Source organism: Scleropages formosus, chromosome 4, assembly GCF_900964775.1.
Source record: "Scleropages formosus chromosome 4, fSclFor1.1, whole genome shotgun sequence".
NCBI classification, from domain to species: domain Eukaryota; kingdom Metazoa; phylum Chordata; class Actinopteri; order Osteoglossiformes; family Osteoglossidae; genus Scleropages; species Scleropages formosus.
In genome coordinates, this window is record NC_041809.1 from 20,398,183 (window position 1) to 20,639,711 (window position 241,529).

The 241,529-nt window shown below is 46.0% G+C and overlaps 12 protein-coding genes across 16 annotated transcripts; 5 read left to right on the forward strand and 7 right to left on the reverse strand.

Annotated features, from left to right (window-relative positions):
* Nucleotides 1-1,103: 1,103 nt before the first annotated feature.
* Nucleotides 1,104-99,320, forward strand: zbtb16a (zinc finger and BTB domain containing 16a). Of its 2 annotated transcripts, none has more exons than XM_018755234.2 (7): nucleotides 1,104-1,304; nucleotides 5,074-6,410; nucleotides 45,189-45,286; nucleotides 61,095-61,181; nucleotides 88,523-88,693; nucleotides 92,975-93,142; nucleotides 94,610-99,320. In XM_018755234.2, the coding sequence occupies exons 2-7, from the start codon at nucleotides 5,158-5,160 to the stop codon at nucleotides 94,837-94,839; spliced, it is 2,007 nt and encodes a 668-aa protein (XP_018610750.1). In that variant the 5' UTR covers nucleotides 1,104-1,304; nucleotides 5,074-5,157; the 3' UTR covers nucleotides 94,840-99,320. The 2 variants fall into 2 exon arrangements, with proteins under 2 accessions (XP_018610750.1, XP_018610751.1); XM_018755235.2 differs by lacking the exon at nucleotides 1,104-1,304 and adding an exon at nucleotides 1,311-1,845.
* A 6,607-nt stretch (nucleotides 99,321-105,927) lies between these two features.
* htr3a (5-hydroxytryptamine (serotonin) receptor 3A) lies at nucleotides 105,928-109,173 on the reverse strand. The gene is made up of 9 exons (XM_029251383.1): nucleotides 109,146-109,173; nucleotides 108,571-108,764; nucleotides 108,400-108,444; nucleotides 107,729-107,838; nucleotides 107,422-107,591; nucleotides 107,112-107,272; nucleotides 106,802-107,012; nucleotides 106,365-106,598; nucleotides 105,928-106,211 (listed from the first exon to the last, which is right to left on the reverse strand). Exons 1-9 carry the CDS (start codon nucleotides 109,171-109,173, stop codon nucleotides 105,928-105,930), a joined length of 1,437 nt encoding a protein of 478 aa, XP_029107216.1.
* A 5,521-nt stretch (nucleotides 109,174-114,694) lies between these two features.
* On the reverse strand, nucleotides 114,695-123,255 carry htr3b (5-hydroxytryptamine (serotonin) receptor 3B). The gene is made up of 9 exons (XM_029250798.1): nucleotides 122,770-123,255; nucleotides 120,515-120,678; nucleotides 120,310-120,354; nucleotides 119,649-119,758; nucleotides 118,504-118,673; nucleotides 117,816-117,973; nucleotides 115,919-116,129; nucleotides 115,298-115,507; nucleotides 114,695-115,016 (listed from the first exon to the last, which is right to left on the reverse strand). Exons 1-9 carry the CDS (start codon nucleotides 122,807-122,809, stop codon nucleotides 114,751-114,753), a joined length of 1,374 nt encoding a protein of 457 aa, XP_029106631.1. The 5' UTR covers nucleotides 122,810-123,255; the 3' UTR covers nucleotides 114,695-114,750.
* A 155-nt stretch (nucleotides 123,256-123,410) lies between these two features.
* Nucleotides 123,411-143,815, forward strand: usp28 (ubiquitin specific peptidase 28). Its single transcript, XM_018755014.2, has 26 exons — nucleotides 123,411-123,668; nucleotides 126,256-126,330; nucleotides 127,376-127,484; nucleotides 127,628-127,736; nucleotides 127,907-128,069; nucleotides 129,499-129,585; nucleotides 129,968-130,105; nucleotides 130,237-130,307; nucleotides 130,387-130,463; nucleotides 130,547-130,695; nucleotides 130,793-130,920; nucleotides 131,174-131,269; nucleotides 131,388-131,567; nucleotides 132,364-132,578; nucleotides 133,156-133,226; nucleotides 133,541-133,769; nucleotides 134,091-134,549; nucleotides 135,270-135,397; nucleotides 137,138-137,428; nucleotides 137,719-137,814; nucleotides 138,110-138,288; nucleotides 138,924-139,002; nucleotides 140,988-141,067; nucleotides 141,150-141,273; nucleotides 142,341-142,536; nucleotides 143,231-143,815. The coding sequence occupies exons 1-26, from the start codon at nucleotides 123,459-123,461 to the stop codon at nucleotides 143,404-143,406; spliced, it is 3,915 nt and encodes a 1,304-aa protein (XP_018610530.2). The 5' UTR covers nucleotides 123,411-123,458; the 3' UTR covers nucleotides 143,407-143,815.
* A 2,041-nt stretch (nucleotides 143,816-145,856) lies between these two features.
* Nucleotides 145,857-155,319, forward strand: zw10 (zw10 kinetochore protein). The gene is made up of 16 exons (XM_018755479.2): nucleotides 145,857-146,037; nucleotides 146,820-146,954; nucleotides 149,330-149,431; nucleotides 149,522-149,599; nucleotides 149,750-149,909; nucleotides 150,061-150,213; nucleotides 150,401-150,595; nucleotides 150,821-150,957; nucleotides 151,090-151,272; nucleotides 151,620-151,861; nucleotides 152,103-152,174; nucleotides 152,591-152,760; nucleotides 153,160-153,290; nucleotides 153,499-153,630; nucleotides 153,949-154,151; nucleotides 154,285-155,319. The coding sequence occupies exons 1-16, from the start codon at nucleotides 145,933-145,935 to the stop codon at nucleotides 154,403-154,405; spliced, it is 2,319 nt and encodes a 772-aa protein (XP_018610995.2). The 5' UTR covers nucleotides 145,857-145,932; the 3' UTR covers nucleotides 154,406-155,319.
* Nucleotides 155,315-164,170, reverse strand: dlat (dihydrolipoamide S-acetyltransferase (E2 component of pyruvate dehydrogenase complex)). Its single transcript, XM_018755480.2, has 14 exons — nucleotides 163,714-164,170; nucleotides 161,610-161,711; nucleotides 161,397-161,521; nucleotides 161,094-161,250; nucleotides 160,883-161,009; nucleotides 160,453-160,649; nucleotides 159,966-160,116; nucleotides 159,411-159,478; nucleotides 159,010-159,123; nucleotides 158,603-158,710; nucleotides 158,348-158,466; nucleotides 157,817-157,979; nucleotides 157,543-157,679; nucleotides 155,315-157,129 (listed from the first exon to the last, which is right to left on the reverse strand). The coding sequence occupies exons 1-14, from the start codon at nucleotides 163,975-163,977 to the stop codon at nucleotides 157,000-157,002; spliced, it is 1,962 nt and encodes a 653-aa protein (XP_018610996.2). The 5' UTR covers nucleotides 163,978-164,170; the 3' UTR covers nucleotides 155,315-156,999.
* A 2,089-nt stretch (nucleotides 164,171-166,259) lies between these two features.
* Nucleotides 166,260-197,135, reverse strand: dixdc1b (DIX domain containing 1b). Its single transcript, XM_018755514.2, has 21 exons — nucleotides 196,931-197,135; nucleotides 193,574-193,703; nucleotides 193,064-193,189; nucleotides 192,073-192,328; nucleotides 190,663-190,785; nucleotides 177,477-177,589; nucleotides 177,008-177,162; nucleotides 173,287-173,376; nucleotides 172,755-172,808; nucleotides 172,567-172,617; nucleotides 172,195-172,299; nucleotides 171,955-172,008; nucleotides 170,383-170,475; nucleotides 170,163-170,234; nucleotides 169,803-169,865; nucleotides 169,374-169,535; nucleotides 169,041-169,107; nucleotides 168,755-168,863; nucleotides 168,548-168,656; nucleotides 168,255-168,334; nucleotides 166,260-168,158 (listed from the first exon to the last, which is right to left on the reverse strand). The coding sequence occupies exons 1-21, from the start codon at nucleotides 196,988-196,990 to the stop codon at nucleotides 168,152-168,154; spliced, it is 2,079 nt and encodes a 692-aa protein (XP_018611030.1). The 5' UTR covers nucleotides 196,991-197,135; the 3' UTR covers nucleotides 166,260-168,151.
* Nucleotides 197,136-200,919: 3,784 nt separating this feature from the next.
* On the reverse strand, nucleotides 200,920-206,952 carry LOC108936104 (uncharacterized). Of its 2 annotated transcripts, XM_018755184.2 has the most exons (5): nucleotides 206,864-206,952; nucleotides 206,522-206,780; nucleotides 203,657-203,706; nucleotides 203,181-203,206; nucleotides 200,920-202,819 (listed from the first exon to the last, which is right to left on the reverse strand). In XM_018755184.2, exons 2-5 carry the CDS (start codon nucleotides 206,551-206,553, stop codon nucleotides 202,439-202,441), a joined length of 489 nt encoding a protein of 162 aa, XP_018610700.1. In that variant the 5' UTR covers nucleotides 206,554-206,780; nucleotides 206,864-206,952; the 3' UTR covers nucleotides 200,920-202,438. The 2 variants fall into 2 exon arrangements, with proteins under 2 accessions (XP_018610700.1, XP_018610699.2); XM_018755183.2 differs by lacking the exon at nucleotides 206,864-206,952 and having other exon boundaries at nucleotides 206,522-206,854.
* Nucleotides 206,953-211,452: 4,500 nt separating this feature from the next.
* Nucleotides 211,453-215,960, forward strand: LOC108936023 (alpha-crystallin B chain). Its single transcript, XM_018755058.2, has 3 exons — nucleotides 211,453-211,723; nucleotides 213,416-213,538; nucleotides 213,636-215,960. Exons 1-3 carry the CDS (start codon nucleotides 211,532-211,534, stop codon nucleotides 213,837-213,839), a joined length of 519 nt encoding a protein of 172 aa, XP_018610574.1. The 5' UTR covers nucleotides 211,453-211,531; the 3' UTR covers nucleotides 213,840-215,960.
* A 2,911-nt stretch (nucleotides 215,961-218,871) lies between these two features.
* Nucleotides 218,872-220,795, reverse strand: mia (MIA SH3 domain containing). The gene is made up of 4 exons (XM_018755231.2): nucleotides 220,599-220,795; nucleotides 220,160-220,293; nucleotides 219,742-219,852; nucleotides 218,872-218,963 (listed from the first exon to the last, which is right to left on the reverse strand). Exons 1-4 carry the CDS (start codon nucleotides 220,726-220,728, stop codon nucleotides 218,940-218,942), a joined length of 399 nt encoding a protein of 132 aa, XP_018610747.1. The 5' UTR covers nucleotides 220,729-220,795; the 3' UTR covers nucleotides 218,872-218,939.
* A 1,375-nt stretch (nucleotides 220,796-222,170) lies between these two features.
* bicdl2 (BICD family like cargo adaptor 2) lies at nucleotides 222,171-230,153 on the forward strand. Of its 3 annotated transcripts, none has more exons than XM_018755171.2 (10): nucleotides 222,171-222,337; nucleotides 223,289-223,909; nucleotides 224,922-225,137; nucleotides 225,870-225,986; nucleotides 227,538-227,684; nucleotides 228,016-228,162; nucleotides 228,408-228,482; nucleotides 229,229-229,311; nucleotides 229,499-229,613; nucleotides 229,799-230,153. In XM_018755171.2, exons 2-10 carry the CDS (start codon nucleotides 223,610-223,612, stop codon nucleotides 229,961-229,963), a joined length of 1,365 nt encoding a protein of 454 aa, XP_018610687.1. In that variant the 5' UTR covers nucleotides 222,171-222,337; nucleotides 223,289-223,609; the 3' UTR covers nucleotides 229,964-230,153. The 3 variants fall into 3 exon arrangements, with proteins under 3 accessions (XP_018610687.1, XP_018610689.1, XP_018610688.1); XM_018755173.2 differs by having other exon boundaries at nucleotides 222,171-222,280; XM_018755172.2 differs by lacking the exon at nucleotides 222,171-222,337 and adding an exon at nucleotides 222,386-222,405.
* Nucleotides 230,154-231,493: 1,340 nt separating this feature from the next.
* crfb12 (cytokine receptor family member B12) lies at nucleotides 231,494-238,993 on the reverse strand. Its single transcript, XM_018755102.2, has 10 exons — nucleotides 238,937-238,993; nucleotides 238,654-238,816; nucleotides 237,826-237,940; nucleotides 237,519-237,731; nucleotides 236,776-236,905; nucleotides 235,315-235,487; nucleotides 235,027-235,169; nucleotides 234,665-234,824; nucleotides 234,236-234,363; nucleotides 231,494-233,812 (listed from the first exon to the last, which is right to left on the reverse strand). Exons 4-10 carry the CDS (start codon nucleotides 237,577-237,579, stop codon nucleotides 233,267-233,269), a joined length of 1,341 nt encoding a protein of 446 aa, XP_018610618.1. The 5' UTR covers nucleotides 237,580-237,731; nucleotides 237,826-237,940; nucleotides 238,654-238,816; nucleotides 238,937-238,993; the 3' UTR covers nucleotides 231,494-233,266.
* Between the last annotated feature and the right edge of the window lie 2,536 nt (nucleotides 238,994-241,529).

Consider the following 241,529-nt stretch of genomic DNA (forward strand, 5'->3'; position numbering starts at 1 on the left):
AACAGTGCAGATGATGGATTCCGCCGTTCCGTTCTGGCATCAGGAGCTCGCGCTCCGACACTAACTCCACACCTGGCTAATTAGACGGCAGCGGTTACATTGTTAATAACTCCGGCGTCCCTAATTAGATATAATTAGGCAGAAGACCGCAGTAAAGAAAGCGCTGCGAGGGAGGGCTACTGGAAAAGCTGGGAGCACAAGGACCACCCCCAGAAGCAGCAGCACCACAAGCACAGACACGGTGTCACCTCATTTCTAACATGTTAGTTCTGTTTCGTTTCACTGGTGGTCCGTGACCTTCAGCGCAGTGCGGGCCGAAAAAGTGCGTCATGGATGAGAGAGAAAACGTGTAGAGGGACGTGTTATAGCGGGGAGCTTCTCTGTACGGGTGGCACGGAGGAACAGGCTTGTAAAGCCTCGTGTGACTCGGGTGGATGTGGATGTGCTGCACAACGGGCCGTATTAATTAACTGAAACAAATTGAATCGTCATACCCCGCGACTTGCAGCTTTCTATTTTGGGCAGAAGTGTAATAACTTGAGATATATGAGGGGGAGGGGGTTAAAATATTAGCAATAGTACCGGGAATAATACACAGGCCGTGCTTGTTTTCTTGATTAAAGTTTGAATAATGTACTCCAATTGTAAAAGTCACTACTGTCACTAGGCGGGAAAGAAGTTGCAGGTGTAGTCCTACAGCCTCTGTCATACTCAAGAGTCAAAGCTTTTTTTGCACTTCAAGTGGAATACTGGAAATTGTTTTTGAACTTTGAAAAATTCGAGCTGTCATTATTTGTTCATATTCTGCATGTGCAGTAATCATTTATGGTAGTGTAATGAGTACGGGGTTGCGAATATTTGCGCGTTTTCTTTTTTTTTTGGCCAGACAGTGTTGCGGAAGTTTTAAATTTACAAGGAATGTGTCATGTGTGCTTCCTGTCATTTGGAAAGGTGCCAATAAATTAATGCCGGGAAGTGCTCATTAATAACATTAAACGCGCAGTGTAAATGTACGGCGGGTCACTAACGAGTTAATGTCTCCTAATTAATTCGCACACGTTCCGAAGGGCGGACGTTAAAGACGGCAGCCCCCTAGGTGTCTCACTCTCGCAGTGTTAGCCTCGCGCGCACGGCTCGAGAGGAGTGTGGGGAGTGAGTCAGTGCGCTGACGTCACCGCCGCGTTGATTCGCTCAGCCGAACGCGGACGGTGAGTTCAGTGCGCGTGAGAGCGGGTCCCGCGAACTGCGCTGCGATGCAGCTGCCGTAATAACCACACACTGGGAAAACGAAACGTGCAGCCGAGGTGAGTGAGTGAGTGAGTGAGTGAGTGCGTGCGTGAGTGAGTGCGTGGGGCTCGCGGACCGCCACGGCACTTAAACTCATCGCTCTGCACGCTGTCGTGGGTTTATTTTCCAAAGCAGAAGTGTTCGTCGGCGCTGATGCCAAACTGTTTCTTTAAGCGTCACTTCAAGCAGCCACAAGTTCCATTAAAGAGCTCAGCCTAACAGTGCAGCTAGTAGTAGCTGAGTTCTGACTGAGCGCACAAATGTTACAGTAGAGGTGTGTTTAAAAAAAAAAAAAAAAAAAAAGTGTAGCATCCATTTGTGCCTTAGTACTAGTTTTCCTAAAGCACGCCACAAGGTTGAAGTCCTGCGTGCTGTAATTGCATGTTGAAGTTGACAGTTACATTCATCGCTTTCTTGCGCGGACGTACCGCGTTGACGTAAGCCGCGTGTTTTAGTATTCCGTGGATCACTACAGGAGGAACGTGCGGTCTGCTCCTACAGTTCACCGCGCGCCAGACACTGTGACGCGCACTGTGACTCCACGCACCCGTCTGCGAGGTATTTACACGCCTGGCTCATGCATAACCTTGTCATTGTTCTCGTGTTTTATTTGTATTGACAGGGCGTGGGAATTGCGTTTTCCGTAAGTTTATCCGGCGCACGGGTGTCGTTTTGTTGAGGCTCCGCGCACTTGCTGCGTCTCCCCAGCCGTTTTGGTCACACGGCCACGAGTGGAGGGTCCGCAGCGTGACAATTTCATCGTCTGACGGACCAAAGACATGTACATCACACGGGAGGGATGATGTATTATTATTGCTGTTCGATTTATTTTCATAATGGGAACACCGCTCCAAACGCACACCTCTTATTATTGCGTGTGTGCGGGAGAGTAGCGATCATATGGAAAACGTTTGTATCTCCTTGGACCGAGGGCTCCTGGAGCGGTTCTTTCCGCCCATCACAGAATATAAAAAATGTTCACCGGTGTGTTTGTACGTGCGCGGGCCGACGGCATGATTTAATACCCCTGCTTCACGTGGGTTAATTGGCATCTCGTGTAAAAGTCACTGATCGAAATGGCTCTTCAGTCAGCTGGAGCTGGATCGTTCTCTCTCCACATTGACTTTTCCTTCACTGCTCTGAGGAAAGCTGCAATGAAATGACTCTGTTTCGAGTTTACTGTTATTTGTGTCCACGGTGTACTGTATCGTATCGCTGCTGTGCGCTACAGCTAACAGTAAGGGAGCGTACGGTACGGAGCCGTATGGGCGCACCGTTCAGTTCTTTTCTCGGGCGAACGCGTCTCGACAGCAGCTCCGTTCACTTCGCTTGTGCTCGTGTGTTGACAGCACGTCCGAACGTTAAGAGTAACATCTACAGTTGCACACACACGTTACGGATCGATTACTTTGAAATGTTTGTGATGGTTGCGCGCTTCTTAATCCTTGACGTACATGATTATTTCAGCGAATCGCTTTCTTCCATCATAACACATCTTTGTTTTTAGGACATAAAGTGTTTTTTTTTTTTTTTTTTGTCAAAGCTTTTAATCCTGGTATTATTTGACAGGCAGCAGTGCACACGTGTCCTATTATTTTTATTATTTTTTATATCAGTAGGCTACGAAGTGGTGAATACGGGCTCCTCCATTGACATTCCGGTCGCTCCTCCATCAACAAGTCACTGTGCCCGTTGGGGGGAGGGGGGGTTGTCTCTTCATTTACACCCGAATCTCACTCCCTTTCGCTCGCACCGCACATCTCCGTCTCCATTCAGACACCGATCCGTCTGACAGCCCCCCATTTTTGCGCTTTTATCGATAACGTTCGCGCTCGGCGTTTAACATACTGGATGCCACTTTGCGAGTTGAATTAATGTGACTGAAAGTGTAACTGTACTGAGATCAGCTGTTGCGCCAATAGATGCCCTGCTGTATAAATGGGTAAATCATTGCAAAGTTGATTAGCTGCCATTGTAAGTCACCTTGGGCGAAGGTGTCGGCGAAATAAAGACGGATAGTGTTGCTGTTTCACGTGCGCGTAGGACCGACGATCAACCGGTTCACTTAATATTTGAATCGAGTCTGTTTGCGTATCTACTGCGATGGAGCCTCGCGTTGCTAAAAGCTCTACATCTCTATATTCTGTGTAAATGGAACGGATTGTTCTGCTTTATTTTTTTTAATAGTGCGTAAAGGACGTTTTTCTGGATTTTTATGTTCATTAATGTCGTACTCACAGGCTAATGGTTACCCACGCTATCTATGTCTGTGTTTGTTTCAGTCCAAAGTCTCCGTTTTGGGACCGGTCACTCGTGCTGGGAGTACATTTAATTTTAATATCATCTTCCAGCGATGGATAATTATTATAGAAAAGGTGTCGGGGACCCCCGGTGGTGACACGTCCGAGCCCGAGTCAGAAAAACATGGTGATCAGTGGCACTCGTTGACAGAACGGGCTCTTTTGGCTGGCTTTTTTTAAAACTATGGTATGGTGTAATGGACATGAGGCATCGTGCCCACTGTCCGGGGGGTCTGGTGTTCAGGGCGATAGTATGATAGCGGCTCCTCCATGTGATCGTGGTCCCGCCGTTACTGGCGCTGTTCGCTCTCCGCCCTCCGTGTGACGGGAATACCGAGTAAGATGCCATTTACACGAAATAAATAAAAATAAGATGTAAAAAGCGTGTATTGTCTAAATTTAATGTGGGTTTTTTTTTGTGTGTGTGTGGAACGGGCAGCTCACTCAGCCGTGCAAGGAGGAGGCGTGACGTGCTTCTTGTCCCACTGTCCAGGTCGTTTTCACGCCGCCGCTGTCGAAACGTGTTATTTCAATGGGGGAATATGAAGGAGCGCGCAGGTGAGGCGTGTGGAGTCACAGGGACGCGGCGGAGGTGCGTGAGCGCGGAGCGACGAGCGAGCGCCGGTTCGCGTGGACGGTCCGCTTGGCAGCGCGTGTCGCGTTCTGAGAGCCGCGCGCGCAGAGCTCGTCTCGTTCACTTCGCGGGAAACGTGTTTGGAATACGTTCGTGTCCGAGAATTTCAAGCGATGGCATCATGTCGAGGAGGGATTCTTTTTAATGATCTTTACTTTCATTCCCTTTTAACGCAGAACAACCAGAGCACTTTTCACTTGTTTATTTAGGACTCTTCTGTTAACATGTCCGGAATGCGATGTGATGGTCATGGTTTTTTTAATTATTTTCATTCATTTATTTATTTATAGCTAAATACAGGCGTTAATCATAGGTTAGTTCTATGCAGTTTGATCCTAGTTTGTTTTTGCTGTTTATTTTCATGCAATAATAATACTCGTTATAGAATGAATGCTAGATTTTTAATTTGCTTTCTTTGTTAAATTGTGGAATAACCTCAAACACGGCAATTTGGAAAGCTTACCTTGATCAATTTCATGTTTATTTCTCAAATTTTAAACACCACCCAGCCATCAGGCTTTCATATATAATGCAGTTCAAGTTTTCATCGCTGTACTGACTATCAGTTTTGTGCATGCTGCTGCATGTTTGAGTGTTAATGCATAGAACAACACATGATGCTTGTCTCCTACCATATTAAAATTGAAAGCATGGGCCCTTTTGCAGATGGTTGTCCGGCTGTCATCCCAATCAAACGTAGAATGAATCGGAAAAATGAATACTGGAATCCATCTTGCATTTTTATAGTGTAATCTGAACCACAGCTTAACGAAAACAAATTAATTCTTTGGTGTGCGCATGTTACAACCCTGTTTAACAGGAGTTTTTTTTGCTTTCTCTTTCCCTCTACAGATTATCTTGTTTACAAAGATAACTGAACAAATACTGGGGGGAAAGACAGCCTCATGAGTCTGCTCAGTGGATTTCGGAGACGTTATGGATTTGACTAAAATGGGAACGATCCACCTGCAGAACCCCTCCCACCCTACTGCTCTCCTGCAGAAGGCCAACCAGATGCGCCTGGCAGGCACGCTGTGTGATGTTGTCATCATGGTGGACAGCCAGGAGTTCCATGCACACCGGGCCGTGCTAGCCTGTACCAGCAAGATGTTTGAGATCCTGTTCCACCGCAACAGCCAGCATTACACCTTGGACTTTCTCTCGCCAAAGACCTTCCAGCAGATCCTGGAGTACGCCTACACTGCCACGCTGCAGGCAAAGGTGGAGGACCTGGACGACCTGCTTTATGCGGCCGAGATCCTAGAGATCGAATACCTGGAGGAGCAATGCCTGAAGATCTTGGAGACAATCCAGTCTTCAGATGAAAATGACACAGAGATCAATGCCAATGATGGTGGTGGTGAAGAGGAAGATGAATGTAAAGCAAGGCATGGGAAGAGCATGTTGATCTCAAAGAAGCATTCCATAGAAGAGGGTAGTTATGTCACATCTGCCCAGCATGGCTTGGCCCTGTCTAACATGGTTGATCAGAGTCCATCAGTTTCAACATCCTTTGGCATATCCACGATGAGCCCCACCAAGGCTGCTGTGGACAGCTTGATGAGCATTGGCCAGTCCCTGCTGCAGGGAAACATACAGTCTAGTGTGGGTGGTGATCCATTGACCAAGGGCAACTTCAATCCTCTGATGACTGAGATAAAGACAGAAATGATGCAGGTAGATGAGGGTCATGAGAGCCCTCAGACAATGGAGTCAAGCTCTTTGAGCAATGGAGAGAAGAGTGGGGAGTCAGACCGGAATCGGGAGGGCCCGGGAACTCCAACCCGAAGTAGCGTGATCACCAGCGCACGTGAGCTGTACTATGTCCGAGAGGAGGGTGCAGGTGACCAGCCAGGTGATGCCAACCAAATGGGCCTGGGAGGTATGGCTGGGTTGACAGAGAAGCACCTGAGCTCCTTGTATTCCGCACCACCCAACCACAAGAGTGAGACAATGCTCTCAATGCCTGCCTCAGTTGCATCCTCCATCCACATGCCCCCAGCCTTGGCCATGTCTATGGACTTCAGTGCCTACGGGGGGCTGCTGCCACAGAGCTTCATCCAGAGAGAATTCTTCAGCAAGCTTGGAGAGCTCTCGGCCGGCATCAAGACCGAGGGTCAGACCCAGGGTGAACGGTGTAACGTGTGTGGGGCTGAGCTTCCAGACAACAATGCAGTGGAAGAGCACAGGTAAATTTCTTGCCTCCGTCATTGTCATTTGCCCAACAAACAGGTGCTTAAATCTCGTTGCTTTGGTGTATGGAGGTGCTTTAAATCTTAGATTTAATGTGACATCCTGCTTTAATATTTACCAAGTCCCCAAAGAAAACAGAACAGAAAACACCAGTTGTTTCACTCTGTCTCTTTTTGCTTGCTAGGCAGGTAATTATTTGCCATGATTAGGTGAACATGATGTTCTCTTGGTTTGGACAGGGTATATAGTTCATGTCCAGCTTTTGGAATTTACTTGCAGTTATATGTACTTTCCACATGGAGGTCTGGAAGGAAAACTTCCTGCAACAGGGTCACTTTATGGATGATTTGTGGTGTTTCTTTTCTTACCAGGCTCTCTTTATTGAACTAACTGTAATTATGTGGCTGATTGGCTGTCATTCTCATTCTGCTCTTGCTCTAACCTCAGTGCTATGCTTGCGGGACATCTAGCAACCTACCAATTTTAGCAAAAATAACACAGAAGAAAACACATATGCAAGCTAAAGCCGCAAGTCTACCGGAGAGTTACCTTGGCTTTTGTTACAATACTTTGCTGTTACAATGGTTTCCCCAACACTCCAGTGCAGTGAATTGATTTTTTTAAAATAAATTTGGTAGTTTTTACTTTTTACTGCTTGCTAATAACTATATTACGAGAACTATAGTGTAGTGTTTCGAATTAATTATGTAATGGGATCATTTTTAAATTAACCTCTTTTAAATGGAAGTTGGAAAGATCTGGAGATGAAAGGATGAACAGAGCTTAGTGGATGTGCACCAGAATAATGTTTGCTGAAGGTTTCTATACCGAAAGTTTCTTTAAGCTCAGTTTTGCAGATCCTGTTTGGATGATACCTGGAATAAGTGCCTTTCGAATTGCACTTAGTTGTGTACTTGTGCTGAGGGGTGCAGCTCTTTCTTTGGAGAGAAGTTCAATCCAAAATGTTGACTTCAGGAGCATTGTAGTGAAAAAGGAGAGCAAATTCATGTGACACTTATAAATTGTGTGTGCGCAGAGTGGGTTTTTGCTGTATTTGAGAGGATGCACTCTGAATAACTGCAGTCTATTAGTCATTTTGGGGTTGGAGCACCACAAGCTGTTTGTCATGTTCGGAACGTGTCGCCCTGTGTTACTTTGAGCACTCCATTCATAAATGTGGAATGAAAACTTCGGCTTCACTGCTGACCACAATCCACATTGAAGTAAACGGTGGCCAGAAACAAATAGGTTGTGCCTCTTGTGCAATGCTGTGATTTCTCAACTCTTCAAAAAGAAAAATATCCTAAGATGGGTAGCTCCTGAATATTTTCATAGACTCCATCAGTTGTTCTTAGGAGTGATGGACACAATAGGCAAAACAAATATTCCAGTTGAGTTTTTAATTAATTGTTCAGAATTTGCAATCATATTGCAATGAGATCCAAAATTTTGGGTTTAATTACAGGTTTTTTTGTAACCGAATGCGGATAAGTTGGATTTTTTTTTCTTCACCATTTTGGGGCCGATTACCAACTGGCTTTCAAGGACCGGTGTTCTTTGTACCCCCTGGTGGGGCGGATCCGATCCTCCGTAGCACCAAGGCAAGCTGATCGCTTCCAGACCTGTCCTCGTGATTTGCGGCGAGCCCAGCCCTGGTCAAGCCCATTAGTGGCACCTGGTGGGGGGGTGGCTAATGGGAAGCAGCTTGCCACCTCCCACACCCCAGAACCCCCAGTCGTGGTGCGGTCATTGACAGACAGGCCAGCCCAGGGCCCCTGGTTGCCCAGGACAAGGAGGCCCTTATTAGCTTTATGAACATGGGGTATGTGTGCGGTGCGGGAGGGTGGGGGGATGTCGTCCCCAGGAAATGAGGCGCTGCCGCCCGGGACCTCGGCCTCGACCTCCACAGAGTAACCTTTGGGCTGGCAGGCTGTCCTCTGGTTCTTGTCAGTAGAGTTGGCTGGGGAGCTGTGGCCTGGGGCTGCTTGTCCTTTAAGGCCCTCCGTTCACTGTGGTGAGGAGAAAACGGTCCACTACAGTGGTTTGCCTCTGTTTATTTCATTAAGTTTTTTTTTTTCCAACAAACACTGACTTTTTTTTTTTTTTTTTTCTTTTTTAAGTTAAAAGTAAGGGTACAAACTTTGGGTGTTTAGACATGGAATGTGCTTTTCTAGTTGTATTTATCTGAGCATAAACCTGAACCACTAACCAATCCACCGACCTGAGGTGCATCTTGCCGCTTTCCTGGAAAAGCTGCCAGTCAGACTGACGTCTTTATTGTATTTCGTAAAAAGGCAGCAAGCAAAAAAAGGTGGGCGAGCGCCAGGGTGAACCGAAGCAGGTGTTCGCAAACACGGAGGCGTTAAACTTTTAGGGTCCCACGGTTTCGCTGCTTCTCAGGAATGGTGAGTGACTATTTTTAATCATCCTAAAGAGGGGTGAATGATTGGAGCGCTCCCTCTTACTGCGGTAAGTGGGTGTCGTCGATCTGGGCTGCCACTCCATACCTCCAGTGTTTATCCGGTGCTCTTGTCATACACCTGGAGAGAAGGGTGCCATTCCCAACTCTGCTGTCAGCTGAAGGAACAGTTTGGTTTTTTTTTTTTTCTTCCCCCACCCAACTGTGAAGCACACTTGTAGTAAAAAGTACAGTAGAACATGTTACACTTCTACATATTATGGATCTGTGATGGCTTTTGAACTATTGGCTTACATTTTGCTTTTCCCTTATGGTTGGGCGCTGCACAGTTATGTTCCTCAGTTGTGGGCGGCTTCGATTTGTAGATTGGGTTTATTGACCAAGGGTTCAGGGCCTTTGGCGTTTTGACACTTGGTGATCCATTTGTCCTAATCTGTAGGAATGCACAACGGTTAAAGTTCAGATGAAGATTTCATTTCGCTGTTCTTTCCCCAAAAATCCCATTCTCTCCTTAAATTTTCCCATTTTAAAATTTGTTAAATGATTTTGAGCATAGCAGAGAATATGCATTATGTGCTTTTTTTACTTATTTTTTTAAGTGTCTCCGCTCTTAATGAAGTGCACTGTTGGAGTGAATTTTGCCTGTGTGTCTGCGCGCTCACGGACAGCGGGACTGATACTGGAGCACTACTGATGAAGTGGTTTTCTCAGAAAACTGGTGTCTTTTATTTTAATGACATGTCTTTTATGGCTGCTGACTTCCTTTGAGTGGTGTTACTATCCTGTAATGTAGAATTTTGTAAGTATTCTTCAGAGGAAGTTCAGGCTTCTGAACTGGTGCGCTTGCAATAGTGGAAATGTGCCTTTCGTCTGTGGTGCAAAGTTTATGTTTTAAGATTGTCAAAAAAGAAATGATTTTTTTTTTTTTTGGTATGACAGAAGCTGGGAAAAAATGGTTTTAGTAGGGTTAAAATCAGTAGGCGTCAATATTAATTACTACCCCAAATTGTATATTTAGTTATGTGACTGCTTTAAGTGAAATTTGAAGGTTAAAATAAAGCCCCCCCCCCCAACTGAAATGTCCCCATTATTGCTTGAACCTTCTAACATGCTGAAAGATTACCATATGGTTTACTAAAGATGATTAGCGTAATTAAACTGCAATTAAATTAGTCTAGTCAAGGGATATCTCAAAATCAGTTATTGAGAGATCTGAAACCTGCTTGCTGAGGCTTACAGTTCAAAACAGAGTAATTATTAATGTGAGCACAGGAGATCAAGCATGCTGCTGCTCCTAACTTGTAGCTGAGGATGCAGACAGGCCGGTGTTTGCATTTGTGTGTAATGCGACAGGCATCGCGGCTGCCCATCTCGCTTTTTGTGTTGCTTTTCCGACGACCTTTTAAGCGCCCGCGCTCTGACGGCTCTCGGCACACAAGGGCTCATTTCTTGCGGCTAATTAACACAAATTTACCATCGGCCTGGTGTGGGGGCCCCAACTGTCTCCAGTTACAAACATGAAAAAATATTTCTGTTTGGGGGTTCGTTTTGGGCACAAACGGGTCAGGTTAACTGGCAGTAATTGTTTCCAGGTATCGCACAGGTCCCGTGTGTGTGAGAGAGAGAGTGAAAGTCTGTCTGTCTGACAAACACAGTGAAGGCATCCAGTAAAGACCTGCTTCCCGTGTAAATTTTGCCAGTTCCATTCATTCTGCTGCACCCTGGCATATGTCATAAAGCTCAGTGAAATGTGGATTGGTTCCAAAGGTTGTGGCCATGTACCGTTGAGGGGGGTCTTGAAGTATGGGAGAGTGGGTGTTCCTGTTGAAGTAGCCCTCAAGAGTAATACATTGATATATTGTGAGATTTACGATTGAGAGATTTAGAAACGAAGGGGGTCTGTTTGTTTTTCAATCGCCCGAGGTTTCCTGCAGGGGCTAAATCAAAATTCTATCTTCCCAGAACAGCGACTCTTTAGCTGGAGAAGGGGCTGACAGGATTGGATTTATTTCTTTTCCAAAGTTTGTGCTTGTGACTTCAGGGAACTGGGATTACTGCAACATTTGCGTAACCCCCTTGATAGGAAAATAATCAGTTTGCAAAGCACGGTAATTACTAATAAATAAATGCATGGTGTTCCGGCAAGGGCCTTTGGTTAATATTCTAGACGGTGCCGCCAAGTCAAAGGACTTGCCTCAGGTTGATCTGTAATGCTGTTACATGCTGTTGTTATGCAGATGACTTACTGCTAATGTACACCCCATGGGCAGGATATAGCAGAAACTTACTGTGGATAGTTTTGTGTGGGGGAGGAAGGACTACTTGCCCAACAGTAAACTTAAGACTTTTTTTTTTTTTTTTGATCCTCTTCTTTTTCTTCCCACCCCTCTCTAAACCTCTTGGGCACTTCAGGGGAAAATGGAATTGACACCTGTCCTTGTTCTCAGTCCCACATGATCAGTTTTGCTTTGTGCTCTTTAGGCCGCCTCGGTGCCTGGGTCTGGGTGGCATTAGCGCTAAGTCCGTGTTATAATAGCAAAAGGCCACCATGTGCAGCGGAGGTATGACCATATCGCTGAAAATCAACAGGGGAGGGGGGGTAGCTGGAGGTGTGGGGACGCTGATAACCCTGTGGTCTCCCCTTTGGTTTGTGAAGAGCAGGTGGGGCCGATAGAAGGTACGCTGCGCTGTGGGTGAGAATATCCCGAAGCGGTACGACGCAAGCGCCCCCTCACCTGAGGTTGGGGGGAGATGGAGCGCACCTGACACTCGCCCAGGTGCAAACCTTGGCTCCAACGGCTAAGGCTAGATGATACATCCTGTTTGCCAGATCTACCGCAACCAATGCTGCGATTGACGGGTAGCATGGTGGTTAAAGAGCTGGGCAAGTAATTTCAAGGTGAGTGTTGGCGTGAAGAAGGTACCTGGACTGAAATGCTGCATTAGACTACATACCTGCAGAAATAGCTAAACTTTAAGCTGCTTGGACCAAAATTTCATCCAAGCGATTAGATGGGGGGGGTATAAATTTCAACAATAAATGACCAGACTTCACTCCTCCGGTTCAGGCACGTATGCCACTCTGTGGTTCGATCAGCATGCCGTTTACTTTGTACGACGAAGCATAGTTTCCGTGGTAGTTTTGTATTTATTTACACCTGTTCAGCAAACACTCCCAGGGCACATGGTTGTTTGCACTTAGTGCTCACAATGACCATTAGTAAATGGCCGTGCTTCACCTGAACGCCCCCTTTCTCAGTGGGTTGCCTTTTATGCATCTGTTAGTTCATCTGCCTGTGCGCATACCTCTGACAAAAGATTTACTTCAAATGCACTGTAAAGAAGTTTTGTAACTGGGGCTGATGGGTGACTGTTTGCATGTGTGATGATTGACTTTTTCCATTAAATTTCACCCCTTCTCAACCATTACATGAAAGTTTAACAAGCTGCGTGACCACTGCGTAAAGAGTGTCCGGGAAGTGACGAACACTCAAACTGTACGTTTTCCAAGATATTATGCAGTCTGTAAGGTTTTCGGGTTGATCTTGTGAAATTTTTTTTCCCTCCAGGATTTTTAGGCATAACACAAGTGCAAAAGTGATACTGTACTTATTAGTTGACTGAGTGGATATTGAAATGGTGTATTTAAATAAGACACCCCCTGTTGTGCTAATTCAGCTTGATGGTGATCAGCAAACTCTCATTCTGGCAACGCTGCGGCGTTTTCTTGTACCTTTTTCAGAACTTTAATGCCCTTAATGTAGCCCACGGTTGAAAAGGTTTAAGTGGTGTTAATGCGGCACCGAAGACGAATAACTGTCCTCAGGACATCCCGTTATGCGAGGAGGCTTCTGCTGAGAGAGCTGTTGAACATTGCTCTTGTAGGTCTCTGCTTTATTTGGGAGTGAAGTTGCTCTGCAGTAAATCTGCATCTTGTTCACTTGCCCTGTAGTAATGTTAAGCTCCGTAGAAGCACTCTGCTGTAAATATAGTAGAACTGAAGGGCACTTTCAAAAATACCAGCTCTAGGGCTGACTGGACAGTGTTGGTGCTTGGTGTCCTGCTTTGACACCTCTACCGCAGGTTCTGGCTGAACGCCAGGGGAGGATACTGTTGTTCCTGGAATGTTCTCCTTTTACCTCTTCATTAGGTCAGTTATTATAGTAAAACAACAAAGCTGACCATACAAAGAGGTAGAGCTGCTTTTGTTGTCAGACTGACTACGTTGTCCAGCTTTTTTTCTGCTCGCTGAACTATTTTCGTCAACCTCTGGCCGGTACTTCAAGTGTCTCTAGATGTTTAGGGCACTGACTGAGCAGCTCATCATTACACTTTTCAGGAAGATGAGAACTAATGCCCGGGAACCTGCATCTTCATCACGTTCCTCAAGGTTTGCGGCTCTTTCCTCGATAGTGAAGAAAAGACTTGCTCATCAAATATTGAAACATTCTCTTTATGCACCACAAATTGTCCAGGAGGTTCTTGCAAGCATGTTATATGCAGGCACCGTGACACCCACACACACACACAGAAGGCTCTTTCCATTATTAGGTGCACACTTTGGATGACACGCTGGCTCAGGCAGACCTACCATGAGCACGTCTGCAGCTTATTGAGCAGATAAGGATCAACCTTTTCGCGTGAAGCAAGGCCTCTGTTGCGCGAGCGTTTCAGGGTGCTGGTTTATGCCTGCCTCTCAGCACAACCCCCCCCCCGCCCCAGGCCCCTGAGAGGCCTGCGTGATGCCAGGTGGCTGGGCCCCTCCAACCTGCCGCACATCGGAAACGGCGCCGCTCAGAGGAACGAGGGCGCAGCCGAAATTCGGTGGCATTCAACTGAATCCGCAAGGGGGTGGGGTGGGTAGATTAGCCTGTGGAGAGCTGTTGTGAGGGAGGTTTTGCCCCCGCAGGTCACCCCACGCGTTCCCCAGCTGCTTCTTTCTATGCTCTGTGGCAGCTGCTAAACCTCAACCCAAAGTCTGGCCTCTCGCTGTCATGCAAGCTGTTATGAAACTTGCAGTCTGCACGTCATGCCCCTGCCCTCACGGTTCAACTGCGGTCAGAAAGGGTGGAGGCTGGAGGCCACTTTAGTCCCCCAAACCTGATGGTCGCTCATCCGCTCTGTTCCTGTAGTCAGCCCGCCTGCAAATTCTTACTTGTGTTATCTAACTGACTCCTATCTTGTATGGTGTTTTATGAGGCAATAGTGACAGGCTGTAAACCTGGTGCTCCCACGCTTGCTTTTTTTTTTTTTTTTTTTACGACAAATAAAAACGGTCGGATGCTATCGGTTGCAAAATGGATATTGTGAAATTATAAATGGAGAAGTAGGTAGCACCGTATTTGGGAGGTCAGAGTTCAGTGCTGTTTGTTCCAAAGGATCTTGAAGGGTGCACTTGTTATGTTAGCCCTAATTAACCATTAAAATATTCAGCTCTTATGTTTGGATTATGGTAAACGGGAGGGGGAAAAAAAACGGATAGTGATAGAAACGGTTTGCTGCTGTCCAAGGACCTTTTTTAAATGTGTATTTGCCAGGATGTTTTGAACCGATTCTTGGCACTTCGCACAAGGATTATAAATATGCACAACCTGTAGCTCCTGTTCTCAGTTTCCCTGTGTTCCTTACATATGGTGACCCTCGGCGCACATATGGTGCGTGGCATGGACTTTAAAATAGTAAACCCCTCAACCAATTTCGGGACATGTTTTGCAGTTCCACATTATCACTGCAAACTTCTTGTGGCACCTGTTACATCATTTATAGGGTTTCTTTTTTTTTTTTTTTTTCCTTTTTTTGGTATTTACACAGCACTTGTCATGTTTGTGTGTGTTTTTTGTTTCAGCCATTGCAGTGCATTAATCCTGTCAGCGTGCCATTAGCATCTCATTTCTGGCCTCGGGACATGAAAGAGGGTGCGATGCTCCCTCGTGGGCCGTTGCGACACCCCGCCAGCGCCCGTTCACAATGCCGGCCCCGGAGCAAAGGGCCAACCCAAGCGTGCATGAGGCTGCGTGAATGGCTGCGCCGCGCCTCCGGAATCCCTGACGGCGGCCAATCGGAATGCTCTGCAGGCTTCCGCCAAGAGGGTCTCTAATTAGCTCTTTTGTTGGATGGGTGAATAGGGTGTGAGAGAGCAGCAGGGGGCCACGGGGCAGGCCCTGACGTACGGTACGGACCAGCACAAGGGGCACGGATGGGGGATGGACGCAAGACCCATCACAATGACTTTCTGTGCCTGTGTTCAGGTATCGCTGCGCCTCCCCCTTGGGACCACCAGGGTTAAGTACTCATCGCCAAACAGTGTTTCGGTGTGTCTTACACCTGCGGCGTAAGTCAGTCTCTTCGCGACGATCCTGAAACTCTAGTTCAACAAAGTCTAAATGTACTTTTCGTTTTACATATTAAATGTGTGCGTGGCTCCTGTGCCTTTCCTTCCCTACTTCCTTCCTCTGTGTGGACCGAGCAGGTGCAGCGCTCTGCCACATTTGTTCAGAGAGCTTAACTTTATACGCAGTTGATTTGAATTAGGGTTTCTGTTTATTTTTAGTGAAATCATTAAAAAAGATCCATAGCTATGTACAAAATGGATCACCCACAAGAAGCTGTTACTGCAGAGGCATAGTAAACGAGGCTTAGTGGAGCGTGCGGTGTCCCTTACTCTTCCCACATACCGACCGTGTCCCGCAAAGAGCCGCTGTCCTGTGTTGCGGCCGGCTGGGCCTTCCTGCGCCTCCGTGGGCTTCGTCGCAGGAGGAAGGCACGTGGAGACTGGAGTCTATCTGTGATGGCAGACAAAAAGTCTGAACCTGACCCCCCACCCCGGCCATCGCGCTGCCACGAAATCCCTCAGAGAGATTAAGGCCGGTCTTCCAGCGGCGAGGCCGGTATCAGCGGAACACGGGAAGGCGGGTGTCGCTGCTGGACAGTTGTGCTGGACCTGCACTTTCTAAGCTAGGTTGTAATCCACTGAGGATCAGTTGGGTAAACCTCAGGAATAAAGCTTAAAACCATAATTGATTTATGTATTTGTTGACCAAAAAAACTTGGGGGGAGCCCAGAAGGGATTAGCAGTCGGCCAAGGATGAATGATATACGGTATCCCCCCCTTCTCTGCCCCCCACAGACATTCTGTACTTGGGTTACAAAATATATTGTGGAGGTAATTCCAGTTTGCAGCAGATTTGTTTTTTCCACTGGGGATGCTCAGGCCGAAGGAATTAAGAAATGCCGCTGTGACTCCAGCACCCGCAATAGATGATCCAACTTGGTATTTTATCCAAAAGAAGCCGTTCTCCCTGTTAATGGTTCAGATCCATTTTTACAACCTTACATTGTAAGCTGAGCAAAAGTCATTCTTATTTTTAATACTAAATTGGGCCAAAATTAAGCGGGGGTTTTTTTTTTTTTTATTTTTTTTAAGCATTACAATATGTTGTCTCTATTTGCACAGAGTGTAAGAGCATGGTTATTTTCATTGAGCTGATGCAATTGTTTTGTATCAAATTAGGTTAGTTAAATAAGACACCAAAAGCTTGTTAGGAAAAATTAGGAAATTGGATACCGTGCAATAAAGTGGTTGCGGCCCCTTCTCTGGCCCGCCACCCCACCTCTGGTGTGAGTTGACTGCGTAAGTGGTTTAGTAGGCTACAAGAGAGAATTTCCTCACTAGAAGTGGTGGCTCTGCTCTCAATGACTCAAATAGCATCATTTCTGTTTCGTTCCGTGGCGGGAAGGTACAGATGACGCCGTCACGATCGAGCATGGACCGTCAAGTATGAAATGGGATTGCGCGCCCCCCCCCGTCCTTCTGAAACTCCCTCAAACCTCTTCCCGCAGTCAATTTTACACTCGTTGCTCTTAGCGTGACCTTCCGCGGTAACAAGAACACGTCGGCTCTCGGCGTTGGGGCCTGTTGCCATCCTTCCAGAGTTTGGGGTTTATTTCAGCTGGCCTCCTCTTTCAGCCACGAGCAGTTCGCGGCCTCTTGTCCATCCCCTCGCAATCCCCCCCCCCCCCCCCCCAACAGGTGTTGGTGCTCTTATCGCTGCGTCACGGCTTATCTCCGAGTTTCAGCTTCCTGTCTCCATGCACATGCCTGAAAGTGGGGAAATATTTCACTTAGCCTCTGACCCAGGCAGGCGCGTCCAGCCCAGAGGAGCGGCCGTTTTGCCACATTCGAAGCACTCTGAGAGCGAAGGCCTGCCACGCTCCATAGTCCCTGTCGCACGCGTCGCGCCCGGCGGCACGTCTGATTGCCTTTTGCGTCAGCCTGAAAAAAGTGGGGGGGGAGGGGAAAAAAAAAAAGCATTTGCTACAACTCCGTTCGTCTGGACCATTTTTTTTGGTGATCAAAATAAAACGAAATGCTGGGTTGCGAACCCCACAGCGCCCACCCCCACAGCTTGTGCAAAGACAACAGTGGAGGGTGCAGGACAAAGGGGAGAGTGTCTCTTAGAGGGGAGAACCCCCCCCCCCCCAGGAGTTGGGGTTGAGAATCTGACGGTGCTTTTTCACTCTAATCTTGGCTATGTGGGCGTAGCACTGCGAGGCTTGGGGTCTGGGAGCCATGAGAGCCCCCTTTGTGGAAGGTCGGCTCTGTTACAGTAGAGTGGATGCAGGGGTCTCGTCACGGACAAAGGCGGGGTCAAACAGGCCCCCATTATTTACAGTAGTCCTTTTCATTGCCCGAGTGAAACAGGAGCCTCCAGGGCCCCCGTGGGAAGGGCACTGTTTTTGCTCAGTCAGGCCTTCTGTGAGGTCAAAGGGCATGGTGGGGTGGGGGGCAGCTGACTTTTCAAAGGCCGCATAGAAAGGCTCTTATTGATCAATAGTGAATTTTTTTGTGTAAAGTTTTTAAAATGGGAGAGCCGCACCAGATTGCTGTGACCTTGATGAATGGGAGATCTTCAAGGCTGCTGATGATCAGTGGGCTTTAAACCTCAATGTCAGTTACAGTGGGAATGTTTTGACCCACCAAGCACTTTGTTTTACACTGCTGACCAGTCTTTATCACCCTGCATTCTTAACACACGGAGAGCAAAACCACGTCTTTTTTTCGCCCCCCTTCAACACAATGAACAAAGTAAAGCCATTAATCATGTTCTCTTAACCATGCTTTTGCAGTGTTTGAAGATCAGCATCCACATTTATAAGACTGGATGACCTAATGTGGTTTAATAATACAATGACATATAAAGTAAATGTAGAGAGCAGTAATGCTCCACCTTCGCACATGCTGGAGGAACCAAATGTGACCAAATTATTAGTCTTTTTAACCATAATTCAGGCAGTTTTTTTTTCTTAAGCATTTGGTTTGTTGAAAGTGTGATTTCCAGGCAGCTCTGTTGTACACCAGTCTGTGTGTTTCAGCTACCAAAACCATTTAAAATGGGGGGGGGGTGGGGTGTGTGTTTGTTTTTCTTTCATTAGAAATTGGAGGGAAACAGAAACCACACCCAGCTCACTGAGCACGATGGGGAAAAATCCCCATCTGCCAGAATCCCTGCATAATCTTGCCGTAATCTTGATTCACATGTTTGGCACGTAAAATAGAGCCCTACATACATTAAGAACAGCCCAGTAGCTGCCGGCACAGGTTTTATCATATTTGGTGGGGACACAATGAGGGTGAGGTTAAAGTTCATGTGGCAGCGAGGGTAAACTTTGAAGTGGGGGGGGGGGGGGGTTGTCCCAGGGTCCTGGGGTCCAGTGTGTCCTCACCTTTCAGACCATTGTCCGCAACGGCACAAAGACCTCTCGCTGCCGGACCCGGCCAGCCGTAAGCTTCACTTGGCAGGGGCCTTTCATTTGGCCGAGAGGGCAGCGAGCGGTGGGGGTGGGGGTGGGGGTGGGCTCGGGCCCGACAGTGTCACAGCAACACTGATTCACATCATAGCTGTCATAACAGTACCCTCGCACTGCTCTGCATCCCTTGTACTTCATGTCACTCTTGCACATGACTTTTCTGTGGCGAGGAGAAGATGAGTATGGGCTTTTGCATGATTGAACTGTGTGGGGTTTTTTTTTTTTTTTTTTTTTTCCCCCCCCTCCCCCTTTCTCACACCGGTAACTTGTTTCAATTTGGGGGAGGAAAACTTAACATATGAATTTTGTCAGTTACCTGATGGCTAAACATAAATGTGATATGAATGCAGAGCTACAGTTCGCAAGTTACACTGCTGACATTGCGCCCCCCCAGCCCCCTGAACATTGTGCTGTTTCGGTGCCGTAAACACTTCTTATTCTTTGTTCACTTGAGCGACTCGGAGTCCCTCTGGTGTGAAATGGAGGGGTGGCGGCATGGGGGGTGGGTGGTCATTGCTGGCATCCCGTTTTTGTGAGCTCTTAAAGGTTTTAGTGGCTTCCGCAGGCTCTCAAGTCATCGGGAAGGGGAGAGCATCGCTGCCAGATGCGTTCGGCTTTGCCGGGGCGCGGCCCTGCTCACGGTCGGCACCGCGGTGGTGCCAGCCCCAGCGCGCTTTCACCTCGCAGCAGCGCAATTGAGTAATGAGGCCTCCATTCGGGAGCTGTCGTGCCTGCTCTGCACCATAATGTTGTGAATGGTTAAAGATAAACCTCTCCATACACTGCTGGGACCAAAAAAACCCCCCCCCCCCCCAGAGTCCCAATCATGTAGGAGAGTTGGTTTTTAAAGCTGCTGCTCCACCCTCTGTCCTCCACTGGAAAACTCGGGGCGTTCGCACCTGCAGCCAAACTCCAGTTGTGTGTATGCGTGCGCATCTGCTTAAATTGCAGGTTTATTGAATTAGGCCCCTAACACCTGGCAGATTTATTCGGGAAAGTATTGTATCCGAAAGATGAGTTGTCGTGTCAAGGTGCAGTCTTGACGTACTGGAGCCGTGTGTTAAGACAAAGAAATGCCGTGTGAAACTTTGGACATTTTAAGAAGGTTTATTCTCGCAGGATTTCTCTGGAGATGACGTGAACATTCTAGATTTCTTTTTTGCCCATAAGTATAGGTGGGGAAAATAGAATAAATTCAAGAATTTTTGGAATTAACACAAATTACACTGGAAAGAGTACATTTTTAGCATAAAGGACTAAAGGGTACTTTTTTCATAAATTGAAAGAACTGCTGTTACATTGTTTTGACCTTAATATGCAGTGGTATTTTCTTATGACTCCTGTTATATTTACAACATGCTAAATGGATACTGGATAGGCATGAAATGCTTATGAGATTACAACTTCGGTTAACCCAAATCAATTCCGTTAGACAGCTTCCCGAATCGATGTTGGCATTGTAATCGATGGGAGAAATTTATGGCGCACCTTTCAACGATCTTGTTGCAAAGTGTGTCAGTGCAACAGAAAATAGTCGTAAATCACATTTGCATTGGAATCAGTTTCTTTACAAATTTCACAGGTTATGTTTCAGCTGGGGTTTTTCCCCCTTCCTCCTGTGTAGTCTGCCATCCAGTCAATAGTCTGCGGTAGAAACGCAGCTGAGACGTGATGCCCGTTTTTTTTTACAGAAGCTTGAAAACTTCCGCACCCCTGATTCCTGTCCCTGCCTTGTGAACGCTGTCGACGTGTTGCCGGGGGCAGCCAAACGGCAGCGGGAAACGGGGATTTGGAACGTCGCCACATGATTGCAACCGCTTTTGGAGCCTAGGCGCCATGCTCCTTACTGGTTTTCAGGGTTTTCCCTACCAGCAAAGCCTAATAAATCTGGACAGAACCATTTGCCGCATCCAAAGACCAGTGCCGGCACAGTCCGCCAAACTATTCAGACCAGAGAGATATTGAGGCTTTCACATGGCCCCAAGGTCCCGACCGCCTTTGTCCGGCATGTTCGTTCTTCCTTATTGAGAAGAGGGTCCTTTAAGCACCCTCGACCCCCCTCTGTGCCTTTTCCTTCAAGACATTAATGGTGGCACTGGAACTAATTGCAAACCTTAGATGTTTTGAGATCCACATTGCGCCCCCCCCACATCCACCCACCCACCTCCAGCCCAAAACTCAAGTGAATGTGAAGCTGCGGGATTCATGGCTTTGCAAGAATTCATTCATATTTGAGTTGCATTTATAAAAGTTAAAAGTAAACACATGTATGTAAGCAGCATTGTATTTAATTAAACTTGCTTAGAAGTTAACAGCATGTTTCCTTTCAGTTTTTATGTAGGTTTTTGGTTGATGCTAGGAGGTTAACCAATCCATTTCCTGTTTTCTAAAATAAAATTGTAGCTTTTGATAAACGGGGACACAAACATTGCCTAGTCACTTTCTCTGGACCAGATGGTATATTTACTACCAGGAAAAACGGGCATATTTGTTGTGGTGTTTCTCGGTTTTTAATGGCAATCTAGGTTTTAAGTTTTATTTTCTGATTTCTTCTAAAATGCTGCCACTACAGTAACTTTTCCAGCGCACCGCTCCGTCGTGCGTCCCCTGGCCGTGACTGATGTGGGTTTTTCTGTGTCTCTCAGTCAGTGGAAAGGAGCTTTGAGACGGTGATGGAGACAGAGCTTTGGAACAGTAGCCCCAGGCAGCTGCTCATCACCCAACGCTTCCCATCCCTTTGATTCTTTCTTGGTACTCCTAAACATCTCGGTGCAAAGTGGAGTTTCGTGGGTGGGTGACAGTCAGTGGGTTATTGGGTTGTCTGCGGGAGGGGGTTCGGTCTTTATGATTTTATTGGAGCAACGACGTGCGCTTCACAAAGCCCAGGTCCTTGTCTTCCTCGTACGTTCGCACCTCAGACGTGGCACGTGTACTCCCGCCTGCCCGCCCGGGGCGGTGGCACCCGCTGCGACGACGTGTCGGAGCAGAGGCAGCCGTAAACCTGGCGGCGTGACCCCCGCATCATGCCGTCGCTGTGCCGAGAGTGGCCGAACCGCGTGACTCTCGGAAGACGATCCAGTTCGGTCGCCCTCCCCTCTCTTTCTCTCTCTCGCAGAGAGAGGCCTTAAATTATAGACTGAGCATCCAGCTGGTCGCAGTGAGAAATCCATGTTGTGCCCCCCCCCCAGTCTCAATGTAAAATCAACATTCTTCCTTCTGAAAAAAAACACACCACTCTGTTATAGCTGGCAGGGGCACGGGGTGCAAAGACTGCACGTTGTCAAGGGAGCACATCTTTCTCCCCCCCCCCCCCAAACAGTCGCCCACAGGGGCAAATTAGAGATTCACTGTCGGTAGACAAAATAGGACATGAGGGGAGGTCAATATTAGATTTATCACTTCTCGAAACATTTGGAGAATCTAACCGGAGGGCTCGCTGCTGTTGAGCGGGGCTAAAAATAGATGCCACACGCAGCTCGGCCCCTGTCTGAATTACACAAAGACAGGAAAAGAAAGATGGAAGGGAGACGACACCACGTAGGGCCTGAAATCCTGCAGCTTTTGTGGATATCGGGGATCAGGCAAAGCTTGGCGGCCTTACGCTGTCTTGTAGTGGTTTTCCCTCCGCTGCTGAAATTACAGCACAGCATGGTGGACCGCGAGTGCTAAATACACGAATGTTATTCCGGAGTACCGTGATCTTTATCCCGCCGTGCACATTAAAATGTTGTAAATGACGAGGCAGAGCTTGTTTTCGGAAGGTGCCTTGCACTTTAGAAAGTGTCCTAATGCAGAGGTTACGGGTCTCGTGCGTTGTTCCCTCCGAGCAGAGTAGCGCTGTACGCAGTTTGCTCGTTGCCTGACGGTAACGGTTCATTGACAAACGCAGCCTTTTCTTGTCGCTTGCCTTAGTGTTGCAAGTTACGGTGGCAATGAAGAGGAGTTAGTTGGCTGCTTTTGTCAGAGCTCAGTAAGTGTAATGTCGAAATGAATCGAATGCAGGAATTTTATAGCTGCGTTTGTTTCACGTTAGAATATTAAGGCTTAAACGGCAAACGTTTGAGGTTTTTAAAAAAGTGTTCCTGAAATGGTCTTGCTGAGCATTTGACTTGTGTTTGGGTTGGGTTAGGGTTAGGCTTCTGAAGTGTGTCAGCAGTGCGTCTGACTGTCCGTTCCTGACTCCGGCGGTGCTCCTCCTCGGTGCAGGCCAAGTGCCCAGCTTCTTCTCTTAGCATCAGAGTAGGTTTTATTTTTTTATTTATATTTTTGCAACTTTCCTCAAAAGCCCAGATGTGATTAAAGATAAATGAGAACAGAAGGGTCCCTGTGGGCTGTAGTCCAAGGCGCTTTTCTTTTCATTGATAAAATATTGAAGCTCCCCGTCCCATCCACTCGTAACCCCCCCCCCCCCCACTTCCCATATGGCTGCCTGACACCTTCCCCTTTGGCAGTAAGGATGCTCTGTCTGTGGCGCTGCAGCATGTTGTTTGGTCTGTATCATATGGCTTCCATACATAATTGTGCATTGGACTGCAGACCCCCCTGTGCCCCTCATGTCGTCCGTCCTTAAGAATGCAGCGGATGCAGCGAAGTCTGCCGGGAATTCTTTTGAGCCGCGAGGGTTGGAGAGCGCCGCTTCTCTGCGATTTGGCCGTCAGTGGTCAGGATGGTCTTTGCAGAACTTCCAGTTTTGAACGTGATGGCATGCTTGCATCTTCTCTCCCCCCCCTTTCCAGACTCCCTCTGGTAACCATATGCAAACATGGCCTTTCTTCCCTGTGTTGTGCCGTTTAATACAAAGCTTACAATTAGTTGGACAAACTTATTCTGAGAGCCGTGCGTGCGTGCATTTGTGGGTGGAAACCCTGCAATAAGCGAAACTCAGAATTCAAACATGAACGACACACTTAGCACAAAAATGTCAGTGGTGTTTAAAAGATTTTTATTTAACCCAAAAATACTTTTACTGTCTCGTAATTAATGTCGAAAGCAGTTTAATACGCCAGCTATTGTGGCGAGAAAAACGGCAATTCTGTTTCTCACTATTAATTTTAAAACGTAAAATGTAAGACAATGTAATTTGAGAGAAACTTAAATGTACTTTTAATGTAACTTTATACCTCTTTATTATCCTATTGTGTATCCCTAAGGCTCTGAAACCTTGGAGGCCGTTCAATCCAGCAGTCACGGCTTTAGTTAATTAGCTGGGCAAAGCCATGTGAAATTAGCTTTTTTTTGGTTACTTATAGAGCACGAATACGTCAGTCACTGACATGAACAAAAATAATAGTAAGGAAAGAACGTTAAAACCTGTTCGTTCGTTCATTCATTCATTCATTCATTCATTCAGTTATAAAATCAAGCATCTCTTGTTCATATGAGCTACCCCTGCATGTGAGCGAAATGTGGAAAGTGTTACATGCCGCTCCACTTTCCCACGTGGGTTCGAGTTTGGCACAGCATCCTTGCGGCATGGCAGCACGCACCAGGCTGATAAATGCTCAAAGTAATGAAGAGCACCTGGCAGCGAGCGCCACGTCACATCCACCAGGGCCGAAGGTCCTCTAATCCGTGGCCAATTTTGCCAGCCGACTGCGCGTTCTGATGTGGCGCATGACAATGTCCTCCTATGTCTGCCACTTCCTCTGCTGCTCTGCGGCGCACATGCATTTATTGTGTAGCGTAGTGCACTTCATATACCTAATAGTGTCTAAGTGCTTAAGGAACTTGTGACATTGTACGGGTTCCGGTCCTCGTTCAGAAACTGCGATAGTACCCTTTTGCAAGTCATTTGACAAAATTCTAGTGTCTATGCATGGAAGTGCAATAATGATACTTGTACTCCTTCACAGTACACAGGTTGTGTTTTTGCTCGACAAAATGGGACGGCATGGCTTATTTAACGTTTTATTTCTTTCCTTCATCGACTGTCGTCAGATGTTATCGTCAGCTTAAACATGTGATATCACACGGATAACAGCCCCCCACAGCTTCCTCCTTTCTAGGTGGCTGTAATTTCGGTGAGAAAAAGGTCCTCAGACATGACACGGGACAGGTGTGGCAAACCTGGGAGCAGTCTCGATATGTTACTCTTGGCGTTTCCGTTGACTGGAAAAGAGGTCACGATGGAAAAGTGTTGAGATTCCACCTGGCTGGACATTTGTCCACTTCCCCCAAGAATGTTAATGAACCAGAACTTGCATTGAAAACCAGACTGAAGTCACTGGGAGCAGTGATTTAACCCCCCCCCCCCCCCCCCCCCCCCCCCCCTTTGGTATCCTTGCATGCAGTGCTTTCTGATGGGCCATGTGTGTAGAAGGTTCCAAAAATCACTCATTTATTTTTTGAACTTGTAGCACATTTATAACCAAGTGTGTATGGGAGTGTTTATTTTGAGCTGTTTATTATAACCTCTTTGCAAAAGCGCTCAATTAAAACATTTGCCACGTGAAAGTAAGGACAGAGTGATGCAAATTAACCTCCATTATTTTGTGCTAATCATGTTGTTAACACTCGGTGACACTTTGGCCAGCTTGTTCCTGCATGACAGCGGTAGGCTTGTGCCTTAGACTGAATGCTTTGCTTTCATACATTTCTTTACCCTGTTTTTATGAGCTTATCAGCCTCTAATTGACTGCATAAATCCTCCTTGGAAATATGAACCGAGACTCCTAAAGATGCTGTCTCCTGTCCAGGTGTCTGGAGAGGATGTTTCGGAAAACAAGCTTAGGGACGCCCACCGGCTGTCTCTGTGCCAGGACATCCACATTTAGAGTCTCTGTTACTCAAGCTGTCTTTGGGGCCTTTTCCTCACAACCTGCTGCGTTTCGTGCCCTCTGCTCTGTCCAGGCACTTTGCCTCTGGACGTGGCTTTAAACCGCTAGTTTGCATTAACCCCCACGGCAGTATATTTAATCTGACCGTGTGAAATGTTCCCCATCGCATCATGCACATGCAGATGTGAACTTTTTTTTTTCTTCTTTGCCTCCAGTTGACATTACAGGGTGAGGTTCGTTCCTCTCATCCAGGTTAGATCAGAAGCCTGTAAGCGGATCGCCGTGATGTGGGATTAAAACTCGGTCCATTCTGTCACACGCTTCAGGAGCACCCCTATGGAAGGTCACATCTCTGTTGTTCTGACACTTGGCACCATGGCAGCTGACGGCACCCATGCCTGTGGTCGGAAGATGAACGCAGGTCCCAGATGTAGCAAGAGGAGAATAATCGTGATATGAGTTGATGGTTGCATTCTGAATGTTCAACAACATGCGCCAGCTACAGCAGGGTGTTTGTTGGTTCAATTTCTGGAATCTTTAAAGAGGGACCATTGAAAGGCCTGTGGGGTGGTTTGATGATTCCCTATTATGGGCCATTAAACCTTCACCTTTCACGCAACAATAGCTCCCATTTTAAAAACACGCTTGTTGAGTTGGGCTTTTTTTGTTTTAACGTTAAAGTACCAGCAACAATTAAGCCTTCAGGTGTTTTTGTTCCAGGCCTCGCTTAGGGCGACGCGATCTCAACACACACCAGCGGTCTCGAAGCGGTCCAATTTTTGCGGTGCAATTACTGCTACGTTTTGTGACTTGATCGCGGGAGTACTCGTGTGCAGAGGATGGAGGAACCCAAGAATGTCTTTCACCGTGCCTTTACATGGAGTAATTCCCGCACTGATGTGACTCCTCACATGATTTCTGTAACTAATATAAATCACAGTATATGACTACGTTTGGTCAGGCTGTGCTCTTGGAGACTCTGCACTGTTGTTGTATACTTCTTTGGCTTCTGGAAAGAGCTGCCGTGATGGAAATTTGTCATCCAGGTGTCCCTCACCAGCTTCCTAAGGGTGGCATAGGGGGTATAGCTTCCACTTTGTACTCAAAGGACCCAGATTCAAATCCTACCTCCTGTTGTTGTACCCTTGAGGAAGGTATGTTGGTACTTCCCCTGAACTGCTGCAGTAAAAATGATCCTGTTGTTGGGTAAATAACAGTATGTAACTTAACCTTGTAAGTCACTTCAGAGAAGTGTCAGATAAATGTAAATGTTTAGAAAGTGGGGTTTGCACTTGCAAATCCTTCGTTTTTATTGGTGAATTGAAAAAAAGGGAACCAGCTCTGAAAGGAGAAACTTCCGACAAGAAGGGAAGGTATTTTGTGGTGTGTGTGTGTGTGTGTGTGTGTGTGTGTCCATGTCCATGTGACTGAACACTTCCTGAAGTTAGCACATGGTACAAATGACTGCTGACAGCCATACATCAAGCTTTTTTAAAAAAAAAAAAAAAAGGAAGGGTAGCGAGTGAGACGAGGACATCAGGGGTGTTTGCAACACCGACGGTCACGTTTTTAGTTACAGTAGCTGATTTGCGCCTCTTTGTTAGCACAAACTTTTTTTAATGTGCTCCCCAATGGAAAGGCATCCACTCTATATTGCTTTTTGGAAAAGTGCTGCTTTAATGAGTCAATAAATGCTGGCTGCAGTAAAATGTTGTGGAAACTTAGTAGTTCTTCCCCCCCCCCCCATTTAAGTGTGTATGTTTGTGGGCGGAGAAAGCTGATGTCACTTAGAGAAGGTATTGAAGTGTACAGTGTATTGTGCTGAAATCGGTTTTGTGTTTGAGGGACAACTAGTCCTGTTCCCCTGTGGTACAGATAAAATTGTGTGTGTGTGTGTTGAGGCAGATGTCCACGGCTGCCACAAGCCCGTATCTGCAGCACGTTTGCCTTGTAGGCCGAAGTTCGGCAGTCTGTGTCAATACGCAAATGGGTCGCTTCAAACGCTGCACGAGGAGTGCCGAGTGACAGACTGACCCTGTAACCTTGTATTGAAGCCTGATTGACATTTCTGGGATGGATGAGTGTTGGAGGGGGGTTCTGCGGGGGGGTAGGAATGCAGCAGCGTTAAGGTATTGTTTTGCGGTGAAGGTCGCTTTTTGCCGTGAGGGGGCCGAGGCCGCGCTGTTAACAATGACGAGCAGGCAGCGCTCGCACCCGAGCGATGACCCCCGGAGCCCTTGTCCGGCGGATCTCTAACCCCCGCCTCCCCTTGTCACCGGTCACTCGTCGGGCTCCAGGATTGCAGTTGGTCCGGCTCTTTACAGTATGTGTTTGCTCAGGGGCTTGTCTCAGGCAAGCACACAGGATGCTTTCAGCTCTTATCACTGCTTTTAGGCGCAACGCTGAGTGGAAGGTCTGACCTTTGACCTCCCCACCCTCTCCTCTGCACTCGGATTTTTCTTGTCCGCTCCCGGAACGAAACCTCTTTTGTTTCCAAACTTCTGGGCAGCGCACAACCTTTTTCAATCTCTCCCTGTATCAATACACTTTCACAGTTTGTTTGTTTACTCGTAGTTTGAACTTTGTCAAGAGCACTGACTGGGGGCCCACAAACATTTATCTTGTGCTCTCAGTTTATTTTTAACCGTTGGTCTGTTTCAACTTCTGTTTACGTTTGCTTAAAAAAAAAAAAAAAAAATTATGCACACAAGTCACCTTGATAACATCTGGAAGATGACTGGACCATTGACGTTGATCCTTTGCATTCTGGTGAGCAGTCGCACTGTTAAAGGACGTACTGGGATACAGCACATCAGTCCTGATCAATACCATCTACCACTATGATCGCTTCTGACGTATTCCTTCTACTGAAATGCTAAGCCTTGCCTAGGATGTTTGGCTGGGCCTCTTTGCTGGAAAGGCTGCGCGTTTGTTTTTCTGGAGCAATTGGAACGAAAGAGGGTCTATTCCGAGCATTCGCCCGTGGCGGTTTCACAGCTCTGACTTAGCCCCTTTCCTCGGCGACCACCCCCACTCCCTGAGGGCTTTAACCCAGTCGCTCCCTATGGGAAGGGGAGGTGGGGTTTCAGCCTAGTGGTCATCGCCGCTTTCTATACAGTGAGCCTTTTCAGAGCTACTGCACGACCAGTCCCTGGGGCTGTCTGAGTTGCAGTACCTCCTAACACATCGTTCAGCTTGTACTCTTACATTTTTTCCCATTTAGACAGTTGAAATTTTCTCTTGGAACAGGTCAGGTTAAGAACCTTGTACGGTAGAATAGGGTACTTGACGTGAAGCCTCCTAGTCACAAGCGCTATCCCGTAACCGCTGCGCCCCCTGCCGCATATTGTTTGTCACATGGAAGAGCAGCTGTTTTTGAGGGCTGTGGCAACTTCGCCCAACGTGCGTCCCTGTCGCCTACACGAGCTCTACTCGGACTGGGTCCGTTTCATTTTCTGTTGGGAAACGAAGATATGGTCACATTTAGAGTGCCGATTGCATGGTAAGAGAATGGCATGGAGCTGTTGGAAGTTTCCAGCATGCTCTCAGCGCACGGTGCCCTGCATCGACTCGCCACCAGGTACGGATGGCAGCTGGCTTGCAAAGGCCACTGAACGTTTAACCGTTTCACATGGTAAAAATTTTTGTGTACATGTGGGGAATTTGAAAACTTCTGAATATATGGAGCAGCTTGAAGTCAGAGCAGGTGAAAATTTTGCATTTTTCGACATGGTTACCAGGTCCCATGAATAGGAACTTGTACGGTTAACGTCTCAAATCGGTAACGTTTCGGCGAGTGGTGGAAGCGGCGGCCGTGCAGGCCAGTTAACGGCTCGCTTGCACCGACCGCTGGGGATGGCTGCGACTGTGTGGAACTTTGTCGAGAGCCATGAGGTTATACGCTGTCGAAAATGGCGTGTGTGGGAAAGCAAAATGATGGCTCCCGATGTGGCCCGTTCCGGCCGCGGTTTTCCTCTCCTCGTCCGTTCCCGAATAAACGCGATGGTGACTATTCTTGGCCCCGCGTCCGCCACTGTGCACTTTCGCTGCTGCGGTGCTCTTTTCTGTCCTCTGCGGGGTGAATTTCAATAATGCCATATATATACCCTGCTTCTAATATTTGGTGTAGAGAATCCCCTTTGAGCGGAATGAAATTTGCCTTAAAAATAAACTCAAAAGCATAACATCTATGGTACTGTCTGACAGCGCGATATGTTCACTGAAGTCCTCTGGCACAGCGCAGTGTTTGGTGATAAACTTTTTGAGGTTTAAGTAATTTTAACGTTGGCAGGTTGAGTTTCCAATTTTTAGGGGAGCCTGTTGATTTTCACACTCTGCATATTTTACCTGCTGTAAAAATATCAGGATTGAAACTTGGAGGTGGGAGTGGGGTGGGCACACAGCCAGTAAATCTGTGATAGTTTATATTTTCAATGTTCTTTTTTTCTACCGAAGTTGTTATAGGATGCTACAATTTTAGTGAAGGAGCGACAAAGTTGGGAGGCCTTCGCTCATGAACGGTGTGGAGGGGTGGGGAGGAAAGATGGAAAATTACGTATCGGCCACTTGGGTTTGAAATTCTGAGCCCTGGAAAATCATTAATGGTAAGAACAGGTTTTTCACTCCGACAAGCTATCGGTTTTTATGTAGCAGCTTGATTTCTGCTCTGTTCATTCGCCTGCAAACGTAGGTGCAAAACAGGTGGAGAAGAGGCTGGCTGTGCTGAACAACCCCGGTATGTGTGTGGTAGTGCGCTAGGAGAAGAACGAGAGAGAAAAGTAGGAGAGAAGCAAAATGCACTTGACAATATTCTCTTTGAAATGCATATTGATTAACTAATTACAATTCCTTAATTAGCAGATCGAGTGTCAGTGCTGATTATCAAACTCCGCTTCTTTATCAGCATTGGCCTTGTACCATTGAAGCGTATCCAAGTAGACATACATTTACAGTGTGCACCAAAGCGTTGGACGTGCAACACTCAGGAGGGTCGCAGCAGGGGCTACAGGGCGGTATACTCGGCATAGTGGTTAAGGTCACGGGTTTCTAACCTGCAACTTCAAGTCCCAAGAGGCACCCTTTTGTTGTACCTTTGAAGACGGTTTTGATCCCAAACTTTTTTTTAAATTTTGTTTTCAGTCCAGCTGTGTGAATGGGCTCATTGTGAGGTTTATAGGCTGTTTTAGGTGGGCAGAAAAAAAATAAAGTGAATCCATGCCAACCCCCATCCCCTTTGGGCAACCCACCTTAATGGAATCGTCATGGAACTACGGCCGTTCCAGTCTGTCTCTGTGTCTGCGAGGTGTTCATCGAGTGCTGACCTGAACGCTGACCTGAGCATTTCTAAATGTAGAGAGAAAAGGCACAGTCTCTTCCCCTCACTCTCATCCTCACAAACACTCTCATTCTGGCTTTAACAGGGCTCTTGTCTGAACCCTTGTTGGTGTTAGCTGGGACTATGGGCCGGGGGAAGTCTTGGATCACTGGTTGAAATGGAAGCTTAATTGAATCGACAAACTTGATGTTAAATCCTGGAATCTCGCTCTTTCGGTGAGGCTAGAGTTGTGGGGAGCTTGTACCTAAAGTCTGTCTTCGATTGACATCTTCCCCTCCGGCTCTTCAGGTTGATTTTAATATCTTCAGTCATGTTCCTAAGTACACCAGTGGCAAGAATGACACTCTTTCTGTGCTCTTCATTAATACACATATCTTGGTGACAACTAGAAAACCAGGTGCTTTTAGGTTCCGTCTTGGCAGATGTTCTCTGCAGTGGCTCCCTGTGTACTATGGGTCAATACAAGGAACCAGTATCCGATACCCTGATTGACCTTATATTCTGCATATCTCCGTATTAGTATTTCGGGGGCCGGGCCTTCATCTTAGTTTCTTGCACACGGTGCCCTCCTTATTAATGTTCCTTCTGCAGCAGACCATTTGTAATTATGGGCTGTTGTCCTTTCTGTAGTACACATTAATCTAAAAGCAGCGGTGTTTCTTTTAAGCAATATTCTGGTTTCAGTGCAAAAGAGTTGGATGGATCTGCTTGCCAACATTAGAAATTCTCTGTGACCCCCTTTGGGAAGATGGCTATCAAGGTCAGAGGGCGTTCAATGAAAGCATTCAGTTGGGGGGGGTGGGCCAAGGGGTTTAGGGGTTGTACTGGCCGTGGGCTCCGTGTGTAGGTCCATTGTGGCCAGTGGCTTTGTCCAGATGGTTCACATACCTCCATCGATGCTTTGGGTGAGGAATGTGTTCCCCCGGGGGTTGGGGGGGCTTACAGCCTGGAAACGAGGCGAACATAAACATCCTTTCTTCCATGGTCCTCCCCACAATAATCCAATCATTGCCCCCGGACTCGAAGAATGAATCACACACTCACACATACACTCGCACTCAGAAAAAACATAAAACCATAGAAAACCAACAGCTGAACGATTTTTACGTGCAAAATTACTTATTTTTAAAAAAAAAAAAAAAAAAATATATGGTGGACTTGGCTTTCATTGCCCATCTTAAAACATTTTGTTATATTGCGTTTGAAGTTGTTATAAAGTAACCACTTGCAGGAAAACCAATAATTATGATAATGTGGCAGTAAAAAAAATCCCTGTGAAAGAATATGCTATAGCTAGCCAGTAATCATCCCATTAAAATGTTTTCCTCCTTAAAACATAACAATAAGATTGCCCAGTAAATCTGTGTAAGCAAAACTACAAAACAATGGCTGCCCGATGTGTACACTTTGCATATTTTGCAGCTGTCTTGTAAACTGCGGTCTGTGTCAATGATCTAATTCTGCTATTTTCTTTTTAATCAAGGAGGGAGCAAATGAGCTTTCCAAATTTTTTTTTTTTTTATTTTTTTTATTTTAAATTAAAGAAACTTTCCCTAAACTTTTGTTCTTTCTGTGTTTTTGAGTAAGTGCAGGGGATGGTGAGTGATCCATCAGATGGATGGGTTGTCAGCATTCAGAAGAATGTTTCTCACAGTGGTTATGGAGCTCACAGTATTTGGCAGCTTAACAACATAACCAAATGCTCCTCTGCTCTAATCTTAGCATCATTGGCCATGTAAGCCCACTAAAACTTTTATGAGCAATAGTGGTGTCTTCAACAGACGCCACTATTATTTAAGGGATTTTTTAAAGGTGTGCAGCGCTCGCTGACAGATACGTTAATGCAAAATGCATATGGGTGGAAAAATTTTTTTTTTTTTTTTTTTAAACCAGTTCAGTGAAAAGCAGGACGTGTGAGCTACAGATGGTCTAACATGTAGCAGAATACTTTTGAAAGACCTGTGATTTTATTTGGCATACGCTTTTCTCCAAAGCATCTTCCAATGAAGTCTAGTGTTATCAGAGCACACACCTTATTCACCAAGGTGACTTACACTGCTAGATACTCTACTTACAATGGGTCACTCATCCATACATCAGTGAAACATACTCCATCTGTTACTCACACACTCTGGGGGAACCTGAACAGTATGTCTTTGGACTGTGGGAGGAAATCAGAGCACCCGGAGGAAACCCACACAAACTGAGTGGAGATCGAACCCACATCCTCATACCACCCAGGCGCTGTGAGACCCCAGCGCTGTGCCACCGTGCCGCCTGTTTGAGTGGAAGCCATCATTTTGACCACTGACTCTTATTTGCCTTCAGATCCAGTTGAAGCTGGTAATAGATTTGTTTGTGTAATAAAGTGCATAATTGTTTCAGCATTTTAATTATGGCATTTTGTAAAAGCCCTGCCCTTCTGCAAGGAGTTTTATCACTCTTGTCAATGCGTGGAAGGCCTTGATTGAAAGCTTTGTGTTCCACGTGCCCTTTAAACACTGATAATACGCTTATTTCTGCGCCGTAACAGGGAGGTGTCCGGCACCTCTTCCGCGACACCCCTCCCCAACCCCCAATCTTGCGAATTGGGCGCTGCTTCCGTGTCTGTCTGCACCTATCCGCACCTCAATCGGTCTTTCAGTAGGAAGGTTCCCTAACAGCTCCGTATCGCTCTTTCATTAATCAAAGACACTTCCAGTGTCCCATTACAGAAACACAACCACTCGCCCTGTCTCCAGCAGACAGCTTACCAATTCATCTTCTGCGGGTGGAGGAGGGGGGACGGCGTTCCGGGTTGCCCACCTGCGCGATGGCACTCTTTAAGACCACAGGGGGGACCCTTTAAAATGGTTTTCTCTAGGTCAAGCAAACAATACGAAGAAAAGGTAAATTGCTTGTCTGGAGGAACACGGAGGATTCCACAGGGGAATAACATGGGAGGGACGCCGCTGTTAAATTGGCGATTTGAATGGCGAGGTGTGCCACCGCCGAAACGCTTGCTCTTTTTGCCCCGAAACCATTGGCAGGCCTAGCGATTCACCTTCAGCACACTAAACGGTCGTCGTCGTCGTCGTCGTCTTGACAGTACCTTGCTTTCAGTTGCCATTTCGCCAGTTTTCCTTTGCGGATCGGGGCTAGGAATCCAAAGTGTGAGGCAATAGGAGCGGGTGGAGCTGCTGTCGCAAGGATGTTTCCCAACAACGTTTTTGAGAAATGTTTCTGGAAAGCCTGAAACACAGGTGGGGCATTAGCAATGGTCACTGTTTGAAACTTGTCAAAAGGACAAAACTTCACTTTTCATCATTCTGTTGCTCATTCATTGGGGGGGGGCTATAAATAGATGTATACATTTAAATAGCCTTTTATTTTTACTTTTCCAATTGAGTGATGACATGGGCAGCCTGCAAAGAAGTCCAGGATACCTTTGGAGGGATTCCCAGATAGATGATGCTTTTAAAATAGATTTACTGAATCGGTCTGACATGAAGATGCAGCTGCAGGGTAATCGTGCTATTTTAGCATGACTCTTGTAGATACGTACCGTAAGAACTTGTGCGGAAAGAACGCGGTGTTGTCGTCTTTCTGTTGGCGGCTGTACGTGCGCGTATGAAAAATAACGCGTGCTCGCCACCGCTTAGAAATACCTTGATGTTCCATGTTTCTAGTTTCCTATAACAGAAAAATAATTGTGGTGATTTACCCTCGGTAGGTTTTTCTCCCTCAAATGATAAATGGTAAACAAGAAGGACTTGAGCAGTCTTAAAAGAGAAATACATATTTTTAGTGCATGCTAGCTGTCCTACAGACTACTGTGTGTGTGTGTGGGGGGGGGGTTTTTTGTTTATAACAAGGGCTAAGCGCAGCCTACCGGTCAAACCGATGGCTGTGACGCTGCTGCCACACTGAGTGATAAATGGTTTTGCAAAATGGTTTTGCTTGTGGCAGAGTAATTGCATGTAAAAACGGTTAAACAGACACCGCACTAGGAAAATAGCATGCTGAATGCTGACAGCGTAATTCAGCTATAAATTTGCATAGATTTCTGGCTATCGTAAACTCTCGGACTCCGAGTGGCGAAGGGAGGCGTCTTCCGACGGCGCTCCTGTCCGTCTTTTGGTGATGGATGCGGAGCTCAGAATGATGTAAGCTTACTGAACTGGGACCCGTGCAGCACCCCGCCGTCCAGCTCGCATCCCCGCGGTCTCTGCGCGAGGGTTTCCGTCATTTAGAGACGCCGTTTGTGCGTAATTGGAGAAGTGTTGCCTTATGACGGTCCGTTCCATTCCGTGGCTGTGCTTTCTGTAAGCACCAAAGGGTAAAACAGACGTACTACAGCATGGCATCTCCCCCCCCAGACAGACCTGCTCATAATTAATCTTTTGTGGCATGGCATCTGCTGCAGGACATGACACTTATGAGGCGAGGGAGATGCGGTCTGGTTTTGGCCCTGGCAGAAAGCCCCTTGGACCCCAGGTGCACCTTGGGTGCTCCTTTATTGGATTCATTGTACATATGATTGATTCAGCCATCGCGCAGATCCGTACAATGGCAATGTGTAAACTAAATCTTCCGGTTGGCAGGTTTTTTTTTTTTATTTTAAATTTCAGTGTGTCCCTTTTTTATTCTTTATTTGTTGTGTACGGAGCATGTTTCCTGGCAGCTGCAGAAAATGGGATGGAGCGGAATGCTTTGTGTTGGGGGGGAAGAACACTGGCAGTATATTTCCCACGTAAATCAAACAGAAGACAGGGGTTTGTATTAACTCATTGGGGGCCTTTATCAACATGTTATTTTGAGTTTACACTTTGCAGCTGATTTGTTTCCGTTCTTTTTCCTCTAGCTTTTTACTCCTACAAATGCCATTTAAAAGGGGCTGCAGATGTGCCGAATAAGTGAACATCTCACTTTTATGTGCAGACGCCTCGGTACACGGTTGCCCCGTTCGGGGAGTTGTAACGTCAAATCAAGTCTCAGAAACCAATTTTTCCTTTTCCTCGATCTGCATTTAGAAAATAGCCCTTTTAAAACTGTTATTATTCCCACATGCGATTAGCGGGACCGCAGAAGTGAGAGTTGCTCGTCTCGGCCAAGTTGCACCGGCCTGCGCTGTGGTTATGTTGATAGTTATTAGTTCTGTAGCCACGTCGGCTCTGATTTCCCCTCGTGGAGAGAGCCGGAATGTGTACGACTGGCAGGAGGGGTATCGATTCCATTCGTGTTCTTATTCGCTGTGTGTGTGTGTGTGTGTTCTGCTCAGACCATAGGCAGCTCATTATGAGCCTCGAGTAGGAGGCGTACTACTCTAGTCTCCCGGACCGTGGTTGGCACACACTGCCATTACACTGAATGTCCTTACATCTTTACTGCGGAGCAGAATACTTAGTTGCTGAGCACCACGTTGTCCATTCATGCGTAAGCTTAGGTGACGACTGCTGTCTGTTTCTACCAAAAAGCTAGCAAAGCTTCCGTTAAATATCTCTCAACCCCTACCCAGAAGCGCAGCAGTGCAGTCGGAAGGGTGCTGCGTGAACGGCAGAGTCCAGACATGCCCAGAGCACCCGTGTTTCGGTACTGTTGAAGGTCTCGGCCTCCAGGCTCAGATTGCCACCGTTTGGCATACAGTTCGTTAATGTAGTTTGAGAGCACAACTCCTACCATTGTGTGGTTCGGTCTTGTCGAGCGCACGGCTTGTGGCTTGAAGAATCTGCTCTCAAATTGCTCGACACGACGTAATTGTGTTTCGTTGCCTTCGTCATATGAAATCCTTGTCCGGCAGGTATCCCGCTGTGCAAATGCAATATTCGTGGTATTTCGTGCATGTCGCATTAGCTGCTTGTTTGTCGAAATGGAATTTCGTTCTCGTGCACGTGTAACTCGGATATGGGCAGAACGACGAAGTTGACTTGGAGCAAACGGCGCGATAACCGTGGAGCGCTATGGATCCGTACATCACTGATCCCCTCTGCAGTTGTCATCGTAGCAGTAGTTCGGCTTACCTCCACTTTTACAGGCTGTGCCTACATTTTTGGTCATTTGGTCAGGATCAATGGAGATTTCATGGAGCAACTTCGCAGTTAGCATTGCTGTCATTCCAGGCTGCTGTCAAGGGTTGCTTCCCTGTTTCCTTTGTTAAATACGTTTTTCCATAAATACCCTCTTGGATAATGTGGGACTGAGTGCCAAGGTGAGCTCCTGTGTCATAGGAGGATTTTGATGGAAATGTTAACCGGTAAATGGGGGTGCGGTGGCGCAGTGGGTTGGACCACAGTCCTGCTCTGCGGTGGGTCTGGGGTTCGAGTCCCGCTTGGGGTGCTCTGCGACGGACTGGCGTCCCGTCCTGGGTGTGTCCCCTCCCCTCCGGCCTTACGCCCTGTGTTACTGGGTTGGCTCCGGTTCCCCGTGACCCCGTATGGGACAAGCGGTTCTGAAAATGTGTGTGTGTGTGTGTGTGTTAACCGGTAGCACTGAGTGGCATGTACCTTAGGAGCCTTCAAGGACCGCATCTTTTGTTGCCCGTCTTCACGTGATGCTGCTGACAAAGCACGTTCCTGCGTAGTCGTGTCTCCCTTTCCCCTTCCCTCTTTTAATCATTCTAAAATGTAGGCTGTCATTAAACTGCATGTTTTATTCAGTAACAGGTGCCGCCTTGTTAGCGTGGAGAAGAGCGCACCTCCTCATTTCATGTTCGGATTTAAAACCGCCACGCACAGAGGGAACAAATATTTGATGTCATCTCGGAGTGGGGAATAAATTAGACGAGGCACGGGGGGAGGGTTTCATCCGTGCTCCTGTCTCCCTTTAAAAAACAGGCCTAAAGTTCGACATCCTAGAGGTTTCTGCCACCTGACGGAAGGTGATGCCCATGAATAATGGATTGGTGTTGGGAGCTCTTGTCTGGATCTTTTTATAGAGCGGCCCGCTTGCGCATGCAGTCACCTCACTGAGCCTAGGATCAACAAACGGGAGCAGCACCGACAAATGGGAAGACAGGAAACCAAACAAAACAAACAAAAAAAAAAAAAGACAGAAATGGTAAAAAAAAAAAAAAAAAAAACCCTGCTACTTGTGGAACTAGGAAAATCCTGGTATGTTGTATGAAGAATTAAGCAGGCAGGAAAAAAATCTGGCAGCTAGTACTAGCAGACAGCGTAATATTTTTAACCTTGCATTCTGATGGTCTCGTGGGCGTCAGTTAACCTCACTGTGGTGTTTTGTGTGTGTGTGTGGTTTTTTTTTTTTTATTTTTCAAAAAGTAAATATAGACATATTCACCCTCTACCATTTATAGTTAAGTGCCCAAACCCTTCATTTAGGTAACACTGCTATTACTTCATGTCAATAAATGTCAAATCGCCAGGGTAATCATACAATATGTATTGCAGGTTCATTGATTCAGTTGGATTAGTGGTTATGCTTGTTGGGTAACTTGATTTTTATTGTGACGAGACATTGCTTAGTTTACACAAGGTTTTTTTTTTTTTTTTTTTTTATAAACTGTTTGGGTTCGTAGCCAAGGGGTACGTCTCCTAAGCTTGCAGGTATACAGGTGAGCAATGGGTTTCCTTCCGCCCGCCAGGGTCTCCGTAATGGGGGGGGGTAATGGGCACCGCTTCTCCTCATTGACTCCTCAGAGAAGAGACTTCAGGGACATAATAAAAGGAGCGCTGTGTCATTGATGGGGATGACATAATTGAGCTTTGTTTCACACCGCAGTCGTTCCGTAAACCTACAGCGCGTGCGTTTTGGGACACTGTCTCACTGGAAAAAGGCACTGTAAAGTATACTGGGGTAATGAGTGTTCTGTCATACAATGATGATGCTGCTGTCTGTAACTTCCTTTTGCTTATTGGTGATATCAGTACTGGTACCAGTAGTGGTCCTTTTTTGGTACGAGCTTTCGTATGGATACTAAGAGTAAATAATTATCTGTGAACTGTTTCTTCACAGTAGAAGGCAGGTGAGGAGGTGCACGTTTGTCTCGGTCCGAAGGGTCCGATTTAATACGGTGTGGATTCTTAGGATCCTTTGGTTTGATATTGTCTTTTTTTAAGAAACCTCTGGTACATAGCATCTTGCCATATCCCCAGTTCCTGCGGGGCAATTGAGGCAGTAATCTTTCAATATAATGAATAATAGCCTCCGTCGCAGGATAAAGGTTAGGTCTGTTCTTGGTGCGCCGCTCATATATGCGTAGCACGCGCCTGCAGCATGCGTGAATGTGGCTGGAATTCTTATGAATCCCGTGCTGTGGGGGGTGGGGGGAGAGAAGGTAATTGATATGTGCCGGATGACTCCCTGATAAACAGCGTGCGCTGCCAGGAATTACAGGAGCATTTAATACATTTTGGTGAGCTGAAGGCATTGGCGGAAACAAAGGGAAAGAGCAGGGGGACGGGGGGGACACTCGGACGAGGGGGCCCAATTGAGTGTGTCGGGGAGCCAAACGTGGCTTTCGCTGCAGAGGGAGCAGCACACCTCGTGTGTGTGTGTGTGTGTGTGTGTGTGTGTATGTATTTAAAATTAAAAAAAATAAAGGTCCAGCTGCTTATGCTTCCATGTCCCAAATCCCCTTTTTCCTTTGCTCTCAAACAGAAGGGTTCTGGGTACGAGCGGAGCCCTTCGTATAATGGGTTTTCATGAAGGCTGATTGATGGGGCTGCGCTACAAGAGGTCTGAAGTGTGCTGGATTCCTTTTTTTTTTTTTTTTCCCTCTTTCCCCACCAGGGGTGTCTGTATTTGTTTACGTATTTAACTTATGTTTTCGCTCTCCCTCCCCACAGTTATTGTGAAACAGTTCCTTTTGTCGTTGATGGTCCAGGACACTTCACTAAAAAGAATGCGTGTCTCCTTGCTGGTAACCAGTGCATGAATAAAACCATGGCAGAAGCTAAAAGCTTTTTTTTTTCCCCACCTGCCTTTGAGGAACATGCTGTCGAATGCCTCTCTGTGCAAATGAAAACAGGAAAGGCAAACATGAAATTTGGAATGTACCCTACTCGTCTCTCGATGTTCCTTTTGTTGTCTCGAACATTTTCGGATCTCGGTTGCCATTGTGAAGTGTTCTGGGAGTCTCTTAGGTTGCACAGCGTGCTCGATACGGTTCGGCGCTGCTTTCCTTTTAAGAACGTCCCATATTTTATTGACAAAATGATACAGAAGCAAAATGTGAAAACAGCATGCATGTTTACCTTAAGGTAGGGGAGGAATATTCTGAAACGTTCACCCTTCTAATAAGGCGTTTGACCGGATGGTGCCAGCACCCATTTGCGTTCATTCACGTAGTTGACACTTATCCAGAGCGACTTGCAGAAGGTTGACAGTAATCTTCACAAGGCCTCCGACTAGATCGATGAATTCCCTCCTCTGCCATGACATCTGTCTCCGCTACATTGGTGGCCTCCTCCTGACAAATACCCTAATCCGACGTGGGCGCACGGGACCGCGCACTTTGTACGGTGCGAGGGGAACCTTCCCGGGGCAAGTCTAGCCGGCCGTGCACCACGAGTTACCGCTTCCCAGGCACTCGCCAACTTTCTCGCTTTAATTATCATTTCTTTTCATGGAGGGCGCAGCCTAATGCCCGCGGGCTGCCTTGTATTCTTTGTCGCTGATGCCCGAGTCGCCCGTCTTCCTCGGTGCTTGTTTTTGTCCGGTTCCATACAGCTTCGTTTTTAACAGTCGAGGGAACGAGGTGCAAAAGGCGCTTGGCGAAAGAACGCTCTTCGGCAGCGACGTAAATAGATTCCTTAGTCTTTCGTCAGTCCCTCTTGCGCCATCGCTGTTAATATCATAACAGTTACCAAAGTTTTGAGAGCTGCCTCTCCAGAAAATTTCCATTATACTGGTTCAAATGCACTAGAATGCTGTCTGCAGTGACTTTAAAGCTGGGACAGGCACACCGGGCATCAGCTGCTCTTTTTTTTTGTGTTAATATTATTGTCAGCAGAGGAATTGCTCTCTTTGAGAGTGTATTTATTAAGGTTTGAGAGCAAGAGATTCATGATCTGATTAAATTAAGCAAACAGCAATTCAAAAGTTGACAAGCTGTCGGGAACTTTTGTTAAATCTTTACGTCTAGCTAAAATTAAATTTCCTCTCCCCCGAAAGGTTAGCCCGTATTTCACATTTAATGTGGTCAGAGGAACCGCCGCTTTAGTTTTTAATGCTCACATCCTGCCGGAGCACCGCACGCGGGCCGCCGTGGCGGGGGACTTCTCGGGTGTGATGTATAGCCGAGGGTCCGGTCTCGAGTGGAAAAAGTTCAGATTTATATGGGCCGAGCTGTAACAGCTCAATAACACAGGCCTGTAATCTACTCCCATTTCAAACAGAGTCCTGATTTACGAGCCGCCGCGCCACTCCAGCTCCGAAATGAGGTGTTCAACATATGCTTTGTTGACATAAATTTGAAATTTATTGCTGTTGTCAAAACGGACTGTTGGACGAAGTCGCTTATTAACCGAGTGAATGGCTCAACAGGGTTTTATGTCCTCTTCCTTAATGACTACAGTCAGTGTGGTTAAAGCTACACCCCCCCCATGAAGAGCAAAGGGAGCCTGCAGGAGGGGCAGGAGTTTGTGGGGGGGGGGGTGTCAAAGAGGATAGGGGTTGAGATGGTGTGCTAAGGGGGGGGTCACAAGCAGTCACAGTTCACACAAATAAGTGGCTTATGTGCAGCTGCATCTGGGAAAGGTCACCGCTACTTGGTCAGAAGGTATAGCTGGTAATAATTGCTCAGTCGTATTGGTTTCCCTCCAACATCATCTGCTACTTTTCCGGCGAAATTAGCCTGCCATCAGTCAATGAGAGCGAAGCCATAAGCAAGGTCTCCAATGAAGCCTGGCAGTCGAGACCAGCGACCACGGCTGTATATAGTTAACAGTGACTGTAGGAGGGGGGAAAAAAGTTTCACAAGTATGAGTTATTTCCTTTGAAAGAGTTTTTATATTTAACTGTTTTCTAATGGGGATGTCATTTTGTTTTTTTCCCTTTTTTTTGCACTGTAGGATATACCTTTTTACAGGGCATGATCCCTCTCTCTCCGTGTGTGTGTGTGTGTGTGTGTGAGAGAGAGAGAGATGTGTACACATCAATGTAGCGGTGATACAGTTGCAGGCAGATATTGTCATGTTGCATTCACTGACACACAAGCTATTCTTGATCAGAGTGCCTCTGGTGGGGTTTTTTTTTTTTTTTTTTTTCTTTTCACATTTAGTTTAATGATGAGGTGTGGGATCCTTAGCGGCTTTGGATTTCCTCTTTGTGGAGAGCAATATTCCAGACCGCTTAAAACATTACTTCAGGGGAGATTTTTTTGAGATCGTTTGTTACGCTATCGGAATGTTTTAAATTATGAAAGGGGGGGGGGACGAGGGGTCTCTGTTCTCTAAATGTTTACGCATTGATTTTTCAAGCTCGGGCTATTGCGGAGAGACTCCCTGAATAAACACGAAGCTCAGGTGTTTTAAGGGTTCAGCCGTCCCAGGCTGTAGTGATGAGGACATCATGCAGGAAAGGTGCGTGGCGAGCGGCATCCAGCGCCCTCCCGCTACCCGCGTGTCCGTTTCTCTCGTGGCTTTTCCATCTTTCTCAAATTGGCTCGGGGTGCAGAATGCGTCTGAGAACCTGGGCTCCGTCCGTGCACCGTTTGCGTTTGTTGACCAGCATGAGGGGCCCTTCAGTGCATCTCTGCACCTCTGGAGGGGCCTTTCATGTTGCCAGGTGTTTACAGGCCTTTAAAATGACTTAGTCTGCCAGGGGGCTTTGGCGCCCTCTCCTCCTCCTCCTCCTCCTTTGTCTACCAAGTCTCTGCCAATTCCCACCTTTCTGTGAGATCGCCCTCGGTTTTGAAAGGTACCCACTGCTTTTTGTTTCACTATTTTGCTCCTCCTTTACCCAACTCCCGGTCTTAAAAAAAAGCCAAAATGCCGGTTCAGCTCTGGAAAATTAACCCCAGACATCCATACTTGCTAACTTGCATCTCACTTTCTTTTAATATGCTGCGTGATAGAAGTCACAAAGCTCAAGGACTAGAATGCACCTGAAATTAAGCTGTTTTTTTTTTTTTTTTTTTGTTATTTGGTATAAATAGCGATTGGGTGATGTTGGCATGCCTTGGAGGTTTCTTATCATGTATGAGCCCTAGGAATTTTGTTTCCTCTCCATACTTGCCTTCTGGCTTTTCCCCCCCACACTTGTTTTTAAGTGTCTGCTAATGTTGTTATTGTTAAATCTACTTGTTCCGTGTCTGTCTGTATATATCTCATGTTAAGCACTCTGAGGCAACCTGTAGAGGAGGGCGCTGTACGAAAATAGAACGGCGCAGAATAGAAAGTGTACCGGCTTTTGCTTTGGAGTGATGTTCGCATGCCAGGTTTTAGTGCCAGTGACTGGAGTAGTGGAATAACATGACCCTGCAGGGATCTCCAGCAACTGACTCCCACCTGGTAGTCTGCCTTACTGTAGTACACACTATAGATTGTGTATCGTATACCACTGTACACACTAGATGCATGCTGTACCGCACTACTGCATGCTGTTACCTGTACACACTGTATACATACTGTACTATGCACTGTTAACTATATTTACCATGCTGTACACTTTACCACATACTGTGCAGTGTTGCGATGTACTTACTGTACCACATATACCACTGTATACTGTACATATTGCACTGCACCCAACACTATGCATACTGTACTGCGCACTGTACCATACATAATAACACGCTGTAATAAAACTGTACTGTGCACTGTAAAAAAAAAAAAAAAAAAAAAAGAAAAAAGGTACCATATGTTATGTTCAGAATTCAAAGGCTGCACCAGTCACTGCCCCTTCGCCAGTACTAGTTTATTACATTACTTACATGCCATCTGTATCTTTCTGGTGTCCCCCACCCACCCACACAATGTGTCTTGTATATTTTGTTTGTTCCACATTGTTTCTGGTACATAAATAGCCACACTTGAGAACTGGCACATATGCCTCCGTCGTCTCCTCAGAGACATTTATGCATTTGGCATCGAGGTGCAAACAATGAGCTAATTACTTTTCTGGGAACAATTACTCAATGCTGTAAGCATTCTAATAAGAGAAGAATTTTGGCTTTCTACTTTTGCTTCGCAAACGGCCAATGTGCTCGCCCTCAGTGGCCCTTCGCAACACCGAGACCAGCCTTCGGCTGTAAAAAGGTCTATCTGGCCGGACTGAATGTTGGAGGTCTGTTGTGGCGGTCAGTGAGTATGAGATACCAAAGGCCTCCTTTCTCGTAACGTGGGCTTTTTCTGAAGTGCTCGGTCTTTGACCGTTGCTGATGTGCTCACCTCTGCCTTTTAAGGACGCTGTACGGAGTTTGCGTTAAGGCTAGCGTTCACGTTGGCATAGGCGAGCGTGCGCGCTTTTATTGGGAATGTGCGCTTCTTACCAATGTCCAAATTAAGCCTGCCTGTGTTTGTATTTTCACATTGGAGACATTCCCTTACGATGCATTCTTTTAAAAAAAAAAAAAAAAAAAAAAGAAAAATCAGTTTGCAGCACACAGGCTGTGCTAATTGTGGGGGCTCTTCAGTAGGATAACTCCAGTGTGGACTATTTCAGTGAGGTCTGTAATTTCCTCATTAGGGCTGAAACCCGATAGGGCACCGGGCGACCCGACTTAATTGTGAAAAGAGGTCACCTCCCTGCAGCGGAAAGCTGTCCTGCACAAGCGGACTCTGGAGCTGCAAAGGTCATACAGTTGACTGACCAAATGTTTCACTTTCCTTCTAATTACTGGTTGACCCTTTCTTTGCAAATATTCCTTTGGGCCAGATGTATGTTGGGCGTGCAAAGCAGGATCACCGAGGAACAGAGGGCACGTTTTTGGGCTTTATGCAGGCTGCTGGAAGCTCCTCTTGTACGAGTCGCAGCAGTTGTCTTGAGAGCTGGAAGTTTCCCCCTCATATTCATTAGACCCTTCTGTAGAATCACGGTTCCTGAGGGTGGGATTCGTATATAAACCCAGCGTGATGCATAGATAACGGGATAAGTGATGGAAATGTCTTGCGCTTAGTTTTGGGAATCCACTACAGGGCTCACGGTGTGTACTGTGTAAGAAGTTAACTATGCTTTCTGGTGCCACCAACTGTTCCGTCATACCTGCGTTCACCGAGACCAGGTCGTACTGTTTTTCTCCAGCGCATCAGGGTGCCACTTGGCACTTGGCCTGGAGATGGTCGGCCAAACAAAGGAAATTAAAGAAATGTTTAAATACGTTCTAGGTCCGTTTCAGATCCGTTCTAAAATATTTTGACAGCGGGGAGAGGAATAACAACTCTCCCAAATGGCAGCCTGGTAATGGGCCAGTGAGGCATGAATGGATATAATGAGACATTCCCATTGATAAAGACGTCTTGCCCTTTTTCTTTCCCACCCCCTCCCTCCATCTCCCCAGGAAACTGCACAGTGGATTGAAAACCTACGGATGTGAGCTGTGCGGGAAGCGCTTCCTGGACAGCCTCCGTCTGCGAATGCACTTGCTGTCTCACTCTGGTAAGCACATGATTCCATTCATTATCCACATTCAGCATGCGGTGTGTCTGCATGCTCCCGCGCATTCCTCCAAACACAACCACTCCATGCAGAGCGCACGCCGCTGTATGTTTATATAAGGTAAGCGCACGTGACTGGAGCTGATGTGTCGTGCGTGCTCTTTCCACTGCATACTCGGCGCACATTCGCAGCTTTGTAGCTCAGCTCGGCGCACAGGGACAGTCCAGCAGGCAGGTCCAGCACCTCCGTCGCACACATCTCGCCGTCTCCACTGCCTGTTTACACAGTTGGGTTTTTACAGGAGCTCTTTTACTGGAGGCTCCGTCTTCTCTCTTGGGCCTTTAAGTGCAGATGGTTTATAGGGGCCCAGTAAAAGCAGCGAGACTCGGGTCCCTGCAGACCGGCTCTGACATTGAGGCGATCTGTCCCCCCTCCATGCCCCTCCCCTGTCCGTCCATGTCCTCTGATCTCAGGTTCCTAAAACCCTTATGGTGTTTATTTACTCCCCCACCTCCAGTTGAGATGAGCCAGTTTTTTTTTGTGTGTGTGTGTGTGTGTGTGTGTGTGTGTGTGTGTGCGCGCGCGTGCACGCACAAGGTCCTACCATTAAAATACAGTTTAACTGAGGGGTATTTGTTCAGTTTTTTTTTTTATTTCTTCTCACTCTCCTGAATGGGTGATGTGATGAATCTGTTCTAGGTAAAGTCAGGTGACTTCTGCTTGATTGCAGATGCTCTACTGAAAAGCAGTCTCAGGTTAATTTGTAACTTGGGGGATATATACATATACAGTGTATATATATGTCCTTGTGTTTTGTGGTTCATTTTATGCTTTAAGCCTCTCAGGACATCACCAAGAAGTAAAATACCTTTGATGGTATTACAAAAAGAACACTAAAAGTTAAACATTTCCTTTTTTTTGTTAGGATGGGTTTATGAATCAGTTATTGCATTATTGAGTCAGCCTGAAGTCTTCAGATTGTGGACATGAGGGGTTAACTTACACTGCTGCGTTTGGGGTAAATTTCCAGTGTGCCAAAATTCTCAATGTTCTTGGGCGGTGCTTCCTTGGGCAAGGCCTGCTTCACCTTTCTTATACTTCCCTGAACTAATCCTTGAAAACATTTCATGCAAATATTTATGCGCAATGATCTTGTGCACTTTTTATGCTTTCTGAAAGAGCTGGTATTCTGAAGCTGACTTCTGATGACCCACACTGGAGAAAGAGAAGTTTACTGCAGTATATAAAACTGCACTAGACAAAATAGAACTGTTGACCCATCAGGAATGGAATTTCAGACTTCTCCTGGGGGTGCGTGCAGGTTACACAGATAAAGAAATGTGCAGTAAATGAGAATCTTCTCGGCTACAGCATACCAATCTGCTCCATAGAATCGCTAAAGGATTCTAGTGGCACCCAACAAAAAGGCTCATGCATATTTGCACATTCTGCTGTTGTCTCGGTCTTCCCAGAGACTGAGGAAATTGAGACTCAGTCCCTTACTTGATCTTTTGCCATGATGTGTCAAGGTTGTTGACCTTGTGAAGTGACCTCATTGTTCTAATATCGAGGCTGAAAGCAAGACCATGTATGCAGGCAGACACCAGCTCAGTAATGCATATGTTTTTGTGCTGTAAGGAAGTATCTTTTTAAAAAAAAAAAAAGTAAATAAATAAATAGAGATGGTTGTAAACTGAACTGTTTCCAAGCTGAGAGCAGCTCCTTTAGGCTTTGTACTCTTTGATAGCCTGTCTCCGGCACTGACTGTATTTCAGGGAAAGGCCTCAATGCGCTCCGCTTCGTTCCCCTTCCCTGTGGTAAGCAGCGATCTGGCAAGGTAAACAACTGAATTATCGAGTGGAGTTGTGGTGATTTGAAGGACGTTTTCCAAGAAACCGATAGCTGCCAGCGCGTTGCCGAAGAGGTTTTGAAAAACGCGCCGGTTGAGGGGTGGTGGCGGATTAAATATGGCAATTTGGCCTTTAATTGACAGTGTTCCACCCAATGCACAAACCCACACTCAGGAGAACCCTGCTGCCGTGGTCCCGTAGGTATTTGTATAGCGGTAACGAAAATCAAGTCGAAAGTCTTGGTCGAGCCCTATGAAATGCCTCCGGGGTGGCAGCCCCTTTATGCTTACCGTGGGGATGTGCAGGACTGCTGGACCATGTCTGCCTGCAAAGAGGTTTCCTCTGTCTGCTTCCTCCGTCACTGGCAGGTGGGTGCACAAACCTGACCTCATTTGTGGGCCACCTTGGCGGTTTAGGCTGCGCGCCTGGAGTTCAGCGTGAGCGCCCATTTGCGAAGGGGGACTTTTTACGACATTTACAGCTAAACAGATGAGGCGTGATCGACGGAGGCTCGAATGCTCGGTCTTCAGACACACATGGTATAGCCCTCCTTTTGTTGTGACCTTATCTGTGACTCGTCATCTATGCTTTTCAAAGAAGGTATGGCATAAAAGTCGCTGAGTCAGCTCCACATCTAGTGTGAGTATGAGAGGGAGAGAGAAAAGGAAAGAAATAAAGGGGTGAAAAGGAGGGGAGTATTTATTGTGGCGTGCCGTTTCAGCTCCCCACACACACACAAGCAAGCAAGCGTGTGCAGACACACACATCCCCTGCGCTAGTGAAGCTAGAGCACGCATTCGCTATGTTTATTTTATTGTGGATTTGGCAGAAATCCAGCCTGGGCTGCCTGCCACAGCTATGGGTACAGTATGTACAGTGACTCTTGTGCCAGTTTTTTTTTTTTTTTTTTTGGTTTTGTTTTGTTCCCTATTGTCTGACAGTAGTGATCTTGGTGGTGGTTTTGGGCCTGTGGAATCTCTGGGAGGTGGGCCCTGGCTCTGTTCCGTTGCTGTAAACAAAAGCATGGGACGGGGAGCACCGTGGTCTGCGGCCGATAAGCAGCTATGGTGTTCGATAGCATTCTTTATTTTTTTTTTTCGTCACCCCAGTTGAGGTCATCGGTGGTCTGGAAAGCGCCGCATGCGAGTCTGTTCTTAGAAAAAGTGACTCAGGCATTTGAGCGCAGCCAAGGGTCCTGGAAAAGTGCTCCGCTGCTGTGTTTTTTGGGGGGGTGATCCTGCGCCTCAAATGTGTGCCGGCAGACCTCCGACACGTGCGTCCGGGTTCAGCAAGGGGTCCACCGAGGCACCGATCCACCCACGTGTACAGAAAACGTGCCTACTGTTCGCTCGGGTTGTTGGGTCAGAAGAAGATAAATGGCAAGAGGAAAAGTTAAAATAACTCTTCTTAGCTTGTCTGGATAGCTGTCGGTGTAAAACAAGGTATCTTTTGCCCCTTGTGCAACAGTCAGAGGAAGGGAGTACAAGGTAGAATGTTCTTTGAGAGGCACCATTACCTTGGGACTCTTCCTATTTCATGAGAAAAGCTAGTAGGTCTACTAGTCGGTTGTCATTGTAACGGGACACTTGCATCAACCCCATTTTCTTTATTAACTTGGCTGTGTGAGTTAATGTAAGGAAGCAGTATTTTTTTTTTTAATATTTTCACGCAGGAAAATGATAGCAGGTCCTTTCCACCAGCCCTGCCCCATTCCTCATTTCAGTAACCCCAGCAGTTCCTATTAAGACGGGGTATTTGGGGATTTCGCTCCTGTTTTTAGCCCCCCGTAACAAAGGATGACCTAAAAAAAAAAAAGCCTAGCTGCCCTGGAAAAATTTTGCTAAGCCTCATAAAGTCATGCATCTCTGGGTCACACATGCCATTCTTAACGGCGTGCTGAAAAAAACATTTTTGTCAGAGCACACACTGTCCAGCATTTGTTTTCCAGGTGTCGTGATATCCAGCAAGCCCTTCTTCTCCGTAGCCAGAGCCCTGTGGTCAAAGTACGGCGTAAGCGGTAGACGTCATGGCGAGCGCTTTCTGTACACAAATTGCTCTCCTTATCAGGTAGCCATTCAGGTGCCGTGGATAGAGCTTTCAGGGCCGCGCCAGGCCCCGCTCTGCGTGACCGTGACGTGGTCCTCATTCAGCCGGCGCTCTGCTCGTCACCTGCGCTCGCTGCGTTTGTAAGTGGGAAACCGAAAGAATTTGAGGCATGTGGGAAATGGAAAGAGAGGTGTCGGCGGGGAGCGGCGGTAGGGGCGTGGGGGGGGGGGTGCCGGACGGCAAGAAAAGCCCGAGCAAAACGCTCCCTGTTGTCTGTCTCCCCGGCGGAGCGCTTTGCTCGCAGAGCTTGGCTGCTGTCCAGCCCTTCCCTCGGAGTGATGACATCATCAGCTGCCGGCAGGTCTGGGTGTTCTGCCAGCATTCCGGAGCGTTTATGATCGCTCGCAGATGTGTGTCCAGGAACATACTGTACCCAAACCAGAAATTAATGAAACTTGACCGCTTTCCAAGCCTCATACCCTGAGTAGAGGGAGGGAGAGAGGGAGGGAGGGAGGAAGAAAGAGAGACTGCGAGAGCCGAGAGGGTGCGTGAGGAAAGGGGAGCGGGGGGTTGGGGGGTGGGGTGGTACGTAAGCTCTAAATAAAACTAAAATAAAACACAAAAATGCAAACACCCTAAAATCTCATTTATGAATTTTACACCAGCTGATGAAAACGTGCCCCCCCCCTTCCCCCCCACCCGCCTTTTCTCCCTTAAGAGCATTAACTGGGGATGACGGACAGTGTGTATAAATCGTCTGAGCTCCTGTTTGGCTGCGTGCCTCATCTTCTCTCCTGGGGTTTAAACCCATAATACTTTCTCTGACCTGTTGATGTACATTAAACTCCTATTTAAAGCAGCCCCTGAATTATGTTGGACATAAATCTCTTTCTCTGTAAGGTTCAGGAGAGATGATTAGGCCAGTGGTAATGGGCCTGTAATTGTTCGTCATGTTTTCTCCTCCTCTAACAGCCCCCCCCCCTTCCTGCGTTCATTGCACGATGGATGTACTAATTTTAATCCAAACCTAATTACAGATTTGAAAGGTTTAACATCGCTCGGTGTCACCTTTGGAATATTTTAGTGCAATACTTGGTAAACGTAAATATATGTTTGAGGAGAGCCCTTGAACATTCGCTCTGGTTGTTCTCCTCTCACACTTCGCTGAATCTTAGCCACTGTTCGTTTAGACCTCAGGGACACGGGGAAAAGATCATGCTCGCATTCAGCTGTATTATTCAGTACGATGAGCCCCCCCCCCTTCATGAGCACTGTATATCCCACTCGGAATATGTCCTGGAAGCATGTTGAGGCTAGTGGAAGCACGGTATAGATGAATATGGTGTCGTCTTGGTTTCACTGCGCTTGCTGATGACATTTCAAAATTCCCAGAACCAGTCCTGACATGAAATCCCCTATAAAGAGCCGTGGTCCTCGTTGCAACCCAAATCGTAAGCTTGGCTGCATTGGTGAGAACATGGCTGGTGTCTCCCGCTCTCCCAGATAAGAGGGATGTGCCCTTACAAGGCCCCGGGCTTTGACAGTTTGACTAGTAAAAAATCACCTGTTAAATAAAGGCTGTTGAACGAACAAGCTTGTTTGCTTTTGTTTGTGTGCGAGAGAGAATTCCAGTTCTGCTGAGGGCTCTTAAAAATCTTTGTGATGTAATAAAGATTCAGTCGCAGGATATTAACACCCATAGCCACCTGTACAGAATCCTCCCATAACGCCAAGGTGCAAAAACATAATTTGATGATGTGCTTTGTTGAAACTCAATGGCTGAGAAGACACAAAAAATATGAACCAGCAATAACGTATTTCTTTTTAAGCCAATGAACTTCTTTTAATTTGTTACTCGGGTTTTGAGGTGAGTATTGTGCTAATGTCATTCTCGTACCATGAACGTGGTAATCTATGGACTCGTGTGGGCTGTGCTGTGGCATCTCTATGCAACGTTGGCAGTGCTGGGACTGCAGTACAAATGACAATCAAGATGATACCATGTTTAGTCCCAGCATGATTAATCAGCTGAAAAACTGCCGCTGCAGGATGCGTTGCTCTTCAGCAACGGCCCTCAAATGCACCTTGTAAATGCGCTTTTAAATATTCCCTTCTCAAGCCAGCTGATTTGCATTGTTTGAGTGCCTGTCTGGAGTAACATCTATAATTTAAAACTTATTTTGTATTTATTTGCTTTTCCTCATTTAAGATTTTTTTTTTTTTTCCTTTTCCCCCTGGATGCCTACATATGTTGAGTATTTTTCTCAGCTTGATATTTCAGGGATAAGTTAATGTAGATGGTTTATTATAAAATGTTATAACCCTTTTCTAATTGCATGACGGTATGTCCTAGGCTCAGATGTTCAAACCAAGACCACTTAAGTCAAGCCATTGATTTTTCAATGATTTATGACGGCTGCTTTTTTTCCCCCCCCTCTTCAGAAATAACACTTGAAGTCGTGTCTGGAAGATGGGTTATTTTGGGACGCGGATTCTAATTGTTTCAGTTTTGTATTTTTATTTTTTTTTTCTCCCAGTTTTTTTTTTTTAACCATCATCTTGTTAATGTTTACAGTTAAAAACCAAAAGCTAAAACGAGCCACATAAAACCCCTGTAAAAGATCTTGATCTTATTCCTTTGTCGTCGGGTATTGCAGCTTTAAATCCCTTTGGTTGCTAAGTAGCAAGTGCCCTGTGCTCTAATGGGCTGATTTGGTATTCAGCTCAATGCTGGGTCTTATTTTCGTATGCGAGACAAAGTGTTTTGATGGAGGGTGATTGCGGCAGCGTCTGCAGGCTGTTTTGGAGTTTTATGGGCTGTACAGTACACTGTGTGCTTTCTAAAACAGAACACAGGCGATTGAATTTTGGATTTACTTGTTTTTTTTTTTTTTTTTTTTTTTTTTTTTTCTTTTTTCCCCCCCCTCCCTCCTCCCCCAAGCTGCATCTGTCAAAAAAAGGAGCGTTGCTGGAAGGATGCGGATTGACTTGCTCTGTTGGAAATGAAAAGCGGTGTACCAAAACACAACTTCGATGCAAAACAGACAAATGGCACAAGCACATCTAAAGGAGAGACCGGTTGCTTTTGTTCAGGGACCGGGGATGGGTAACAGCGGGGGGTGGGGGGTGAGCAATTAAAATGCTGCTCCTGTGCTCTTGTAAACAGTGAAGGGGTTATATAAGGATCAGGTGAGTTGCATTGTGCAGTCACAAAGCGTTTTGTCAGACACCGTTTAGTGGCAGGCCCTTGACGTTTACTTGCAGCTGGAAAGGGAAGCTGTTGCGCCGTGCGGACGGCAAAATAATTTAATATGGGCTGCAACACAGTTACACAAGTCATCTTCTGTGAGGGCATCTTTTTCGGCAAAAAAAAAAAAACCTCCAAGCCTGGATTCACACTATTCAGTTGTTGTTGTTATTATGGGCTGGGCCACCTGTGGCTTCCTAGCTAATAAAAAGGAATAATTGGGCCTCCGCCCTGACATTCTGCTCACTCTGCTGAATGCCATAGATGTCACCCTGTATGAGACCTTCCGCATACTGTATTGGAGTGACAATCATAAATTATGGACATCCAGACCTATTTTGTACTGTCTGAGCCTTCACAAGTATGGGGCGCTAGCGGCTCACAACCATAGTTTCTGATAAAAAAAATCAATTTTTCAGTTTTTTTTTTTTCCCCTCTCTCTCTGTAGCTATATTCTGATGAATTTTATTTGGTCTTTTTATTTTTTGCTCTGCATTCCATTGCACCCCATTGTGTGTAGATGGCTCTTGCACGCATGTCTAGCTAACTATAAAAGCAACACCCAGCGGGGGGTACACCAGCACGTCGTCATTCAGCCCAATGCTTCGCTTCATTCATCGAGGCTGTTGCGTTCCAGCAAGGCGACGTGCGCTGTCTGGGAGTCTGTGTCGACGGTGCATTTGTCAGATTATCTCCAATTCGTGTAGGAAATTTAATAGCATCGTGGAGGGAAATCCCTCTGCTTTGTCATAATCGATATGTGATAGCAGTGCACTAATGTGTGTCGTCCTCAGCTTGGTACTAGCGAACCCCGTGATGCTGAGCACAAATCGATCTGAATGGACAAATATTTATTATTGACACGTCAATAATAAATATTTGTCCATTCAGATTGATTTGTGCTCAGCATCACGGGGTTTGTTGGTAAATGTTCAAGTTAAGTTTCCCAGAAATTATTTTTTTTCCTTTGTGAGAAATCTGTGCGATATATAAAATTGTAACGTTTTTCTTGGTTTTATTTTTTTCCCCAGTAATATAGTGGAAAAGTGCTTTTTTTTTTTTTTTTTTTTTTTTTTTTTTAAGTTTGTATTTGTTTGGTGAGCCCGTTTGTTTTTGTGGATGCATGAATTGATAGCAGCTGTAAGTCTGTCATTAAATGACTGTGGTATGGTTGCGGTGCAGGCTAAAGGGGGGGGGGTCATAAAAAAAAGTGTGTGAGGAGTAGGGTGGGTTTTGGGGGGGGGGGGGGAGTGGCGCGCGAGAGGCTAAATTTAAATTGTAATTGGCCGACTTCCACAAGCTTGCAGGCGTTTTAATGAGTCATAATAACTTCATTTAAAACCAGCTGAGCAGAAAATAGATTGGAGAGGAGCCTGTGGCCAGTATGGATTTGTTTTTTTGTCAGGCCCACTCCCTTTCATCGGCTGGGGGGCCACATCCACATGGATGTGCCACTTTGTCTGGCTTGGTGGGCCGCTGAATAGGGATTACTCGTCGGACTCCCCCTCTATCCTTCGTCTGCGTGCGTGTGTTTGTGCCGGTGTCAGTCTTCCTAGTAGACAGTTGCCTTTTAAAATAGATTGTGCTGTAGTAGATATAATATCTTCGGCATCCACACCTTTCCTCACCTTAAGAAAAAAGAAGACGTTATAAGTGAGACATGTCTGAAGTTTGACTTGGCCACACATGATTGTAGTTCATTTGGGTGCTATGGTCTCCTGTGAGACCGGTGCCCCTCTGTCATAGCCTTTGTGGGTGTTGCTGCTGCTGAATGATCACCATTGGTGCCCAGCTGCTGGAGACCACCAGCATTTTGGGCTTCTAGGCTGGCAGTCCTGCTCGCTCGCTCGCTCTCTGTTTTCCACATCCTTTCAAGTGGCTTTGTTTAGGTGTCAAATCCGGTGTCTGCATGAGACCCACCCACCCTATGATTCCTACCCTTCAATGTATGTACACTTATTGCCAGACTTTTGATGATTCTTCTGTTTTTCTCAGTTTTTCTTGTTTTACAAAGAGGTGTCATGTTCCCAGTTGGTGCTGGTGGCAACACTGGTGACAATGTTGGCATGAGAGCAGTGGTAAGAGGCCAAGTGCAGCCCCTACTTTCCAGCCAGAGAGGGGTTTGCCCCCCTGAGCTCTGCTAGGAATGGGCAGTTCCATTGGAGCCCACCAAATAGACAGATGGTCAATTTATTCATCCGCTACCTCTGTGACAGCAGCCAAGTCGTAGCCCGAGTGACAGCCTCACCAAAGACCCGCTATAGAGCGAATGAATGGCAAAGGAAGCAAGAGCATGACTGGTGTCTTGATGTTACTCACACAGTCATAAAATAATGTAGAATCACACCTGAGATGATGTGGTGTTACTGGTTTTGTGCGGTCAGTTTATGACATGACATACCTTAGTGATGCATCCTTTACCACGTCAAGGTGTGGATGTAATATTGTGTTTTACCTAATAAGGCTTTTTTTATTTGAAATTAGAGAATTATAGAACTTGATGCTCTCAATTACATTACCCTGTTCAACCTAAACCAAATATTCACTAGTGTGAAAGGTATGTTAGTCAGTGAGATTTTATACATACACATATACACACGCAAACAGAGGGAGAGAATCTCTTAGAGCTCCCTTGCGCAAAACTTTCTCTTGGAAGCTTCATGCATCGAAACCGTGCTCCACCTGATGATGGAGATGATGGTGGTGATATCCTGCAGACCAGAAGCCACAGATTTAAAGACATCAGACATTTTGGTTCCGCAGGTCATTTCTCACCGATAACGAAATCAGTTAAAGTATCACAACACTAACCAGCAGGAGCACCATGTCTCTCTCATGTAGCGGCAATGAAAGCAAATATCCTCTAAAGGCACGGGCCCTTTTATTGCATTATGTAAGTTGAACGATAGCTTTGGGAAACTTTTAGATCAATTTCTTAGCGCAGATTAAAAAGCTATGAGTCCCATTTATGAAAGCAGTCCCTCGTGAAATGCTCTTTGAAACTTTCATATTTGAGATGAGGGGGAGAATAAAGTGCTACGCAAAGATCTGCCGATGGCGCTTTCATGTAGAGGGAGGGAGGGGGGAAAGATAAAAGCAATCCCAAAGCCATCTGGAAGTAGCCAAGACACACAAGGGCTGTTTTTATGCTACCAACCCCACTGGGAGGAGCATCACAAAGGCGAGTGTGGATATTGTGTTATTACTGTTGCAGACGAGCTAATGGCTCAGAATACTAATCTTCCCAGTCCAAGAAACAACAAAAACCTCCCCCTTCTATTTATTAAACTATTTATTCCGAGTAAAGGTTCATTTCGGACAGCCGCAAAGGTCCGAAGGCCTGGCCCCAAGGGCAGCTAAAACGGTTCGGGGGGAAGTGCGAACCTTGTCTGCGGGGCCAGGCTAGTCCGAGGTGAACCGTTATCTTATAGCTAAGGGATGCTGGGGAGACCTGCAGGAAGGGTACCAGGAAGAGGGGCAGCCTTGGAATGTGTTTCAGGGCATTGTAAAAGGGGGGGAAAAATTAGTGTGAAAGTTAATGGACTGTCACACTGTCCACTTTTGTGAGGAAATGAAGTTTATGGAAGCAGCTTTTTTTTTTTTTTTTTCTTTGCCTTACTCACTATCTTCTGAACAACACATGACTCAATGGAAATAGCATGTAAACTCAGTTTGTGTCACTTGGCAGATAACCCTGGCAATTCGTAGCGCAGCTCAACAGGACTTTGGGTAGTAAGACTTAATATTTAAATGGTGGTATTTGTTTTACTTTTTTGAAGTTTTAGATGGTAACTTTTTTTATTGTGCTTGTTGGAGGAAAGGGCATGTTGGGCACAAACGAGCATAAAAGCAGTGCACCTGAGTGCAGTTAAATGTTGCGTGTTTTTTTTGGCATTTCCTGTTGTTCTCGTTTTTTGGATGTCCTATTATTGCCGGCCTCGCTACGTCTTCGTTCCTTCTTTGTTAGTTCGGCCCTTTGATCTCCTGGAAGAGGAGTCCAGGATGTGGGAATGATGTAGTAGTCATCCCCCAGCTAATCCCAATTAAGTCCCTTCTTGGTGAGAACTTCTTGCTTTAGAGGGTGTTATTAGAAAGGAATAAATTGCAAAGCAGAAGTCACTGCTGTAGCCCAAATTGTATTATGAGAATGCATTTAAACAGTTTTACTCAGATTGCCATTTCCTACGCATCTTCCTTTTTATGGAGGGGATTGAGGTTGGACCACTTCATTCTCACAGTTGCCATCCTGCAGGTCATTCTGCCCCCTGCCCTAGATTCCAGCCAGAGGGCCCCAAGAAAGTAAGGAGGTCCTTTGACAATGTGTGATTTTGAAGAAGGAAATAATGGGTGTTCTACACTAAATGGTCACAGGTTGACTGGCCACGGGGTGGGTGTGTGTGTTTGTGTGTGGTTGCTAGCTTTTTTTTTTTTTTTTTTGTACCTCTCAAGGCCAGAGGAGGGGCTCACACCTATCACACTGAGGTCTGTACACCTTTCTCCTGAACATGCGTGCTGCCAGGTGTATGTGGCTAAACTGCAGAAATGCTGCACTCTACATCCTCCTTGAGGCCCTACATGTCTTGGATCCAGATGCTGGCCAAAGGTCAAAGAGGTTGGGAATGTGAATTAACAAAGCCATTTTTTTTTTTCCTCCTCCTACCTCCCTTTTTCTGTGGCACTCCACTTACTCTAAAATAAAAAGAAAGCAACCCCCCTTTACTCTGTCTCATTAGCAGTAAAGCTGTTTATAGCACAGTAAAGACATGTCAATTGTGGTGTCTAATGGTTTGCTATAGAGGAGGAATGGAGAGGGTGTGGGGTGGGTATCTGCAAAGGTGCTTGGGTCAGTTATTGGCCGGGTCCTCCAGTTCCTCAGAGACGATGGTGTGGCCATTTTGGTCGCCGTGTGACTATTGATCTAAATTGAAAGGAGGTGTTTATGTTCAAGGACATTCCCTGCCCTCACAGCTTGGTCTGCGCTTATATAAGCAGGACTGCTCCTGCTGCAAATGTTTTATGGACTGAAATCCCATCAGGCGAGGGCTTTTTAGTACCTCTACGATGGCCTCCTGTGAGATGACTATGTACTTGGTTCACTCTGTCTGGATATCTTCTGGCCTTCTGGACTAGCAGCTTTGCTCAGTTTGAACACACTGCAGTAGTGTTACTTTAGTTGACCCTCAGCAGAATTACTGTGCCATCATATGATTTCCAGAGGTACAGCCTGCCGTGGCCTTTTCTCCTGTTTGTTGTAAATTTTGGTCCAAGAACACTTTTCTGAGAGAGATCTTCTTTTTGAATTTTTTTTTTTTTTTTAAAAGATAGTCTATGTATGCTAGATGTTAGGCTTTTTGCTGGTGGGACATTGGGTCTTGCTGCTTGTCCTGCTGTTAATACAGGGTGGCAAGGGGGGATTGAGTCCTCACTTCCTGCTGTTTCACACAAAATGAGCCCCGCCGTGTTCCTTGCTGCAGCTTTCAAACTTGGTCCGTGCATCGCGGACATAAGGAAACTCGTTACGGCCCAAGAAGTCCAAAGTAGCAAAAACAGAAGTAGGGGAGGCCCCGGAGCACATGTGACCTCTGACCTCTAGAGTAGAGGCGGTCATACCTCATCTCTCCTGGAAGCGGCTTTTCCTCCTCTTTTTTTCTTTTTTTTTTTTTTTAAATTTATTTATTTTTTGTCCTGGTTATTTTTAGCTGCCTGTATAGCTGGGATATGAGCCCTTAGAGTGCTGAGTCAGGGCCTTAAGGAGTTTAAGGAGGCTGAGACCTCCGTGCCTTAGCCTCAGTGCTGTTTGACTCTTTGTGTCGTGAGTGTGGCCCCACGTGTCCCTGTCACTCGTCCCTCACTACTTCTTCTTCTTCTTCTCTCTTTCTCCTCCTCCTTCGTTCCCTCCACTGTTGAGAGCAGCATTATGATGGTTTAGTTGTTGTCCATTTCTGGATGGGGGGGGGGGGGCAATGTTGCAGTCTCCCGTCCACTCTGCATTATTTGCTTTGCTTTATTGCCCGTCCGGGGATTTTGGTCTTGGCCAGGGGGACTCGCGCCTGGTTGCGGAACACATCTATTTGAGAGTAGGAACCCTGTGTTCTGCGCTGTCCTTTCACATTGGCAGTGTGCGCGCTGTTCTGTGACTGATAAGAGGGTACTGTAAATAAAACTGTACAGCACAGCTCGTCTCTGCTAAAGAGGAGAAGTGTGGTGTCTGTACTCATTGTTCTGACAGCACTCGGCTTTTTTCTTTTTTATGGATTTTTGCTTTTTTTTCGGTACGGCGTGTTCTTTCTTACATAACGCATTTGTGTAGGCTCACCGAACAGCAAGGGTATGTTTTTGTTTTCACCACACTGGTTTCCTGAAGGAGTTTTCTTAAGCAAAGCGCAGCGCCCGCCATGGTACCCGCTGCTGCAGCTGAACGGGACCGCAGCGAAAGTCTGGTCGACACGGTACCGCGTCACCCTCGTCCGGACTGGCGGCAGGTGAAAGGCAGCAAACCCCACACGCCACCGAAATCCTTGCGATTCTGCCCTCTGTCCCAGCTCGGTGGCTCACGGGCTCGAGTTTCTCATCGCAATGCTTTTCTGGTCGAAGGCCGCCCGACACCACCCCCACCTGCACCCACGCACCAGTAAACAAAGTGTTCTTTTTAAAAACCAAATCTGTGCCACGGGGTTGTGCAATGTTTCAGGAAGGAAGAAGAGCCTTTCTCAACAGCACGTGGCACCTCTGCTCTGCATGCGTGCAGCCGGGAAGGGAGGAGGGGGGGGGGGGGGTCACACGCGTCCGCGGCGTCCATCTGCCCACTTCGCAAGGCAGGGCTGCAGGAAGTGCGACTTGTTGCGGAACCGTGTTTTTTTTTTCTTTTTTTCTTTTTTTTTTGACCTGTCCTCTTTGGTCTGGAGGAGGAGGCAGTTATTTCCAGTGTGCTGTTTCTTCCTTGGTGAAACTGTGTGTGTGCGTGCGCGCGTGCCACCCGTCGGGTGTGAAGAGAGGGAAGGGGCGGGGGTGCCAAATCTTACAGAGGTGTTTGTTCTTTCCCTTTTGCTCCGACTAACAAGACAGCAGCTATTGATCAAAGCGAAGGGGTAAAATTTATCACTTTAATTTCATTACTTTTTTGCCGCCTAAAACATGTCCCTGCTGGGCGGCTGGATGTTGTCACCGGTGCAGGATAATGAACCAAGCGCAAGGCGGTGTTTATGTTTCATGTGGTTAAAAAGCCACCATCCCGCTGCCACTTAATCTGCTAATTTATTGGCCAGCGTCGCGCACCTTGGGCCGCGCTGCCACTCGGCAGACCGGGACAGCGGCGCTGGGGTCTGCGCCCACCCCCCTCCCACCGAAATACAGCTCCATCCAACCCGTAGTAAGAGTGCTATTTAGACGGATAGATAAACATTACGTTAAACAGAATGATGGCCGTCGGGAGCGAAAAAGGGATAATTTTAATTATTCCACTACGCTTTAGTCTCTCCGCTGATGTTTTGTTGACTTTTATGAGGCTTTGATTGGAACCTTGAAGTGTTCGGTGGTGTCCTTTACGGGTAATGGAAGGCAGGGCCTCGATCAAAGGCGAGCATTTGGAGTATGTTTCATTTATGCTGCGGTGAATTAAACCTAACTGACCATGTTAGTGATGATCAAATGGAGTCCCTCCAGATTAATGAGGCAGCCAGAGGAAGCACTGCTTTTAGCAGCTAGCTTTAGACTTGGGCTCTTATTCTATATTTTATAAAATATCGCTCTAATGTAATTTAGAGATTGGCGTAATGTAAATTGAATGTAGCTGTTTGTTTAGCACAACATCACTCCATGCGGGGGTATACAGTTATCCAAAGCAAAAAGATTTGTGTTTTTCTTTGAAAGTCTGGTATAAAAAAAAAAGTATGCTATAGTAAGCGTTCCATGCCTTGAATTTTTATATAATCCCATTCAGATGAAAAGTGTTTAGAAATTGAAAGTGATTAACAAGATATTCATAATTTGGGTAAGTTCTTTTTTTTTTTTTTTTTTTTTTATATAATCTGGAGAAGGATTTCCTGTTTTGCTTGCCAAAGGTGCGGTAACCTTTGGTGACGCTACTGAGAACACGATGGGTTCGGTTTTCGGAGAACTCCACATTAGTCGCCACACTTGTTTGATATTGCTGAGGAGTGCGTATAACTGTCGAGACATTCTTTTGCCTGCAGTAAAGCTGATGATTTGGAGATACGTTCTTGTAACTCTTTTGTGCTGTTAGACTACTGCACAGATGAAATCTCGAGTTGTAATTCGGTGCTTTTACTGCTATCAGATAGTGAAAGTGGAGTTGATTTCAAGACTGTTTTTGAAAGTCACTTACATTTTATCGTATCGCTCTTATTGTAACAGACTTGGGACTTGCGGGTGATAAATATAGTAAGACCTTCCAGTACAGTTTTGAGTATCTGAGGTTTTTTCCTCATTAAAAGGTTGATTTGTGAAATATTAAATCCAACAGAAGCTTTGTATCCTTCCCATGTGCAGTTTTTATTTTTTTTTTTTTTTAGGGGAAAAACACTTCAGTCCCATTTCTGCAAAGCAGAGCCCTTTTAGTGACCATGTTGGTTGTGTACCTGACTTACTGTCCTTAATGCCTTGCCCAGACAGCACATTCTGAGCCATGTTGTTGTGTGTGTTGCAGCTGGAGTGAAAGCCATTGTTTGTAATCAGTGTGGCGTCCAGTTTCCGAAAGAAGACGATCTCGAGGCCCACCGGCAGATACACACAGGTAAGGAGACCCATCTTTGTCTGCTCGAGGCAAGAAAATATGCAGAACTGCATGAACGAAGTAGATGGCACTAAATCGCCCCCATTTCCTTCAGAAAAAACATTGATGTTGCTGTATAGCATTTTTACGGTGTGTAGTTGCTATTTAAAATCAGACACAGAATCCATAATTCAATGGTACTGATTTTTTAAATTTTTTATTTATTTAAAAATATCTTATTTCACTGCTTGTTTCTGTTTTCTACTTGGACCACTGAAGTTCAGGAAGCTAACTGTTGCGTAATGGGGTTTTAGTCTAGAAGCTTCCGCGGAGCACAGGTGACACAGCACTAAGAGTTGCACGTCATGGCCCACATTTCAAGCCACTGGTTGAACGACAAGAATGTGCCAGTGGTATCCAGTACCTCACAGTGCTGTTTCTAGAAACCAGAGGGGGGTGGTGAACGCAGGGATTGGGTTTGGGTGGGTGTTCTTGGCCCGGGCTCCTTGTTTATCAACGTATCCAGGATGACAGAGGTGCATGCACAAAGCGTCCGCTCCTTATTTTAGAAACGAGAGCAGAGGGCCTCTCGGGTTACCTCTCACATCCCTTGTTGTTTTGCAGCAGTTCCCATCCCTGAGTGGTGCACGTTACCACAGTACTTCAAAGCACCAGGCATCTGCCATGCGCTCCATGCAGAGGGCGCTCCTGTGACCTCTATTGCAACGCCTGCTGGGTTAGCGGCGTGCTCAGGCTACTTGCTCCTTTAACATGGTCACTGCCAAGACAGGGTGTTTATAATATGCCATCAGTCATTGGTTTGCAGTGCCTTCCTTCCAAAACAGCCCAGGACTCCAAGTCTAAGTTTCCACTCAATTTTGCTCACCAGTTTGACAACCAATTTTTTTTTTTTGCCCACAGGAAATGATTTCATAACTCAAGCCAAGTTGCATGGCTTTGACAGTGCTTTCCTGCTGGTTGTAGGTTCCAGGGCTACTGTCTGGAGGCCTGACAAAGCAAGTAGGCTTAAGGATAGTTGTGGGAAGGTAATTTCTGGTGGTGAGCTAGGCCCAGTGTGAATGCCCTGGCCAGCATGCCAGTATCAACAAAAGCCTGGCCTTTTTTTTTTTTTTTCTCTCTCCCCCCCCTCTTTATTTTTTATAAAAAAAAAAAAAAAAAACCTGTATCCTCCACAGAAAACCTCCGCAGGGATCCAAATAGCCAGAGCAAACCATTGCAATGAAGATCTTTTGTTGTCTGAGATGCCTGTAACTCAAGCTGGAGAAATTGTTCAAAAGCATCATAGTGATAACCACCTACCTCTCCTTACCACGTTACAACAACCTGGGGCAAAAGCCTTACGTCTGTATGGATGTGTTCTTTTGGTGGTCGGCCTTTTATAGATTTTCCTTTTATTTAAATAAATATTTTCCTAGGTTTGGACAATCCATTTTTCTTCTAAAAATCATACACAGTAGCTTTCAAGTGTCTTCATCTCAACAAGTTCTGGGGGCCCTGGCCAGTGGGGGGCCTTGCTGCTGTGCGGGGTTAAATGGGGCTAATAGTCCCAGTGTAGGACCAGCGGAAAAGGCAGCTAAATTTAGCAGTGCAGTCCAGAGCGAAAGCGGGCAGCGAGATTTGTCTTGCTGCCAGGGATTTAAACGGCAGCAGGGCCAGCCTCCCTTGTGGCTATCCGACTCACATTTTAAAATGTACTGTAACGCATGGCTAGTCCGATATGCTCACACCCCACCGCAGACACGCACCCCAATATGCTCACCCATATGCTTAACTTTTTTTCAATGCAATGGATTATTCCCTAAATCTTAGCATAGCTGGGTGCAAATTGCCTATACCTTCCCTCCTTGCAACATTGCCAGTCATTTTGTATGCCTTTTGGACCCTTTGATAAGCCCAAGTGCAAATACTTTAGTAAGTCTGCTGTGATACAGTACCTTCCCCCGGACACGTCAATTTCCCACAATGCCATGGAAAGAGGAAGCTCCCTTGCTGGTGACATCTTCTTTAAAGCAGCTCAGCAGTTAGTCAGAGCACTGTGAAAGCACGTAGTCTTTGTCTGTGGAAGTAAGGTAATGTGGAATATAACTCGTGGGTTGCGCTTGAGGTTTCATCCATTTTTTTTTTTTTTTTTTTTTTTTTTTAAATATTCTCGCCAGCCTCTCTTTCATCTAGAAAATTGCTACGGTCTAATGGTCAATTGTTGGGGCTGTAATTACTTAAACGCTTTGCTATAAATAGACTGACAACCCAAAAATACTTTTAGATGCCATAGAGAATTATGTCACATAGACAGTAAGTTAGTTTGCATCTTGCGGTGCCTATTTATCCCAGACTTTTCAGGCTTCATTCCTGAGGGGAGTTGTTTCAGCTTGTTTACTCCAACGTCTCCTCCTAATTAGCTCCTTCATTATGATTTTGATAATGATAATGCATATCAGAAGATCTGAAGCAGCAGATTTATGTTTGTGTTCAGGAATGCAGTATTTCACTGGAGGAGGAGGTAGTACAGATAATGTGTCATTAATAGCAGCAATTAACACTAGAGCCTAATTTGCGGGAATGAGAACCTGGAAGAGCAGACTCCTCTAGAAATCGAGTCTCGCACCCGTGATACGCACCAGCGTTGGCTGTGCAGGCTGGAGGGTGGTGGCACCTCTGGTATGAGGAATCTTTACCTGTTCTCTCTGCTGTCCCTTTGAGTGCCAGTAGGCCTCACTCAACAGCCAAGGGCTTCCTTCACTATCCTGGCTGTCACCTTTTCTGTGGTGGAGGCAATACGGACATTTTATAACCAATGTCAAGCAACCTTGCCCGTTTTGTCAACTGCCTTATTTGTGGCAGGGGGTAGTCAAGAGTTCTGAGTTACACTTCTTCAGTGTCTGTCTGTCTGTTGAGCTTCAGAGAAATGGAAAGAGTACCACCTTTGTGCAGGACATCCTGTATGAATAGTTAATATCCGTGGATATCAAGGCGGTGTTTACCATGACCAGAATTTTCAGTGCTGGCTCCTGAAATTGTAAACACCGAGTTCTCAGTTTCAAATTGGCAGCGTGTCCAGAAAAAAAGGGTGCAGAAGGGCAGAAAGTGCTGGATGCTTCTGGTGATCGCGGCAATCAAACCCCGCTTTATGCTGCATAAATATTTTACTGTATCAAGTCTCCTTGAACTTCTTGACGACGACACGGGATGCGAAAGCCTTTACCTGTACTGCTGAACTGCCTTAATGGATGGTGGGCTGAACTCTCATAGAGAATGAGTGGAAATTAGTGAATTTATCTGATGTCACATTGTGGGGAGGAAGCGCTGCAGTTTCTGTCGCTGAAGTATTTCCTGGCCAGACACCTTGTTGAATTTATCAGCTGAAGGGGGAGTTTGAAAGCCTTTCTCTTTTTTTTTTTTGAGCGCGCTTGCAGAAGCGCAAAAAAAGAGCGTGAGAAGAAACGAACGGATTATCCAGTCAGGCTTGCATCTTACTCGTTGGCACAGGATGTTCTCAGATGACGGTCTTTCGTCCTGCAGTCAGGCTCATTTCTAGGTACCGCTGCCTCTTGAATAGTGGCTATTGTGGCCTCTCTTTGTGGTCTTGTTTTCCTTTGATCTCATGACGTCAGAGAAATCAGCTGCTGTTTTGGCTTCTGAATTTGTGCCGCTGGAATAGAGAGCAGTCAGAATTGCGGTTACCCGCTTCGTTTTTGCCCGTTTCGGGCCGCCTCTGCTGTCCGCAGGTGCGTCTGTCTGATGTTTTAGCTATTCTATTGCAGCAATTACTCCAGTGCTGCATAACCAAACCCAAACAGACATTAATACAGATTAAGCTACGAGTGTGGTCAACGCGAAAGAGCACAGCAGCGGCAGCAGGGGTTCTCCCGCCTCACTTCCAGGTGCTCGTCTCGCCGTGGTGCTGCCACGTGGCGACTCGCTCCTCCCGCGCAATGGCTGCCGTCGCATCGCTGCCCGGCTGGCTGCACGCTCGCAAAATCTGAACGAAACTGCATTTTGTCCAGGAGCGGCACGGAGGGGTAGCTGTTTGACAAACCCCCAGGAAGTCCGGGCCTTTAAAGCTGGAGAAGTAAAGTTCGTTGGGTGAGGGTGGCTGGCAGGAGCGTGCGTGCTCGGTTCCCTTTAGTGCCAGGACTCTGAGAAAAACATCATGTGCTTCTGTTTACACTCTGCCACAGAGCTGCCATACAGTCCACGTTGACCTACTTTGTAAGGGCAGCTGAAACGGAAGGGATATAAAGGTTACACTCCTTACGCTATGGTCCCTACGCTCCTTCACTTTTGCTCGCTCGTCCCTACCGGTAGCTTTGTGCCCGTAAGTAAATTTATACCACCCTGATGCACACTTCTTTGAGGGACGACATATCTTAAACACTGGAACAGTACTGACTGTCTCACTGAGACCTGTACACACACACACGGGAGCAGTATAGTGTACTTGTTTTGAAGGTATGGCCCGTACAGTAGTTTACCCCTCTGACTGAGTACCGAGATAATGATAATATCCACATACTGTCACCAAGCCCAGTTTGAAATGAACAGCTGCATTTCTGCTTTATAGACAGGTCAGAAAGAGAGGTGGCCAAGAGCAGGATGTTCTAGCACATCTTTGAAAGAGAGGCGTCCTGTCAGACCAGTATAGCAAGTGAGTGAAATCACTGTTGACAATGCTGTAATTGCACCAGGGACTCGACGCCGTCCGCCAAGCCCTTTTTTGCCTGCAGGAAAAGCCCTCGATCACAGCACTGGAGAGGTTGTAGGAGAGCCTTGAAATACCCAACGCTGGTCATTCTGAGTTCACAGGTTTCAGTTGTATCACAAATACCGGGCTGCAAATCATCTGTTTACAGGGTTGGGCGGACAGACGGATGGATGGATGGCAGGGGTCGGGGGACGCGGTAGGAGCGGTATGAAATCTCTGCTGCTTTGTGGTGCTGCATCAGAAACGAGGCTGCTGGCTTGTGCAAGTGATCTTCCCTGTTTGCAGACAGACCCTTTCATCCTATAGAGAAGGGTCCCAAAGCAAATCCCCAAATAATGGTGATGGGGGTCCCCATTTTGCTCTACTCCTCTCCTGTTTTGTAAGTCCTTTTTTTTTTTTTTTTTTTTTTTTTTTTTTTTTTAGGTTGGGGGTTAGACAAGAAGGGACGGGGTGGAGGAGGAGGAAAATATGCAAAACATTTGAAAGATGGAGCAGTGGCTTTGCTTGGTGGGAACACGGCATGACTCCAGCGAACTGGGCCACAGTGTAAACAGTTTTTCTTAAGCCACAAATAGTTTTGACAGAGCCGGAGAAGAGCGGAGAGCACTCCAGCGCCGTACGGCAAACGGCAGCTCGCAGGCTCCGCTCCCACGTCTGAAAATATCCCCCCATCGCTCGCTCGCTCTCCTTCTTGTACCTTCTCTCCCTCCCTCCCTTCAGGCTGCGCAGTGCCACCTGGCAAGCAAAGGTCAGGTCCGAAGTGTTTATCTCAGTCTTGCTCACATTGGAAATGAGGGCATATGTTTTGTGCTTACAGTAGTTAATCACATGCTTGTTGTCAGTGAGCTTTACCGCCGTTGTGCTCACTGAACGCTGGTGAGATCAGTTTTTCTTAAGGGCCGCAAAAATTAAATTACCTTTACATTTATTAATTTGGCAAACTCTTTTATCCAAACTTTTTTTTTATGCATCACCATTCTTCTACTCATCTCAGGACCTTGATAGTATTCTGTGATAGATGTTTTGACATGTTTTGGCAGATGCCAATAAACAGGTAGCGTTGTTCTTCGGGAAGGGTAATATGATCCTTGTTCACGGTGTAAATATTGTATGAAGATCAGGAATAAAGCACATTGCCTGTGACCTCCTCTGTGAAAACCAGGATACACCTAAAATATCCTTGTTCAACAAACTTTCATGGTATTGCTTTATTTTCAGTGTAACAGAGGGCGATTGGAAGAATGGTGGACCGTCTTAATCCAAACTGTGCCCGGGAAATTCATGTTGAGTGTTTAAGTGATGATTAGTGAGACTGAATGCGGTGATAGTCTCCCGTCACATGAGTTATAAAGGACGCTGGAGTTGAGTTCTACAAATAGCCTGTTTGCCTCCTGTTTGGTATGCGGGGGTCACCTGAGGTGATCTGTAGGTGTACCCCTCCCTCATTCCACAGGTATCCCGGAAAATGAAGGGATTCAGGATAAGATGGGTTCACTGTGCATATAAGGACCACTGGGAGGGAGAGATCCACACGGAGAGAATCTGGAGCACATCAAGCAGGGGTGAAGACATTGAGTAACCAGATGATTTGAGGGTCATCTTTCAGTGTAGCACAAGGGTAAATCTTTGAGCATGAAAGGTGATTGTCCTCAAGCCAGCACTCTTAACATCCGGTTTGAAAGCTTGCTCAGACACCATAGAGTAGACTAAACCTTAAATCTTTAGAGTGCAGGGACAGAAGTGTATGGGAAAACTAACCTTTTTACATGAAGGATTTAATACAGTTTAGAGCTCCCTAGTGCCTATCTTTTAACTAAGTCACTCATAAAAAAAAATGTCAATAAGCAATATTTTTTCATCATAAAAGCTTTTCAAACAATAGAAATTTTTTTGTGGAAAAATTAAAATGTGCTTGAAGTTTGGAAATGTTATGACATGGCATTAAACAGAGTAAATCTGGCTGCTTAGCAACAGAATGCTTATTGTAATCTCAGGATTAAATAACAAGAATTAAGCCTTGTGTATTGCAACTGTGGCAGTATTTTTAAGTACTGTAAACTGCACAGTTCCTCAATGTCATGCAGGTGTACTAATGCCATGTTTTCCTCTTTAGGCAAATTTGCGTTTCAGTCCTAGGTACCCTTGTAACATTTACATTATTCCTTATTTTTAATTTGACTTAAGTAATAAGGGAAAGAGTGCTCTGAATATGGTGATAGCTATATTGTGCATTCTAGCTGACAATGTATACACACACACACACACACACACACACACACAGCCCTTTTTTAGCATCTGCGGTATGAACACCCAGACCCTCTCAGGTGCAGAGCAGCTGTGGTCATACTGAAACAAGGGGAGCGTTAAATAGCCCCGCTGTCACTGAAGTGTTGATGACCCTTGTCCTTCCTCTTTTCACCCGCCTTAACATGGAGGACACAAGTAACTTTCCCTTCGTGAACAAAAAAAAAAACTAAAAACGGTAAGTGGTTAAAGCCCATATCAATGGCCAAATTAAATCAGGAGTAGGCCAGACCACAGTCCTTTTTTTTATTTTTTTCTTTTCCACTAATTTTTCCAGATACAGTCTAAATGAGTCCCCAGACACGCGAATGCTCAGCTGTCTGATAAACAGCACGTGCAGAAATGTGGCCAATGCCAGAATTAATCCACCCGCCAGAATGTTCCGGCCATCCGCTGGTGTAAATTCTCCAAAAGAGGTCTCCTTTATTGACTCCTCAGTGCATTTATTTGCGCAGAGACTGAGAGTCGTCTTTGATTTTCCCCTGGTGTGTGCAGTGGTTAGGGTGGGCTTGGTCAATAAGGAGACTAATTAGGTGTCCAGCCGCTCATGTGCTTCATGATTACGGCTGAGCGGAGCAGGCGCATGGGTGCCACGGTAGCTTGGGCCATCGGACATTGCAGAGCCACCTGAACAGAATCGACCAAGGGGGCACATTCAACGCTGAATGACGAAAAGCAGTATCCGTTTGGTGGACCCCTCTTTAGCCTCCTTGCGGAGACGGTTCCAGGGGCCCCATTGTGCAGGTGACAGTAACACACTTCCTGAGGGAGAGCAAAGTTTTTGTGGGAGGATTATGGACCCCTGTGGGGCCCCTGCGATTCATGCCCAGCGATGGAGCCAGCAGGATCCTTGGAGCTGAGCTGCGGAAGATTCTCCCCCACCCCGAAATGTCACAGCATCTCCGACAATGCGGCTCATCGAGTCCCGTCCTGTGTGGAACAAGCATTAACGGCTGGCGGCGCGCCGCCGGAGAGGAGGGGCATGGTCCTGGGGGACGAGGAGGAGGAGGAGGAGAAGGAACGCTGGATGTGTTTGAACATGGCCATCTCCCATGCTACCAAAATCCTTTAGCCTTTTGGTTTCCCACCTCCAAATGTTTTCAGAGCACGTTACCCTTGCACCACAGCGAGAGAGAGAGAGAGAGAGTCGGGAGGCTTGGCACGAGGTGGGAAAAGAACTCCTCACAATAGATGAGCCTCTTTTGTCCAAAAAAACAGGCCTGGAGGAGAAGCGTCCGCTGTAATTAGATTTGACTTGTTTGTCTACATCTTTTTGAAAAGGATCCTTAAAAACCTTTACAGTGCGAGCCCTCGTCACCATAACAGCCAGGGAATCTTTGTTTGTTTCTAGAAAAGAAAGGGGGGGCCCCTCTCCTGTTACTTAATTGTGAACTCGGGGATTAGTGTGAACACTTATAACCTTTCACCTCAAACAAAGGCATGATCACATCTGGTTGCCTAGTGACATGATTTTCACCCAGGCTGATTTAATGGAACAGCTAGCTGGCTCCGTCTTGGTGCGGCCTTTCAGTGGACATGCGGCATTATTTCCGATAATGGAGAGTATCTCTCCCAGCATTTAAAAAGAAGTAAAGAAATCAAAATTAGGCGTTTTCTTACATACCAAACAAGTTGACATGTTTGGAGCGTGTAAGATGCAAGAATTTGCCTGTGTGTTATTAGTTGCTGTCATCCCTCAGTTCTTTTGAGCCAATTTTCAAGGACAGGGCAATATTGAGCCTTCACTTCCTCTAACTTGGAAAGAATTGTGGTCAAGCTTCTGCTTGTTTATTTAGGAAATTGGAAAGACCAGCAGTAGGGGGTGATGCCGTTCCAACGGTCTGAAAATGGAAATGATCCACATGCTATGCTGGTGTCAGATAGACTTCCTATAACTTAAAAGTGATAGTTTTGTGCTCAAAGTACTCAAACCTCCGTCTCCCGGGCAACCGGCAGTCAGACTGATGGAGCCGTCGAGCCTGTCTTGATTTACAGTGAAAACAAAGCAAAATAAAGCGCTGTGAGGAAAAGGGTGAGGTGCAGAATAGTCGCCACGCCTCCACGTTGTCAAAGCCCGGTCCGAGCATGAATACCGAAATGTGGCTAAGGAACCTCGTGACCAAATGGGCATTAAACAAATTACTTCATTAGCAAATGAAACGTCAGTCCTGCATTTTCTGATTTAGCGGTGCCGATAAGGTATTGAAGGATACATAATTTATTAAAAGTGTTAATATATATAGAATGTGGAGTGAACCGAAAATAGACCTTCTAACCTGAAAGATCTTAAACCTCTTGTATCGAGGAAGCACCGTGCTTTTGTTACAATCCCTTCCTTTATCTCTGTGCTTTCAGGGCTCCTATAATTTTATTGTATGTGTCTGGGGACTCGCAGTTGAAACAAGCCAATATTGTGTTTGCTCAGGATGTTTGTAGTATGTCCACACATGCTCAAAATCTCCCTGAACTGGGCCCCTGTCCATCCTCACTAGTCGCACGGCTGTCCGTCGTAGTGTGAATCGGGAAGGAAAGCTTGGCGCACGCGCATATTTTCCCCCCTTCTCAGCGTTCTCCCCTGTGCTCAGCGCTGAGCCCTTTACACAGGGACTTGAAGATGGTATCGGGTCCTGCATATCACTCATGCTGCCAGGCGCAAGCGGGACTGCCAGTGTGGACTGAAATTGGATCGCGACAACTTTCCCCACTTGTTCCCCCCACCTCCCGCTGTCCCATCAGTTGACACTGGGCTGGTTCATCCTTCTAATTTATCATTTCGGTCCTTCCCGCGTTGTCCTGGTTGAACCTGTTTGGCTCACCTCGGCCCATTCCTGGAAAAGAGAGGGTTGCGTCCCTCTGAGAAAACATCCAGGTTCTCTCAGCGGCAGATAATGACCAGAGGTGCTGTGAACTCAGGTGGGACCCATTACGGCGAGGACTCCCGCTCTTATCAGTTAATGGTGGGTTTCCAAGGACCCTGGATTGTTTTCTCAGATGGCACCTGGTCACTCACAGGTCACAGAAGGAATTGAGAAGGGATGCCAATGAGAGATAAGCTATTGTATAAATACATCTATACATAGATGCTATATTACGGCAGGGCTTGGGGGGAGAAAAAGTTCTCTTGTCTCCATTGAGGTGTGTGTAATACCAGCCTATTTTGACACTCAGGCCAAATGGGTTACGATATTAGTCCAGGTGTCCTTTTTTTCTCCGCCGTAAACAGTGGTCCAGGTTGTCACAGAGAGAGGTGATACGAAGCATGTTTGGCATAAACCCATTTGTGTACCTTTTGAGAATCCTAAAATGACCTCATGCATTGTAAATGTCGTTTTCTTGGCCTGCGTGTAAATTTAGCTCGGGATGAGTAGAGATCCCTAAAGATGAGTCCACTGAACATTGTTCATGTCAACCTTAATTTTTCCTGCACATGCGCTGTCGTTCTACTGCCTCTCCCAACTGCGTATTTGCGCCCACAGTTTCAGCGCATATTGCCACGTTTATATGACTTACTGGCTGCGCTTTGTAAGAGAATCCTGCAAAATAATGTAAGATTTTGCACTTTTCTTTAAACACCTAGATCTGGTGGAAAATGCCCATAATACTCAACTCTTGCTCTGACTCTTTTTTTTAAAATTTTTTTTTTTTTTTTTTTTTTTTTAATGTCACAGTAAGCAGTTGGTGTTGCTGTAGTGGAGGACTTGGAATTGCGTGGGTGTCCACTGTACCTCATGGTCGTCGTATTAAAAGAAGTAATAAAAAAATAATAATAATAAAGTAAAGGAAGAAACCTGCTGGAATGTGCTGAAGAGTGAGAGGGGCGCTCTTTAAGAGAGCCGGTGTCCATTTACAGTGGCCCAGTCGGAACGGCGATCGCGCCGGCTCCCGCACAGCCCTCCCGGAATGTGATTGATTATGTGGTGTTTATGCCATTGAGGACCTTTCAGCAGCTTGGGGGTCAGGGGGTCATTTTAGCTGCAAATCCGCTTCCTTTTGTACAGTGAGGGTCTACAGAGGGGGCGCACAAAAACGCCTTTTTCTCTTCACCATGGGAAAAAATGGGGAGGGGGCCACGCATCAATTAATACAATGCCCCCCTTCCTTGCTCTCTTCAAAGACTGCGTTGGTCTTTGCTTTGGGGGTTTTAATTAAAAATCAAAATGAAGGCAAAAAGTAAAAGGAAACACAACACGGGCATCAGAGTTAACAGGAAATGGATGTTTTGTGTTAACTGTTCTATTTTTGAGAAAGGGAAGCACTCAGTTTTATAGAATAGAATTTATTTAAAAAAGGAGGATAGGCAGAAAAGTTTTCGATGGAAAAATGATGGATCCAAAAGAATAAAAAATGGGAAAACTATACATTTCAAGGGGTTTCGTATGACCCAGAGTATTGCACTTGGACTCCCCAAATTACATCATATTTATTTGAAAACCAACTGATAATTCTCTGTGTATTCTCGACTGTTTGGCTGTAAACACGTATTTTGCTGTGTACTGTATAAGTAGAATTTTGGTGAATGATGCAAACGTCTTGTATTTTCTTGACCATCAGTACTACTGCATTTTCACAAATATTTTTTGAGAATTACATTAACATGGTATGTTTGTATATTTGAGAATGTTTGTGTGTTAAATATGCATGCCAGTCTATTTTTTGTATTTTAAGGAATGTGTTTGCAATGGGTAAAATCGGTCTTTTTACACAGTGCAGTTAAATGGTCATTTGAGATGTAACCCTTTGAAGTCCAGTCGTCTGGGGATCTAGATGACAGTGCTATTTGGAAAATGTGCCGGTCCTTGGCCTCAAGGGCACCATGTTTGTGGTCATAGGACCAGGATTAGACTTTAACTCCAGAGGAACTCCTAGGGAGGGGTCAAAGGGCATTTGTCTTACTTTGTGCTTTTTTTTTTTTTTTTTTTTTTTTTAATTTTTCCCCCCCGTCTACCTTGTTTCTTCCATACCACACTGCTGTGCACTGTGACCTTACCCAGCCTTCTACTCTATCACTCATCATGTTTTTCTTCTAGTAACTTCTGTGGTTAACTGCAAAGTTAGTGTGTCATGTGCATGTATGTGGTCTCGTGTGTGTGTGTGTGTGTGTGTGTGTGTGTGTGTGTGTGTGTGTGTGTGTGTGAGAGAGAGAGAGAGAGATTACAGTGGAAGCAGGAACAAGTAGACTTCAAGAGGTGTAGCAGTGGTGTGCTGCCTGATGGTGGCAGTGTCCCTCTCTTCTGCATGGTGCTTTCTGTTGCTGCGTCAAGACAGATCTGCATCACGCGTGGACAGAAGCGCGCACACGGCCGGTGACACACGAGCAGGACGCGCATTGCGATGGCCAGCCGCACGTGATGGACTGAAACGTCGTACTTGTGCGTTGTGCTGGCTGCAAGCGTCGGGTACCGATTCAACGGTGTTCATCTGAAGCCTAGTAAATAAACACGGTAGTCTTGCTTTCATTAGCATATTGAGTAAGATGTTTCATATGCTGCAAGCTTTTCTGTTTTGGTCTTAAATGAAATGAATTTTTTTTTTTTTTTTTTTTTGTTTCTTTCTGGAAAGTTTTCCATCCTACATTTCTCATTTCGCTGGCCGTCTCGCACACAGTGAAGTTCAGATGCATGTGGCGAGACTCTTTCCGAAGCGCACGCCTTGCTCTGAATAAAGCTGTTAATGGGCCCTGACAGCAAAGCACGCAACTGCCGGTCATAGGTTATTTGTTGTTTTGGCCGGGCGTCGCGTATGAATATGTTGTTTCTGCTGCCACGATGAAAGCAAATGCATGTTGAACACCTCTTCACGGTGAGGAAGTGAGGACTCGGGGGAGGGGGAGATCATCTGAGGTCTGCGCTCGGCTCACCGGCTCTGCTCGGGGACAAGAGTCTGGCGGCGGCTGGTCGCGGAAATCAGGAGAGCTCCCCCTGCTGGCCGAGAGGAGCCCGGCATCTCTCCCTCAACCCTGGTTTCCCATGATAATACATGAAAGCACAAAAACGGGGGCGGTCTATGCAAGAAAAGCCATCCTAATTACAATATCTATTGAGCTCCTTCTTGTTGTTTTATTTATATATTCAAATGCACTGCTGAGAAATGCAGACTCCAGGCCCATGTGGACCGTTTGGTCAAATTAATGCTACCAATAACGTTTTGAGTGTGAAAAGTGGATTTCTCATGAAGCATTGTCAGAAGTAAAAAGACCCGCATAAGTAATTTATATTAGAGAGAGAAATTTGTTTTGCTTTCCCGTTATTTGTTTCTCCCTCCTCTGCCCTTGTTCCTCACCCTGTCTGGATAATGAAAAGCAGCGTTTTGCCGTATTTGTTGTCAGACGTTTCGTAAACGTTGACCCCGCGCGTGCGTTGAGCGTTCGCGCACGCTGAGAGCGCCCCACGGGGACGCCGCTACCGGGGCAGCTTCTCGGCGTCCGCCTCTTTGCTCTGGTCGCACTTCGGGTGATGAGGTAATGAGGATGTTGTCCTGCTAGATTTTCCTATAGAGCTAAAGATATATTCGTAGTGACAGTTCTCAGTTTTTGTTTGTTTTTTGTTTTTTTAAAAAAAAAATTTAATTTCCCCGTGGTAGTTCTTTACCCTTTTTCCTGCCAATCCCTTATTCAATCACTGTGCATCACTAATTAAACTGTGTCTGAGAAACCTGTGTGACTACCTTAGCGTGCCAGTTATTGCTGTGTTTGGAAAGAAATGTAATTCCTTGGAAAAGCGAACGTGACGTGTTTACATCCATAATGGGCTGAGCAGTACAAATGCCTCGTGACGGACAGCTTGGCCCTTCACAGGCAACCTTTGAATAAATGATGTGCATCTGATGCAATTCCCCTCGCCAGATTGTAATCAACGGTTGTGTTGTTTATCTCCGTTTAGTTTCAAAATTTGTTTTCAAATTGTCGGTGAATTGCGATATAGCCGTGTGTCTTCTGCGCCCCTGATTAAAGCGAATGAGCTTTTCTTTGATTACTTTTCCTGCAGTGGCGATTCCAGCACTTTTAGTGGATGTGTGTCTGCACATGAAAACTAATTCCTGCCTGAGGAGTGGCTTCGGGCCCAAACAGGCCTTACGCGTCGCGTCGCCCGGCCTCGGACGAGTAGGGCGCAACATGTAACGTTCCTGCGTGGACGGTGGCTCTCTCCTCGTACGGAAAGAGTTAGAGCTGCCAAGGCAGAAATGAGTGTCCTCAGGTCTGCGGCGCTAAGTGAAAATGAGACTTTCGTCACTGAATTTTGCTCTGCGGTTCCAACAGCTTTACGTCGGTACGAGATCTCGGTGTCTAACTATCCAAGCCGCCGGCTACTCGACGATTAGGGGAAGTTGGGGGTCTGCCCCTTGCACTCACCTTGTGCTCTACTGAGCCTCGGCGCGTTGTTCCGTGTCAAGTCGCCCCTTTGTATGAATAATAAATCACAGCTCGTAGCAAACATTGCGTTTCTTTCTTTGATGCGGTATTTTTAGATCCGTGCCTGAAGCAAAACCTTACAAATAAACAAATAAGAAAAATGACAAAACTTACACCGAACCTTTGTGGCGAGGGCCAAGTTGAGATGCTTGCGGACTCAAAGGGAGATACTGCTCTAAATAGTGGTGTAAGTGTGTGGTTTTCTTGTTTGGTCCCCCTGTCTCATCAACAGTTAAGTCAATGATGCAGGGCCCTTGACTTTTTTTTTTTTTTTTCTTTAAAAATAAAAAAGATTCACTATATGGTTTAAGTGATTCACATTTGCTGTGCTGGAGCAAAATAAAAGCTTTTTCTGAAGTTAATGCTTTCGAGAATAAACATACAAGGCAGTTGCTCTCTGAGGGACGGTAGCTTTGCCTGCTATTGTCTTGTACCTGCCATTTGTTTGTTTGCTGAATGAACCTAAAAATTCTTGGTCGAAGGAACTGAAGTCCTTTCTTCCCCTATGAGTACACTGCTTATCTAGAGGCGGTTCAAGCCCTGCAGTATGTCTTTCTCGCTCTACTTACTGGAGGCACACAAAAGGGAACCGCATGTCATTCCCGGGCACAGATTTAGCAACAGAAACATCCCTGCAGTCTATCAAAAGTAATTAAATTTCTTCAAAGTTAAAGCAACAATTACTTTATTAGCTGCATCGCTTTGCAAGTGGCTGGAATATTTGCAGGGTTTGAATTTATCCTTTTGTGTGCCAGCTTTTCAAGCTTGAAGGCACTTGACGTTTCCACTCCAAGTTTTTCAACGCAATCACTGAAGGCTAAATGCCTTTTTCGCTCAAAAGAGAAACTTCCACTTTTTTTTTTCCCCCCCCAGCTCGATTATGTACATCCATTTGGAATCCTTACCTGCACACAGGCAGTGCTGTATTCACGGTGCTGTCGTGAACATTAAATCAATTACCTTTCTAATACAATTAGAATGAGCTGCAGTGATTAAAGAGCACTGGTAGGTTGAGAGCTTCCAATGTGCGCCAACCCCACCCCCTTCCGAGGGCCCTTTTTCCCGACGCCTGATGCCCATGTGATTGACATGGAGCTGATCTATAAATAAAGTGCTTTCTTCCCTCATAAAGAGATTCCTGTTTGCCTTCAAGGTCACCCGCACCTTTCCCAATAAACACGTATTAAAGATCATTAGTCGAATGACACTCTCAAATTGAGATGGTCACTTTCTTTCAGAAGCTGGACAGACGCAGTTGATTTTATTTATTTTTTTTCCCCCTCCTCCTCTGGCTTGGAGTCTGACATGTTATCTCCATCTCCCCCCCCCCCGCCGTGTTGTTCTGTTTCGCTTTTCCATTTGCTGCCCCGTTTTCTGTTTTTGGATAAGTTATAATCACATTGGACTGGACTATTTTGGCCTAAGGCTAGTAACATCTGCTGGTTCTCTGAGCCTGTAATAAAACGTCACCGTTGATTGGTTTAAATGAAGGAACGATTATGTAGTCGCATTCACCTATCACCCCGAGGCTTTACAATGCGGAAATTTGCAATTTAATTTCTTTTATGGTTTTGTGTTCGTGTACATGCATCTGCATCGTTACAAAGGCAGCACGGTTACATGTACAGTATCTGTGTGGAAGATGAAAAAGGCACCAAAACACTAAGAGGTACTTATTTGTCGAGGGATTGCTGTGGACGCGGAATGCCTTATGGCAGGTTGCCACAAACGGAAGACCTTGTTTGCAATTAGGTAGAAAATTCCTAAGACCCTCAAGTGCAAAATTACGGCCCATTATTTTTGACATCTCGTTACGCTTACCCAGGAAAGCGCATCGCGAAGAACAGGCCGTTCGACTGTTATGTTTGCAGCTCCCGATTCTGTGTAGTACATTCATAGTCATTAAGTACTCCATTTAAATAACTTCCTTTTGTGGAGGAGTGGGGGCGGGGGGGGAGGGCTATCACGGGAGCGTCATTCCTCGAATCCAGAATTTAAAATATGCCGTTTGCCTAAATGAACGCAACAAAGCAAACTTGTAACAGTGCTTGGGAAAAGTAATGCTGTTAGCCGCGGCCTTGTTCTTGTGTCCCATCTCCTCTAATAGCCCCACAAAAGCCTACATTAAGCTGGGAAGAGGCATGCGGCTCCCTTTCTGCCTAATACCTTTATTTGTGAGTAATTTGGCTATGCTTTTTTAATGCATTCTGATATGATCAGCTTTACTTTCTCTGTGGCCCTGGATCAAGCCCCCTGTTTTTGTAGCGCAAGCCAGCTTTAGAATTTCTCCTCATTCCTGCCGTCTCAGAAAACAAAACAAACTCCCGTCCTGTCAGATAGGACCCGGCAGCGGAGGGGGGCTGCAGAGAGGCAGTGAAAGCCTTTTGTCCGTGGGGGAAAAAAACCGTGTCAGCACCGAGTGAGAAAGGGTCTCCGGCCATTTGGCCGCAGTGAAAGACCCAAAGTGTAAAGATTAGGGAGGTAAGGGGTCGAGCTAAGAGCCTATGACTAATGCGGCCGGTCATTCAGAGACGCGGCCGCATTGTCTGCCCACTGTCCAGATGGCCACTCGAATAAATCACGGGAAGGCGCACAATGGATTCCAGTGCAGGGGCTGTAGCCAGATAATCATGCGGTGCATGAAGGGTTTTTTCCCCTCTCTATCTCCCCCCCCCCCTTAAATCTGTTAATGAGTAAAACTGCTAACCACTCCTGCTGTCGGGTTTGGATTCCATCAGCGGGCTTCTGCTTACACTGTTAGCTCTGCCCCCCCCCCCCATTTTGTAAGACGCTGCTTCACCGAATCATGCACATTAGATCTCATTTGTCTTTTGTTGTCACCTCGTTGAAATGGCCTGCAACTGTAGCCACTGTACTTACTGTAAATTTGTACAGTGTGTGCATGCATGTGTTAAGATGGTTTATTTTTACATATTTATTATGAATACATATTTTATGTTCTTCAACGAAAAAGCAAAGGTGCTCCTGGCTCCAGGGAAAACAGCAGGTGACTCAAGAGCACCGGCAGCTGGGTTCCCACCCGGCCCTTCTGAAGTGCTCCAGCAGCCCAGAAACAGTCTCTCCTGGTTCTCTTCCTCTGTGTGAGGTGGCGGGACACACTGTGATTTCACTGAACGGATGGAAAGGTGCGCCGGCCAAAGGGTGCGCCCCGGGGCCACGCGGACGGGTGGTACCCCGAGGCGAGGATGGTAGGGCTCATATGAGAGAGGGGGCAGCCGTGGGGGTGTGTACACCATTCCCCTGCAAAGTGTGGTACAACCTGAGAGCTGGACTCACTGGCACTTGAATAGAAGTGATAAATCTGCTGCCTCCTTTTTTGGGAGGGGTTTGGAGAAGTGGTACCCCCTGCTCGGTGACCCCGCTCCTTCTCTTTCTGTTGTGCTGATGAGGTACCTCTCAGTGCATTTTCACAATCTCCCCCACAAGCCCATGAGCCAAGAGGCACAAAGTGCAGATGACAATGTAAAAAGGGATTGAGAAAATCCTCGTAAAAAGCCCTTGAAATCTGATGTTAGATCACTCATTTGTCTTCAGAGTCACAAGCACTAATGATCCTGTTTGTAATAAGTAGCATAGATTCATTCTTCTTATTGGTATCACAGTTCCAATAAATCTGCTGTATTTTCCATGCCACAGCCAGAAGTGTTTGATTTTGTTTTATAGATTTTAAATTTTTTTTTCTGAAACGCTATTTTTAATGACAAACCAGAAAGGCACCGCCTGTAAACAAGTAATTGTGTGTTTTATAGAAAAATTACCTAATGAAATTTGTTTCTAAGGAAAGATATATTTTTTCCTTGAATTTCTTTTTGAGCACATTTTAAATATCCTTGTGAAAAAGGTAAAGTGCTCTGTTAGACATGCAAAACCTAGCCAATATAAACAGATAATGAAGACACTATAAACCTTGGTGTGGAAGGAGTCTATTTCTGATTATTATAGAATATTGCACATTTAAACAGATTGTTATAAAGAATATTTTACAATGTATGTGTTTCACTATATATTATTCCGCACTTGGTTTTTCTCAAAACGTCACAAACATGATTCCCCCCCCCCCAAAAAAAAAACACGTGATGTGGCATGGATTTTTATCGATGGAGTTTTGTTTTTTCCATCTACACCCTTATTTATGTTTTATGCTGTACTTACAACAGTTTATTGATGTACGTGGTATAAATGTCATTCAAGTGGGGCACAAAAAAAATTAATGCTTGCTTTTAAGCTTGCATTGAATTTGAAATTTGAAAAGGAACTTTGAAGTGATCGATTGGCCAGAGCGACTGGACAGGAGGCCTGGAGCGCAGCGCATGAGTTGTTCATAGTGGCCAATGAGGACCCGCAATTTTGACACCCTTGGCAACCGCTCATCAGGTTGTCACGGCCAAGAGAGCCACTCGGCAACCAGCTGTACGGTCCTGAGCCACTCCCTCTCATCCGCAGTTCATTTATCTCGCGTCTCCTTCGTCTGCAAGCGCCTGTTCTATTGTTCCTGGTTCACTGTGGAAGGCACCTGCCCCACCCATTGAAAATAACACACTAATGTGTAACACGCATCTGTGTATTCCCCCACCACACACACACACACACCCCGATTCCTCGCTTTCTGTTCTGCACTGTTACACCATTTGATGGCGATGAGCAAGGTTGCGCGCTGAAGCGGGAAGGCGAGAGCATGCAGGAAGGCAAATGGCAGCCGCCAGCGTGTTTTTGTTCTCTTTGTTGTTGACAGCATTAGCTTGGTGTTGTTGCAACACAGCGGTGAAACTTCCCTAGGATTACACTGGCCCTGCTCACGTGACTCGGAGTAAGATGAAAGCAGAAGAACGAGTGCAGTATTGATTTTTCTTTTTTCTTTAACACACTTATTTATTTTAATGCATGCGAGAAGGTGCGTATATGCTCTTGCGCGTGTAAACGTGTAACCGTGTTGTGGCGCTCGGAGACGGCAGGCAAGGGGGAGCCGTTGAGGGAAGTGGACTCAGTTGGTTGGAGACCATTACAAAAATCTCCAACATGACTGGCCAATTAACTATAGGATTTGGCCAATTTACCACAGGACCCTATAGGATGTGTTATTCAGCCGAGGACTGAAGACACAAGAGAGCTGCAGAAATGCTGGCATAATGACGAACAAATGGCTTAAATGACAATGGCGGAAACGTGGCAGGCAGGGTTTTAGGGGGCCTTTTCACGAAGGAAGAAAAGCCAAGCGCAGGAAGGTAGAGGGTGCTGGCATGGCGAGGAGATGGGGGTGTGAACGCAGACGAGAGGAAAAATAGGGGAGGGGAGGAGGGGGGGAGAAAAAAAAAAAAAAAAAAAACTTATTTACCATTTAAGTATTCGAAACTGTAAACTTGACTGAATTCCAGACATCTTCCAGACAGTTTCCCTCCTTGGTATGAATCTGCCGTATCTCATTCCCCGCACTAATTCCAATTTAATTGCCAGTGGCCCCGAGCCTCTTCAATAGGAGTAACAAATGGTTTGATTTTGTAGACTTCATCAGACTGCATTTTAAATGCGACACACTAACCCCGCTCGAATGCCAATGAAGCTGTGGAGGAGCTCTCTGTTTACTAATTATCCTTTTTCTTACTTCAAGCCACACTGCTCGAGTTGTCTGATTAAATCGGATTTGTGGGACGGTGGGGGGGAGGCGAGTGGGCCTCCCTCCTTTGTAAACGATCCTCCGCCAAAGCCTGGGCCGGCTGCGCACTGTAAATTACATTCCCTTTAAGGGACATGGCGTGCTTTGTGGCGCCCGCGCGCATCGCGCTAAGAGGGGGACACCGATGCCTTTCACCCCATTATTTATTTTTTTGGGTGTAATCCATTTTCGCGTTTCAGGGCATTAGGAAGTCCTGGATCTCGAATGGCCTCATGCGCTGGTTTTAAGAAGCCAGGTATGGTAAATGAGTTGTAACATTATTGTAGATAAGGTTTCCATTTTATGCTTTGTAGTGTGGAGAAAGTTAGTCATTTCTGTTGTTTTAATTGTTAACTTTTTTTGTATACAGTACTGTGCAAAAGTCTTAGGCATTTAGATATTTCACAAAAATATTTGTTTTAGATGGTTGTTTAATGTCTTCTGCATTAGTGGCAATGGGAAAGAGCATCTTTTAGATTTCCAAGCATTCCTTTTGCAGAAAGTTACAGTATTACAGTAAGGGTTTTCTGTCGTTAAAGAAAGTACACACACGCGCACTGAGACCGCTTCTCCCGAGCGGGGTCGCGATGAACCGGAGCCTAACCCTGCAACACAGGACACAAGGCTAGAGGAGGAGGGAACACACCCAGGGTGGGACGCCGGTCCGTCACAAGGTACCCCAAGCAGGACTCTATTCCCAGACCCGCCAGAGAGCGGGACCCAACCAAGCCCGCCGCGACCCCGCTCGGGACAATCGGTTGTTGACGATGGATGGTTGCTAAGCTTCGTAGAAAGTTTCATTAAGAGCCTTATTTTTTGGAAGCATTCTCATTTTACAGCCTTTTCCCCCAACCAAGTGCCTAAAACTTTTGCACAGTACTGTTGTTATGCTTCTCATAAGGGGTGAGGTTATTAGCCCAGGAATGAACTAGGTTTGCCCTTTATCCACTTTCCTCTCTCTATCATTCTTTACAGCTCTTTGTGTGAAAATACTAAACAAAACAAATAACTAAATGAAATGTGATTCATTGGTCGATTTTCAAGAAGTCACATCTACGTGAGAGCGTACCTTTCGTGTTTTGCGGAAATGAATTTATCAACAGAAAACAGGAAAACATTTGGGCTACAGGAGAGAACACCTGAAACAAACACCTGTTATAGCCCGGGAAAATGCCCCTGGCAACAGGAATGTATCAGGCGACAGATCTGGCCATTTTCAGGCCACGGCACTCTGGTGCGAGGCTGAATGAGGAGGGCTGCTTTATCTTCCAGGGTAATCTGTTCCTATTATTGGGACAGGGGCTGACACAATGGAACGTAAACCAAACACTAAATTGCTTGTTTCCTTGTCGTGATGTTTGTGTGTTTGAAATCTGATAAATGATTCGCGACATAAGGCTTCCTGTCACATGAGAATATTGCGTGATTCATTTTTGTGTTTAGAAGTGTTCACCAGCTTTGGCTAACTCGCAGACAAGAACATGCAAAGTACAAAACGATCTGTTAGATGGTGTTAAAGCTTTAAAAACGAGTAAATGACCTGATGTCTTGACTAATTCTTTCTGTTTCATTATTTAGGATATAGTTAAAGAATATTAATGTTACATTGAGAAAAGTATAGAATATTAAGTGATTTCTAAATAATTAAAATGTTCAACATGCCATCTGAGCTGGCTTTTCTTCTGAGCTTGAAGTGAAAGGCATGTAGCCTGCTCTCATTTTCAGCCTTTAGTTAATGAGAATCTCTGGCTCTCCGTTAGATCAATAAACAATTCATCTCGCTGCTTCTTTTTCTCTGCTCGTGTCGGAGCCGCAATACGGCTGTGAGCGAATACGCAGCGCACGCTGGGGCTCGCGAGCCACGTTTTGTCCAAACCGGTCCAGAGAAGGAGGGGGAGAGAGCGAAGTTCAGATTAACGGAGTTCCTCTTCGTTTGGAGATCAAATGCTTGCGTGAAAGAAAGAGAATTGGACAGAGTTTGTTTCTGTGCCACATACTAATACAGACTCGCTGGTCTTCTGGAAACTTCAGTGTGGACGCCGGCCCTTGACTGCATTCCCGCAGAGTTACTGAGAGCACAACAGAGACCCCCACCCTCTTTCCTCGTTTCTATTGCCACATATCATGGGTTGGCCCTTGAACCTGCTTCCATCTTTCTGTGGCGTGACATTAATATTGACTTCTCTCTGGGTTTGTCTCCTGAAGGGGCTCAGTTGGGTCTGATGCCATCAGTATAGTAGTTCACTTGGCATCGTACCATGGAATTGGAGTATGAGAGGTGCACTTTACTCTTAGCCCTTCCCGTGATGTACAGTACAAGACACTTCTTGGGTTTTGTTTTTCTTTCGTTACCAAGATGATCGATGAGACTGGCAGGCTTTTTAGACTTGAAAATACACACACGAGACTGGTCCTAAAGCACTGTGTGTATATGAAGTCGTGTGTGTGTGTGTGTGTGTGTGTGTGTGTGTGTGTGTGTGTGTCTGTACACACACAAGAATTGTCCATTTATAAGCCAACCTTTAAAGTTTATTGCTCTAAGTATATTCATATTTACTGTACACTTGATTACATCAGGTCTCCTAGGACCCTCAAAGGGCATTTAGCTGAACATTATAAGTTTTTTGTTCTTTAATATATGAAGTTGATTTTACTTAAAATATGCTGGTTGATTTAAATAACCCAGTTTATGCCACTTTAGTTACATTTTACATCATCAGTTGGGCGTAAGTAATTATACCTATACATGCATTTGCTTGAGAAATTTCCAGAAGTTCTTCTGTGCTGAAATGTTAAGGCCTTTGAAAATACATAGAAATGCTTAGTTCTGCTTACATTGACTTCCCTGGGGTCCCAGTATTAACCAATGCAAGATTTTATTTTTTTTTTTTTTAAAAAAAAAAAAAAAAAAACCTTTTCACTACCACGTTATCACCATTAGCTACAGTCCATTGGCTTTGGCTCTCTGTGGTTAGTAGTCTGACTTCCTATAGCTGAAGACAGATGTGATGCCATTTTGAACAGCCAGAGCTTATCCAGTCAAATTAAAAACCAAACAAGCAGCAAAGTGGGGAAGGATGAGCTATATTTTTGAGGAAACAAAGCTTGCTTCACTTTCAAACACCTGGAAAATGAAGTAGAGCAATAGTACCAGGCAAAAACACTGTAAATTTGAGGTGTCTTTGACTATTTCCCCCTTGTTAACGCCTCTTTGGCTCATCGGTCTTCCGTCCTCTGTATGTGCACACACTCGGTTCCTTGAAGGCAGAGGTTATAACCACGAAGGGTGGAGTGTGTGTTTCTTGCTCCATTAGCCACTAGCCTACTCATGCCACTGTCGCAGAGCCCTGGCTCCGCTGTCGATGGAACGCCTGCGGCCGGGGAGGATGCGTTTCCTAATGATCGGAGGGATGCGGTGGGATTGATCTGGATGTGCTTTGAGGGAAACCGTCATGGTTGTCATCCAAATGAATTTACTGTGTGTTTAAGTAATAACAGCAGTCCTTGTTTTTGTTTACTGTGACTTGGATCATTTCCCCCCCCCCCCCTCAGATTGATTGGTAGAGCCTGTCCTGAGATGAGCAGACAATAAGGATAAATGCTCAGGTGCCTGTACTGTCTCTGATGATGATGTACTGGATGATGATTTAAAAAAAAAAAAACTGAATGCGATACCAAACAAGTGCTGCTTAAGATAAGGTGCGTCTTGCGTATTCTTTAAATCACAGCTTCGGGAGAAGGCGTCACCAAGTGCTGTGCGTTTCTTCAAGCTGCTTAATGGCACTGTGAAGTACTTTTGTATTCTCTTTATTAGTTTTCCACGTCCTGAAACCTGTTCCTGTCTGTCTGTCGTCTGTAAAGGAATAATCAACTTATAAAAGGGACTTTGAGAAGGTTTACATGCTGTTATACACACCGCTGGCTGGACTTGAATCGCTTGTGCAAACGTCTGAATGTGTGGAAGGGGTGTGCATAATGAAAGGAAAGCTTATTAAGGCCCTGATTTAGCGATACATTTTCCTGGCCTGGTGATGGCTCTTTTGTATTGATTAGAGCGCCGCGTTCTGTTGTTTCTCTTAAAGCAGCAGGAGCCAGAGAGCGCTTGGCCACGGCGACGGAAGCCCTGCTTGCAATTAGGCCCACGTCCATGTGTTTGTGTGGATTCCGCGAGGCCGAGAGATGTGCATAAAACAACCTTCTGTTTTTGTCCGAACAGGCACGCGCGCGCACACGCGCACAAAAACACTCAGACGCAGACCCACTCAGACAGAGGCCCGCTCATGTGCGCGCATACACACGAACGCAGGCGCGCGTGAAGCGCCGAGTGTTCAGCCGCGGTTGGAGCGGCCGGGTCGACCGGCAGCCCATCTGGCAAGGCAAATAAATGGCGGCGCGGCAATGAGCTGTGTGATGAGTCAAATGTGTGCTAACAGTTTAGCCACTTGGCGGAGCGCAGAGATTGAGGGATCCGTTTGGCGGCCAGCGTGGCAAGCAGAGCGGGGGGGGGGGGGGTTTGTCGCCGGTCGGCAGGATGCTGGGGTACGAGTCGGGCGCCTCGACACCGCACGTCTTGTCCTCGTCCTTAGAGCTCAGCAGCACTCCCTCTCCTCGTTTGCGGACGCTGAAAGTCAGCCGTATCCCCAGCAGCTCTGACACTGACCAGAGTCAGTGACCTTTACAGGTAAACATGGGGAAGCACAGCCGTTCTGGTCCACTGACCCATTTCGCTTACACTCTGCTGCTGCCGCCGCCGCGCTGATGATATCTACATTTTACACTATTTGAACAGGTGTCAGAAGACCGTAAAGGTCGACGCAGTGGGACTCCGCTCGCGTTTTCGGGACACCTTGTCCAAAACTGAACGCCAGGCCTGGGGCCACAAAGATTTGTGGAACGTCACGCTTCTCTTTCTTACCCCAGACGTTTTGCTCAGCCGTGCGTGGCCTCTTGCAGGAGGTGGCGGTGCGAGAGAGGGCATGCGGCCGCAACGCCTCCTCCCTGGAAGTGTCCCTCTCCATTAAAAGCCTTATTCAGCATGTTTAAATAACTCTGTCGGCCACTTCAGGCCCATTAAGTTAATGCTGGATGTGGAGAGGAGAGGGCCCCTCGGTGGGAGAAAAGGACGTTATAAATAGACGAAGGAGAAGAGGTAAATTATGGCGGAACCACAGAGCGGGCATCAGGGCCAGCAGTCCTTCCTCCAGGTGTCACTTTGTCCTGTTCAATATCGCGCTCTAATAGCCTCCCAGGTAGGCTGCTTTGCTCTGCTTCTTTCTCTTTCTTTCACCCCACAAGTCTAATCACAGTTGAACCTGCAACGAGACAGCTTACTCCTGATAGCTTTTACTCTTCTCAACACGGCACTCCGTTACTTCCCGAGCTCACCGCAGGCCTGCTGTTGTTGCTTTACCAACATGTGGTTGTTGCTAAACATTGGGGATTCTGCACTTGGTTGCTTTAGGGAGGCATCCGTGGAAACCGTAGACTCGCGTCCTGTCGTTGTTCTTCTCTTGATATACGTGGCTCTGCAAAACTTCCCAGTGTGCCAAGTGCCCGTTTAGCCCGCGCACCTTTCCCGTTGTGCCGCCATGCGTAAGCTTTATGCGACGGAGCATAGATTCACACCAACGTGGAGGAATCCCGCCCTCTCCGCGGAGGGTCTCGCTCTAGGTTATTGCCTTACAGCAGAATTGCAGGATGTGTAGAGGTCCTCAAGGTCACAGGGCAAAGGGTCTGTTCGGGCACCATCTGGATTGCGAGAGTCAGTCACACGCTCTTTGAACGCTAGATTCACATTTCTGACTGGCCGCATTCCCAACGAGGCAAAGACGGATTATTTTTCAGCAAATTATTTGAGTCCTACTTTACTCGCTTTTCAGTGAAGGAATGACATTGGGCTGTAAGGAAACTGAAAGACTGGCTGGATTTATCTGTGTAGTCAAAATGACACCAGTGATCTCATTGGATTTTACAGGAAGTGGAAAGTTATAATATGTAAAAATTGCCCCTTAATGTTATTTTCTTACAAGTGCAGTTATTTGAGGTTTAAGGGCTTTTTTTTTTTTCTTGTACGAAATGGGGATTTTTTTTTTTTAAAAGCAGAATTAATAAGATTTAATGTTTCCTCTTTGTTCAGCTCTTATAGTTTCCTAAGTTAGTGTGAGTGAAACTCGCAGCATTTTGCCTTTTATTGTACCCTTACCGGAGCTGAGTGGTAAACCTCCCCGTGTAAGTCTGTGTCCTTAAGTACACTTACCACCGTCCGCTGGGCTCTCGTGCTCACGTCATCTCTTCTCGCTCTCCCCACCCCCCCCCCCCCTTTCTCCTGTTCTTTGTTTTCCTTCACTTACAGTCCTGTGTCTGCCAAAGACATGTTAATTTTTCACATAGCCAAGTGTCCTCTGTCCTCTGGTTCACAGTCTCCATTAGGGTGTCCTCTGAGTCCCGTCTGACACTACACTAGACACCCTGCCTGCCCGTCAGTCAGCCACTTAAACACCTCTGTTCCTCAAGGAACTTCCATGTCTGCTGGCCCCAATCAATGGCTCCTCTTTACTGATAAAGAAAGCGAATTGTAGGAGGAGGCCGAGGAGCATCGGGCAGGACAGAACCGCACATCTGTTGCCGCGTATCCGCACGGGCCGCACGCTGCCGTGGAGGCTGTTGAAGATGTGCAGGCTACCGGATTAGCCTCCGCTCCTATGGTTGAGGCGGATTGATTTGGAGGGAGGTCTGCCTCGACGGCCCTGCGTCTTTATGAACGTACAGCCGATGGATTGTGATGGATTTTTAAATTAGCGGCAGCTTGCCAGAAAGATACGTTATTGACTGCCGAAACAGAAGCTGGGCTCTAAATGCTTCGTCTCCCTCGAGGATGCTAATTGAAAATGTGCGAATTTATACGCGCGTGTCTGGAAGCGCGTGTACCTTCGGCGCCTGTGGAAACGGGCTTTTGGATGCTTCTTGGGAGGGTGGAGTCGGGGAAAAAGTGATGGTAAAAATTTTATGGGAAGCTATGTTTTGAAGCCGCTTTAAATGTTTTTGGCTTGGTTAGATACCTTGCGGAATTCGGCTGCGAAGTCCTCACGGCTGCTAATGTGGCGTAAAAGCCCGCAGTACTTCAGAGTCCCTTCACAGTAAAGTTGAAATCCCCCCCACTGCAAACAGAGACCACATGTACTGCTGTGCCATCTCCCCCCCTTTTTTTTTTCCAGTTGCTGACCCCGACATCTCGTCTCTCCTCTCTCTGTCCGCAGGCTCGGACATGGCCGTGTTCTGCCTGCTGTGTGGCAAGCGCTTCCAGACGCAGTCGGCCCTGCAGCAGCACATGGAGGTCCACGCAGGCGTGCGCAGCTACATCTGCAGCGAGTGCAACCGCACTTTTCCCAGCCACACTGCGCTCAAGCGCCACCTCCGCTCACACACGGGTACGAGACACCGAACCTCCGTCGCTTCCCCGTGGCGTTCCCTGCGTCATCCGTAAAGAGGCGATCCGTCAGCCTAAATGAACATTTCCAGATCTTTCTTTTGCAGGATCGTTCCTCTTGTGAATAAACTAACACGCTATAGACATGCATGCAGGGACGCACGCGCACAAGTGCATGTTGGAGAACACCGTGCCCTCTAGGCCTAAAATTAAAACCGTTTAACCTCCCCTTTGCTACTTGGCTATACCCAGGAGAGTAAGGCCACTGTTTGCACAGTTTGAAACAATTGAGGGTCTCTGATTTTTGACCGAGGTTCAGGGCGAGCATGGAGCAATGCGGCTGTGAGGTTAACTCAGGGGTCTGCTTGTGGAAACAAGGAGCCGCCCCCTTCCCCCAGACTCGTGGCAGACATTGCCCTCCAGCTGTTTGCTCAGCAGCACCCCTCAGTTCCATCCTGTTGCCAAACAGCCCTGCCCTCTGGATACCTGCTGAACAAGGTCACATCCAGGGGATGAGGATGTGTAGAGGTGTCCGTACTGCTCTAAAACACAACCGACAAAAGGAGACCGAGCTTCTGTGACACAACTAATAGTGTCTTGGGGGGGGGGTACCAGTACAACATAGACATTGATTGTACAAACATTCATATATCAGAGATCGTGCATCGATAGGGACCTTTTGCTCCAAGAGTTCTGCAAGAGCTGTTATATTACTCCAGTGCTGTGACGCCTCTGGGTTCTGTAACACCGAAGCAACAGCCATCACACATGACTCTTTGCATTTTCCTCTTTGAGCGCACCCTTCTTCTGGAGAATAAATGAAAACAAATCCATCCGCTCATGGGAAGGTGATTGTGTGTGTGTGTTGGGGGGGAGGTGCCATTTATTTTTGTCGGCCACCTCAAACAGCCATCACGTTGTCGGACTCGATTACGGTTCCGACCGGAGGAGGGATCTGCAAGCCGGGAGCAGCTGTCTGGTTAGGGGCGGGCGGGTGTCGGCAGGCGGCGGCAGGCGGCGGCTCCACTGTATCCCCCTCCCCCCTCTCGCGGCCAGACGTCTGAGGAGGACCGTCCGGCACTCCCGGCCGCCCTGCGTAAATGTCACCCGCTCGGCTGTGCTCGCGCGCGACAGAGCAGGCGCCTCCGTGAACCTGATTTCTCCTGCAGTCGTGTGTAAAATTACAATGAGCGACTGGGGGCCAGTTTGTGTGATCTGAGTCTTTGTCAAAGGGATTAAATCCCCAACACTGAGTCGCGGCTTAAATCGAAAGACACGATCGGGGAGACAAAAGTCCCAGTCATCGCAGTTTTATGTCTGTGGATAATATTTATCCACTTGACATAGACTCTGGTATTTTGGTTCTGTTTGTTTTCTGCCATGACTACATGGTGCTGTCGTCTGATCTCGTGGATTTGGCTGACCCGCATGTTTTCCTGCAAAACCCCCAAGAGATCGGGGGTACCAACATGATCTCATGTTTCGCCGGCGACGTGGCGGCGATGGTTGGACGCTCGCTGTATTTGTATCTGGCAAGCAGTGAATTGACACTCCCCTCTTCCCACGCACAGCGGCATCAGTGAACCGGGCCACTAGTTAACATTACAGCCCATCATCTCCTCGCTCGCTCTCTCGCTCGCTCGCTCTCTCCCTCTCCCTCCTCCCTCACGTGTTTGTCACAGCTGTGAACCACAATAGCGTGGCAAATGCCCTTCCCTCTGAGAAACATGACTCATCTTAGGCTGCACGGGTTTTATTGTACGCATACTACTCTACAGAGCATAGTCCATATCCATCACTTTATGTTCTTAATATTATTTTGCAGCTGAGCATGAATAGTGAACATCTCTCTGCTTTGAAAACAAGAAAAATGACGCTTTACCTGCCAAGCCTAATTCTGTTGTTTGTAGGGAAGCCCATCTTTGGAAGCCCTCCCCCCAGTACGTACACACACACACACACATACACACACACACACACACACACACACACACACACACACACACACGTATGGTTAAAGGACCGGAGCAAACAGCGGAATACATTAGGGGCTAATAATGGGTGCAGCCCGGCTGCCTCTCCCCTCTCCCTGCTCTGCAGGCGCGGCGCGGCGCTGCCTCGTTAATATTCCGCTGTTGTTCCCGCCTGTGTTTTATTCGGGGCCCATTTGCCGTCTGCGGCGGCTGTTCTGTGTTCGCAGCTGTGTTTGATAGCGCGGGCCAGCCGCGGCCACTGGCAGTGATGGATCCCTGATTTACGCTGCTTATCGCATAATGAACCCTTGCCTCTGCGCCCAGGGCTGCCTTGTGGCGTGGGGGGTGGGAGGGGGACAGTCGGGAGAAGGGGGGGTGCTCAAACAGCAGGTACACAGTGCCAGCCCCGGGACTAAGGGAGGCAGGTGGGCGTCACTATCCACTCGTTTGCCTGCAGCCCCCCACCCCCAAGACACACACACACACACACACACACACAAACGCACACACCTCGGTGTGCACCCCCTCTGCGTCTGTTTCCTTGGCACTCGCCTGCGCTCGGCCGCCATTAACGCCCCCAGCAGGGGCTGTTTATCTATCCAGGCTAGAGAGACGCGTCCCGTTTGAAGAGGTGTCAGTGTAGCCCTGATTTACGATACTGTATCTTTATTGCGTTAGCGCATAATGTATTCCCAACAAGATTAGGGCCCTGCTCCTTTTGGATCGCGGCACAAAATTTAATTATAGGATACTTGTACATTTGTAACAGTCAGACTTCGCGTTTGAATAAAGAAGCAGATTATGGTTCTCGGTTGAACTAAAGTTTTTTTTTTTTTTTTTTTTTTTTTTTTTTTTTTTTAAAAAAAAAAAGCAGGAATTTCACAGCATATGTTTTAACGTTCAAGTTACGGTGATTTGCAAGCATGATGTAAATGAGCAGATGAGGGATATCCCATCTAAATTAATATGAATGTTGTCCTGAGTGGTTGTGTGTAGGGATGCTGCAGGCATTCATGCCGCTTGTTTTTGATCAGAAGCAAGGTGAACGCCATGGGTTTGGATCCTTCCTGTGATGGATCACCAGCCCTGCAGTGGCTCAAATGCTGGAAGGAGCTGCTTAAAGCAGAGAACGTTGATAAGTTCATGCAGACAAATAATGACGGCCACATTTATCGATTTCACCCCCCTCGCCTTTCTCTCCTCTTACCCCATTTTGTTTTTCCTCTTTCTTATCCCCCCTCCCTTTCCATCTGCATCTGGTGTAAAGGACACGCCGGAGTCTCCGGTGCTGTGAATTTGAATGCAAGCAACGTTCAGGCACATCCTTAAACGGACCCGCGGAAATTGACACTGTCTCTTTTACGGGAGAAGAGGGAGTCTGAGCATGACAGTACATAACGAGAAATGCAATTTATTCCCGGGCACGGGTGCCGTTTGGACAACCAGATAATGAAACGCGCAGGTCATTGGCGATGACTAAAACCGTCGGCAGCGGAGTGAAATGCATTAAATATCGAGAGCATTACACGCCTGGCGGCGTTCCACATCTGTACTGTGGGCAAATGATGTACAGGCGGCCGATCGTCAGGCAAGAGCGCAATTAGCGGCAGCTGTCGGGCATAAGATTGACATATCATAATATTACCGATTATTGACCTCCAAATATCCACCGTACGCTGCTTGACAGGTTTGTGTGGTAGCTCGTAAAAAGGGGGCGCACACAAATGCAGCACGGGAATCTGTTGCGCTTTATTAACAATGGTGGAGGGAGGAGAGCGGCCATAGTGGCTCGACGGGCAGTTATGCTCTAACGTAAGAAGTACTGGCAATGGGTATCCATTATGGTAAAATACGAGTAAATCACCGTTTCTGTCACCTGCCTGCAGAGCAGGGAACCTGGCTGACATTTTTATGTTTGCTTGTTTGTTTCGCCGTCTCCCAACCCTCTGTTTTATGGACGATCACAGTGGTGCCTTCTATTTTCTGTTCGACAACCATGACTGTCGGGCCATTTATAACAAGTAATTGTTCACAAAAAGGAAAGGCTGTTAATTGGATGTCACCTCACCGCCGCTTTTCCGGTGACCCTCAGTTCCGTCATTGACGAGGAGCTCATCGGAAGGTCTTTACTCTGGGTAAGCTTCGTTTTCAGGTTCTGCAAAGGATGCCGTTTTTATATCGTGTGTGTGTTTTTGTTTTGGCGTTTCTTCTGCAATGGGTGCTTGATCCAAGTACTCTACGCTTGAGTACTCGAGTACCGGCTTCGCCGGTTAGTCGACGACCTAACACCGCTGCTTCCTGTGCGGCAGGCGACCACCCGTTTGAGTGCGAGTTCTGCGGAAGCTGCTTCCGAGACGAGAGCACGTTGAAGGGCCACAAGCGCATCCACACCGGCGAGAAGCCCTACGAGTGCAACGGCTGCGGGAAGAAGTTCAGCCTCAAGCACCAGCTGGAGACCCACTACCGTGTTCATACAGGTCAGAGTGCGAAGCCGTGGAAGCTCCGAGGGTACACTGGGGTACATAGGCCAGGGAGCGCTGTAACACACAGAGTCAGACTTCAACTGTAATGCTGGCCTCAAGCTGCTCACATTGCTGTCTTACAATGTAGTTACATTGGTTGGATTCCAATATGACAGCGTTGCATTAATTAGAGTCGAAAATTACATGGAAGTTACAGATGAAGCTTACTTTGGATTTACCGGGATTAAACTGCCGTATTGCAGAATGGTGCCACCGAGTCGAGTCGGATGCGGCTCCGGAGGGCCGACGCGGGTCTCTCAAGGCCCTCGGCTCATGCCGCAGGAGAAGTTTGATTGATTCCGCTCCTCTGCAGCTGCACGTATCTACCAGCAGGGGGCCAATGATTTGTCGGTGCTATCGCTTTGTTTTTTGGGCGCGTTGCTTCGGCAGACGAGGGGATTAGCTAGGCAGGAGCAGCCCGTCGCGCCACCCAGGGAGAAGTGGAGTAGGGGTGGATTGCCGCCTCCCCGCCGCCATTCAATAAAGCAGCTGTTAAGCCGCGCTATCAAGGAGGCCTGTCAAATAATTGGCTCCCTCTTTGTGGGGGCCGGGGCCTCCGTGGCGAGCCGCACGCATGTAGATAACAAGAGCGGCGACAAGCCCGCAGTCAAAGGCCACCGCGCACAAAAGGGATCCGGCTGATGAATCATCGACATCGGCAGCCCGCTGTCAATGCTGGATCAATATTTGGGTTGCATTTGCAATTCATTACGGGGGCTCCCCGGCCGTCCACGGGCCGGCCTGTTTACCGCACGCCGGCAGTGCGTGTCGGCCCCCGGTGCAGGGCTCAGCGCGGCGCCTGTGGAGAAGGTAAATACGATCTTCACGCTGCGTCAGGTCCAGCGACCCAGGCACGGCCCGGTCGATGGAAGCATAAAGGTGCGACCCGCAGGAAGGGACGTGGGTACGATTCGGACGCATTGATTCGCTGGGCCTTCCTGTCCATTTCCTCTCCGCACTGAAAGGCTACCCATTGGTCCCATTCAGGAACAAACTAGGTAGTTTTTATTAGCAGCATTGTTTCGAAAGTCACTCGTTCCAGTGTTTTTTTTGTTGGGCGGCTCAACGGGTTTTCTCGACAGCGTTTGTAATATTGGTCAAGTGTGTTTGTATTCCTAATATACAGGAATGCATTCGTGTAACGGTGTCCTGAAACGTCTGCATTTTCATATCCGGATTTGCAGGTATACTGTGATTCAAGTATGTTTAAATGACTTTAATTTTTTTTTTATTATAATATAATCTGGTGTGACTTAACATGGTGTAATGTAGACACATTGCGTTACATGAAGTGCGCCGCACCTTGACTGCTGGGAGAAGGTGCACGGACTCAGTGGCCTATAACATCGGCACGTGTGCCATGAGGCGCTGGCAGCGGCAGCCTCGCCTGCCTAACCCCACCTGCGCTGCTGTCGCTCACAGGCGAGAAACCCTTCGAGTGCAAGCTGTGCCACCAGCGGTCGCGGGACTACTCGGCTATGATCAAGCACCTGCGCACGCACAACGGTGCCTCGCCCTACCAGTGCACCATCTGCCTGGAGTACTGCCCCAGCCTGTCCGCCATGCAGAAGCACATGAAGGGCCACAAGCCCGAAGACATCCCCCCAGACTGGAGGATAGAGAAGACCTACCTGTACCTCTGCTACGTCTGAGCAGGCGGCCGTTGGGTGGGGGCAGCGGGAGGGAATGCAGCTACGGTAGTGGGGGAGGTGGGGAGGGAGGAGCGAACGGGAACGAGAAACACGAGGCCAAGAGGCAGAGGAATCCACCAGACGGCTACGGAAACGGTTTGAGTGGAAGGTGAGAAGAGAGACCCATGTTTGAGATTGGCCTGAGCGGGACTGAAAACACACACGGAGGAGGGGGACAGGACGAGATAGCTGACCTATCCTGTAATCTCACATATACGTAACTGTGTGTATATTTATGTCTAAAAAGGATATATGTTTTTTGTTGTTGTTACTGTTGCTGTACACGAGATGCTGAGGTAGGGGGTGCTAGTCTGCCAGGGGTTTGCAGAGTGTGCAGGTGGTCCCTCTGGCAGCTTCGGCTCCGCTGGCCTTCCAGGGAGGCGCCCCGAACACGATTGTGTGACTGCTGATGCTGGGAGTGCACAGGGGGATGAACCGCATCGGGAGGGTATGCTGGCTTTTCCACCAGAGGTCCTCGGATACCACGCATCGCAACCCTCTCTCCTACCACCACCTGTTCCCGCCTCGCCCACACTCCATCCAGCTACACCACCCCCCCCTCCTCGTCCCACCATACCTGATCTCACACCCCACTTTGCTTCCGGTGTGTGCGATCCCTGCAATGCCCCCCCCCATGGAGCAGAGGCCTACATGCGCCCCCCTGCTCTACCTGATGATGATTCACAGAGCACTTAGGCCTTCAGCGCTGCTTTGTTCTCAGATACTCTTGGAGATGTAGTGACAGTTGACTTTGGCACCAGGGTTCGGGGCAGAACCTGTGAAGGGTCGGGTTTGAAACATGACACCAGGTGTAGATGAGCTTCAAGGTCCTTGCACTCTCTGGGTTGCATACAGTACGACAGACCACTAGCAAAAGAGAGTCCACCCAGTCAGTTCAGCTCTTTGCAAAATCACAACCGTTCATTTACATTTATGCTCGATAAAAGCCGATCCGAAGAACCGTTCTGCCTGCGGTGGGTAAATTAGTATGTTTTTTTTTTTTTTATTGTTTATCACAATATATCATTGATCAATGCTTAATTGCACAGCATCAGCATATTATGACAAACTTTGTTTGACTTTTCTGCCGCTGTAGGGTAGCCAAAAGCCGGGCTGTACTACTTTAGCCAGTTTTTGCAATCTATATCTCTCTACATACAGCATAAGCTGTTGTTTCACATTTATCTGTTTCATTTATCTGTGTGCATCCATGTTCTCATTTTTAAATATGGGTTTTCCAAAGCAGACGTAGAACTGTGATTGGTCCCAGAAAGGGGATGTGGCGTCTGCCACACATATATAGGTTTTCACACACTAATGATGCTCCCTTCATGCCAATACGACAGAGACCAAAAGAACAAGGTTGCCATACGACGCTTGCTTCTAAACCACACGGCACTCTGCCTTGCAGAGCTTGCAGCCACCGCATATCAAAACAGTCGGCGTTAAGGCCAACGTGTGATCCTCGAATGACGCAAGGCGATCGCCTGCCCAGCCCGTGCTGTGATGTGGAAAGGAGAAAAAAAACTCTCTATATATTTTGTTCCTTTGCTTTGTCCGTTTCTATTTTAACATGGTGTGTTTCAGCACATTGTACTTGAATTACCTCGTTTTTGTGACCTCATCTGCTTGTATTTTTATTTCCCTCAATTGACTTTTGTGTGTGCGTGCGTGCGTGTTGGATCTGTCTGAAAGCTGTGTTGGGAAGGATGATCCCTATTGAGGAATTAAGGAGTTAAGTGCCGCAGTGAAAAATGTGCATTTTTTTTGTGTATTTTGTGCATTATTGTTACCAAAATTGGTATTTTTTTTTTTTTTACAAGCCCTGCTTTTGGGGGTTTTGTCATCGTTATGAAAGCTACCTCTGAGTTGTTGTTTTCATTTGCAAAAGCACATTTGGTTGTATTTGTGTTTTGCATTGTGGTGTCATTGCACCTTCATCTCATGCTTAACCTTCAAGTGTTTTTTTTTTTTTTTTTTTTTTTTTAAATTTTTGTGTTAGCTACATTTATATAAAGGGTAAGAAAAACTAGTGGTCAATAGGAAAAGAGAAGGAAATGTAAAAAATACAGTGTTTTCCTTCATTGTCCCCCCCTAACCTTGAACTTAAGGGTGGAAAAGAGATTCTGAAGCCTTAAGAATGAGGTGTCAGTTGACCTGGGAGATATTAGTGAAATATAGTACTTTCAAGAGTTTAAAAAGAAAAGTAAAACTTGAAAAATATGTGAATAGAATTGTAGTTTTGTAATGTGAAGAAGAAGGTTCATTAACAGTGATATATGCAGCAATGCAGGGTGCGTTGGACAATTTGGACTGCAAGTGGTAATCAAAGAGAACGAGGAAAGGAAAAAAAACAAAAAGAAAGATGTGTCAGTTGACAGTTTCTCGATCCGAGTTTTTCGGAACAAGAGCCAATAGAGGCTGTTTGATATATAAAGTTGTGATATTTTTGTATTAAGTGTCAGTCCCTCTCCATTTGTCAAGTTTTCAGCGGGGCAAACATTTATATATATTTTTTTTTACATTGTAATTTCTGGTTTGACTTAAATGTCTTGCCCTGCGCCTCTTTTGTAATGTTGGACATAAATGTGTGTGAAAAAAATGATGTAGTACTAAGTGTTGCTTTCTGGGTGTCAATGCATTGTAGGTGAAGGACTAAATCTATCTGCCACTAATCTGTCTGTTACAAAATTCTGTCAAGCTAATTGGAGTGAGGTGCTGCCAGCCATCAATTGTATTACACAACACTTTCAATCAAATATACTGCAATTTAATTTTTTACTTGAAATTATTAAAAAAAAAAAAAAAAAAGGGATGGTAAGATGCAGCTTGGGAAAAAGCTTTTGTCTTATCTCTTACCATTGTATTCTTATGAACACTGTGAATTTGAGGGGTTCCCTCTTGCGATATTAATCACATGCAAATAACTATAACTGAAAGATAGATAGAGGAGTTATTTTTTTCAGCCGGTTACAAATGCAAGTCGGAGGATATAGCTGGATCACACTAAACATAGACAGCATGAGGAATCTCATCAGTGATTTTATTTTTTTAAACGGGTGGTCATTGAAAAGGCTCACGTCACTTACTAAACATTTTGTATCTTTAATTGTGTTTGCGTGCGTGCGCGCGTGCGTGTGTGTGCCCTGTGTGTTTGTGAGCACGTGTGTCTTTGTGACAAATGCACTAATTGGATACAAAATTAAACGGCGTTCTAAGCCACTTCTCAAAATGCATTATGGAAAATTACATTGGCGTTGATATAGTTCTTCCCGCAATGTTACTCTGATGTTTCTGTAATATCTTTGTGCCTAAAATGAAAACTGTTCAACAAATTGTCCATTTATATCTGCTTAGTTTCTGTATTTTCAAAAGAAATTTAATGGTGTCACCAGTCTGAAGAGGGATGCCGCGATAGCCACAGTGTTTTTTTGTGTGTGTGTGTGTGTGTGTGTGTGTGTGTGTGTGCATATACATATATATGCGCACACACACATAGATAAAAGAAACAGCCGTCTCACTTAAGCAGGGTTTGCCCTTTTTTTCCCCAAAGGAAAATTTATTACACTTTTTTTTGGGGGGGAATAAAAAAATAGCTTTAACAGTAAGAATATTAATATTACCTTCCAGTTTACTACTTGATGACTGCCCGACTTACCCAAAGCGACATGAAAAACACGAGCGTCACGCTTTGACTCCTAAACAGCAGAAAACGGATGCAGTAAGGAGACACACGTGCATATAATTGCTGGAGTGTCCTAGTAACGTGTCTGCTGAGAAATCCGAGAACGAATGCAAATAACATTCCTGACCCGGAAGAGCGTGTTTCGTGACGGTTGCGGAGCCAGTCTGGGGCACCGCGTTACTGGTTTCCGTGCTTCTGCGGTGTGCGTGTGTGTGTGTGAGCAGTGACACGTGTGACACGAGATGGGACGTGGGGCCCTTTCTGGGCTTCTCGGTACTCGGGGCCGCGGCGGTCGAGCGTTTCGGGAGAGGAAAGTGGTTGTGGAGGCAATCGTGGCATCCCTGTCTCTGACTCACTGTGTTCCAGTGTGGTGTTTAGAGCGAGTAGCCATTTCATGCAGTGTTGACATGCATGTGCCATTGAGGTCTAGACTAAACTTGTTTGAGTCTCAAAGCACCAAGACATTCTGTCTTCTTTTTTTATATAAGCACTGAGGACCAATTGCCCTGTCGGACCAAGTATAACAAAGCTTTCTATGTGACTTAGCTGTTCCTTTTTCTTTTTCTTTCTTTTCCTTCTCTTTTTTTTTTCTTTTGCCTTCTCTCTGATTTTCTTTGTTTTCGATCTCGTTGTGACAGCACAAGTGCCAGTCGGTTTGCTTGTTATGTTGAGAAAAGTGTTTTTATCATTATTTGAATTGCTAGAGTTACGTCTACCTCAGCACCTACTCTTAGCTTAATCTTAGAAGGTGCCCAAATATTTTTGTTCTTCTTCTTTGTCGTTTGTATAAACTTAATTTGCATTACAGCTTTGCAAGGTCCCTCTGTCTTTTCCAGCACAGAAACACGCTGATTTTGGGGAGCTGCTGCTTGGCGAACGTCAGCGCTGCTAATTCCAGCGTCGCGTTTCTTGGATTTTGATTATGATGATGACGACGATGATGATGATGATGATGATGATTATTATTTTTATTTTTCTTTCAGTGTAGGATCAGACACATCTCTGTAACATTTCAGTGTTCTCTGATGGAGTGTGAAAAAAATAAAGAAATAAAAGAGATTTAATGCTGCAGGCTTCCTTCTCCATGTTGTCACTAAGTGAAGTTTGTGCCTTCAATAGCGAAAGGAAATATTTTTTACATCCTACTAACGGTAGATTGTTTTGTAGTGGACATTTTTTTTGTATTTTTATTTATAAGCCTCATAAGAAAATAACAATGTTCGGTTGTATATCTTAAATCTGCAGTTAGAAAAAAAATAAAAATTAGACTTGAAGTTTGTCTGGCTGTTCTCTAATGTGTTTCTCTCTTTCATGTATGTTTCCGCGTGATGCGGGCGAAGGCAACCTGCTCTGAAAATTTAAGGTTCATGTCTTGTTCTTCCGAATGTCACCTCAGCGGAATCCATCGGTTCCTCTGTTGCGTCTGAGAAAATATGTATGTTGTAGAGCACTAGAGCTAGGATTGGGGGGGGGGCAGTGCGGCTCACCTGGGGAACTGTTCTCAAAGAGGCCCTCTAAGCTCAAAGAGGTGGGATCACAGCAATGAGGTTGACTTCTTTTTTCGCCTTAGTCCAGCAGCACAGAGCCCCCTTGTTACCACAACCCCCATTCCTTCATATCTAGGAACCTGGGTTCGAGGCCATGACTTCACCAAGATCTTGCATCTCTTTGGCACTCAACTCACTATGTTGCATTGGGGAAAAGTACAGTTTTCAAGAGATTCATCTGATGACTCTTGCTATTGTTGTCGTTTTACTCTATTTTGGGTTAGGGCTAAAGAACGATGGGCCCTGTCGTCTGGTTCTTGTTGGGATTGGGAAAGTAGAGAAATGTTTTTGAATACTGTGTTGGCTTGTGGTGCCAACTGCTGAACCGTCTCTCTTGCGCTGTCATTTTGGTGAGCTGCCCACTACGCTGTCGTACCACCAGCAAGAGGTGAAACGACACGCTTGTGAAAGGATCCCGAAATTAAGGATGCGTTCCATCAAGCGTGGTGTACAGTCAGTTAGCACCACCTGCTGCTGTGGGGGAGAAAGTACCGGTCACTGCGGTCAAGTGCACCTTTGACTTGCCTTAAATGCGCTGCTCGCGGCCTCCGCTCATCAGGCTGCGTAGTGCTTGTGCTCAGTGTGCGTTTTTGTTTTGGTCGCGTTGACGGTTTGAGGGTGAGCGAGCTGGAAGAGCCGCAGGGCCGCATAATGAGCCAGGCGAGCAGTTCTCGTCTTGTGATGTTTCCACTTCTGGGCCCCGCCCACTTTTGTTTGTATTTTCACCTAGGTGTCCAGGCAATAGAAAATTTTTCCCTTTAAAAAAGGAGAAAAATGTGTACGAAATCACTTGTGTGATGAGACGGGGCTGTCTTGCAAAACCACTGTATATTGAATTAATTCTTTTAAAAAGCTGAAACAAAGTAAAAGGTTTTTCACATTTTTTGCAAGTAATTTGCAAATAACTCATTAACCTCCATTCTGTTACGTTTAGGTTACTTGAAGTATAATTACTGCTGATGAATGGGGCTTAACATGGGATTATGCTGCCGTCTTCAACAGAATCTCTAACACCTTAAGAAAATTTTCTGAAACAGGTTTTTAGTAGTTTTCATCTGTCAAAATTAATAAACAGTGACATTTAGATTTGCCTGAACAAATAAATGCTTGGGGGTCAAACTGAAGTCTTGATTCAGATAAATGATGACAGTCCATATATAATTGTTCCTAATTGCTATCAAACATGACGCACAATATTTCAAAACAAACCACTTTGGTTCCATATAATATAATAACCAAGTTGTCTATTTATGGAGTGAAAATATGAAGAGGGAAATTTTCAGGCCCTTCAACTCCTTTAAATACTTATGTTTCGCTGCACATAGTTGTCCCTAGTTTTGAAGAAATGGAAATACAGCGCTGCTTGAAAGTATGTGAACTCACAGTGCCTCTTAGTTTGGCCACAAAATGGTTATTGAATGAGAATCGGTGTTTCTCATCTGGTATAACAGGTGTGTAATGACCAATTCTGTAAGTTTCACTGGAGAAACCCATGCGTTTTTTTTTAGACGCACAGAAGTAATGCAGGTGTGAAAAACAAGTGAACCCCAAGTTGCATAGATTAAACAAAGCAGGTAAGTAAAATCAAGTGTATAAATCAATCATTTATTCATTATCTAAGTTTATTTTAAGATTAAACAGATTTTATTTCGTGCAAGAATAATCATCCCTATCGGGTTCACGTACTTTCAAGCAGCACTGAATATGGTGCCGTTGCGCTGGCAGGTCATGTAGGAAGCCTGCTGCTGCTTGCAGGTAGACTTTGAGGCAGAGGCAGATGCTCAGCACATGCAGACCTTAACCTGGACCCCTGCTTGGGAAAGCTCCCAGCTGCTTACGGCATTCTCTCCCGGCTTTAGCCCAGATGTGGCTCAACAGGCATTCTCGCGGTGCCGGGGGGGGGGGCTTTGCCAAATCCGCACCCCAAAGTTGGTCCTTTCATTAGATACACGCTCACATGGCTGCCTTGGTCACCGGGGTCTCGCCGGGGCCGTGTGACTCAGCGGCCTGGGATGAAAAAGCTTTCCTGAATGGTTTTTGGGCCTGAATAGGCTTTGTGTGATAGCTGGGGGTCCCGTCCTTATGTGCTCTTTGACCCAGATATGATCTAATGACTGGAGAAGGGGTTCGAGCCGCGGCGCAGTCAATGGGGGCTGCGGCCTCCCTGCGAATCCCCGCGATCGAGCTCCCCGCTCGGCTCTGGCAACAGGCCGTCCTCGGCCGAAGGGCCCCTGAGCACCGCTGCCCTCCCGAGATATTCGCTCCAACACAGCGCATCTCTTTTCATATCACAAGGGAAGCCACGTCTGTTCTTCCCAGAGAGACATTTTTGGTCCTTTCTGTGCCGTGAGGTTTTTCGCTTGCACCTTCCGCACGGTTACAGACAGAACTCGCATGGTGGATGTTGTCGTGCAGACAACTTGGCGGATGGTTCTTAGTCCGATGATAAAACCTAGAGCGTGTGTATTTTGTTTACCCAAAAATTGCTGCTTTTTCTCCAGTGTTTGTCTGCAGGTGATCATGGAGATACGCTATTAGAACTTCTTTATGTAAATACAGCTTCAGCAATGAATACCCAGGTTAATCCGTTTTGTAGTGCTTCCTTTGATTAGAACGAGTATCTATTGGGGTTTGAGGAAGCCTGTCAAGCTGCATGCCTTCTTAAAACACACACACCATCATCCGAACCAGGCAGGGAAAGGTCAGTGTTCTCTAAGTAACACTCATCTGTCAGTATTTTCACGTTACTCCTCCGAGTGCTGCTGGTAGCCTTTCGGACCCACCTCCCCAAATCAAATCTGTGTAAAACTCCACCTAGAAATATTGATAATATTGTGTTCCCTCAAATACCTGACAAGGTGTTGCGTTACTGATATGAAACAGATTTCAACCCAAGGTATATTCATTGTGTACAGCATACAGCCCTGATGGTCATTGTACCACCTACAGGGTCATGGCAGCTATAGCGCCCCCTCGTGGACATGATGTAAAATAGCGGCGTCTCGCCTTGTTCAGTTAATGAATTCCATTTCCCCCCAGGAGAAATATTCCGAAATCTAAAATGAACTTTATAAACGGCCTTTTATACTCTACAGACTGCTAAAAAATGCTTGCTGAATATTAAATCGTTTGTCAAATATTAATAATTTTTACAAAACAATTTATTTTTAATAACCTATATTTACATATTCTCTTTTCATCTTTTCAGAATATTACACCGTTTATTTATATTTTTTTGCGAGTTTAAATCAGAGTATATCTGGTTCATATGGCGGCCCAGACAGGCAGGTGTTGACGGCGGGATGACGCAACTCGAGTCGCGCGCTATCAAACTGACGCAATCCGGGCGCGCGGCGCTGAAACGCATCGGCGCTCTTATCTCGGAAGATGCTGTTGGCACAGATTAGCGCCATTCCGCCTCTTATATCGGCACACACAAATATATGTGTGTGTGTGTGTGTGTGTGAGTGTGAAACGAGGGCGCCCTTAATTGGATCGTGTTATATGGTGCTTTGTGATTTAATGCAAGTGAAATGAGCGCGAGGCTCGGGCCCTCTAATCCGTGTGACCTTAAATGACACGGAGCCCAGGTCCGAATGTACCCTCAAATCACATTAAGTGGGAGCGCGCTTTTAACAACTACAATTTCACACGCTTAAAAAATAAATCTCCACGCTGTGCACGTTTAGAAAATACACGCACTGTTCACGGGCCCACTCAAATGTTTTTGTTTAAAAATATATATTTGGATGTATTTTTGCTCGTTTCATGGCTTTACTTCTGTTTTAAAAAAAGCCGCAACACAAAATTCTCGTGCGCCTGTCCAACTACCTTTGTCGAGGACACCGAAGTCACACAAAAATGAACGGAGCCCTAAAGAATCGGTGGAAGCTGGTTTTGCAGTGTTTTCGTGGTATTGTTTTGCAGCATGGGAGTGCGGTGGTGCAGTGGGTTGGACCACGGTCCTGCTCTCCAGTGGGTCTGGGGTTTGAGTCCCACTTGGGGTGCCTTGCGATGGACTGGCGTCCTGTCCTGGGTGTGTCCCCTCTGGCCTTATACCCTCTGTTACCGTGTGTGTGTGTGTGTCTGTTGCAGCAGGTGGTTCTTGGCTTTCAGTCCTGCTCTCCTACCACTGATCTGGGTGCTTATCCTGAACGAACAGCCTAAGAATTCCTCTGGTATAAATGTGTCAGTCGTTGTGTCAGCTTCTTATCCAACATTAACAATCTACTTTGGACAGAGGAGTAAAATAAACAATATCAATACTGGAGAGGCGATAACATAAAAACAACATTAATCAGTTTTACTGTGAGTTCATAATGAGAATAATCCAAATGTGTTTGTCCACAAGTCCAGATGGTGTGAAGGACTGAGCTGGAGACAGATGGACTGAGTGATGGAGTGAAGGATGGACTCATGGACAGTGATAGAATGAAGGATGGACTGATGGACAGTGATGGCGTGAAAGATCCGCTGATGAACTGACTGTTGGAGTTGAGTGACGGAAGTGAAGCTCGGGTTCAGTCTGTCTGATGGTTTGCAGCTTGTGGATGTGTGAGTGAAGGTCCATCGATTGTACCAGGATCAATGGTCCCATTTACTGTTTAACTGATTTCTGCTTTAATTATGGACGGTGTCGATGGCATTTATTCAATCACTGCACACCCGCTGAGTGCATTTTCGGCAAGGTAACACTCTTTCCAGTTAGTACATTAGTGTCAATCTGACAGACATGGACGGTCACTGCAATGACAAACACAAGCACGCTCCTCGCTGAGAGTTGTTGTAACACAAATTTCAGCCCTCCGCCCTCTTGACACAAAAAGGCTCAACCGAAAGCAAGTTGTACTTAAAGTCTCGTTTATTTCTTCAAAATAAAATATACTTGCATAACTTTACAGATCCACAACTTTAACAATAGAAAACGGCGCGAAGGGATATGCAGTTTTGTGCGGTTATAATCTTGACGTTAAGTTCGATGATTTTTGCAGTGAAATAAGGACATACAAATACACAGAGAGACACACTGAGATGTACAGTACACAGGATACAGTATTGATCTTAAAGCCCATTAACACTGTCACATAAATTCAAGGGAGACTCTACTTTGTCAGCCAAATAATATCAGAAAAGATATTATGATAAATTCACCCTGTCTGGCAGTACAGTACTAACAAAATCACAAGATTATAGATAGATGGATACTGTAAATTGAAATGACAGCTGTGATATTAAGTATACCTTGAAAGTATTTCATTGAAAAGATTATTTTACGTTTTATGTACTAGACACCATTTAGCTGCATGAAAGAAAGAAAGAAAGCTTTGACTTTCTGTTAGTAATTCTCCTTATTTCTGACATAACGTCCTTGTATAGCTGTAGCTTCTCCTTGTCCTGGATGTTAATATTTAAACAATTCTCCTAAAAATGTGCCTTCAGAGGTCTGCATTTCTACACAAATACTGGAAGGTTTACAGAAGCGTGAGCTGCAGTAAGGTGGACAGTTTACTTTCCTGCAACAGAGTGTGGTGAGAAGTCCTCGCGACAGGAGGTACAGTCACAGCCACGTGAAATATTGTGTTAATCCATTCTAATGCTATTACACTTCTATTAATCCACTGTATGCATATGTATGTGTGGCCTACTCTGAAGTTTTGCTCCTAATCCTATTTTTGCTTATCTGCGGCCTCTGTCCCCCATGAAACTACGGGTACCCTGTCACACGCACAGTCAGATGCTTGAGGGTTTTGGGTCCAATCCCAACCCCTCCTTCCACCGTTACACTCCACCTTTACATGCACCGCGTCTTTACTACCCTCACGCGTACTGCCAGACGGACCATAAGGTCCCCAGAGTGATGCTGTAGGCCAGCACGGCCACCAGGTAAACCCGGAAGAGCAGCACATCCAGCACGTAGCCCACCTGCAGCCACTCCTTGGCGATGTCGCGGCACTCGTCTCGTTTGTCCAGGAACTGGCGGATGGAGCAGATCTCCAGCAGGATGCTGTCCATGATAGGAGCGCTGTCCCTCGACGGAGGAACCAGGCCAAGCCCCCGGTCTGAGTCTTTGGTGCTGTCACAGTTGCGGTGGTTGCACCTGGCTTTAGGGGGTAGAGGGCAGGAGAGGGTGGGGTTTTAAAGTCAGTCCCTCTAGGAAAGCGATTCTGTGAATGGTGGCCCCGCTCTCTGTGGTCCCCACCTGCCATGTCACCCCATCCCTCAGTGTCTCACCCATCCATTTCCTACACGCTTACCTGTGTTCATGTTGTGCTCTGTGTAACGGGACAGGTCAGACCCGCGGGAGAGCACGGGGCAGAACTTGTGCTTGTCCCGGATGCAGAGCAGCAGCGGCACCTTCTCCAGCACAAGCCTCTTCAGCCAGTTTGGAACAGGAGGCTGAAGATCCTGCTTGTGCACCAGGCGTACGATGAGCACTGTCTCCGTGAGGCTGATCACCAGCAGGGCCATGCACACCACAAAGTACACGCCTATGACCCAGGTAGAGGGGAATGAAAAGCGTGAGGGAAAGGGTGGCCTGAGCATGTGCAAGCAATGCCCATCGCATGCACATTTGCACAGTTAAAGAACCTGTTATGGTTTATAGTTATAGCACATTTTTCTTTAGCTGTACTGAGAAAGATCATGTCTAAAGGTTTGTTTTATCCCACACTTCACGTGCCTCTCCCTTCACCTATGAGTGGCGTCCCAATGGCTGTCGCAGGAAGCGTGTCGGAGACGATGATGAGGAACACGGAATAACCCAGCAGCAGGGTAATCTTGAAGGACACTCTCTCTCCGCTATCCGGGGGTAGGTAAAACCCAACGATGTCCATCAACATGAGGAATATGCTGGGCAGCAGGAGGTTCACAGTGTAGAACAAAGGCCTTCGTCGAATCACAACCTTCAAGGAAAGTTGAAAGAATGTAAGCGTTAGCCTGGTTAAAAGAGTCTGTTCTTTCCGCCTCTTTGAAAATACATAAAACGGGTTGGAGCAGCTCACGTGGAATTTCATCTCGGCATAGTGGTCATTTTCATCGATGCTGAAGGACTTGTATTTGGACAGAATGTGCAGAAGCTCCCATTCGCCCTGGTTCATGAACAGACTCTTGTCGAATTTCACCTCGTCTGGGGTCCTTATTAGCGTGATGTTAATGTCGTTTACTACAAGCAGCAGAGGGACACTGCCGGTCACTTCACATCAACCAACTGCATTTTCTCCAGTTCACCACCGTCGTTTAAAGCGCGAGTAAAATGTGGGTGTTTTAGCTTTGCCAAACTTCTGCTCGATTAAAATAACTTTTTTCTCTTACTGATGTGTAGCCAGCTTTGGAATGTGAGGCTGCAGTTCTGGACGTCAAAGGGGAAGTTGTAGATATTCAGACTGCAAGCAGTCACCACTTGGATGGGTTTGTAGTTGCGCACCAAGCCGTTGTGCCTCACGTACACGTAGGGGATATCGGGAGACTTTCCAACATCCACGCTGCAGGGAGTGGAGTCGAAGGACACAAAGGAAAAAAGAAGCTCTTTTTTTCTTGTCTAGAGCCTTTACAGCCCAGTCCTGGAGCAGCATGTCAATTTTGACCTTTTTTTCTTCAGTCTATGAACAAAAACACTTACAACTCATTGATGAGTATATCTGGAACCCAAACATTGGTGGTGGGGATGGACACCTGTTTCACGTCATCGAAGTCCTCTGGGTTCCAAACGAGGAATTCATCTACCCATTGCTGCTCAGGAGTGACAAAACCGTACAGGAAGAGACAGGTTTTAATTTTAGAAAACAATTACAGAATCGAGTTTCACATGTACGTGCACCGTTTAGCTGATACCTTTGTCTGTGGTGACACGAAACATAATCTGTGTTTCCTGTTTATGCATCGGGGTGTTCATACTGTATCAGTTTAGGGTAGGTGTCTGGATCAAGAGTACTACAGCAGGAGATTTGAACCAAGAACCTTCAGACTAAGGCAAAAGCCTAAACTCTGCCCTGCCTGTCATCCGGTTCACTTCGGACAGTTAGTGAATGTATTGTCGTGGTCGTCTGTACCGTGTACGAGCCCGTATGTCATTTATATGCAGTATCTTATAGGAATGTGTCCACAGAAAACTGTAAATTCTCCTTGAATAGAGTGTCAACTAAAATGATGATAATAATAACAACAGTAATAATTAATTATTAACACAGATGTTACCCATGATGTTATATATTGCACAGTTCTCTTTGTTGCAATTTCTACAAGTCACATAGAGACATCGTCCAAACGCCGAGCTTCGTTCCGTTGCCTTACCTGTCTGTACCAAATGTAGGTGGTCAGAACCTGGTTCTTCTCGTCCTGTGTGAAGGACAACATGTACAGTATTTCCGTAGTGATGTTCTAAGACGGACATGCGCTACGTCATCAAATACATGCGAGAAGGATCTAGCAAAAAGGAGAAATGTAGAGTTCACAGTACTGTACCACACTGAGGATGGAGTAAACCATGAGGTCGATGGCCACCATGGTCGTCTGACGCCAGTCGCGGACGGGTCGCACCCCTTTCTTGTACCCGGCGCTTAAGTACTCGGAGAGACGGACCAGGGTGGCATTGGAAAAGCGGCCCGGAGAGTGTTCTGTCCTTTTCACTGACACACACACACACACACACACACACACACCGTGTCATACTTTCATTGCGCTGAACGGATTAACAGTGCAGTGAAAACACGTGAGTTTTAAATGATAGCCTTATAATGAGTTACACCAACAGTGATAACAGCGTTAATCAGCATAAGCACTTCCGTTATTACTACAGCAGAATTAATACATACGAGTTTAAAAGACTAGAGATACTTGGAAAATGATTGCAATTGCTGTCATGTAAAGTTCAAAGAAAGAAAGAAAGATTAAGTGAAAAATCCCAAGCGTTGCTAGTACGTTTCGCGGCTCTCAACAGTGTTGGTGACGGCGGCCGGAGGAGGCGCGAGGACCGTTACCTGCGCGCGCGGGCGGTGCGGCGAGCGCGAGGAGCGCGAGGAGCGCGAGGAGCGCGGCGAGCGCTGTCCACGGTGCTGAAGCCTTCATCGCACGCGCTGTGGGGAGCAGCAGGTCGCGCGCTTCAGCACGTTCGCCTTCCGCAGAGCTCAGGCGTCCTGCTGTCCGCACCCACTGCGCGTCAGTCAGCGTCCGCACCCCCGCGACGGCCGCTGATGTCACCGCCGATAGGGAGGGTGTGAGCGAGAAACTGTGCCGGGCCGCTTTCTCTTTTTTCACAGGAGGGTTGAACCCGGAGCCTCTCAGCGCTTCGGCCCTTTGCAGCATTTACAGTCACAGTCGAGGTTACGATAGGGGTTCAAGTAGGAATGTGGGCAACTGAAGTAGATCACCTGGGATTATGGTCGTAGTGTTTAAAGGTGTCTGGAGGTCCCTGCTGTGCTCTTCTTGATCAGCGAATTTACCCAGATAGACCACCCTCCGATTTACTCATTTACCCGAGGCGTTCCTCCAAAGCGACTTACGGCGTGAAGCAACTTACGGTTATTTGCCCATTTCTATGGCCTGGTAATTTAACTGGTGCAGTTTAGGGTAAGTACTTTGCTCAAGGGTATTACAGCTGCAGGTGGGATTTGAACCTGCCACCTTTGGGTTTAAAGGCAACAGCTCTAGGAACTACACGCTCAGTTGTCCGCTGGCCTGATGTATAAATGGGCAAATTATTGTAAAGTTGCTTATGTAATGTTTTCCGTTTTGGACAAATGTGTCACATTAATAACTGTTATATATAATGTAACAATACCATTAACAAAACACCAACAATAATAATAACTCTCTATTGTTGCTGCTATTCTTCTTCTTATTATTATTATTATTATTATTATTATTATTATTATTACAACAACATGCAGCTTGTGCTGCGGTGGTGCAGTGGGTTGGACCGGGTCCTGTTCTCCAATGGGTCTGTGGTTCCAGTCCTGCTTGGGGTGCTTTGCAATGGACTGGCGTCCCATCCTGGGTGTGTCCCCTCCCCCTCCAGCCTTGTGCCGTGTGTTGCTGGATTAGGCTCCGGCTCCCCGTGACCCTGTATGGGACAAGCGGTTCAGACTCTGTGTGTGTGTGTGTGTGTGTGTGTGTGTGGTGGGGGGTTTATATATGTCTTAAATCCATGCTGTTCAAAAGGGCGCATTCAATCACTGTATGAAGGCAGGACGACAGGCACGCTGTTTGCGGGAAACGTGATGATCTGAAGCCCATCCGTGTGTTGCTTGGAGGTGTCGCTCCAGCCATCAGTTCAGTCAACTGCGCCCCCCCCCCCCCCCCCCAGCACGGTAAACACAGTACTGCGGGAGTTCGCAGTAGCACGTTTATATTTATGACCCCTGTTTATTTAGTCGCAGTAATGAGATTAACGGGGCCGTGTTCGCGAGAGAACCTGTGAAACACAAATCTGTTTACTGAGATTGACAAAGACGTCCAACGCCGCCGACTCTCCCACTCGGAAAATGTAAATGAGCGAAGCGCGCGACGCGCCGTCCCTCCGCACCGCTCCGTTCGGATCAGTGACGTCAAACGTCTGAAGTGTCATTAAAGTGCTTAAGGTCCCTACTCGTTTTTAATTGCGTAGAGAATTAAATCGATACTTTCCCTCGCATGAAAGCTCCTAATCGAGTTAAAACACGCCACCTGATACGCTGTCCATCTATCTGTCAGATTTTTATTCTCATGCAGGAAGAAGGGCTCGGAGTCATAGAAACGTAGACAGTCATTTTAGAAGTCAATATTGGAGTCCAGCTCGTGCCCCATCACCGCTAACGCGATTAATGGAGATATAATACAGTTCACCCCACGGGGTGGATCACTTCTGCTCCGACGAAGGCAACTGATACCTCTGACATGTCATTTGTGGCAGGAAAATATAACGCGAGAATGGAATCACGCTGAGGAGGTTTGACAGCGCGGCCGACTGCGCAACACTCGATCGGCGTTTGTTTTACCGGAACTTTAATGTGATATATGATCAGTTTGCTATATGATGATATTCCCTTCAATCAGCTTGTAACGGAGCGGAGGAGACAACATAAAAGCAGTCCTCACTGCCTCTGCTGAAGGACATTACAGTTACAGGACAGGCACTGAAGGACCACACAATTAACTCTGTGTGTGAGAGAGAGACTCCACTTAGTGCTGTTACTAATGTTGCTAATTATTATTACTAATAATAATACTCCAATATCTGTTTTCCCTATAGACATATATACACGGGATCCCGGGAAAAGCGCGTTTTATTACAAAACAACTTCTAGCGGGATATTTTTTCTATGAACGATGCTGAAAACGTCCTTAATGTGGACCAAGCATACGGGTTTTGCCCGGTTCGGCGTTTATTTCAAACTAAGTACCAACAGTATTTTCACACGTTTTACATGAGGGTGGCACGGTGGCGCAGCGGGCAACGCTACTGCCTTACCGCGTCTAGACTGCACGTGCGCGCGTTCATGGCTTCGCCTTCGAAAGTTCAGTCTGTGGACAGTTTGCACGCTGCCCTTTGTTTGCGTGGGCTTCTTCCGGGTGCTCTGGTTTCCTGCTACAGCTCAGGGACGAGTTTCAGCTGAACTGGTGACTCCGAGGTGTGTGTACGGGTGTGTCCTGTCCTGTCTCGCACCCTGTGTATCTGAGGCATAGACTCCGAACCACCCCGACCCTGCCCAGAACAACCGGTCTCCACAATGACTGGACTGTTTTTGCAGAAAAAAAATGCTAAAAACACTGCACACACAGGGTGACCAATAACGAGAGTGTTCTTGCTGCCCTCGAAAACACAGACTGTACACACAGCGTCCTGTGAAACAGAGAAACTAGAGGGCTGGGGAGGCACATCCTCCAAGAACCCACACACACACACTTTCTGAACTACTTGTCCCATATGGGGTCACAGGGAACCAGAGCCTAACCCGGCAGCACAGGACCTAGGGCTGGAGGGGGAGGGGACGTACCCAGGGCAGGACGCCAGGCCATCACAAGGCACCCCAAGCAGGATTTGAACCCCAGACCCACCGGAGAGCAGGACCCGGTCCAACCCACTCCGCCACTGCGCCACCTTGTCCCCCTCCTCCAAGAACCATGTAACCCAAATACGCCGCCTGTGAGTGTTATTGCTCTATTTTTATTATAAGTGCCCAGTTCCAATAATAATAACAATAATAATAGTAATAATAATATGTGTTCTTTTCAAAATACCTTTTTACCATAAAAGATGACAAAGTGAAACACTTTTTGTTTTTGTGACTTTCGGTTTTAATTTTAAAAAGTGTCCTGATGAGAGACACTTTGTCTGCAGGTCTAGCAACGTGTCTGGGGTCAAAGCATCTCGGGAGACAAGGTTAGAAATGAGGAGCGTTTTGCCAACTGTAGAGTGAAAATAATACAGTATGTGGGTGAAAATAAGGGCTGATCTTTTGTCCCAAAAAGAAACATGAACCGAGATGGAGGAGACATTTATGACGGCTTTCAGCTTGAAAATAGGAATTGATATTAATGTCGCAGTGATCGGTGGTCTTCAGAGCCATTAGCTGTAGCTGTGTGTGCCTGAATGTGACTTATCTATCTATCTATCTATCTATCTATCTATCTATCTATCTATCTATCTATCTATGACACTATACTGCAGATAATATGGGCATTATTATTATAATTGCATTTTCACTTTGTACAGACAGTGAGAAGAACAGTCTGTTCTCTGCACCTGAGTTGTTCATGAATCCATCCCATGTAGAGACTGATCTTTACAGTAGAAGAGCTGCTGTCACCCGCCGCATGCAACTTCTGCTACCACCAGCAGGGGGAGCACTGGTGTGTGTCGCCGCCTCACTGCTGATTCAGTGTCTCAGAGTTCCGCAGTTTCACCTGAAACCACACAGCGCTGCAGATGTTTCATTGCCAGGCTTTGGGTGTTGTGTTGGCACAGTGACATTGTTCAATTAAATTATTTTTTATGCTGATCAATAGCATTGCCATCAATTCATAAAGTACTTAAAAAAACAGTTGAACTTTTGGGGTGGCACAGCGAGTATCACTGCTGTCTCACAGTGCCTGAGTGGTGCGAGAGTATGTGAGTTTGATCCAAGCTCAGTCTGTGTGGGGTGTGCATGTTCTCCCCGTGCCTGTGTGGCTCCTGCCAGGTGCTCTGGTTTCCTCCCATAGTCCGAAGACATGCTGTTCAGGTGGATTGGTGTGAGTGACAGAGAGAGTGTGTGTGTTCCACTGATGTATGGCTGTGTGACCCATTGTAAGTAGTGCATCTAGCAGTGTAAATCACCTTGGTGAACGAGGTGTGTGGGCTGAAAACACAACATAGAGTTCATTGGAAGGCGCTTTGGAAAAAAGTGTCTCCTAAATGAAATAATGTAAATGAAACACAGCCTTTTTTCACACCTCACACTTGAGTCTCCTTGCTACAGTTATAGAAGTAAACGAATTTTACTATTAAACATCATGTGTTACATGTTACAAAGTGTTTGTACACAAGCAACAGGATTTGTTATGCTGAACAACAAACTTTCCACGAGAACTAAGCTTGGGTAATCTGTGAAGCAAAACTTTTAATTAGTTTGTTTAAAAGATAAGTCTAAAGACTAAATCGTATAATCCTTGAACTTTTAATTCCATTAGAGCGAGATAAGATTCTAATGCTCCGCTTTTCCTTGTTTCAACCTTGGGGGCATAAGGATGCACAATTGCTGGAATAATAGGGACCTAAAAGGGGCGGGAATTACACTGAACAATGGCTCTTCTAAGCAAATTCACCACTAATAAGTTGTTTTTTTTTTGTAATCGCAATGACTTGAGCTTCGGGGAACTTAAAGCTCATGCGCCACATGACCAGCTGTAATCCACATGTGCCCAGTCCCTTGTTTACAGTGATTGTTGCCAATGCAATATCTTTTCTACCTGCTCACTCATTATCTTTTTTTGCAATCACAAAGAATTACTTATGTCTTCTGGACATGTTTGCTGGGTTGAACACTGAGGACACGATCTTATCATATTATACAAACGCAGTAAAGGAATAACTGTGAAATTCAGTGGAGGGCATCATTTATGATGGGAGTGCGGGATGGGCGTCACATTAATTATTGAAACGCAACACTGAGAAACAACCTCTGTCGCATTATGTGAACCGAGTCATTTATTGGGCTTTGCAGATGAATCAATCCAGACATAATTTCAGACAAGGGACACGGCGCTGCTGGCATGAAACAGTATTGGTCTTGTTCAAGTCAGAGAGTCCGAGCAGAAGCGAAGCTTCATTTGCCCTTTTTTTGCAAGCATTTTCCAGTTAAAATGTTAAAATTTTTCATAGCTTGACCTCATTATTACCCCTGTCATTACCTTGTAAAGACACAGATTGCGAGAGTCATGCCGTGTCGCATAAAATTGCAATGTATAACTCTAGAGTCACTTTTTCCGAAAATGTTCCAAGAACAGAAAAGCATAATTAAACTTTTGCGATTGGTGGAGCAGGCCAACACTTTTGCAAGGGTCACCAGAGGTGCAGGTCATATTAATGAGGACACAAGCACATATTTGCTCATTCTGATTCAGGGTAAGAACAGGTGTCTTTGACCACGGTGACCTCATCGGTAGTTACGTCCATCGCTGGTTGTTTCAGGCAGAGCTCCAGGTGATCCACAGGAAGAGGAGGGAGCTGGAGTAGACCACCAGGATGATGAGATAGAGGCGAAACAGGAGCAGGTCCACTTTGTAGCAGAGCACCAGCCAGTCAGTCTGAGTGATGCTGTCGCTCTCCACCTCGTGCAGGTAGTACCTGAGGGAGACCACCTCCTGCAGGATCCTCTCCAGTTGTAGGACAGCATTCGGGGGCTCACAAAGGGAGACAAGGTCCTCCTCCACGTGGAAGTCAAAGTCAAAGCCTAGAGAAAGAGGGCATTAAATACACCTGAGAACTTTATGCGTAGAGTGTGTCCAGGAGAGCAGGGTGTGTTCAAAAGGAAGCAAGCAGTATCGCCAAAACTATACGACACACCCACTATGAATGAAGGAACTGCCGTCAAGTCAGTTAAATCGAATCTTTATTTCCTTTTACCGCGCTTGTTACTGTTAACCTGAGTACTTTTGCCCTTTTCTGAGCAGGGAGACTTTACATCAACAGATTAAGTTGCTCTTCAGCGGCTCCCTAAAGACAAGTCCTCACCCCCACATTGATCAGCCTCGTCCAGGGTTTTCACAGAGGTGAAGGAGCTTTCGTTAAAGCTCTGGATGGACGACCCGTACTTGTCCAGCAGGCAGGCGGACACTGACATCTCCTTCATCTCCTTCTCGTTGTGGTGCAAGAGCTTCACCACCAGGATGGATTTCGCCAAGCTGAGGACCAGGAGCGCCATGCAGACGGCAAAGAACACGCCTGGGGCATTACAGAGACAGCACATCGCACCTGAACAGCCAGCAGGTGGGGCAGGGGTTTAAGGAACGGGACTTTTCATGAAAAGGATGGCAAAGAGATCCCTTGTTTTATGGCTTAGATAAAGTAAGGGATGGAACACGCTGTGGATTTTATGACCTATACAGTGTGGGGACAGAAGGTTGGTGGGTTAGTCAGAGGGGATATGAAAGCATGGCGGTTCAGTTTGTTAAGGATTTTTTTTCATGTTAGTTTATGTCCCTGAGGGTTTTGTACTATTACACCTTTGGGAAAGATCCTTGGAAAAGGTCTGACCCTTGAAGACCTGCTTCAGGGAAAATGTCCCGTGGTTTCGATGTGGAAAATTGTTTTTCATTTCCACTAAGCAGTAAAGTAATGGTAAAGTACATGTACCTATGAGGGGTGTTTTGATGGCTGTAGCAGGAAGCTCATCCATCATGTTCACACGGAACACTGTGTAGCCCAGCAGGATGCTGGTCTTGAAGGTGATGCGGGTGCCACTGTTGGGGGGTAGGTAGAAGCTGATCACATCCACCACCATGAGGAAAATGCTTGGGATCAGCAGACTAACCACATACAACAAGGGCCGTCTGCGAATGACCACCTGCAGGGGCGGTAACAGGGAGATGGTTTTTGGGACATGACCAAATACAGGGGAATCCATATGAGGAAAAAATGGAAAACACAAATACACTTTTTTCTACATCACGCCTGTGGTCAAGACAGATTGACAGGTGTTTCGAAACTAGCGAAGTTGTTCTGCTACTGGACTTCCCCAATAAGCCATGCGCAGTCCGCTATAAATAAAATGTCATAATGATGGGGATTGTTAAGGAGTTTTTCTCCGGCTGACAGGATTAGAAGGGCCTGATTTGACACACAGATCGATGGATGGCCCGATGCGAATGAATGTTCGAACTTTTATTTAAAATCATTAACATGAAGCTCGGAAAACTGTAACGTTTAGGGACTGCCGCCTTTGAAAAATATCCACCGAGGCTTCTCTCTTTTTCCTCTGCCATCAGTCTTCCTTCTAGGCAGCTTGAACCTCCAGAGCGAGCAAAGCACAATTTCACAGCGCGTGGCTCAAAAAAAAAAAAAAAAAATCCTCATTAATTCTGCGGGAGAACGAAACACAAATATGGATTCCCTCAAAGGTTTCGCAATTAGACACAGTGCAATGGTAATCAAGGGCTCCATTGTTCTCGCTGGTGAAGGACCTCTCAGTGCACAAAGGGTTGCCCACCGGCAGGCAGGCGGTCGGCCCGCTCCTCTGGTGGAACAAGATACTCATCGATCAAGTGCCAGACAGGCCGCCTCATTAGCATCCCTCTTTCGGTATGCTGTCAGCAATACGGCCCCATCTATTAGCATTAGTGCTTAACCCGATCCGTGACTCCAAGCAATCTGCTTAACACCCTTATTGCACTCTGCGGACCGCATAATTGACATTTTAAAAAATCTGTCAATTTCTCCTCAGATCCCGTCATAATCAAATTTAGGCTTCGGCACATTCCAGCTTTTCTTTGCCTAAACTGTAAACTATATGACCCCTATGGATACAATTTAATCCCGCTTCTTGTGGTTTTTAGAACTTTTTTTAAGGCAGGGCGATTCCCAGTGATTGACTGGTAGCAGTCCTGACTGAAGCTCCTCAGATTAGTACTGAAAAGTGTATTCATCCCAAAGTAATGCATTCTTCTTTGTCCTTGCTCATATATCAGTGTCCAGACCTGCCTTTGGTTATGTCACCAAAGAGTTATTCCTCAGGGCAAGACGGGGCACAGCGAGTAGCACTGGTGCCCCACAGCTCCTTTGCTCTGGGTTAGGACATGGGATCCAGTCTGGGTGGGTCCGTGGAGAGTGTTCATGCTCCCGTTGGGTGCCCTGGTTTCCTTTCACAGGAAACATGTGTTTCAGGTGAACTGGTGACTCTAAATGTCCATAGCGTGTGAATGTGTGAGGGAGTGTGTGATTGATGTGCTCTGTCACACACCCTGTATTTCCAGGACAGCCTACTGATCACTGGTACCCAGCTATGGACAATCAACTCTTGATGATGGATGGATGGATATTCCTGATTTCTGTAATTCAGTGATATAACTTGTCAGATAAGATTCAAAGAAGGAGTCTTCACAATGCACAAGATATGACACACTCTGCTTCTAGTCTTCATGTATATCTGCAAACTCACTGAGCTGTGCTGAATGTTCTTGTGTGTGTGAGACACTCTATCCTCCATGCAGACCGATCATGCAGACAGATTCCCCACACGTGCTGGAGTACCCACGTTGAACTGGATCTGGGCGTAGTCCTGGTCCTCCATGTGGAGCCGGCGATACCGGGAGGGCACAGACAGCAGCTCCCACTCGCCATCATTCATGAACTCCCGCGTGTCGTTGGCGATCTCCTCGGGGCTCCTCCAGAGGGCCAGGTCCACTTCACCCACTGGGTCAGGGTGAGAGAGAAGAGCATGCTCTCACCAGCACTAGCGCAGCACTTTTGGTGGAGTACCTGGAGCAAATGGGGGCTTGGTTTAGCAGACCATTGATGAGAACGTGGCACTATTTGGCCAACGAGCAGAGTACGTCTGCATATATTCACTAAATTTTTACCCTAAAAAAGCCCTGTTATAACCGAGTACGGGAGTGAGATATGACATTTATCTAAGGCTACTTGGGATGCCAAGTTGTTATATGTGTGATGTATATAGAGTGTATGCTCTGCTGCACTGTAAAATACTCTCACGTTCGCATGCATGTATCTTTCATTTTATTTCCTGTTCATTGCTTAGATGGAACGAACTGAAGCTGTATTTAGTAAATTACTAATTTGTACCCAGGGGTATTCTTACTGATGCAATTCCACTGGGTTGACTCCGCACGCTTAAACACTCCGCTGGCGTACAATGCGACAGAGAGCTGCACGTGTGTGCTTGCATATGGTGAACATGTCTGACGCCGGCATGTCGACATCACCTGTATGGAGCCAGCTGCGGAAGGTCAGAGTGCAGTTCTGCCGGTCGAACGGGAAGGCGTAGATCTCCAGGTCGCAGGCGGACACTACTTGGACGGGCTTGTAGTTCTTCACTGACCCAGAAGAGTTGACGTAAACGTAGGGCAGAGATGGTGATCGGCCAACGTCCACACTGTGCAGGGCGTCCCAAGACAATTACATACACATCATCCTGGCCACTTGTGTGGGGGTTGGTTTGGGGGCAGGGTGTACATGGCAGGGCAGTATATCCCCGTACATTCATGCAGAAGTTATTTGCCCCTTCAGACTCATTGTTGATACAGACACCCCTCTAACGTAAATTTGACTTACGTAAATCCAATTTCCGTAAAAATTCCCAGCATACACATTATTTATGGGTAGCGCTTTTATTTTATGCAAAACATCTGAAATACGTTAAGCGCAAGTCGGCGTAGCCAGGCAAGGCAGGAAGCTGCATCTTCCCAGTCACGGCCTGTTTTGAGCCGCAGATGCATCTCTTCTTGTTAGTGTAGTGCTTTTTCGCGTATTTTTTTTTACCATTTTCATTATTCACAATGCCTGGTGCCAAACGTGCACTTGAAGGAAGCCAAGAACCGTCTCGCAGGCGTACGGAAATCGATTTGGAGATGAAATTGAAAATAATAAGGAAGTATGGAGGTGGAAAAAGATTTCCGTCTATAGCACAGGAACCAGGCTTAGCCGTGTCGATAGTGAAGGATGCTGCACGTATAAAGGAGCACGTGATGGCGGTGAATGGTGGGGGAGAACGGGGAATCTGACATACGTAACTTTTGACTTACGTAAGGCGTTGAAGAACGGTCTATTTGTGTAAGTCAAGGGGCGTCTCTATTACAACCGTAGCCCTAGACCCGGCACTACACTGAGGGACGTTCAGGCAAACAGAACATTTCTCTGCTTGTATGTGTTGTTTTCTCCTTGTCCTGTGTATTTATCCCCAATTACTGTGATTAGAGCTAATGACTAGTTTTAAAGAGTTGGTAAAGGTTGGAATGCCGGGGAAGTCTCTCTTTGTCTCATCCCAAATTCCACCGCTATTTAAATTGTTTCAGAGACACCTAATGGATGGCGGATGAGCATCGACACAAACGATGAAGCTCGGGCTCACAATTCGCTGATGACGATATCGGGCACCCAGATGGCATCTAGGGACAGGGAGATTTCATTGATCCCATCGAAATCCGTGGGATCCCACACCAGAAACTCATCCTTCCATATCTGAAACAAACGAGCCAGACGTGAGATATGGTTTGATCGTGCGTGTTGGGAAATCATATTTTATGTATGGTGAATACAGTAAGGAACACATACTGTGCAGTTTTCAGCGCGTGTTCTTTTTTAGCAGAGGGTTATATTGTTACATAAATGTTCAAGGACATGGTTTCACCCTTAAATGTGTCCTTGACACGCAGTTCTCCATTGTGTGACATATAGAAGATTTTGACTTGAGGGAAAGGTTCGTTGCTCAAGTAATCAAATCACCAGGGCATCGGAGAGAGCATGGGAAGAAATAGCCCCCATCTCATTACACAAATGAACCCTAATGAACCCTAATGCGATTCTGTGATATGTTTTTATCATGATAGATTCCCAGTTAAAGCCATTGCAGGCCTAAATCGAATGCATACATGTGTTATACTAAGCAGTAAAAGGGATTGCGTTGACAAAATTATTGAAATATGTATGTGTGTGTTTGTGGGGGAGGGAAAGCAGTATTGAGGTACATAATGGCATTAAATGTGCTGTTAAATACATCCTTGTTTACCAACCTGCCGATACCAAATGCTTGTGGTGACTTTCTGTGTCTGCCCATCCTTAGAAAAGGGAAGGGAAAAAAAAAAACGATTGGACATTTTTTTCCTTCGACTTCACTGCATTTTCAAAAATCCGCTTAGATGTTCTCCGCATTTCAACTACATTGTCTGCCTAGCAGAAATGCACCATGAGTTTTAAAAGTCATATTGTGTTCTTTACCACATCCAGCACGGACTGGACAATGAAATCGATGTAGACGATCGTTGGGTCTGTCCAGTTCAGCACCGGCCGAACCCCACGGTCGTACTTGCGGAGGAGGGTTCTGGTGAGCTGATTCAAAGTCGATCTCTTGGGTTTTTCAGGTAAAAGCTCAGCTAGAGGAACTGCAGAAATACAGACTGCTTTCAGTCATAAATTCTAAGAATGTATAAAGGGCTGCTTCGGTCTCCCGTGTGTCCTTTGCATAACTTCGGGTGCACGAGAACAAAAGGAACCAAAAAGTACCCATAAAGAATTTGCATACTGAAAAAAAGAGGATAAAAAGAAACTGAGAAGGAGCTAAAAGCCTCTGCAGGATCTTTTCATTCTGTTTTTTTTTCAGTGTGCCAGTTCGTTATTGGTATGCTTCAGTTACAAACTCCACACATTTCTTTCCATATTATAATTCAGTCATCTTGATATTACAACTAGCAATGCCGAGCTGCTCGTAGCACAAGTTAGGCATGTGGGACTTCTGTGATCCCAGTGTTGAGTTTGTGCTTCACTTTAAGATAACAAAGGTGCAAAAAATTCATATCGTAAGACAGTTATCTATTTTGTACGAAGCCAGAGTTCAGATTTCACTTCTGTAAAATGGAATATAACATACGCTACATTTTCACTGACAGTCACTGAAGTGTCTCCCTACTATGACTTCATCGTGGATGTATCATCTGATATTTTTTCAACCTGATCATTATACTTGATAACCTGATGCACCTTTGTATATGTGACTGAGAGCTCAGAATTATTTCAGGTGGATTATAACACCCCTTCACAATAAGTCATATATAATTTTCTATTTGGAACTGAGATCCCTCTGCCTGAACCACACACACACACACACACACACACACACACACACACACACACACACACACACAGTCCGAAACTGCCTATCCCAAGCGGGGTTGCGGCAAACCGGAGCCTAACCTGGCAACACAGGGCACAAGGCTGGGGGGGGACACCCCGGACAGGGCACCAGTCCATCGCAAGGCACCCCAAGCAGGACTCGAACCCCAGACCCACCAGAGAGCAGGCCCCGGCCAAACCCGCTGCACCACTGCACCCCCCTGCCTGAACCAGTGTGCCTCATTATACGTATTTACATTCAGCATATGCTATTCTCCAAAGCAATGCACAGCTCAGAGAAAACAAGTACATTTCACTACTAGAGGGAGAGGCATAGATGCAGACACACGGTTCTTGGAAGTACAGCTTGTCTGATGTCACTGTTTAAAGCAGCACACATGACATGGGTAGCTGCATATTGAATTGCCAAAGTGGTACAGTGGTACTTTTATTTAATTAGCTGACACTTTTCTCCAAGGCAGTGTACAATGTTAAGTTACTACAATTTACTCATTTACACAGCTGGGTTCTTTTCAGTTGAGCAGTTCAGGGTAAGTACGTTGCTCAAGGGCACTACAGTGGGTGCTGGGATTGAAACCTGGCTTCTTCTGGTGCAAGGCAGCAGGTGTAACCACTACACTGCTTGCTTTCCCAAATATGATGGGTACAACTGAATGATTATCGCTGTCGAATCAAACTAAAAAAAAGTTCATACCTAATGTACATGCTTGCAAGACAGATAGATATTGTGGATTCATTCACATATTCAGATTCAGATTCAAAACAAAACAGTTACACCAAGGGCTGTCTTTTATGTGCTCAGCTCCTTCAGGAAAGTTGTTCCAGCAGTGAGTCTTTTCATCTACCAGCATTTGACATCGAGTGCAGCTACCTGATTCTGGTGAGCAAAAAATAAGATGTCAGGAAGAGGAAGCGTTTAATCTTTTTGTTACATTAATCAAAGCGACAGCAGATAATGGCAGTGCTTACATCGTGTCACCTAACAGGCTGAAGGTTGATGGCTCCAATGCCACACAAGCTGCAGTGCCACTGACCAAGGTACTTACCCTGAACTGATACAGTAAGAAACACTCGCTATTTAAATATTTCTGTAGATCAGTGTGAAATTCATTGTCCATCACTGCAAGTCACCTTGGACAAAAGTTTCGGCGAGATTAAAGATCAATAATAATACAGTGACGAGGAGCGGTCATAATTCACAGTTATTATGACTGTGAGGGCAGCATCACTTCACATTTTGGTCCCTTTTTTCCCAGCACAGACAGCAGCGTTTGTTCCCCGGTGTCTGTGAGCGGGTGGCAGCGGGATGGTGACAAGAACAGGCAATGAGGACAGGGTCCTACCTGAGAGCAGCAGGAGGATGGATGAGAAGATGGAGAACATGCTGCTCCTCCACTTCGAGCCTCATCCGCCGAGGATCAGCGTGCCGCTCTTTACCTGTCCTGTGTTTTTCCCTGCTGGAAAACAGTTCTTACCGATCAGGCTGCTGTGATGGTATCCTGTAGCTTCGCTGCTGCTTTTTTGCTCACATACTCTTTGTTTCTCTGTCTAGATGCAACAAATGGACTGCAGCACCCACCTCTGTCCTCCTCCGGTGTTGAATTTCCATTAAGGCTGTAAGATGAGACAGAAAACAGCAGGAGCAGGGGGTCCCCTGGGAATACACTGATTTACCACAACACTAATGCAATCAAAGCGGTGGCTCATGGTGCCACAAACCCAGGTTCACCGGGCTGAGACGCCTCTGCAAACAGAATCATACTTTATCATTTATGTTACAGTCAGTGCGTCTCGCTTCATTTTTCTTTGCACTTGCGCATCACTCTCTGTTTCACTGTCTGCGCAAAAAACTTGAGACAGGTGTGCAGAATCATGCATTGGCACGTGCCAAAAAACACTGTAAAAACTGCAGCTGGCGGCATCGTGTCGGATCAAGCAACGGAACTAACACGGAGCGGCTCTTCCCTGCGGTGTGCGATTCTCGAGCGCACCGCGCCGCCCGGGTGTCGCGGGTGCGCGCGCCCTATCTATCATGCGCGCTCGCGACCCCTCGCCCTGGCGCGCGCGTGTGCGCGCGCTCGGCGCGGCGCTTTGCCTGCGGGAGTCGGATGGAGTAGGAGGGAGCTCTGCGGTGGAGGGGAGAAGAGGCTTTCGGGCGGAAAAAAAAGAAGCGATTCAGATTGCAGCTGCGATGAGAGCTGATCATGATCAGTGCTGTGAACACGGGGAGTCCGGCGGTCCGGTGAGCGCGCCGCTGTCTCGCTCTCTCTCTCGCGCACACACACACACACACACACACACACACACACACACACACACACACACACACACACACACGGACAGAGGCGCAGGACAGACGAGTCCGTATCATCCCGCCGACGGCCGTGCTTCTGCACGGTGAAATCGCCTGATCACGTGTCTTAAAAACTTTTCCCAGTTCAGCTTAATGTAATTTTTCATGTAACAGCTCAATCGTTGTGTCCAGTGACTGAGACCCCGAGACACACATGACACGGTGTGAAGATGACACACCTCCTGAGGACCTTCCCCGAGGCTCGAGAAGCAGCTCAGGGTCCTCCAGGAAAGCTCTCACTCTTTCTTATTCTTAGCTGATGTTCACAGTGAACAAAGTTTCTGGAACTCTTCTTCTGGCAAACTAAGGCATGATGATGATGATGTGCATTTGCTCAGGGATAAAATTAACTCCGCACCTAATCCAGTTATAGATTTGTCTAAATCAATTCCTCATATATTATAAGAAGTGGTGCGCTTCGGGGCGCGTCATCTTGTTATGGAGACCACCGGGTTGCCCACCATGGTGAAACCTATAAATACCGCCTTATTAAAGCAGGAGAGGCTCCGCTGCGATTAGTACTGCTCACTTGTGTTATTCACAATTTGCACGCAGTTTATTCACCCTTGTTGCCTTCCTCTCAGCGCTGATTTTATGCGTGCCAGTTTCACCTAATCTGTGCCAGGGGTAACAGTATATATGAAGAGGGGGGAAAGGGGACCCTTGTTTATGCCAGTCAAAATCCCTGTTGCGTGGTGAGTGGAATGAGAAACACAAGCGCTCTCTCTGCCAGGGCTCAAAATAGAGCCTGACCAGGAGATCTGGGGCCCACCGGCTCTCCATATATGTCTGCCGCTGCCAGGCCAGTGTGGCGGCCTGCCTCCGGGACCAGCTGGGAGGCCGCAGCGTTTCCAGCACCTGCTGGCGTCTCGGCTTTATATAGCTCCTGACACGCTTGGCCATTCTTAACTGGCGCAAGACCAGTTAACTCTTCCGCTGCTGCGGACGCACCCGTCTGGTGGTCAAGAGTTGAGATCTGCAGTTAGGAAGTGGCAGACTTGACGTGTCACAAATAGCGTCAGGTTGAAGATGCAGAGGGAAGAACAATCGATGTCCACTTTTTGGAGAAATTTAGCAATTGGAGCCAGTTAATGACACCGAAATACATATTAACACTGAAGTAAAATAATAAATCTCCATGTGTTTGGGATGCAGTGTAACTATAGCTCAAGACGAAAGAACGATCAAAGTCCATAGGGTAAGAATGAAGTGACCGACACCACGGATGAAGAGGATTAAGTTGTAAGAGTTGCTTCGTGAGACAGTCTGACACAGGTTTCTAGAGCTTTGCCACAAAATTTTTACTTGAACACAGCTCATTGCGTCTCAAAAAATTCAAACTTATTTCTTCTGGGAATAAATCTTCATGGACCTTGATCGTTTCTCCCTCTGCGTCTTCAGTTCTATACATTTAGTGTCTTCATTAAATAATCCATCGGCACATTGTATATGTTGCGTCCAACCCTGTATCTGTTTTCTATCTCTGTTATGGATGCAGCTCAAAACTGTTCCACTTGTACAAGTTTGATCACCAGTGATTTAGCACTTAGAAAAGTAACTGGGTCATTCTATATTTATTCAGTATAAAATATCCTCCCAGAGTAGATTATGTTACCTTTGCCCCAAAGGACCCTTTACTTGGGAAACAATCTAGCGCATGTTGATGCTTAAAAGTCTGAGTGCCGTTGTGTCACCTTGTATAGTACTGTACTCACCTGTCTGCAGTGGCTTTCCCAACATGGGAAGCCCTGGAGGGCAGGGAACAGTCTTTAGACCTCATCTCCCGCTGGGTGATGACCGCTTTGCTCACTGCGAGCCACTCAGCACTGCACAAAAGGTCTAATGTCAACTAGAGAAACAGACAAGCAGCGTAGATAGCCAGAAAATCACAAATACCCACCCTGTTTTGGTGTTTACACATGCTTACACCTTGTATCTGCTAGACAAGGTGGTCTGGCCAGCTGTGGAACCCCTGCAGATGACAGCAGATGACACTCAGGCCTTAGACATGGGCCTCCCATTTAAAGTGTAAATTTGCCTCTCCGTGAAAATTACACACAGCACCAGCTAGAAGCTTATGAATACGATATTTTGTTAAGTGCTCCAGCAAGGAGTCCTATTACACTCCACATGCAGTAGAAGGAGTCTGTTGTTCCTCAGCTGGTTCTGCAGCAGCACTGTTACAGTAGTGGGAAATGTACGCGCTCCAGGCTTCAAAGACTACAAGAAAAACAAAAATAGGCTACTAGAATAATGATAAGACTGAATTTTAGTAAATGCATCCATTTTTTTTAGTTGACTAGATCACAGATGGTCAAACGGTCAGCCGCAAAATCAAAATTCCTTCTCTATCTTCATCTAGACCGGGGGATCAAACCTATTAAACTAGTGTGGGTTAAACTTAAACTGGTTTTTGTTTAGCAAATTTATGAAGTTCAAAAGAGAATCGGCAAAGTGCGCTTGTGCTTTGTTGCAGACTCACATTCTGGTCAAGCAGCTGAGAGAGATCACAGGTATCCAGGACCTAGCGATGCTGACAGCAGCACTGAAGGTATGTGGAGATAAGGAGGTGTGGTGTGCATGCCAATGTCACTGAAGCTGAGTGACCCTGAATAGACTAAATCCAAGATTAAACCTCTGTCTGTTGTTGTCACGTATGGGTCTATGACCCTGGAGACAAACTTAGGTAACAAGGCCTTTAGTCAAACCTCTATTTAACATGGCAGGTAGTAGTAGAGCAGTTAGAGCTACTGCCTTTGAATCTAAAGGTTGTAGGTTTGAATCCCACCTCCAACTGTCATACTCTTGAACAAGCTGCTGGGCAAATAATTGTAAGTTGCTTTGGAGAAAATCATCAGCTAAATGAATAGCTATAAATTTATTGAATTTGAACAGGATTGAGGTGACTGTATATATTCACGGTAAAGAAAGAATGATGACTGAATGATTTACATGGGGCTAGGAATTGTACGATCCTTCCTTTTTTCATTGAGGCCATTAAAGGTTGAGTGGCCGCAAAGTGGGCCTACCAAGGAAGAACCAGGCCCAGGTATCGGTCAAGGCTCTGTAGTAAAGCAGGAGCACTGGCCAGTGTCACTGAGAGCTGTTCGTGTTGTTTACGGCTTCAAGAAAGACCAGACATCAATTCCAAAAAGCTTTTAGAGGCTGTCTGTCACAAGTGCCTCTGATACCAATTTCTGCTGTTGTCCAAAACCAAGAGCAAAACACATCTTTGTGAAACGGTGGCGGTGGTGTGATTGCCTGTCTCACCTGTTTCGGAAAGACATTTATTCCAACAGTGGTAAATTCACTCTATCATTGTTGTACCAGGGTATGTCACAGGTACTAAGTAACTGCATATTGATGTCTACAGTTAATTCCCAGTACCTCAGAAGTTGAGAATAACTTATCCTTGTAGACTTACAAATTTAGGGACTTGTTAAAATTTCCTCAGCTCCATTTAAATGTATTCTATTCTATTCTATTCTATTCTATTCTTTTTGGAATTTGTATTTTTCCTTTTACTAAACTTTCTATTTGTATTGCCTGGTGAGGGGGTTTGACACCTGGGTTTCTGTATCCTCCCACGGACCCAGGCCAGCCAGGGAGACCTGAGTCAGGCCATAGCACTGCTGACTGCCCAGGTGCCTGAGGAAGAGGCGGAGCCTGTGGCTGGTGATGGACGAGCCTGGAGCTCACAGAGAAGTAGGCAGGCTGGTAGAGATAAGAGGCCACTTACAGGCTAGAGGGATGTCATCACAGGACAAGTGGGAGACATTAACTGAAAAATTTGCCAGATTTTAAAAGCCGGTTCCAGATTTCAGAGCTGTTTCTCTTTTCCCCCCCAGGAATTGTTGAGATATCATTAGATGGGCCGAAAGATGACCTCCAAACAGCCATAGAACTCAGCTTGCAGGAATCCCAGAATGCCCAAGAAGAGGAAAGAGAACTTAACAGGTTGGAACATTGAGGAAGTTCAGCATAAATAAATCATGCGTGTCCCTGTACATGTGCCAGTATGGCAGTCTAGAGTTAGCGAAACTGATTTTATTTACCTGACTCACAGGCCTTTCTGCACTCTCTTTGGCACCTCTGAAGGCTCAGTGTCCACCTGTGCTGCGTTGCAGGGCCCTGGAGGCCAGCGTGGAGGAGAGCGCCGCAAATGCCAAGAGGAAGCGCTGCGAGGCATCGGGAGAGAGCGCCAACCCGGCCGACTGGATCCGACAAGACGACTGGCCGGTGGGGGTGCGCAATGTGGGCAACACCTGCTGGTTCAGCGCCGTCATACAGGTGTTCCTCTAAGCCGCCGTTTGTGTCGCCACCGGGCTGAGCAGCACGTTCGCAGTCCTGGTTGGGAAACCCCAGCCCTCTCTCGGCCGCTCTTCACCGCAGGACTTTGGAGAGGGTTCATTTTCCGCAGTGAGCTCCAGCACCTTGATTCTACTATAGTATTTATAGCTTCTAGTATGAGATGAGCATCGCTTTGGAGAAGAAGTGTCTGCTAAATGAATCAACGTAAATGAATCAGTGTATTTCCCTTCCTCGTGGCTGATTGCTGTGTTGGCTGGTTGGGGTCACAAGTGCTGTAGAACTCGAGCTCAGTCTTTATCATTTTATTTTCCGTTTTCTTGGCTTCCGTGGGCGTATTGTTCAACAGTAGCATCGCCTTCAGTTTGTTCGTGGAGAAAACTGCGCCGCTCCTCTTTTTCGCTTAACTCATTGCAATATAATCAAGCTGTTTACTGTAATATTAGTTATTAGAAATGACAGCAGGGTGACAGGAGGTGAGATGGAGCTCTTCTACAGATGTGCTTCCAGCATGCTAATCTTATTAGCGCCGGCCCCGGCTCGACTTAGTATGTAGTGTCAGATAGCGCCCTCGAAATCCAATCCTTCATTGATATTGATAGACTGCAGCGGTAATTAAATAGCGCAATGTTTTGATGATATAGCGAATGAAGAACTTTTAAGGCACTTGTGAAATCGGTTTCCGTTGGGAGATTAGTTGAGCCCAGAGAGGGGCCATTTGTCATTACCGCGTCCATATTTGCGTTGTTCTCGTCCAGCACGAGGGCCCGCTTATGATGTCGTCACCGGCAGAGGAGACGGCGACACGCGAACGTTGTGAATTCTCCAGATCCTGTCGGTTCACCCGGGTGTGTACAGTGAGCGTAGATATACAACATTTCTCGTCATTGTGAAAATCAGTTGTTCGTTTTTTTCCCCCAGCCAGACAAGCCGGTTGGTCAATAGTGGCAAAACAAGCTCCCTGTGTTTATCAGCTGGTTGTGCATTGTAAGATTGTGATAAGCTGTAATTGAATTTGTTGCAAGGCTGTTGTTCCAGCAGAACTTCTGTTTGCCTTCGTGATTAAACTGCACTGTGGTTTTTTTTTCATGTTAAAGATAATTGAATTGGGAAATGGATTGAACAGCACGCAGTAAAATTTGTTCTGTTCTTCAAAATGACCAAAATAAGTAAGTCTGTGCAGAATTGATTTTGCATTCATGTCTCTGCCTCTCGGAGTCAAATCTCTCACAAATCGCACAATATTGCCTGTTAGACATGTACAGTAATGTCACCAATTGACAAAGAGGCTGTTCTTTATTGAAGTCATTCCAATAAACACATACCCTCTATAAATAGCAAAAGGGATTATGTTTTTTATGTGCTGGAGTGCAAATTGAAGGAATTGTTTTTTCTCTGTTGTCTGTTGTAGTCTTTGTTCCACCTTCCGGTGTTCCGTAGGCTGGTGCTAAACTACATCCTGTCCGAGAGAGTGCTGGAGAAGTGTAAAAGCTGTTCGGTATGTCAGTCAGTCAGTCAGTCAGTCAATCAATCAATCAATCAATCAATCAACCGTAGAATTCAGTCAAGCAATCAGATGCAGCCCATTTCATGTAGCCCATTTTTCAAGTAAGCCCAAATATATGAAGTATCATTTCCAGTATAGGTAAAACTGCAAATTCCTCCTTTCTTCCTTTCAAGAAGCTAGACAGATGTGGAGGTGGGGTGTGGGGTGTGTCAGTTTCTACATGTGAGTTTTAATGGAGTCTTGGGTACGGTTTTTTAGTGAGTCCAAGGTTTAGTTACATTTATGTTTTAATTTTTCAGGGAGTATGAGAACTTTTTGCTTTGTGGGAGGAGATCAAACCTATGTGTGTGTGTGTGTGTGTGTGTGTGTACAGGACAAAAGGAATGTCGCCTTCATGCAGGAATTGCGGTGTCTCTTTGCCCTCATGGTGGGCTCCAAGCGTCGCTTTGTGGACCCCTCAGCTGCAGTAGAGCTTCTGAAAGATGCGTTCCGCACCAGCGAAGCCCAGCAGGTACAACGGGCCGCTTTGTATGTAACTCCAGCCAAACGATCACGTTAAGTAATGTATTGTCCAGCTGCTGTGACGGGAACTACCATTGTCAGTGAGTCGTGACCTAAGTCTACATTTTGTCTTGATGCTAGGATGTCAGTGAGTTCACCCACAAGCTCCTGGACTGGCTTGAGGATGCATTTCAGCTAGCTGCACATGGCAGGTAAGCCTACACAGTTATTTAGATCATTATTTAGAAGGGAAGAATTGATACCAGCCTTTTGTCAACATGTTTCATTCAGTAATCCCGAAGACAAGCAGGAGAATCCAATGGTCCAGCTGTTTTATGGGACTTTTGTGGCAGAGAGAACCATTGAAGGTGAGGAAGAGACATTTACCTTTCTGCCGAGAGGTTGAGAGGTTTTTCTTAAGAGAACATGGCCAATGTGCACCACTGTTTAGGCAGCACAGTGTCGAACATTGAGCAGTTTGGGCAGTACCCTTTGCAAGTGAATGGATTCAACAACCTGGACGAGTGTTTGGAAGGGGCCATGGTGGAGGGCGAGATCGAATCTCTGCACTCAGATCAAACCTTTCCCTGTGGTCGACAGGTGAGTGATACGATTCCTAGAATCAGGTTGGTGGTCGTTGTCCAGTGACGCAAGATCTGAACTCATCATAGTGGACATGAATTCTTTCTGTTTGCAGAGATGGTTCTCAAAATTACCACCAGTGCTGACCTTTGAACTGTCTAGGTTTGAGTTCAACCAGTCTTTAGGTCGCCCAGAGAAGATACACAAAAAACTGGAATTTCCTCAAGTTATGTACATGGACAGGTACATTCCGTCTGCACTGTGCACCTTCCACACCGTTTTCTACGTCTGCAATCACGCACACGTATTTTCAGTGAGAAAAGTACTAGGAAAAGGTGTTGAAATTGCTTGCTGTATTTGATTAATATTTTTTGGGAAGCAATAATAAATTATATAATGGTACTGAGAGAAGTCCTCTTTATTTTGGTTCCGTTAACCATGTAAGGGGCACCTAAGCTTGCTGTTGGTTATCTGATGAAGACTCTGATTTGAGCAGGTACCTCCACAAGAACATTGAGCAGATGCAGGGCAGGAGAGAGGAGGTGAAGAAGCTGAAGAATCAGCTGATGGCCCTCCACCAGAAACTGGAAAGGTGAATTTAATGACATGCATGCAGGGGAAGAAGAGTCCTGATGGTTAAGGTCACATATGGCTGGAACTGAGATTGAGTTTTACGAGCATCAACAGGTCTGCATGTCTCTGCTTTCCAGCTATAAGAGCTATGGCTCAGGTCCAACAAAGTACCCGTTGGCAGACATGCTGGAGTACGTTCTGGAGTTTGCCACCACTACACCCACCAGCACATCCCCTGTCAAAGATGTGAGACACCAGTTGCAGACGTCTCCTGCTGACCCTTCATCGCACAGAGACCCCTCCTCTGACAAGCCCAGGCAAGCATCATCTCATAGACCCTAGAGCGCTTGATGACCCGTCAGAAACCCCGAATCAACCTTCATTTGTGACCAAGAGGCTGGAGATTAAAGTCCCAGGAGGGCTGGTGTTGTTCGGAGCCCTCAACAATTTCTTTGAGCTGCCTTTAAAATAATCAGCTATTTAACCCTAGCATGCCGTATGTGTTATATCTATAATTTTACACTATTTTCATTAACCTTCTTTAGCACTGCAACCTTGTTCAGTCCTCTGTGTCATTCTGGAGAGAAAAATGGTCTATAGACATAAATTAATATGAAGTGAATTACTAGAAATTTTCTAATTACTCCACTGACTAGCAGTAGGATCAAAAGTGTCTGTTGCACTAATTCCACACATTCTGCACACAGTTGGTCATACTCCTGATACACACGTAACCTGTCTATCTCAAAGGTGATGTGTGTCCAACAATTCTTTTCTTGTTTTTAACACTTTGTATGTATATTTTGCGAACCTGGAGTAACAGGCACTTACATGCTGCTATGGGTGGCTTTTGAGCCTGTCAGCACTCGGCAGGTTACAACATTTCTCGTACCTCTGACGTTTAGCATTGGGGTCAAAGAAACCCTGCTGGTGCTCAACACTGCATTGCATTACTGGCACCCTCCGATGAAGAATGAAAACCAGTTTGGACACACACTATTTTTGAACCCAGTACTCCCAGGTTAAATCTCTAGAGTTCTGCAGTCCCCTTAGATAACGGTCTGTTTAGCACCTGAATAACATAGTGTTGTGTAATCATCTCTTGTTTCGCAGTCTGTCAGGTCAAGAAGATGCCGGGCCATCAGAAAGTTTGACTTATCAAGGCCCCGCATCTCAAAGGTCCCCCGTACACAAGCCCTTCACCCAGTGCAGACCTGTGATGGATGCCCCCCAACACCCATCTCCCCATAGCATCTCTGAAGAAGAACTGCTCTGTGTCAAAAGTTGCTTGCAACGCTGGAGGATCGAGGTGGAGAACAGCATCAATGGTGGGTCTGCCCTCATCATTGTCTGCTTGTGGTGTTTTATGGTGTTTTTTGTCCCGCAGCCTTTTTGATTGGTCAGTCATTTTCATTGACAGTTGTGCTTTCGTCCCTTCGCTTTCCATCAATGGATTTAGAGTTAAAAAAAATTATGTCTCTTTATCTACACAAGAGCACTACCCAAACAAGTCATTATTAGATATGCATTCAGTTCCCTTAAACAGTCATCTAGTTTTGGTTTTATTTGGTTTTCCACTAAAATTAAAATTAAAAAAATAAAATAAAATTTAAAAAAAAGAAAAAATTGGTGTGGGTATCGGGATTTGTCTGTGTCTTATGCACCTGCTTGAATGATGAACCTCAGTGCAGCAAGTGGTAGGTAACAAACTAGGTTTTCGTGAGACTTTCATGTCTGCAGCTATGCCTCCTTCTCTTATGTAATGCATAAATTGTACTTTTGCTGAGATGTACGTCGCTTTGGACAAAAGCGTCTGCTAAATGAATAAATGTAAATGTAAATGTCCACTAAGTCCCGATCAGCCCCTTCTCCTCTGACCTGCCGTCTACCGTCATGTCTCTGTAGAGCTGAAGAGCAGCATTGAAGGGATCAGCCAGTCACTAGGGGGCATGTACTCCGATGGCTCCCTGTGCCAAGTAAGTCTTCCTCTCCTGTGACTCCTGACATCAGCCAGCCTCTACCTGTCCTCTATGGAGCTGTGACATCAGAAGGAATAAAACACCCTTAAATGGGGACCACTGCTGTAATGTGTAGCGTCAGTGACAGATTGTCTCATGTCTCTGTGACTTCATTACTGAGACATGCTGTCCTCTGGTTCCATAACTACGCAGATGCTTTGTGAGTGCAGTGTGCTTTTGATGCATTGGTCATTGGTCATGTACGTATTTCTGGCTAAGAGATAAATGTAAAAGTGAGCCTTCCAGTCTGAACGATTGCCCGTGGTACGTAGGCTCCCTACCGGCTCCACGCTGTACTGGTGCACGAGGGCCAGGCGTCAGCTGGCCACTACTGGGCCTACGTGTACGACCACAGCCGCCAGTGCTGGCTGAAGTGTAATGATGTGTCAGTGACTGAGTCGTCCTGGGAGGAGCTGGTGCGGGACTCGTACGGTGGGATGACCAACGCCAGCGCCTACTGCCTCATGTACATCGATGACAGCCTGCCCCACCTGGTCGCAGGTCAGCCCCATCATCCCCCTCCACCTCTAAAGCTACTCATTTCAGCACTTGGATCCAACCCGTCCAAATCAAGATTTTGTTTTTCGCCGGCTATGCATATTCAGCAGATTAATTTATTTCTGTAATCTCCGTGTGGTACTGCTCAGAGGAGAACGTCTATGATTAATATTCCGACAGTTTGTGAAGTGCAGTCCAAGAGGCTGAGCTTTTTATTTCCATGATCCTACATGTTATACGTGTTCATGCATTTCTGTTTTTTCCTCACCCTTCGACCCTCTCCACCCTAAACCCTTGAACCCCATGCGTTGATACGTGATGCAGAAGACACTGATGTCGAGACTGGTCAGGTCTTGCAGGGGATGGATGCCCTGCCCCCCATCTTGCGCCGCTATGTTCAGGAGGACAACCGTTGGTTCAAGCAGGAGCTGCAGGAGTGGGAGGAACAGCTGTGCAGGAGGCCCCAGGAGGAGCCCACACTGCCCTCCCAATGTGTCACACAGGAGCGTCCTCTGGAGCAGGTGGCTGAAGCTGTAGGAGCAGGTGAGAACCCTGACAGACAGGCAAGGGAGGAAATGGTGCAGGAACCTGGGAAAGAACCAGTGGAAGTACCGGTGGAAGTACCGGTGGAAGTACCACAGGAAGAACCGGGAGAGGAACCGGGAGAGGAACCAGGAGAGGAACCAGGAGGCGAACCAGGAGAGGAACCAGGAGGTGAACCAGGAGAGGAACCAGGAGGCGAACCAGGAGAGGAACCAGGAGAAGAACCAGGAGAGGAACCAGGTGAGCAATTCAACAAGGAACCAGCAACAAGGGGTTGAACCAGGAGGGGGACCAGGGGAGGGACCATGGAAGATACCAGGAACTATCTGAGGCACAAGGGGCGGAAGCAGCTGTGAAAGCAGGAAACAAGTGAGCAACCGTGGAAGAACCCTGGCAAAAGATGGAATATCATATAATGGAATACCATATTTTCTTCCAAAGCTAGAATATCATGTTAATTTGGTTTAATTTTGTTGGTTTGGAAAATTTATATATATGCATAATATATGTTTAGATTTTTTTGAAAATCTGTATATTCTAAATACAGTGTCTTATTAAGCAGTTCTTTTAAATAGTTCTGATGTGTTGATATTGAATTTTTGTCAACGCAGTATTTTTTAGTAAAGTTTTCAACAAAGTAGCCAAGGATCCTTCTGTATACATTATAATCAAAAGTTTACTCCTGTTGCTGATGTTTTATATCTCAGGGCAGTCCTCTATGACATACGTAATAGATGTCATTTTACTATTGTAATATTGACAATAATCGTGAAAAGAATTTACAGTCGAAATCCCAGTTAAGATCACTTGATCGAGTGACAACCCTCTAAATGGACAGCACTGACCTCTTGTGTTGCCTCACATAATGAACAGTTCTGCTTTCAGACCCGTAGAAGCAAGGCTCACTTGAAAACCTTCTTGGAATGACATGTTCATGACTGACCTGAGGTTTCGTTCCAGAGCCCTCCCATAGGCATTTGATACCCCCCACACCAGGGAGCGATGGCATCGAGCAACAAACGGATCAGGCCAGCGCCGACGCCGTAGACGGCAGCAACGGTCACGAGGAGCCGAGTCTGCGGTCTCAGGTAGGATGGTTATGAAGCTGGTGAAGTTATTTTCATGACGAATTTCGAATCATATTGTAGGTCACAGCTTATAGATCCACAGCGGATGCGAAACCCAATGTAGTCAGTCACTGGGACACACTCGGAGAATGTCATACAACCTCTCCTTTCCAGTTTTTATGGACTGATCTATTTCCATGACCAATGTGATATCTTTACACTGGGTAATAGATATCTAGCCATAAAATACCACAGTAAATTTCAGTGGTCCACTTGTTCCACTCACTGCTACTTAAATATGTGTGTTATTTCTAGCTTAGTGGTTAAGAAGGAGGTACTGTACATTCTTTCCTAGTGTTCTGAGAACTATATCAAGGCACAAGCATAAATATGTGCACAATATAGATAGATTTTACAACAACATTCACATTGTTTTGTCATAGCAGGTTATTCCGAACTACGAATAGTTGTGTAGCTGCAGTGCTGGGACTGCTTTGCATATCTGACACCCCGAGAGCCGTTTACATTCCAGCCATTTTCTTGGCGATATTGTTGGTTGGTGTCAGTGACAATCTGTCAGGAGTTGGACTTGGTGAACCGTCGGGCTTTAAATAGAGCATGAGGAACCATTTCATTCCCAGCTGGAACAAGGACAGTGGTGCACTGGACCGGAACACCCTGGTCCATTCCCAGCCTAGTGCGACATATGTGAAAAGCACAACTGAGATGCCTTGTCCGTGTCATCCTTTTTAGGATTTAAATGTAGAAATATAGTAAATTATTCATTTTTCTTTCCTAAAAAAAAATCTGTGGCAAAGGAAGTTTAATGGAAAACATAATGAAGATGATCACATCTGAAAGACCTTGTAGCTCCTGCAAGGTACCGAATAATTCGCGCTGTCCTAATAAATGATTGTATAGTGGCCTCTAGAGGACGTTTATTGTATTGCACGGTCGGTTCGCGCGCATTTCAGGTTACTGTAACGGTTAATGTAATGTGAGAAAACTAAGGACGGTAAAATTTGAACTTAAAGTTAAATTAGCAAAATTAATAATCACAACAACTACACTAACAATAAAATGCAGTTAAATCCATAGAACTTACATAATAGTAAGGAATTCACACACACACACATTTTCAGAACCGCTTGTCCCCATAGGGGGTCACAGGGGACCAGAGCCTACCCGGCAACACAGGGCGTAAGGCCAGAGGGGGAGGGGACACACCCAGGACGGGACGCCAGTCCACCGCAAGGCACCCCAAGCGGGACTCGAACCCCAGACCCACCGGACAGCAGGACTGCGGTCCAACCCACTGCGCCACCGCACCCCCTAGTAAGGAATTCAATTGAACTGAATAATTAGAGGGGGGCGCGGTAGCTCGGTGGGTTTGACCGGGTCCTGCTCTTTGGTGGGTCTGGGGTTCGAGTCGCGCTTGGGGTGCCTTTTGATGGACTGACGTCCCGTCTCCGGTGTGTCTCCTCCCCCTCCAGCCTTGCGCCCTGTGTTGCCAGGTTAGGCTCCTGCTCCACACGACCCTGCATGGGACAAGCGGTTTCAGACAGTGTGTGTGTGTGAATAATTATAATAAGCAGAAAAATTATCTGGTCAGAGTTGGCCTGATCTTGCCAGTCCACGAGAACCCAGTGTTTTGCATGTCTATATTTACGTAATGACTGTAGTCCAGATAAAGTGTCCCTTTTACCCTAGTGTACGTCTGAACTTCTGATACTTTAATTTATCTTGACTGTCTTTCGACAGAGCCCCGAGCCAGTATGGAAAGCAGAGGAGATGGGAGAGTCCGAAGCAGAAGCACAACCAGAGGCAGAGCCAAAGCCAGAGGCAGCGGAAGAGGGAGCAGGACAAGAAGAGGCCCAAGCTGGTGGAGATGAAGAGGAACCCCAAGCTGAGCCACAACCTCAGGCCTCACCCCAGGAGGAAGCCCCCGCTGAGACGAACCGCAGGCCGACCGAGAACCAGGTCTCCGAAGTGGAGATTCCCAACGTGGGAAAGATCCTGGTTCGCTCCGATGCGGACGGCTATAATGAAGAGGTACTACACCAAAGCACATCCCCCAGAAAAGAGTTAAACTGTCTCTGTGACAAATAATTAAAAAAAAACGTTGTGGTTTATTCAAGCACAGCTGAGCGTCATCTACACATCAACACTCATATCTTTGAGTGCGTCGCAGGCATTGAACAAGTATAAAATGACGACTTGCTTTCTATTATTATTAAATTCTGCTAAAGACACCATTGATCTTGCAGTTATGGATAACCTTGTTTTCATCTTTGTCCCTCTGTGTGCAACACTCTGTGTGTCTACGACACACTCTGGGGCAGGCGATGCTCACCCCAGCCATGCAGGGAATCATCTTGGCCATTGCCAAGGCCCGGCAAACCTACGACAAGGATGGTCCTGAAGCTGGTCTCATCAAGGTAGTACCCCAGTGCATGCTGGAACCTGGGCAGCCTTCTCCGTTTTCCCTGCACCATCTCTTCCAGAGCATCAGAACCTTTGACATTTTGTGGCCTTAATAAATTTAGCTCTTCTAGATGTCTGTAACTGACCCCCACGGTTTTTATCTTACCAAGGCCGAAAGAACTTACAGTTCACTAATGATGTTAGCACTAATTAGGAAGAAATGTGCAGCGATGCTAATCAGTTCTGAGACTGGAAAGACAGCAGGGTTCCTCGTCGTCGCTCTCCTTTCGCTGTTATCTCCTCTGCCAGGCTTTCCACGAGGAGTACTCTCGGCTTTACCAGCTGTCCCAGGAGGAGACCACCCCACAGAGTGACCCCAGACTGCAGCACGTCCTGGTCTACTTCTTCCAGAACCGTGCCCCCAACCGGGTCGTAGAACGGACTCTCCTGGAGCAGTTTGCGGACCGCAATCTCAGCTACGATGAAAGGCATGCTGCACCCTGTCGCCAACCCCCGCATTCTCCAGCCCCACCCTGTCTGTCACTCTCAGAAATGCAATGCAAATATGACCCTCCTCAGCCTCAGGGTCATAAATTTCCTACTCCACGAGCGATCATTGACATGTCACAGCGAAAATACCAGCATTTTCAAATTCTTACCTCAACCACCTGCCCTACGGGGTGCTGTCACAAACTGCATTATCTTTACAGGGGCTCAAGACTTGACCATTTGTTACTCATTCTGTTAAATAGCTTTGGTCACCACTTAAAGAGTTCTGGAGTCTGCTGATTGACATGTGCAAAGATTTCACACATATTCATTTTCAGTGTCAGAGCTAATCTAACAACAGCTTTTTCCTAATAAATATTTATAAGAATCTGATTTCACTGTAAACTTTTCAAAAGTTATGCGGCAGAACTTTCTATCTTAAGCGTAGAAAGCGAAGCATTTAGCAGCTGTATAAATGTGTAAAGACCAGTTGGGTTAGGTCCATGCATGCAACTTCTAAATTCAAGTTCTCTAAATCTGGACAGCGCTCTGTAGCCAGAAGGCCTTCTGTACAGGGAAATGTGTACCCGAGCCCCACAAGCAAACCAGTTCAACCAGTGGTCTTGTTCTCTAGGTCCATTGGAATCATGAAAGAAGCTCGAGCGAAGCTGCGCCTCATCAAACCAGAAGATATGGATATGGAGGAGTACATGGTGAAGGCTGTTCTTTCTTTTCGCTTCAAGAACACATTGCACAAAATCAGCATCATGCCTCCAAGTGTAACATGAGTCATATGTGTACTATCCTTCCTTACAGAAGATGATGATAATAAGGATAGTAATTGTTTTTATTATTTAAAACACCTGATATCACAGCCAAGGAGCCAAGGTCAGCTACAGGATATCTTGTTCAAACACATAATTACATATAATTACTTGAAATGAAATGGGGAAAAACTGAAATTCACTTAAATTACTTTACTGAAGCCCTTCCGGCTATTTGTTCAAACAGCAAAATGTATATTAAACCCAGATTTTTTCCAGCCTGAAAATGGCAGACTTTCTGAAGTCACTCAACATTGCAGATTCTACCCAAAATTCATGTCCAAAACTGTAGACTTAGTCTAACTTAAAACCTGGTCCAGGTTTTGTGGTGGTGAAGATGGACTCAAAGAAAGTTAATTACCATTTAAGATGGTTGGGACAACCTCAGTGCATCTCTACCACAGGACTTTTCGGAAGAAATTCTCTGGATCTACCCTTAAAATACATCACCTTGCAGGGCCAGGCTGGCGTCAAAGTTGTGGGAGTCAAAAGACTAGTCTATACTAAGGAGTAAAGTCTCAGTCTGAATGGGTCACAAGCGGAGCAGGAAGCAGCAGACCAGGCCATCATCAGACTGGGATGCCAGGAGGTAATCGTGTGGACCCAAACAGGAAGAACTAGCCTTGAATGGTGGGGGGCAGCACCCAAGCTGTGGTCTTCAGCTTCCAGAAAGAAGAGGAAAGAGATGGTGATCTCAGAAATTATAACCATGGAAGAGGGGAAGCATAAAATCAAGGCAGTTAGTAATCTGGTAAGGTATGATCAACAGAGTCGTAAGCTGGTAAGACATCTGGGAGATACCACAGGCAAGACTAAGCTTCATTGTCAGTGCTACTTGCAACACCCTCCCAGCTCCATCAACATGCACCGGTGGTACGGCTCCAATGCGAAGTTCCCCCCTCTGTGATGCCCCAAATTTAAACCTCCAGCAGATCCTGTCTACCTGCTGGATGCTCTGTCACAAAGTCAGCATCAACACAGGTGGCAGCATGATCAAGTCCTGTAAAAGCTGGCAAATGTGCTGGAGATGAGCAGACAGGAAGCAAACAAATGTCACCCTTTCGTGCAAAAACGTCTGACACACGGGAGGTAATACACAGCATCGCATGGAAGAAGAACGGAGCAATATTCTCTACTGAGGACAACTGGTCCATCAGAGCAGACCTCAATCTATAATTCTGGTTGCCCACCAAATTTATGACAACCCCTCTAAGGCCAGACGTTGTTGTACAGTCTACAACAGTCAAAACAGTCATAATGAAGGGAAGATTCAAGCTGTGCCTAAGAAAGAAAATAAAAAAACATGGTTCGTGAAGGCAGTTGGGAGACTATGAGTAGCAAAAGGGAGATGTTTGCTGTGGTCATGGAGAAAGGACAAGAGCTGCAGCTGGTGCGAAGGCACCCATGGAGATGCGACAAACGGTGTTGCTCAGACAGAAAAACACCGAGCTGTGTATTTAACTAGTCGCTAACAAAAACATTGATTCTCAGAGCCAGATCAATACAAGTGTCAAAAAATGAAAATGAAAGATACCAGTGTTCATATGTCTGTTTAGTCATACTGTGGTACACAGTCCTGTTGCAGTTCTCAGAGGCTGGTAATATGTTTCATATGTGTTCTGTCCTTTCCTTATTATTATTATTATTATTATTATCATATTCTTTTTTCTTTTGTTGCTTGACAGCTTCACAACACGCATACAATTATTTCAGATTTTAGTGTGATATCACTGTCTGATTATAAAACTCTTCGCTATGGTCTCTCCTGGAACTTGTGTTTGCAGCCTTTAGGCCGCCAGTCTTTGCCTTCAAAAGCTGGGTTATCTATTTAACGCGCATAATTCATACGTAGATTTTGATTCTGTCTTCTGCAGAAATGGCACGAGGACTACAACCTGTTCAGGAAGGTGTTTGTATACCTGTTGACGGGTCTGGAGCAGTACCAGAATGGGAAGTATGTGGACGTACACGCTGACTTGGGTGTTTTCTCAGCCTTGCTGCCGCTGTGCCATGCTGACCTCTCGTCCCTGTTCTAGAGTCCGTGAGGCGCTCAACTACCTGGTCTACGCGTTCCAGAACAACAGGGAGCTGCTGATGGAGGGGGACAGAAAGGGGGTGGAACAGCAGTTCATTGCGCTCTACAGGCGAAAGTGCCTCACTGTGAGCACTCCTTTCACTGGCCCGTTTTCAGAACCAGAACCAGTTTGCATGACCCACAGGAGTCACTGTGTCGGTGCCCTGAAGATCAGTATTTAACCTGGATTGCTTCACTGCGTAGCATCAGTACATTCCTTTCTTAACAGTGATGGCGCTTCCAATATGCAACACAAAAAATGCCTTGGCTGAAGACATCAGCAAAGTAATTTCTAGCTTAGCCAGTGGTTTCATTGCTGATGAGAGCTGACATTCCTTTTCTGCCCAGAATGCCCTAGCACTTGGACCCAAGAGGATTATTTCTCTCCCTTGCCTTTCTATTGGGAGTTTTTTTTTTTTGTTCTCCTCTCTGGCCTGTTAACGTACTTTACAGCTTTACTGCATGGTATAGTTCCTGCGGTAATTTAATGTATAGCTAACCTTTAACTCCATTATTGTTGTCTCTTGATCTTTTGTTTGGTGCTCTTTGTCACTTTCTATAAAAATAGATTGAATAGAATTTTATTGAAAGCAGGGGACATGGTGGCACAGTGGGTTGGACTGGGTCCTGCTCTCTGGTGGGTCTGGGGTTCGAGTCCTGCTGGGGGTGTCTTATGACTGACTGGTGTCCTGTCCTGGGTGTGTCCCCTCCCCCTCCAGCCTTATGCCCTGCGTTGCTGGGTTAGGCTCTGGCTCCCCGTGACTCTGAATGGGACAAGCGGTACAATAATGTGTATGTGTTTATTGAAAGCTTCACAGTAGTCGGCCCTTTTGTACATTTGGGCATTTTACTACAGCAATTCAGATTAAGTACCTTAATAGAGAGGACACCGGAAGTCATAGGATGTGGGGTGTGAACCAGCAACCTTGCAGTTGTTGCAACTAGTAGATATCCCACATTGCTATGGTACCTGCTTATGGTGATATAAAATATTTTTCCACAATTCTTAATTATGCAAGCGTGACAATGAACAGTCTGTGGCTAGATATTACTGTGGCAAAATGTTAAAAGAACATTAATGATCAGGATCTTGTCCCACTGCTATGGTGCCGGGATTCTGTATCCGCTGACAGGTCTGTGTCTGCCTGCTCAGGAACTGAATGAGAATGCAGCGAAGCTGTTTGCCAGCGGGGACGAGAGCAACGTGGCCGCGGGTTTGAGCATCATGAACAACACCGTCATTCCCTGCATGCACTTGATGATCCGTGACAGTGTTAGCCAGGAAGACTTGGACGTCATCGAAGCGATGAGGAGCCGGTGGTGCTCATACCTCGAACAGGACATGGAGGGTGAGTGGACCAAGCCTACACTGGCCCCACAACGCAGGCCACATGAACAATAAGATATAGGTTTCTTACCCACATGTACTTCCAATGTTCTTACAGGAGGCTACATCTGCTGCCAGATGTAGCCTCCTGTAAGGACATTGGAAGTACATGTGGGTAAGAATATTGATTTCTTTTTCAGAATTATTGTTATTTATTGCGTTCTATTTATGCGACAAAACTAAATATGAACACTTGCAAGATCACTTGGATAGGGATGAAATCTATTTCTGCAGTGCAATTTTCTCTTATCTATGTTGTTTTGCATTCATTTAAAATTATTATTAGCTACTGTATTGTGTTTTTTTTTTTTTTTGTAATTTATTTATTGATTGCAACTCCAAAGCGGCTTACATTGTTAAGCTACTTACAGTGATTTACCCACTTTTACAGCTCAGAATTTTTTTTATGTTACTGTAGTAATTTAGGGTTAGTACCTTTCTCAAGGCTACTACAGCAGGTGCAGGGATTCAAACCTGTGTCTTTTAAGTTCTAGGTGGCAGCTTTTGCCATTACGCCACCTCATGCTCTCTTAATGCCTAATTAATTTCCTAATCAATCAGCAATTTAATCATTGTAGTTTTACCACTTGCTCCGCAAGGGGAATTCTAGTGTTTGCATCTCCAGCTCATGCTGTGCCTTCTCACTCTGCCCACAGGTGTCCTGCAGGAGAAGCTGAGTGAATTTCTGCCCAGGCTGCTGGACTGCTCCGTGGGCAGGATCGAGATCACAGAGCCTCCCAAAGTCCGGCCCGGTGTGCCACATGACTTGGGCAGCCGGCTGGCAGCTGTCATGGAGTCTATCCACGACACCTCCATTGTGACTGTCAAGTAAGAACACCACGCGGAGCATCCCATAGAGGCGTCAAGGAGCTGCTCCGCACAGCTTATTCAGGAAGGGAGGTTGAGGGAACCCTCAAGTGACCACCACAAAAGCATTGTTTTGAGCACTATTTTGTATTTTCTCTATTTCTGTCATCGCCAATACACTGTGCTAAGAGCTCCACATGAAGGATTGAAAAACTTTTTAAATGCGACTTCTGTAAAGAGTTTAATCTTTAAAGCACTTAGGAAAAATCCTTTGCTTTCATAAGAAATCTGGCACTAATTTAAAACATTAATAATCAGGATTTCTTCCTCTTGTCACGAGACATCTTTTGCTTTTTTATAAATTTCTTTATTTTGGCTTGTAGAATTCTTACACTATGCAATTGCTGAAATAAACCCTACTTCTAACCACTGGATTCAGCCTTTAATAAACAACCAATTTCTTTGAATTCCTGCATTTTCTTTCTCGTTCTTTAATTTTTCTTATTGTCATGCTGTAATTATGCTTTTTTACTGCTCAGGAATGTTTAGACATCAGACATTGTACATACAAATAAAAATTAACTATATATATTTGCAAATAAGTAAATATCAAGCAGTATTTTAAAATATTTTCTATTTATGTTTTGTCTACATTTATCCCTAAAGAGGTTATTCTATATTAGCCACATCCTCAATTTGGGACACTTGAAGGTATGTACTGTATACTGGCTCCTCAGCTTGCAGACACAACTGGGACTGGAAGTAAATTTTTTTGTTAATAAATCCAAAGTCTCCTTTACTCTTAAGTGTAAAGCAATAAAATCTTAATAATATGGACTTCCTCTAAATTATTCATATGTGAGAAACACTGGTGGAGCTACGGGCCATTGTGTTTCCTGGCTTGACGCACAGCCTCTGGTCTCACACAGGAGCTGAGGTTTAAGAACAGCAGCGTTTCAATATGTCTTTTTTAATCTTGGTGGGAATATTTCATGTTTGCTTGTTTGCCCTATTATAATTAGTGTCACTTATTTGAAGAAAAAATATCAGTTAATTGTTTAAAACAACTCATTTTGTCACCATAAACACAAAATTTTGGAAAACATGCATTTTCCCATTGTAATTTTTGCATTTTCTCTACTTGCGTACTATGTGCAAAAGTGAGCCGTCCATTTTTATTATCATTAGTATTTTTTCTACAGTCACCACCTGCTAGGCTAGAACATCCTACAAGAGAAGATGTGTGTGAGGGCACCAATTTAACAGTGTTTGTCCATGGAAAGGGAGGATTTCCAGCGGACTTGAATGTTCGACGAGACCATAAAGTGCAAAGAACCTCTCCAAATGAAAAAGAAAGGAGCAATGACAAACCCAAGAGGGCCATCATAAGTATGTAAAGGGGCGTACAGTAGTCCCTCTTCTGTGTCAAAAAAAAAACAGATTTACAAGTCAAAGAGCACTGAATAAATTGGGCAAGCCCATTTCAAAACATTCTACATGACATTGTCTGAAGCGGTAGTTTTTTTCGTGAAAGTATAAAAAAGGTACCCTGTGACAGACTCTCACCCTGTCTAGGGTGTAATGGAAATTGTTCATGGAAACATCTGGAAACTGCAGATGTGGTTTACATTCTGGATATTCCAAATATTGAAAAATCTTTTCCAGATTATTTCATGGAGCTGAAATTTACATGGGGGCAGGGTGGCACAGCGGGTTTGGCCGGGGCCTGCTCTGTGGTGGTTCTGGGGCTCTAGTCCTGCTTGAGGTGCCTTGCGGCGAACTGGTGTCTCGTCCGTGGTGTGTCCTCTCCCCGTCCGGCCCTGCGCTCCGCTGCCGGGCTAGGTCCTGGCTCGGGATGAGCGGCTGTAGACATTGTGTGTGTGTGTGAAATTTACATTTATGATTTAGGAAATATTATCACAGATTTAGGTATTCAAATATTTAATTGATTCAGATGTAATAATACTCACACCACTAAGCTTTAGTGAAGTCTGAATTACAGATTTATTTGATTTCTTAATACTCTTTATGAAAATGCTTCAGAGGGTACACCATTCATTTTTCGACTGTTTGTAGTGCTCTAATGTTTAAGTGTTGTAAACGTGTGGTCTGAAGAAAAAGAATCATGATGGGTTTTGCGCCTCTTTTCTGCAAGGAAAATCTGTGATGTCAATCAATGTGTTTCTTTGCCATACTAAACTGTGAATAAAGTTAAAGAAACAGCTAATATAACTTGTCGTTTCAAACGCAGAATACGTTTTATTTAATCACTTCCATGTATGCAATAAATCACGCAGCAGCACTTCGTGTGACTGTTGTTGGGACAAGTATGTATCTGAAGACATGAATGAGAGAACAAATTGTAAGTATACAGCGAATTTCGCGTGCAGCTTTTCCGTAAAAAACAACACATCCCATGATGCATTTCTATACAAACGTCACAATATGACTGCTAACAGGAAGTCGTCACCTCCGTCCTCCCAGATTTGAAAGCGGGCAAAGGAATTCTTTTTGGAGGGCTAGACGGAAAGTGAGGAGCTGAACATAAAACATGGCTTCCTTTGTTACGGAGGTGCTCGCTAGCTCAGGAAAGTTGGAAAAAGATGATCTCAGCTGTAAAATTAGCAAGCTTTCACAAAAAGTCGAGGAGACCAAGGTAATGTTGACAGCGAGCCTGGAAGCTAACCGGGCGCACGGTTATCTTTTTTTTTTTCTTCTTCATGTACTCGTTTTTGGAGCCAGGTAGCTCGAACCTCGGTAGCGGGACCCCTATGGATTTTCACAACTCATCAATATTATATATATATAATAATATCGGTCTCGATTTGCCACATAACACGGTGGAAATGACGTGTTGTCGAACTGCGCGCGTGCTGGCAGCAGTGACGTCACCGTGCAGCCCACTTTGACTCGCTGTATTGTTCTTCTGCTATAATATATACGCTGTCATTCTGCACAGTGGTTTAATGCATTTATTTCACATTGCATTGTGCAGTTGTTCACAGCGGCTTAGCCTGCCAAAGTAGTGTATGCGAGTGAATACTGACATAATGAGATCGGAGATGCAAGTTACTTTTTTCCATACCTGGTCAGTTCTTATTGAGAGAAAAGTGAGAAACAAAGATGACACCCACTTTTGTTACTTTTGTGATCCAACAGAGAACCATAAATGCTGCCATCCACTTTTGCAGATCATGTTTTTTCTGTCACCAATTGATTGTTGGGATGGGTGTTTTGAATTGCAACTGTCCCTTCTTGGTGGCTCTTAACGTGGTTAAAATGAGCACCCTGGGATTCGTGTTGGGTGAATTAATGCTAACAAATTTGAGTGTAATTCTGTCTATCCACTTATATCCCTGTCTTTTCCACTGTAGTCCACTGGGATTGTAAAATGGGAAGTCTTATACATGGTGTTTCAGTGCTGCTTCCCCCCCCCAGGATGAGGTGTGTGATATGATCAACAAGAGGTACAGCGAATTCCTACCCAGCTTGCAGAGGGCAGAGGAGCTCATGGCTCAAGTGGCGGAGGTTTCTAAGGACATTGAGATGTTAAAGAGCTGCATAGCAAATGAGGTGAGTGTGATGTGGCCCTACAGCTCTGTCAAACCTGTGATTTTTTTCATCCTCTACATGTAGACTGCATCCTTGTTCTGCACGTGAGGTACATCTCTTACAACCTGTGTGATGCTGCTGTGGTCGTAAGCCATCAGTGCATGCGTGGTACACGTAATGGTACGGCACTCTGTGGTTTGCGTTTGGTTGCTCACATGCGCTGAAGGTTTTTGGTGAGGTTGAAAGAAAGGTGTGTTTAGTGCTTTGGCAAAGTGGAAAAAATGTTCTTTTGAGCAACAAGCCTACAACAAATTGGACCTGACAAAATATGGAAGACATCCAGCATACTCCCCAGACATTGTGCCCTGTCACTTTTTTGTTTCCTTGCCTCAAAGATGCGCTTCATAGCTATCGATTTGGCGTCTTTGAAGGAGACTTTCTGTGCGTTTCCTCAAAATGTTTTCCTGACCTGCTTCCTGAAGGAATGCAAGAATTATGTAGGAGCTGGGAGGACCTAGTTTCAAAGGGGATGTGTATAAACCAGTCCAGTTCCCTGTTAACAATCATCCAAGTCTTAGAAGATATTGACCATACTTTGTGTCATGTAGGCACGTGGACCATTGTGAGGGTTACATCAACAGCGGCTGAAAGAAGTACACAGACCGACCACAGCATGGGCGTGCTAAGTAGTGGACCTTAGATTTAAATGTATTCATTGAACAGGCATCCTTAACACGGGATGTTTCATTTGTTTATTTTTTGTTTGTTTGTTTAGAACTGTTACAAGAAAGCATGCATCCTGTGACCAAAAAGATTAGTCTGGCTTGTACACATTGCTGGCACCGTAGATGACGTTCTGATGTATAAATAAATATTGAACTCTTCAGAGGTTTGTAAATAAGCAGAAAGATCTCGAAGTCTGTCTTACACTTCACTGGCAACCAGTGCAGTGACCTAAGAGCTGGCAGTGATTAGGTTCCTCTTTCTGGGTTTGGTTATAATTTTTGCTCGTACATTCTGTATTCATTGTAATGTAGCAAATGTGGTGTCTGTGGTGTGAAAGTTAAGCATTGGAATAATCAAGTTTATAGACACACATGCATTTTTTTCTGTATGCTAGACAGAAGAATATCCTAGATGTGGGTACTAGGGTTAGGGTTGTTAAACAGTAAACACTGTCAATATGATGCGTAAATTTCTAACTGCTTCGGCAAGCTAGCGTAAAGCTAAAGCTATACAATTTGAGTTAAATGCTGATGATAAATTATTACATGTTGTGTTTTCCTTAAGATTAAGGTCTTCAGTTTGTCTGAGTTCAGAGACTGATAGTTTTAAATTTCAAGAAAACATTTTAGTAATGCTAAAATAATGCTACAAATGCACTCATTCTGACCAGAATGATCAGCGAACGGTGTTTACTGAGGACATATGCACAGGCTAAATTGACTAGATGTGAGCACTAGTCCAGGCAGGCCAGTGTATGACAGCTCTGCAACTGTCAACAGGTGGCAATTGCTACTTTTCACTTATACAATTAACTAGATAATTTGGCCAGTGGTGCCCAAACTCTTGCTTAAAACTGTATGGTGTAGTTACTAAGCATTATGATTAGTGTTGGCATTAGCACAACTTCCTGTTATCAGAGGAAAACACACACATTGACTGAAACCGCCTGTCCTGAGTGGGGTCGCGGCGAACCGGAGCCTAACCTGGCAACACAGGGCGCAAGGCTGGAGGGGGAGGGGACGCACCCAGGACGGGACGCCAGTCCATTGCAAGGCAGCTCAAGCGGGACTTGAACCCCAGACCCACCAGAGAGCAGGCACAGACCAAATCCACTGCGCCCCCCTCAGAGGAAAACAGTATATCACAAATATCTGAATAATAGTTTCCAGACAAATTTTCTAGCATGTTGTGTCAATATATGTTCACTGGCCACATTGTGTAACAGCCATATGTTCCTAATATGCAACTTGCCCCCATGTAGAGAGTCACATCTTAGGATGGACAACTTTGAGCATGCCATGATGCCAGCCACAATAGTTCCAGTGTTTGCCACCCTACTGGGATTTCTGCTCACTACAGTGTCAGGAGTACAGAGAATGATGCAATAAACAAGAAGAAACATTCAGTCCGCAGCTCTGCTATGGGCAAAAACACCTTGTTAATGAGAGAGGTCAGAGGAGAATGGTCAATCAGACTTTTTCAGGCAAATGGGAAGATCACAAGTGCAAAAACAACAGTTAACAGTTAATAAGAGTAGTGTGCAGAAAGGCCTCTTTGAACGCACGACTACTCAAACTTTTAATTGCTTGAGCTACAGCATAAAACCATGAGGGCTTCCTCTCCTGAGCTCAAGTTTTCAGTTGTCATCTTAATAAGTGTTCAACTCTTAGGTGCAGCAGGACCTTCAAGTTGCAGTGACCGAGTACACAGAGCTCAAACAGCAGTTGGAGAAGAACTCTATTGTGATCACTGTGCTCAGATCCCTGCAAGAGGTAGTGAAATGTACACATTTCTGTTAATATCATTTTTGCCTCTTGATGCAATGGGGACTTTCAAACATACTCTTTGTTTTCCTGGTTTAGTATGACTTGGCCATGGAGGAGTATCATAGAGCCTTACAAGAAAAGAAGTACACAGTAGCGGCTGAGCAGCTGGAGAAGGTGAGGGCAGGTCTTTACCTGCTGGAAAACTTGATTTTTTGTGTAGTCATACTGCAGTCCAAACAATGTCATTGGTAATGTTGATAGTTGTCTGGAAGCACTGCAGTGCAGGGAATCTAGGTGCTGATAAATTGGACCTGTTCCCTCCAGACCCGTAGCTGTGTGGATTCCCTGAAGGCCTGGAAGGGTTGTGAGCTCCAGCTGCTCAGGGCGCTGAGCTCCGAGCACACTGTCCAGCGAGAGAACCTGATTTACCACCTGGGTGATGAGTGGAAGAAGCTTGTCGTTTGGAAGCTACCGACTTCTAAAGGTTTAGCCTCCTTTTCCTATAGGTTTCATTTGGCTCGTCACATTCACTTTTAATCCATGGTCCTCTCAGGAGTCGCTGTAGTGTTACGGCTTCCCAGTGTGCTGGTTCGAACTGCCCCGCAACTGCACGTACTTTGACTTGTGATCCTCAGAGCTCAGCGCTGCGGAGTCCTTCCTAAAGACAGAGCTCCGCCTGTGCAGTGGAATGCAGGCAGGGGATGGGAGCGACCCTCCCTCCTTGCTTGCCAGTGTCCTGCAAGCCCTTGCCATCCAGGGACAGCTGAATCATAAGATCAAGCTTTTTGGTAAGACCCGTCTGAAGTATAGGTGAACAAAAACCTGCATTTGTACTGAGAAATACCTTTTATAGTCAAGTTAGTAGTTAGCAATCAGCAGCTGGATGTGAACAGTGCATTGTTTTTATTCTTACTGGTTAGTTGTTCACTACATAGCTCACTCTGCCAGAACTGACAGCCCTCCTCTGTGCTCCAGGGCAGGTGCTGCTTAAATACATGCTGAAGCCATTGATCTCCTACTCCTCTCTGCACGTGGAGGTGGGGGAGCAGCCAGGTCAAGGTGCTGTGTTGACCCTGCAGCTGGAAGAGACGTCAGCAGAGCACACCTCGCCCTCCCAGGTGTACACTAGGCTGTTGGCTGTCCTCAGAGTCCTGCATGCGCACATGTTCGGTACGCTCAACCTGCTTTTCACATTAGCTGTATTTATATATTCCATTATGGCAACCCCTTAAGATGAATTCATGGTTAATTTCCACAGCCCTGAAACACCAGGCAAACTTGTACTAACTGTGTTCTAAGGTGCTAGGATCCCACATTGGAATTGAGGCCTCCTTGCAGTGTATATACAAAAAAAGTGGACTTATCCCCTCTCTCATGTTCGTTGCCGTTTCTCAGATGTTACTGTGGGCGAGAAGAAAGTGTCCATCGTACTGGGTGACATGATATGGGAGGAGATGTCGGACTGCATAATTCGCGAGTGTCTCTTATACTCGATCCCATCCAACAGCAGTCAGCTGAGCAAGTACAGCATGGTATGCAGAATCCCTTCGTCCTCTATAAACACAAACATCACGCGCTGTAAGAGCAACATTTATCTTTGTTCCACAAAATGTTCTTTGCTACTGAAAGTGTTAGGTCCTCTTTAATGATTGTTGGTTTTCCAGGTTATCAAGGAGACAGAGGAGTTTGAGAAGACTTTGAAAGAGCTGAAGTATCTAACCATGGATTCCACAGACCTGCTGCAGTATGCCAGAAATGTCAATTCTCATTTCGCCAGTAAAAAATGCCAGGACGTGATAGTGGCAGCACGCAACCTGATGACTTCAGAGATACACAACACTGTGAAGGTTAGGCTCAAGTCAGCTTGTTGATTAGATGCAGGTTGTTTAGTGTCTTCAGTACACAAATTAGTTTGGCTTTAGGGTTTACATAAAGTGCATTTGTTGGGAAGAAACTCGGTCAACATCTTCAGGTCAAATTTATACAAGACTGGTTGAATTGACATTTGCATTTTGTTACGGCTTACTCTGTTTACTAGACTCGATGTTACAAACAGTTTCTATTAAACCACACAGTCCAAGGTGACTCTCCAAGAGGCTGGTGGTCCGAGTTTGCCTCCGACACTGAAGCCTTGTGTGAAATGAGTGTGAGTGCTCTGTCCGTCATTGTGATGAGCCACTATTCCTCTTCCCAGATCTCACCCGAGAGCAAGCTGTCTTTGCCCAGGCTCCCCAGTCTTGATTCCAAGGACAATGCGAAGCAGGAGGCTGATAGGAAGAGACCCCCCAGTGCGGATACCCCAGCACTGGAGAATGAGAAGCAGCTGGGGCAACGCACACTCTGTCTACCCGTGTGTCGCATCAGCGAATCAGTGCAGCAGTTGATGGAGCTCACACTGGCCACCCTGTCTGAGACTGTGGGCAGCTCCAGCCAGTGGTACGCAAATCAGTCTCAAAGTCTGCAGTTTTTTTTTGCTTAAATAATTTAATACTGATTAATAATTTTGCTTTGAGTACAAACATGATTGTACCAGTTTTGTGAGGTTAGTGGATTGTGATAACATACACATGGACCTCTGAGGTTTGTAGTGGAGATGACATAAGTTTGATAAAGGCATTATGGAATAAAATTTCTCTAGATGTATTAAAGCAAGATGTTTTTTGTTTTTTTTAACCAGTGCCATCCAGCTCTTCTACACTGTGAGAAACATTTTTCAGCTTTTCTACGATGTTGTGCCTACATATCACAAGTAAGTATTTAATGTATTTATAATTACATGCATAGCACAATATTGTCTTGAACATCATTTGATAAATTCGTGTCAGTAATTGCCATGTTGTCATAAGCTGATAAGCCTGCTTGTACAACATCCAGGATTTTTTTCAGGGTGTTTACTTACATTTACATTTATTTACATTTACATTTATTCACTTAGCAGACGCTTTTGTCCAAAGCAACTTACAACGTATACTATGTAGTGTTACTAGCCCATACACCTTATTCACCAAGGTGACTACATTGCTAGATACACTACTTACAAGGGGTTACTCATCCGTGCATCAGTGAAACACACTCACTCTGTGACAACTTAGACATTTTAACTACTGGAGTAGCTGATTGGTTTGGTTTATAAAGGTGTTTGTCTGTCCTCCCCTACCTCCTCAGGGAGAACCTTCTAAAGTTTCCGCACTTGGCTGCTATCCACCACAACAACTGCATGTTTATTGCCCACCACCTGCTCACACTGGGTCACCAGTTTAGGCCCCACCTGCCCCAGCCACTCAGCGATGGCGCTGCAACCTTCGTTGACCTCGTGCCTAGCTTCCGGAGACTAGGTGGGCACAGCATGGGGATGCCAGAGGATCTTGATTATGATCATATCGTCCTACACCACCTTCACATATCATTGAACCACAAACCTTCATCACTCAGCTATTACAGAGCCTTGATATTAATATATCAAAACATATATCATGTTTTCTTTACATGTTATTCTTTATTGCTCATCTAGCAGTTATGATTAATTTTGAAAAAATGCAAATGGAAACTGACTGATCAACCATGCAGTATGGAGAAAAATATTATGGTAGTGCATGTGAGTAGGAACAGCTGATGGTCTGACAAAGTTTAAAAATGTCCTTATTCTGTTGTACTAACATTAGTCTGCTTAAAAGAGGGATTAATGTTTTCTGTCTTGACAAACACATGGTGTTGCACGTATGTTGACTCAACAGGCACAGAGTGCTTTCTAGCACAGATGAATGCTCAGAAGGCAGAGATGCTGGAAAGGTTGTCCACTGCTAGGAATTTTGCTAACCTTGATGATGATGAGAACTACTCTGCAGCCAGTAAGGCTGTCAGACAGGTGAGTGACACCTCAGTCTTGCCAGATCATGAGAGAACGCTCCTGTCCGAATTCACAAAGAGGGTGACGGTATGACTGTCAAGTGCCAATTGGTGGTAGTTGGGGATGGCACACTGACATAAGATGCAAATACTTCCTTAAGTTTTGAGACATTTCAGTGTTTCATAGATGAAACTTGAAGACATTTAATTGGCAAATTTATTTACAGGTCATCCACCAGTTGAAGAGGCTAGGCAAAGTTTGGCAAGATGTCTTACCTGTCAACATTTATTGCAAAGCAATGGGATCACTGTTAAATACTGCCATCTCTGAGATAATCACCAAAATCTTGATGCTGGAGGTGGGTCATGTCATTTATATGCTGAAATTATACATGAAGTTTTGATATCAATCCTGCAGATACTTTATTTTTTTTTTTTTTTTGCCCTTTGGAGCTTTTGAGCACGTGGCTGAATTAAATTCTCAGCTGAATTGAGCCTTACATACTGATAGGTGTTATTGAGCGCACTTGCTGTGTCTGTGTGCTGGTAAAAATGAATGTTGCCAAATAAATGCATGTAGTATGCTCGTTAAATATTTTGCGTTTAGCTTCCTAGAATATGCTTAATGAGCCTGTAGTCATTGTCCTCCTTGCCTTATGGATTGTTGTCCACTGTAGGACATCTCAACTGAGGATGGAGACCACTTGCATACACTCTGCCAAACCATCATTGATGAGGGACCCTTAGTATTCCTTCCCCTACCTGATGAGAACAAGAACAGGAAGTACCAGGAGGAGGTACCCATCTATGTGAAGAAGTGGATGAGCTTCAAGGAGCTGGCCATAGTGCTTCAGGCTAATCTTCAGGAGATAGTTGACAGGTAACATGAAGTCCTCTGTGGCTGATAGCAGTGTTTCTAAATTAACGAAGGTTTGAATAGAACTGATTACATGCAGACATATCAGTGCCAGTGTGGCTGGGTTGCTCATACCCTGGCCCTGTCTTCTCTCCAGGTGGGCTGATGGGAAGGGGCCGCTGGCGCTAGAGTTTACCAGCAATGAGGTGAAGAATCTCATCCGGGCCTTGTTTCAGAACACCGAGAGGAGGGCAGTGGCTCTGACAAAAATCAAATAACTCTCCCAGCACCTACTTTTGAGAAAAGTTATTCATGTAGAGCCCAGCAGAGAAAACCAAATATTTAATTTGTTCCAACTAAATTTTGTGTTGCCTTTCAATAAACCTGTTCACACTGTACATTTTATACATATGGTTTCTGAGCTTGGAGCAGAGTTTAAGACAAATGCATTTAGGTTTCCTAAAGGGCCTTCAGCAACATTACAGAACAGCTCTACCAGCACTTGAGATTCCATAACCCCTTTAGTGAGGTACTCAGACTGGGCATTTGAAGCTCATGGCTGTATTGAAATGTCATTTACAATTCTGCCCTTTTCTTCCTCGTGTAGGAAATAAGTACACAAACAACCTGGAACAAAAAGAATCCTTTAATCTCCCTGACAACTCCAGTGTGCGTGTTGAACTTAAAATACTGGCAATTTTGGCCAAACAGATCAGATTTGAATTATCACATGAACATTGCATTCAGAGGATGAAGTTGCTGAGATTTCACTTTCCTTCCACCTACTGCCATGAAGATGCCTGCATGTGGTGTAGCGATATATACATACACCATACAGCTTAATATAAGCTGTACTATTTCAGCCAGAGTGTGCATTCTGAAAATGTCCATGCTGTAGGCTTTGGCCTGCACAATCCAAACCTGCACCGTTTGGCCATATTGTACACATATATACAAATAGATGGTATGCCAAATTTCCCCAAAGCCTCTGACAGAATGGAAACAGATGTTCTACATCAGCCTCTGTATCGCCAAACTAGTGCAAGTGGAAAAAAGACCCCGTCATACATTTTTCACTACTGGTCTAACAAGTGTTGTTGCATAAAGGGCTACTACATTTGGTTTTCCCCATACTTTTTTACATTGCAAAAAAAGTAATTCAGAAACAACCTTTCTAGCTTGTAAAAAAAAATAATTCATCCACATTTTATATATGAAGAGCATTTTTTGCCATTTGTACCATGAAGCAGCAAAAATGTGTTACACACGGACTGATTGCTGTTTACAAACCAGCCTGCAGTGGTCTTGAGTCCAAAGTAATTTGTATCCCGAGTCTGGCGATGGTTTCTCTTTAAATGTGACAATGCAAAGCATGATAGGAGAAACTAATTTTTTCTTGGATTACCTGTCTTAGTACATCAGATTTCAGATAGCCTGCTATTAAGCAGGACAGTGTATGAATAAAGAGGGAGCAAAAAGACTGGGGTTAACAGATAGACTGTCTCAGGGAAAAGGGTTAGGGACAGTATTTTTCCTGACCAGGGTATCTACCAGTACACTCAGCTCTACCTTTAACCAAGTCTCCAGCCATGACAGCATAGGTGAATAAACAAGTACACAATCCTTATAAACAACCTTGTCAAAGGATATTTCTGCAGTTTAGTAATCACAGAATGATTAATGGCAGCTTCTAACAGTGACTTTAAGTCAAGCAGCACATGCATATAGTAGACCAAGACATATCCACCTATAGTGAAAAACTGTAAGTGCAAAAAAACAAAAGGGGGAGTGTCCCACCACCAAAACAAATTTATCTAACCATTCCCATTTCCCTTATAATGGTCTTAAACCTTACTTTGTTACAAGGCTAGAGAACTTATCCTGTTGATAGAAAACAGAAGACTCTTCCACTCACACACATCTTTTCCAAATCGATTAGGAACAAGATTGCTAATCTACTTTGTTTCTCTTGGCTTTTTGTGTGACCATGTGCTGAGTTCAGAAAGAAACAGCCATAATAATACAACAAGGCACTGCTGTGCTTTGTCTGGAGTGAAAGGGGAAAACTGACAGGCTGACACTGACTGGCTGGTGGTTCCTAAGAGAGCAGCCCAGGTGCAAAACAAGCCATTTCTCAGCACAAGAGTAGTAATGGGCAGTGTCCACACAAGCAAAAACAACCTAAAATAAGACGGACTCTAGACCATGACAGGTATGTACACAGGACTTGTGACAAATGCTGAAACCAGTCAGTCTCTTGTGTACTAGCAGACTGCTCAGGAAAAATAAAAACAAAAACCATTTCTTTTAATGTCCCTTGTTCCTTTGGCACACATCAACTCAACATGAGGGTGTCCCTGAACGTTGATACACCAGTCTCTCCAGCAGCGCCCGGAACTTCAGGTGAATTAACATTGCTGAGCGGCAGCTGTAATACTAACAGCAAACCCACTCCGCACCTGAAGTAGCACACCTCTCTGAACAGAGGACAACACACCATGAGACTGAAAGATTCTTTTTACCCCCCCCCCACCCATAAATAACGCTATGACTCCAGGCTGAAAAACAGGACTGCGACAGTCTGTAACATCTTTTTAAAGACTATTAACTAGTAATATTCTGAATTCAACACCATTTTAATCACGCACACATTGACCTAAATATTGACACCTCTTCCCACCTGTTTCAATTTGGGCTCCTGTTAAAGCTTAACGGGTCAAGCCTGGTATATATGTGCGTGTATGAGATAGAGAGATAAAGGGATAAAGGAAAAAAGGTACACATTTGAGGGAGAGTGCATATGCTGTACACAAGGCTGACTTATCCAGGTGTCCTCTGTTGGGGTCAGGGGTCACAAGGTGACACTGCCACGTCACAGGAGCATGGTGATAGGTCTCTCCAGGAACTTGCGGAACTCTGCCAGCCACTGAGCGCCCACTGCACCGTCCACTACCCTGTGATCACAGCTCAGCGTCACAGACATCATGCTGGCCACATCGAACCTGCACAAAGGGTGGGAGATGGTGACACAAAAACATGGTCAGCATGGGACAGACAGCATGTTACCTGTATATTTTAACAAGGTTCCCTCCCATCAGTTAAAGCAGTTCAGTCTGAGACACAAATTCAGTAGGTACCATTGGTTATTACATTTCAGGGGTGTTATTAATTCACAACATAAAATTCAAAACACGTTTGAGGAAAAAGCCATTCAACAGCAGAGAAGGGGAATAAAACTATTACAAGTGGTATGGAGGGGAGACTATTAGGAATCTAAGGGCTATCAACTCTCCATAAAATCCCAGTATTGTAACCATAACAAACAATGACAGCAACATGCTTCTTTAATGAATAAAAATTATATTTATAAGATCCCCACACACTTAGGATCTCCCTTTCCCATGTCCCTTCTTACCCTTTCTCGTTGTCTGCCGGCAGCAGTCTCTTCTCAGAACTACCCACAGCTAAGATGCAGGCCTGTGGTGGGTTGATGATTGCCGAAAAGTTTTTGATGCCATACATACCAAGATTGGAGATGGTGAAGGTGCCACCCTGGAAAAAATATGGAAAAATAATCACAATGTCAACCAATATCAGTAGTGAGTAGATGCCAAGAGTTGAAAGGGAGCTGTGGGGTGGCTCAGATTCAGGAATGCTTCACAGGCAGTTAATTTCGGAGATCTGCTCACCTGGAACTCATGCGGCTGCAGTTTGCCTTCACGTGCCTTGGTGGCCAAGGAGCTGACATCTCTGCTGATGGCAGCCAGGCCCTTGATGTGTGCGTTGAAAACAATGGGAGTGATGAGACCGCTGGGTGTGCTGACAGCCACACTAACGTCGACCACATGGTTCCTACAGGAGAGAGTTAAACGGTCCATGTGAGACTAGTGGAGAAGTAAGAAAATATATAAGCAGCCGTAAATGAAACATCTCTCAGTACCAGATGAATTCAAGGAAAGTGTAAAAAGGCTAAATACTGCTTAAAATTGTAAAATATACAGTATATAGAAAAATGTGATGCCAAGTATTATACAGTAACTAGTAATGTATAATGTAATGCTATTATATACAATATGACTACTTGGAAAACCTCTATATACATGTTCACTATGCAAACAAGTATTTTAATGTATTTTAAAGGGAAACAAAAAAAAACATGACTTCTAAGATGCCATCTAGTGGCCACTCGGCAATGGCGCAGATGGGCTGTTGACACTCACTGACGGATCACTGTATCCATCCAGGAGGAATTTGCCTCCGGCACCTTCAAGCAGGCCAAAGCAGAAGCCTTGATGATGAAATCATTCACTGAGAGCTTGATGTTATCCTCCTTGACTGCCTGAGAGTCCGAAAGGACAGAAGCACAGACGAAGTCAAAGTTATCCACCACTAACATGGCAATGCCATCAGGGGTACCGAACTGCTAAGGACAAGAAGGCGTGTACCAAACTCAGGAAGCGGACTGAGGAACTCACCTCATTGAGCTCCTTCCTCATCCCCAGCACTTGGTCCATGTTAATGTCCACAGACAAGTAGTAATGCGGGATGGTCTGCTTGGACTGCATCAGCCTCTGAGCAATAACCTGTCAGCATGAAAAAGGCACATATTCATGAAATCATACAACAATGATAGGGTAAGTTAGGATAATACATTGTTCATTTCAGCAGGGAAACACCAACTCTCAAGAACTCAACAGGCCAGACTGAAAACTATTATTCTAATAAACTTCACATTCAAAGAGGCATTCAGCATGGGTTTAAACCACCGTAATTATTACAGACTCATTTTTATGTATGAAATACAATATGGACTACTTCATGATGTACTACTTTATTTTAAACTTTTTATATAATGTTTTCAAATGGGGCCACACATGCTCACCCTACGAATGTTACTGATGGGGATATCTGTGAAGGTCCCCGTGGGCACGGCTGCAACAGCAGGGGCAGCTGCAGGCCTGGGAGGAGTAGGAGTGCTGGGGGCTGCCGCTGCAACCTGGAAGAAAGGCAGGGGGGAAGCAGTCAGCTCCAGCCACGGGATTCCAGAAATGCAGCAAAAGCAGAAACGCCGGCAGAGGACTCGGGAACAAATCTGATCACATTTTAGTCGACGTGAAGCAAACCTGCCAGATGTATTAGGGCATGCAAGCATGTGAATTTCCAAACATGTTGAGGCAGCTCTTCATGTTACACCGATTGATTCATCTGTACATGGATTATGTGAATAACCATTTACACTCTTTCAATGGAACATCCACACTGCAGCAGACAAGGATGACTCACCGGGGCCACTTTGGGTGGGACGAAGATCTCAATGTCTTTTTTTGTCACTCTGCCATCTGGGCCTGTCCCTGAGGAAGGGAAAGTAGGGAGGAAGTCAGGCTCTGACACAAGTTCAGGATGGTGCCATAAAATCTAACCTTGGCCCTTAAACAGTGCAACTGAGGTTTATGATTCTACTAAAATAAATCACAAATGTTGTATAAGAACTGCTGCTATTCTGGAATGCAGAAGGGAAGTTTTAAATGCAGACAACCCTGAGATATTCCCATTCAAGTTTTGAGAATTACATTTTACAAGGTGTTTCATTTAACACCCCTACTTTGGCTTACAAGTAACGCAAGAAATTTACACTGATTAATTTAGCAGACATAAGAAAACAACATTAACATAGCAGACTTGAGAAAAATGACTAGACTGCAGTTAAAGACTAATTTAAAACTGATCTAGACTAATTTAAAACTGATCTATCACAAAGATGTAGGTGATATAAGTGACAGCTCCCTTATTTAACACTGAACATGTCTGAACTGTACAGCAGGACTACAAGCAACTCACCAGTCACTTGAGCCAGGTCAATTCCTTTCTCGGCAGCTAACTTCTTGGCTAGAGGGCTGGCAAACACCCTGCCCTTCCTCGTGGCTACAGGGGCAGCAGGGGTGGGAGTTGGCCCGGGGGTAACGGGTGCAGAAGGAGATGGGGACACCACCTGAGATTTAAAACAAGCAAAGATGATGTCAGTCAGACCTACACAACAGACGTTGAGGAATTCTTGCAAAAAGATTTGGCAAGACCTTGAGAAGGCCTTTTGGGCTCCAGTGAACAAGGACTCCAGTGAATTTAGTGTGAACTACCCAAAGTACGAGTTTGTAGGCAGAACAGCACCTGGAAAATACTGGGAACATCAGCCCTCCAGTAGCGTTCTTGCCATTAATTCTTAAATGTAACGGGGAATTTCAAGCCTCCCCTAACCATTAATGATGTAGAGGTTTGTGGACACACACGATCAAACAATGGGGTTCTGAGAAACAGACAGGAGTCTTACCGGAGCAGCGGCTGTGGGTGCTGGAGTAGGAGGCGGGGCCTTTATTTCAGCCACGCCTGTCTCAACGTAGTCAGCGAATGCCTTGATGTCAGACTCCTTCTCCACGATGATGCAGAGAGGAGTCCCTAGGGGGACATCGCGAGTCCCTTCGGGCACTATGATCTTGGCCAGGTAGCCCTCCTCCTGCACCTCGAACCCTGGCATCATATAAGCACACAGCCCATATAGATCAGCTCTTTCAAGCTGGAAGTTTATAACCACGTGGTTAAAGAGGAGTTAGTGTCAAGGTGAAACAGGTCATATAAATATTTATCATACAATATTTTACTGATCTACTTTTATTGTTTTACTGCATTAACGAAAATGTATTTTGTAACAAGCCACACCTGAGTTCTGCTTAGAATACGGAATGCTGAAGGGATTGACTCACCGATGGTGGCCTTGTCCGTCTCAATCTCGGCAAGCAGGTCACCTTCGCTGAGCTTTTCTCCCACCTTCTTCTCCCAGCGCTGCACAGTGCCCATAGTCATGGTGGGTGAGAGGGCAGGCAGAAGTACCTGTGAGGGGGGACAGACAATCTGGAATTCAGACCCAGGGCCCACACTCCCCTCCCAACACAACCAGTCCCAACGCACACCCACCTTCATGTGTGGGGGGTAGGAGCTCCCAGGGGCCTGAGGAGCCGCAGCAGCTGGAGAGGGCGGCAGCGGAGGTGGCGGGGTTGGTGCTGCAGCCGGGGAAGGAGCAGCTGTTGCCTTGTCCAGGGTGTAGTCCTTAAAGGCTGGTATGAGGTCAGGGCTGAAGGGAATAGATTCAGATGAGGCTGGGACAAATGTGTGTGAGCAACCGATGTGTGTGAGCACTACACCATCACATTAGCCACCTACATTAGGCTCCCACATTATAACAGACATTTTAGGTAAAACAACATTAAAGGATCAGACCTATCCACAGTGATGCAGATCACTGCTCCAATTGGCACATCTCTAGTGCCCTCCTGAACCAGGATCTTGGCCAGATAGCACTCTTCCAGCATCTCAAAGCCCACTGTCGCTTTGTCCGTCTCCACCTGAGAAAGAAGAGGGGGTGATGTCACTACCAAAAGGGGTACAAGCCACAGCGGTCATCAGCAGGAACCGGAGTAACTGCCACCTCACCTCTGCTATGAGGTCTCCTTCGTTGATCTTGTCGCCTTCCTTTTTTTCCCACCGTGCAATGGTGCCCATTTGCATTGTGGGTGACAGAGCAGGCAACTCCACCTGTGGTTAGAGAGTAAAAAGCAACTTTGAAGTTGCAACCACAAAGCAATCCTTACACTGACCAGGCCATTTTCAGACAGAGGTCAGTAGCAAAATAGTGCAGTATAGCACAGTACTCACATTGGTCAGACTTGGCCAGAAAAACTTCATTCAAATAAGTCTCGTGAAGATTAAAATATTACAGCTGGACCTTAAATGTTTGAGCAAACCTTTTACTGTGGTACCTGCAGTACCCATCAGTTAAAGCCAGGGCAGAGGACAATTTTGCTGCGCAAAATACAAACTAACTGCAGTGAACGTAATCTAGACCACTGAAATTTCTCAAACATCCCTCAGTATTTTACTTCTCTCTAGGTGCTTATCAGAGATATCCAAAACATCCAAATTATTTCAGCAGTTCAATAAACTACTGAATTTTTTTTTTTTTTTAAATAAAAGAACTTTGTTCAATCACACCAGATGGAAAGATGTTATTTCTTAACAAGCAAATACTGGTTACTCAACATACAGTGAGGCAACTTTCCCCCCCCCCCTTTTTTTTTTTTTTTTTTTTAAACTAAGCTGATTCTGAATTCAACTCTTCTGCATCAACGAATGTTAGAACATTTTTAACAGGATGTATAACTGTGTTGGTATTCATTGGTTTTCACCTATTGCTTAATGTATAATGTAATGTACAAATTGTATTTCTCAGATATGCGTCGCTTTGGAGAAAAGTATGTGCTAAACGAATAAATGTAAATGCAAATGAGCACACTTTTGTTTACTGAGTGGTGTATCACCTTGCAGAAAACCACGCAAATAAATGTAAATGTATACCACACACACACACATTTTTACAGTGAACCATCCAGGTCCACAGAAACAAATCACATCCCCTGGTGTTAAACCCAGTAAATGTCAGCACAGTCTATAGAGGTCCAGCAGATGGCACAGCGTTTAGGGTTATCATCTTGCGACCAGAAGGTTGCTGGTTTGAATTCGACATTTACATTTATTCATTTAGTTGATGCTTTTCTCTAAAGCCACGTACAATTATTTAGCCATTAATACGGGTGGGTAACTTTTACTGGAATAAAGTGTTATAAGGCCAGCACTCGCAGTAGTAAATGTATATATATTATATATATATATATATATACATACACACACAAATATAGGGCCGGGGGGGGGGCAGTCACTGGCATTGGACCCCCAGAGGCTTTTTTCTCCATTGCCAATTGGATGGGAGTTCTTTGATCCTTTCTTCTGCGGCCAGCAGTCAAACTTAGATCCTTAAATTAATAACCGCAAGTATATATGACAAAACTACTTATATGTCTTATGCCTTTGCTCGGCACTCTGTGCCACTGTTTGAGAGCTCTGTAAAAATAAACCGAGCTGAACCTAATGTGTATGCTTTTTATTCAATGTAAACACAAAAGTGATGCACAGCGGAAACGCACTGCGGCCGTGGGCCTTCTTCACACCTTAGCAAGACTGAGAGGAAAAACACAGAAAGTGATGTGACAACAACTGAACAGAATATAAAACTGGATAATTTTATTGGAGCAGTTTAGGCCAGGTACCTTCGGGGTACTACATCTAGTCTGGAGGTGGGATTTGAACCTGCGACCGTTGTTGTGCCCTTGGGCCAAAGGTAGCAGCTCTAACCACCAGGCTACCTCCTGCATCCTTGACCAAGTCTAAGCCTAAGGTACTTATATTCTGAACCTAGACAGTAAGAGTGCCCTGCTGCTGTAAAGGGGTAAATCAGTGAGTGTAGTACTGTACAGATTCAGATTCTCCAGTAAAGTGTCAGTCACGAGCGCTGAGACTTGACTCGTAACGACAAGGCCACTGACTGAGGAGACACACTCTGTGCGTGACACCCAAGCAGGCAGCAATAACCGACGTCTTAGCCGGGCGGGTGTGCAGAACTGCTTCTGTCCTGTCCGCAGCACAAAGTGAAACAAAGTCAAAGAGAACAAGAACTTGTGGAGCCGGACAGTCGTGTTCTGACCTTCTGGTGAGGAGGTAAGCTGTAGAAGCGCTTGTGACAGGTTCCCACCGCCTGCTCGCCCTGAAGAAAGAGCCTCCTCTCCGCGGTCACGGCGCTCAACACAGCCGCCGGGCCGCCGCCGGACACGTAGCGCAGCCCGGCTAGGGGGGCGCGCACGCACGGCTTCAAAGCCGCTGGAGAAGGCGGGGGACCCGCCGGAGGAGGCCGAGACGCGGCCCGGGTCATACCGACCGGCCGCCTTAGCCGTGCCGCCAAACGCAACATCTCCACGGAGTGTCCTCACTTCCTCAGTGCCGACGGGTGAACCGGGACAGTCACAGGGCACTGCTGCTCCTCCACCCAACCGAAAGAACTCGGTCGCTTTCTGCACTGTCCCCTCGAAGGCAGCTGCCTCGCCTGCTGTCCAATGACCTCCCCGTCCCAAAACACCACACTTTATGGCTCTCCTTCTGCCCATCCTCAGTACGACAGACGGGTTGCCAGGTTGCTCTTAAAAATCCAGTGTTGAGGTGGACCGGTTTGCGCGGTGCTGCTGCGATAGCAAATGTAGTAGCGTGAACGACGGTTTTTTGTTTTGTTTTGTTGAAAAGTTTGGAATTTTTAGAATGGAAGCGTACTGGAAAATGAAGATATGTGTACAGTTTGTGAATTAATATATTGTGCCCTGGGAAAATAAAGTATTTGAACATAGGGAATATATATTAATTAAAAATAATGTATTCCTGAAAACTAAACAAAGATATGCATCTTTGACTTTAGTCAATTCCACAATTCAAAATTCAACATATATCGAAGGTATTGTCTTAAAACCCACCTTTTACAATGTGAATTTAGCCAGATCTGGCAACCTGAATAAGAGCGGGCTAGACCGACGTCGTAAAATGTTCAAGGTTGTCGCAAAGCGACCTACACGTAAAATAAAACGTTTCCCTACATTTTCCCAAACTTTCCACATGTTAACTTGGCTGGTTTTACAGTGTAGAAAACAGTATACGGAGAGCTTTTCAGAAATACTTATAACTAATGAGCGTTAGCAGACACTGACAGCAAATTCTTATGAAGAATACTTCGACAAAGTTCCTTATAGCATCATTGGTGACGTCGGGAGCGGTTTTGCGCTAAATACGCATGCGTAGAGTAGTATTTCGCTCAGCCGAACTGACCCTGTTCCCAAGACAACGGAGAAGGGCGCGCCTTCACATGGTTTTGTTTTAAAAAAAGAAGTGACAAAATATGTATTTTACAGTTTAACATGATTTCAAATGTAAATTTGTATGAGTGAGCCTAGAGTCCTAAAAATATTTCCGCCTATAACTATGTTTGATTTAAACAAATGCAATTCAATTCCATACATTTTGTGTCCTTATCTAAACATGTTATGTTTATTTTGTGGATTTACTGCTGCCTTGTTCTGTTAACTTTGACTGTTACAGACTTTTTCTTTTTTCAGACATTACTTTTACTCAGTCATCGGTAATTGCTTGTCCGGTACAGGTTTGGAGTTTGTCTTGGGAGCAGAGGGGCTGGGTACTCACTGGACCCGTTACCCGCTGTGCCACCTTGTATTGTAAGATGTGTCATATTGTTGTACATGTCATTTCCATCGATTAACAAAAGTAACCCAATTAGTATAACTATGATTATCCTGTATAATAGGAAAATTAAAGTGATTTTTACACTAAATTTCAGCATAAATGATGAAAAACGTTTGTTCTCATTATGAAGAATGCCCAAGGCTTATAGAAGGTATGGGGTATGGAGACTGATGTTTGTTCATTGTGAGTGGTATAAAATAGAATGATTCTCTTAAATACAACATTGAAAATGTTATCCTCCTTTTCAGAAGAACCTAAAATAAGTATACACACCAAATAACACAGAAGCACTTGGTAACTGAAGCAATTTTAATGGGAAACCATAGCTAAGTAAGGTACGTTTTTTTTTTTTTTTTTTTAAACTTGACAATCTGTATTAAACCTCTGAAATTTGCAATATAAAAAATAAGTGGAAATGCACCAAACGGTTTATAAAGTTTAAATATTGTTTATAAACACAATAAGACCCCATACAGGTTGGTCCCTGTTACCACCTTCTACCATCCATATCAATGTTTCTGTTGGGTGAAAAATGTAATTTAAACTTTCTCCCTTTTCTGTCACCTCTAAGTCTCCTTTGTGTATAAGATCATAGAAATGCAGCTCAAGGACACAAGTAACACCCAGTTGGGAGCTGAAAGGGTCAAAATGCTCTGTGAGAAAGAGCAGAATTGGTGAATCACAGAATGTGGCCACACTAGGGGAATGGGGATTTTTGTTACGATACCAATTTTAAAAACAACTTTCTTCATTGCAGCATTCTGTGGACAGCAGAGTACCAGTTTTAAACATTCAAAACAAAAAGCAACATGCTTCTGTTAATGCATACAAACCTATGTACAAGAATCAACAATATGTGTGTGTGTGTATATATATATATACACAATATATACTGTATATATATGTATATATATCTATATATACGTAATATAGTTCATTTAAAAGACAGGTAAACACTGAAAAATAGCACACTTTTAATACTATCATAATTCTCTCTCATGTCCCCAACACAGATTTCTGGAAAAAATTACAGTTGACACGTGTACATGCAGAAGGTTCACAGCCATCTCCGGTGGGAGGAACATAACCGAAGGGACAGTCGCACAGTATTCAGCCCCTGTAATACCGTAGAGGTATTTAAAGTGATTAACAAGCCATGAAGGGGGAAAACTGAAAAGTTCACAGCACTGCTAAAAATAACGTTATAGAGGCCTTGTTGCGCAGAGTTCAGTGCAAATGATGCATTTCCCCTCCCAGCTTGACACAATGAGGTTGAATTACATAATAAATCACAACAAGGCCTGGCAAATCAGTTTAGTAAAACATTCACGAGTGTGCTTTCCAGATTTTCTGCCACTCACCGTGCTTTGTCAAGGGGTAGTCTTAGTATACAACACTTACGCTCTAAAATACCTTAGAAGACACAAACCCAGCCTAAAATAATCTGATATTTTCAAAGATAAATCCTGGTTCCCTCATGTCCACTGGAGATTGCTGTGAATGATCCCCTGTTTCACCTGAAAACATTTAACAATAAAAGCAGTCCTGACAGCAAAAATGTTCATTTTGACAATCCGTTGATGTGTTCCACAATTCCGCATCCCCGAGTCCCTTCTAAGTGGTCCCCAAGAGTACTCTGCAGGGCTATATCCCATGGCACAGCCTCCACCAGAATCCAGCTTTCAGTATAAGCACTGGTGGTCCATGATCTACACTATAATGGAATAATGTGCTCAGTGACTGGGAGTCAGTGCCAGGAAGCAACACTTTCTAGCTGAGGGCCACATCTGCTTTCAACACAACCAGTACCTTTTTTGTCATCTTAAGTTTTATATTGTGTGTACAGTTCTATGGCAGTGAAATTTGCAAGACCGTTAAAAAAGAAATCACTGCATTGCACATTTAAAACTCATCACTTTTAACAATATTCATTTGAACTGAATTAATATTTCCAATATTTGCAACTGTTCCCTCCAGCTGGCAGATTACAGGCAATTCCTTTTCCCAAAGCCTTTACACTTGTATTACAGTAGGGTTAGGGTTTGATCCTCTGTAGTGGACCACCTAATTATAACCCTACAGCTCACCTGTCGTTTGCACGTAGAGCAGAGACGTTACTGAGAGCACTCACAGCTCAGTGACCCTGACTTACCTAAATTGTTTGGTCATAGCCTGTAAACACAGCTGCATCTGGGAAAAAAAAAAACCCTCCATTGCATCCCAAGTATCAGTACTTCCAGAGAAGGTGCACTGGTCTGACTTTGGTCCGAAGAGCTTAGAGCAGCTTCTGAGCTGTGATCACTGCTACGTGAATCAAGGCTGCTCTCGCGCACACCTTCTGCCAGCAGGCAGTTGTTGTCATTGATTTTGTCACCACAACGTACAGTAAAGACAACCAGTATTCCAAAGATGCACTGATGAGTATCTGTGTATGATTTGGCACAATATTCAGGAAACAGGAAGTGGTCTTCAGTATTCTGTATTTCGTCTTCTAGAGACAGCAGTGTATCTGCGGGACCACGGCCACGGCTGGGGAGTACACGGCACGTTAGGAGGCTGAAGATTTATCCGTGGCGTCCCACCGCTGAGGTTCCTCGTGTGTCCAGCGACATCGGCATCTCTGCTAGACTTGTGGGGTGGGTGGCGGGGAGCTGGAATAACTACCCACCCCATCATCCTCACTAAGAGAGGATGCAGCAACTAGCTGGATCGCCAGGGCCAAAGAGAACGGTGCCTGCATCTGCATGGTCTCGTTGCCTACCAGTCCCGTGCAACACCCTCTTCTCCTCTCGGCCGGCAGTCTCCCAGTCAATGTGGGAGGGGTGCGGTCTGAGAGCTGGCCTTTAGGTCCTGCGGACAGGACACGGGGCTGTCAGGTTGCGTTTCCCACGTTTGTGCGTGTCCACACTGTGTTCCCGTTCACATGTGCGCTTCAGTTTAATCTACCTGCCCTCTCCGTGGTCTTCCTCCACCCAGGCCACAATCTTGCCCTCCCAGCCTGGTATCACCGCATCGTCCTGGAACACCTAGAAAAAAACCCAAAGGAATACAGGAAATGAACATGGTTTGTATTCACCTGCTCTGTAACTGGATAATTCTAGACATCATCTTCTGCATGACGAGAAAATAATAATTTGGGGAAATCCTTTTATAAGGTTTTCTTTAAAACAATCAAGGGTCATCTCTACTTAATCCCCACGTGAGTGTATCTTTGCACGGTCACTGGGTCAGTCGCGTACCTCCTCTTTCACCGTCCCAAACTCAGGGTCCAGAGCTTTGAAGTGGTACCTGAAGTTGCCCTCCCTGTCTACAGCCACCTTGAAGTCTCTGAGCGTCACCTCGCCGAGCCTGGCGACAGAGGACAGCCAATCCGGTTGTGGTCAGGCTGCAGTCAGGTCATGCAGACGTAGCGCGATGACCACACACATAAACATCACCGAGCTGACCTCTTAGGGATGTTGACCATGAATGGCGTGAGGGAACGGTCAGTGAAGTACAGAACTTTTGTGGAGACTGAGGAATTGAGCACAGGGCTGCTGTGGGAGTGAGCCATCTCTACAAGAGGGCAGAAGAACCATGAGGAGGGATTCGATAGAGCACATAATTCCCAGACAAGATCCAGACAATCTTGCGATTATTCCATCAAACTGAATTCTCCGACTTAGTCGAGAAATGTACTTTTCGTGCAGAAGGCCATGGAGAGACAGAGGCAAAGGAAGTGGCGGGTCTTACTGGTGCTGGAGGGCCAGGAGTCCCGGTCCGTGTACGTGGCTTTGCGTCCTGGCGATTTCCCACGACCCTGCGGAGGGACAGAGACACCACTGAAAGTGGACAGCGCCAGCAGACACGGCGCTCAACCCGAAACCTGTGGTTGATCAAGGAAACGCTGAACAAATAAATAGAACGAGAACACCGAGTGAAGATTCCGTATGGGCATAAACATGATAATCGAAAAAAACGGTAAAAGATTCACTCAAAAAACTGGGTTAACGTGTATATGTGCGTGAGGCTTGTTGTGAGGTGTGCGTGTTTGTCAGATTGCACTTGAGCACGTCAAATCCGTACCCTTCTATCCTGCCTGCGGCGTGCGTCCAGGGAATGGAGGCGGTCAATCAGGCTGGCGACACCCTGCTCCAAAGTGTCCAGAGTGTGGTGCTGGGGGTCATGGCCGCTGAAGCTGTTCCTCAGGCTGCGTAGGGCATCACGCACCAGCTGCAGCTCCTCCGCCTGGTAGCACATGGACATCCCTCCAGCCCTCACACATGCACGAACGCACGCATCCCCGGCCACAGGCCTAACACACGCATAGGTGCCTACGCCTCACTGTAGGGTACTGCTCACAAGAACGCATTCAACTCACATCCAGACACATATCTCATCACCTTACACATCTGCAGATGCTGATCCGACGACAGCACTGACACACCATCCGTATACGCACGCCGTGCCTTGTTACGATATGGGAGGAACACAGATGACCATAAACCGACTCACCCCTTTGTGAGGTGCAGCTGAGCTACCAGGGTGGGAATATCCATTATTCTGAGACCCTGGGAGCTGGAACAGAGGACACACCAGTGTTGCTTTTGCCATAGATTCTACTGGTAAAGCAGAGATTAGACCTGCGGCCTCTGGACACAAAAGTTGTGGGTTCAAGTCCTACCTTGAGCAAGGTACTTACCCTAAATTGCTATAGTAAAATTACCCAGCTGTATAAATAGGTAAATGATTGTAGGGATCTTAATGCTGTAAATTGCTTTGAAGAAAAGTGTCGGTTAAACGAATAAGAAGAAAAATGATTACTCGGAGTGATGTTCTTTTGTGTGTATGCAATGCAGAAGAATATGAATGTACCTCATCCAGCTCGTGGTTCATGAGCTCCTGTAAGAGGCTCTCCTTGTGCTCCAGCTCCCTCTGCAAGCCAGCCTGCCCATGACAGTGAAAACAAACATCAGCTTGGTCTCCAAAAAGTTCCACAAAGATCCAGGGGTGTGAGACAAGCTGAATCTGCAGGTTAAAAACCTTTAGGCACAAAGCTGTGGAGGAGAACGCGTGTCAATGCACCAGACGATACCTTCTGATGGCTGCTCTCAGCCACTTTGCGCAGCGCCTCGTCCACTTTGAGCTGCTGCTGCTGCAGGAATCGCTCTTTTTGTCCCAGGTCCTTCTGCGCAGACCAACAAGGGGCACAACTGGACGCTGTTATCGGTTTCATTTAAACATGGGTTTTCAATCCCGTGTGGCTTTTCAAACACTTACATTCATTCATTCAGCTCACATTTTTCTCCAAAGCGACTAGAAAGATGAGCTACTCACAAGAATGTACCCTTTCATACAGATGGGTCAGTTTTATTGGAATAAAGTGTTATATGGCCAGCACTCACAGTGGTAACTATGTACTATATATACTATATATATATATATATATATATATACACCGTATATACACACACACATATAAAAAAATTTCCCCACTTGCCCCCCTTTTTCCGGGCGGTCTTACTCCTTCAAGCTCGGGTCCTCTACCAGAGGCCTGGGAGCTTGAGGGTTCTGCGCAGCATCTTAGCTGTTCCTAGGACCGCGCTCTTCTGGACAGAGATCTCGGATGTTGTTCCCGGGACCTGCTGGAGCCCCTCTCCCAGCTTAGGGGTCACGGCCCCAGGTGTTCCGATTACCGCGGGAACCACTGTCGCCTTCACCTTCCACATCTTTTCTAGCTCCTCTCTCAGTCCTTGGTATTTCTCAAGCTTCTCATGTTCTTTCTTTCTGATGTTGCCATCGCTTGGGATGGCGACATCTATCGCTACGGCTTTCTTCCTCCGTTTGTCCACCACTACTATGTCCGGTTGGTTAGCCATTACCAGTTTGTCAGTCTGGATCTGGAAGTCCCACAGGATCTAAGCTTGGTCATTCTCGACCACCCTTGGGAGCGGCTGGATAGCGTAGTGGTAAGATCACCGATATATACTCTTTATTCAATGTAAACACAAAAGTAATGATACAGTGCGAACACCTTAGCTGGAACAGACAAATAAATAGACAGTCATGCGCCGATAATTGAATAGAACGAGGAAGATGATGGGACAAACTGCAGGTAGGACTGACACTGGGGTCCATTACATAGCAGGGTACTGGCTCTTAAGGTGGGAGTGTGAGATGACCTTTACAATACACGTGAAAATGAAGAACAGAACAAAACAAAACAAAAAAAAAAAAAAAAAAGCACCATCTATGCAAGGACCGAAAAGTAGAGAAACACAGAAAAATAAGTAATGTAACGTTTATGCCGAATAAGATGCATATATGTAGTTGTCACTGTGAGTGCTGGCCTATTAAAACTTTATTTCAGTTTCTGTAGGCTTCTCTAGCATTTTCTTGAGCACATATTTAATGTTCCATTTCATTTCTAGCGGAGCAATTTATAGTAAGTATCCTGATCGAGGGAACTAGAGCAGTCGGTGGGATTCAAACCTGCAACCTTGAGGTTAACCAGTACATCACAAGCTGCCCCTCGTGCTGTAGTGCCCTATGTCAGTTCAGAATAAGAAAACCCTGCGGTGTAAAGGTCATTCATACAGTTTCAGTTGCCCCATGTACAAATGTATCATGGTCACAGCAGGAAGGTGGGTTTTACACCTTGGCTTACCTTGTATTCGCTGAGCAATCGAACCCGCTCCTCCAGCTTCCTCTGCAGCTCAGCCTAGGAGCAAAACGCCGGGTCACATGCGAGCGCAATCCATTCGCGCACATGCAAGCGAGAAGCGCTCCTTTCGATAGCTACGGTGCAGCAAGCACTATAGCGCAGATTGAGGATCCATTAGCCAGAGAACGCACATGCGCAAACGCACACTTCTCCAACGTGTGCTCCTCCGCACACCGCACTTACATTGTGCCCTGCCAGCTCCTCCCTGGCCATGTTGGACCTCAGCAGCTCCTGTTTCAGCTGCAGCACAGAGGCTTCCTGCACTCCCAGGCGCTGCTGCAGGGCATCCTGGATGGGTGGCAACAGAGAGAACAGAGAGCCATGAACACACACACACACACACACACGCGTCTGCCTAAGGACGTGAGGCTGCAAACCCTTAACAGAGGACTTGCAGGTCTTCCTACACAGTATGGCGGCTCCACCATCTATTTACTGGATTTTTCAGCGCACATACAAACACATCCGGGATGACGAGTGGAGGTCACTGGCAGAGCACCATGGTTTCACCTAAACGTGGGGTGGTTCTGGAGTGAGAAAGGCACCCAGACTCACCTTGACTCCCTGCAGGTTGCGGGCCTCCTGCTTGTACTTCAGCAGCTCCTTCTGTAGGACGGACAAGACGAGGGAGCGAGAGCTCAGCCAGCGCAGGGGTGTGGGGCGGAAGCACAGGGTCCCCGCCGCAGCGTCTGCCTGGCTGCGCTCCTCAACGCAATGGTACCGGTTATCCCGCGCCTCCTTACCTTCAGATCCTGGGACTCCTCCATGCTCTGGTCCAGGCGACTTCGGATTATGATCTACGGAGAAGGACAGGGCTCAGTAAGGCACGGACGTACCAGAAAACCCTTACGAAGTAGAACTGTGCCGAAGAGACAGACAAACAAGACTTTGCCATTAATCAGAAACCAAAATCTGAGCCGAAGGACACCAACAACATCGGCTTTTGCTAAGCACAAATGTAAATCATAAGTACGGAAAATGAGAACTGGAAGTGAAATCACTGGCAGAGCAGCCCAGCAGGTCGGCGACAGTACGGCGGAAGGCGAAGCGGGTACCCGCTCCTCATCGTGGAACAAAGCGACAGGGCGGCCGGGGGGCAAGCCCAGAGAAATTTGAGATACCCAGCAACACAAAGGCAAGAGAGAGAGCCATAAAGAGCGAGAGGGACGAGCACAGCGGACGTGACTGTCTGCATTGTCCTGTAAGCTGGGAACAGGTGAAAAGAGGAAATTATTTATTTAAAAAAAAAACGTCAGAGCGACGAGAACATCCTACCAGCTGCTGCTCGGCATTCTCTGCCCCCTCCCCGAGGCTCAGGGTGGCCTCCTGCTCATCCTCGGGTAGTGATCCGTAGAGCAGCAGGGCCTGGAAAGCGCATGCACGCACACACACACACACACACACACACACACACACACACATACACGCAAGCACAGAGAGAGAGTTTAAGTGTACAGCCTTTTACCTGCTCTGCAGACACAGTGCCATCTGCATTCCTTCCGGCGTGACGTGTGCCTCACATGCCCCCGGTCGCAGCAGTCATGTGATCGGTCTCCAGAAAGACACACACACACACACACACACACACACACACACACACACACACAGGCTGAAACCACTTGTCCCAAGCAGGGTTGTGGGAGGCCAGAGCCTAACCTGGCAACACAGGGCGCAAGGCTGGAGGGGGAGGGGACACACCCAGGATGGGACGCCAGTCCATCACAAGGCACCCCAAGCGGGACTCGAACCCCACTCCCGCCAGAGAGCAGGACCCGGCCAAATCCGCTGTGCCACCGCACCCCCATCTCTCCAGAAAGAGAGATGACCAAAATAATTCCCACAGCCATCCAACAGCTCGGCCTCTGTCTACTGCAGCACAGTGCTACACTCTTTGAAAGAACCCGAAATCAACCCAGAAGAGAACGAAAAGGCACCGTTAGCTGCTCTCTATGAGCTGCACAGCTCCATCCTTCAACCTGTAAGGCCTTTCCCAGACACCACGAACCTGAGCTCTTTGCACTTCTTACATCTCTACATACAGTGCCCTCCAAAAGCAACAGGAGAAAACGTCAAACCTGAGCTTTTCCGTGACATTTCTATACACAGTTGGTCCTGCCTTAGCAACTTAATGGTGACTATATACACTAATTACCTATTAGTATATATAGTATATTACTACAGTATATAAAATATATACTAGAGATACTGAATGACAGATGGCAAAGCTGTTCTCCCCAGTCAGGGCTGATAGGGTATATACTATACTAATATACACAGACACACACATTTTCTGAACCGCTTGTCCCATACGGGGTCGCAGGGAACCGGAGCCTAACTCAGCAACTCAGGGCGTAAGGCCGGAGTGGGGAGGGGACACACCCAGGACGGGACGCCAGTCCGTCGCAAGGCACCCCAAGCGGGACTCGAACCCCAGACCCACCGGAGAGCAGGACCCGGTCCAACCCACTGCGCCACTGTGCCCCCTGTACTAATATATATTGTACATAATTATACATGCTATAGGTACTGAATGACTGAACGGCGGATGCGGACCATCTCACCATCATTACTGCAATATATTCATTTCCAGCATCTGTACAACTTCCAGAAATTAAAGACTTCTCTTTGCTAGACTTTTACAGTAATTATGCCTGGCAAGAAAAAATATCCCACATACATCTATATAGCAGGTAAATCACTTAATAATGAAATAATATTCTATTAAAGAAGATAATGCATTTAATAGAGTTGAACTCTATTTCAGGTCACCTGTTATCTTTTCATAAACATAATTAACAATTCTTGTAATATACAAGTCCCCCTTGATTTGTAATCATAAGTACTTGGAGAGAGTAAATGACATAAAATAAAATTCATATCTAGTTGCAAATGTTTTACTTTCAATAACTGCATTTGTCCCCCTGACATCACCAGACTCTTGGGATTCTCTGCTGTGAAACCTTTTTTTTATTAATGATGTATTTAGCTGACACCTTTTTGCAAGACTTACAACATTAAGCTACTTACAATGATTTACCCTTTTATACAGCTCAGTAATTTTTACTAGAGCAACTCAGGATAAGTACCTGCTTAAAGGTAGAAGCATGGCAGCAGGGATGCAAACCAGGGGGCTTTGAGTGCAATGCTGCAGCTGTACATTTATTCATTTAGCTGACACTTACCTCCAAAGCAACTTACAATTTATCCATTTATAACAGCTGGGTAATTTTACTGGAGCAATTCAGGGTAAGTACCTTGCTTAAGGGTACTCCAGCTGGAGGTGAGGCTCAAACCTGCAACCTTGGGGTCTAAAGGCAGTTGCTCTAACCACTATGCTACCAGCTGTAATCACTGTTCCTCCATCCCAGACATAAACTCACATGCACACACTTTCTGAACCGCTTGTTCCAGGTGGGAATCATGAGGAGCCAGAGCCTAACCCAGCAACACAGGGCATAAAGCTGGAGGGGACATACCCAGGACAGGACATCAGTTTGTCACAAGGCACCCCACGTGGGACTCGAACCCCAAACCCACCGGAGAGCAGAACCCAGTCCAACCCACTGCACCACCACACCCCCCTCAGACATTAACCGCAAACTTTTTAGTTATTTGCTTGTTTCTTGGCTTTTCTGCCTTCAGGATCCCTCTGAACAAAGGCAACGCAGTGGAAACGAACACTCAGCTGGTTTGAGATCTGGTGACTTGGCCAGTTTTAAATGTTCCACTGTTTCTGCGTGTGTTTGGTGCACGCAGTGTTTTGAGTCATTGTCCTGCTGCACAACAAACAAGCATCCAGTAAGTCCGCAGGCATTTTTTTTCCCCCCCACATCTGCAGACAAGACCTATTTGTACTTCCCTAAAAATTCATCCTACCATCTTCAGTTAGGAGATCGATAAATATAACCGTGCACATTGTGGAGGCGGCAATACAAGCTGTACCGATGATATGGAGTTTCATGCCCATCGGCTCTTCCTTTTGTTCGCCAAGTTAGCCTTTCCCTCACTTTATGGACCTTTATAGATACATCTTCTGTGGATCGTCGCGGAATTTCTTCGCAAATTTTCATCCTCTTCTGTCTGTTCTTGCTGCCGAGGCAGAGCTTTCGCCTTTCATTTTACACCAACCGTCCCACACCTTGCACTGAAGTTTGATCTTGTTGGTCATCCGTTCTCGGCTCCTTCAGTTACTCAATTTTTAAGGACGTCGCAAACTGTCAAGAAGTCCAACCCACTTGTCCGATAACAGTTTTCCTGGCCTTCATTGCTGTAATGACCTTCCTTTTGTAAGTAGGCTGTTCTCAATGACGTTCATATTGGCGTTAAATCACTGACTCAAGCGGAAAATAACAAAAGCAATCTCAAAATATCTGAACTCCTGCTTAACCTTAACAGATCTTGTTACTGTGTGTTAAATCAAGCCGTTGTGAATCATTCTGTGAGCAATTAGGAACAACCTTATGGGCTACAAGAAGCACTACTGTTGCATAATGGTAAAGCTTAAAAATATGTGTACTGTCTGTACCTGTGTGCTGCTGTGACCCTGCGCTGTCAAATAAAAAAAGAAGTATTTGTTCAAATACTCATAGGTAAAAGGATATAAATTAGGCAAAACTAGAGAAGATGTAAATAAACGTGAGAAATACAATATTTTTGAACATATGGTCAATATAAAACAATCTGACCTTGTGTCAAAGTGTGGGAAGGCACTGCATGGTTGCATGGATCATGAATCTGCATATTACTATGTCAGACAGACTGCAAAATAAGCAAACGCTTCTCTTTGCGGGCATTTTAAAGATCATATTTTCCCCAAGCTGATTGGGTCAATTTTCCACACCAGTGGCCAACAACATCATCAAAGGCCAGCGTAATATTCTGCAGTTTCAGCACGAAGACAATCTGTTGGACAATTAGTCTCTCTCTCTCTCTCTCTCACACACACACACACACACACACACACACACACACACACACACACACGGATAAAAATCACCTGGAGGCTTGACACCATGCGCCTGGTCTCCTGCATCTCCTTCTCCAGCTGCTCCTGCTGCTCACACAGCTGGTCTTCCCAAGCGGAGCCCACCGGCATCCCGGCATGCCCGAGTGCTGCCCCTTGCCCACCGGAGGGCGACTTCGCCACATCATCTGCAAAGTGTGACAGAGAAACATGGGGAAAGCAGAGGTTTTCAAACTGAGATGATTCACTCAATATAATGAGGATACTGATATTTAATTAATTTTGTGTAATTAATAAATTAATTTAGCTTCCTGGCTTAGCAGTCAGTTTTGACAAAACCTGTGCAGCTCAGCTTGTATTTCACACAGTTTGATATATCACTGGACCTTCTCCAGCAGCCAGGACCCTTCTTGGCACTGGAACCTGCATGTCCAGGCCCTGCACCGGTACGCCACCTGCTGCCTGCGAACCGACAGCAATGGACAAACAGCAAAGCGTGTACCTGATTTCTGAGAAATCTCCTCCGCCTGCAAGTCCACGAGCTGACCTTTGTCGTCCGGCTGGCCGGAGATTGACTCTGCCTTGGGGGTGTGCGTGGGGCTGGGTGAACTCAGGCTGGAAGTGCACAGACACAAGCAGAGAAGCCACAGCTGATCAGCGTGGTGGGTCACGGAGAGCGGAAGCGTTTAACCAAAATATACAGCTGCCCTCACGAGTCAGTCTCGTGTTGTCACGATCGACATGCACACGATTTTAAATTCATGAGCATTTTTCGGTTACAAAAAAAATAAGTTCTCTTTAAAAAGATGCGCTATAGAGCTGATGTTTTATCCACAGCAACAGTTTGCATATCTAAAGGAAGTGATGATAAACAGCTGCCCAAACTCAAAACTCACATCACACACACAGAGTCTGAACCGCTTGTCCCATACAGGGTCACAGAGCCTAACCCAGCAACACAGGACATAAGGCTGGAGGGGGAGGGGACACACCCAGGACGGGACACCAGTCCATCGCAAGGCACCCCAAGCGGGACTCGAACCCCAGACTCACCGGAGAGCAGGAACCGGTCCAACCCGCTGCACCACCGTGTCCCCAAAACCCATGTCTGTCTACCCAATGAATGTTAACAGCTTTTTCAAAGGCAAACAGAAGTACACGTAGCCACTGTGCAAGAGAGATAGACGAACAGAGTCTCCGAGCGCCAGCGTGCCCTTTCCATCATCTCAAAATGCCCTCAAAAACAGGTACTAAACCCATAACTGGCTTTGATGCTCACTGCATCACATGGAAAATAGATACTAACACCAGCAAGGAGTCAACTCGTTCTACTTCATTTTTAGAACTTATTACTAGGACAGCTGGTAGTATAGTGGTTAGAGCTACTGCCTCTGGGTTCAAAGGTTGCAGGTCTGATCTCCAGCTGTAGTACCCTTGAGCAAAGAACCTACCCTAAATTGCACCAGTAAAACTACCCAGCTGTGTAATGGGTAAATAATTGTAAGCCTGTAGTAAATGTAACTTGGAGAAAAGCGTCAGATAAATGTATTATCATTGTTATAGTCATGAGAAGTCAGTGGCAGAGCTGTTCTCCATGATCTGAAGAAGGCTTACATTATTGGATGGATGGATGCATGCATGCATGGATGAACAAACTCTAGCTTCTTCTGCTTTGGCTTTTTCACCAGGTACATAAAGCTCTATAACCGTTTTATTAGCAACATTTCTAAATATTTTTGTCCACTTACCAGTATTTAATATTTTTTTTTAATACTTAGTATATTCTTTTGTGTCCCCGGGGTTACATTTTTGTATTGCCATTGATTGTTAAATTATTTACGCTCTTCCTTAAATATTGAAAGGCGCTTAAACGAAATGGTACATGAGTTATCATGATGATGTTTTGCTTCAATTTTATCAGCAAGGTTTGGGACAACGTTGGATGTCAATAATATTGGATAATACGTTTTTTAATACAGTTACGTTGCTAGACCCAGTGTTGCTATGGTTGCAAAGAAAAAAATAATAGTAAAAATAATATTTAAGAAAAGAAGAGCACACAAAAATTTTGAAAAATGACGTGGCATTAGCTGACTGCTTGAAAACAATACTAGCATATGAGGTGTAACGAAGTCAAAAATGCAAAGGAAAAAAAATGAATGGAAAAGCCATATATTTCAAGGGACTGGAAATGGACTGGGCGGGTCTGGGGTTCAAGTCCCGCTCGGGGTGCCTTGTGATGGACTGGCGACCCGTCCCGGGTGTCCCCTCCCCCTCCGGCCTTACGCCCTGCGTTGCCGGGTTAGGCTCCGGCTCCCCGCGACCCCGCTCGGGACAAGCGGTTTCAGACAATGTGTGCGTGTTTGTTGTTCACGTCATCTTCATCTCAGAAAAGTACCGCAACGAAGCCAAACATCAGTTACCTTTAATAAATAAGAGGCATATTTGGCGTCATATTCGCGTGTTAAAATGTAGATCTGAAGACACGCACAGTTCATCTCCTTGTACCGCTGCTGTCAGGCTCTGTCTCACACGATGAGAAATAACTCGGAGACTCTCTGTCGTTAGGCCAACACCGAGCGCCAACAATTTTTAGGCCGACACCACAGCTTAACAACAGTGGCGAAAGCTAAGGTCCGAATATAGCGCCCAGCGCTAAGGGCCAAACAATAGCAGGCAATGCAATGTGCAGCACGATAAGGGTCAATATTACAGAGACTGAGGAGAGCTGTCGCATCCCGTCCGTGTCGAGCACCTGCCCTACTTCAAAGACCGCAGCCTATGTCTGAACTCGCGCCGCCTTCATCCGCTGATGAATTATTGAAGAAGTCTTTCAAAAAGAAGATGATTCCCAGAGATTTGCACTGGCTTCCCAGTGAAGCCCACTCCCCCATCAAAGGAGCGCCACGGGGGGAAAGGAGCTCAGCCTTTGACTGCCAGGCCGCATCAACATGCAAGCCCTCCTCGCTCCTACCGCCAACTGGTGAGGGGGTGGGAGTGGATGTGCATCAGGATTATACCGTGTACGCAAAATCATATCTACACCCGCAGATGGAGAGCACACAATGAGAGGCTGTTGCGTGCTGGTTCGCTGCCTAGTCTGCCTGTCAAAATTCATGTGTTACCAGTAAAGCTCTGAAAATGAATAATAATTACAAGTTGGAGCAAAAAGGCATGATGGGAGTATGGGACACAATGAGGTAGCCTGGCTGTTTGGCCGGATACCCCCCATCACTTCTGTGTCCCGTTACATATGAACACCTTCAATTTGGAGCAGCTGTCACTAGAATTTTTGCACTTTTTGAAACTGGCCCGTGCTGAAACATCACAGTGGGGGATCCCAGTGGCATAAGAGGATGTAGGGTGTATTCGTTTAGCTGACACTTTCCCCCAAAGCGACTTGCAGCGTTAATCTATTTACACATTTATACAGCTGGGTAATTTCACCGGAGCAATTTAGGGTAAATACCATGGTCAAGGGTAATACAGCTGGAGGTGAGACTCAAACCTGTGACCTTTGGGTCCAAAGGCAGCAGCTCCAACCTCTAGAGTACCAGCCGGTCCAGTATTGCGCTACTGTAGTATGACGACATACAACACGACAAGTGCTGCTCCCTGGATTCTGTCTCACACGCAGGGTTCGCTCTGTCGGCGCATCCTGGTCGGTGACCGAAAGCAGGTCCGCGGAAGGAGACAAGGCACGGACCGTGGCGCGTCACCAGCTCCAGGGTTCGTGCCTGGCACCCACGCCCCTGTTCCCATGGCGATCTGCAAGCCATGACCCCTGCGACACAGCACAGAGCTAAGAGGAAACTGGTGTGAGAGTGATGGGGAGGAGGTGTGGCACCAATGAAGTTTGGGGGTTTCTGTCTTTGCGGGGTGAAGCTCAGCAGTGAGAAACTCTTGCAGCGCCTTCAATTTTTTCTTTCCTTCTTTTTTTCCCCTCCGCACAGTAACGACAATGCGGTCCTTACAAAGGATAACAAGAGAGGGTGTTGTTGTTGTTGTTGCGGCTTCATTGTCCGCCGGGGGCTCGGCTCCTGAATGGGGCAGCTCGCGGGCTGCATCGCTCTCCGCTCAGCCTTTTGTTTCACGCTCCCCCGTTCCCACCCCCACCCTTCATGCCTGGAGGAAGACTGCAAGCTCTCTGGGCAAAAGCCCCCAAATCGAAACTCCCGACAAAAGGCTCTTTCGGCATCCAACCCGCCCACTCTGCTTTTCACGTCCCTGGGAGAGAAAAGTCCATTCCACCATTCTGATTAATGACATGCACAGTGGGTGTGAGTGTCTGTGTGTGTGTGGGGGGGGTTGTCTCTGTTCGATCACCAGCGCGTTTGCATATTTCCCAAACTCCCACTTGAGCGTTTACACCTCTGCCGGGCCGCCAAGAGCGATCCCCTGCTGCGGGTTGGCCGCAGCACCGACCCGGCCCGACAAAAGCAGTAGCTGCCCCGCTGCCCAGAGCTCATTTGTCCCCATCGGATGAGCGGAGCGTTAGTCCCCAGTGGAAATAAACACGAGCCCCAGGGGACCGGGCGATGCGACAGACACCGTGTAGCTCTCCCACCAGCCAGTCTCCAAAAAACTGTCAATCAGACAGTACACACGTGTTCATCGGTGATGTGTCCAGTTCGACTACTATATTAACCAGCGTCGGGAGAGAGACAGTGAGACGGAAGGATCCTGGGGGACGACCGGCTGAAATGCTTCGACGTACCGTCCGGCTACGAGGGATAAAAATAAAAATTGGAAAAATTCAGCGGACGATGTCGTTGGTGCCTGTGGGAAAGACACGCGAGCAGAAGTACGTTTTCGGGGCTGTGAGCCCCGAGTTCGCCTGGGACGGGGTGGGTGTCTCCGGTTCAGGGGCCAATGGAGAGCGGGAGCCTCGAGCGCCACTTGAAGGGACTCCACAAAAACAGGGACAAGGGATCATGTCTCCTTAGACACTTCTGATAAACCCTGTTTGTAGATGGCCCTTAGCTTCTCAGCACCCCCCACCCCTTTGCCAGTCCAATTCCCCCACCCCCACCCCAACCGTGTCAGTAGGCTAATGAGCCTGAGCTCAGCTCTCTTCCTAAGACAGCGGCCCAAGATGCGACGTGGCTATTCATTTCAATATTTCATTTTTGATTTGGATTTCAGACGCGCCAGGACCTGCAGACACTTCAACTCATCACTTTTACAAGCAGAAACACACAGGCACAAAACCAGAGAGGTGATTTTTTTTTTTTTTTTAACCTTTGTCTAATGCAACTTACAACATTAGGCTTGCATACTAAACTACTTACAATTATTTACTCTTTTATATACAGTAGCTGGTTAATTTTTACCGGAGCCGTTCAGGGTAAGCGCTTTGCTCAAGGGTATTGCAGCAGGCTTGGGAATTTAAACCCGGGTCCGTCGAACGGAAGGCAACAGCTACAGCGCTCCCTGCCACTTACGAATTGCCAAATGAGAGTTTCCGAACCAATTGGGATAATTACAGTTCTCAAGGGCGGAAATCTGCAGTAATTTAATGGATGAGGAAACTTGGAACTTCACCGCTGCCAATTCCAGGAGGAGCCCTGCTGTTGAACCCCTGAAAAATTAATTAACCTGAAAAGCAGTGGTAAAAGTAACAGCGCAAGTCAGGCAGGACAAAATTGTCACCTGACAATCATGTTTAAGAAAAAGTTACTTCCTACCCTTGAATGATCCCCTTAGATACCATGTCCCCGCGCGGAGGGGGAAACCGAGCGGACGGGATGACCGAGCGGACATTCGACAACCCGGAGGTGTGTCAGTTGCCGCAGGCGGGCAGGAAGCCCAGCCAGGGTAATCGCCTCCTCTGCCCGTGTGATAGTCTCCATAAACGCATCCCTGGGGACCGAGGCCCCTGCAGTTCAGATCCAGTTCATCAGCCGTATCAGACACCAACGCAACGGCTGTGTCAGTTTGGTCAGCGCGCGATGCTCCAGGAACCAAAGAGCCACGGCGCCAGACCAATCGCAGGAAGACGAGACGAGACCACCCCGTTCTCGGAATGGCCTCAGTTCTAATCCCAGGAAATGAACTGCCGGCAGGTAGCGTGGCCCTCTCAAATCTGAAAATAAGCAACGGTATCCATGCAAACTATGTATTTGCACTATGTATAAACCATACGGGTATTCGCGAAGAAAAATAAATTCAAAAAGCACGTTGGTTAACAAAGACATCGCCTTATATTAGTCAATTTAGCTGAGGCTTTTCTCCAAAGCGACTTACTGTTATTTACCATTTATACGGCTGTGCAATTTTACCGGAGCAACCTAGGGTTAGTACCTTTAGCCGGAGGTGGGATTTGAACCTGTGACCTTTGGGTCCAAAACCAGCAGCTCTAACCACTGTTACCAGCTGCCCCACATCAGAACAGCAACAAGTTCCCTGTATACAGCAGGAATATTACAAGCGGCGATAAAAAGCCCTGCAGCAAACACAAAATCCGTTATCTTGTCTTTTATAAATACATAGACATGCAACATATGGCATCGGTCCCAGCGGCTCTTTTAATAAGGCACTGGAAACCACGCCAAACCGGAGCAGGGGAAAGGAAAAAAAAAAAAAAACCCACAATCTCTTGAGTGGAGCACAGGGAGTTGAACCGGAAAAAGGCCATATCCACAATTAAAAGGCTTTATTTCCCTCCCTACGTAGGGACTCCCACAGTCCATATCGCATGTCCTATTCCAGGCCCGTACAGTAACGGGGTAAACAACGTGGGTTCTGCGCGACGAGCTGCCACATTCCATCGCGGAGGGAATAACTCACACTCCGCCGCTATACATAAATACACTTGGGATGTCTGCAGGGAGACACGGGTCCAAAGGGCTGCCGGAAGGATGCTCGGAGTTTAGGGACATCCATAGCTGTAACGACACATATTCAATGGAGATTACCCTCAAAACCTCTGAATACAGCGCTCTCCGCTCCTGGAAAATGAACACTTCTGCCTGGTGCTGACATACACACTCATCTGATACACCAGCGCACACATAATGTATAAAAATGTTGATGGATGAAGTATGAAGGCTGCATAAGTGCACTAATTAATACTACGTGGTCCAAAAAACAGAAGCAAATACAGAGTTACTAAGCTATAATTCGTCTGGACGTTTGCAAATCAAACTAGAAGCACAAAATAATAATAATTAATATTTAGTCGACATGTTTGCTGAAGCCGATTTTACATTAACGCCCCAAAACACAGTTCCCATGATGCCTTGCCACATACCAAAACAGCCACTGACAGCTGATTGATGCCTCTTGGAGAAGAAAGGAAGAAAAAGAAGAAAACTCTACAGCGATCTGACAGTTGGATTGAAGGAGTGACGGGGGACAGTGGGGCACCGGCCTCGGTAAAGTGCCCGCGGCTGTGGCACGAGCGTTGCCGTGGAGCGAGTAAAGCCCCGGAGGAAAAACAGTGCCGTGCGAGAAACTGGATCACGAACCGGATCAGTGCGATGCGTCGCCGGAGTTACTGGGAGAGACAGAAACAGACAGCAGTGCGGAGAACCTCGACTTCCCGCTCTTACCATTTCACCTGTTTGGCTCCCATCTCCTTCGCCGGTCGCCCCCCCCTACCCTTCCCGGTGACTCCTGACCAGACCCAGGGGGGCGCTGCTGTCCTCGGTCGGTGGCATCGCCCGGCGAGCAGGGGGCCAGGAGCCAACGTGAAAATATTCCTCGGTCGGGGAAATGAAACAGACACAAACGAGACGGGGGGGAGATGGCGACGGCTTCCGCGACGGCCGATTGGGTTCGAAGCGGCCGGCAGCGCACGAGCGATCCCCTCCGGCTGGGCTGACGGCAAGGCAGGCTGTCAGGCACCCCCCTGAACGGGACCCCCACGGAGCGCGCCGCAACACACCTCCATCGCCACAGTGCCAAGGACCCCCCTCCTTATAGCGCCCCTCAGCCGCTCGCCAGCAGAGCCATATGGGAGCGGTGTCTGAACCACGGGTCCCGCCCCCTGTCCCTCCCTCCCTCGCTCGCTCGCTCGCTCCCGCCCTCCCTCCGTCCGTCCTGGACGTCGAGAATGGCTGTGGCTTTCTGTGGCCGAGGGAGCAGCGGCTGTAGTCTGCGTGGCTGTGAGCGTGAGTTGTTGTCGTGCCTTGTGGGGATCGTTTGCCTTCCGTGCAGATCCTCCTCTGGCAGAGCCTCCTTCCTTCAGAGGGGAATCTGTCAGGCTCTGCTCGCTCGCTCTCTCTCTCTCTCTCTCTCTCTCTCTCTCTCTCTCTCTCTCTCTCTCTCTCTCTCTCTCTCTCTCTCTCTCGTTTCTCCTTCTGGTTGGAGATGTCAGACATGGCTCAGCCCCACTGTTTACCCACCCTTCCCACCCCCCCTTCTTCCTCCCTCTCCATCTCTCTCCTACGTGCTGCCTTGGAAAAAGAGGGGAGGGGTCCCTGCTTATTAGACTAGCTCATTCAGGCTAAGTGGGGGGAGGGTTCCGTCAGCTTTTTCCGGAGCATCCCTGGGTTCTACTGATGCGCAGCTGTCCCCAGGTGCGTCCGACACAAAGGTGGACAGTCCGCGTGCGCGCGGCGAGAGGAGGTGCGGGAACGCAACGTACCGCCCTGCTCTCCCATCCCACCGCGGTACGGGGAAAACACGACGGCCGGAGCGGAAGGGAGGGCTCACGCGGAGCACGGCCAGGTGAAGCAGCGGAAAAGGGGGCGGAGAACAGAGGAGGGTGGAGAGCCGATCCGGAGAGGAGGAGGCGGCGGGCACGGCAGCTCGACTCCTCTTCGCAATACGGCAGCACACGACTTGTGGCGCGTGTGCCGCCCACGCGTCCGGGGGGCTGCGGGGGACCCAGCGGGTACGAGGACCCCTCCTCCCAAACCTGTCACGAGATGCTCCGCCTGAACCTCCAAAGCACCTTGACGGACGGCCGACAGGCGCGCTGCTTCCACGCGAGCCGCTCTGGATTTAGCACGCGCTGCCGGGAGCTGCTCGCTACACCGTTCACGCAGCATTTCCATCCCTTTCACGCGCTGATATTAAAAATATTCGAAGCGGGGTGGGGGCGCGGAGGGACGGACTGTCATTTCTCACCTCCTTCTGCGGATATTAGAGCTGTTTGGAAAGTAAGCACTGCAGGCGGTAACACCGCAACAAAATTCGGGGAGGGAACCGGACAGAGCGGGAGGAATTCCTCAGGATGTCTTTAAGGATGTATCACAGAAATTGGGATGGTAAGGAGTTCTAAATGTCAGGGTTTTACTGAAAGGAGGACATCACACACACACACACACACACCATCTGAAACCGCTTGTCCCATGCGGGGTCGCCGGGAGCCGGAGCCTAACCCGGCAACACAGGGCGCAAGGCCGGAGGGGGAGGGGACACACCCAGGACGGGACGCCAGTCCGTCGTAAGGCACCCCAATCGGGACTCGAACCCCAGAACCCCCAGAGAGCAGGACCCGGCTGAACTCACTGCACCACCACGCCCCCCTGAAAGGAGGAGGAACGGGGGGAAAAAAAAAAAAAAAAACCCTTGACAGAAAAACCCTTCTGCATATGACATTTTCTTCATGCATTTTCACGCATCCTGGAAAAGAGCTCCACACGTCAGGTGCAGGAGATCACCAAGCGCTCGTCACACGAAACTGCAAACCATGGTAACATGTACCGCATTTTTTCTTTTTTTTTTACACACCATCTCTTGGGCCGACTCCAGCGCAGCACTCAGTTCGGCTGTGCAGCGGTCAAGACGCACCAGACACGCTCCGTACTGCCCTGTAACGCCTTACTGTACTACATAAATATGGAGCGGTCTGAGCGGAAACAGGGCAGCACAACGTCTGCGAGCCGCCGCTCTGCCCGTCATCTTAGAGACAGGAAGTGCTCGACTGGGGGATTCGCGTTGATTACCGCCGAGGTGAACCGTGTTCTCTCCCTAAGCCTTCCGACTCCAAATCCCAGTTCCGAAAGAAGGCGATCGTCCGCACGTAACCCCAGACCAGGCGCCGCCGAGCTTCTCCAGCATTGTGGGGCACACCATGGTGCAGAAAGGAGGCCGCTGGAATGTGCTTCTGTCTGCTGGGTTAGTACAGCACAGAATGCCTTAGTCCAGTTGGTACATCACTGGGCCACTTCCATACTTGTCCAAAAAAAAACCCCCTCAAACACACAGTCATGACATTCTTATAATTCTGTAAAACACAAAAGCTGATTATTCAACCTAACTAAGGAGCTGAGGGCAACACGGTCAGGTAGCCGGTACCACTCGTGCCTTACAGCTCCTGGGCTGTGGGTTCGAATTCAGCCAAGTCTGTGTGGAGTTAGTTTTTTCTCCTCAAGTTCGCGTGGGTTTCCTCTGGGTGCTCTGGTTTCCTCGCATAGTCCAAAGATGTGCTTCGGATGACCTGGGTCTTCTAAGTTGCCCTTGATGTGTGTATATGTGAGTGTACGAGTGTGTGCGATTTCCCTGTGACAGGGTGGTCCTGTCCAGAATGTACACTGCTTCATGCCCTGTGCTTCCGGGATAGGCTTCGGACCACCATGACCCAGCAGTGGACAACGGGGTGTCGATGATGGGTACATAGAGTGAGGACGAGAGTGTGCCAATGGAGCAACATAGTGCGAGGAGCAGCCTGCCACGTGTTCCGTTGCCACTCCTGTACTGTACAAAGTGTGTAGTCAACATCATTTCCCCAGAATGACTGCTTTTAGCCCTATTGCTCCCAATTCCCACAATCATCTGCCTTCATATATCATAACTGCACCACTGATCTTCACGCACAATCTTAAAAGCTTCCAAAGTTCACCCAGGGTAGATGCGCCGCTCTGCCGTTAAGGTGACAAGTTTGCGGTCTTTCCTCTATAACGCGTCTAAAATGCCTTTGCTCGACTACAGGCCAATTAACCATGTAAATTATTATAGTAACACCCTTAATGACGTTTAAAGCATAGAAAATTAAATGACAAGCATCTTAGAGTCATCAAAACCCACTTGTAATTCCCTAAACTTGCTCTTCATTTCACTGATCATTCAAGACAAGTTGTTACCGTCGAGCTCCGTTAGTGTTAATAATTGCAACCAGAAAGTTCATTAATCAGTCGTTACAGCTGTAGATGTAGTCAGAAATACTCGGTGAAGATCTAACTTGAAACAGAAGGCAGCTTTGTTCAAAAACAGATCTGGGGCAGTCACATTATTTACCAGCGTGACTTTCGTAGACCTTAGAAACAGCGCAAGCTGCTGATGAGATGCTGCAGGGTGTTGGTGTCAAAGGGCAATGTGAACAAGCAAGGCAGTGACGACGGACACCGTGCGTTACCCATGGGGCTCTGCAGAAGCCAAGGAAATCCAGGAACAGAGTTCTCCCTGTGTGATCCGCATGTACGATGGGACACCGCGGACCACAAACACACCCTCAACAAACGCGTGTTCACACATCACCACAGAACCCTGAAAACTAGAAGTGAGCTCTGCTCAGTTCATGAGTCCTTGTGAGGATGCATTAAAGGATCTGGACCCTCTGTCAAGTGGGACCACTGGCGGGAATGGCAACCCAAACACACTGAAAATTCATCAGTACTGCCAATATTTTTTGTTCTTTCACCTTATAGGTTTCAGAAATAAATTAAAACAATCACGTATCACAAATCAAGCACAAGTCATACATATATATATTTTTTTTTTACATACACACACTTCATTAGGTACACCTAGCAAGAACTGGGTGGGACCCTCTTGCCCCAGAACAGCACACATTCAAATTCGGCAACAAAGTGCTGGACAGATTCCACAGGGTTCTTGGTCCATGCTGGCTTGACAGCTTCACACAGTTCCTTCAGATTTTTTTGGCAGTACATTCACTTTGTCACATCACATCCCACCTCATCCCATAGAAACCTCTATTGGCTTAAGAGGTGCGGACTGTGCAGGACATTGGAGTAACGTAAAAGCACTGCCGTGTTTGTGGAACCATCCTGAGATGACGTACGGTTTAACACAGGGCACATTACCTTGCTGGAGCCATCAATCTGAGAAAGGATAGACTGGCCATGAAAGGATGTACCTGGTCAGTAACAATGTTTTGGAACTTTGTGGAATTCAAAGGATGCTAAGTTGCTAGTAAAAAACCTAATGTGGGCCAAGAAGACATTCCCCACAGAATTATTCCACCACCACCAGTTTTTATCATTGACACCGGGCAGTATTTATCAAGGTATTTATTCTTCTGATGCCAACTTCTGACCTCAACGTATGGCAAAAGAAACTGGAATTTGACAAAGCATGCATCATTTTCCACTCTCCAGTCATCCAGTTTTGGTGACTGCATGTCCACTGGAACCTCATCTCCTTGATACGAGCGCACAGGACATGAACTTCAAGTGCTCATCTGCTGCTTTGGCCCATCCATTTCAAGTGTTCAATGAATCATGCAATCAGAGATGCTTCTCTGCACACTGCTGTTGCACTGACCTGTTATTTTTGCACGTGGCCTTCCTGTTAGCTTTAACTGACTTCTCTTCCAAAAAGTGTTTCTTTACACCTATAGAAGTTCCTATGAGTAAATGTTTTTTTCTTTATCTTATCATACTCTGTAAACTCTAAATATATTAGTGTGTAAATATTCCAGGAGGATGGGCACTTTTGAAGGTGCTACAACCAGTCTGGCTAGCACCAACAATCACATCACTTTCAAAGACACTTAGATTGGACAACATGTGATATAACATTCACCCTCCTGCCGTCTGGCAAAAGGTACCGAAGCATTCAGGCCCTCATGGCCAGTGTGTATAACATTTTCTTCCCCGAGCCCTGAGACTCCTCAATACTCAGGACTGACATTGGAACTATTGTCCTGTTTTAGTCACTATTGTCTTACTTTAGTAATTGTTATGCACTGTTTGCACATATCTTGCACACGTGCACTTTATGTAGTCCTGTGTAGGTAGCTTTGTGTTGTTTTATGTAGCGCCATGGTCCTGGAGGAACGATGTTTCGTTTCACCATGCACCGTACCAGCCGTATATAGTTGAAATGACAATAAAGCCTCTCCTGACTTTTGACTTGACTCTTATTCAAACAGGAACTGGACCTTGTGACCCTGTCTGCATACTTAACAATCAGTGTCACAACTGCATAACTCAAAGAAACTAACTGCGGGGGGCTTGCTGTACATGTCAAAGGCCAAGTATACCTAATAAACTGGCCTCTAAGTGATGCGTGGTACCAGTCAATAGTTTGAGCAGTGGATTGTTTTACTTTCACATATCTGTCCACCAGGGGGGTGCGGTGGCGCGGTGGGTTGGAATGGGTCCTGCTCTCCGGTGGGTCTGTGGTTCGAGTCCCGCTTGGGGTGCCTTGCGACGGACTGGCATCCCGTCCTGGGTGTGTCCCCTCCCCCTCCAGCTTTTCGCCCTGTGTTGCCGGGTTAGGCTCTGGCTCCCCGCAACCCCGAAGTTTCAGATGATGTGTGTGTGTGTGTGTGTGTGTGTGTGTCTGCCCACTTTGTCCCGTACTAGTACTGTTCAAGTTGCTTAGCTGTACTCAAACTTTTGACTGGTACTGTAATGGAACTTTTTAAAATTGTTTTCCTTCTGTGCCACTCATGTTTACAGGTATAATAAGTGTTAAACGGCATGAACGAAAAGCCTAAAGCATGCAACACAGGCAATGCAATATGTAGATACTGGTGATATGGCGGGTACCTCGAGGGCCTGGAGGTCTCAGGGTATTCTTCCGGTGCATCCCGCTGCCCTTCGTACTGCTGCACCAGCGCCCGGACACTCCAGCAGGGGTTCTCAATCTCTTCACCTAGGCTCGCACCCCGGCTACGGGGTCACAGACAGAAAGCAGGCTCAGTGCCGCCACAGTACCCATGAGCTATCAAGCATAAAGCTCCTCAACTAACATTTGTGAGCAGCTGGTAGTGTAAAGGTCAGAGGTGCTTTGGACCCAAAGGTCACGGGTTCAAATGCCACCTTCAGCTGTAGTAACCTTGAGCAAGGTACTTACCCTATATTACTCCAATAAATTGCCCAGCTGTATAAATGGATAAATAACTGTAAGTAGCTTAATGTTGTAAGTTGCTTTGGAGAAAAGCATCAGCTATATGAATGAATATAAATAAATGTGATTGGCGGGTGCTGTGGCGCAGTGGGTTTGGCCTGTGCCCGCTCTCTGGTGGGCCTGGGGTTCGACTCCTGCTTGGGGTGCCTTGCGACTGACTGGCGTCCCGTCCTGGGTGTGTCCCCTCCCCCTCCAGCCTTGCGCCCTGTGCTGCCGGGTTAGGCTCCGGTTCACCGCGACCCCGCTCGGGACAAGCGGCTTCAGACAATGTGTGTGTGTGAATGTGACTGTGGTCATTTTTTCCAGGTTGGAGTGTCCTTCGGCCGCCACTAGAGGTCACAAGAACCCGACAGTCACGGCTAATGGATCCCCTTAAAGCGAGAAGGGGGCGCGCTCTATAAGCTAACTAATCCTGTTATCCCCACAACTGAGGAGTTGACTTGTCTGACAGGCTGAACCCCGTGCCTGTGTTCTGACGGCGGCATTATCGCGCCTCGCACATAAAGGAAAGCGCGGCTGGGCAGCCATTTTATTGGAAATTTTTTTTTTTTTTTTAAACTCTCTTCCCTTTGAACTGCAACACCGCAAATCCGAAAATGAAAATATGATTATGCAAAGAAGATTCTGTCACTGGAAATGAGGCATCAAGGACAGAGAAAACGGGAGGGGGGGGAGAAGGATGTGTCTTGGGGACCCACAGCGTGAGCTCCTGCTGGAGCAGCTGACCGTTCAGCGGAACTGATTACTTGCGTTTATTCTTTTAGTTTAAGTTTTTCTTCGAAAGCTACTTACAGCGTTGAGTCACCTACAATTATTTACCCATTTATACACCTGGGTAATTTTACTGGAGCAAACCAAGGTAAGTACCTTGCTCAAGGGTACTACAGCTGGAAGTGGGATTTGAGCCTATGACCTCTAGGTCCACAGGCAGCAGATCTAACCACTACACCACCAGCTGCACCATATGGGTAAGAGAGCTGGAAACCCTGCAGCACTACCGGCCTGCGGGATCGGCGTGAACCCCCCCAGTGCGGACAGGCTGAGCTCACCACTGCCACTCCTGCCTCATCTGTGCCACGCTGCGGGCTGGGCGCGAAGCATCCTGTCGGGCCGCCGCCAGTGCTGCTGCTGCATTCTGAGCCATGGCCACGGTGGAGTTCGGACGGTGATTGGACGAGGACCCAGGCTGGCCCCTACCCGCCGCCCCGCTGGCAACCCTGTGGCTGGCTGAGGCCGAAGGCTTGAAGTGGGCTGCCAGGGCCAGGATGAGCCTCATGGCTGACTTGAGGTTCCCCTCCACAATATCTGAAAGAGAGAGCAGACACATGGGGTTAGGGGCAGGACCTGGGTGGGATGGGCAGCAAGCAGGGCTGGACACCGTTAAGGATTAAGAGCTACGGTACAGTACCGGTACAAACCAAACGTTATCGGTATTAAAGTACGTCTGATGCACGACGCATTAAATACCGACAATGAAACTGAACACGGAAAATGATGTTTCCACTGTTAGGCTTAAGCTGAACAAGTTAATGTGATTTCATTATTCATCAGCATTTTTCTTCAAAAAATAAGCATACTGACCTCTCTTAGCTGACTCTATCGCCAGCTATTTAAAAAAAAAAAAACCCACTGCTTCCCGGTACACGGAAATGCTTTGGCACCAAAGCCGCTAACATTTGGAACTTCCCTCCCTGCGTTTCCTAAAACATAAAAGGATTTTCTTTTTCTATTTTTCTTCTCAAAGCGCGGATTATGCAGTGGTTACAAACAAGTCTCGTTCTGGTCATGTGATTACAGATCACCTTCTTTCTCATTTAATAAAATTTCACGAATATGCTCAAATTTCTGTTAAATTTTCTTTTTTTTCCCCTGGAGAATAATATAGAAAATAAAGCTTTTGTTGGGCTACAACTGCCGGTAATGGTATCGGAAATTGGCGAAATGAGTACAAATAAAACGGTAAAGAACGCGGTGCTACTAGCGGATACCGGCGTCCGACCCTAGCAGCGAGGAGCCGACGGAGCGCCGCAGGTCACTCACCACGGGCGGAGGTCTGCGGCATGCGGATGCGCTTGGAGGAGATGAACTGCAAGACCTTCTCCACATTCTCCCTCTGCTCTTGCTCATCTTGAGGGCAGAAGTGTATGCCGTCCAGCTGCTCACCAGCTGAGGAGACACAGACAATACGGGAAGCTCTTCAAAACGCCCAGTCGGCATCCCGTGGGACTACCGAGGGCTGCAGAAGAACACGGCAGACCTGACAGCATCTCTTCTCTCGGCAGTCTTTCATTGCCTCGGGACCTGGGGGGGAGGGGGGGGGGCAGTATCTGCGCAGGTATACGTTCACGACCGAATCGCTAAAATAAACTAATTCCTTCATTAATTCAATCTCAGCTCAGCACTTTAAAGACAGCTGTGGAACCTGCAGCCTTCCAACAACAGGACTGCGAATACCCAGAACGGTCTGGATTTACCGAACGGTGCCGAAACGGCCCCCGTACGTGACAGCAAGGCCGACGGGAGGCCTGTTCCCTGGGCGGATACACTCACCCACCACCTCGATGAGGTGCGCCAGGACCACCCCATCTCGGAGGTCCTGCCTCAGGTCCTGGACAGGGTTCAGACCGGGCTTCTTGCGGAGCTGCGCGTTCACCCAGGACACGTAGGCGGCCAGTTGTTGCTAAGACAAGAATATGAACAAAAGAATATTCAAGAAGGGACATATTTCTTAAATAAATAAATAAAAACCTTTACGCTCTCCACAGGCAGAAGTGTGTACCAGCAAAATGGTGATACCCAAGACCCCCAGCTGTGCCCCGACAGCAGTGAGTCTGCATCTTAAGCTGTGAGTTTGTATACCCCAACTGCACAAATAAATAAATGTAAACGTAATAATCACGCCCTTCTAACAAAAGCACTGAAATTTTTGCATTTAATCATATAGCAGGCGCTTTTCTCCATCTCTGAGAGCAACACAAAAAGTGCATGACGCCAACAGGAGGGGAGATTTGGGTCCATTACTCTCATACCACGGTATAAACCACCATATATTACATGAGCGGGTGCATTTACTTTTGCTTTTTTTAAATCATTAAACAGATAACATAGTACATGTTTATGGAGCACATGGGAGATGAGGGGAGAAAGTGAGTCATTTTATTGTCAGTTGTCATCATTGTTTGCTTTCGTTCGACTTGGCCATCACAGGCTGTGCACTGGGTTGACCGATGAAGGGAAGTCAGCCCGTGAGATATTAATTCTCCACGCCATCTGCCCCCGGCTCCGTGCACGGCTCTCGATAAAAAATCTGGACTTAGGGCAGCAGGATGGAGGGTTGTTCACAAAGCCACGCCAGCACCGCTCTGATCGTCAGTCCAGATTCCTGCTGCGTGAGCAGCTGCCAAAGAGGCTTTGCCGATCATCGCTGAAAGCTCAGTCTTCCTGACAGGGCAAATCCCCCCCACCATTCACACAGCCTGCTCTGAACCCCGCGGTCCAGGTCCGATTAGGCCCTAGTTGCACTTTCTCTGCTGGGTCGCCCAGGGGAACATCACACCCAAGAGCTCCTCTTCTACAGCCAACTCCCAGCCCAATGCTTTACATTGTCAGATTTGAACAGGTCATAAGTTAATGTCCTAAAGCAGCAGTTCTCAGACTTCTTATGGGTCCTCAGCAATTCCCCCATGATCAAATACACATCTATCCATCCGTTATCAATACCCGCATGTCCAATGCGGGGTCGCGGTGGTCCGGGGCCTATCGCAAACACTGGGTGTGAGGCAGGGTACACGCCGAACGGGGTTCCAGTCCACCGCAGAACGATCACACACACCCATTCACATGGTAAGGTTAGGGTCAACAGGTCACCTGAAACACATGTCTTTGGATTGTGGGAGGAAACCAGAGCACCCAGAGGAAAGCCACACAGAGAGGGAGATCGTGAACACTCCATACAGACACGATCGGATTCGAACTTGGGTACCAGAATACATCCCGGGAGCTGCGAGGCACCAGCACTACCTGCTGCGCCACCCTGCTGCCCACCACCACCTAATTATGATGAGGCCCTTGATTGCTTCAGTCCTTCTGATAGGATCAAAAATATATTAAATGGTTATGGTCCCTGAGAAGAGGTTTAGGAACTGCCGGTTCAGGACAATGACTTGGTGACACGAAGGCCCAAGAGGAACGCAGCTGTTACGGCAGCACCAACAACAATAACAGGAACAAAGAAAGTCAGGTATGAAGTAATCAGTCTTTATGGGTCCCACTGAGACAGTTGCACATGTCTGCTCCAGCAGGGGAAGCAGATGGCAGTCCCTCAGAGACACCAAACCTTGAACCGTTTCGTGTCTGGATCCTCATGTCCACCTGGAGTCCGGCCAGAACCAGCCTTTGTCGCTGCAGAGCATCGACGCAGCGTGTTCTGATGCTCACTTTTCACACATCAGTAATCAAGTGCCTGCTCTCGGAGGTTTCCACGGTTACGGAACAGAAGACGAAGAACCGACGGGTCAACACGGGTCAGATGAACAGAACCGCTGGGGGTGAGGTGCGTGGCGTGCTGTTGACAGACGTCGGGCTCTACGAGCACAGCTGCGGAAGACACAGCACATGAAGGACCAGACCACGAGCGAGACGCCCGAAGATCTTCCATTATGACTGTACACCCCTTAAGAGGGCACTTTTACCCCAGGACCCATCTGATAAAAAAAATAGTGCTGAATTCAGCCAAAGCTGCCTATTTCTTGGGACCTGACACCTCAAGAGACTTCACAGAATCGCCTCCGCTGCCCAGTTAAATTATCGGCAAAGACCCCGACTTTGCGCCGTCAGACCGAACAGCGAATCCCCACAGACCACGCTCTTAGGATCAAGCAAGGCTAATGGAAGAAGGTCAGCGAGGAGTTTTCGAGGAGCACCCTGGAGTCAAAACAAGACAAAACTGATGGATAGAATAAAATTACCACATGGAAAAGTGACTGAAATGGAAAAGCACAGAGGAAAATCTGTTCCACCTGTTCATATTTAAAGTTTGCATTTACGTATATTTTGTATTTAACCCAGGGGGCTGTTCACAACATCTGGTCCAGTTCCCAGCTTGTTATCTGCTGTAATCAGTCCTTATTTAACTGTCCCCTTTGCCCAACATTGACAGTAACAGATAATCAACTTTACAGTGATTTACCTACGATTTACCTATTCATACTGCACGGTATTCATACCGTATAAATTCAGGATAAGTATCCAGATTATGAGTACTATAGCCGGAGTGTGATATTCAAAACCAAGATCTTCAGATTACAAGGTGAGAACCCTAAACACTACGCCACCTGCTGCCCGCTAACATGCAAACTCAATCGTCCCACATGCAATCCAACCTATTTACGCACTGGTTTCCATTCATTAAACCATAAAACTTTACCCTTCAGTATTCCCTTGCTTTGTTCAATGTAATTTAATATTTTTTATTCCCCCCCCATCATACCAGGTACCCTCTTCAAAGCATGGATCAAATAATTGAAAGCACCAGCAGAAGGAAAAAAACAATACAATGGTTTAAAAATCCATTTCTCAAGGTCATAAATACAAATAAACACTACAACTAACTAACTTTTGATTACAGTCCGTGTTATTACAGATTTTTTTTATTAAAAAAAAAAAAATTAACCAAGAAGGTGTATAACCCATGATTGATATTAGGTACCATGAAGGACTTTGACTTTGTGTAGGATTCAGATCTACATCAAGTATGGTTTTAATAAATAAAATAAAATTGGAATCAAGTTACTGGTGCTCCGATCAACAAAGAATCAACGATACTGAGTGTGTGTGTGTGTGTGTGTGTGTGTGTTGCTGGGATGATGATCATGATGTCTGGCTCAGTGAGTCAGTCTGTCTGGGTACCTCGTTCAAGCCCTCCTGCAGCACGTCCAGAAGACTCCCCTTCGACAAGGATGCGATCATGATTCTTCCCTCAGGAAGGGGTGTGAACGCAGCACCCAAAGGAGAGTCAGCGCAGTCCCGCCGCCGCCGCCGCCGCCGCCACGGACACGCGCACAGCCCCGTCCCCGCCGCTGCTGCCCCGTTAGCCGCTAGCTAACCCGTTACATGAAACAGGATACGGCTGCAGCCGAGAGCTGCTCGGCGCGCATGCGCAGCCACCTCTCGCTCCCCACCGCTCTCTCGTCGCCATGGCGACGTCTCGGCTCGCAGCAGCCGGCTGTAAGAAGTCGGGGCGTGGAAGGCTGCGGCTACGTCACCGCCTTCCGACCGTATTTTAACTTCTAATACAATTAGCTCGATGGCATCCGTGACATTCTCTTTGTAACGCTGTCATCAGTTCATTACGAAAAATATAAGGACAACATTTTTACGTGTATTGATACAGAAGAGCACCGAAAAGAAAATCTCCTCGATCAATTTAATTACCCTGAACTACTGAAGTAATAATAATAGTATTACCCAGCTCAGCTGTATAAATTAGTAAATAATTTTACAATTGTTTATAATATTGTAAAATGGCCTTGCACAATGAAGCCAGTTAAATAAAGTTATTATTATTATTATGTAAATAAATCACACTGGAGTTATTAAAATTCTGTGTGTCATCTAATGTTTTAGGGATAAAGTTGAGCTTCTATAAATCTACAGTTTACCCAGAATCTTCTAAAAACTACAGCTGTTCAGGATTTTCATACCAGCTATTTGCAATAAATTCTGTGCACTGATGTGGAGCAAATAATTTTACCAACACTTAGTTTATATAACAAATTTGTATCGACAGATGAACGAAAGATGGTAAGGAGTCCTGGGAAGAACCACCCGTGGCTATTCTGTGTAGTTGTTGCATCTTTAATCCAATTTAATGATGTCCTGTCACTCAAATGAGCTTAAAAAGCAAAAAGCCTTTCACGCTGCTAACCTGAAAGAGAGCAGAGTGACCTGGGCAGTGACCCGGGCATTCCCAAGGCCCACACTGAAAAAAGCCTTACGGGGGGTCTCCAGTCGTTCTCAGCTCCATCTCAGTTATAGAATGACACACATTTCACTAAAATCTTCATTTTACGTACATAATGTACAAAAACAGTACAAAAACAGACCAAAATGTGGTCCGCTTTATCCTTTCACCTACTAAGATTTTTATAGCTGGACACTACGCTGCATGCAGTGTCTTAGCCGTAACAAAACCCTAAACTAAAGCACAACCACATTTACTGGTACATTTGCTTTAGACTCGTTTTGAAACTTACAGTAAACCAAAAATGACATTCTAATGCTTCACCTACAAGGGGGTGTGGTGGGTTGGACCAGGTCCTGCTCTCCGGTGGGTCTGGGGTTCGAGTCCCGCTTGGGGTGCCTTGCAATGGACTGGCATCCCATCCTGGGGGTGTCCCCTCCCCCTCCAGCCTTACGCCCTGTGCTGCCGGGTTAGGCTCCGGCTCCCCGCGACCCCGTATAGGACAAGCGGTTCAGACTGTGTGTGTGTGTGCTTCACCTACAGTCATCATAGTCTCTAAATGAGTTTTACTGCTGCATTAAATTAGTTCCAATATAGTCCACATAGTTGAAACAAGAGTGTTGGGCACTAGCGGAGAGGACTAATGATGGATACAAGAGTTTAGCTGCAGGTTTGGGATTTTAATGGTTTTGTCAGTTAGTAAATATACTTTTTATGAGGAACACATCTTGTACAATATATAATTTTATTAGTCCAGGAATGAGAGTGAGCAGATCACGCCAGGGTTCATATGGCAGGATGCTACAGCAGGGAGGACTGAGGCTGAGCCTTTCTTTATAGCACTTCTGCTGACTCTACTGTCTGCCACCAGTGCCCCAGTTAAAGTATCTGTGTGAGACCTCGTGTGCTGAACGTAACAGTTTTTTGTCACACTCACTGGTTTATCTGGATTGGCAAAACAGGAAGGTTTTATGTGTGTTGAGTGTGTTGGCTTTTCTGCTTTGATCGCTATGCAAGAAGTGCAAACACTTGTACCCGGAGGGATGGTTCGCCCTCCCCTTTCCTCACCGATGGCTCTAAAGCCACCACAGAAATACAAACTTGTTGAAATCCACCACTGATCAGGCAGGCCTCTGCACACATGCACGCACAACACACACACAAACTTCTCGCCACTTGCATAAAAGAAGCAAAGAAAAATGGTGAGGACCATGAACAACGAGGCACAAATGCTGCGAAGGAGAGTTCTGTGCAGGGCTTTGGCTCACAAACTTGAAACATATTACTGGCGAAAAGGACAGAAGAAGAGGTGTATGTGACAAAGTGTGCTGAACCACATCCTTCCTCTTGGGTTTGCGCTTCCTGCCCAGACTTGACATGCCACACCTAATCTCAGTACCACTCAGAGACCTCTCCTTCAGATACACCTTACTGCACAGTAGCCACCAGTGGTCATACTACCAGAGAGAGAATCCCAGTTAGCCTTGTATGAGTGCATAAAATTCATCAGATAAGGTTCAGATCATCATAACAGATGGCACTACACACTTACAGCTCAGTTTCTTCACTGCTCTTTGTGACTGTTACTGTAAGTGCCCCCTCGTGGTGAAACGTGGTACTGTCTTACAGAATGTGGAAAAACATGGGTTCTATAAAGAAAAAAATGCAGTTAATTACTAGGTTTGGTCAACATCTGTAAGAGTAGACAAAAAAAAAATTAATATTGTTTATGCATATATCAGCTCACTGGGAGAGTCGCAGAAACTGAAAATAAATTAAGAAAGTCTTCAGGGATTTCTTAGCCCAAAGATGGCAGTAGAAAACAGCACAAAATCTGGAGTGCTGACCTGATTTGATTTGTTTTTTCTAGTCTGTAATCTGTTTCTTCTCTACTCTTAGATAACATAATTTGCAATTACACAGGTACTGGAAAAGTCTGAGTTACTCTTACCCTAGACATAGTGCTTCCTCTCTCCAGATGTAAATGACCACCTATTGTCTCTCCTAACCCCAATGTTTTGTTTTGATATTATGAACTTTTGTTGTTCTCAGGTTCATCTTGTGTTTATCTTGCACTGTTTCCCTAAAACCTTGGGTACAGTCCTGACAGGGCAGCACAGGGTGACACAATGAGTGGTACTGGTGCCCCAAAGCTCCTGCACTACAGGTTCTGGAACCCGGGTTTGACTCTGTTTCAGTCTGTGTGGAGTTTGCATTTTCTCCCTGTGTCTAGTCTACATGGGTTTCCTGTGGGTGCTCTGGTTTCCTCTCACAGTACAAGAACACTGCTTCACATATTTCATGTGTTTCATGTGAACTGGTGACCCTAAATTGCCCTTAGTGTGTCTATGTGCGTGTGAATGAGTGTCTGGAGATTGGCCTGTGATCGATTGGCTTCCACTCCACGTACACCCTCCCACACATTTTGCTTCCAGGATAGGGTATGGAGCACTGCAACCCCATTAATTATAAAAAATAGACAGCTCTGTTATCATAAGATGTCTTGGACGAAGGGGTCAGTTCTGTAAAACAACAATAATAACAACAACTCTTGTTACAAATCAATTTCCTCGTACCCTGGCCCACCAGCTGCTAACTGAGTAAAGATACATGGATTCTGTGGATGGCGTGATGGCTACTTACAGACCCTTCCACGGTGGGAGTTTTGCGAGGGGTCGTCAAAGCCATGCGTGCGTGCAGCGACGTGATGACGTCAGAGCACTGTGGCGAACAGCCCCGCAGGACACACCGTCCCAAATGTCTCATCCGCACTTGTTTCCCACAGTGTACACTGAGGTAAAGTGTAGTACGACAAGAACAGGGACAGTTCAAATGATGTATCAGATTACGTGTTTCTCACTCTTCTCATTTTTATTTACATGCAAAACCAAGAGATTTGAAGTACAGAGGACAATACTGTACAATTTAAGTGATGTTTTGTTTTCTTCAGTCAGAGTTCAAGATTTATTTAAAGTTCTTCGGGGAGTTGATCAGTTTGGACTCATTCATTGCCCTTTTTTATTGTTACATCTTTAAAAACTAAGGTCTGCAGGCTAATAAAACATTCGTTAGCATATTCGTCTTTCCCTTAATTTAAGTTTTATTTTTTCTGGTCTTCAACCGTTTTCACAAATCAGTTTAATGTATTCACAAAAGTATTTCCCTGTTCTAAAGAGTCTGTTATTTCCAGTCGTTCGACTGAATTAGGCATCAATGAGCTAGCGCGGACTTGGCCATGGCCCATATTTACTTAACCTCGCTATAAATGCAAAGACACGTGCAAGCTGCCCAAAATTAACATGAATATGCGCCTTTACTCACCGTTTACGAAACAATTATACTTCATTGCGGCTTGCCCGTCAGTAACACGGAAATGTAGCAACTTTAGACGGTGAAGCTGCTGCTCCTTAACGGCCTTTTTTTTCAATCACTGCAGTCCATTTCAAAGGGTCACCAAGTTGCCATGGTTACGGCATGGCAACATCGCGTGCGCTGAGCAGCGCCGCCCCGCGGACTCATAGCGGCGCGACTCGGTGAGCCTCGAGTTCTGCGTGTTTACGAGTGAAGCGTCAACTCGTTTCAAAGCAACACAAAAGCAGCAACAAAATGTCCGTTTCCCTTATCGGATCACGTAATAAATTACACATACTGTCTTTTCTTACAATATCCAAACTCACTGCAGGCTACTTGTTCATTCACAAGCGATTGCAAAAATATGCTAAGCTCTATTTCACACTATTTCAAATTAAGGATTTAAATTTTACAGCTGTGTGCATGATAATGCTCTTTAATTTCTACAAATATGGATTTTTTTTTTTACACGAGAAGTAGTTCATTCTGTAACTGCACTGTACTTGATATCAAAAATGACAGTTACCTTTAACAGGCCAAAGGGATTACAGCTCCACTCGTCAAAAGCCACATACCTACAGGTTTTAATATGTATTTTAAACTCGGAATGTGAAATATCAGATGAAAGTGACTTATTGTGTCAATAATTAACTGAGGTAGAGGGAAACACGGCACCTGCTGTGGGGTTTGAGGACTGGAGGAAGCTGGAGGCATCCTGCTTGGTCTTGGTCCACAATGTGGAACCACAGATACTCAATAACTGCTTCTGCCTGCAGCCTTCCAACTTCACATTTCAATTAGAAATTCATGTACAGAATGTGCAAATTATTCAAATTATGGTTCAGGGCAATTAAACACTGATAGAATGACTATGTTCTGTGAGTCCACACTAGAATGTTTCCAGTACTGTTGTCACCCCTCTGTAAGATCCATAAGAAGGAAATTTGGTTTACCTCATAGTGCAAATTGAGAAAAACATTTAAGCAAATCATTGTGTGCAATTTTTAAGCACTGTAACTCTTACAGGATAAGCAAAGAATTTCTAGTGTCCTGAATACAGGATGTCCTCAGTTAACACATATTCTGTGAATATTACGAGAACATTAAGTGTGTGCAGATGAGGAGCAGGGGGTGTTTTGGCGTCCATGTGACTTCTGAGATGAGCCCTTTTTCAGGCGTGGTTGGGGGACAGGCCTCTGGAGATCCCCGGTGGGAATGAGAATATCTGCAGGCTTTTGGTTCATGGTAGGCTTGACGCTGCCATTGCGTCTGGGTGTACCCTGCTTTGCCAGGAAGTCTATGGTGGCATATTCTGTGCCAGTTTTTAAAGGAGTTCTATTGTGGTCCCTTCTACCGATAGGGGTCTGTCCTTGCAGGACTTCAATCTCAGCATAATGGAGCTCTTCTTGTGACTTCCTTTTCTTGTTGGGAACAGAGTACACAGGTATTTCTGCCACTGTATCATATGTGTGGGCCTCTGCCGACTATTGGGGAAACAGAGAACAAGTCAGACCACAAACAGTCACACAAAGTATAAATATTATTTGTAATATAGTACTTATCCAAACCCCATATTACACCTGTTCACCAAAAAAGCTAAACAATATTTTCCCTGGAAGTCTATAAAACAGAAATGTGTTCAAAACTCAAGACAGACTTTGATATAAGAGTTCTCCAGCTCCATTATCTGTGTGACCTATACAGTTATGACTTTCTTTGAATCTCAGTGTCCAAAGTAAAATTAAAATTTCCCAATATGACCTTCATGGCCCCGGATCACCCATTACTGCATGTATCCGTTTACATGGAGTCGTTACACTGCTAAGCACAGCTAGACCATCATACCTGGTATGAAGGATTCACTGGAGCACCTGCAAGTGTCAAAACAAATAAAAGACTGAGAACTTCATCTTCCGAGCAACACCAGAGCCCATAACATCGTAGAAATCTGACTCAAAATGGGGATATGAACAATAGAGATAGGCAGTAAATTAGACTAACATAATTTCCAGAACCTTTTGTAACCACTAGTTGTCCAGACTGGCAAAAGAGTTTGTGAGCCTTTCAGTAACAGTGCTTCACTTTGCGCTTATATTTACAAAAAGGTTTATATTTAAGAGAACAAGAAGAATGAGAAGATCTGTGCACCAGCCAGGACCTGAAGACCTGTCAGTTATATTAAAACATTTGTTTGACCTGTTTTCGAGACTGAGTACACATATGAAAGTTTTAAATTCTGCACAAACAAAGTCAAAATGTGTACTCTGATACACACCTCCAAAAGGTGAAAGTCACAAACATGCAGATATTTGTGTTCTTACCTTTCTTTCTTCTAGTTTTATTTGAGGGCTTCCAGGGATTTAAACCCCACCTGCAGAAAGATAGTTGTTCACTTAGTTGTGTCGTAATTTTGGTGAGAAATATCACCTATTACCATCAAACAGAAATTTGTCACTGAAAAAATACCACGGGCTGGGATTGGTAAATCCATTTCATGCTCTGAACTAAATGTTTCAATGTGTTCCTGTAAAGAAAAATAACTTGCATGGGTGAAAATGTTCACTAATAATATCTGAGTATCCCATCATGTACAACTACCCTCTACCACTAAAGTCTTCTTTTTATGGAACATGGCTGGGGGGACTATCTCCGATTACAACAGTTTGAGCTATTGCACCTTGGTGAGTCATCCTTCAGCTAAGGCAGTCTGAAAAATGTTTGAGGGATCAACACAACTGACATAAAGCCAAAGAACAAAAGAAGAGAAACTGCATTGGAGAAATTCTGACTAACGGAAAATCAATGTTCAGTGCATCACCTGGGGACAAAGCTATGTTTTGAAATATAAATTAGATTAGATGAAGATAAATCTGAATGCTCATTTTATTTTCTGACAGCCCAGAGTGACCACATAAAGCTCCAGTCAAATCAATGGCACACTCATGTACATACCAATCAAAACATTGCTAACGTTATTGGGCAGCAGTCAATGTCTGGTTATGTTATTTATTTCATAACTGTTCTAAGAGTAATGTTGGAAACTGGAAAAGTTTATTGTTTGAAAATGCAGTGAAGTTGAGTTAATTCGCATGTGCCTCTTGCACAAAGTCATTTCCATTCCATTATAAAGTCCAGTCAACCATCACTGCTCATAAGAATCAGTTGGATTTTGAGCTTACCACAGTGATGTAGCCTGCAGCTAAGTAAATAAACACACACAGGTGTTAATATGCCCATGGTGTTACCCTGTTTGTGTAACAAGGGCAATGAACACCTGACATAAATTTTCACGTTGCCAACACATGCACATGTACACAGTACATGTCAAGAACAGATCCAGCGATATCCTTGCACTGCCAATGTCTCATGTCAGTGTTTCTTTTTATGTTGTGTTTTATTGTACTGAATGGGGGGTGCAGTGGAGCCGTGGGTTTGGCCAGGGCCTGCTCTCTGGTGGGACTGGGGTTCAAGTTTTGCTTGGGGTGCCTTGTGGTGGACTGGTGCCCCATCCTGGGTGTGTCCCCTCCCCCTCCAGCCTTGTGCCCTGTGTTCCCAGGTTGGGCTCCAGCTTGCTGCAACCCTGCTTGAGACAAGTGGTTTCAGACAGTGTGTGTGTGTCTATTGTACTGGTAATCTGTTATATTGCATATAAATTTCAAACCTTATTATCAATTCGAAGTCTTCTGTGTCATCTAACCCATTCTTATCACTCTAGCTCATCTTTTTATTATTCTGGGAAAGTTTGATCATCAGAATTATTCTATACTGGGTTTGGTCAGCTCAGTTGTTGTTTTACTCAGATTATTTGTAAATAAGAACACCACCATTGTTTTTGCTGTCTGCTGACCACTTGTACCTTCTGGTCCCAAGCTCATAAATTTAAGTCCAGCCAAGCCCAGTTTGATTCAACATAAGTTCCAAGTGTTCAACATTCAACCAACGGCCACCTCCAAACGGTGCTCTGTATCTGCAACTGGTGCATTGACCACAATAACCAATGCTTAATCACAACCATTCGAGACTAGGACATTATTGATAATTCTCTGCATATACACTCCAAAAATTATCCTGTAATTAGACTCTAACTTTAATTAATATTTTTCTTGAAGGGTCCATTTCAGTATTTCTGTTTTTAGCCACACGTGGAAAGCTCTGTCGCAACCTGCATATAAAATTGCACAGTATGAAATTAGATTGAGATTATATTAGCGTATTGAGTCAAGTAGACTTTCTGCCAGGCATGCAGGTGGCCATCATTATTTCAGTTTCTATAATGTCGCACTTGTTCCTCGCACACACTTTTAAGCGTTAATTAAACAAATAATTAAATAATAAAAAAATACTAAACATAATACAATGAGGAGCTATGCAGGTATGTGGAACAGGGACATTTAAAAGTATTATACTTATACAACCCTCTTGGTTATTGATGAACAGTCCAAGCCTGTTCATTCAACGAATCATAAACACTTCTGTCTTGGGGGTGTTTATTTTTCAAGAAAAAAAAATTCTACATGCCAAGAAACCAACCAAAAACCGGTTCAGTGATTTTTTTTTCTAGCCTTACAGGAAATTAAATGAAACCTCTGCTGATGGATGTTGATCTTCACGCTCCCATCTTGAGATAACTACACAAGGTGCGAATTCGGCTGAAGTTTTAACAGTGTTCTAGGTTTTTATTAGGTTTTTATTTCTTTCTTTTTGAGAAAACTCGTTTTGGTTAATGGCTGAGCCCTCGGTGCTTGAAAAACAAAAAGGTAAAGAGTCGTGAGTTGAGAGCTCTGGCCCTGAGGCAGAACAACAACCTGTCAGCTACCAAAAATATTATCAGTAGACCTTGAAAGAGTTGTGCATACCTGGGGGAGGGGTTTGAACCTCCTTAATTCGCCTCCCCTCACCCCTTCCTAAAGCACAAGTGCCCACTAAAGAAAGATACCACCATGTTATCTAGGAAAAGGCCCTGTGTGAGGTGAATTAGTTTGTGCTGATTGACAGTAACTGTGATTTTGTCCCTCTCGCCTTACCTGTTCAGCCTTCAGGTAGACGTCAGAGTATAATACTGGTTACTGTACTTGCAGTTCGTTACCCACTTCACAGCAGAACAGGTATTCGGCCTTTTTTAAACACGCCATAACGTATGTCGTGAATATTTACGGTTACTTTTACCTGAGTGCAGTGCCACTTACTTATCGACGGTGTTCGCGAGGCTGTTCCCCATGGCATGGCGCTGCGCGTGCTCTACCTCGCACTCCTCCCGCGCATTTCCTCGTTCCGCCGCGAGCCCGGCGGGGTAGTAGGAGGGTGCGCGAGTCCGTGCGCGAGTGAGTCCGTCCTGGAGACGAACCGCGCGCGACCCGCCTCTGTCCCCGGTACTCTGCGGCGAGGCAGGTGTCCGAGGAGCAACGAGTCTCCGTTCAGCGGCTCCGCTCCCTGGAGCTGTCCGACCTTGAACGAACATTAATCATTAATGTTTAACTATTACAGAGGAATTATGTCAGTGTAACGACCAGTAACGTAATCTCGTTTACTTTTGTCATTGGTAACTGATTAATTTGCTTCAGGAAGTTTCGAGGCTTTTGGAGTGTGGGAGGAAACCGGAATACCCGGATGAAACTCCACAGAAAATGAGCTGGATTTGAAGATGAAAAGCCCATGCGCTGTGTGTTGCGGCTCTGTGCCGGCGTGCTGCAGTACGTGTATTGTTTATTTAATCACATTTATTCATTTATCTGAACTTTTCCTTCAAAGTGACTCAGTGACGGTACTTACAGGTTAGCAATTAGTGCAGCTGGGTAATGTTTTACTGTATCAGTTCAGGACTCAGGTAGGTACCTTGCTCAAGCCAGGTACTGCAGCAGGAGGTGGGATTGGAACCTGGGTTCGTTGAATCCTTATCTGCATGAATTACAACCATGTATAATGATGAACTCTCTTGAATCATTTTGACAGTGTCGTGTTTCCGGGATCAGGGCCGAGGGCGGTGTCAAGGTGCGTGTAAAACTTGTATTTTATTCGTGTTGTATCCAGAAAGTGGCGACCGGTGACGGACACGGGGAGGGTCTGCGAAGCGGCTGCTTTCTGACAGGGATGCGCGCTCTCATCTCATTCTCGGGGTCGTGACCCTAACCCTGTAGCTATTTCTAGCTTGTCTTTTAATGTTATGCTTACTTTACACACAGAAGTCACTTATGAGCGGGGGTCGCGATGAGCCAGAGCCTAACCTGGCAACACAGGGCACAAGGCTGGAGGGGGAGGGGACACACCCAGGACAGGATACCAGTCCACTACAAGGCATCCCAAGCCAGACTCAAACGCCAGACCCACCAGAGAGCAGGCATATGCCAAACCCACTGTGCAACCACACCCCTTTTTACTTAATTCCCTCATCTATAATTGCTTGTCTAGTACAGGGTTTGCGTTTCTGAGCTTTATTTAAGCAAGAATGAGGAGCGCGAGACAAAATGACAAAGACCAGCACAGCTGCAAATCAATGGGCCACAGAGACCTTCTGTGTTATATAAAGTAAAGGGTACATTAAAAGTACCTCGGTGCAGCAAGTGGTAGATAACAAACTAGGTTTACTTGAGTCATATGTCTGCAGCCATGTCTCTTTCTCTTAACATAAATTGTACTTTTGCTGAGATGTATGTCGCTTTGGACAAAAGCGTCTGCTAAATGAATAAATGTAAATTTAAAAGTAGCTACCTATATACTCTATTTTTCCATGCATTCAGCCTGCTTGAAAAAACAACATATCAACTTATCTTAAAGTTCTCATAATATAATTTACTCTCCGGGTTCATTCTAGTTGCCATAGGTCTTACAGAATGAACTGAAATTAAATTAAATTAAATGAGGGATGGGGGGCGTGGTGGCGCAGTGGGTTGATCGGGTCCTGCTCTCCAGTGGGTCTGGGGTTTGAGTCCTGCTTGGGGTGCCTTGCGACGGACTGGCATCCCGTCCTGGGTGCGTCCCCTCCCCCTCCAGCCTTACGCCCTGAGTTGCTGGGTTTAGCTCTGGTTCCCTCCAACCCCGTATGGGACAAGCAGTTCAGAAAGTGTGTGTGTGTGTGTGAAATGAGGCATAATCAACTTACACACAACAGAATAAAATATCATGAATAGGGCTATGATGTCACAATCTTGTCTTTAAGCTGTACAGCGTGCTAATCACTTGCCTTTGACTGAGATGACTCAGTGACACTAGGTTCTGTAATTTGTTTCATGACAAACTTATTACCAGCTGCTTGTGGATATTCTGGCAGCTATTTAGTGTTGCAAATACAAAAAAAAAAAAAGTGATTTTACAGGTCTAGAATAGTGCCTTGTACTTCACGGTGCCAAAGGAGAGGATTTTAATAAACCAAGGATAAAGAAGTCATTCAAACACAGCTCCTGAAATGTGCACAGCATTTTTTGCCAGTCTTAATCCCACCTGATCTTTGAGAACTCAGGAATTTGAAGTTTGTTTAACAGACGTCATCAGCTGTTAGCAGTCAGATGATGAATGCGGCACCCAAAGGACCATTTGTGATGTTTGCAAGTCATGACCGCTGTTAGCACAGCTAAGTCTATTCTGTGTCTCTTTAAACAGTAAAAAAATCCCCTGAATTCCGCACTTAGCACAACACTGAATCCATGCTGTTCTTGTGTTACATCTCTCACATTTGGTAAGGTTACCCATGTCACTCTGAAGCTGAGAAAGGATCCATAATTTGTGTAAAGTTGTGATGTAAATGCGACCAGAGAAAGTCGTCTTGTACCGAGTGCTCTTTGGGTGAGCATTTGGAAAGGTGCCCTCAGCCATGCTGACTAAGGCAGAACGTTTAACCCAAGGACAGAGGTTTGAGAATCAGACGCGGAGGAACATAATTGGCGGCGGGATGTAAATAAAGAATGAGGGCTTGAGAGTGTATCAGGTTTTTTATTGTGCCCCAGAATCCGCAGAAAAGGGCCAGGCGACAACATTGATCTTTTCCTCTGGAAGTTTACTATACTTGTGAACAAAAGAAAAAACACACACAGCAGTCACACACACCTGTCAGTTTCACACTGGCCTCACTCTCTCTTGCTCACTGGAATATGTACCGAGAGAGGATTCTCCTTGCAAGGATACCATGAACAAAGTTGGGGAATTGCATATCAAAAAAACAAATTAAAATAACACTATATAGTTAAAGGGGGCACGGTGGCGGGGCGGGTTTGGGGTTCGAGCTCTGCTTGGGGTGCTTTGCGACGGACTGGTGTCCCGTCCGGGGTGTGTCCCCTCCCCCCCAGCCCTGTGCAATGTGTTGCCGGGTAGGCTCTGGTTTGCCGCGACCCCACTTGAGACAAGTGGTTGTTGGCAATGGATAGATGGCCTATATAATTAAAGAGTTAAAACAAGACTTATAACCTAGTGATGACACATTTTATGAAAATAAAGAAAACAAAATGACATTGAAGTTATTTTGTTTTGAAGTTACTCTCCATTTCCCCACAAAAAAAGTCATTAGGTTTGTGAACCATAAACTTTGGCTTCTGGCAGAGTTTACTGAAATCTAACTCCCTCCCTTACAAAAGAGAGATCTGGTAGTTGTGTGGGAGGTTTGAGACAAGAAGAGATGGAATTAGGTCATGTTAAGGGCTCCAAAATGGAGCTTCCTGAACCAGGATGTTTGTAGTGAGAGATATGACATTCGTGTCACATTATGCCATAGTAATTTTAATACCAACTCAGGGTAGAGTCTGCATGGCCTGCTGATGTTCTCAGTTACACATAAATAGTGATCAATATATACCACGTCCTCTGTTTTATTTTTGTGTCATTCTGGGAAATCAGGTTATGATACAGCCTAGAAACTTTTGTTTCTTTCAGTATCTGCTTTATGAATAAAATGATCATCTCTGAGTAACCTTAGGTAGATAATGGGTCACAGTGATCTCTAGATATTAAATAAAAATCAAATTGTTGTATAAATCAGTTCAAAATTATATCCTTGCCTGGAAAAAGTGTCATCCTTCTACAGACTTACCTAAAAGAGATTCCTGTACCCTTGTAGTATTTGTGGCCTAAAACGGCATCCATAATAAATGATCACAGACCATTACGTACACTTATCCATTTAGCTGATGCTTTTCTCCAAAAGTACTTACAGTTTTAAGCTACCTACAATTATTTATCCATTCATACAGCTCGTTCTTTTACTGGAGCAATTTAGGGTACATGGGTACTACAGCAACAGGTGACATTTGTACCTTTGACCAATTGCTGTACCCACTACCCAGTTAACTGTGCCCATGTATCACAGTGCTCTGTACACACCCTAACCTCAACCCTAACCCCAACAAAGCTCTTATCATAGATGCTGTTTTTGACCTCGACAGCTTATTCCAGTAGAGTGGCTTCACATACTATCTGTTATATTTCTTGCCACCTTAAGGTCATGAATGATTGTTTAAATCTGACCATTCCACCAAGGTCCCGGGCTTGGCGGTAAGGGTAAGCTATGCATTGTTTGTGCAGGGATACTGACTTGCCACAGGGCTTTTTCATGGGGATTAGCTCTGCACAGAGTGTGCCTTAGCCACATCCAGAGGGAAAATACCCATGCTTGCCTTTTATGTGACCACTGGCCTTTCGCCCAGCCCGGCATGCCTGCAGACAATAGCCGGAAGAGGGATCGGACCCGACCTGGGACAGGCTCATCAGAGCATGGGGAGAGTTAATCCCCCTGGCACAGGAGTGTGCCCTGCTCACGGGTCAGGCCTCAGGAGTAGGGAGCAAAGCCAGGGGCCAAAGCTACGGACCAGCATCAGTCCCCTGTCTGCGGATTCAGATGTGCTCACAAAAAAGTGTCAAGCGATGTGAGTCCAGGGGCATCAGCACTATTCAAATCCGCTGCACTCCCCCCCCCCCGCCCAAAAAAAATGCAGGGGTCTGCCTAAATGAGATCAGGCCACTGGTTTCAATAAGTATACAGCAAGTGGCACGGAAGAGATGGGGAGAAAGAGAACTCAAAAGGCCTAGGGTTAGGGAGGGACAGAGCCAGTAGGGGAAAAAAACTGTTTACATCACTGTTCGAGAAGGATCCGCGGGAGGGTGTCTGGCTGGCACAGCCTGGCATCAGTGGGTATATATAAGGGGCTAAGAGGACGAGGCAGCTGAGCTTCTACGCAGTATAGCTGCACTGCCCAGAGGCAGCCGTGTGAAGCAAGATGGACATTGCAATCCAGCAGCCTTGGTTCCGCCGCTCCTTCCTCTCTTCCTTCTTCCCCAGCCGAATCTTCGACCAACACTTTGGCGAACACCTCTCGGAGAACGAGCTGCTCCCTCCCTACCCCTCCTTGTACTATTCCCGGCCCTGGCTCCTGCGCTTCCTGAATTGGGTGGACACCGGGCATTCTGAGGTGAGTGCCGCAAGTGTGTGAGGTTGCAGGGTGTCGTAGGTGGTTAAGGAGCTGGACTTGTGTGCCCTGAAAGGTGGAGTTTCATATCTTTGAGCAAAGCTCAAATATTCAACCATCATCAAATATCCAACTACTTCCAAGAAGGTGCCTTCCAGAGAAATAGGTATTGTGGATGCAATGTAACCATGGCAACTGTATGGTGCTGAATCAAGCATGTATGTCCTATCATTGTCTTATATACAATAGCACAATATAAGATATGAGTTATGAAAAGTCATAGTAACACAATAAACTGTCCCAAACCAGTCCAGAGCAAGGTTCTGATCATTGTTTTTACAGGTCTTCTTTATTGTACATCTTTATTGTACTTTGAGTTAAAGACAGCTGTTCTGTATAGTGATGTTGTTAGAAGCACTTTCAAGGCATGGTTACAGTTCAGTTTAAATATAAGCATGGTTCATACTTCACCTTGTTATTATTTTGGTTGTGTCTTCTTATGTTAAAAAACATTAAGCTGTTGTTTATTTCTTAGCATGGTGGCGCAGTGGGTTTGGCTGGGTCCCGCTCTCTGGTGTGTCTGGGGTTCGAGTCCTGCTTGGGGTGCCTTGTGATGGACTGGCGTCCTATACTGGGTGTGTCCCTTCCCCCTCTAGCCCTGTGTTGCTGGGTTAGGTTCTGGCTTGCTGCGACCCTGCTCAGGACAAGTGTATTTGTTTCTTTTGGACTCTCTTATCCCACCGCCACTATGTCAGTACATAGATCAGGTCAATCTAGTTTCACCTTTAACATTAATACCACAGTTATAGCCTGCTTGTTGTTGCTTATGTCTTCAGAGGAGCGTGCAAAGAAATTTACAATGAAAGAAATGTACACCCTGTGGTATACAATCTGAGCGTGTTCCTGCGTACAGTCATGAAAGAGAGCAGCTCTGGGGCTACAGAGAGCCGCTGGCGCATTCTTTTCAGTGGTTGGCGGTAACACAATGTCGCCTACTGCAAAGAGTCATGCTGCAGATCTGCATCTTCCCACCTTCAGTCTGTATAGAGATTGATTTTTCTGGAATTTCACTGGCATGCTTCCTGAAAGCATAGCTAGAAACTTCCCGAAAGCCTTCTCGTGTTTACGAATGCCAGAAAGAGTTCCTTCATTTTAACCGTTCCTGTTGTCATAACATAAATCGCTCTCAGGGACAAAACATTAGTCAATAACACACACGCACGCACGCTGGCCGAGCCGGAGCCTAATCCGGCAACGCAGGGCACAAGACTGGAGGGGAGGGGACACACCCAGGATGGGACGCCGGTCCATCACGAGGCACCCCAAGCAGGACTCGAACCCCAGACCCACCGGAGAGCAGGACCGTGGTCCAACCCACTGCGCCACCGCGCCCCCCTTAGGCAATAATAATTTACTTTAAATCAAAGTTCTGAATTAAAATATTTAGCTTATGGTATTTAAAATGACGTTGTGCCAAAGTTATTCACCCTTGTGTATAGTTATTATGTGAGACTTTTGCACAGACACTGTGTACAATTAAACCAATTCACAAAGACTTCAGTGTCTTTCTTTCATCTATGCATTGTATTGAGGATTACCGTAAAAATTTCAAGAATTCTGCCCGCAGGTGGTTATGGAGGAGGAGTTCTATTAATTCTTTATTTTGCTACCTTATGGATTACTGTGCCACCATAGATGCGCATGGACAGGGAACGCTTTGTGATTAATCTGGATGTCAAGCACTTTTCCCCAGAGGAGTTGACAGTCAAGGTCAACGGGGAGTTCATCGAAGTCCACGGAAAGCACGAGGACCGTCAGGTAAATTATACTCCGAAGAAGCGCTCGCGAAAACGAAACAAAAAAGAAGCTCCAATACAGGTGGATCCTGTCTTGACTGTGTCTCCCTTCTCTGCAGGATGACCACGGCTTTGTGTCGCGGGAGTTTGTTAGGAAGTACAAGATACCAGCAGGGGTAGTCCCAAGCGTCATCACTTCTTCTCTGTCTTCTGATGGCGTGCTGACCATCATGGCCCCCCGCAAGTTGGAGGACATCCCTGAGCGCACCATCCCCATCACTCGCGAAGATAAGCCTGCAGTGTCTGCACTGCAGAAGAAGTAGAGTGGCTGACATTGCCCTGTCCATAAGGCTGACCCCCAGCACCCTTCCATGACCCCTTGACCCTTCTCGCCGCCGCTCCCCAGTGCCGCAGCCTCAGTGTGGGGTGACCTGCCGTTGATGACAGAGACGCACAGACACGTTGTTGCTTCCTGAATACACCTCCTCTGCGCACTACCAAGTGACTAGAGTGTCCAGACTTTCAGATTTGGTCTATTCTCGTTGTAGACATCATGACATGTAGTATGTGGTGGGGATGGAGGGGTAGGGGTGTGATATTATCAGTCCAAAGAATTTAAAAACTGAAATCAGAATTTATTTGTAAGTGTTCCAAATCAAAAGCCTAATGGATCCCTCAAACAAAATCAGCAAGAACTGAGGGAAACGGAAGTGCAGGCCTGTTAAGTGAGTACATAATTTTGTCCTTTCAGCATCAAGAAGTGCTTACAGCATTTGCGTTAATGAGGGGTCAGGAAGCCTGATATCCACACACCTCAATGTGATATCAATTATTGTGGCAAGAGGTTGACTTGGAAGTGTTCACCTACTGGATACCCAACTCTTCCCTCTGCTGGAATACCTTTAATGCTGCTCATGGTCTCATCTAAATGAAATAATGCTCATGCCAGGTCTATTCCCTGTTTGATCTGCAGTAAAAGGTGATAACTCAACCACAAGAATGGCCTGTTGATGTGAAAAACAGTAATCATGTATGTAAAGCTATGAGGAGCTGGATGAAGCAACACCTGATGTACACTCAGATTCAAGGGAGGGAGTTTTAATGCATGAACCAAGGAAGGCCTGTGTTCACAAACCACTGGAAATGACAAGATGTGTAACAGAGAAGCTTGAGAAGGTAGGAAGAGGCACCTGTAAATGTTCGGTGTTGCACCACCAACAGGTAACCATTTCCTGCAAAGCTGCTTCATTTAGAGTCTGATTTATTATGTCAGGCCCTTGAGTTAATAACCAACCAGCTACCCTCCAGCAAACAGCCGTGCAACACAAGAGCCTGGTTTTAAAAACACACGTCTTATTATCGAAGGTCAGTCCTGAATGTTGATCAGTTACTCTTCAATATATTGAAGAGCACACGGAGGAGTGTAAACTTGCATATAGTTTTAACTGAGCGTGACGTCTGTGTGGCATTCCACACATCGGTGGGTTCTCTTGGTACTTCCAGGTGATAAAGATGGGTGTAAAGCTCTCTCTTTTTTTGATGGGGAGAAATTTGTTAAGGTGTAGGACCAATACGTTGTATTGAGGAACGGGAAAAGGAAAAGAGATGGAACAGGGGAGTATTCTCTTCGTCTGGTGTGTTGCCAAGCATGGGATTTTTAAATGTTATGGATTTGGTTGCTGCTGGCAGGCTGTCTGGAAGAAACTGGTGAAATGGTGAGTCGAGATGGAGAAATCCGTTTTATGTGAAGCCTAATTTTGATCATAACTGTTTATAGAAAGAAAAAAACAGGTCTTTTACACAGACAAATAAGATAAGCTGATGTGTTGCACAGCACTCTCACCTTGAGATGACAAATCCTCTGCATTCAACCCCTTTTAAGCCACTAGTATATACAGGCTATGTATATGTATATGTAAGACACATAGCCAGTGTGCATTTGCATATACCATATTCTGGACTAGTGTACTATGTTCAATCCCTGGGCCATTTCACTCCATTTGTCAGCTGCCAATCCAGTTCTTTCATAAGCAGTTGGCACCTGCCCACAGTCTGTTTGCAGGGAGGAAAGTGAGCCAGAGATTTGAACTCTGTTTATCGTTGGTAGTTAATGCAGGGAGGTTGTTATATTTAGCCTAAAGGGCACACAGTGACCCCTGAACTCTGACCCCTCCCTCTTCTCCTTCACCAAGTCAGATGAATGCCAAACCCTGCACCTCACATCTATGTGCCACAAGCATTCCAGAGAGCCTGGGCCAGGGGACCGGTGTGAGTGGTGGTCAAAGAAAGCCACTGTGTTGAGCTCCTGCTTCTTACCATTTGTGTACCGTTACCATTGCTTTATAACCATACATTCCTCACAATTACTAGCAGGACATGTTGTATTAACATAATAGTGTGACTAATATGTGAAAATAATTATCATAATAATAAAAAAAACTGATTCAAACACAAGGAATTCACTGCGACTGCTTCATGGGGTGTGTCGTCAGTCTGGATGTCTTTTTATTATTATGTACATTTTTTAAGAGCATTATTTATAGTGAAAAGCAATGTATTGTTTGTTTCCAGTAATGACCCATACAGTGAGTACAGCTAAATGGTAAACCTTTCGTAAGTAATTCCATGTAACCTGCAAGTTTACTGCCCCTCTACTCTTTTTACTTTTCTAACTGCATGAATGATTCTGTCTTCCAGCATCGGCAACAAACTCTTAATATAATGTTCTTTAAGAGTTCATGATTAGTTTGACTGAAGAAAATGAACAAGAACTAGAGGACTATGATCATGCATGTGATATCCTTGACAATATCACCAGGTGAGGAACAGTGCTGTTCACAACAACGCAAAACATAATTGTTAAAAACATGTGGTTGCTTTGCTCAGATTATGGATTTAGAGGCTAAAGGTTTGAGGAAGCTGGGTTGATGAATACCTCACTGCCAATGGATGAAGGATTAACTTTACTTAGAAGACGAGGAGCAGGAGGGGAGGCCGGACTCTTCGATCTCCTGGTTGACCCGCACGTTCTGTTGATAGTCCCGGAAGTCCTGCCGGTAAGTGGAAACGGGCTCATACTTTCCATACAGAGGATCCAGTTCCGGTTGGTGTCCTGGGAAACATCGCCCCTGGCTCAAGCCTGAAACTGTGGCAGACAGCGCATAACGACTGCATATCAAGACCGCAATGCACGCGCATCTGTGGTTTGGCAACGAAAACACATGGCACAAAGTGACTGTTAACTACAGAAAACATGAACAAGTACCAGAATTAAAGAATGTCGTGGTTGTGCGTGCGCTTTCTGAAGGAACAAGCTAAACAGTTCCAACGTGTGACCGAGCAGCCAACTTACGAGAGGTGTTCAGAGGACGCTTCTCTTCTCTGTTGTAGGCTAAAGAATATGTTGTTTCATAATAGTGCGTATACTGCAAACAGTGACCAGACAGACACATTTCGCAATGTTACACATACATCCTGGTTGGGATAACTTTGAATTTAATGTTAAATCAAAAGTCCCTCCCATCTGGCAAGACAAGCATTAAGACCTGCAAGTGTCCCAAGAGCCGACCCAGGTTTTTTTTTCTTCCAAATTCTCAAGATTGAATTCACGTGTGTAAATATGTGCACTTGTAGTTCAAGAAAGATTTGATGATCAGACAAAAGTGCAAATAATCACATTATATGATAGGTGGTAGTTACATCATGTCAACACAGTGGAGTAACATCTTGTCAGAAATTGGGTGGAACCAAAACGAGACACGAATCACTACCACAAAGCGACAGATGAGGTTCGTCTGAACATTAGGGAGACGCATCCTCCGTCCAGCCCAGCTGTTACGCTCATGTGCTAGAGTCACCCAAACAAACGCTCAGTTTGGAGATGTGTGTTGTCTCACAGTGCCTGGGTGGTGCGAGAGAACGTGGGTTCGATCCCCACTCGGTCTGTGCGGAGCCTGCGTGTTCTCCCCAAGTCTGTGTGGGTTTCCTCTGGGTGCTCTGGTTTCCTCCCACAGTCCAAAAACATTCTGTTCAGGTTCACCCATAGTGTGTGAGTGACAGAGAGCGTGTGTTCCACTGATGTATGGATGAGTGACATAGTATAAGTATGGTATCTAGCAGTGTAAGTCACCTTGGTGAATAAGGTATGGACTGGTAACACTACATAGTGTTTGTTGGAAATAGCTTTGGAGAAAAGTGTCTGCTAAATAAATAAACGTAAATGCAGAAGAGGAACGCCTTCGGATTCGGGTGCGAAAGCTCGCCTGAGACGGCAGGGGGCGCCGCTGAGCTGAAGGGTGGGTGTCGAAACGCTCCTCGAACCAGTTTCCAATAAGTGTCGAGGGAGAGTATGTTACTGTAGCACAGCCGACCTGGCCCAGCTTGTGACCCTGATCGTCGGCCCTGCAGCCCTCTCCTTGCAGCATGTAGTTCTTCTTCATCTGAGCAGTCAAAGAAAACGCCGCACCAACACCACCGGAACACCTTAGAAAACATCAACAGTCGGAATTCACGGCACTGACTTGTCAGAATAATTGGAAATATTTTTCGGTTTGATTTTCGATGCTCGGCAGATCTCCTCCAGCTACGAAGAATTCTAAATTAATTAAAGGAATATTTAATTAGAGAATATTTACAGAACAATCGTTCGCTTAATTGAAATTCATTCGACTCAAGTGACCTGACAGTTATGAATGCTAATATTATAGAAACACCAACAGTGTACCTTGTAATCATCAGTCATGCACCGTGGGGCGCGTGAAAGTGGGAAGTGTCATTCAACTGTTGACGCGGCGTTGTCATGGATACGGCGCCATTTTGCGGACGCTGCAGCCGCTCCGCAAAACCCGAGGATCTTAAAACGTCCTCTTCGCATCCGCACGACATGCCCATCAGTAGTCTGGGGGGTCGAACTCGGACTAACATTAACCTTCGCATAATGTCGTCAATGTCTTCAAATAATCAGGCAGAATGCAAACGCGCTGCTCTCTTCTGGACTGTTCGTGAGCTTCATGAGAAACAGGAGACTGACTGACGCGGCAGTATTTCTTTATTAAATTTTTGAAATATATAAATGGTACCGCAGTTACAGGCACTAACACTGCGCACGGTATAGTTCCCTATGGAAGGCTGGTTAAGCAGTGAAATGTGAATATGAAACGCCTTAAATTAATAATAATAATAATAATCATAATAATAATAATCATAATAATAATAAAATGAAATAAAAATAATTAAAAAAATAATATTATATAATAATAATGCGTGGATATTGTGCGGTTAATACTGCATACATATTCCAGCCAAGAGGAGCGATAACATCATGCAAGACTATAAAGTATAAAAAAAGCAACTCCATCAATCGTCAATCCTGCAGGCTGCCTCCGCTGTCCTCCGTTCCTCATCTGAATCGACGTCGAATTCACTTAATAGCAGTAAAAGTCCCATTTCTAGAAGAAAAACGAAAACGCAACTTATTATATACAATACACGTTCATATATACGGCGCACTGTAGAGATTCTTACTTTTCAGATTTCGCAACACCCAACAGTACAAATAACAAAAACAAAGAGAACAATAATAAACATAAAGGGAATACAATTACTGACTACATTTCTGATGAAAACACTGAAGGATTTACAAAGTGTTACAGTTTTAATTGCTTTTCATTAGTAGAGCCTCGGATAGTAATAATGTACTGTCTGATTTTATTTGGGAGTGCAATGAAAGTCTGGTTTCCTGCTAGTTCATTTGCATCTGTGGAAATGAAATTTGGTTCATGGCAAAATTAATTTGAGTAGAATTGTTTGTTTGCCTCCTTACGGCAATCGAGGAAGCCAAACCGCCCCCCCCCCCGGACAATATTTCTTTGCGATTCTTAATATTTAGCCTCGAGGAAATTTTGTGTTACAAATTCTGAGAATCAGCTTAAACGATACCTCTTCGATCTTGTTTATAAGACACTTCTGTGGTAAGAACCAGATTTTGTTCCGAAATACCAACACCAGAATTCCAGTATGAGATGTGGAGGCTCCAGAGACCCTTACGATGACAGTCCCTAGAGTTGCAGTTTGGGGCCTGTCCCCAGTGATGAAGCCTTAATGTTCCCTCTCCCAGTACATACATTAACTTAGGAGATGCTTTTCTACAAAAAGCGACGCACATCTCATAGAACATGATGACAGACAGTACGTGATGCCTTTGCTCCGCTGCCCGGCGACACCTACATCAGTTTCCACCTCCACCGCCGCCGGCATCAACGCGTGTGTCTCCTGCACCACGCTGCTGGGGAAGTGTCCCAGTCGGGCCTCCTGCTCGCTGTAGTAGGAGCCCTGAACCTGCGGTCAAGAACAGTTTGCACCTCGGTCTCCTGCAGACGTCAGTTTCTCAGAAACCAAGCGAGAGGTTGTCAGATAAAGATTCGATCAATCAATCAATCAATCAATCAATCAATCAGTTTTTATTTATGATTGTACTTTTCCACACAGGTACGCCGTTTCCAAGCGCCGAAGCAGTGATTTCCCAGACTGCTATAATGCATTAGATACACATGCGCACATAACATATCAGAGTTGTTGGTTATGATGATGCCCCCCACCCTGTGACTGAGCCCTCTTTCACCCTCCCGGGGGGGGGGACACTCACGCTGCCTGCCCAGAACAGGTTGCCCCGGTCCTTGAGCATGGCGTACACGTAGACGAGCTGCCCCTGTCGGATCGGGATGAAGCGGCAGTCCTGCGGGTAGAAGTCCTCCAGGGCGCGTGCGATGAGGATGGGATCTGGGCGCGGGAGAGGCACACACGTGGAGCTGCGTGCCAGCAGCGCGACACGCGCGTCCTCGAACTCGAGCACGTGATTCTACAGGGTGTCGCTGGCAACTGCCCACTAACTAGCAGATCTCCAGGTTTTCAGATGAAGTGAGCTGCAGTAATCTAGAACACACACCAGTGACAGACCAGCGGTGCAACGCCTAGGTGTTGGAGACCTGCATCTGACAGTGATACCTGGACTATATAACAGCGTAAAAGCACAATTTGCCCCACGACAAGCTGGCTCCGCAGGAACAGCCAGCGGTTCTACTCACGGCTGCATTCGGAATCGGCACACAGCTTCTTGTCGGAGAGCTTGGGCATCTGTCGCCCGGCGTGGATCGCCAGGGGTGGCAGGCAGCACAGCAGGACCAGCAGTTCGCACCAGGGGCCTCGGGGTGCCATCGTCAGGATCGCAATCAGCCAGTCTGCTGTGGAGAGCTTAGGGGACTGGGAGCCCAGATACTGACCGGTCCAGAGGAGCCTCTACCTCCTCCCAGAGCACCGCCCTCCCTGCCCTCCCAGCTGCTGGGTCCCGATCCCCTGTCGACCGCATTCATGTTGCAGAACGAAACAACTGGGTTTGACTCGCTCTCGTGCTGCGTTTGTGTCAATGGCAGAACAGGAGACTGTTTGAATGGGCTGGGAAGTGGTCCAATACAAGCAGTCTTGTGTTTCACTCTGCGCTGTTCCTTCCGCTGGCAGGACCTCAACTCACATACCAGTCGCCCTGAGGGGCTCCGGAACAGGAGGGAGCTGGCGGTGCCACCGTGAGCCTGGAGCCACGAAACCCTTGAGCTGCAACCAGAAGAAAACACAACGTATGGAAAGCAGGAAGCAGGAGTGCAAGGGGGGGGGGGGGGAGCCTAACAGACCTGTTAGTGTGGATTAGCCCACCTCTCCCCCCGCTGCACTGACCCCATCTGACCCATCTAGAACACATGCACCTCTGTGTACAGCATTTCGGACTGCTGGCTCACAGGTCTCTCCACTTTGGGGAATGCTGGAAAAAGGTGTTTTCACATTAATCCAAACTCTTTCCATAACTTGTTTATACTCCTCAAGTAAACTCCTGTGAAAAGGGAAATCCCATAATAATCCACCCAATGAAATATGGACATGAAACTGGCCAGAACACTCGTATAAATACAAATAAATTGCAGCCGCTAAGACTTTACTCTTCTGGACTTTAATATGCATAATATGAGATGATATCATCAAAATAGCATTTACTGAATGATTGCAAGTGGAGGGTGGTGGCACAGTGGCACAGTGGGTTGGACTGGGTCCTGCTTTCCGGTGGGTCTGGGGTTCAAGTCCTGCTTGTGGTGCCTTTAGACAGACTGGCATCCCATCCTGGGTGTGTCCCCTCCCCTCCAGCCTTATGCCCTCAGTTGCCGGGTGAGGCTCCAACTCCCTGGAATCCCGTATGGGACAAGCAGTTCAGAAAGTGTGTGGGTGTGTGAATGAGTGCATTAGAAATCATTGAAATATTTTTCATGCGCACTCAACTGCAGTGTGTTTACTGTGGTCGGAGCAGATCCTGCACTATGCTCCTTTCTAGAATATTACACAAGATCTTCACGCCACTGAGAACTCCACCAGCTTGCAGCTTCACTAGGTTGTTGACACTTTTTTTTGCTGTACTTCCCATCTTCAGCCTCTAGGTGGCAGTGAGGAGCTCACCAGTGGGAGTGTCTTGAATGTAAAACAACTCCCCCCAGGTATCCGGACCACCCAGTGCCAGTATCCCTGCACGCGTGGACACACCTCTATCTGCCGAGGCGGAGCAACCCGCAACGCCTGGCGCTCGCCACCGAAACGGGCGTACCTGAGTGAGTCAGCCGGGCTCTACGGCTTTACCTCCCCCTCTCAGGTGTTTTCTGAGGAAAGAGAATTCCCACCCCTGCAGGGCGGCGGCTTGGGCAACAGGGCTGGGAACAGCAACGCCGAGCAGGTAACGGCAGAATTTCAGCGTCACGCCACGTACTGGAGCTACCTGAGCCGTTCCCAGGTAGGGAGAGACACACCGATGATAGAGCCCATCCATGAAATTACAGAGCAAGGTGACAGGCTGTAAAAGTCAGTGAAACATTTTGTTATTCTATAACATCTTGTTATTACACTTATTAATCGATAATGGTCTGTGCATAGAAGCGCTGTCGACAACGTGAAGGTTGCTGCTGACAGGTGCGAGGCTTGGCGGAAGGCGGTTGTTGAGTTCATAAGCTGTGCTGACGTTTCCGACGTAGGCGCTGGAGAACAGCGGTGTGCGGTGACATGTTATGCAAAACGTCCAACTGTCCCTCGCAAACCACTTAGCCGTGCTCTGTTTCCTGAGGACAGGTGACAAGCCACTGGCCGTGGATCGACTCAGACATACTAGTAATAACGCAGTATTAATGAGCACAGCACGTTCCATACGTACTCGAAATTCAAGGCTTCGTGGTCTATGGCGAACGACACGTCGCTCTGCCTTACATGCGTTTTGACATTGAATGCTGTGCGGACAGTCGATCTGAGACTGTTCTGTGACAGTTTAACGCCTCGGTGACGCTCGGGTTCCCAAAAACCTGTCTGGCAGACCCTGCGAGGAGGAGGCGCGGACCAATCAGGAGAGCCGAGCGGTTTCTGGAATGCGAGGAACTTTAACCTGTCTGCTATTTTGGTCACCTGTTTGAGAAAAGTACAAAAGCAACATAGAAACTGGCCATATCAGATAACCTTACTCCTGCCTTTGTTTTGTACGATTTGTACCCAGAAACTGGGTTTAAGCGAGCTGGTTGACATATTTATTTGCACATGTAACGGGACTTTACGCATATGCTTTTAATAGATATTTCAACCTTTGGTTATGCCCTCAAGGTGGTTAATGAGCAGGAAGGTGAACAAGACGCCTTGGTTTATGGGAACTGCAAACCTGTTGTGTCTTCGGGAAATGGCTGATGGGTTCTCTCTCTTACAGGAAGAATGGGGCATTAAAGGTCTGCGTTCCTCACAAACAGCGTGAGACCTTGATCACGACTGCAGTTATCACCACCAGGAACAGGGACAACCAGCTTTCAGAGCAACCGGAATCCAACCATCTTTCCTGCTACTCAGAGCTGGGTCCAGAACGGGACTGCGAAACAGAGAAGAGTGTTGACCTGAGGATCAGTGGTGGGGTGTCCAGATCTTAAGCAGGACTGCTCACCTGTGGGATGAGAGGGTACAGTCTGCACTCGTCCACGAGTCACATCTGCAGTCTGACAGGGCATTGTTAATCCTCCAAGTGGATTGTGAACAGATGATTTCCTCCAGGAAAGACAAACTCCCATCCCTCAGCCTAGAGGACACCTTCTTCCCCTTCTCTTCATCATCACAGAAGAGGGGTTCCCTGATCCTTCCTGAGTCTATTCACAGGCTCGAGGCTATCGGCAAACCCCAGCCCGAGCTCGATCCTGATGCGCCAGGCTCTCCTGGGGCAGACAGCAGTTCCATGTTACTGGAGAGAGACCTGATCCTGGCTGCAGAGCTGGGCCAGGCGCTGCTGGAGAAGAACGAGGAGCTAGGAGCCCAGCTGGAGCAGCGGGACAGAGAGATCGAGGTGAGGCAATCCTGAAGAGTCCCAAAGCTGCCTCAGTGAGGCTGCTGGCCTGGAGCTCAGCAGAGGAAACAAGAGCATCTTGGTGTTCAGACGCACCTACAGCGCAACCGGGTGTTGTATCTTATAATATTTAAAAAAAAAATAAAAAATTGGTGGGAGGGTATCGGGATTTGTCTATCCTGTGTCTCATGCATCTAACTGAACGATGAACATCGGTGCAGCAAGCGGAATGAACTAGGTTTGCTTGAGACTTTCATGTCTGCAGCTATGGCTCCTTCTCTCAATGTAATGCATAAATTGTACTTTTTCTGAGATGTACGTCACTTTGGACAAAAGCGTCTGCTAAATGAATAAATGTAAATGTAAATGTGTTAATCTTGTAGCTTCAACAAGAGGTTGCCTAAATGCAAAAACCACCCACTTGTATAATTTCCCTACATATCTCCGAAATCCCTTGTTGGCCGATGCAAGTTCTCCCAGTCTGAGAATAACAGAATATACTACAGCAGCCAGTAAAACAAAGTGCGCTGCCTGCTGTAGCCCCTGTTAGGATTTCTATATTGCTCTAAAGTTGTTTATCGTCAGTATCCTGCAAAAAATCCAGCTGCGGTAATAAATGACACCATCTACACACACACACACACACACACACACACACACACACACACACACACACACAAATACACACCATCTGAACCGCTTGTCCCACACGGGGTTGCGAGGAGCCGGAGCCTAACCCGGCAACACAGGGCGTAAGGCTGGAGGGGGAGGGGACACATCCAGGACGGGACGCCAGTCCATTGCAAGGCACCGCAAGCGGGACTTGAACCCCAGACCCACCAGAGAGCAGGACCTGGTCCAACCCACTGCACCACCGCACCCCCGAACACCATCTGCATTATGGGAAATTTTAAGCAGGGTGAGTCTGCCAGCAACATAAATAAGGCCAGTAGTAGATAACGTTGTTATGGGTGTGTGTGTGTGTGTGTGTGTGTGTGTGTGTGTGGGGCAGGCTCTACAGCAGGAGAAGCACGTGCTCCAGCGGAGGCTCGAGGTCCAAGAGCTAGAGGCAAGCCAGCGGGATGCCGAGCTCCAAGCAGACGTTGCCGCACTCCAAGAGCAGCTGGACCGGCGGCTCAGCCAGGGCCGAGACCGCCGGCGGGAGGAGAACGAGCAGCTCACGCAGCTTTCCAGCCACAACCAGCGGCTGGTGGAGCAGCTGGCTGAGGTGATCCGTGATCCGTCTGGGGCTCTGATGTTCTGCTCTCTTTCAGTCACGCTTCAGACATTTAAATCCGCTTGAGAGCAGTACCTTGAGATCCTCAACATGCACTCTGGCTGCGAAACGCTCAATGAAACTATTATCTAAAAAGCTACATTGAAAAATAAAAGCTCACTGCAATACAAAATATATGTCAGTATGCCTTTTATACACAACCGTAAAGAAAGCCGAATGATTTAAAAAAGTGAATAAATGGACAAAATACCGGGCGGACAAATTAGACAAACATTAGCGAGGACATGTCCCCCTTGTCCTCCTGCCTTGTAACACCTATGCAGGAGAGGAACTGTTGTACTTTTGTCACATCGTTGATGAAGGCACATTCTACGCTATTGCTTCATTCCACTTGTTCAAAATCACTCAACTGCTGGCAATGTAAAGTTGTCTTTGGATAACGGTGTCAGCTAAATGCCTAAAAAAAACGAGACACCCTTCTTAATAAATGCCATCTTAGCTTGCATCTGTCCCTCCAACGTAGAATGTGATGCAGAATGGTAGAATGATACACCCCACAACTGCTGCATAGACCGACTCTATCCACCCCTGGTGCATCATTTCCTCTATACCCTCCTCTATTGTCCTCTCTCTTATGGCTGCTTTTGTAACTTCCTCCGCATTTGCCTCTGCCCCCTCTTTATCCCTGTTTCTCCTTCACTCCTTCTTTCCCTTGACACCCAGGCAGTGTCTGTGGAGCACAGCCTGCGCTCAGAGCTCCGCTCACTGAGGGAGGAGATGGAAGATGGGAGCCTCAGCCACTCCATCAGCTCTGCCAGGCTGGAAAGCTTGCAGGCCGAGGTAATCTGCTGTTTCTAGACACACCATGACACAAAAACGGTGGCACAGCAAGTAGCGCTGCTGTCTCAGAGAGCCTGGGTGGTGTGAGAGGATGTGGGTTTGATCCCTGCTCAGTCTGTGTGGCGTTTGCATGTTCTCCCCATGTCTGTGTGGGTTTCCTCCAGGTGCTCTGGTTTCCTTCCACAGTCCAAAGACATAATGTTCAGCTTCCCCTGCAGTGTCTGAGTAACACAGAGAGAGTGTGCTCCACTGATGTATGGATGAGTGACCCAGTGTAAGTAGTGTATCTAGCAGTGTAAATAACCTTGGTGAATAAGGTGTGTGGATTGGTAACACTGCATAGAGTTCATTGGAAGTTGCTTTGGAGAAAAGTGCCTGCCTAAATAAATTAATGTAATGTACTGAATGTCTATTGCCAGCTCACCATTGTAAATTCAAAAAAATCACAAGTTGAACCATCGTAAATCAGGGACCACCTGTATCATCATTATTATGCCTGCTACTTGATGTTTTTTTGCAAAAGGACTCAAAATTGTTTTCCTTCCTTTATGTTTTAGTTTAGAACTGTTAGTTAAAATCCCTTCTTATTAAAGCAGGACCCCTTATGCTAAATAAATAAATGTAAAAACACCTATATGTGTTATTTCAACCCTCAAGAACAAACCAGGAAAGTTCAAGTCACATATATAAATAATAGGTAAAATGATGTGAAACAGAATTTGTCATCAGTTTTTTTCTGCTCTTGAAGGTTTTTGCCACTGAATTCAATCAGATATTCTTGTCAAGTGTAGCAGTACATGAATGGACCATGAGAGAGGAAAAAATGACACCAGTATTGTTTTTATCTCATTTCCTTGGTGTGAAAGATTATGAAATCATAGATGTGAAAAAGTTATTTTCCTTCCGCACTCAGTACCTACTTGTGTCACCTTTAGCTGTGATGACTGCAACTAAACGCTTCCTGTAGCTGTTGACCAGGGTCTCGCATCGCTGTAGAAAAACCCTGGCCCACTCCTTCATGCAGAATTGCTTTAGCTCAGCAACGTTTGTAGGTGTTTCAAGCATGATCAGTTATTTTCAGGTCTTGTCACAACATCTCAGTTAGGTTTCAGTCAGGACTTGGACTAGACTATTCCATGACTTTAATGTTTTTTCCCCTTCCTTCTGATCTAGACTTCTTTCTAGGGATCATTGTCTTGTTGCACAACCCAGCTGTGCACATCTGCAACGGCAGAGAGAATTAGAAAGAGGCAGATGCTTGTTCACCTCACTGTAGAGCCAATTTTGCAAAACTAATGTTGCATTTTGTTGAACTTACATTTATTCATTTAGCTGACACTATTCTCCAAAGCAACTTACAGTTATTTACCCATTTATACAGCTGGGTAATTTTAGTGGAGGAATTGAGGGTAAGTACTTTGCTCAAGGGTGCTACAGCCAGAGGTGAGGCTCAAACCTGCAACTTTTGGGTCCAAAAGCAGTTGTTCTAACCACTGCATTACAGGCTCTCCTTAACTTCATTCCTCCATCCATTGCTGTTACCATCCACAGACCAGGGTACTGCAAGAGCGCAAAACCAATTTGGAGGAGCGACTCAGCCTAATGCAGGAGGACAACAGCAGGCTGCGGTCTGAGAGGGACGGTCTGAGGGAGAAGGTGATAGAGCTGCAGACCACTCTGAGCGACAGAGAGGCAGAGGTAAGCCTTGAGAAGTGGGAGGGGGCCACAACCGTCATAGAGCAGGGGTGAGAAAAAGTGGTACCAGGCTGCTTGGGAATGAAGAAGGCGCTGTGGGCAGCAAGATCTGTAGACCAGTGTGTCCAAGATGCAGACCCTGAGGGGCCACACACAAAGTAGGAGGGGGAGATAGTGTGTGACAGCGCTGTAAACCAGCCTGCCCAGCAGAGGGAGACACAGAGGAGGACAGATGCAGACAGGCTAAGCCAACAGCTGGCAGCTGTCACAGCAAACATCACCAGAAATGCGAGGGGCCCCAAGTGACCGGCGCTCGGTGTCTGGCCCTCCGCAGCTCGACCAGGAGCGCAGCTCTGTCTTCCAGCTGCGCACCCTGAACCACTCACTGCAGCAGAGGGTGCAGGTGCTGGGGGAGGAGGCCAGCTTGGTGGAGGCCCCCTGCTTCCCCCTGTCCCTGCAGTGCGAGATTCAGCAATCACAGGTACTGCGTGCCGCACCCTGCTCGCTCCGCTTTACGGTGTTCAGCGTAAAATGTCATTCTCATGCACAGTATCTGTCAGCAGGAACTCTCCCTCCACCTATTCTTGCCTCCTTGATATTGATAAGAAAGTTTAGAAATAATGCTCTAAATTTAATTTTGTGTTATGAGTGACATGTTTGTGGATTAGTCTTAATCCCATGTGATTTTTTTTTTTTTTAAATACATGAAATCTCTTTGTTTTTTAGGCAAAAGAGGCCATTCTCGCACATTCTCAGATCTTGCAAGACAGAGAGGGTGAAATTCAGAAGCTGAAAGAAGAGGTTTGGTTTCACTGAAAATCCCACCCTACACTCAGGACTGTATCTGTTTTTTGGCGCTATGTTATATACACCCTTCCATCACATAACGTGATCGCATATAATGAAAAACACTTGCAATTATGCATGTTCCTTCCTTTTTGCAACAGGCTTATAATTCACTATGATTGCATTCATTCCCATCATGCGGTTCTTTTAATTCAGTTCACACGTGACCCTGACAAATACGAAAGACAGGTTACCCACACATCTATTACATATAAACCTCGGTACCCCCTCGCAATCCGGGGTTATTGGTCAGCTCAGAGCGGCCAGTCAGCTCAACGTCAACAATGTAAACATGGAAAAATACTTGTGGGAACCTTTCAGAAAAGTATAAAGAATTAATTCATTTGGCTGTCATGTTGACAGTCTCAACCAATCAGAACCATCAACTGATCAAATATCACAAATGAAATATTATTACTGTTGTTTTAAAATCTTTCATTTTTGTTTTTCAATTAATTTTTTTTTCCCCGTAAGAAATAGTGGTAATTCAGTTCACTCAGGGTGCTTTTATAGAACGAATTAACTCCGTTAAGCGAGGGATGAGTGTGCATTTAGGCATTACGCAACATTTTGAGAGCTTCCGTCCGTAAAAAAAGCGATTTAATTGCGCAGCGTATTAGATAAAACGGAGATCCTGAGATGGTTCCATAGTTTTATGGATTATACAAAATAAAGCATATTTGCGTTTGGCTTACTGACAGCTGCAGTCCAGAGACAGAGAACTGCAGGCTTTGACAGCGGAGCTGCAGCCGTTCGGGCAATCGCCAGGAAAGCCCAGCTACAGGTGAGGATCCGTCTGGGGCCGACATACATCATCTAACCTCAAGACAAAATGCACGGTAGACAGTCTATTTTTTTCTGAGAGAAGAGGTGTGATACCTGAAAATGGCAGTACAAGACAGGGAAAGGGGGTGAGAGGTTGCTATCTGCTCCAGGCACTTCCTCGTGTGCTGTTTGTCGTTGTTGCCTAGCGCGCTGGAGGCGGAGCTGGTCACGGCACGCCAGGAGCGCGATTCCCTCAACCAGCAGCTCCTTAACACGATCAAACACAAGGTGTTGCTGTCCCAGGAGGTGGACGCCTGGCAGGTGTGTGCACATCGCCGCCTCGTGCGCATGTGACATCTATTCGTATGTCTCGCTGGAGAGTACCAGTGATTGGGGAGCGGCTCTTAAATCTCTTTTTAATCGTTCGTACTCTCAAAGTCAAGCTGCTTGTCTTTGGTCGTCTTTCTCACGCGCCGTTCGCTGCCGCCTCCGACTGACGTTCCCAGGAGGACATGAGGCTGGTGATACGCCAGCAGGTCCAGCAGCAGGAGGAGCAGCGGCAGAGGCAGCACAGGGGCCTGAGCAGGAACTCCCGCACCAGCATGTCCCTCAGAATTCGAGGGGAGGGCGAGAAAAAAGGCTTCTTCTCCTCTCTGTTCAGCAGCGACTGAGGGCGTCGACCAGCGGAGGGAAAGCTCGAGACGCGAACTCGCTTTTTCAGCTGTAGCTCTCCGCTGCTCCACAAGACGAACCGGCGCATTCTTTTGAGAAATGTGGCGTTGCCCTATTAATGATAACATTTAATACATCTAGGGGGTGTGGTGGCGCAGTGACGCAGTGGGTTGAACCACAGTCCTGCTCTCCGGTGGGTCTGGGGTTTGAGTCCCACTTGGGGTGCCTTGCGATGGACTGGCGTCCCGTCCTGGGTGTGTCCCCTCCCCCTCCGGCCTTACGCCCTGAGTTGCCGGGTTAGGCTCCGGTTCCCCGCGACCCCGTATGGGACAAGCGGTTCCGAAAATGTGTGTGTGTGTTTAATACATCTGATATAGATGTCTGCTAAATATATGTAAAACATATCAGAATATTTTATAACTTAATATAATGTCATGTTAAAGGAGTTTGTATATTTTTAGGGGTCAAACAAGGAATCCCTTTCATTAAACATTTAAGGATGTGTCTATGTTCCGTTCATTCTCAAATTATGGTCTTGGTGAAGAACAACACGGCAAATGCAGTGGATTTCCAACCAAGTTTATTTTACTCACACAGCACCGTGGCTCAGGCAAGAGATTCGTGCCACTCTGGTGGCATTCACATGCATCCAAAAAGTATTCTTTCAGCCCTATAACATTTAAAAAAATAAAATCAGTGCTGTACAGGACAGAGGTCCTCAGCCATGGTCCTTGGGGGCCCTGTAGGCCTGTCCTGTGATTTAAATAGTGCAGTCACATCTTGAAACAAGTCAATAATTATGTATAACGGATTGTTTTGTGCTATTTTACATGCACCCTCATGAACCATGACAGAGGACTACTTGTATAGACGGTGCTTAATTTATTTTGTTAAAGGGAAGGTTCAGCTCTTTTCACATTTGGGGCCCTCTATAGTGTCAGAGTAGTCTTGATCTACAACTTGTATTTTCATTACAGAATACCTCGCCCTACGTCGTTTCGTGTTGCATCGATTTCAACTTTACGTCGGTTGTTTTGTTAAATATATATGGAAAAATACAATTCGTCTTCAGTCGGCTGACTCGACTTTACGTCGGTCAGCCGGAAATATTAAAAATTGTTAAAAACTTAAAAATCACTTAAAAACAATAAAAAAGTGTAAAATCAAATAAAAAAAAAACGTTTAAATACACACACATTTTCTGAACCGCTTGTCCCGTACGAGGTCGTGGGGAACCGGAGCCTACCCGGCAACACAGGGAGCAAGGCTGGAGGGGACACACCCAGGACGGGACGCCAGTCCGTCGCAAGGCACCCCAAGCGGGACTCGAACCCCAGACACACCAGAGAGCAGGACCTGGTCCAACCCACTGCGCCACCGCACCCCCTAATGTTTAAATATACAAAATAATATACTGTAATCTATAAAATCAATTAAAACCTTAAAAATAAAAAAAAAATGTCTTATTTACCTGCCTTTCTTTTTTTCTTTACTTTAGCATTAATTGAAGTGTATACACTTAAGGGGAATGCTTATTAGGGGTTTATAGGGGGTCTAAATCAGTTTTTTAGGGGTTATTTCGTTTTCCGTGGTTTTTCGACTTAAGTCGATTTAACGACGTAGGGCAAGGTATTACTCTACTTTGAACGGTTCCATGAAAAATTGTCATTGATTAAACGTAGATTTACTCAGAAAAGCGGATATCAACAGTGAGCAAGCACATGGATTTGCTGCACAATTAACTGCGCTACATTTTTCTTCATTCAGTATTTATATAACTTTTTCAAATGTAAAAGGTAAGAAAACTGACAACCTACTTCTAGCATATTTCTCCACTGTTGCTGCCATAGTTGTTCTTCTCTCATACGCGTTGGAGGTGGGACAAAGCGCCTAACTTTGGTCTTCAGTGTTGTGAGTGCAGTGAAGTCGATGTCACCTCTAGGCAATCCCATAGACAGTGCGCTTAAAATGTTTTGCCTTCCGCTTGTGTCCTTTGGGGATAAAGGAATGAGTCCATTGTCATTGCGAGTGACTCCACCCATCGGGTCACTGCTGACCCCCAACCATCACTGTCTTTGGGGAGAGTCCAGTTTTCTCACTGTCTTCCAGCAGCACAGTTTAAAGTAGTTAACGTTTTTCACATTTGTTCTTCACTGCTTCTTCAATGTCCACCTTTCGCGTCCATTAATAGCGTTGTGACAAACATCACTGCCTGAACAATTATAATTTACATTCTTATCAATACATCAGCACATTTGAGGCTGTCCTCCAGATTTTCAACTGCAGCTCTTCTAAAGGCTGGTCTTTCGTCTCCTCTGACCACTCATCACTGATGAAGGTTGTCTACGACTTCCATGTCTTCACCATCGACACTAAAGTTCACTGTTGTGTCACTTGTCACGGTTTTATACCTTTGTACAGTCCAGTTTTTTCAGTCTCTGTTTCTGATTTTTATAAACAGGATTTAGTGTGATATCCACCAGCTTTAAATCCAGGTATCTCTTCTGCAGGTATAACTCTTAAATGTGTTTGGTGTAAAAGGTAAAAAGAAAAAGCATACAGTTTCATCTTACACCCTTTATGGTTGGAAGACGTTATGTTTCTGCTTGATTCTGTTTACTTGGAATCCCATATCATGTACAAATTCTTCATCAGAATGGATACATATATATATATATATATATTTCCTCCTTTTGATATATATATATCAAAAATATACAGTACATGTCATATACTGTACATAAATCACATATTCTTCATGAGGACACTCACATGTTGTTCTGTTTACAGTGAAAATTCCTGTGCCCTTTCACTATTTTCCCATGCATGATGGTACTTTGCAGCAGACATTAAAATGAAAATAAAAATTACAAAATTTTTAACTAGCAATACAATTTATTACAAAAAAAAAGTGCCTTAGGAATTTCAATACAAAGACTACTTCAGTTCAGTGAAACAGTTTGGTGGCTGTGTTTATAAGTCCAGTAAGATGAGTTCTGAGGTTGAATGGGTTTCTTAAAAAATGTATTATTTTGTACAAACAAATATGAAAAGTTGTGAGACACGAATATGTGTACCGTATGTAATATAAAGAATAGTGAAAAAAGTGAGCTTTCCCTTTTATGTAAACCCTGAGCACAGAAATCCAGGTCCTTACATCTAACCATGGTCATCACCTCTGACCTTTGGTCACTGACTAGATACCTGAAGCAGAGCTTCAAAATCCAGTTGATGTCAGCAGCTTATCATATCATTGAATAAGTCCCTGGTCACCTTCATGGTGGATTTTGATTGAGATTCAGTTATTTAGGAGGAAGATCATTGTTAGAGAAGCATGGGTCAGGGCGAGACTCATACCCACTGAGGTGAGTAAGATAGGATTCCAGGTTATCTGTCTCTGGCATTGTGTTGTACTCTGAGGAATTTGTCACTCCTTCCTCCGTCATGTCTTCTAAACTCTCAGAGTCTGTGTGAATCCTGTAATATGGATCATCTTCAGAGGATGAGGCTACATGTGACGTTCCATCCCCATCAGAAAGTCCAATGGACGGGATGTCCTCGGCAGAGTCCATTTCGACTGAGCTCCTGCTCCACTCCTCATCGTTCACTTCATGGTATTTCGAACCCTGGAATTCCAACCCAGCATCTCCTTCACCTTCAGCAGCTGGTGCCGGCAAGGCATTGTCCCGGTTGGGATTAGGCACAACCTCTCGGGAGGCATATTGGCAAGTGGTGCCTGGGCAGCTCCTTGGTGTCCGGCTGATGGGCTCCAGGGAGAACATCTCTGGCTGTACCGTCCATTCTGTGGGCACCACCATCGTACGTGTAGTGGTCCTGCTGACCTCATTCTGGCCAAGGGCAACACAAGAATATAAGAGCTGTTATTTGTATAAACAGGCACAAGGACTACAGTCAGCGGCACAACACCACTTTTAAAATTTCAAAATCTAAAACTGCATTATGACAAACGCCGTGGTTTTTAAAGTGGACAACCTCCTAAAGTATTGCGGCAAGTGCCGTAGCGGTGAAGAACTAGAGTTTTAAGTGAAATGTTCAGGTTTCCAATGAATTCAAGCACTGCTGGCTTCCATTAGCATCCAGGTGCTTAAACAGGCAAATCTGTGAGCTACATACAGCAAGTTACCTTGGAGAAAAGCATGTGAACAGGGCAGCACAGTTACTTGTTTCAGAAACCAGGTGGAAGTGGAAACATCATAAAGGCGATCTAAAATCAAGGACTGGAGAGAGGTGTGGAAATCTGGGGAGCGTACCAGTACGGTGGGCATGTCGGCCTCATCATTCCTGGGCTTGAGGTAGAAGAAGAGGGCCACCAGAATCAGCAGCGTTAGCACAGATAGCGGCACCAGAGTTCCCAGAATCATCCGGACTATGACCTCGACTAGAACGCAGCACACAGACACTGTTCCTTTCCACACAGATACCCAAACGCGACCGCAAGGCATTTCCTTCACATTTTTAACACATATATATTTTTCCTCCTAACTATATTTTGCATTAATTTAGCAGTTTTATTTGGTACGCTGTAATACAGAGCGCTTTGCAGTCACTGCAAAGGCTTTAGGAAGGTCTGTCCTCATCGGGAAACACACAACATGTGAGATGAGGCAAACAAACGATTACCAAATGATTACAACGATATGTAGAAACAAGGGTACGACAACGATGCTAAACCAGCTCACCTCTGGATGTTTTACGCAGGAACACACATCTCTCGGATGCGAGATGTTGCTGCTGCTGCTGCCGGTGGTTGACGGCTGCTGACACACAGTACAAGTGGCCGGGACGCAACTGCTCGCGCGGAAACGTCCACGGGGACACCGCAGCGTTCACCATGCTGATCTGCATAGACGAACACGCCAAAGTCACCTCCACTCCACCATTCATATCCTCCCCTCCATCGCTAGATCTTACATGAACTAGCGTGAACACGCTGCGCTAATGAAAATATAGCCGTTTAAACTCATTTCAGTCAGAGCTCTGATGGCTCATTGAGAACAGAATGAGTAGCAGGGCCAGCACCAAATGACAGCTAGCAGTTTACCAGGAGGTCATTTCCTGGGGTCCTTTGGGTCAGGTTGAGGGAGTAGCTGAGGTTTTGGAGCACTGGCTCTAGCTGATGATGTATCAGCACCTTGACGGACTCTTTCTGAACACTCACTGTGAGGTCGGGCCCGCTCAGTAGTGCTGTGAGCACAGAGAGAGAGAGAGAGAGAGAGAGAGAGAGAGAGAGAGAGCGCCATCACATGCTGTTCAGTCAGCTACCTGGTTCACGAGCACGCCTGGAGTGACATTTAGACATCAGCGAGATGGAGAGCGCGGGCACACTCACAGCCTCCATATGGCTGGATGGACTTCTTGTAATCCGCAATGGAGATCTCCCCTCCATGGAACGCTTTCACGCGGACAAAGTAGTTTTTAATGAGCTCGTTGAATTCCAGAGGAAATGAAAATGAACAATTCCACCCGCTCAGCTGCCTGCAGTTCTTCAAGGTAGTCCAGTTGCTGCTCCAGCAACAAAGCAAACACAGGGACACCGGTCTTCATTCTCAAGACCCTCCATCGCTCACACATGCATTCGGCTGATGTTCGACAAGGTGCGCACACAACATGCTCCTATCTAGGACTACAAAGAAATTTTTTTAAAAATTATTTCTAATATTAGCAAGGATTAATAAAGAGGAATAACCCCCAGCTGTGTTGATGTACAGTGAGGTGTGGTTTTGCCATAAACACTGCGAGGGACAGTTACCATCACTGCAGAGCCCTGTGTGACCACACACCTGTCTCCCTAACTGACAGTCGCACCTTCACCAGAGCTTGTTAAAAAGAAAACATCACCAAGGGCACCCAGTTGAAAAAAAATGATAAATGTTATAAAAGGGAGACTCGGAATGGTGGTTAATATGGGATGAAAGGAAATGCAAAGTCCACCCACCGGTGCCTCGCACCTGGTCGCTGCCTGGAGCACACATACCCCTCCACGTGACACCCTGTATATCAGCATTTTGGCACTTCCTAAAGCAAACATGATTTCTAGAGCACTAAAGAACACCGTCTGAGTTGTTAATGTAAGAAAGAAGTCTCCCTGCACAGCAGTGGTTCCCAAACTTTTTTTGCTGGTGACCCTGAATGCAGTCGTCTCCTGGTCTAGCGCCCCTAAGCATGGCTACGTACATTGTTAACCAATCATTTTCATGTACTATGTTTACTCATATGACTTCATATTGAACTAATAATCAACATGTTATGATTTTCAAAGGGTTTTTAACTAGATCAAATGAAAAACAAAGCTATATGAGTCTTTATTAGACAAATTGTTTTATTTTGTGTGTGAGCTCCCCTAAGTTTGCTATGATCACAGCGCCAACGACAGAGTCACATTCGCATCAGATAATAGTGCCACTGAACAACAGGCTGTTGACAGTCAGATTGATAGATGAATATTGGGCGTGACTGGACCTGAAGATTATAAAGTAAATATGGATGCTACAGTATGTTATCAACAACTACTGTACATAAATTACCATTTAATAATCCTTCATGCTGTGCTATGGAAGTAATGCCCTTATGTTACTATAATAGTCATTTCTTGAGAATCTCCCATGACCTTCAGGAACATCCTCATGACCCTCATTTTGGGTCATGACCAGAAGTTCGGGAACTACTGCTGTACAGGAAAGGTGAAACAGAACTGGACCTGACCAGGGCATGTCACTCTTCTCTAGTCTGAAATGTTTCAACCCAATAATCACAGCTGTCACTTAGTCTGCACACCAAGGGATGGGCTCACCTTTGCCCTGCCTCCTGAATTTCCACAGAATACTTGGTGTCGTGTGGATTTTCCCGCTGTGGAATCCAGCTGACATTCATCTCAAAATCCAGTAGAGTCACAGTTAGATTTGTGGGAGGTAATAATTTGCCTACAGGGCACAGACAAACGGAAGGTGTGAGGGCTAGCTGTCGTTTTTTCGGATGCTGGCATGGAAGTGCTAGGAGCCACAAAGCACTGGGCAAGCTCTCCTCCTGCTTTTTCATGCCATACCCCTCACTGCCCTGTACAGAAAGGTATTTCAGGATTTCACTTCTAGGTTTCAACTAGACAATCTATCCTTGTGATCTCTGAAGACTGACTGAATGTCAGGTTCACAGCTGATATTGACACATTGGTCAGGTTAAACATGTGGCCATTGCACAATTCCTGGTAGTGTAGCGGTTAGAGCTGCTGTCTTTGAACCTAAAGGGCCAGGTCTGAGTCTCATCCCCAGCTGCAGTACCCTTGAGCAAGATACTTACCCTAAAAATTGCTCAGCTGTATAAATGGGTAAGTAGTTGCAAGTCGCTTTGCAGAAAAGCATCAGCTGAATGAATACATGTAAGCTATGAGGATGTGCTAAGGACCACCTGCATCTGTGGAATCTCTTTGCTTTTAAATAATATAGAAATTACTGCTGCTTGTGAATAATGCTCAAACAATCTAATTTAAAAAAATCATTAGGACCAAGACATTTGTTCTGTGTCTGCAACAAGCCATACCTGCTGATGCCAGCAAAAAAAACAGCATTAGGATGCAGCAAGCTAAAGGCAGCCAGGTCATTGTGTCCAGCCACCCAATCTGTCTTCTGACCCGCTGGTGGCAGGGGTCCGTCCAGAAGGACCTCCTGCCTCAAGTGTCAGGCCGCCATGTTGAAGCATCGAGGTGCCGTCGGCCTGGACCATGGGAGCTCCCAAATGTGTCTGAAAATTTATCTGATCCAGGAAAAATCAGAAGAATTTCTTTAACAAAAGCATCACACGCAGCGAGTGGAGTGCTGAGGGTGCTACGGTGTTTGTTTTGACATACCTGTGCATTGGGTTCAGGAACTCATTTTCATTGTGAACTTCCTCATTCAAATTGATGGGTGGGGGAGCAAAAAATGGGCTGGTTATTCCCGTTTCAGCGCAGCAACCAGCAGATGCTATAGGCAAGGTGGTAGACAAGTGACAGAAATCTCAATTTTTGCAGCTGCGGAGGCTCTGCAGTCACGGGTTGCTGTGTTTATCACCTGGTATTTATGAAATAACACGTGTCTCTCTCCAGTATAAACATTTCCCTGATGCTTTTCTCCAAAGAGACATAGAATGTTAAGGTTACACTTATTACAAGCTGACAATTATTTACCAATTATACAGCTGGATAATTTACTGGAGCAATTTAGGGTAAGTACCTTGCTCAAGGGCACTACAGCCAGATGGGGATCAAACCTGTGACCTTTGGATCCAAAGGCAGTAGCGCTAACCACTACGCTACCGGCTGCCCCCTAAACCAATTTAAATGTGGGAAATATTTACAAGTTCCACCTTTCAGCCTCTAATGCTCTCGCTGTCTCCCTGCATGAGGCCACCTGTAATACAATCTATTTCCGATTAACTAACAGTAACAATAAAAAGAAGAAATGAGCAGCATATTTCATATGAAGAGCATTTTAAATTGCATCGAAAAGTAAATCACAGGATTTAACGCCATTCGGACGTTTCCTCCGTTTCACGCAACTCGAGCCACTAGTCGGGCGAGCTGTCATCCTTTTGTACATTTACAGTCCTGTAGAGACAATGAGCGATGGAAACTCGAAAGTAAACAAGAGACAGCAAACAAAAAAAAAGCAACGAATCCAATTTCACACCTACTCACCCAGCTCCTTCGGGAGCGCTTGCCAAGGGAGACGCCGAGCTTCTTCTGTCAGTCCCCGAACATTTGTGTCAGAAGCGCACGGCCGCATGCAGTTACGGTGCATGCCAGACGTCAGTGAACTTGGAGAGGGAGGAGCCTTGAACCCAGTGCTCCGGTGCTCGGGCTGGACACAAATAAATAGGTTAGAAAAGATTCTTGTCAAGAGATAGCTGCGGGCGCATGGCTGCTTTTGTTTCTCTAAGTTCACGCTACGGGCCTAAAGCTCGTGCAGGTCTAGACTCACCTAAGTGTGGTAAAAACTCTTCCCGGAGTTACAGAACGCTGGTGCAAAACCTTTAAATGGGATCCTGCAGCGCGCTTTGTGGTTCTTCTCACCTCGATTCATGCGAAACCGCAAAAACTGCCAAGGAAAAAGGTGAAATTCAGCTCGCAGCTAAGCGTGGAGAGAAAAACTCGTACATACAGTTGTGCATTAGTTCATACGGTGGAAAGGAACAAACTCACTGTACTGAAGAATCACGCATCTGCATCTATGGCCCTCTTTCTGCTAACCTAATGCACGCATTGTATTTTCTGCGAGATGTACGTCGCTTTGGAGAAAAGCGTCTGCTAAATGAATAAATGTAAATGCTAATGTAAACATACCAGGCCGGCAGAAATCTCATTCCTGGGTGTTTGCATGCCTTCCGTGTCGTCTGGAGCGGGAATACAGGAAACTCAGGTTGGTCTGGTTGGAGGAGCAGCCTGTGCAGATCTCACGTCACACATGTGCCATTTCCTTTATTCTCCTCCATGCACTTAACCTGTACAAATTCTTTGGGGACAGTTGAATACAACTGGAAGCTCATCCTGTCATTCTCTCAGGGCTGCAGTGCATCAACCGCTTTTTCCTCAAAGACAATGTGATGCCATTAGTTATTTTCCTGAACTTGGAAAGTATATCTTAACATCTCACATTATTCAAGACATTTTAATATGCCAGGGCCGATTTTTCTTCCACTGTCCCGTGTCTGTTAAGGCTATATAATACATCACTAACACCATTTAAGGGTGTTGTACTGAAATAAGTCTGTAGTAATGAATATATAATATCTTATATACATTCCAAAGGCAGTAAACTTTGAAAGGTATGTAACTTGACAATGGGGGGATGTGGTAGCACAGTGGGCTTGGCTGGTGCCCCATATGTGGCGGGTCTGGGGTTTCAGTCCTGCTTGGGGTACTCTGAGATGGACTGGTGTCCTGTCCAGGGTGTTTCCCTTCCCCCCTTGGCCTTGTGCCCTGTGTTTCCTGTATAGGCTCTGGCTGTGATCCTGCTCAAGAAAAGCAGTTGACGTTGATAGGTAAATTGATTTATCTGAGGATAGATTGCACATTCCGTTCTACTTATGGAATACGGTTTGTATTGTAATGTGTTGGGAGTGTTATTTTTCTTAGGATGCCAGAAATGATACCGGCCTGATTTGTTTAAAAATATTTCAAATGTTAACTGACTCAACCTCCTCGTACCTTATTTATCGTATTTATAAATGAGTGGAGGGCATACCTTTTCAGTACTCAAATCTCCATCCCCTTTGAACACAGCTGGGACCCTGAGCCCATTTAAGGGATCCTTAAAATATTACTTTTTAAAGTAAAAACTCTTCGAGAGCCACTGGCACAACTTCTGGCTCAGTCTGTGTGGAGTTTGCATGTTCAAGACCTGTTTCAGGTGAACTAGTCTCTCCGATGCCCACAGTGAGAGGGATGGAAAGCTGTCATTTCTATCTCATGTAAATGCTTTGACTAAGTCGTGCTTCCTTCAGTTAAGAAACATAGCTAAATTGCGGCGATTCCTATGTAGACGGGATGCTGAGAAACCAGTTCATGCTTTTCTCTCAAGCAGGCTGGACTATTGTAATGCTTTACTGTCAGGTTGTCCATAGCAGACTGTATCCAGGCTACAGTTGGTACGAAATGCTGCTGCGAGAATTGTCACTACAACTAGGAAGTATGACCATATAACACCGGTACTTAAATCATTGCATTGGCTCCCGGTTGCATTTAGAGTTGATTATAAAATTCTGCTTTTGACCGATCAGGCAATACAAGGTATTGCTCTGGCTTACCTTTGCGAGATCATTGACTGTTATATCCCAGGACAATATCTACGTTCATTGGATGCAGGTTACCTTAAAGTACCTGTGATCAATAAGACCTCAGTAGGAGGTCGCGCCTTTAGTTATAGAGCACCTAAACTGTGGAATAGTCTACCGGTTACTGTCAGAAATGCCCCGTCCGTTTCTGTTTTCAAATCCCGACTCAAGACTTACATGTTCACTCAGGCATTCCACCTTGAAATTTAATTCCACTTGGTTGTTTTTTACCACCATTAGATAAATGCATAATAAATTAAGTAACACATTACTAACTGTTCTTTCTTCTTGTTGAGCATTGCCTCGCTACATAAGACTTGAGGAGGCTGGCTGGTAGTGACAGACAAATCCCATGCTGACTGAGGATGACGACCAACTGCCATGATGAATGAGACGTTCCATGCTGAGCTGGGGATCCAGGATACCATTTAACAGCAATATCATTATTAGTTAAAGTGGCTTACAATTGTTACTTAATGTAAAATGCCCAGGAGGGTGGGCAACCACTGGCCCGTGGACCCCCAGAGGTTTTTGTTTTCTCCCTCAACTTTTAGTTGGGAGTTCTTGCTCCTTTCCACGGTGGCCAGTAGGCATACTTGTAGCTCTGTAAAAGTACTTTATTACGGTAGCCATTAGTCGACTGTCTTCTTTGTATCTGTTTTTCTTGCGTTATGCCTGTATTAAAGCGCTCTGTGTCACTGCGTGAGAAGAGTGCTCTATAAATATAAATTGAATGAACAA

Bases quoted from the DNA above. Each gene is read 5' to 3' on its own strand.
- LOC108936023 (XM_018755058.2), top strand. From the start codon at position 211,532: ATGGACATTGCAATCCAGCAGCCTTGGTTCCGCCGCTCCTTCCTCTCT. The intron at 211,724-213,415 runs GTGAGTGCCGCA...GTGCCACCATAG, and splicing joins TGGACACCGGGCATTCTGAG to ATGCGCATGGACAGGGAACG. The intron at 213,539-213,635 runs GTAAATTATACT...CCTTCTCTGCAG, and splicing joins GAAAGCACGAGGACCGTCAG to GATGACCACGGCTTTGTGTC.
- zw10 (XM_018755479.2), top strand. From the start codon at position 145,933: ATGGCTTCCTTTGTTACGGAGGTGCTCGCTAGCTCAGGAAAGTTGGAA. The intron at 153,631-153,948 runs GTGGGTCATGTC...TGTCCACTGTAG, and splicing joins CCAAAATCTTGATGCTGGAG to GACATCTCAACTGAGGATGG. The intron at 154,152-154,284 runs GTAACATGAAGT...TCTTCTCTCCAG, and splicing joins CTTCAGGAGATAGTTGACAG to GTGGGCTGATGGGAAGGGGC.
- bicdl2 (XM_018755171.2), top strand. From the start codon at position 223,610: ATGATTTCCTCCAGGAAAGACAAACTCCCATCCCTCAGCCTAGAGGAC. The intron at 223,910-224,921 runs GTGAGGCAATCC...TGTGTGGGGCAG, and splicing joins AGCGGGACAGAGAGATCGAG to GCTCTACAGCAGGAGAAGCA. The intron at 229,614-229,798 runs GTGTGTGCACAT...TGACGTTCCCAG, and splicing joins AGGAGGTGGACGCCTGGCAG to GAGGACATGAGGCTGGTGAT.
- dixdc1b (XM_018755514.2), bottom strand. From the start codon at position 196,990: ATGATCGCATCCTTGTCGAAGGGGAGTCTTCTGGACGTGCTGCAGGAG. The intron at 177,590-190,662 runs GTACCCGCCATA...GTGCACTTCCAG, and splicing joins GAGACCTCCAGGCCCTCGAG to CCTGAGTTCACCCAGCCCCA. The intron at 177,163-177,476 runs GTACACGCTTTG...CACACTTTGCAG, and splicing joins GGAGATTTCTCAGAAATCAG to ATGATGTGGCGAAGTCGCCC.
- dlat (XM_018755480.2), bottom strand. From the start codon at position 163,977: ATGTTGCGTTTGGCGGCACGGCTAAGGCGGCCGGTCGGTATGACCCGG. The intron at 160,650-160,882 runs GTGAGTCAATCC...ATATGATGCCAG, and splicing joins GACGGACAAGGCCACCATCG to GGTTCGAGGTGCAGGAGGAG. The intron at 158,467-158,602 runs GTGAGTTCCTCA...TCGGACTCTCAG, and splicing joins TGAGGAAGGAGCTCAATGAG to GCAGTCAAGGAGGATAACAT.
- zbtb16a (XM_018755234.2), top strand. From the start codon at position 5,158: ATGGATTTGACTAAAATGGGAACGATCCACCTGCAGAACCCCTCCCAC. The intron at 6,411-45,188 runs GTAAATTTCTTG...CCATCTCCCCAG, and splicing joins AATGCAGTGGAAGAGCACAG to GAAACTGCACAGTGGATTGA. The intron at 93,143-94,609 runs GTCAGAGTGCGA...TGTCGCTCACAG, and splicing joins CCACTACCGTGTTCATACAG to GCGAGAAACCCTTCGAGTGC.
- htr3a (XM_029251383.1), bottom strand. From the start codon at position 109,173: ATGAAGGCTTCAGCACCGTGGACAGCGC. The intron at 107,273-107,421 runs GTAAGAGAAAAA...TGCTGCTTGTAG, and splicing joins CCAAAGCTGGCTACACATCA to TAAACGACATTAACATCACG. The intron at 106,212-106,364 runs GTAAGCGTGTAG...TACCCCCTAAAG, and splicing joins AGAGCACAACATGAACACAG to CCAGGTGCAACCACCGCAAC.
- LOC108936104 (XM_018755183.2), bottom strand. From the start codon at position 206,793: ATGTTCGTTCAAGGTCGGACAGCTCCAGGGAGCGGAGCCGCTGAACGG. The intron at 203,207-203,656 runs GTAAGAACACAA...TGACACTTGCAG, and splicing joins TAAAACTAGAAGAAAGAAAG to GTGCTCCAGTGAATCCTTCA. The intron at 202,820-203,180 runs GTATGATGGTCT...TTTCCCCAATAG, and splicing joins CAGTGAATCCTTCATACCAG to TCGGCAGAGGCCCACACATA.
- usp28 (XM_018755014.2), top strand. From the start codon at position 123,459: ATGCGCGCTCGCGACCCCTCGCCCTGGCGCGCGCGTGTGCGCGCGCTC. The intron at 126,331-127,375 runs GTATGTGGAGAT...CCACGGACCCAG, and splicing joins TGCTGACAGCAGCACTGAAG to GCCAGCCAGGGAGACCTGAG. The intron at 130,696-130,792 runs GTGAGTGATACG...TTCTGTTTGCAG, and splicing joins CCTTTCCCTGTGGTCGACAG to AGATGGTTCTCAAAATTACC.
- crfb12 (XM_018755102.2), bottom strand. From the start codon at position 237,579: ATGACCTGGCTGCCTTTAGCTTGCTGCATCCTAATGCTGTTTTTTTTG. The intron at 235,170-235,314 runs GTGAGTGTGCCC...CTGTGCTCACAG, and splicing joins CATCCAGCCATATGGAGGCT to CACTACTGAGCGGGCCCGAC. The intron at 234,364-234,664 runs GTGAGCTGGTTT...GCTGCGTTCTAG, and splicing joins CCTGCGTAAAACATCCAGAG to TCGAGGTCATAGTCCGGATG.
- htr3b (XM_029250798.1), bottom strand. From the start codon at position 122,809: ATGTTCTCCATCTTCTCATCCATCCTCCTGCTGCTCTCAG. The intron at 118,674-119,648 runs GTGAGCCCGAGC...CGCCCTGCACAG, and splicing joins GATATCGTCATCAGCGAATT to TGTGGACGTTGGCCGATCAC. The intron at 115,017-115,297 runs GTGAGGACTTGT...CTCTTTCTCTAG, and splicing joins CGAGGCTGATCAATGTGGGG to GCTTTGACTTTGACTTCCAC.
- mia (XM_018755231.2), bottom strand. From the start codon at position 220,728: ATGGCACCCCGAGGCCCCTGGTGCGAACTGCTGGTCCTGCTGTGCTGC. The intron at 219,853-220,159 runs GTGAGTGTCCCC...TCTTGACCGCAG, and splicing joins ACCTGTTCTGGGCAGGCAGC to GTTCAGGGCTCCTACTACAG. The intron at 218,964-219,741 runs GTAGGTGTCGCC...TTTTTCTTCTAG, and splicing joins CGGTGGAGGTGGAAACTGAT to AAATGGGACTTTTACTGCTA.